The sequence below is a fragment of the Westerdykella ornata genome (assembly GCF_010094085.1).
Source record: "Westerdykella ornata strain CBS 379.55 unplaced genomic scaffold EI97scaffold_17, whole genome shotgun sequence".
Taxonomy (NCBI): domain Eukaryota; kingdom Fungi; phylum Ascomycota; class Dothideomycetes; order Pleosporales; family Sporormiaceae; genus Westerdykella; species Westerdykella ornata.
The window spans coordinates 1-247641 of record NW_022986867.1 but is presented as its reverse complement, the minus strand read 5'-3'; the positions used below and the strand labels follow the sequence as shown (position 1 = coordinate 247641).

Below are 247641 nucleotides of genomic sequence, written 5' to 3'. Positions count from 1 at the left end.
GAGTACCACCAGCATCACCAAACCCAAGAACAAGACACTTCATCCACTTCATCCATAAAGCTTAGAAGGAAGGAAGGGGTATATAAACACCCCCATCTTCCCCTCCCTTCAACTTCCCGGATCTCTCCAATCTCCATTTCCTTTTTTTCGAAATCGACACCTCACATACTACACCCTATGTGGGCTTCCGGTTCCCCCTTGTCAAGACACCGTCGTTCCCGTTGAAGTACATGTGTGGCTGGTGGGAAGTTTGGAGCCTGGCTGATGACGATGGTGATGAAGCTTGGCTGATGATGGTGATGGCGATGGTGGTGTTCATATGCAGCTATCACTTCCATAATAATCATTCTAACTCCACGAGAGGAGAACATATGTGTGTCTACAGCTTGGTTCAACTCGCGATAGAACCATACCGCACCAAAGGCAACATTAATGCCATGTCAGACCACTTCACGAGAGAAGAATCTACCAGTTCATTACTCATCATTACCCTACCCAAATCCTCCCCCTATCAACCAAATCCATTTCGCAGTCATACGAATCGTAGACTTCGCATTCCCACCACACACATTAAGCATTACATAAACATCGTCATCCCCCATCCCCCTTTCCCGTTCCCTTCGATTCCCAATTACCACGGTCCACTCCTCCCTTCCCTCCTCACCATCATTATCCCCCGTTTCCCATCTCACATTCCTATTGCTCCTCATCCACACCGCCGTCTATTCCCAAAGCGAATGCGCGAATCAGATCCCGATTCAAAAATATTACACTTTTCCAGCAGTAGCCATGAGCGAAAGACAAGAAATTGGGGGTATCAATCAAGAAACAAACAAGCCTCCTCTTCTCGAGCTTCGAATCGAAAACCACTCGAAGAAGAAGGCAAGGAGAAGATAAAAGAGTACAAACCCTTTTTTTAAAAAAGGGGAGCAGAAGCGCCGGGCACCGCACCCGCTTCAACGACAACAGTCCAGAGTGGACAGAAGAAGAGAAGAATGCAACACCGTCTATGCAACCAACCCAACCAAAGTGCCACCCGCCAAAATGCATACTCCGCAAATGCAGATGCAATGCAATGCAACTCCGCCAACCCTGTTGCCAAAAGGCGAAGAAGAGAATCAAAGCAACACAGATACTGACAAGGCGCGGGAAGATGACGAGGAGTAAGAAGAAAAATAGCAACTCAACTCCTTCGTATGCATAAAGTCGTGACGGTCTTTCCTTCCTTCCTTGTTTTTTTCTTTCCTCTTTTCTGTTCTTTCATCTTCAGTTCGGCGATGCCACCAATGGACCCAAAAGCGTCCAAGTTATTTGGATCGCGAAAACCCTGATCTCTTATCTCAACTCAGTATCACTCCCCACCGTCTCCCCATCCCAACTACTCCTCTCATCAGCCGTATCCACCGGACTCCTCCCCTCGGGGAACGTCGGGCTGCGATTTCCCGTCGAGTAACTACTGCTGGAGCCGCTGGCCCAATCATCCGAGTCTGAGAGCGGGTGGAACTCCTCGTAGATATCCAGCATGCCCAAGTTGGATGCGTCGTGCGGGTCGCCGATTTCGACATAGTCGTAGTCCCAGCGGAATTCCTTGTCGGGTTGGACGCGGGGGAGGAAGGAGGCACGAGCCCACATAAAATCGACGCCGGCGACTGTGAAAGGTTAGTATCGTTTGGCATGCCGAGAGCGGAGGCACTTACGGAGGCTTCCGGCGACGAGGTCGACCGCGTAATGGTGCGAGAAGTACATTGTCGACCACCACAGCAGCAGTGTGTAGCCGCAATAGAGCGGGAAGAGGCGAGGGAAGACATGGCCGATGAAGAGCGTCTCAAGCGTCGCCCAGCCAGCATGAAGGGAAGGGAAAGCTCCAAAGACCATCGGAGACGCCTTGAAAGCGGATGTGAACATGTCCACACCAAAGAGCTTGTCGATAGCCTTCAGGCCGGCAGCATCTCCTTGGATCGAGTAGTTGGCGGGCGCAAGGCCGTAGGTATTCTCGTACCAGGGCGGCGAGCACGGAAAAACAAGTTGGATGAGGACGGCAGTAATGTTCATGTATCCGAACGCGCGTGCGAAAACGGGTAGAGTTCCGGGGGGACCCCAGATAAACATAGCAGCCGAAACCATAATGGGAGATACATAATGGATAACTCCGTAGGGTAACCAGGCAAGCAGATCCAGCACGACGTGCTTTTTCGCAGAGAGTATGTTACTCAAATTGGCACCATAGAGGATGTTCTCTAGCGTGGGGAGGACACGGACCCATATCGCAGGGCGGTAGTCTGCTGGGACATATCTGCATCACTGTCAGCATCTCTGCGCGCAAATTGAACATGCCGCCATGTCTGAAGCCTAGACAGAGGCACGTGAAAGCGCGCGATGCTGAAGCAGAACGCAGCAACAACCAGAAGCCATAACGATCGGCGGCACTGCAACAGCAGAGCGCCAGGCCAGACGGCGCTTACAAGGCTGTGCCGCAAGGCGGTGCTAAATCGGCTTGCGCGCTTGGGCCGGGGTGATGATCAGCAAACACGAAGAAAACACATACTTGCAACTAGAGAAGAGGAGTAACCACGTCAACGCCGGCAGGAACGGGAGCAGAAACTGCCTCGTTATGGGCAACACCAGACCAGCCATGAGCATGGCCGCCGCAAACGTCTTCGCAAACGGGCCGGGGGACTCGGACACGGAGAGGGCAAAGATGGCCACGATGGCGAGGAACAGATACTGAGCGTCGTATATGGACCAGCGATGGGCTTGCAGCGAGCGCAGCGTGTCCTTTGGCGAAAACGACGTCTCGAGTGAGGAGACGGAGGAGGCGGGCGACCGTCTGCTGCGGATCCGCGAGCGTGTGGCTCTCCATTTGCGGCGTACTCGGTGAGGGATGAAGCTGGGGAGGGCGGCGAGGCCTGGGATCTTCTTCGCACGGCCGAGCATGTCTGTTGCGGAGTTGTCGAGGAAGGCCAAGTAGGCGCTCGTTTTGTTCGCCATGGCGGGAGGGAGGAGGTGGAGTAGAGTGGAATTACGGAGAGGCACACTGCTAAGGTCCGGGTGAACCGAGCAGCGAGGCGAGGATGGGAGAGTTTTGGCGAACGAGAGGTTTTACGAGACCATGCGCGGGAGGGCGAAGAGTGAGGCGTCGCAGAGGAAGAGGGGTGGGAGTACGTCGAGACGCGGACGGTGAGCGAGAGAGGGCGGAGGGTGAAAGGTGAAGGAGAGGGTGCGTGCGGCAGAGTCGGATTAAGTAATACCAAGCCACGGACTAATCGTGGACGCACCACCACCCAGCCTCAAGTCCTGCGCGTCTACAACGGCCTCTACACGGCCTAGTGCCTCGCGGCATCACCTCAGCCCGAGCCCCCGAAAGTACAGAAAACCAGTGATGACAGTCAGAATACGCTGACGACCCCAGCGCCGCAATTTCCCATTGTCAAACGGGCGCAGCAAAACACCGCATCTGTTCACTCTCATCACGACTTTTCCGCCCTGGCCCCGGCCGAGCCCTCGCATCCCTTTTTTCCTGATCCATGCACTTTTTCTCTGAATATGTTGAGCAGATCGTCGAATCAGCAGCACGTTTTTTTCTTCTACCTATCGTATTCCGTATACAGCGAATTGTGGTTTGTCCGGATAATACTAACCGTAAAGCTTCAGTGATAACCCTTACGATTCACGACTCCTGTCACACTGCATTTCCCATCCTTTCCAATATCTCTCCCCTCTCCCAGTTCCACGACATCTTCCTCAACATCCTCAACATCCTCCCAGCCTCCCTCAAAAACCCACTCTAGATCCAGATCCCATTACTCACCATCACGAAAATCTCACCGTCCAATTTCCCTCTCCTGGGTCGAGATGCGCACCCAGCACTACCCGGTGCGCCCGTTAAACCCGAGCTACCCGACAGCCGCCGCGCTCCCGCTCTCGTTTCGCCAAGAGGACAAAACAAAAAGCTAGACTCGGCCGGGTCGGATTCGGACGGCTTGTGTTTGGCTCCGAGGAACCGACCTACTCCTCCTGCTAATGATATCATGGAAAAGTAGAATAGTGACTTTGAAGGGGCGTGTTTGTGTAGACAAAAGTTCGCAGATTGAGCAGTAGAGCTATGTAAATATTTGGTATGCTGCCAAACATCCATGCACGCTCTTAACGAGGAAGCTGGCTGCAAAGCGCATCTCTTCCAAGATGGAACAATCATGGCGAAGGAGAGCGAGATAGATCCCTATCACAACTCTACAAGCACCAATTCCATCCACTATGCAAAACAGATTCCAGACGTAAATGCCCCAATAATCCTCCTACCAAGCACCCACCCATCAAACCCCCAAAACAGCTCCACACCCAATGCATTTCTCAACCCTCCACATCCATCATAAACTCCAACCACTCATCCAACTCCACAATCCGGAACCTCTCCCCCCACTTCCCCATCGTCTTATAATACCCCCCATGGATACTCTTCCGCCACGCCACCAACTCGACCTTCCACCCCTTCTTCAGCGCCCTCTCCACATGCGCCAGAAACCCATCCGAAAACTCGGCCTCATTCCCATCCCCCGTCGCCAGCACCATTGTCGACGGCGACTCCGCATCCAGGATGCTGTTGCACATCTTCAGGTGGAGATTCTCGTCGACGCCCTGCTCGACCCATTTCGGGGCCATGTACGCAGTCGTCGTCGTCGTCTTCGTGGTCGTCGTCCACGAGCTGCGAGTCACCGCAGCAGCAGCAGTTGGAGCGCCCGTTTCCGAGTCGCTACCGCCGCCGAAAGCTCCACCCGAATATTGCAATTCTCCCGTGCGGCTCCAGTGCATCGATCTCGGCGACGGTTCCTTGACCTTGTGCACGCGCGCAAAGATGTTCTGCTCGTAGCCCAGCTCGCCCGCTTGGCTGTTGAACTTGACATCGTTGCGTTGCGGCCGCAGCCCGTGCTCGGAGCCTGCTAGGACCCTCTTCGCGACGGGGCGGCGGCGCTCGAGTAGCAGACAGAGGCACTCGAACGACATGTTGCAAGGCCGTCTACCGGTTAGTTTCAGCATCTCGCTGAACCCAATCGTGATGTTCGACTTGTCTATGAAGACGTGGATGCCCTCGGGGGACATGTCGTTGTCCCTCAGCTGTCGAAAGGGGCTTACGAGCCATCTTTTATCTTCCGGAAAGCGGTCTATAAGTTTGAAAAGAAATTCACAATGCAATTCCTCCCGACTGCGGGGATGGATTTTCTCCGCAGTCCTGTTCGCAGAGACAAGAGAACCAGTGGCAGAATAATCAGCGCCAAGGTGAGGTTTCGTAGTGTTGAAGACAGGAATCGAGCCTATAGGTCGTGGGACGGGTAATAACGAGAGGTCGGAGGTAGGCCTGACCAGTGTACCGAACGCGGCGTACTGGACTTTAGGTTTTGTGCCAGAGTGATTCTGTGCTAGGTCGAGCTCGGAGCGGGCGATATTAGGATAACCTGTATGGTAAGAAGTTGAAAGGTAGGCTGCTTGCGCAACCTGGTGGGGCACCAGATACCCCAAAAGCGATGGTGTGGATCGAGGGACATCGTGTCCAGAAGAGGAAACCTGGGGATGGGCATGAAGCCCATTGGATGTCGAGGAGGGAGTGGACGTGCCGTTCGGTTTCAACCCTGTCAAAGCCTTGACCTGCGACGAAAACAAACGAGGATCTGAAGACGGAAGCTCCAAGGACTGTGACAGCTCGCTGATAGATTTATGGGACGATTCGGGAAGGACGTGTTGGGTAGACGAAGGAGGGATATCGAATGTAGGTGTGGGATCCACAGCCAGCGCCAAAGGCGTCAAGTGCATCGAATTGGGTAGCCTGCTCGTGTCCAAGGGCGTGATCGCAACCGCAACTGGCTCGGACGGATGCACAACTCCGGCAGCTGACATTCCAGAAGCTTGTAGAGTCCTACCATCGCCAACCTCCAACAACTCTCCTGCACTGTAAGCAGCCCTCTCTGTGCGATTTCTCTTTCCTTTCTTACCCCTCTTCCGTCCCCGCTTTCTGCTCACCCCAGTACCAGCGGCATCACTCTCATCGGCGGCTGCATGTGCAGCATCCGCAACCTCTTCACCAACCCCACTCACCCCCTGCGTCAAATACGCTCCCTCGTCCCCACTCCTCTCATTATCACTCCCCACTGAGAAACACCCCGCATCATCCGAACTTATTGGTTCTTCATCAACGCTCGGCAGCGGCGCTGACTCCCCCGACGTACCCAAGACCTTCCAAACTTTGTCGAAATTCCCCAAGGAGACGCCTCCGCCTTCTGCTAGGGGAGACTCTGGGCTAGCAGAGCTCTTAAACGCATCGTAGGTTAATACATCCCGAGAGTCTGTGTTCGGCTGCTGAAGCGGTGTTGGCGGGGTGTCCACAGCATCAAACTCGTCGGATGAGTCGATGAGGTGCAGCGCAGCGCCAAAGTCCCAGGAGGTGTCGAATGGCGGCGACGGCATCGGTTGACCACTCTTACTTGCGTATTGGTACGTCCGTCCGTTCGTTCGTTATGAGATAAATTCGTTTGTAGAAGAAGTAGTAGTAGGTAATGGCGAATCAGAGAGCTAACGCTATCGCTTCGTCAGACCTGGCAAACCGAGGAATCGCTCGGAAGCGACACCCACACATACCGTGGAATGCAATCTCAAGGGAGAGCTTCAGCCGCGATGTCATGATCAATATCGTTTGGATGGGGAGCTGCAATCGTGTCGTAGTGCTTCGTAGGTGAGAGATGGAGCAGAGAACGTGGTAGAAGCGGCGGTGATAGTCAGGGTGATGGTTCCAGTGGCGGCGGGGCGGTGGATTAGTGGGCACATCCCTGCCCACTATCTGATTGGCTCCCGGACGAGCTTGCGCGCCACTCCGTTTCCCCATCGCACCCCGGCTCGGCCGGAGCTCAAGCAAAGCCAGGCGCACCGCCACACCCCTCCTCTCACCCCTCCAGCTCCTCTATCAAAACCCAACTCCCAAAGCAACAAACCCAGCCATGTCCGCCGACTTCTGGGCCGGCTACCTCAGCGGCGCCGCAGGTATCCTCATCGGCAACCCACTCGACCTCGTTAAGACGCGCATGCAAGCCGGCCCAGCACCCGTTTCCGTTTCTTCCCAAACTACGACCATCCCCAACCGCGCTGCTGCGGGAGCGATCGCGCAGCCACAGACGTTTAGGAGCCATTTCGAACATGCGGGGACGTTAGTTAGGGGTACGCTTGCCCTTCCCTCTGCCATTCGCCCTCTCCAATTGGCGTAAATCAGTCAAGGGAATCCAGCAAACTAACACCCCACGCACCAGCACAGGTACTACAGCCCCCATCCTCGGCTACGGCGCCCTGAATGCCATACTCTTCGTGAGCTACAACCGCACGCTCGAGCTCCTCGGCGACGTACCCTCCGCGCCCACAAGCCTGGCGAAAGTATGGTGGGCCGGTGCTGTAGGAGGCCTGGCTACCTTCGTGGTGTCGGCGCCCACGGAGCTGGTGAAATGTAGGGCGCAGGTGTCGAGGGGGAAGACGACTTCTTGGTCGATTGCGAGGGATGTGTGGAAGAGGGATGGGGTTCGGGGGTTGTATTATGGCGGGGCGATAACGAGCGTGAGGGATGCGGTGGGTTATGGGTTCTAGTACGTTGTTCGTCTGCCAGCACGGTGCGTCTGTTGCTAACGTTGTCAGCTTTTGGTCCTATGAGTGGAGTAAACAAGCTATAAGCTCGCCCGAAGATACGGACAAGGCGACGGCATTGAAGGTTCTGTTATGTGGAGGATTGGCTGGCATAGTGACATGGGCCTCCATATTCCCGCTGGATGTCATCAAAACCAGAGTGCAGACCCAGGTTCTGTATCACAAGACCGAGCACAATGTAGAACACCAGGCGCTGCTTCACCCACGCGGCCTTGGTCTAGATAGGGAGAAGAGGCTCAGCACTCTTCAAATTGCCAGGCAGGCATACCAATCTGAAGGCGCTAGCGTCTTCTTCAGAGGGCTGGGGATATGTTCTGTCCGAGCATTCATTGTCAACGCTGTCCAATGGGCCGTGTACGAGTGGATGATGAGGCTGTTGCAACCAATATGAACGAATGATAAATGATGCGCCCGATCCTCTGTGAATCTATCGCCAAGTGGAAACCCTTAACACTTGCTTCAATATCGTACCGGGTAGGCAGTGCCCATGCCCCTGACTCCTATTCCTAACTCGAAAGTTTTATTACTTGCCCGTTGAATACCCATACATCCCTCACAGTCTGGAATCTCTTTTGACCTCAGTTGTCTGAGATGAACCGTGTCAGCCAAACCGCCTTAGACAAATTGAAGAGGACGGTGAGTCCCAATCAAATGCATCCGACATGTGGGAAATGCAAACCTAAACATGTATCGAACACGCCCGAACTGCCCACCCCTCACATAATCTGATCTTGCGTGAGACCGCCAGTCGCCTCGGTACCTTCCATCGCATCTCCACCGCCTTGGTTGGTGTACTTGACGAAACTCAGGCCCAAGGGACGGCCGCCATACTGGTAGCCCGTGAACTTGGCTGCAATGTGTTAGAGCGTGAATGGTGTAATTGCAGAACAAACTATGCTTACCAATAGCGGTTTCAGCATCCGATTGCTTCTCGAACTCAACGACGCCGGTCCCGCGGGAGCGTCCATTGGGTTCATACTGGATCTCGGCACGTTCGACTTTGCCAATAGTCGTGAACAGCTCGACCAGGTCCTCATTGCTAGTCGACCAGGGAAGCTAGTGAAGTCAGTAACTGCAACACAATGGTGACATTCGACTTACGTTGCGAACGTAGATTGTCTGGCTAGGCTCTCCACCAGAAGTGGCAAAGTCCGTGAAGGGGTTTGGCGGGTTGGAGACCCCGGCACCGGCGTCGAAGCCGCCCCCATAGCCACCCATTCCACCTCCATAACCGCCGCGACCGCCGAAGCCTCCATAGCCACCACGTCCCCCGAAGCCACCACGACCGGCAAACCCTCCTCCGAAGCCCCCGCGGCCACCAAAACCTCCGCGGCCACCGAAGCCACCGGGTGCGCCGGCGAAACGGTCCTCACGAACTTCGAGGGTGCGGCCTTGCCAATCATAACCGTTGAATTGTTGGATGGCATTGCGGGCGTCTTCAGGGGACTCGAAAGCGACGATGCCGGAACCCTTGGGACGACCATCGGGAGCGACATGGACATCGGCACGAAGGACAGAGCCATGTTGCGCTGTGAAGCTACATATTAGCAGCAAGAGACGTAAACACGACGGAGCGACTTACCTGCTTGGCGGAAGAGGTCCTTGAGATCTTGCCAACCCACGTTGAACGGAAGCTGCACAGAGCGTTAGCGTCGACGAAGTGAGCGGGCGCGGAAAGATACGAACGTTAGCGACATAGACCTGCCGGCTGCCGCCTCCTTGGGGACCACCATAACCCATACCAGGCCCTCCGTATCCGCCACGCATCATACCGCCGTCAAAACCTCCGCGCGAGGCACCCGGCGTGCTGAATCGAGGCTCCGCCTCTCGATCTTCGCGGACATAGACCAGTCGGCCCATCAAATTCTGGTTGCTGAGCGTCGCCACGGCGTTCTGCGCCTGCTCCCGAGTTGCATATTCCACGATGCCACAGCCCTATCCCAAAGGAACACCCGTCAATCACCATCCAACACTCAGTAGGCCAGCCATCATATGATTACCTTTGACATTCCGTTCGGAAGTAGCAGCACGTCCGCGAAGAGGACCTCACCGGCTGCGCCAAGTCAGTTCTTGCCAACCACATAACGCATGCCGAGCCATACCCTGTCTCATGAAATCCTTCAGGTGATGCCACTTCACATCGTAGGACAAGTTGCCAACATAGACACGTCGGTCCTGTTGGGAGTTTTCCCTGACGCTCTGCATGCCGCTCTCCTTTGCACCGTCGGCGCGCGATGAACTTCCACGACCAGCTCCGTACGACTGATAACCTCCCGTGCCCTGGGCACCGCTCACAGGCGAACGCGAACGTCGGTCACTGCGGCGATAGTCGTCCCGGCTTCGCGACCGGCTGCGAGGTGAGTAGGAGCGACGGGAACGACGCGGTGAGCGGGATCGACGACGGGGGGAACGATCACGACCCGAGTCGCGCTGGTCATAGCTATCAGCTTCGTAGCTCATGCTGACGATTTGGCGCTCCTGCGGAGGTGCAGAGCAAGATAGGGTGAGCGGAGGAGGTGTAAGGGAAGGGGGACGCTGCTCGAGGTGAGAGCGTTGATGGGAGGTGGATGGAGCGGAGGGAAAGGTGAACGGGCGTGGTGAGGCAAGCCGCTGAACGCGCCAGTGGAGGCGAGGCCAGTTGTCTTGGCAAGCGTCACGTGCAAAGAGCCTCGCACGTGCAACGGTGACTGCCCAGCGCTGGCAAGCAACGACCCAACAACAGTGCCATGCAGCGTCGAGGAAAGGGACGTACAGGAAGATTGAAGCAGGCGCGAGGAGGGGGGAGTGTGCAATGACGGTGAAGCGGATGGATTAGAAGGGGAGGAAAGTGGACGTGACGCAAGGAAGGCGGACTCACCACGGACCGACGATAGCTATCTACAGCGTCGTCTGTTTGCGAGAAGGGAGTTAGCGGAGCAGCGAACAGGCGCAACTGGCAGAAGAGAGAAGAGTGGAAGCGGAAAGGACGGGACGGAGGGAAACGAGGGGGAAGACGAGGGATGATGATGGGTGGATGGAGGGGGGAAAGCTACAAGGTGCTGAGGGGTCGTACCCGCCATATTTCACCAATACGCACGCGTCAGGAGGTTGCGACCACGGCGCCTGCCTCTTGGTGGGACCAAGCAAGCACACTGATGGAGGGGGGTGGAGGGGGAGGGGTGAAGACAACGGTGGACGGCGCAGGCCCAGCTGAGAGGGCGGAGAGGACGACTGGGGACTGGGCGGCGGTACCCAATGCGTGTGGGAAAATGCACACGGCCAGGATGCGCAGGGCAGGTTGCCTTCTTTCTTTTTTGCCTAGTTGGACTTGTGCTGGTCGAAGGCAGCGGGCGATGACGCGCCTGAGGGCTCGACAAGAGCACGGCGTAGGGATAAGCCAGCCAATGGAGGAAGCCCTGGAGGTGAAGGACCAGGAGGACGATTCCGGCGCAGTGGGTTGCGAGAAGGAGGACGCGGTCGCTGAATCGAGGTGGGGGGGTCTCGGGAGGAGTGGTGATGAGGTGCGGCGGCGCCAGCGCTGAACGAATTGGAAATACTGTGTAGACGGGACTTGAGAGCGAAGGGAGGAGGGTTCGGAGTAGTTCCTCTTTTCTTCTTGGTGTCTCGAGAAGGCAGGCGCCAAAGGAGGAGGAAATGGCGAGATGTGTACTCCGTAGGCGCCTGTTAGAGTAAGGACTAGGTGAGCACCTTCGTGGTTGCGCGATCCTGTGTAGGCTGGTATCCTGTGTTAGGTATGTGTGGTCCGGGGGGGTGTGGAGCCGGATGGGCACGATTATGGTAGATAGATACTGTTGGAGCCCTGAAAGATGGTCTGCTCGAGCACCCGTTCACACCGAGGCGCGGGCCCGGGGAGGACGGGAGGGGTTCCCCGCCATGTTGCTCAATACGGTAATCTACAGAGCCCTACGGCGATGGCTTATTAAAAACTCATCGACTTGTGGTGAACCTGGAATCCCATACGACTACTCGGTACACCGACAACCCTTCGACTACACGGCTGCACCCTTCCCCTTCATCCGTATCTATTGTTCACCTCTCTCTGTTCGTAGATTGCCTGCTCCCTGCTCCCTGCTCCCATTGCTGGCCAAGCCCACACGGCTTGCCGAACCCTTTTGCAGCATGCCTGCATCCCGACAACATGGTCTTCAATGTTCTGATGAATAGCTCCGACGCAAGAGGCCAATAATGGCCGACCCTGGCCCTGCATGGCAGTTTCCGACTCGGATACAGGAACAGAGCTGATTCTTCTGCTTTAATACATGTTACAGGTCCGCTCAAAAGACTATCGTCAGACCATGCAGGTACCTACCTCTCCTGCCATTATTCCCACCTGTTCCCCGGCCTTGAGGAGGATGGACTCCCTCGAGCAAGCCCGGAACCATTTTCTCGGCCATGCATGAGATTATTACTTCTGCTCCTCGACTCGGGCGCCACGAACACCTCCAGGGCCGCACTGCATCTTCTAAATATTCTCTGCTAAACTTTCTCCTGCACGCACGGGAAACTGCAGACTGGCCATGCCCATACCGAACATTATCGAATGCCCCTCCCGACATCAACCTCAGGTTTCCCTTTGTGGATTGCCCGCCGGTGAACACCGAAAACCCTGTTCAATGCTGTCAAGCCGCCCGCCTCGCTGCATGCTCCTGCATTTGTGCTGCCAGTTCGGTGACACACATCACACCCTCGATCCAACAACTACCAACGCTACAGCGCTTGCATCTTTCGACCTCCTCTCGCCAAGTGGGGCTCAGGCGTCGTGCAACCCCCAACACCTCACAGCGAACTTCTCGGTGTTGGAAGGTGCTCGGCGAAGCAACATCAACCACTGCCCTAGGCGGAAGGTGCCACCGCCGCAGTACCTGCAGCCCAATATCTATGGTACTCTTGGCGTCCCTGGGATTGTCCCCACAGCGACTCCTTTTTTGAACCGTACAAGCCTCTTACTTGCTGATCGGTGAGAGTTTCATCGTCCATATTCTGTGTCTTCGACTGCCCTCAGCCCAGTCTGTTGGCTGCTGTTACCCTGATGTCCGCCTGCTCGCTGCTCAGGCGACCTTTGCACATCCACGAACCCAACCTACGCTACCATACCGAACAGAGACATCCCACTCCTCGATACAAGCCTCAGAGAACGCACGGGAGGGTTTCCCATCGTTCAGCTTTGCGTTTTCGACCATGCAGCCGTCATGCAACGGGACTTTCCAAGTCTGCATGATATCGTCACCCGCGCCCACCGTGACAGTCTACTGTATCCCCAACTGTCCTGCGGCACCCGCTGAACTAAACATCTTCTGGTCTACAAAACGTCCGGCTTGCGGTTCCGGGTAGTAGCCACGAATTAGCCTCGCTTCCGGAAGCATGCGGAGATTCCCATCCATCTCTTACGGCTCCATTCGCTCGTTCGGTTGGCTCGTTCGATGAATGCCAGGAATGCGACGAGTAGCGCTAGGCCTAGGAGTTGCCCATGAAAGCTGCCCAGCTGGGCCGGCACTAAAGCGGCACCCCATACGTCATTTTGGAGAATCTGCTTCAAATCATCTTCAAGCATCAGTGGGTAGCATTCCTCGTACGAACGCTATGTCGACTTTCTCAACATTGAGCGCTTGGTGTGTAGGCATGCTAAGTGGTTTCCGAGTTATCTCCTGAGAGTCTAACCGCAAAGGGGTACCTGCCTTTCCTAGAGCGGTTTAGCTTGCAAGCTCCAAAATGGTCTGCAGTCAAGGTCGACGACTTCTTTACAAGGCGAATGCAAAAAGGGAACTCCGAAAGTATCCCGTTCGAGCTCTGCGTTAAATCTCTACGGCCGAAGTATCTGACGGATGATATATAGCCATGGGTGACTCCGTTGGAATGGTTAGCGATACCCGAACTTCGCCTGTCCAGCTGCAGCCCATTCATACACTCGGTTCCCGAATCGTCCACTCTCATATCCAAGAATTGGGAACGAACAGGCAACCTCGCCTTCAACGGATAACGGTTCCGCAGTTATGTTGGATTCACATCGTCCTCCAACGTCGTCGGAGGGGTCGGATTCCCACTCAACAACCTCTGCGCAAAAGCCCCATAGCCATCCCCATCCCGATCCTGAACAGCTCCATCTGGCGCGGACAGTTACCGAAGCTGATGTGCAAGCACTCCCTTTCCGCACACTCAGTGCCCGTGCCGACCTGGCTGAGTATACGACGGAGACGGCCGAGGGGCATATGGTTCGAGAGGTTCTGTCGCATGCCACCAACCAGGTCGAACGATACCAGCTCGTCACTTTCACCATCAACGACCCAGAGAACCCCAAGAACTGGTCCAAGGCATACAAATGGTGGTGCACCATGGTTGTCGCTGTGACATGCTTCGTCGTAGCCTTCGACAGTTCCGTCATCACACCTGGTCTGGAAGGCGTCTCGGAAGAGTTCGACGTCAGCCGCGAGGTTGCACTGCTGACCATTACCGTCTTCGTGGTCGGCTTTGGCGTTGGCCCCATGGTTTTTGCACCTTTATCTGAAGTCGTCGGAAGGCGAATCATCTACGGGACCACCCTGCTCCTTGCCGTCATCTTCACTATCCCCGGCGCTGTCGCCCAGAACATCGGTACCCTTCTCGTCACCCGCTGTCTTGCGGGTATTTCCTTCAGTGCCCCCATGACACTCGTTGGTGGCACTCTTGCCGATCTGTGGAAGAACGAAGAAAGAGGCGTTCCCATGGCCGCTTTCTCCGCTGCGCCCTTCATCGGCCCTGCGCTTGGTCCCCTCATCGGCGGATACCTGTACCAGGCCGCCGGATGGAGATGGTTGTACTGGATTCAGCTCATCGCTTCCGGGGTCATCTGGGCTGTCATCACCTTTACCGTTCCCGAAACCTACGCTCCTACGTTGTTGGCAAGGCGCGCAAAGAAGCTGAGGAAGCAGACTGGCAACGACAAGTACGTAACGGAAGAAGATCTCGATCTGCGACCTTTCAAAGAGCGTTTGATGATCTTCTTGGTCCGGCCTTTCCAGCTGCTCTTCCTGGAACCCATCGTCCTCTTCATCGCCATCTACATGAGCGTTATCTACGGACTGCTGTACATGTTCTTCGTCGCCTTCCCAATTGTCTACGTCGAAGGAAAGGGGTACTCGCATGGCAGCACAGGCTTGATGTTCATTCCACTGGCCGTTGGCGTGCTCAGCGGCGCCTTTTGCGGGCCCTTCGTCAACAACCACTATGTCAAGATGGTCAAGAAGTACAACGGCAACCCCCCTCCGGAAGTCCGCCTCATCCCAATGATGATTTCCTGCTGGCTTATCCCCATTGGTCTTTTCATTTTCGCATGGACCTCGTACCCACGTCTCCACTGGGCGGGTCCTGCCTTTGGTGGCTTCCCCGTCGGGCTCGGCATCATCTTCCTCTACAACTCGGCCAACAATTACCTTGTCGACTCTTATCAACACCAGGCCGCGTCTGCACTCGCCGCCAAAACGTTCCTTCGATCATTCTACGGTGCTGGTACCGTTCTGTTCACCGCGCAAATGTACGACCGCCTAGGGTATCAGTGGGCCAGCACGCTGCTGGCCTTCATCGGTCTGGCATGCTGTGCCATCCCGTACGTATTCTACTACAAGGGTGCGGCTATCCGCGCCCATTCGCACTTCGCATATCACCCGGAGGATGAGAAGCAGTGATTGCGGGTGCTCTTATCCTGGCCAGAATGTGGAGGGGATTATGCATGCCCGAATCCAACCTGACGATTCCTACGAATAGACCGGAATTCTATGGCTAGTGCAGCCACCCCGCATGCCCTTGGGCCGCAATCGTCCGAGTGGCTATCACCTACCAGCCTGGAGCGCAGCATGGACTGGCCACGTAGGCTGTGGTACAGTAACTCGAGTACTCCAATGGTCGACCCACTCGCTGGGTCGAATCTCGCTGCTAGCTGGAGGTCGCAGATCTTAGACTCTGATTATCCTTCAGCGTAGCATGCATTGCAGTTGATTTTTGGCATTTTTGGATACGGTTGAGGCGTCTGAAAAGCATACTTGATACCTAGCTACTGTTACAGCATTTTCAAAAGCATAGAGGGCTGGTACCGCTAGAATGCAAGACTAGACTTAGATATATAATGGATTGAGATAATTAATATACCATGCATCAGTAACAATAAGTTCAGCGTCACGAACGCGTGTTGTGATTGGACGGATGGCACCTGCGCATGTAACCGTGATGATTATAACAGATCGTGTTTGTAAGCACACCCTGACGCCTTACAGCTTTTCCTTTGTCGCGCCGCTCTCTGCGCAACCTTTGCCATTTTTCTCGTTAATCAGTTTCGTCATACAAGTGATTGAGAACGGTACCTTCATTTTTACAACATGACTTGTCGATTTCAACAATCACCCAAGATTTGGCCTCTCCCACTCCACGCGACTTGGAACTGCTGGCATAAAGAGTGCGTTTGCATTTCGCGAAAACCGCCAACTTGCCACACTGGTCATTGAAGTCGACGAATGCCAACACAGCACACCCGTATGCTCGTCCACATAGTACTCGATAAGAACGCGCGACCATGTAGCTGTCTATTCACAGAGATGCGTATTGCTCCTCGTGTCACTGCCGCAACAGGTTCGTGGAAGGCGGACAACAGTGAAGCACTGTCTTGAGCCGGACAGTGACCAAGAGCTCTTAGGTTTCTTGTGATACTTGAATTGACTGTTTGACAGCTACACGTATGCTGGCTCTATTTCTTCCTAGCCTTTTAAACAGGTGGGTATCGTGTCAGTCACTGCTGCAAAACACACTCGCCTTCACAGCCCAGTGTTAGCATTGAATACCACTGCGACATGGCATATATCTATCGAGTATAACCACGTCTTTTGTACCTTCTCAAGGAGCTGTCTTTGGATGTAGCGGAGGTGCTTTGACAGCGAATATATCTAGGGGTTCTTCTCTTCCATTCTTCTTCGTGTATTCCTTTTCCCCCATTCCATCCAGGGGCTTCAGTCTCAATTCCTCAACACCTGAAGATTCTCCTCATTTACATACAAGACCCCCTTCCTATCTCCAGGACAATGGCTCAGGCCCCCCTCTACGCCAACATCGCCAACAACCCAAACATCAACCTCGACCCACCACCACCACCCCTAGGCGTCCCCGATCCTCAATCCGAACCCATCCACATCATCGGCCTCGCCGCTGCCGGCCCAGCAGACCCAGCCGCAGCACCACCTACCTTCGCCCCAGCCCTCGGCATCCTCGTCAACGGTGCCGTCGCAGGTACCACTGCTCCTGCTCCTGCGGCAGCCGTCGTACCTCCACCACCCCCTTACCCAGGTATGCCATTCCCTCCCTTTGGCCTCGGCGGCCCTTGGCCCATGGGTATGGGGATGGGGATGGGCATGCCCTTCGGCCTACCCCTAGGCATGACACCCCAAGGCTTCCCACCCGCGCCCAACCCAGGCTGCGGTGTCTCCCCGCTCCCAGGCTTCGGCTACACAGGAGGCATGATCCCTCCTCCCTTCGCTGCGGGCGGTATGCCGTGGGCCGCCGGCGCAGCAGCAACAGCAGCAGGCTTCCTACCCGGCTTCGGCGGCTTCTTCCCCGGCGGACGACCCCCACTGCCCTTCATCGACGGCGAAGGCGGCGGCGTCGGACCCATCCCGGGCTCGCAAACCGATCCCACGGTGCGCCCCGGCGGCGACATACCCGGCCACACGGTCGTGCAACCCCAGGAAACGAGCTCCATCTTCCGCATCCTGACGAACTGTCTGCCGTGGGAGCATGCAGGCATGCAGTTGCAGATTGAGCCCATGCAGTTCGATTCCGGGTGGACGATCAATCGCGTCATCAAGGCGATGCGGCTTCCGCATGAGGAGTGTCAGGGGTGGGGGCTCACGAAGTGTATTGAGTTGGGTGGCGGGAGGTGGGCGAAGGGCATGACGTATGTGTTTGGGAGTCAGATGGCGACGGAGTGTAGTTTGGGGATGTTGGGGATGGGACAGGGAGCGAATAGGGATGGGACGAGGGAGAAGGTGTATGTGGTTTTGCATCGGGTCTAGGGGTGTGGTGGGAGAGGTATGCTGTGGTGATTTTTGGGGGGAAGGTTGATTTTTTCTTGGATATAGAAGTGTTGGTAGGTTGGGACGAGTGATGGCTCTCGGTGGGTAGGGTGTTTTCGGTTATTCTGGATATGCGTGCCGAGTATGATTCTGATAGACGATGGGTTCCGTGTTAGCTTTGCAGATTAGAGATGATCCCGTCAGGGACATTTCTGATTTGCTCCGTTCCATGCCAATGCCTTCAGAGGATTTTGTTGAATGTTTGTGCTATTCAGAGGATTTTGCTGAATCCTTGTGCTAAATTATACCTGATCGTTCGTCTTGATTCGTGGTTTGTAAGTGCAGAGGCCAGATCGCGACTTTTCAGACAGAGAGGAACCGTGATTGCTGTTCTTCATGCTGGACGCTTGTAGTAGGTCAACGTAGCTATGCTCTCCTCAAGTTTCGTTATTATTTGATGTCCAACCTTACAGTCAGGTGACAGAAGTTTGTGGATACAAATAGCAATTCGTGCCATACAAACTTCGACACAAACCATGCAGATGTCGTGGTTTATCAGCAGGATGAATTCACTCAAGGCTTCATTACTTGGCACTTCTACTTGTTCACTTCCGTCCCCACCATGGAAATTGACGCGGGTTTTGATATGGTCCCTCGCCTATCCAACGGAGTCGACACACCACTTTTCGAAATTAAACAAATACCCCGAAAGGGTAGAGGTCTCGTCGCGCGCATCAATGTAGCGACAGGCACTCGCATCCTTTGCGAGAAGCCGCTTCTCACCGTTCAATCCGAATACACGACACCCGTTGATGCGGAAAACATGTTTGCTGCACAGCTGAAGGCACTGCCCAAAGCATCCCAACGAGAATTCCTGTCCCTCCACAATACCAACCCCGGCAAGTACCCATTCACCGGGATCGTCAGAACGAACGCCCTCCCTTGCGGACCCAGCTCTTCCGTAGGCGCAGTCTATCCGACAATCTGCCTCATCAACCACAGTTGTGTGCCAAACTGCAATCACAGTTGGAACAGCGATACAGGACGCGAAACCATCCACGCGATCCGACCCATCGAGGCGGGAGAGGAAATCACAATTGCCTATGATTGTGGCCGTGTATCGGCTGTACGCCGTGCCTTCCTGAAGGTAAACTTCGGTTTCGATTGCATTTGTCGTGCATGCTCCCTTCCTGCTGCGGAACTCGCAGCCAGCGATGCTCGCCGTGAACGGATTCAAGCGCTCGACGACGCCATTGGCGACGCTTCTCGCATGGCCAGCAGGCCCAGCGACTGTCTCAGGGATTGCCACGCGCTGCTTCAAGCGCTTAGGAAGGAGTACGACGGCTGCACCGTGGTTCTCAGTGCCAGAGCGTATTATGACGCTTTTCAAATTTGCATTGCGCATGGGGATGAGGCTCGAGCGAGCGTCTTCGCCGAAAGAGCTTACAAGATCAGAGTTATCTGTGAGGGTGAAGACAGCCTTGAAACGCAGAGGATGCTGTCCTTTGCGAGGAACCCGGCCAGTCATCCTACGTTTGGAATCTGCTCGTTTGGGTGGAAGAGGTCGAGAGCTATGGTGCCAAAGGGGTTGGATGCGGAACAGTTTGAAGAGTGGTTGTTCAAGATGAAGTAACCTTGGTTGGATGGGGGATATTTTTTTGGTTATTTCTGCAATGTTTGGCGTTCATGAGGTTGCGAGATGGAGATGGATTGGTTCACAGATGCCACTGCTTTGGACTCAGCGCAAATGAACCAATTGGCTGATATGCTTGGTATCTAGCAGAAATGATTTTACCTAGATTGTTTTCTATTCCTAGTTAAACCTAACTATACATGTACGAAAAGATCAAGTCTATGGTATACAGATAAAACATACGCTCAGTGCGATCTATAACTCCTCTACGTTGTAAACAAAGTCTGGAAATTGTATGCTTAGATTACCTGTATAATTAGTACTTTTAGAAAGTAAGTATTGCTATTAATTATATCAATTTTATAGTATGAGTAGATAAGAGAGAAGTGCAGTGACCTCTAAGAACTTCTAGTTTCTTGCTAAGTATTCCACCAAGGACAATGTACTTGTTTATCCAAAGATAATGCGCGGCGGCGCAGAAAGGCTTTCAATTTGTGAATTCCTAGCTTCAAGTCGGCATGCATCCTTCGCTCGTTAGTTGTAGCACTATGCACGCCACATCGCCGTGTGAACAGACCTAAGGCAGAATCAAGCTCCCTTGCGCGGTATACACCGCTTCAATCAACAGTTACGGGGGCCCAGATTCAGCCGATCTGGTGCGTTTAGGCAGCCAGCAATGAAGTGGTAGGATAAATGTCAGCTGGTTCTCGTACTCAAAGAAGCGGTCTCGAGATTACCCCGCGTACCGGTACGACCGTAGCTACGGTTTTCTCCGCGTTGTATATTAACCCTGAGAATGCTTCTTCGTACGGAGGAGCTTCTCTTCCCCGCTAATTCACTCTGTGATTTTGGGCAGCTCTCCACATTTACTGTCGAAGGTTGAAGACGAGGAGTTTGAAATGGCTGTATACTTCTTGGAAAATCTGAATGCGATTGATGTGCTTAAGACCGTGGGGATAGGTCTCATCTTGGTCAGTGAAGAACGTGCCCAGCTGGGCGTACTGATCAAACCTGACAATCCAAGCAGTACCCCATCCTCACCGTCATATACAACATAACCCTCCACCCTCTATCCCGTTTCCCCGGACCTCTCCTATGGGGATGTAGCCGCCTCCGCTACATGTACTCGAGCTGGTCGGGCTGGCTCCACTCCGACGTCGCGGCCTTGCACGAAAAATACGGTAACGTAGTGCGTGTCGCGCCGAACGAACTGTCGTTCGCAGATCCCCGTGTTTGGGAGGATATATATTCGAACCGGGGATCTAGTCCGGCGTTCCCCAAGAGCCCAGTATGGCATGGTTCAACACCCGGTAAACCAGATTCGCTGGCCAATTTGATCAGCAGTAAGAGGCACGCGGCTATGAGGAGGAAGATGGAGCCGGGGTTCACGGAGAGGGCAGTTGGGCAGCAGGAAGAGATCGTGCAGGGATTCGTCGGGTTGTTGATGCAGAAATTGAAGGGAAAATGCGAGGAGAGTGACGACGGGTCGGCCGCGGTGGATGTCGTCAAATGGTTCACGTTCGTGACTATGGACATCATCACCGATCTCTCCTTCGGCGAATCCTTTCACCTCCTCGAGAAAGAGGAATTGGATGATTGGGTCGGCGTGGTTGTCAACTCGATGAGGGTTTTTACAATCATGGCGACACTGCGCAACTATCCATGGCTGAACTGGTTGTTACAGAAACTGATTCCCGCAAGCGCGAGAAGGAAAGCGGATTGGCATTGGCACACTGTCATGCAGAAGGTGGATCAAAGACTGGCCGAGGACACCAGGCGGCCGGACTTTTTGTCTCTGTGGCAGCGGGACGACAAAGGTGGGGATGGCCTGGAAAAGGGCCACGTGTATGCGAATGCGTTCATCATGACTGTTGCAGGGAGCGAGACCAGCGCTGGGACCCTTACCGGAACGCTCAACAAGCTTCTGAAGCATCCCGAGATTCTGGAACGTCTGACAAAGGAAGTACGTTCTCGATTCGCCCACGAGACGGAGATCACTTTTGCTGCCTTGAAGGAGCTACCGTATTTGAATGCAGTAATGAGCGAAGGTCTCCGGGTGTGCTCCGTCGTGTAAAGACCCTTTTCTTGCTTGCCCATGGAACACTTATGACTAACGTATGATCATTCAAGGCCCGGGCTCACCTTGCCACGAATAACGCCGCCATCAGGAGGCATTGTCTGTGGATATCGAGTTCCTGGGAATGTAAGCATGAAAACCGCTATCTATGACCACATATGATTGACCGGAAGCGTAGATCTTCGTCGGCGTCCATGTCCATTCCACAATGACTGGTAGTCGATACTTTTTTGAATCGACAGAATTCCGCCCGGAAAGATGGCTAGCAGAAGTCAATCAAGATCCATCCTCGCCGTACTTCCACGATCAGCGAAATGGAGTACAGCCCTTCGGTATCGGACCTCGATCATGCATTGGAAAGCCGCTCGCCCTGGCTGAGATGAGACTGATCCTTGCCAGGTTGGTATGGACATTCGATATCGGACAGGCGGAGAGCGAGGCTGGCAAAGTGGTTTGGGAGGACCAGCGGGCGTTCACGGTAATCGATAAGAAGCCGTTCGAAGTTAGGTTGAGACCAAGAGTGCAGTAGAGAATCTGCTTCGAGATATTGTCATCTAGGACGTGAGACCTCGAAGTGAGTGAACATAGTACTCAGGGAGGAGTTTGGATACTTGTATGCATATCACACAGATACAGGATCCTTCCTGTTCGCGTGTGACCGAAGCTTGCTCACATGCGTTCACGTCTGCTACAGGTTGGTGTATTGATGATGTTTAGGTCTCTTCCAAGGTCTCAGTGCGAGGAGGTTGGAAGGAGGTGAGGGGTTATTCGAAGTATTGGTCTTCGTATGCATCTTCTGCGTCCTAGTATCGACGCATGCAAACACTAAAGGGTCCTTACATTCATCTATTCATGCTGGTCTCAACCAGACATTACAGCTAGCCGTTGTCATGCGGCATAACAAACTCGGCCACTATACCGCCGTTACTCGTCAGAGGATGTAGAGAAGCCATCGTCCAGGATTTCGGATTCTGAGTCCGAATCTTCCTCAATAATCTCACCGTCATCTTCCCACGCCATGTTGTCAGCCAGTCTCATGCATTTACCCGTCAGGACGTCGAAGGATCGCATCTCGAGTTGCGGGAGCGTATGTGTTAGGATTCTTATGAATCTGGGAGACGCCATATGAGCCACAAAAGCTTTTGCCTGGTCCTCGATATCCGCCTTCAATTTAAGGAATCCACCTTCTGTGGGCCAACATGCTGATGAGTGCGTTGCTGACGTTGTCAATGGAGACTCATTCGACAGACTAAGTTGACGAGCACCTCCCTCAAGCGTAAACTGGTGTCACGGTCTTGGGGTTTCAGAACAACAGGGCAGATGTTGCGCATACGGAGTCGAAGACGTCTTAGAGTAGTAAGAAGGGTGCCGATGCTTGGGCAAATGTGTGATCCATCAGGGTGCTCCTGTCGCGGCACCAAGCTGGTGCCACAAAGGTCTAAATCTAGGACCGTCAAATGTTTCACCGACAGCAAGGTCCGCATCGTGGATAGTGAGAGATAATCGCGTCGTGGAAGATAAGGGAGCAGAGGATGGCGTTCGCTTGATGCTTGGATACGTACTACCCGCAATCTTGGGGATTCTTTGGCTATAATGGCAAGCCGGGCTAGGTCAATATCCAAGACTCTGGTCCAAGCTAAGCGCAATGCGAGTCCATGATCCCAATCCCAACTTGGGGCATCCAAAACATTCGCATCCTGTGAGTAGCTTCCAGACTCCGGTATAGATCTCCAATCTTCGAATCCCTTGAGTTCAAGATCCAGGATTTCCAAGCTGTTTCTGACCAGTGGCAGACCCCTCTCCACATCATGAGAAGACATCAGACGTTGTAGACTGTTTTGGGAGAGTTGGAGGTCCTTGAAGTATGCAGTACGAGCAAATGTAAACCACTGTTTGCAGACTGTGAGGCATCCTAGATTCTGGCGGAAATAAGACGATCCCACATAGTCCATAATTTGCATCAGAATCTCTGGAGGTAATTCTAGGAGTGCCATGGAATCTTGTGAAATTCAGCAACGTAAGCAGTATCGATATATCTGAATCAAGAGGCTTGCGCGCCCTACGGGATGGGGAGAGAGGCGAGACTTCGAACCGATAATGAATGCATTCGGGGTTCAGTTCGTTGACGCGGAGGTCTTTATTTGTGCTCCGTGCAGCTGAGGGGAGCCGTCCAACCCACGCATCGATTCGCGCTTCGAGTTTGTCACACCCGGCACCGGTCGTCTGAAGAGGTCTCCTTGAAATTGACCCCGATTTCTTCGACCTGAGCTGTACTAGTATCGCGTTGTGACGTTTGCTGAGGCCTTGATGGCGTCGGAGTACCTTTGAGGTGGGTGCTGCTTTTTCCAATGTGTCATGGATCAAACTTCGGGAGTCTGGTTGGGCGATGTTCTTTCATGCATACATTGGTGAATTTCTTGGCGCGTTTCCTTGCGTTTGAAGGGTCGCAGCATGGCACTACTTAGTAGTAACGGTCTTATATAAGCAACCTTGAGGCAGTACGGATCTGATCCTTTGGCCGTTTAGTCGACGCAAAGGATAAAGTTAGGATCCCGTTGGGAATGAACGGTCTCTTAAGAGAGGGAGGGATATGTACAGTAGCGATCTCTGGAGCATCAAAGTGTGAATTGCGAGCCCAGAGGTGAGTGGGCGCTGTTGGGATACAGGGATCGCCTCACAGGAAACGACATACACGGCCCAGTCCTCTGTGGGAGCTGAAGAGTTGAGGCCGTTGCAGACGAGCTTTCTACTCTACTCGATGAAGTTCATGCCACCCTTCAAAGACGATCAATGTTCGAAAGCCCTCTCTTACGCCATCGGTCTATCCTCGTGAGCCCGTCAATGCCCGATGCCGAGGAATGTCGAGTGCAGCAATAAGCTTGACATCCCTATCCACCCGCTTTGGACTCATCGCACAGGTTGACACCTCGCGCAACAAGCAATGATGGGCTTCTTCGATTCGTGGATACCGAGCTGTAGTCTGGAATCTATCGCCGAGTGTGGATCTCTGTTCATGAGAAGCCTTCTCTGTGAGACACGTGGTCGCCTCCCTCCCCGCCTGTGAGCGGCACTCCATGTCCCATATGGCCCATACCAACACCATCCTCTTCGGGTCTCTTGAGCGCGGTACCAGGCTTCAGGTACAGCACCAATCGAAATGCCGCATTGCCGTTAAGATAGTAGCGGTGCAACCTCTTGCTCCTTAGAAATCCTAACCGCTGGTATAACTTCAATGACGCTGCATTTGTGACCTCCGTCTCCAGAACGACTTCGTCGGCATCGCGTGCCTTCATCGCATCGATAGCCATTGAGACCAGCTTTGTAGCTATCCCCTTCCCTCGATGTGTTTCTTGGGTCGCGAGCATAGCTATATATCCACGGAAGGTGCCGCTACGGTGGGGTTCGAGCTTGCAGACTACGACGCCGATAAGGGAGGAAGACGCATCCAGTGCCTGATAATCGTTGGTCAAATTCCAAGAAGATCTTTTGAGGGTTTGCATACCATGAAGCAGAGGTCTCCCCATTCATAGAGGAAGTACCTGTACACATAGATGCTGTATGGCTCTGAAAGGTCCTTCGATATCAACTGCCGTATGGCCGGAAGATACTCTTCCTCCTTATCGCCCTCATACTGGACATATCGCAAATCATCGCTCATGGCGACATAAAGCGTGTCTTCGATGTGGTCAGACGGAGGTGTGGGGTTCCCATCGTGGTCGGACTTCCGGCTTGGCGCTCCCCAACCTATGACGGCGATGCTCCACCCTTTCACATGATAGTGTTTTCAACTCATGTTTTGGACGATGATTCCGCCGTGATCCCGGAACAGACCCAGACAGCATGTCATCTATACGGCGTCGAGCCGCCCGAAAAGACGCGCATGAAGGACTTCATCGAGATGTTTCGCCGAGCCCAGATCGGCAGGAAGACCTGTGCTTGATATCAGCAAAGAAGCTAGAGGCTTTGAAGCGCAAGAGTCCGAAGTCGAGCAAGAGATGGAGTTTCGGGATCCTGGGATGCGGCATCTTGATAGGGTTGTGTGTTGCGGCTTTCTTCGCCCAGCAAAACGACATGATCTCAATCGACTTGTCCGCACTGGACAATATGAACTTAGAGAATCTGAAGGACATGCTGCCGCAAAACTTCCTGGATGTGTTGCCAGCCGCCTTCCTCCGAGATGCACAGCAGATGCAGGTGAGAAACTCGAGGATTCTAATCATACACTACCAACCGGACTAATCGTTCCGACTCAGTAGAAACACGAACGAGATACCGTGAGCTATGATTCTTTCGCAGTCGGCCTCCATGCGCGCTCGCAAGGCGTAAAAGCCACACATCCCGTCATTATGATTCCTGGCGTCATATCAACCGGTCTTGAGTCCTGGGGAACCGAACAAGAGTCCCGACCATACTTTCGCAAGAGACTGTGGGGTTCATGGACAATGATGCGCGCCCTAGTTATGGATAAAGCAGGATGGAAAAAACACATCATGCTGGACAAGGAGACAGGGATGGATCCTCCTGGAATCAAACTTCGTGCCGCCCAGGGCTTCGATGCGACGGACTTCTTCATAACAGGGTACTGGATCTGGAACAAGATTTTGGAGAACCTAGCCACAATCGGATATGACCCTACCAACGCCTTCACAGCGGCTTACGACTGGCGAATGTCGTACATGAACTACGAGAAGCGCGATCAGTACTTTACCCGTCTCAAGTCGCACATTGAAATAGCCGTTCGTATATCCAATAAGAAAGCCGTGCTCCTATCCCACTCGATGGGGTCGCAAGTTCTATACTACTTCTTCCACTGGGTCGAGGCAGAGGGTTATGGCAATGGCGGCCCAGGATGGGTGGAGGCATATATCGACTCCTGGATCAACATCTCCGGCTGCATGCTAGGCGCAGCGAAAGGCATGCCGGCCGTCTTGTCTGGAGAAATGAAAGATACGGCTCAGCTGAATGCCTTTGCAGTCTACGGTCTGGAGAGATTCCTCTCCCGCCATGAGCGTGCTGAGCTCTTCCGTGCCATGCCAGGCATCTCCTCCATGCTGCCCATAGGTGGTAGCGCGGTCTGGGGAGATAAGGACTGGGCTCCTGATGACCTGCCTGGTCAGGAAGTCAGTTACGGAAATTTCATCAGGTTCCGGGATAACAACTCGTCCTGGACGAAGTCGAACCTCACAGTCGAAGAAAGCAAACCGTACCTCTTCCGGCATGCGGAGCAATGGTACCAGGATATGGTGCAGACCTCATTTTCGGATGGCGTCGCACATACCGCGAAAGAGGTCGAAGCTAACCAGCTTATACCCGCCAAATGGATCAATCCTCTCGAAACACGTCTGCCGCTCGCTCCTAGTCTTAAGATATACTGCTTCTATGGCATCGGCAAGGAGACCGAGCGCGCTTACTATTACAAAGAGGATAATGATCCTCTCAGCAAGATGAATATCACTATCGACACTGGCTATACGAATGGCAAGGTAGACCACGGTGTTGTTCTAGGCGAGGGCGATGGCACGGTCAATCTTCTCAGCTCGGGTTATATGTGTGCCAAGGGCTGGAAGATTAAGAGGTATAATCCTGCTGGTGCTAAGATAAAGATCTTTGAAATGCCTCATGAACCGGATCGATTCTCGCCCAGAGGTGGGCCTAATACAGGTATGTATCTGACGGCGTCTACCTTGCACCACAGCCAGTACTGACTCGACACAGGCGATCATGTTGACATCCTCGGCCGATCCTCTCTCAATGACCTCATACTTAGAGTAGCAGGAGGTAGGGGAGAGCTTATTCAGGAAACCATACACTCGAATATTCGGGAGTACTCGGATAAAGTCAGGATTTATGAAGAGGACGAGTACGGGCAGAGGAAGACGATACCCTCATGACATTTGCTTCTGAACGCTTCTGTAGACCCTATATAATTTTGACATATTTCCCGCGGCGCTTGTGGTGTTGTATAGATCTGGGGATTTCGAACCTTGGGGGGGGAGGCTCTATACTTACTGTATGTCTAGACTAATGTGGGAGCGGTTTGTCTGTTCTTCTCTACTTTCGGTTCATCAGGATATGGACTTCAAGACGAATACAACCCCAATTCGTGACATCAAAGCCGCTATGCCATTCCTGGCCTTGAGGTACTTTCTACAAATACAAAATACTCCGCACGATACAGCATGTCAAAATGTTAAAACAAATGGATATGCACAACAAAGGTGTATATACATATATATCTACATATCTTGAATCACCATTTAGGTCACTGCCAGTGGATTTTCCAATGGTGGATATCAGCTGAGGTTTATGAGACGAAATGGTGATGACAAACGTCACCACCGCCATCTAGACGTTAGGGGACAGCATTCCCGAGTTTGAGGCTCAATTACTCAAAGACGATCACATAGCAGTTATCTACGATTTACTTTCTCCATAGGCTCTGAATATAGTACCGAAGGCCAGGGTGAGTTACTCAATCTTCGTTTCCCTTCCTTTCGAAAGATGTCTTCTCTTGCACTATTCAGTACTTTTCAGTACTGAACATCTGGCATTGTTAGTCTTCTTTTGAGTAACTCCGCGAGGGCGTGGGGCCTGGAACATAGGTGGTGTCTGCTTTTGACTTTTCGGCCCCGGTGATGAAGAGCTTTCCGGTCACGACAGTCCTGCCATGATGTCTAGTCGGCTATCATTTCCGGCGCTGGAACAATCGCTTTGAATTCAGCAGAGTTAAAGCCTTGTTCTAGATTCTCATGCCTGTGTTTCAAGGTCATGTAAAGACCCCGTAGACGAAGGTAAAGGTACCGTGTTCCCTCGTACCATGCTCCAACCAATCACCACCCTCTAAAATCCCGCTGACACCACCCCACCCCCCATCCCAGTCCTCTCCATTCTACCTCGGCCCAAAGCCCAGGTTCGACATCAACGACCTTGATAAAGAGCGCCATGGCGCCGTCCCACGTTTCCAGCTTTCGTTCCCTTATACGTATTCCGCGGTGTCTCACAAAAGTACTCACGCTTACTATCTAAATAACTGACTACCACCTATCCAAATACCTTCTTTTCCTTGCTCCGTCGCAAGTCAACGAACGGCAAACCGCACCCGCAACAACAATGTCCAAGACCTTTACAACCGCCGACGTGGCCGCGCACAACACGGTCGAGAAGGGGCTCTACATCACCATCGACGGAAGCGTCTACGACGTCACCAAGTTCGTCGACGAGCACCCGGGGGGTGCGAAGATCCTGAAGCGCGTCGGGGGCAAGGATGCGAGTAAGCAGTTTTGGAAGGTACGTTGTGGTTATGGGAACTCGGGATGGGCGAAGGAGATGGTGTTCAGTGAGCTTATGTGGAATTGGGCTGACGAGGTGATTGTCTAGTACCACAACGAATCCGTCCTGAAGAAGTATGGGGAGAAACTCAAGATTGGCACTGTGCAGGCGGAGGCGAAGCTGTGAATGCAGCACGACGACCGTACCTTTAACTATCGACCGGCGGGATACGAGTGGACCAGATACCAGAGGCAAGGGCGCCATGTGAATAAAGGGGGGCTGCGTCACTTCGGCGGCACAGCGAAGGAGTGGAGGGGACGATGCATAGACATGTTATACATGCATGACACAAGCGAGGTGTCTTAGATACGAAGGTTAGACTTCTTGAGTATATATTGCAATGCGTAGAGCGATTGGAGTTTCCAGATTTCTTCGGCTTCGTGAGTACGTAGGTACCTTTGGGTCTGTGATGGACATGGGAGAAAAGGAAAAGTACGACAACAGGGCTATTGATGCGGTTGAAGTAATAGCACTCCATCATTGCCCTGCTATGCGTATGCCATATGCTAGTGCAAGACGCAGAATGCCGTAGAAACGCAAATCATAAGCTCATATCCTGGAACATCGTCATACTCATCACTGCAGCCAACCTCCCCTCTGCTCCCTGCTTCATTCTTCCTCCGTCATCTAGACAATCGACCCCATCGGCTCCCCTTCCTCCTCACTCTCTCCTCCTCTCTGGTTCCCATGTCCTTCTCCTTCCTTTCCAAACTCCCCCTCTCTTGCACCCCTCCCTTCGACCCCTTTTCAAAATCGAACCCCTCTTCTTCCTCTTCACCTTCCTCTTCCTCGTCCACATCCATCCTAAACCTCCTCACACTCCCTGCCTCGCTCTCCCTTCCCCCTTCATAAAAGGCCACCGGCGCAGGGCCCATCGCACACGGCACAACCCTGCGCAACAAGCCGCGCAACCCGCTATGCGCGCGCCGGATACGCTCGTACTGTTTGCGACGCGTTGAGGGAAGTAGGAAATGCGTCGTCGTCGGTGGTGGGATCTTTTCCATTCGTGATGAGGTGTGGTGATTCTCGTCCAGCGATTTTGGTCCCTCCTGCCGTCCACATGTACCACCAACACATAACTCTTCGTAAAACAGTGGTGATGCCCTCTGCGCCTCTGTCTGCGTCATCGTCTGCGGTGGAGGAGGGTGGAACAGCGCATAGCTCCTAAAATGCAACGCCAACACATCATCCACGTCCTGGCTCGCGCTCTGCGCGCTCAAGCTGTTGATTCGATGCTGCCGCGTCGGGCGTGAGGGATCGACGAGCGTGCACGAGGTCCGGTGGGAGGAGGGCCTGGAACGGACGTCACCGGAGGAGGACGAGGGGAGGGATTTGGATTTGGATTTGGAGTGGGCGTGGGAGTGGGAGTGCGATCGTGAGGAGATGGAGTGCGAGGGTTTGTGGGCCCTTCTTGGGGTAGTTGGGGTGGATTTCGGGGAGCGGGAGGTGGGTTCGATATGTTTGGAGGTGATGAGGGGAAAGTTGGAGGAGAGGAGCTGGTCGGGTGTTGATGGTGGAATTGGGGGTTCTTGTTGAGGTTCCTGGGGGTTCTTTCCATTGCTCCGGGTAGGGGGAGAGGATATTGCGTCGGGTGTAGGACGGTTGTGATTATCTTCTTCCTCTTCTTCTTCTCCCCTCTTAATAGTAGTCTTCAAGTGCTGCTGGTCGGTAACGGTCATGGAGAACCCGCTGTCCATGCGATTCATATTGCTTAGTAGATGTAAAGAAAGTCGATAGAATTATGTCGGCATGCAAGGTTGGAAATGCTGAGGAAATAAAAGAAGAAAAGGCGTGATGATCGGGGATTTCGATTGCGCAGTTGCGGTGTCTAGGCCGTTGTTAGTGATTCATTCGGGAAAGATTGACTGATGCGTCTCTCAACAAACGAACTTTAGACTTCACACCTTGGACTTTCATGCAACCTCAAAGCAAAGCACACTCCTCGTCGGCCTTCAAGGCCTACAGGACAAAGAAGAAGAAAAGAGAAAACGGAGGAGAGAAGATAAAGAGGCGACAACAGCAACTTGGGGAGAAACCCGCGCAACGTTAACGAGGTGCAGAAAGCACGTCTATGGAGCAACAAAATTATCAATCACTCCCACCTTCTTGGAACCTCGGACCCCATCGACTTGCCTGCATCACCTCCTATTCCGTGCCAATCACGCTCCAGAAGCGACAGATGCGGGCTCGCTACAAGTGGGTCAAGCGGTTCATGCGTGTACACCGCCTCGATTTTCCCATCTCCCTCAGACTAGTCTAAGCCCGAGGCGGCGTTTGGAGACCCTGCAGCAGCGAGACTGGCCCGACTAGTTCGCGGGATATGGGAGATGCTTTGCAGGTCCAGGTTCCAGGTGTAACGAGCGAGATGTGGGATTTCTTCGCAAAGACGACATAGAGCTGCGAGAGGAGGAGGGCAGTTGTCCGTATATCTTTTACCCTGTATACCCAACTCACCTCTCCGTCGCACAAGGGCTGAACGTTCTAAAGTCATCATCTTCACATGCCAGCCCGACTACTCCGTACTGCTTGCTTCGTGACAGCATTCCCAGCGCAAGACATGTCGAATGGCGACTGTCGATGTCCACGGGTTGCCAGCGCCGCCCAGCGGCCAGCCTCGTCGTGCCTTGTTGTCCCCGAATCACAAGACGGCGGCACGCCCACCGCAAGCGCACGTCCTCGCCAAGTGGCGGCCAGCGGGCTGCTCATGGCACGTCCTCCCGCCGTCCCTTGCTTGTTGAGCCCGCAATGGGGCGTTGTGGAGGCCAATGACGGCGTCACGAGGCGAGTGTGGGAGACATGATGGCGCTGCCATGTTCACGGCAAGGGAGGGGGTTGGGCTGCGCCGAGTGGTCACGCTGGAAGAAAGTACAAAGTCCCGTTTACAACCGTTTCAAGGTTGTTATCTCGCATAGTACGGAGTACAGTGCGTACCGAGCAACTACAAAACTTTCTCCTCAACGTGAATTCGAAAGACCAAAATGACTAGGGCCGTAGCGTTCCCCTAACGAGCGCCCCTGATACCAGCCAAGCCCGGCATTTGCATACCACTGTCCAACCCAATAGACCCTTGTAGCTACACTTGCTGGTCTGTACGCTCGTCCCCAACGCCATTCATTGTTGACGAAATCTCCAACATACAAAAGCCATATTGGGCGGCGATTAGGCTGCGGGAGAGGCCACTGTTAGTAGACCCTTATGTCTAGTAGGTGGAGGTTCTTCATCCAGCTTGTAGAGGTATCTCTGATATCCCCGGAAGATACGGGTTCCTGAGCCGTTCAATTCTTCTCCACCGCTCATCGACTAAATCATAAACGATATATATATGTATAAAAGCAAATCACATATCTAATAACAGCAGAGGGTATCCGTAGGTAGAATCCCGTTCCCAACCAGCACATCCCCAGTGCCCGCATACCACGAAGGGAAAAAGAGAACACGCAGCCATGCCAACCCTGAGCGGAAAACTGAAAGGCCCAAACCCCATGAGTATGCGGTGCGAGCAAAACAACTAGCCCTCAAAACGCCATGCAATGCCTAGGGTGAAGTCGGTCCAAAGAGTCTTTGGGGGCCATGGTAGAAGAAGAATGGTAAATGTCCCCCGCGTTGCAATCAAATCGTGCCAACGCTGCCGGAAGCGGTATGGGCGCCTCCTATCCGTCAGGAAGTATTCATGCGCCTTGACCGTGGTCGCGAGGCGTCGCGCTGCCTCTGACCATTTGCATGGTCTCCGCCTTCCAAGTTGCCGTCCGCCGTATCGATCCTCACCGTCGTCGTCGGGTCCCTATTTAGGTCTGGACGCTCTTCGGGAGGTTTGGTCAAGTACGATTCGAGAAGTGCTTTGAGTGTGTTTGGCTTTACTGGCTTTGCGAGATAATTGTTCATCCTATTCCAATTGGGTTAGCGGGCTCCTACGACAAAATGGAAGAGGTATCGGCCATACCCTGAAGCTAAGCACTTCTCGCGGTCGCCTTCAATGGCACTGGCCGTCATGGCAATTACGCACACGTTCCTGATAGCTGGTTCCGAGTGCTGCCGGATCAGCTGCGTAGCCTTGTAACCGTCGCAATGCGGCATTTGAACGTCCATGAGGACAATATGGAAGGGCCGCCCGCTATGCACCGCACGCTCGAGCGCCTCAATCGTCTTGTAGCCGTCTGAATAAGCGTCGCACTTGAAACCAAGCTTCTGGACAAAGCTGATGGCGATTCTCTGATTGATCAGATTGTCTTCGGCAATGCACACCCGCAACTCATTACGAGGTATCTTGGTGAGATCGATACAGCTACCGCCCGAGGTGTCGTGACCACCGTTCTCGGAGCTATACTTCGCCATGGGATCCGCTTCTTTGGAAGCCACCTGTCGGTTGGCCGCTTCCGACTTGGGCACCTTTTGGAAGCGAAGCGAGAAGGAGACGGTCGTCCCAACGCCAACGACACTCTCCAACCAGATTTTGCCGCCCATGACATTTTCGATTAGTGCTTTGCAGATGCTGAGTCCGAGCCCTGTTCCGCCATAGCTGCGTGAACTGGACGACTCAATTTGACTGAATGGCAAGAAGAGTTTCTTGATCTGCTCTTCGGGGATGCCAATCCCCGTGTCAATGACGCTGCAGGTGACATCGATCCAGTCGTCCCCTTCCTTGTCAACCACTGCGCGAACCGTCACGGATCCCTTTGGCGTGAATTTGTAACTGTTGGACAGGAGGTTCATCAAGATCTGATGAAGGCGCACAGGGTCGCCCATGACCAGCAATTCAGGATCCAACTCAAGCTGTTCAATGGTCTTCAAGCCACGTTCTGCGTTCGTGTAGGCCAGCGCACGGACAACCTCCGTGATCGTTTCGCTCAGGGACAAAGGCATGGAAATAACACTCATCTTGCCAGCCTCCAATTTTGAGTAATCCAAGAGGTCATTGATGATGGAGAGGAGGGTGTCGGCACAAACTCGAATGCTGTCCGCGTAGCCTGCCTGTTCTTGAGTAAGCGGGCTTGCCTTGAGCAGTTCAGACATGCCAATCACGCCGTTGAGCGGAGTGCGCAGCTCATGGGACACATTCGCAAGGAACAGAGACTTTGCCTTGGCAGCCTCCTCCTTTAGTTTCATGTTGCGCACTGCTTGGGCCTCCGCCTCCTTTGCCTTGATCTCGGCATCCCGGGCTTGAGCGAGAGCTCGCTTCTGCATCTCCAGCATGGCCTCATTGCTAGCGGACACCTTCTCCAGCTCCTTGAAAAGCAATGCGTTGGCCAGTGAGATTGAGATCTGATTGACGAGAAGCCGCAAAACGTTGGTATTCCGCTCCGTGAAGGAGTTGGGCTCTCCTTCCACGTAGATGCCTCCGATGAGATTGTCCGAATGAATAATGGGGATGCCAATCACTGCTTTGCCGTGGGGATTTCTCTTCAAGTACGACTCAGACACATTAGAGAATCTGTCATCCTCAAGAAGATTCTGCACGAACACGGTTTCGCGGAAACGTAGAACGTAGAGGATGACCTGTCGCGCTACCACGTCATCGACCGTGTCGAGCGCCTGGCCTCCTGGGAAAGAAGTAACTCCGGGCGAGTACCCGCTCTTGTCATCGGTTGTGGCTATACACGCAATGCTCCAGTCGATCTGACTATCCTCCACGACAATGCCACAGACGGAGGCCCCTAGACTATTCAAAATAATCTCAGCCATCTTCGCCATGAGCTTGTCGACCTTCAGTTCGCTCGAAAGCACTTGCGTTGATTCCAGGATTGAGCTCAAATCTAACATGTCGAGTCCCACGGCAACCGAAAACGTGTTTCCAATGTCCTGATGCGTAGCTGCCTCTGGGCTGGACGTGGGGACTGAACCTGGAGCTATCCAAGCGTTTGTGCGGTCTGCCGCAGACTCGGCACCCCCATGAAGCTGCTCTTCACGCTCCTCATTTTGCTCAAGTCGGTACTCCGTGTTGCCCGTGTCAATAAGGTTCGTTTGCACTGCAGCATCCATAACCGTAGAAGACCCCGTGCCGCGAAGAACCCATTCGTACTTAGTTGCTAGATGGGCTGCTTTCCCAGACGCAGATATGCGCCTGTAGCTCGATAAACAGTCTTTGAGGATGTGCCTTGCAGGGCGAAGCGCTTTTCTTGCAAGAAGAAACTCTGCGTACATCTCGTAGCAATACGCCTCGTCCATGACAAATGCGTGAATCTCGTTATGATCTATAGCTTGCTCGTACAATCGTAAGGCTGCAGGGTAGTCACTTGTAGCCTCTGCTAGCATTGCTTGGAGCAAAAGTATCCAGCCTCGGTAGTTGATATCGGTAACCAAGCAGTACGCCTCCAATCGAGTTATGGTTTCGCGCACGAAGGCCATGTAGCGCTGACTTTCCGGGTGATCAGGCTGCTCCCGCAGCTGATTCAGATAGGCCAGCGCCAGATAATAATAATCGGCTTGCACGAGCCTTTGGCACCATAAACTTCCAATCATGGGTATTAACTGCTCCCCCAGCGTGATCGCCTCCTTTATGTGGCCATATAGGAGTAGCACGGGTAGCTGGAAGCTCAGGTAGAATGTTTTGGGACGTTTCGGGCTACTTGCGGTTCTCAAAAAGTCAAGGTAACTGGCCGAATTGAAAGCCTCATCGTCAAATATATGGTCGGCATTCGTTGTGTTGGTCTTTCCTTGCAGGGCGCGAGCGTACTGCCTTGCAGCAGTCAGTAAAACCCCACCGCGTAGATCATGCCGCCAGTCCTTGAATTCTATGGGTGTATCATCAATCCAAGCCTCCAGCTCAGCGACGTCATGTGAAGCCATCTGCTTGAAATGTGCAGTCACGCCCAGGTTTAATAGAGAAAGGATACGATCGCCAACCATAACGCTGGACTCCATGGCATCGCTGAGATCCGGAATAAGGGACGAGACATGAGCACCCAAGTGACCCAGGAACAACGTCTGTAGGGTCAGCCCACGGCCGAATGTGTAATGGTCGTCGGGGAACATGTCGAGCAGCCGTTTAGCTATCGATCCCGCTTCCACTGCAAGCTCAACATTGTTGAAACGTCCGGCTGCGATGGCACCGAAATAGACATAACCCAAGGATACTTGCGGTACAGTGCCTCGATCCAAGTGTAGGCCAACAATCTCAAGCGCAACGTGGTAGAACAAGAGACTGTTGCTCCAAAAAGCGGCGGAGGAAAGTTCGATAAAGATTGGGCCAATAGTCCGGATGACAGTGTCATCAGAGGGTAGCGCCCGGGATAGCAGCTGATCCTTATCCATCGTTTTAATGCGCGTGCAGAGCTCCTGAAACCGCTTATCGCATTCTTCCCACGTGGTTGGGGGCAAGGGCAACCCTAGAAGGGACAGACAATCCTTCAAGCTCTGGAAAGCCCCGAAGCTATCTCCACGAACGGCATGGACGCGCGACTGGAGTATAAAGGCACCAGCCATGTCTTCCACGCTTTTGGCTTTCTGAAAGACTGTCCGGATCAGAGATTGTGCCTCATCCATCATCCCCTGGTGAAAATAAGACTCTGCGCCACGCATAAAGAGCTGCAGTGTCTCCTGGTAGGATACATCCTCCTTTCCTTCGTCCCAAGGATCCTCCTGCAAAAGGGAGAGACAGTGGGCATAATAGAAGATGCCTGTCGACCTCGCTCCAGACTCTATTGCCGTTTCAGCAGCCTGGTAGAGCACGCGCCGAAAAGGCGCCCGGATGGATTCTTTAATCTTGATAAGGTCGATAGCTAGGCACATGTGACGGCTGCGCGTATAGAGCGCTTTCGACCCGGCAGCAAAGTCATCTTGGAAGGCTTCCCCTTCAATCATTGTCTTCGCAATGATGTAGTGCATCAATTTCGTGTCCCATTCCACGGCGGTCAACTCGGAGGATGCTCCAAGATACCTGTCATGAGCAAATCGAAAGGTGTCATCATCGTCGGCGGCCATGAGTATGTACGCTCCAAGGGCACCATTAAGTGCCGTCAGAGCGTCCTCAGAACCACTTAAACGAGGCACCCGAGGAGTATCTTCCGGCACGTACTTGGTGGTGAGCACAGTCTTCAGGAAGCTAAATCGAATCGTTCCAGTGAGCAATGAGCACCAAGCTAGGAGCTTTTGAGTAGCGCTCGGCAGCTCATGGAGACGCTTCGTAATGAAATCGTTGTTGACGGACGATCCATACTCTGGGCTTGCTAAAGTTTCAAACACTTTGTCCAAATCGAAGCGCCAAGCGTTTGTTCGCCAACAGTAGAACACACACTGTTTTCGATAACAGGCGTCCAAGATCTCACGAATGTAGAAGATGTTTCCGTGGCTTTTCTCCTGAATGACAGCGACGAGAGGTGAGATGTACTCCGGTTCTCGGTGCAAGGTCTCAGCTACATACTCGGCCGTCTGGTCCTCGGTGAAAGGCGTCAATTGTACTCTTGTGGCTCCAGGAAGAAGAGACCGCAATTCCTCCGGGAGCGTCCCCTCGTCTCTATAAGTCAACACGAGAACCAAAGGGATTTTGGCGGTGACAATTCTCTCAATGAGTTCGGAGGATTCGGCGTCGGCATTTTGAACATCTTCAAGAGCCCATACACAGAGTTTCTGGGTCGCTAATAGGCGTGCAACCTCGAGGAACATGTTCATGAAACTAGCCGACTTGGTAGCGCCGCCACTTCTCACCCATGCATCGGGTGTGTCGCCCCCTTCACGACCTATCACTGTGAATGAGGGATTGCGCTCGGTGGACTGGTCGACCGCCTCAGTCTCTCGAAGGTGAGGCGTTTGAGGCATGCTATGGTCTGCGAGGAGCCACTCAGGGAGTGCTAGGTACGAGTGGAGGACTTCCCAAACACCGGTAGACCTCAGGAAGTTTCGCAAAATGATGTGGAACTCGGTTCCGACGTCGGCCTCTGAGAAGATCTGTCGGAAAGTCGATGACATGAGTCGGAGAAGTGGATCAAAAGGCGCCTTCTTAGCGGGCTCAAATCGTGCACAAGCGAAATAGCCATGGCTCCTTGCTTCGCCTTGGATACTTTGCACAAGTCGAGATTTGCCCAATCCTATTGCGCCCTCTATAGCAACCACATCGCATCGCGATCGGCGCCGCCTTAGTCGGCTCAGACCCTGGTTTTTCGTGACGGCGCGATATAGCGAGGCGCCGTCCGACTGATTTGAGCGAGAGAAGGCGGAGTCAGTGATGCTGTGTGTGGAAGGGCGCGAAAGAGAATCCGTAATGCTTGAAGCTGACGGTCGAGTCTCTCCCGACAGGCGGTGCCCCTTTGGCAGGGAGGGTCGAGCGTCGCTGATGCGATCTGCGACGGAGCTTTCGGAGAGACCACCATTTTCAGACAATTTGGCGTCGCTAAGAGCATTCGGAGTACTGTTCTCTCGGCTAGTGGAGCCCCTAGAACTTGTGCTGTCCGAGATGATCTCATCTATAGCGATCGACTCCTGACGGGCGTCGGAATGTGAAGACGCAGAGCTCAGACCGTTTAGCAGTTTCTCAAAATGGGCCGGGTGGCGTCGACGTTTGACAGCAGACTCAATCACATCCAGAATTGCTTTACGCTCCTTCTCTCGGCCAATCATCTTTAAGGGGAGATTGAAGAAGCAGCTGATATCCTTAGCGCCCACCTGGAAAGTGGCCAAACCAGCGGCGTCGCCCTCGGATAACAGGTCGCGGATACGAAACAGATCATACTTGAGACCAGACGTGGCGTGGTACCTGTCCTCTATATTCTTCATCGTCATCTTGGAGATGACCGCGGATAGGGCGTCTGGTATGTCGATGCGTTTGGACGAGACGGGAGGGATTCGCTTGGCGAGCACGTTCTGCATCACGTCCAGAGGGGTGGGTCCGTCGAAAGGAGTGCTGCCACACAGAATGGCATAAAACAGAATGCCCAGGCTATAAATGTCGGTACGGCTATCGGGTTCGGCAGGCAGACGACCGGTTTGCTCAGGGGCGATGTACGCAAGTTTGAGCTCTATACCGACCTCTTGCGAGATGGCACTCCATCCCGCCGACGTTAGGCCATTCTCAAAGGAGCGCGCACCAGCTCCAAAGTTGATCATGGATACCTTTCCATTCTCTTCGAAATGGAATGCGTCTCCGCGAAGCTCTCCGTTGATGACCTCGTGGCCGTGGTGTAGGATCTCCAAGCACTGGGTCGCACCTATGGCGAAGTCGAGGAAGGTCAGCAGGTGGGCGCCGCCTTGAGGTTCCAAGGGCACGATCTCCCAAGCGCCATGCTTTTTCGTGACCTTGAAGGCGCTGGGCCCGAAAGAGACTACATCCCGGAGGCGGTTATACCAGGAGGCTTCGAATATGCTTGCAACAAGGGGTTGGGTGTTGCCCGGCTTCGGCGGCAGTTTGATGAACTCGACAGGGCGGGCGAAGTGCTTGCATTCGGGATCAGAGCGAGCAACGATATGCTGTCATGGCTTTAGCATGCAAGGTGTGCTGCAGATATCACGTGAGATGGGCTCACCTTTGACAGCTGGTACTCTCGCTCCAAGCGCAGAGCGTGGGTGGAGACGCGACAGACGACCTTTTTTTCTTGCTGTGGAGGGTGAGGGGGTCCGGGAAGGCTGCCACTGCTTATCTCGCTGCCCGAGGATTTGTGACTTCGGGTGAGCGAAGGGCGACCGGAAGACGGGGTGGACTGTGCCGATGGGATGGACGGAGCGGAGGCGCGTCCGCGGGAGGCAGGACGTTCACGGGAAGTGGAATGAGAGGCGGGAGAGCGCTTGTAGCCGAAAAAATGCCAGTTGTCGTAGGAAGAATGAATGGGGTCGACGTCGAGATCCCACGTGTAGTTGGGCAGCTCCTGCAACCGCGCCAGCACCTGGTGGAAGGCTGCCAGGCGTCTCGAGTCTGGGCCCGCGGGCGCCATGGTGTCGTCGTCAACGTGCGGTGTGCGGCAGCTCGTGCGGGCGGCGGAGGGGCCGTTCAGAGACGCATCGTATAGTGATGGACGTGGTCCAGGTGGTGGAGGTGGTGGTGCGGAAGGGAGGGGAACGAGAGGAGGCGTTGGTGGAACGGAGTGAGGTGGTGGGTGGTGGTGTTGGTGTTGTTGATGTTCGATTGCGTAATAGGTGGACGACGACGACAAGAAATCTGATGAGAGAGAGTGTGACGGGGGAAGGTTCCCGGCCGACGACCCTTCGAGCCTAACGACCCTGGATAGAGTTGGCGGGCCCAGAATCAGAGGGATGGCAAACTGGGAATGGGACTTGGAAGAATGGCACTGGCACGGATCTCCCTCCTAAATGGCTTTGTCCCCGCTTGGCCCTTTCCGCCGCCGCCCGATTGGTTCTTCGGCCCGCCAGATTTTCCAGGCACCCTGTTTTACCAGCCACAATAGGTGCACCGCCACACCAAGAGAAACCCCCACCTGCATCACCCTAGGTAGACTACCACAGCAATGCCTGAACAGAGCAGATAAGTTGGAGCCAGCAGAATCCCCCGTACCAAACCACCTCGTCGACCACCACGAGTACTGCTCTTGACGGGAGCACACACACCCACACACCTACCCCAAGGCACACCCTCGCCGTTCCCACCGTCTATGTAACTGCCTTCCCCCCCTTTCCAAATGCGGCCCAATGGAGCCCGCCACAGAGCCCGCCTTACCAGGCGAGCCTCCCCAGAAGCCCCGACAGCTGCCCCCGGACCTGCCCACTTCTCTCGATGACCGGCGCGCTCCCGTCATGGGCGAGGAGATGGAGATGTACGACGCCTGGCAGGGTGAGTCGTCTCTCACTGCATTGGGTTGCCTGTCCGCTCTGCTGATACCTGTGACCTAGGACAGTCGCAGTTCCTCACCACCCCAGTGCCCGCCCAGCCCCTCCACTTCAACCTGTCTCTCGACGACCCCAGCTTTGGTGATGATGACATGCACCAGCTCGAGGATAGCGACACCCGCCTGGTCCAGATGCTCGCGTACCAGGCCCGCCTACGAAACGATAACTCGGGGGACGAGGCCACGGTAGTTGCCGACGACAAGCTCTCTCACGACGAGAAGCGAGCGGCGCTGCAAGGCCTCTTGACACTGGCTGCCTCGAATGGCGAGGTCGAGCGCGTTCAGCGCCTGCTAGGCGGAAAGACTGCCGAGTACATCGATGTCGATGCAGTCGACGCTGACGGCACTCCGCCCCTCGTCTATGCCAGCTGCTTTGGACACGAAGATGTCGTCAAGGCTCTCCTGGATGCGGGAGCACAGGTGGACAAGCAGGACAAGAACTGCTGGAGTCCTCTGATGTGGGCCATGACCAACCGACACAAGGGCATCGTCAAGCTTCTGCTCGACCATGGCGCCTCCCCCGATGTCAAGTCGTCCTCCGGCAGGACAGCGTTTGACTTTGTCGAACCCAACAGCGAAATCTCCGAGTACCTACACGAGAGCGGCTACGCCATCGGAAACGCAGGTGTCTCCGACGACTTCTATACGTCTGGCTTCTCCCAGGACCGCTTCGAGGAGGAAATGGCAGAGAACGAGATGAAACGTCGTATGATGATGGAGAGTGCAATCAACCTAGAGGTCGATCTGGGCAATCTGGGCCTAGACGAACAGCCAGAGGTACATAAACACCATCACCTCCTGCATGATTATGTAATATCTCTGCTGACTCATCGCAGACTCCTGAAGAGCTGGACGACGAAGGTCAGGAATTCGTCTGGGACCGCTGCCTCAACGATCAAATGTTTGTCTTCCAGGAGAGTGACTTGGGTCGCATATTGGATATCATCATCACCAACATGACCCCGCAGCGCTCTCCATCGCAGAAGCCCGTCCCGGCCAACATCCTCTTCCTCAGTGCGCGATATGCATACTATCACTCGAGCCCTGAACTGTTGGAGACTTTGCTTATGACTGCCATGGACAAGATCAATGACGTTGTGGAACGGCATCAATGGGACATGACTGTTCTGGCCTTCTGGATGTCCAACGCCACCCTGCTCCTGCACTACCTGAAGAAGGACACCGGTCTTGTCCACTCCACTGCCGAGTTCCAGCTCCATCTGGCAGAGCTGATCAACGAAATATTCATACTAATAATACGTGACGCGGAACGGAGGATGGACAAGTCTCTGGATCAATCGATGCTGGACCACGAGACCATCCCGGGGTTCGAGGATGTTCACTTCCAACACGAATGGAAAATATTCCGCACCAAGCAGAAACCGAAACCACTTGAGCCTATCGAGAAGCGGTTCAGGCCCCCGTCACCAAAGCGGCGAGCACAACCTTCACCCCGCAACATAACCTCCCTGCTCTCGTCCACATTATTTGTCCTCGACCTCTACGACGTCCACTCTGTCATCACTACTCAGGTTCTATCACAGCTGATCTACTGGCTATCCGCAGAACTGTTCAACCGCATCATGTCGAATCGCAAATATCTCGCGCGCACAAAGGCAATGCAGATACGCATGAACGTGTCCACGTTGGAAGATTGGGCGCGCGCCAACAACCGACAGCCGGAACACTACGAGAACGGGTCGATGACGTCTACGGGCGAAAGCTCCGCCGACGCGGCAAAGCGTCATCTGGAGCCACTCGTACAGCTCCTGCAGTGGCTCCAATGCTTCTCCTCACTAGGCGAGGACTTGGAATCGCTGGTCGGCACACTGCAACAGCTACCACGGTTGACACCGCAGCAGCTACTGCACGCGGCAAAATACTATAGGCCCGAGGTTGGCGAGAAAGGCTTGCCTAAGAGCGCCTCCAAGTATATTATGCACTTACAAAAAGCGGCCGCAGACCGCAAAGCAGCCCGTACCAAATCTCCGAACCCGCAATCCGACTCTGCCCCGGCCACTCCCGTCAAGGCCTCGCCTCAACCTGGCCATGCCGTCTCTCCCGCACCTTCTCGTCCAGAGGAAGAAGAAAAGGAAGACGCGCCAGACGACCTCCTCCTGGATCCTTCATACATGCTACCATTCTCGCTGCCTACCTCGACAGACATGCTCATCACGTATGGCGCGGGTTTTGGCGGGGTGAATAGAGAACGCGCAAGGAAGTATGTTCCTACTGTGCCGCCGGAGTTTCTGGCCAAGCTGGATCTGAACGGAAACAAGAACGGCGGGAGTGTGTATGATGATACCAGATGGGCGGAGCAGAACTATGGGTGAGGGTCGGTTGGAGGAGGAGTGTTGACGCGGCAGTAAATCCCCCAGGGGGCGATTCTTCTGATGCAGTTGATGGAATTGAGGGTTGTTCTTGGCGGCTGGTTTGAAGACCTACCGCATGAATAGATTTACGTTCTCGGGCATGCCGCATATATAGACGGTTTGATGTTCGTTCAGGAGCATGAACGCAAAAGTGACTGCAAGGTTCAAGAGTACTTTATATAAGGATCTAGATCGGTGTGTTTGAGAGAAGTTTACATAGTAGGTAGGGTCTGCTGGTACGTCATTGGACGTTTTCCATCGTGTGACCGATTACCCAATTGCGCAGTTCTCATGCTCATCTTCCAGGGTTCCCACCATCCGCCCATCACCAGATGTCTGGTTTCCCTCACGTAATCGGCCCTCTGCTATCGGCGGTCCCCGATAGTCGCGTTCTGCGGTTGGGCTTGAAAGGGGATAGGCTGGCACATGGACCCCGCCGCTACCTAGGTACCTACAAGTAGGTACAAAGATGCGGGCGGGGCCGCCAGAGATACAAAGCTCCAGGTATCTTCACTGAAATATGACTGCATTTGTCCATTCCCCAACTTTTTGAAGTTTGGCAATCAGGTAACTTGTTGATTTCTCTTCCATTCCACGTCCATTTTGACTTCCTATTGAAATCACACAAATTCGACGGATCGATGCCAATTGGGATTGCAAGAGCAATTGAGGACTGAAGCAATCATCATGGAAATGCCAGCAGGGTCGTTGGACGAGGTTAAGCAGAGTTTGAAAGGGGAAGAGGATTCGAGGAGAATCCCAGCAGAGGAGATTGATGCGACGTTCAAGTCGAAATACACTGGTATGTTGGGCAATTGACTATCCTCCCCTCTCAATCGCTCCTCACGACATTGTTCCACAATACTAACGCCCCCTAGACCTCATATCCGCTCCCCTCGGCTCCACCGTCCTCTCCTTCTCGGACGAATGGTTCGCCTCGGCCTCCAACCTGCTCACGCCGACGCCTCCCATCCGCAAACCCGGCTACTTCGTGCATACAGGCGCCTGGTACGACGGCTGGGAGACGCGGCGCCACAACCCGGAGCCCTTCGACTGGGTCGTGATACGCCTGGGTGTAGCCTCTGGACGCGTGGCAGGCGTAGAGATTGATACGGCATGGTTCAATGGGAACCACGCACCCGAGATCGCTGTGCAGGGAGCCTTTATCGACAACGACGAGGACGAAGAGAGAGTGAAGAGCAAAGAATTCGACAAGTGGGAAATGATCCTGTCCAGGAAAAAATGCGGGCCCAGCCAAAGGCATGGATGGCTGCTCAACACCCCTACTTCCAAGGCCTACACGCACGTCCGCCTGCAAATGTTTCCCGACGGCGGCATCGCGCGCTTCCGCCTTTACGGCACCGCCGTCCCCGTCTTCCCCGCCGATGCCGACGCCGTCATCGAGCTCTCGGCTACCGTCAACGGGGGCGTGGCGACGGCCTGCTCAGACCAGCACTTTGGCACAAAGGACAACCTGCTGCTCCCTGGGCGAGGCAAGGACATGGGCGAGGGGTGGGAGACGAAGCGGTCGCGCGGCGCGCACGTCGATTGGGTCATTGTGAAGCTGGGCGCGAGGTGCGAGATCGATCACATTGTCATTGATACTGCGCATTTTCGAGGTAACTACCCGCAGAAGGTGCAGGTTTTTGCGGGGGACTTTGAGGGGGAGCCTGGCAGCGAGGAGCAGGGGTGGACGGAGGTGTTGGCGCCGACGCAGAGTGCGGCGGATGTGGTGAGAGTGTATAGGAAGGAGGGGACGGGCCAGGAGGCCGATGGGGTGTTGAAGGAGGTTAGAGGAAATGTGTATGGGTGGTGTAAGTTGGTGATTATTCCGGATGGCGGGGTGAGTCGGTTCAAGGTGTTTGGGAGGAGGGTTGTATGAGGGGGGTCTACATGCAGATGTAGGTGTGGTGGGGAAATGTTTGGATATTGGACAGGGGTTGGTGTACCATGATACTTAAATAGAGATATAGTTTGATTTGCAATACGGAGTAGTATACAAGAATTCACGACAGCATTCCAGAATCCCAACCCGAAAGCAGAAGACTTGATGAAAAAGAGGGTTCCCAAGCTCCTTCATGTGCAGGTGGTTCCTGGAGAATCCAAGCGCTAACCATATAGAGCCTAGCCTTGACACTAAATCTATTATCGATAACGGCTCTCACCCGTCCAAACAGAAAATTTCCCAGACATTTCACTCGGTCCACCACACAACTCGCAGAAATGGGGAAACGCGCCAGATCCGACGTCGCCGCCGAGGACGGCCACATTGACAAGTCTGAGGAGGTGTCGCGCAAGAAGAGCAAGAAGGAGAAGAAAGAGAAGAAGGATAAGTCGAGGAAAGCGGCTGTCGCTGAGGATGAGGAGACGCCCATTGCGGAGCCGGTCGCCGATGTTGTCACGAACGATGGGGAAAGGGATGATAAGGAAGTAGACGAGAAGGCGAGGAAAGCCGAGCGTAAGGCTGCCAAAAAGGCGAAGAAGGAAGCAAAAGAAGCCAAGAAGGCAAAGACGTTGGGAGAGGCGCTCGAGGGGGCGTCTGAGCAGCAGGAGACTCCTGAGAAGGATGAGAAGGTGGATAAAGAGGCAGAGAAAGCCGCACGGAAAGCGGCACGCAAAGCAGAGAAGAATAGGCTTAAGCAACTGGCCGCTGAGGGAGCTGCCGATAGCGATACGTCTACGACACCGTCTGCTGGAGCCTCCACTGCTCCTACTACTGCAGTACCTTCGGCCGGACAGTCCTCTGTAACGACCCCTGAGCCGTCGAACGATGTAGGGACTACTTATCTGGAGCATCCGGAGTTGAGCGCTCTGCCGCAGAGCGAGATTGATGCTTTCCTCACCTCGAAGTTCGTTACGATTGACGATCCTCTTCCGTCCGCACGCCCGCTTCGCCCGATCATGAAGTTCTCCTATCTCCCAGTAACAAACAAGACGCTTCTTGCTCCCTTCTCTAGCTTCACGGAACCTACGCCGATACAGGCTGCGACGTGGCCCGCCTTGTTCTCCGGAAGAGACATGATTGGTGTTGCGGAGACGGGATCCGGAAAGACTCTTGCGTTCGGCGTACCTTGCGTGCGACACATTACTTCTTTGCCGAAGAAGGATCAGAGGGGTGTGAAGGCCGTGATCGTCTCCCCTACCCGCGAACTGGCATCGCAAATCCACGAACAACTGGTCAAACTGGCCACGCCATTGGGCATCAACGTCGTTTGTGTCTACGGAGGTGTTCCCAAGGAGCCCCAGGCGCGGGACGTGAAGAAGGCACACATTGTCGTCGCGACGCCTGGCCGACTGAACGACCTCATCGGCGATGGCTCCGCTGATCTCAGCAAGGCCGAGTTCGTGGTTCTGGATGAAGCCGACAGGATGCTGGACAAGGGCTTCGAGGAGCCCATTCGCGCAATCATCCAGTGCACCAAGAAGGAAAGACAGACGCTCATGTTTACGGCGACGTGGCCGCCATCCGTCCGGAAGCTGGCCTCGACGTTCATGCGGAACCCCGTCAAGATCACCATCGGCGACAATCCCTCGGGCGAGCTGCGAGCCAACACGCGCATCACTCAGCTCGTCGAGGTGGTCGAGCCGCGCGACAAGGAATTCCGTCTTCTGCAGTTGCTGAAAAAGTATCAGTCCGGCAAGAACAAGGATGACCGCATCCTCGTCTTCTGCTTGTACAAGAAGGAAGCTACCCGGATTGAGAACTTCATTCGACAGAAGGGGTTCAGGGTGGCTGGCATTCACGGCGACTTGAGTCAGGAGAAGAGAACCGCCAGCTTGGCTGCTTTCAAGGCCGGCGACGTGCCGCTGCTCGTGGCTACGGACGTGGCGGCTAGAGGCCTGGATATCCCAGCTGTTAAGGTTGTCATCAATGTTACCTTCCCTCTCACGGCGGAGGATTATGTTCACCGCATTGGGCGGACGGGGCGTGCAGGTCAGGATGGATTGGCTATCACGCTGTTCACGGAGCACGACAAGGCCCTGTCAGGAGCGTAAGTGTGATACCACATGGTTATGTACTCTTATTAATTCCGCAATCACTGACTTGCATACAGTCTGATTAATGTGCTCAAAGCGGCCAACCAAAACGTGCCGGACGAACTCATGAAGTTCGGCACCACGGTCAAGAAGAAGGGCCACGACGCCTACGGCGCGTTCTACAAGAATGTCGACACGACGCAGAAAGCGACGAAAATCACGTTCGATTAGACTAGATCTCGTAGTCGGCTTGTGCGGCGTTACCCAGCCATGTTTGTCGGTGTCCGAGGTGTGGTGGACAGAAACCGTCTTGGTGAAACAGAAGCCCGCCTTCTCCACGCCGTGACGCCGTGTAGTTGTGGTCGGCGACGTCGTGAGGATTTGCCGATCGGTGTAGCGACATGGTGTGGCTGTTAAGCGGGAGGCGTTTTAGCGTGCAGGAACTTGGGCTTACCTTTCCTGCAGGGCGCTGCCACGCTTGGGGTTTGAATATGTGTGATTGGGTTGGCGGTTGATGGAAAGCTATACTTGGTGGTGGGAGGGCAGCGATGAGCCAAGGGGAAGTCCGGCGATCTGGTTGCAGGAAGTCCCGAGGCCGTGGGCTGCAGGTGTGGTCTTATGGTGGCCGAGGAGATTTTTCCAGCAGTGTACGGATGAGGAAATATGTGTATGTGGGTGCAAGCCACGGCTTGTCGTATACTATAGAAAAGGGATTTGAGACTATCGCCGAGGTCCAAGATGCTTGCGCGGTGTTGGTCTGGAATACTACTCGGGTCTCTAGGAGCACCTGCAATTATTTCTCGCCCGATAACGTGAGCGGGTGTCACATACAGATGGATGGATTCACGATGGATTGTGAGCTGTCGAAGATCCAACAACCAGCTACAAAACGAGAATTATTGCGCACTTCTTCAGAACGCTGTCAAATCATCAAGCAAGTGGTTACGATGGACTGTGTACCTGGCTTCTGGTAGATCAATAAGTACCTAGGTAGCTCATCCCCGCCCGCCGCTTCCCAAGACGCCGTCGCCCAGAAGTCCCGCCTCTAGTACTTATACAGTATATAGCTTCGCTCGCTAGACTATGAACGAGTTTGCCCTCTCAAGACGCTTCCTCCAGCACGCCCATAAAAGGTTTTCTTTTCAATCAGTATTATTATCATCAAACTTAATTATCATTATTATTACCTCCCTGCATATACACTCCTGCGTGGAACCGTGCCCTCCCATCTCCCTGCAGCGACTGCGTCGGTATCGGAGTCTGAATTGTTGGTTTTTGTCGGCGACTTCGCGGAGTCGACGTCGGCGAGGTGAGGTGAGATCAGATCAGATATAGCACGGGCGGGGCATATAACGCACTTCCTTTTCTAGAAGGGGTAAGGTATGCATAAATACCTTCTATGACCTCTTCTAGATACCCGGCCGAGAAGATATCTACTCACATACATATATATCTCGTGCGAAAGACAAGGACATAAACTCTTTTTCCTTCGAATCAAACCGCATTTCCCCTAGACGACCTTTCTCTCTGTACTTCGTCCATTTCGAGAGATTCTTTTTCGAATCGGAGATAAATAGAACCCCGATTGGAATTTACGTCGTCGGTAGTGTCGGCCTCGGCATCAACTCGTACCTGATATACGAAGAACGAAACATCCTTTTCACAGAAAGAAGATTATAGACACAATGTGCCACTCGGCTACCTGCAGCAACTGCCGTACGTTCCCTTTCCTCCTCCCTCCCTAACAATGACCATCCCCATGCATACCCATTCAACCCCTACCCCCCCTTTCCAACCACCCACCTCATTACCACTCCATCCATCCCCCGTACCCAACACAAACACCACTAACTCCATCCGCCCCTTACTAGACAAAGCCACATGGTGGGGCTGCGGCAACCACATCTCCAGCGTCATGACCAACATCCCCAGGGAGGAGTGGTGCACGTGCGAGCCCCGGGTCGAGAAGGGCGGCGAGGCGTATCCGCCCATGGGGAGTTTGCGGAGCTGACTAGCCGGTTTGTTTGGTAAGGGGAGGTGAGTGTGAGTGGAGATTGTATTGTAGGAGTGGGAGTTCGGGACACAAGATACACTCTGACAGGTAGAGGGGAGAGGATGAGAAGAGGAGGGGAAAGGGGATCGAGGTCGATGATGGGATGGATGTGTTGGGGATTGGGGGTAAGGAATGGGTTTGGGTATGGAGTTTGGGTACGATTCGATGTGGGTTGGTGGGAATACCGATCAATGGTGGTGCTTCTTCCTTTGCTTTTGATAGATGCAACTTGAATGCGTTCTCACTTTATTCTTTATCCTCTTCAATCTATCCCATCGGTATCCACGCCCACCTTCTTTGAACCCACTACAGCCTCGCCTTCGCCTCATCCCCAACCACCAAACCCCTCCCCGCCCTCTCCTTCAACACCCGCCTCAAAATCTTGCCACTCGGACTCTTCGGAATCTCCTCGACAAACTCAATCTCCTTGACCCACTTATACCTCACCTTCCTCTCCTTGACAAACGCAATCAGCTCCCTCCCCACCGCCGAATCGGCCCGCACCCCGGGCTTTAGCACAACGTGAGCCTTGGGGCGCTCACCCGAGTACTCATCCGGCACGCCCATAACCGCCACATCCTCCACCTTCTCGTGGCCGAGCAGCAGATCCTCCAGCTCGGCCGGCGCAACACCGATCCCTTTGACCTTGATAAGCTCCTTGATCCGATCCGTGATGTAAATCATGCCCTCCTCATCGATCCTGCCCTGATCCCCCGTATGCAACCACCCGTCTTCGTCAAACGTCCTCGCCGTCGCCTCGGGATTGTTCAGGTACCCCATGACGACTTGCGGCCCGCGCGCCAGCACCTCGCCAGGCTCGTTATACCCAGCCTCGGACCCGTCCTCCCTGATGATTTTGACCTCGGTGGAAGCGACGATGGCGCCGCCCGAATGCGCGTACTTGAAGTCGTATTTTTCAGGTGGGTGCGCCGTAATGCAGCTGCAGCTCTCCGTCATGCCGTAGCCCTGCTTGAAGCCCCTTCCGGGGAACTTCTTCTGCAGGAGGTGGATGATTTCCTCGCTGAGCGGGGCGGCGCCCGAGGAGAAGCGGGTGACGTGCGAGAGGTCGTACGAGTCGACCATGGGGTCGCGGACGAGGCGGATGAGGATGGGCGGGACGAGGAGGAGTTCGCTGAGTTTGTATTCGACGACGGCGGAGAGCATGGATTCGAGGGTGAAGTGCGGGAGCATGATGACTTCGGCGTTGAGGAGGATGGGAAGGTGCATCTGGTGGACGAGGCCGGTGATGTGGAAGAGGGGAAGGCACTGTATATATATATTAATATCGAGGATAGGTAGGGCCCGGAGTGGAACTTACTGCAAGAACCTTCTTCTGCGTCTCGGGCGTGATCTGCTGGATCTGGAGACACTGAGCAATCACATTCTGATGGCTGATCATGACCGCCTTGGGCAGCCCCGTCGTCCCAGACGAGAAGGACAAGAAGCCGCAGACATCCTTATTCTTTTTACCGGGCGGCAGCTTGAAGGCAGGAACCTGACCCTTCTCGCCATACGACTTGCCAATCTCGATCAAATCTTGGACCGTGCTGTAGCCGGGCAGTTCGTCCTCGAGCAGGAAAATGCGGTCCTGGGGGAGTCCGACAGCTTGAGCGGACGCGGCTGCAACTTCGATGCTGCCCGGGGTAGTCATGAGGAACTTGGCGTCTGCGGTCTTGAGCGCAAAGGACATCTCCTCGATGTTGTAGGCAGGGCTTGCGCCGGAGATCTTTGCACCGACACGCAGACCAGAGAACATGGCTACGGGGTACCAGACGGTGTTCTGGCTGAGAAGAGAGATAGTCTGACCCTCTTTGAGGCCATATTTCTTCACAAGCGCGGTAGAGATGTAGGTCGAGTATTCCTTGACCTGAGCCCAGCTCACGCGCTCCTTGGTGATGGCGTTTTGGAAGCCGGCGAGCTCGTTGGCAGGGAAGCGGTTGATAGGAGAATATGACGAGTCGAAGAGCCAGTCCCAATCCGTGAGCTCCGTGGAGACTGATGGAGATTAGCTGTAATTCTCTGTTACTGGTAAGCTGGGATGTTTTTCTCACGGTCAATTGGAGGCTGCTTGGATTTGAATATCACCATCTCCAATCTCTCAAGCTTAACGTTCACGACAAGCTCTCAACGTATACTGGATGTATGAGGCTGTGAATCCCGTGCCCACTGGGATAAGAAGGGCATTGGCAGAGTTGATAAGAGTCGGCATTCCTTTCGCGGCACCGGCGAAGTTCCGACGAACGCGGGGGCGTTGAACATCTTCCTCGGAGTCTACTTGTTGTCGCCGGGATTCAGCATGGTCGAGTCGGTTGTTAGAGCGGGGAAGTGCAAGTTGGATCTTCGGGGGATGGGCAGACCACTTGAAGCTGGCGAGATGACTGAAGGGCTAAAGCGTTATTGACGAAGCATGGCTCAGGGGTTGAATGTTCCCATCAAGTCCTGTTGTTGAATGGTGGATTGAAACCATCTCAAGTGTACACAGACGGTACCTTCTGTTGTCCCGTTTAAGGACGACGCTCGGCAATAAGCAGTGCCAAGTCAGTTATAGCCGACCGTACTCAAACACATACCAACTCCCGAATCTCTATAGCAAACCGAATGCCACATCGCCAAGATGCACAAAACAGCCAGTTGCGCTTCATGTCCCAAAGTCAGATCCATCAACCACACAGCTTCACTCTCCACTCCCCGCCCTGGGCCTTGCCCCCTCCAACCCCGGATACTCCCATACCCCACCCCCAGGCCTCCCCTCTGTAGGCGTCATCGCCCGCCTCTTCTCCACGGGACTCCAGTCCATTCCCGGAGCCGGCAGTCCTGCAATAGCAGCATCGTCTCTCGCTCTCTGTCTACCAGCCGCAACTACCTCTTCATTCGTGACTAGCCTGACCCCGCCGTTTCGCTGACGCTCACGTTCGCGTTTCTCCCGCGCGTCTTCAGCTTTCTTCTTCTCGAACTCGATGATAAGCGTCTTGAAGTACGCTTCTGCGGCGTGGGAGGCGGAGTAGTGGACCGGTGTCCAGGAACATGCGTTCTGTGCGAGCGGATTGGCGCCGTATTGCAGTAGCATTCTCAGAGCCTTCAATTCCCCGGCCGCAGATGCATGGTGCAGCGCCGTGTTGCCCCATATATCGTGCGCTGTAAGGATACTCGAGTCTAGGTTCAGAAGCGTGGGTATAAGATGGAGCGTCCCTGTGCCCGATTTGCAAGCAAGCATGAGCTACCCTCGCAGTCAGAGCGAGGCCATGCAATGCAGATAGTGGAAGCTTACAGCATCGAGTCCAGCTTTGTCCTGCATAGCGATGCAGTTCGGGAATCTCTTCGCGAGCAGCACCCCCATGTCCTCTTTCCCCGCAATTGCGGCCATCATCAATGGTGTTTCCCAGTCCTTGTTTCTGCTGATGAATTCGGAATCGTGGCCCTGCTCAATCAGAAACTCCTATACCAGTATTAGTCCCTGTCCACATGTGCTCCCCCACGTCCAGGACTACATCAACATACAGCGATCTGGATAAAGCCATGCTTGGCCGCTAAATGCAAACTCGTGTTGCATTTATCTTCGAAGTCCGGGTTGAGCAGGTAAGTGGGGTTATTCTTGACAATGCGTTTAACGAGGACGAGGTCGTTGAGGAGGATAGCGCGGCGGAGACGTCGCGAAACGTCAATCCTGTTGAGCAAGAGATCAGCCTTCCGTCGAACTCGCTACTTCATGCTTAATCATGTAGGATTCATGAATTGCAGGTGTAGTTGATGGGATGAGTGAGGAGCGATGAGGGTGTACGCAGGGAAATGTACATGATGGCAGTAAGATATTCGCATGGTTCAACCGTAGCACATGTTCCAGGGAGGAGGAAATCGGGCGGGGAGGAGCTTGCGCTTGTGAAGCAGAGACGAAGTCATGGTGCTTGTGATAGTGACGGTGAGACTTGACGCACGGCTGTCGACCTCGGGCGCCCCTGTCCAACGCGACTGCGCTAACCGCATGGGGAGAGGGTGGTCCTACAGCATGAGCAGAGGGAACAGCATCAAGAGAATATAATATGTAAATGAGTTTGAATATTGAATGTTCATGGAAGTCCATACTAAAATTCTAGTGCTGTGCGAGAATCTTTGATTGAAATAATAATCACAACCAAAGTGCATATACAGCAATGTCGTCGCAGTTAAGAAATGTATTCCCATCCATGAGACCACAACTTGAGCTCCATAAATGTGACTACATGTGAGGTATCTACCTGGATTTAGATATCTCCCCAGTACCTTGAAACCGCAGCATAGTACCCTCCACGCTCAACGCCTTGACGCCTCTAGGGTATCTTTGAATAGCATGCCGAGTACCCAACGCACACAACATCCTTCTTCCTTCCGGAAAACAAGCCGTCCGCCATGCCTTCATTCTTTCAATTTTTACGACACTGGCTACCGCGCTGCCCTTGTCGTCCGCTCCCAAAACTCCATAGTCAGCGCCGCCAAAAAGCACGGAATCTCCTTCCTCTCCTCCACCCAAAAAGTAATCGTATCTCGAATCTCATTCGCAAATGCCGACTGCTCTCCCCCGCTGACCTTCATCGTCCCGTTCTCCCCATCAAATACAATGCTATTCTCGCCAGTCTCTGCGTCACCAGGGTAGAACATGCTTGTTACGCGCACCCTTCCGTTTGGCATGAAGTCGAGCTTCCAGCCCAGGATGGAGGCAACAGCTTCGCGGAATTCGAGCGATTTGGCGGTCCAGATCTGTTTGAGACGCTTGATGCGCTTTTCACGCTCGGCGACTGTGTGTCTCAATTCCTCCAGCTCGTCTTGGGCGGCCGTAAGGGTAGCTAGCGGGACAGAGGTGGGTGAAGGGTCCATTCCTTCAAGGCGAGCAAGGAGCTCGGCGTTGGCTTCGCGCAGTGTGCGGACGGTGCTCAGTTTCAGCGCTTCTGCATCTGCGGTAGGATTTGATTTGAGCTCAAGGATGCGGGTCCGAGATGATTCCTTCAGCTTCTTGAGCTGGGAGCTTTGCGCCTTATATTCTGATTCCAACACCTTGACGCGTCTCTGGAATTCTTCGAGTTCGTCTTGAAGCTGCCTATTCTTCCGACGTAGCTCGCCTACCCGCTCATCTGGTTCCTCGCTTTCAAAACTTCGCTTCTGCCCGGCCGCAACTGTGGCGGGCTTTTCCAGTTCGCTGAATTCCTTTTGCAATTTGTCGACCTCTGTCCGGTACTCGTCCACAAGCGCTTCGAGCTGCTTGATGTGGGATGCTTTCGTAGCGTCATAACTCTCGGACCTCATCTCACGTTCTTCATCATCATATGCCTTTACCTGAGCGCGGAGGAACTCAACTTCCTTGGTAGCCAAGACCTTCTGCCTCTCCAATCTTGCTCTCGCCTTCGCTTCATTGGGATTTGACAAGGCGCTGGGTGACGTCTTCAGCTGGTGGATCTCGGCTTGAAGTTTTGCTTTCTCATCTTCAAGCGTCTGGATGTTTACTTCTTTAACAGAGAGCTCAGGCTGTATCTGCCCTAACTTATCCATAAGTTCGGTCTTAGCCAGACGCTCGCGTAGGAAGGCTCGGGCCAGGTCCTCGGGCGTTTCAAATTGAACATCGTCGCCAGCCTCTGTCTCCAAGTAGGATGTCCACGAATTCCTCTCATCCTCCAGAGCCTGCTTTCTAAGCTGTGCCTCGCTGAGCTCCCGGCGCAGGTCATCCATCATCCGCAGTTTTGCTTGCAAGTCGCGCTTCTCCTCTTCTACAACCTCAATAGCCTTGCGTTGCCTCCGATACTGCTTCAGCTCCGCATCTTGCTCTCGGGCCGACTTCTCTAGCTTCTTGATATAGGCAACCTGCTCAGAGAGCTCTGATTTGAGAACAGCGATATTCTCGGCGTCGCCAGTAATCGCTTTCAATCGCATGACTTCGCTCTCCAGCTCGCCAACTTCTGTCTCCTTTTGCGCCAGCTTTCGCTGCGCCGTTTGTAAGGCACTGGTCTTCAATTCCAATTGTTCGCGAACCTCGTCCACGTTTTCTTTCAGAGCATTGTGCTCTGCCAGGAGCGTATTGTACCTATGTTCGCTCTGCCTCTGAGAGCTGGCTAAATCTTCTTTCAACTCATCCACTTCCTCTTGCAATTGTTGCGCCTTCTCTTGGGACGTCCGTACTTTCCTCTCCAGCTCCTGTCGCTCATTCGCGCTTCTAGTTTGCGCCTCCGACAACTCGCGCTGCAGCGAAGAGTGCTTCTTCGCGATCGACTCTCTCGAGGCCTCCGCTTGTTGCGCCTTCCTGTACTCGGTTTCGACCCTATTTTCGAGTTCCCTCTTTTCCTGCTGATGCTCCAACCTCAACATCTCATTATCTCGCTTTGCCGTCTCCAGCTCATAGCGGAGAACATTGATTGTTGCTCGAAGGTCTTCATTGATTGGATCGGCCGGATTGATCGTATGCGGAGGAGCTCGTTGCGATGCGCTTAAGGTGGTTCGGAACGTCTCGCGTAGTGGTTCTCGTTGCGGTGGTGTCTCGTCTTCACCGGTAAATATGTTAAAGGTTGGTTGATTCAGTTTTCGTGAGAACGCCATTGTTGCGACTCTGCGACTGTGAAGTCGGCTTTGTCGATGGAACGAAGGGTTGCAATGGTGGTTGATCACTCCTGTATGCTAATCGCTGATGCCATCAGAGGTACCAAGGGTTGTATTTCCCAAAATGCGAGGGGAGACTTGGAAGGGAGCAGGCCGTGCCTTGTGGTGTTGTTTGGGGAGAGCTCTATTGCACGTCTTGGGTCGCGGTTTCGGGACTCGCATTAGCGCGATAGAGCGCGGCTGCACGTGCGTGAATGCTTATGTCATCATCGTTCACGTTCACCTTTCTCTTCGCGCTCGTGTGATTCACTTCAATGTCACGGTCCTTTTTGCCTTCTATGCCTAGACAGTTATGCGGAAGTAGTTGTCATATCAGCGTGCATATGTTACTGTCAAATCGATAAGCCGACTTTGCCCATCGCACGCACTCTCCTGCGATGGTTAGCTCGAAAGAACCTTGAAGACAGCATAGCATTCCGAGCAGATAGCCGACCTAACACAGGTTTTGAAAAGTGAGGGCGAGTCTGAATGCCCTCGACTGTATCCAATTCCCTCCGCCCCCTAGGCCAATACCAGACCGTTCTCATCAGGTTTGAACCATTCTCGGAGCAAGTCCTCCAATATCTCGTCTGCTCCCGCTTTTGCGGTCTCGCGGTTCTTGTCGACGCACTCAATGTACAGTTTGATTTTAGGTTCGGTGCCTGACCCGCGCACGGTGAACCGAGCACCGCCTTCCAACTCGCAGGTTATCATCTGACTGTTCTTGTCGACTGGCAGATCAGGTACATTGTCTTTGCCAGCAGAGTCATAGCCAACGGTCAGATCCCTCCATCTAGTGATCTTTCGTGACCCAATGGTCGCAGGATATGGATCGCCGAGGGCACGAATAGCTGCGAATACTGATGTAGTCGTCGAAGGATCTGGTGATATGAGGTAGGTGTTTGCGTCTTCGAAGAAACCGAGCTCCTCATAGAGTTGTTGGAGCTTCGTGTATGGTGTCAGATTCCTATTCAACCAGTGGGATACTGCGCTCAGGAACACGGCCGCAGCGGCAATGGAGTCCTTATCATGAACAACTTCCGGTATCATGTAGCCCAAAGCCTCTTCGAAGGCGTATAGAACCTCGTATCCGTCTTTTGCTAGGTCACGCGCCACGTTGCCCAGCCACTTAAATCCAGTGAGAGTCTCTTTGAAATAGAAACCCTCTTTTGCGGCCAGAGCCTGAAGCATGCGGGAGCTGACTGTGCTGGCAAGCATGGCCAATTTCTCCCGGGGGGTGTTTCCAGCGTAACTCTCGATCAGGTATGAAGCTAGCAGAATCCCGAGCTGATTGCCTGTATATATATGCCACTTTCCAGAGGCCCTCTCTGCAACTGCGAGACGATCAGCATCCGGATCACTAGCGAGAATCAGAGACTTGTCTGCTTCGTCTGCGGTCTGGATCGCAAGATCCAATGCACCCTTCTCTTCCGGGTTGGGGAACTTGACTGTAGGGAAGTCCGGATCCGGCTGTGCTTGGGCCTCCACTATTATCATGTGTGATGCAAGACCAAGCTTGTCCATACACAAATCCATGACCCGCTTGCCGACTCCATGGAGAGGCGTGTATATGAACTTAAAATCGGGGTCGAAGGGTGGCACTCTTATTCCTTCCGGTCTTGCCGCCTTTTTGACGGCGTTGAGATAGTGATCTCCAACCCGGCCTAAAGTACCTTCAATAAGGAGATGACCGTTGTCAACGATCGAAGTATCCCACGTGACGGGTTCCAAGTTCCTTTCGATCGCTGCCGCGATTCCAGTGTCGTGTGGAGGAATGATCTGGCACCCGTTTGACCAGTACACCTTGTAACCATTATCCTGGGGAGGATTATGACTTGCTGTTATCATGACCCCAGCAACAGCGCCCAAATGACGAAGCCCGAAGGACACCAAGGGAGTATGCACGGGCAACTCCAGCCACCATACCCTGATACCTTTTGCGACAAAGGCTGCAGCTGCGAGTTTCGCGAATTTTTCCGAGTTGTGTCGAGCATCGCGACCGATGACCACGCCGCGATGCTTTACGCGCTGCTTGTCATCCGATGAGTCGAGAAGATAAGCAGCTAGTCCTTGGGAAGCCTGAATGACGGTGAGGGAGTTCATGCATGAGAAACCAGCTTTCATAGGCCCTCGCAGCCCCGCGGTCCCAAACGCGATGCGGTTGCGAAGTCGCCTTTCGAGCTCGGCATTCTCTTCTTTTTGAAGAAGCCGGAATATCTCGTCGGTGGTGGAGGGGTCCCGGTCGAGGCGGAGCCATTCCAATGCTAGCTCTTTAATAGGTTTGTGCTCCATACCTGCCCCGACGTGATTGTTACGAATTGCGGAAATGCCGTACATATTGAGGTTATGGACGCTATGATATCAGAGGTGGGAGAGCAACCCTAACGAGCTCGAATTAGGATCCGAAACGCAATCCTTGGCCGGTAGGGCCCCAAGAGCACTGGTATAAACCTAGACCATACGAATATGTAGGAGTTCGGAGCCCTACTAACTCGAACGGTTGAATTGTTGAAAAAGACGCTTTCAGGTCCGCTGAATGTTGATTGCTGTGGCGCATATATTTATTACTGCGTAAAGGCATCAAGCGATGATGATGTCCAGGTGCATTCTGCGGAGCCAGAACGCCACCAACGCCAACCAAGTCAGATGCGTAATGCTTTCTACCCAATCAAAGCAGAAGGTGAATAACACACACGGCAAGAAAACGACCCTAAATTCTTCTGGGCAGGTACCGAGGAAAGGGGTCACTCCGTGGGGTTCTGGTGGGGTTCCCCCAGGATTATCTCCTGCTTCACAGTGTCCAAGCTTTGGAACCCTTTTCCACAACTCACACCACGCTGTGACAGCGGTGTCGAATCTCTCGCCACTGTATACGTGATCGCTCACACTCGTTTACCGACTCGCAACAATGTTTTGAATTGATTCCCCTCGTTGGACCTAAAGAAGCCTTCAAAGCTCCGAGACATCGCAACAGTACCCCCTTCAGCAACCATGGACGCTCAAGTTGCGCGGAAGTTGAAAATCTTCTCTCGCCGGGAGGTTGAAGATCTTATCGCCCAAGGGCGCTCAATCGTCATCGTGGACAACAATGTTCTGAAGGTGGATGCCTGGCTTCCGTATCACCCTGGAGGTGATAAAGCTATCAGGCATATGATCGGGAGAGATGCAACAGACGAGGTGCACAGGTACGGTTCTTCTTTGTGAACAAGGACCATGTGGCTAATATGTGCATAGGTTCCATTCGGCGCAGACCCTCGAAATGACCAAGCGCTACCGAATCGGCCGCATTGAAGGACGGTGGATCAACTTCCTTCCCCCTATACAAGGCGGGATATTCAGGAGGCTCGATGCATCTGAGGACACAGTTGTCGCCGGGTACCATGGATCGTTTTCCGGCGAGGACACATCCACCACGGCGTCATCGGGAGAACCCAGTCCAGTCTTCGAGCCCGCGGACAGTCGAGCGACCAAGTTACGCAACCGTGCTACAACCTCTCTACCCCGATCTGCCTCCATATCGTCTGTTTCCTCAGTGGAAATTGATCTTAAACGCCATATCAAGCCGAAAATGTCGGTCATGGATGCCCGAACCCAGCGCGAGATAGACCTGGACAAGGCTACATACCCTCCTTTGGACCCAGCTACCCAGGAACACATAACTCTAAAATATCGCGAGTTACACGATCGCATCCAAAGAGAAGGGCTTTATGATTGTCACTACTTGGCATATGGCATTGAGTGCCTTCGATACGCTTTCTTCATTGGCATGTTTCTCTATCTTCTGCGTACGGGATGGTACCTAACTAGTGCCTTCTTCCTCGGTTGCTTGTGGCATCAGCTTGCGTTTACGGTGCACGATGCGTCTCATATGGGCATTACACATGACTTCCAGACCGATTCGACCATCGCCATGTTTGTAGCCAGCTACATGGGAGGTTTAAGCGCCTGCTGGTGGAAAAGCAACCATAACGTCCACCACATTGTTACGAATTCGCCCGAGCACGACCCCGACATTGAACATATGCCTTTCTTCGCTATCTCCCATCGGTTTTTCGAGAATCTATTCTCGACCTATTATGAACGAGTCATGGAATACGACGCTTTCGCAAAAGTTCTACTGCGATACCAGAGCAAGCTTTACTACTTCATTATGTGTTTTGGACGATTCAATCTATACCGACTGAGTTGGTCCTTTCTTCTCTTCGGCCAGGGGCCTCGGAAAGGTCCAGCTTGGTGGCATCGCTACTTCGAGCTTCTGGGATTAGTGGTCTTCTGGGCGTGGTATGGATACGGCGTTGTTTACCGGAACATCCCTGGCGGCTGGAACAAGTTCCTCTTCGTCATGATCTCCCATGTCATTACAATGCCCCTCCATGTTCAAATTACGCTGAGTCACTTTGCCATGAGTACGGCGGATCTGGGAGTCACGGAATCATTCGCACAGAAGATGTTGCGGACCACCATGGACGTGGACTGTCCGCAGTGGCTGGACTTCTTTCACGGTGGATTGCAATTTCAAGCTATCCATCATCTCTTCCCCAGAATCCCACGCCACAATCTGAGGAGGACTCAGAAGCTGGTACAGGAGTTTTGCAACGAGGTGGATATTCCCTATGCATTGTATGGATTTGTTGAGGGAAATCAGGTGGTCATTGGGAAGTTAGCGGATGTCAGCAGACAAGCTGCAATTTTGGCAGCATGTCAGCGAACGATTGCAGAGGGAGATTTTGGCTTCCATTAGATCTGGTATCAAGTAATAGGGCTTTCAATATGAACAATCCTTCCATCATGAGAGACACCAGTTCGATGTATACTTGTAAGCGTCCCGGATTAGCCATTTAGGTGGATGTAAACACGGGGTGACCGTGACTCGGTTCACGTGCTGCGGTGTTGGATAACCTTACAGGTAGCGGGTGTACCTTGGTACAAAGGCATAGCCGGCACCTAGGCAACCGTTAAGATGGTGAAAAGCCATATAGCGACCACTAACCAATCATTGAGCAGTGTTTTTAAAGCGGGTTTTCCTCTACTGTGTATGTGAAACACGCGTACCTAGTGAAACGCCATGCCGCGCTTCCACTTTTCTGGCCGGACGAGGCCTGAGCACCGCCCGGCGGATGCTCATTGCCCGCCCAACCACCGGTTCTATCTATATTTGGTTGGACCCCTACTCAGCAGCCAACTGCGCCAAAACATCAACGTACTGTACACCTGGCACTCGATCATTATTTCCCACAACATGTCTTCGACAACATCCGGCCGCAAAACCGCCGGTGGAACTCCGACGCGCGACTCGACCGCCAAACCCTCTGCTTCCCCTGGCGCTGCCAATCGCACTCCCTCCCGTGCCTCGACCCCGACGGCAAATAGTCCAAACGGTGTACAGCGCACGCGGTCTATGCGGACAAGCATTAGTGGGCCTCCTGTTTCCGCACGAGCGGCTGTGAGGAAGCCTGGTGCATCTTCCAACTTGAGCATGAGTTCGACACAAGCAAATACCCAAAATGATGATGATGCGCGGGATGAGGCCGCTGCTTATATCCAGGAGTTAAAGGACAGATTGCAGAAGGCGGAGAACGAGGCCGAGGAAAGGCAGAAGCAGATTGATGTGCTGAACGCCAGGCTGGACGATGCACTGAAGGAGCAGGCGAAACTGGAAGAGCGGGCACATGAGGAAGAGGAGAAGGTCGAGGTGCTGGAGAATGAGAAGCGGGAGCTTACACGACAGCATCGCGAGTTGGAAGCTATATATGAGGCAGAGCGGGCACAGACTATGAAGGAGAAGGAGGATGCGCAGGCGAGGGAAGACGAACTGCAGGATACAATCCAACGGTTGAAGGAGACCATGGCCATGAAGAATGTCCCGACCAGTGATGGGGAAGAGGATCGGGGCCATCTTTCCAGGACATGTGAGTACTCGCATATATGATACATGATGCGCCTCTCAACCTTCCACTAATACATCACAGCGAGCTTCCGCAACAATCCCTCCCGCAGCAATTCGTCGCAGAACCTAGAGGGCTCCGGCTCATTCGCGCCGCCATCTTCCATACAACGCAGCAATTCGCGGAGTAACTCAAAGCTCATTCACCAGAAGGACAAGATTATTGAGGACTTGCGCCTGGAGCTGGCCGAGGTGCAGATCAAATTGGTGGAGATGGAGAACCGGGACGGAGGCCGCATGCATGAGCTTGAGAGGCAGTTACTGGAGACCCGGATGACTAACGCTCGTCTAATGGAGGACAACGAGAGTTTCCAACTTCTCCTACAAGAGAAGACTTTGAACGGTGATCTGGGCCGCGGCGATTTCCTACGCAGTACCAGTGCGCAGCATGAATCCCGCGCGCCCTCGCGCAACGGACCTACGACAAGCCTCGCCGACGAACTGGAGTCCGCCGAAGTGGATGAGAGAGCCGTCCGCCTCTTAGAGGCCGAAGTTAACAACTTGAAGGACCAGAACAAGGCTCTGACGCTCTACATCAACAAGATCATTGGCCGCCTTCTCAGCAAGCAGGGTTTCGAATCGGTTCTGAGTGACGACGCCGATGATGTTGGCACCGGAGCAGGAACGTTGAACACAAACAAGGAACTTCCTCCGCCTCCTCCCTCCAAAGAGAATGAACCTCAAGGTTTCCTGCAACGCGCCAAATCGGTTGCTCTGGGCGGAGCTCGAAAGGCACGCCCTATGAGTTACACCGCCGCCCCTGTCTCCACGGGAACGGTCAATGAGGATCCAACCACAGCTCCCAGCATCCCCTTGCAGCGTTCCACCTCTATGCGGATGCCCAGTGGGACCTACTCCCACCGGCGTTCTACATCCGAAGCACCACAACCCGGCGCTGCCACAGTAGTCAACAACATGGTTCGCAATGCTCCTTCTGTAGCATCCGGTCCCACCAGCCCCAGCCTCGTCTCGCCACGAAACTCCATCTTCGGCCTCCCTATCGGTGGCCAAGCAAGCAATCCCGCCTCGCGGGTGCCGTCTACCGGCCAGCCGATCCCAGAGGAAAATCGCGAGCCTGGCAGCTCTGAAGGTGGGCACGTCGACACACCCAGCCCGCCACGCCGTACGGATACAGGCGCTGGGGGTGTTATGACGGGCAAGCAAATGCGTCCTCTGCGGCTTGTGCAGAATGAGGAGGAGGCCATGCGGGCAAGAAAGGCGGCGAATCGGGGATCGTGGATTGCCGGCTGGTTCGGCGGCGGGGAGCAGAAGAACGATTCTTCTTGAGCCTTATGGGCTTTGGGTTTTGGGTTTTTGCACCCACTTTATTTCGTATACCCTGGGGTTATTGGATGTTATCCTCCATTTTTCTTGGGATACCGAATTGGTAGGGCATAAGCACTGTTTCGAAAGGATGGAGGGGCGGATGAATGACTGACGTGCTTCTTGTGTATCTCTATTGGACGGTGGGTTCTGGGAGGTACATCCATTGGGTTTCTGTTTTCCTGCTTCCATACATAGTTTTCCTGTTGCCTCTCCCCACACTGCATCATGCCCCATCAACATTGCCTAATGACCGACTTGATTGTATACCCCCTTGGTAAGATCCTGCACTCCCCGCTTCATGTTATTCTTTATATTGATTAGAATTGGATATGGTTGATGTAACTTCTTACTGTGCATAGTTGCATTGCTTGTTTCGCTTTTACATGGTGACAACTGCAGACGCTCTTCTCACTGGGTCTAACTTTACATCTAGCGAACCCAAAGGGCTACATTGCGAGGGCCTCCGCAAAGCAGACAGGCCTTGCACTGCGCAGCACCAACTGCTCCGTCTATCCTGCCGGATTGGTGACCAGATCCCGCTCTGTTTCGGTCCATCCATCATGTAACCAGGGAGTAAACTGAGTCTCCGGTTCTTCTCGTCAATCATGCGGTTAACTCGGGGAATCGAACTGTCGTCGGATCTCTTCTTGCGCTTGGAGTTTGTAATGGTGCAGCCGACTCCCCTTCTTCTCTTCATTCCCGGTTTGCGGATCGCATATCGTGCAGCGGGGATTGTTGCTGCTCCTCCTTCGTCCTCTCGCTTTCTCACCACCACATTTCCCAGTCCTGCTATCGACCCAGGGAACATGTCTTCAACTTCATCAGTACCGTCAATCTGCACCCCATCCGCCCTGAGCAACTCCCCAACATCCACCTTCCCAATCTCAGTCTCATCTTCACTCGCCTCATCCCACTCCTCCACCCCAACCCTCTCACAACCTTCCGCAGCCAACACGTTCTTCATCACGAGATCTCCTCCCGTCATACACCACTCACACTCCCCACCCCTCTCATGCCTCCTCCTCATCCTCCTCGGACACGTCTGCGGATTCAAATCATGCAGTTCGGCATGTGCGCAGCGCGGGTACGTGATCCGTTTCGTCCAGGCGCAGAGCGAGCAGTGTGTTAGGAGGGCGTAGCACATTTCACAACGGAACCCCGTGATGTGCCTGTTGGGATGATTGGTGTTTGGTGGGCTGGAAAGAAGGGATGTTGATGATGGGAGGGTTCTGATCTGGGGATGGAGTTTTGGAGGAGGCTGTATGTCTGGTGTGTGGGTGTATAGCAGCAGCTCGGGGTACGAGACGGACTTTGTTACCTTTTCACATACAGATATATATATATATATCAACAAGAGCCGCAGGGTGTATAACCGCTTGTCGCACGCCCTCTCATTGTCCGGGTCAGACTGTTTGATATCTCAGTGCCTACAACAAGCCATGCTGCTTGCTCAGGCGTGGAATCTTCAGGCTAGACAACTACCACGTATGAAAGGACGGACTCATTTTACACATGGAGAATTCCCGGAACGTTGATGCGGTTTGTGAGTGTCTCAGTTGTCGCGGCCGTTTGCTGCAATTTTGTTCAGCTATATGTCTTACAGCGCTCTCTTTGTTGCGTTTGGGGCAAGACCAGACTTTATGCACAGCCACAACCTTTTGTTTCCAGGCCGGTCATGCGTCACTGACCTTCAAGCTCTGCTGAGATAGAGTCTTAGGATGGTGGAATATATATTCGATATTCAAATCCACCGCATTTCTTACATGAGTCACCATGCACATATGATTGTCCATCAATGATAAACACCGATGAGGACAATCTAACTGAAAGGAGAAGGCAGTATACATCTGCCGCGAACAGGAATGACCCGTGAAAACCTCCTCGAAGTAAAGACCACCACCAAAACTATAACGCCAGCTCCCCACTCAGTTGTAATGCACACATGAGCTCCAAACCCTTAACGCCTTGCTGATGAGGTATCCTGCCGCTGGTTTCCGTCTGCCTCTATTCCTGCCTCTGTTCCACTCCTTAGTGTTTCCTGGAACATTGCTGGGAAGCCGCCAACGGCTTGTAAATCTCTTATATCGCCCATCGATAACTCGCGTATCGTCCTGCGGTTTCCGACTTTCTGATGATCTTCACAACCTGCCCTCTCCTCAAACCGAGGTACTTCGCAACGGGATCCGTGACCTGGATACGGGGAAGCTGGGTCTCCTTGAGGCGATACCTCTGCAGCAACTGCGCCTTCTCTTCCCTGCTGAGAAGCACATGCTTCGGGACCAGTTCGTGCTTGGTGATATTGACCAGAAGATCCTGCTCGACAAAGACTTCCACACCGCCTTTGGGCCCCAGTTCAGAGATGCTAGCGGTGTCGCGGAGAAGTTTGAGAGCCATGCCGGTCATGGGCTTGATAGTAACCATGATGCCTGAGTAGTAGCTGCCGGTGGCCAGATGTTGTATGTAGTCCTTGAGTTGCTTCAATCCCACGTTTTCGTCGCCGTTGAATTCCACCCAGAGAGTGCCGATCTGGGGAGCCGGATCCGGGTCTTTGGCTGTCGGCGGCACCGCGTATTTCTTGAGCATCGCTTCGGAGGGTTGGCATGAGTAGTTCATGCGACTGCGGCTGCAGAGAGGGTTAGCGGTGGGGATGCGCCGAGGGAGAAGAGGGGACGAACTCTGGCTCGCCATCGCCTCTGCCGTATCTCTCTGCGAATTCCTGAAGGCTTATCTGCGTTTCTTCTTCAAGCAGCTGGTAACCCTAAGCAAACAGGTCAGCGCAACGTATTTGGGGCCCGAAGCTCGAGCTGTACCCTGTCCAAGCACATTTCCTTGGTGGTGCGGAAGACGCGCCACAGGCGGATCATGTTCGGGCTGTACTTTTCTCCAGTGTCCATCTTTGTGACTGTAGTGGTTGCAACGGGGGACGATGAGTAAATGAGAGGAATGAGCCTCCTGCGGACTAGTCGTGGCCTGGCGCGCAAGCCTGGATGTAGCTGTGATGAGTCCCGGCTTCTCAAAGGAAAAGTTTATGGAGGTTGAAAGAGGTTCCTGCGGCGGGATGCGCCAAGTCGAAGGAACCTTGGAAGGCCCAAGCGCAGACAGGGGTCACCGCGCCCTGGGCGAGCAGACATCCATCGAGAACTCCGATACGACATCATCGTTCACCCCACATGGCTGCGAAGGGCATTCCTGACCTCAGAACACTGCTGGGCTCGAGACGAGGAGGAGCGTCAAGACGCGATGCAAGACCTCATCGAGGCCCTCCCGAGGTCCGTCACACTGGACGTGGGAGTAACGCAGACGATGCGGTGCGCAATACAGATCAGGACGCGGCGGGTTCTAGGGTGAGCTGCGTAGATCTTGGATATCTTCATGATCCGTATGCAAAACTCTTCGCTTTGGAACCGGCTACTCGCCGGTTACCTCTGCTCAACAGGGGTATGTCTCAAGAATCCATTCCTCACACCGTTACTAACAACTGCAGGAACATATGTGCGGACCTCTGCCATAGACCTGCTAATAGACAGATTCATGATGGCCGCCCCTGAAACAGCCAAACAGATTATATCTCTGGGTGCTGGAACGGATACACGATATTTCCGTCTCTGCGACAAATATCCCTCCGCCAAACTCGTCTACCACGAGATCGACTTCCCTACCAACACTGCCGCAAAGCTCGCCGCAATCCAAAGACATGCACAATTGCATTCTAAACTCCGCACAGACTCACCTCAAGACCCGGCCTCCCTTGGCCCAGGAGCGACGACATATCATTCCGCGACCTACAATGTCCATGCGCTAGACCTACGTTCTCTCGCGCACACAATCGCTGATGCCACACCCCAGACTCTGCCCAACCTCGACCCGTCAATACCCACGCTCATACTTTCTGAGATGTGCTTGGTATACCTACAAGCCTCAACAGTTTCCTCGATCATCTCTAGATTTGTCAACGATTTCCTACCCACCCCAACACCAGTATCGTTAGTCCTCTACGAGCCTATTTTACCCAACGATGCTTTCGGAAGAGTCATGACCTCCAACTTGTCATCCCGGAACATCTATCTTCCCACCCTATCAGCATATCCCGAACTTGGCGATCAGCGCGCCAGACTAAAACAGTATGGTCTTGCCGATGGTGCAAAGGCGGCAGATAACGAGTGGATATGGCGGGAGTGGATACCAGAGGAGGAAAAGGAGCGGGTGGCAGGATTAGAGTTCCTAGACGAGATGGAGGAGCTGGATCTTTTGCTGAAGCACTATTGTGTCGCGTGGGGTTGGAGGGATGATGGGCAAGGGGTATTTAGTGAAGCTTGGAGAGATATACGGGACGCCGGAGGTTGAAATGCAGATGAACTGGGAGATGGAGACATGAATGTTGATGGTAATATCCGAAGAGCGGTTCCTGCGTCATCAATCTACCACTTGATACCCTTTCACAAGACGCAATCCTAATACCTCGTTATACACACTGAGCCTTGAACTCCGAAAGACGCCACTCAATACCCAATCCAATACCCACCCGGTTTCCCAGGGCCAGAACGCCAACAATCGTCTCTAATACCCACTCTGCTCCCTCCTATTATCACCCTCCCCACCACCACCCTCCCCATCCCCCTTCCTGCCTGCCTCTGCACCGCCCTTCGCCTCCCTAATCCCCTGCTCATCTCCCCTCAACTTCTCGAAATAGGCCTTAATATCCTCCGCTCCTACAGCCGTCTTACTCTCCGCAAACGGCTGCAGAAACGCCTTCAAACTATCCTTCAAATGCGCATACGCCATCGCGCCCTGCATCGCCCTGACGCGATCCATACTGCTGAAAGCAGCCTCGCCGCGGTCGTAGATGGATCCCGTACCTATGGAAGCGGAGCCGTTTGTGGCATCGCCGTCTTCGCTGACGGGGGGTTCATATGTTTCTTCTTCTTCGAGGAGTTGGGGGTGCGGTTTTAGGAGGGGAAAACAACTGGGACAGTGGCAGATGTGGGTGCGGAAGTCGGCCTTGAGGAAGAGAGATAAGGGGGCTGATGGGGCCGGAGGGAGGACGTCGCATCTGCATGGAATGTCGCTTGACTCGGGGACGGGTGGGAGGGTGGTGGAGGGGTGGACTGATTTCTGGCGCTTAACCGCTGGAGTCGCGGACAGGAGAGATGGAGAGGTTTCTTCGGGGGCATCGTCTTCAGCTTTGCGTTTCTTTGAATCGACGCTGGTGGGCTCGGAGGGAGCAGAGGATGGCCCTAGATCAGCCGGGGATCCGGTAGAAGGGCGGTGGAAAACGGGCGGTAGGAATCCTGGGGCACCCGCGTATCTCTTGATCCATGGATGTCGTTCTACACATTTGTAGCAGAGGAAGTGGTCGAAGTCATCCTCGTCTGGGAATCCAGGAGGGAGCGGGGTGTCGTCGTCCTCTTCTTCCTCTCCTGCCTCGGCAGCGATGTCGTTTCCATCGGTTCCAGTTTCTCCGACTTCAATGGCGGCCCTTGGTTCATCTGTCACAGCCTGATCGCGGCTCTGTTCCCCCGTCGGCTCGGTGTTGCTTTCTCGCTTGACATTCTCCGTCTCTTTCTTCGGCGAAATCTCCGTTTTCCTTGCCTTCTCTTCCTCCACGTATCTCTTATAATCCTCCCTACTCATTCCAATAATACATTCAGGATGCCACCAATCTTCACCGCACCCTCCGTCTTCCGCATAGCCAAGCCCAAGACACTGGAACATCGTTCCCTTCTCCTGGTTCGGATCGTATTCTTCGCCGCATCCGCAAAACCTATTCCGGAAGTTCTGGTTGTATCGATTGCCCTGGGCTGGCTCCTCGCCCGTGACGCCGCCCTTGAGTCCCGTCTTTGAGTTGATTTGGAGCTGACATGGAGCGGTCTCGGGGAGTCGCGAAGTTCCGCAGTCGCAAACGAAGTTGCGCTTTCCGAAAAGCTCGACTAGTGTATGCTCACCGTGGCATGATATAGAGCATGAGTAGCAGACACCAGCGGCTGTGTATGGTGCGGAGCTATCGGGTGGAGGCGGGTTGCAAGTGAGGCACGAGAAGAGGCTCTGTCGAATTGCACCGAGGGGACGTGTGCAAGTATCGAATTGCTAGGAAGACTTAGACAAAAGCCATACGTCAAAACGTGTGCGCGCCAAACCGTACATAGGGAAGAGCTTCGCGAGCCTCTGCTTCAAGGTGGAGCTGTTCTCGAATGAAGCTATCGTGCGCATTAGGCTACGACGCCCGAACCGGTGTGAGCACTTACTCTGCTGCAGTTTGCGAGTCCTCAGACGCCTGCGACGCGCGCCGCAATTCAGCCATAGTGCCAAAATGTTATCCTCACTTGCAGAGTAGACGAATTGTTATGGATTGCGTATCTCTCTGCAAGAGCAACTTCCAACACGCGCTTAGCCCAATCGGGCCTTAATTGAGACGCGCCAAGAAAACGCGCCGCGTCGCGAAAGGGGACTCCAGCCCACTCTGGCTTGTTTTCTCTCCGCTCACATAAGTGAAAACAACTTGTTCACTCCCTTCTCTGGGAAAACTCCCGTTCATTCCACAAGTGATTTTCTTATTCGACAGTACCTCCATATCGAAAACTTTATTCCCTAGTCAGCTTCTCCATCCCACAAAATATGTCTTCCTCAAATCGAGGCGGGCCGAGCAACACAAGGCCCAACAAGCGTGGGAGAGAGGATGACGACCTACCGTCCTCTGCGGCGCTCCCGCCGTCCAGCCGTGAGTTTTGATCCGATCACCATGTACATGCCAGAATCTAACAAAATATCTAGCCCCGCCTTCATCACCGCCAATCCCTGCCATGGACGACGAAGATATCGACCCGATGGACTATGAAGACGACCTACTACGGGATCCGGACGATCTAGATGAGGAAGTGGAGGAGCGTGATGGCATTGACCTCTTCAACGAGGATTTCGAACGAGATTACGGAACGCGGGAAAATGATGCATATGAAGCACAAGACATCGACGACCAAGAATACGACGAGCTGGATCCTGCAGCAAGGCGAGAACTCGAAAGACGTCTTAATGCCAGAGATCGTGAGGCACGTCGACATATGCCGACGGCTTGGTTGGCAGACGACGACGAAGGGCTTGAAGGCCTCACTCGGCAGCCTCGCAGACGTCGAAACCGATACGATGAGGAGCCGGATCGGATGGACGAAGAGGACGATATCATGAACGAGGAACTGACGCTCGAAGCACTTTCAGATGTTAAAGCTGCGTCGTTACCGGATTGGATTGCTCTGCCTGCTGTGGCGCGCACCATTGCTCGCGAGTTCAGGTCCTTTTTGCTCGAGTACACAGACGAGCACAACGACTCTGTGTACGGCAACAGGATAAGGACCCTTGGTGAAGTGAATGCGGAATCTCTGGAAGTGTCCTTTGACCATCTGGTGGAATCCAAGGCTACATTGGGTTTCTTCCTTGCGAACGCACCCGCCGAGATGCTCAAGATTTTTGATCAAGTGGCCATGGAAGTGACTTTACTCCAGTATCCGGACTATGAGCGTATTCATGCCGAAATCCATGTCCGGATAACTGATCTACCTGTCCAGTATACTCTACGACAACTTCGTCAGAGCCACCTCAACTGCTTAGTGCGCGTCAGCGGTGTTGTTACTCGCCGAAGCGGTGTGTTTCCCCAGTTGAAGTACGTCAAGTTTGACTGTACCAAGTGCGGCGTCACTTTAGGCCCTTTCCACCAGGACTCGAATGTTGAGGTGAAGATCAGCTTCTGCTCCATGTGCCAGTCACGAGGTCCCTTCACTGTGAATTCCGAGAAGACTGTCTACCGAAACTATCAGAAGCTCACACTTCAGGAGTCACCTGGAACGGTACCAGCTGGGCGTCTCCCCAGGCACAGAGAAGTCATCCTCCTCTGGGATCTGATTGATGCGGCCAAGCCAGGAGAGGAGATCGAAGTAACCGGCATCTATCGCAACAACTACGATGCTGCACTGAACAACAAGAACGGATTTCCCGTGTTCGCCACCATCATCGAAGCCAACCATGTCGTCAAGTCCCACGACCAGCTTGCTGGTTTCCGCCTGACTGAAGAGGACGAACGGGAAATCCGCAAACTCAGCAAAGACCCCAAAATTGTCGACAAGATCATCAACTCCATCGCGCCCAGCATCTACGGCCACACCGACATCAAAACCGCCGTTGCCCTGTCGCTCTTCGGCGGCGTCAGCAAAGAAGCCCCAGGCCGCATGTCCATCCGCGGCGACATCAACGTCCTTCTCCTCGGTGACCCGGGTACGGCCAAATCTCAGATCTTGAAGTACGTTGAGAAGACCGCGCACCGCGCCGTCTTTGCTACGGGTCAAGGAGCCTCCGCCGTTGGTCTTACAGCATCCGTCCGCCGCGACCCCATGACGAGCGAGTGGACACTCGAGGGCGGAGCGCTCGTCCTCGCCGACAAGGGAACTTGTCTCATCGACGAATTCGACAAGATGAACGACCAAGACAGAACATCCATCCACGAGGCAATGGAACAGCAAACCATCTCCATCTCCAAAGCGGGTATCGTGACGACATTGCAGGCGCGCTGTGCGGTCGTGGCAGCGGCGAATCCAATCGGCGGGCGATATAATTCCACGCGCCCGTTCTCGGAGAATGTGGAGCTCACGGAGCCCATTTTGTCCCGTTTCGATATCCTCTGTGTAGTACGAGACACGGTTGATCCGACGGAAGATGAGCGGTTGGCCAACTTTGTGGTAAATTCTCATGGTCGGGCGCATCCGCTTAAAGCGCCTGCGTATGGATTTGCGGCGGATAAGTCGCAGCAGACGCACGAGGATGAGACGACGCAACAGACGCAGATGGAGGTCGACGACGATATGCCGCCTCAGGAAGGCGAGATTCCGCAAGAGTTGCTGAGGAAGTATATATTGTATGCAAGGGAGAAGTGTAGGCCGAAGCTTTACCAGATTGATCAGGATAAGGTGGCGAGGTTGTTTGCGGATATGCGGAGGGAGAGTTTGGCGACGGGGGCGTATCCTATTACTGTAAGTTCTGCCTTCCCCCTATTTGCTTACTTAAATCTCCTTGCCTTTCCTCCCTCAGAGATCAACGTAATAGCTAGCGGTGGGATGCAGATGATTGACGCCCTTACAGGTCCGCCATCTTGAAGCCATCATCCGCATCAGCGAAGCCTTCTGTAAGATGCGCCTTTCGGACTACTGCGCCGCGCAGGACATTGATCGCGCCATCGCCGTGGCCGTCGACTCGTTTGTTGGAAGCCAAAAGATCAGCGCGAAGAAGGCCCTCGCGAGAGCGTTTGCGAAGTATACGCTCAATAGACCGGGCGCGGTTCGCGCGCCTGCGCGGGCGGCGAGGACGGAGAGGGTTGCTGCTTAAGGTTAGGAATTGGGCTGGTTTGGGTGAGGGTGTGGGTTTGGACGGGAAATGGGAATAGGGGAGACGGATGGGTGGGGGTTACGCTTCGTACCTGCGTTGCCATTGCTCGCGCGGGCGTTGTTGAGCGGCGTTTAAGCATGCGCGGGTATGAATTTATCGAAGGCCGGGTTAGGTGTTGGTAGGGAATGGGAATTACCTTTGCATAGCTAGCGATGCTTTTTGCCATATATAAATTATATCCAGCACTGTTCCTCCATCGAGACAATTCGAATGCTTCCGTCTGATACCTACGATGCTCGCAAAACCTTGCGCTGAACGGGCGTTGCTCTCTCATCTGGATCTTTGAGACTGGCGCGTACGTAGACGGGTTGACGATGTTGGCGTGGCAAGGTAAACTAAGGGTACTGTGACCGCCAGCGACGGAGTGTGGGTGATATCGTATAACCAGCCCATGGCAATGCGCGCATATCGGATGGTTTATGTGAGGCTATAGAGTGCCACATTCAACCAAGGCAAATCGCACATGCACACGGGCGCTCATTTACAAAAATATAATGTATACGACCACTCTAGTCACCACTTCTCTAGTCACTACTTCTCTCACAAATGCTAAGCAAGGTACCAATGAAGTAGATGTGAAGACCCAACCCCATTCCTGATCAACCAACCTACTATCCAAACGAACGCCTATGAAGGATGCCCCAAGTTCACCATGATTCATCTACCCAAGTACTCCGTGCCATGCAAAACCCCTTCTTAAATCCAAAAACGTTTCTTGTAGCAAATCTTTCCCTTCAAGCACCACCCCTCAAATCTCCACCCCACTAACGCCCTTCCCCGTCGCCTGCGCATTCCCAAAATCCATCAACACCTGCAACAACCCCTCCCTTTTCCCTCCCTTCTGCCCTTCCGCTATCTCGTCGTCCTCCTCGTCTTCCGCCGCTGCCATCCGTCCCATCCGCCACGACTCTCCCAAGGTACTCTCCTCCTCCACACGTGACGAACTCTGCTGCCTCGAGAGCCCAAGTCTGGACCGCGGGCTCTCGGCTACATTATGCATCAGATGCGAAGGGCGGTAGCGCGGTGCTTGGAGCGGGGACGCTCGGAGTGCGGCCGGATTGGGGTGGTGACGGGGGTCTAGCAGGGCGGAGGCGTACGATTCGTCTTTGGGAGGGAGGACGGGTTCCTTGGGAACGGGCACGGCATTGAGGCGCTGAGCGAGCTGGTGGAATGGTAGATGCGCACGGGGATTCGGGTCGAGAGGATGTGCAGTACCTGACATATGCATGCCGAAGGCGTTCGGGAATTGCGGCGGAGGATGAAAGTTCTCCCTGGCATGTGGGACTCTTCCGTTCGTAGAGTACGTGTCGAGGAAGCCGTAGTAGGATCGCAACATCTTATCGTCCTTAGTGTTGAAGTAGGCGGCACGCGGGTCGGTGGTGTCGCGGCGGACGGCCTGGTTTGCTACTCCTGCACCGCCGTTCCTCGTGCCTTTGTTGAAAGGGAACATGGAGTATGAGCAGACGACTCCCAGGCCGTCGACGTGGATGGAGAACTCGCGGAAGAAGTCGACAATGCGGTCGCTGCAGCCAGGCAATCTGAACATGAGCAGGAATGGAGTGATTACCATACTCAGAATCTCCTCCGCGAAGATGAGGATTTTCAACTGGAATAGCTCGGAGAACTCGGCGCGAACCTCGTCGCTGTGCAGCTTGCCCTTCCAGGTCGGTGGTTCGTAATGTGTGTATTGGTTGACCATCTCCAGGTAGTACTCCGGAACCGGGACGTGGCCATCTTTCGGACTGCTGCTCCTAGCAGCCAGGTAGACTGTTGTGAGTAACCCGAGCCAGAAAAGCGCAGTCCTTCCCCCAATCTCAAAGTTGAGAAACAGTTCAGAGTCAAATACGGTAATCAAGCCAAGTACGAAAGCGAAGGCTCCTGCTACAAACGAGATGAAGGTAGCGACTTGCTGTGATTTGTCCTTTGGGAACTGGTCCAGGTAGTAGGTTGCGCATTCCAACGCCATGTTTTTACGTCGAATGAAAAGATGCGGTAGTTCATTGAACTCGCGGAACTTCCACTGTGCGAACGGCGTGAAGTCTCGCGTGCTTAGTATTGAGGGATCTTTGCGGTATTCCTGATTGAGTGAGTGTTTGAACATTTGGTTTGAACGAAAAGCAGGGAACATTACAGTAAAATACTTGAACAAGTACGAAGCCAAAACAAAAGTGACGAGGAACGGTGTATAAATGATGCTGATGACGCCAACCCAGAAGAATCGGGCCTGCAACCTTCTGACGAGTTCACGGCGATTTCTGGAGCTCAGAAAATCCTTGTTGAAGGAATTGTTTGGTCCGCTGAATACAAAGTCGAGTATGGCTAGGCGGACATGCCATTGGGTTGTCTCCGAAAAGACATATCGCTTTCCCACGAAGGGAATTGAAATGCCGACATCAAGGATTTCCTTGTTGAAGAGAGCAATCATATAGTTATCTTGACGCAGGAGTCGACTCGCAATGTCAACAGCATCTAGTCGTTGTCTGGCTCTATGATCCACGAGTTTGCGGGCTTCAGGCGATAGGTTGGACGCTGTTGTAAGATTAAGATCCCGCAACGACATGATTTGGCCGACTACATGCTGCCACTGAACGCTCTGAATGTCTCTATCCGGTATGTCGAGGAGGTAGTGGTAGAAGTCGTGCATGGCTTTCAGCTCAGGGATATCCAGAATGACCTTGACGAGTGCATATAGGGTGTATAGAATAAACAGCCACAGCCCGAATATCCAGATGCCATGGATTCTGTCCTCCGGTCAGCATCTTCTGCAGAAATATTGTTGAACGACGAACTTCTTCATGCATTGGGGTACAAGCACTTCGCTCATCTTGTGGCTGTGGGAAATACTCTTGTAGTCAATGCAGTAGCTCAAGAATGTGAGGTAGCCTACGACAAATGTGGTTTGCCTGGAGAGTCAGCCATGGTATCGGGAAAAGGACCCCATACTTACACCAACGCTAGGGTCTTCCTTAGAAGTATGGATTTAATGCCATGTCCAGTGTAATATGCATACACTTCGCTCATGAAGGCGTCCATGTCAGAGACATTAACCCAGCGCCACATGGCCTTCTCCTTTGGATCTACCGCTAGAACGCCATGCCTACCCAGCGCTCTCCAGCTTGGAACAGGAGCTGCCCGACGTTCCTCATGGTGTAGTCGTTGATGTCTTTTTGTGGCTTCCCATTGCGCGATGTTTTGGCGTGTTGAAGGGCCCGGGACTGGGGGTGGGAGAGTGCCTGGAGGTGAACGAGGGGGGCTTGACGGCTTATCGGCTTCACCTTCAAGGAGAAGGGACTCAGGAACATCGTCATCATCGTACGGGTGCTCCGCATGTGGAGCACGGTTGCTCCACCCTGCTGGTCCGCCGTCGTTGGGATGGAGATTTGACGTCGCGGTGGTCGACTGTGCGTCAGCCAGCAGATTCTCCAGGTCCTGTTCTTCAAAGCGAGCTCCGAAGTTCTCCTCGTCTATATCCATTTCGTATGGATCATCGCTGGATGAAGCGCGACGCTCACGGTGGGAATGGGAGATGTCGGTTTCGAACGGCCCGTCGGAGGCAGAGGGGAGGAGTTTGGAAAGTAGGTTGGAAGCCATCGAGGCTGCGACTAACTAAGTATACGCGGGTGGCTAGTAGGGCGAGTGATAGGTGAATGGGCAAGGCGGGGTGGTCGTCAAGCAGCGCGTGCAGCGAATATGGCTAGCCACGGACGCGGTTGCTGTGGGCATGATTAGGGCATGCCGCATGCCGTACGGGGAGTTCGCTTCAGGAAGTAGCACCCTTCCGCAGTGGAGGTGTTATGATGTTAGGTTAAAGGTTGGGAATTAGGTTGAAGTGTGAGGGAGGTCGACGTCTGTTGACCTCAGTCATGGGACTGGCGTCACCAGAACACCCCCGGGCCGCCGGGATTGACGCATTCGGCTTAGCCTCCCGATAAGCTACCTAGCTTATCGACACGTGCAAGGCCCTACTATGGTACAACCAGGTGTGAACCACTCCGCCCAAGGTTCTAGGCAAGGGTTCACAAATCTTTGGAATCATGTCGACCCAAATATTGGAGCGTCCCTATCCATCCTCCTTGGATGCCTCTGCCTCTGGGGTTAGCGGAACAGCATCCCGTGGCTCCAGCGCCCTTTCCAGTCGCATAACAAATGTCCTCTCGGCATCGTACGCCGACCTGGATATTCGCGATGCGTTGGAAACACTCGATGCTCGAGGGGTTGAGAATACGGCAGAGACCCGGCGGCATCTACGCTTAGATGTGCAGAGAGAGGTCATCCAGTGCAACGGTGAGATCGTGAAGGACTTTGGCGCGGTGGCAGATGTAGGTAATCAGATTTTTGGTTTCTTTTCCTACAACTAATACTTCTGGCGTAGCAACTCAAACGCATTGGAAGTGCGATTAAAAGCCTGAACAAGTACTGTGATGATATGCGTAGCCATATTGAAGCTGCTCACAGGGAGACGGCTCCCGTCCTGGACGAGGCCAAGGGCCTCCTGAATCAAAAGGAACAAGTCGAAACAAGACAGCAGATCCTCAACGCCTTCAACGCACATTTTGTTCTCTCCGAGGAGGATGCGGCCACTCTCACCTCTACCGCTCTGCCTGTCGACGAAGACTTCTTCCAGACACTGACGAGGGTGAAGAAGATTCACCACGACTGCCAAGTTCTTCTCGGGAGCGAAAACCAAACCTTGGGCCTCGAAGTGCTTGAGCAAAGCTCCAAGCAGCTGAATTCCGCTTTCCAGAAGCTCTTTCGGTGGGTTCAGTCGGAATTTAAAACGCTGGACCTGGAAAACCCCCAAATCAACGCGTCCGTTCGAAGATCGCTGCGGGTGCTGGCCGAACGGCCGACGCTCTTCCAAGCATGCCTGGACTTCTTTGCTGAAGCGCGAGAACATATACTATCCGACTCCTTCCACGCTGCATTGACTGGCTCTGCATCCGATACAACGAAGCTTGCCACCAAACCCATTGAATTCCAGGCCCATGATCCCTTGCGGTACGTTGGTGACATGCTGGCTTGGACACACGCCGCTACCGTCTCAGAGCGGGAAGCATTGGAAGTTCTTTTCATCTCCGAGGGCGACGAGATCAAGCGTTCGATTCAGGCCGGTCTGGAGAGCGAACCCTGGTTGCGGGGCGACGGCGACCAAGAAATATTTGACGGGAGGACAGCGCTCAACCAAATCGTCGGCCGCGACCTAACAGGCGTTGCTCGCTTGCTGCGACAGCGTACGGAGCAGGTTATCCAGAGTCACGATGATGCTACACTTGCCTACAAAATCGCCAATCTGATCAGATTCTATCGCACGACCTTTGTCAAGCTCCTCGGGGAAGACTCCGAAGTTCTTGGTGTTTTCACACAACTCGAAGAGTCAGCAATGAGGCAATTCAGGGCCAACATGCGCGATCATGTCGCTGCCGTGCAGAGCGAAATCACCCTAGCGCCTCCAGATCTGTCGCCGCCTGACTTCCTTGAGGACGCCTTGCAAATGCTGAAAGCTCTGGCCAAGAGCTTCGACTCATCAATTGCGGCATTTGATGATCGCGAGGAAGGCTTCCAAGCCGTGCTGACAGAGGCTCTAGAGCCTTTCCTGGGTGGCTGCGAGAACCTTCAGAAAAGCTTGGACCTTCTTGATGGCCATATATTTGCCGTCAACTGTCTCTTAGCGGCAAAGGAGGTGTTGCTCGGTTATTCCTTCACGCAGAAGAGGATCAGCGACATTCAAGACACGATTAGTGAGCATGTCGCCAAGCTAGTTGAGTACCAACATCAATACCTTACCCATACGTCCGGGCTTCTACCGCTCACTGAAGCGCTCTCTGAGGTCTCAGACACCACCGATAGCCTAAGGAGTATCCCGACTCTCGACCCCTTCAAACCCGACGCTCTGATATCGACAAGCCAGCAACTCGACGATTTTCTTCCATCGGCGTTGATTGATGCATCAGAAAACATCAAGAGACTGCGGAGCAGAAAGATGGTGCACGACATCACGGAGGAAGCTGCAAGGCGATTCTGCGAGGATTTCGAATTCATTGAAAGTAGGATTCTGGCCGCGGATGACCTGCTTCAAGATACGGAACCGGCGGAAGACGGCCAGGAACCTGCACCTGGGCTGAGAGATCTGTTCCCTCGCACTAGCGGGGAGATACGCGTGTTGTTGAGCTAGGTGGATTGTTTGGTGGCTTCATTTCATGTTGTTGCCCCTTCATCGATGATTCTTCAAGCCAACCCTTGTCCACGTCCTCCCACGTCCATAACTCAGATCCGATGCATATAGAAACTCGTGACATCTTGATCCCGCCATGCATCTCAAGCCTGCGGCTTCTTCTTCTCCCATTCTTCAGGCGTATGACACTTCGGCGTCCACGCATGGATGGCCGCAATCTCCTCCTTGAGAATGCCATTGACAAGCCGATGTCTCGCCAGGGTCGTTTTCTTTGCGAATTGCGGCGAGACGATAATGGCTTGGAACATTTGCCCGCATCCACCTTTGCGTGAATCAGTCTCGTGATTTCCAGTCCCTCATTTGAAGATGGAAAGGTGCCGCGCCAGGAAATACTGGGATCCGAAATCTTAGATAATGAGAGACAGGTACCAACCACTCATATCTTCAATCTCAACATAGGTAGCGTCCAGCTGCTCTTCGAGCTTCTTTCTGAGTCCCTCAATGGTGACTCCTGAGGCAGCTTGGACCTGCGCGGCCTCGGTGTCGGTTCGAGCGCTCATTCTTCTGAAATGCGAAGTCTCCTCTCACAGGCAAAACGTCTCTGTATCGGTTCGTTCGTGTAGACCAAACCCTGGCCTCTCGATGTTTAACTCTCTTGGTGGTGCATCATGCATGTGGATTTCTCATCAAGATCTGATAAGCGTCCCGATGAGCGATGACGATTGGCCCTTCGCGTAGCGGGTCTTGGCATTGTGGCTTGCGGGGGAGGCTACCTAGGTAGTACTTGTAGCTTGCGGGGTAAGGTACCTAGGTATGTGGGAATCCCCAATGTCAACGACTGTTGGTGGTTGCGGATATCTGTATGTTTTTACAGACTGCTAGACGCTCGTTTACAATGGCCAGTATGACGGGTTCAGCCCCATTTTCCCGGGCGGTGGTCAGGGCCATGCAAAGGCTGTAAGTGAGAACTGGAAGAGTGTAGAGTGGTGAGGTGGGAGGTTGCTGTACTAATTGAGGAGGACTATGGCTTTCTCTTCCGCTTCTCTTGCTCTCAATCAATCGCTTCTGATCTCTGTTGAAATCCTAGTTATCATCAGACTAAAACAGCCACCAGCTACCCAAAAGCCCTCGCCGACTCCTCCTGGGACAACACCGGCCTCCTCCTCGAAGCCCCCTTCGACCCTTCCCGCCGGAAATCCAACACCGTCCTCCTCACCATCGACCTCACACGGGCCGTCGCCGACGAAGCCATCGCCCTCAATTCCTCCATCATTGTCGCATACCACCCAATCATATTTCGAGGCCTAAAGTCCTTGACGTTCGAAGATACCCAGCAACAAACACTCCTCCGCCTAGCAAGCCATGGGATCAGCGTATACAGCCCCCATACCGCCGTTGATGCCGCCCCCGGCGGCCTTGGTGACTGGCTCGCAGACATCTTGACCGGTACAAGGCAGACTTCTCGACATGATGACACATCAGACAAAGACACAGCACAACCCCAACCTAGCACCCTTCAGAACAAAGACAACAATGACGACGCCTTCGCTGGTAAACGCCTCACATACACCCTTCACTACCAACAAAGCCAACGCGGCCTCTCCTTCCGCTTCTCCTACCCCCCAATCCCCCACTCCCGCTGGCCCATAGTCCCGCAGTCTCCGGAATTGGAATCACATCCAGGCTCGGGAATAGGGCGAGTGGTCACGTTTGAGAAACCGCAGCCTTTACCTACTTTATTGGATAGAATCGGCGAGGGATTAAATAACCCTAAGGGTTTTCCCATAGCGATTCCGCAGGATAAGACAATTTCGGAAATTGAGGTTCGGACTGTGGGGATTTGTGCTGGATCTGGGGCTTCGCTGTTCAAAGGGTTAGATGTGGATTTGTTGTTTACGGGGGAAATGAGTCATCATGAAGCCTTGGCGGCCATTGAAAAAGGGCAGACGGTCATAAGTTTGTTTCATAGTAATTCTGAGAGGGGCTTCTTGAGGGACGTGCTTGTCGGGCAATTGGAGCAAGCTGTCCAGGAGGAATGGAAGGTAGTGAGGGAGGAGGAGAATGGAAGGGAGGAGTTGAATGAAGCGATGGGAGACGAGGAGTTTGAAGTGCTGGTCAGCGAGGTGGATAGGGATCCGTACGGGATTGTTATCTTAAAGGAGGGGGAGTGAGGGATTACACAAGGGCTAAGCCCTAACGAGAGAAGAACGACAACCGGCCAAGGCAGACTTGGACCCCCTGAACGACGAAGGAGCAGCATGTCACATTCACACGTACGTCATCCGCACTGAAACAGCTGTTTGCAGCGGGTCAGGCCTAGGCGATGGGGGCTATGAAGGTCTTCATAATGTACGACCTCAGTCGCTGCTCGACAGAACCTTTGAACGAGTCGAAACACGGGTCAAGTGGCCTTTATCAACCCATGTATATCTCTCCATCCATCGCACGCACCACGAATTTCTCTTCTATTCTTGCACTTCAGCCACCACGACGCTACGTTTCAGATTAGAGTCACGGACATTCTAACAAGGTGGCGTCCTACACAAAGACCCGCGTCCCCATCTCCTACTCTCCGCTTTGTGATTGGACCTTTTCGGGCTATGTCGACCACGGGAACAAAGAGTCTCAATGATGCCTCTCAGGCTGACTATCAGTCATATGGCTTTAGACAAAGCGGGATATGACGTCTACGAACCTTGGTGATTCAGGAATTTTCTGGGAGAATGGGAGAAGCCTTGGGATGTCCAGGTCGGAGAGTGGCGATAAAGAGCATGGGAAGGGTGAGTTTCTTGATATTTTTCCTGCTTCCCGTCTCTTTCCCTCCCTTCTCACTTTCTATCGATTCTTCCGTGGACGTTTCTCTCTATCCTTTCGTTTTCGTACTCTGCAGATAGTCATACCTCGCTCGTTTGGAGAGGAGCATCACCTGGATCAAGAGCGAAGCGGGCCTTTGCATCCCAGGATATCATTTCGACTTTGGAGCAGTCTCCTTACCAGCTATCTAGCTTCACCCAGCTGATATCAGCAATTATAAAATAATAAAAGTAAGATGCGCCAACAACGCACAAAACCCGACCTCCAGGTCCGCATCCACACGACAACAAAGCCCTTCAAATCCTCGTACCTCGCCATCCCGCCCTCGCCCTTTTCCCCCCGAACGCCTTTATACCAAACCACCCAGGGCACCTCTAGAACAGGGACTACTAGATTCTTCCGCTCCTTTCCCTCAACATCATCCCCAGCCTCCACCACTTACCCAAACACCTCCATCCCCTCAAACTTCAACAATATCCCCGTCGTCATACCCTCGCCTTCCCCCTCCCCCCTCCGCTGGCTCTGGCAATGCCACAACTGCCACCGCACGTACCCGCTATCCGTAACCCGGCGCTGTCTTGAGGACGGACATTTCTTCTGCGCGGGCACCACGACGCTCAAGTGTTGGCGGAAGAGCGTGAATCCTAGGAGTGGCGGGCGGGGAAATAAGGCAAGGGTGCTAAGGCATAAGGCGTGTGGGAGTGAGTTTGATTATTTGGGGTGGAAGGAGTGGGGGAGGTGGAGGAGGGGTGTTCTTAGTGTGAGAAGCGATGCGAGGGAGGCAAGTCATGATTCGGATGCGGGATTGAGTAATGGCTCGTCGACGTCTGCGTCGTTGTATTCACCCTCATCCTCATCTGCCTCGGAGGAAGACAGTGATAGCGACACCGATACCGATGTCGACAGCGACTACACCACCAACTCCTCCACCAGAGGCCGTCCATATACCTCATCCAGCAACACCACGGCCTCTCGCTCCCTTTCTGCACCCGCTCTCTCAATTCCCAAATCCAACCTCCCCCAGAGAAAAAACTGCTGGCTCAACTGTGATTACCCGAGTGAATGTCGCTGGGGGAGGCAATATGGCGTGCATACGCCGCTGGATGTGTCGTTCCCCGTGTTACCGCTTTCTCCGCCGTCGCCTGAGAAATTGGAGAAGAAGGGTAGAGGGGAGGTGAGGGAGGGAGTGATGAAGTTCGGAAACATTTGCGGCTCTGTGAACAAGTTTGGTGTGTCTAAGAAAGGTTTGACCAGGAGCTATGACGACGAGGACGGCAACGGGAACGGCACTCCCACCGTTGCTGGCACAGGCACCTCGAGGATGCGCAGCGCATCACGAGGCAGCGATCTCTGGACCACTCTCGTGGCGAGCGCGACGAGGCGCAAAACTCTCGCTGCGCCGAGTCCGTTGAGTAGAGTTGAGGAAGAAGAAAAAGGGGTGATGGAGAGAGAGGAAGTCGGTGCAGGTAGTTATCGAGAGCAGAATGAGAGAGGTGGCAAGAAGGAGGGGTCGAAACAGGAGGGTGGAGACGGAGACGTAGACGCCGCGCTCTTTTCCGCCTTTATCGAGGAGGCGGCGTATATGGAAGAAACGGGAGGAGAAGAAGGATTGGGTAGTAAGGAGAGTACGACAGTGCGGAAAGACAGAGATGGAGACGTCTTCATGACTTCCCCTTCTGCATCTCCGCCTATCCCGCAGCCAGACATTAGAAGCATGGAGCTTCCCATAAGCCCGACACCCTCCCTCTCATCTACCCTCTCGAGTCTGTCTTCCAGCGTCACGGCACCTGTGAGCACGTTAAGAGACATCTTTAAAAAGACCGCTTCCTCCGCTTCCGCCCGGTCCTCACGGTCACGATCCCGATCTAGGTCCCGAACACTCAGAAGCAACAGTCTCAGTAATACCGCTTGTTCAGACACCAATGGCACCCCTCCAGCACGTCACCAACTCCATACCCAACACAAGCGCGCAAAGGCAAGTGCGACGGACTTCACCACCCAGCCTCTCCTCGCTCGTACCGACATGGAATTGCATAACGGCGTTGACGTCGACGGCGAATCCCAACCAGAGCAACTAGCACATCCTGATATCCTCCGACTCTACAGCGAGGAATTCGCCCCGCTGGAGAGAGTGCAGAGTAGAGATAGCGGGTACATGAGCAGCAGCAGTAGCCTTTGATCTTCCTTTAGCGTTATTCGTTAGCCTTTAGGAAGTTGTGAGCAGGTCCAGTTTTCTTTTGCCTAGGGTTTTACTAAGTTGTTTAGCGGGGTCCTGTGTCCTTGTATACTCAAGAGAACGCTTGATTAACTAGCAAATGTACATTCTACTCAGTCTACTTCCTTTATCTATACACTTCTCTATGATGGTTTGCCGCTGGTCCGAAGAGGAACAGGGCTTTTGTCTGATGAAGGGTGGGAGTGGAGGTTTTCCTAATGTCACATGACTTGTGCCCAGACTTCTCGGAATCTCATGCATGTGGATTCCGGACCCATGCAAGCCATGCATGAATGTTTATTTTTGCATCAGCACAGCCACAGGGGGCCACGTACGCGGACCTGCACAACCCGCCAATCGCTGTGTCGCTGCGGTCATCCAGGAAGGAGCCATCACTGTTACAGCCGCCGCGCATGGCCCTGTTAAAATAGAAAAGTGAAGACTTGCACCGGCGCAGCAAACGAATTGTTACTTGTAGAGGGCAGCCTTTTTGGCAGCGACAGAGAGCAAGACAAACACACACGGTGAATATGCGGCGGAACTCTACATATCGCCAAGGGGACCAAGACCGTTGAACTCAAGCCCACTATACGCGTTTTTCGGGCGCCAGCGATAGGCCGGCAACCCACCTTTTCGAACGCCTTTGTGCGATCCAGCATTTCTCGTGCTTCAGCTGTGGTCGAGCTCTACTGTACTGGGGTGTGGCTAGCACGCGGTCGAAGGCATTCACACCGTCCTCCTCGTGCCCGTCCGACGCTGAGTATTATTGAGTCTAGCTTACAGATAAAGTGTGCCGTGGTGCCCTCCTCTCCGCTGCTCCCCTTCTTTGCAAACCACAAATCTTCAAGGATGCGCCAATAATAATAACTCGGCCATTATTCTTTGTGCACTCACAGAGGAACCAAATTATCGCCACACGGCATTCCCATTATCGCCCGTCGCTTCCTCTTACGGACGGTTGCCGTGCCGGAACCCACCTTCGCTCCCCCTGCCAGGCCGCACCTTCCCCTTCCCTGCCACAGCCAGGACCAGAACGACCAGAACCCGCTGACACCTGAAACCTTGCCGTCACCACAATCTTCTCCCTCCACCTCTCTCCCTTTCCCTTCCGCTCCTCGCAACTGCGACTGTGCTACCCCCTCGTCTCCGTCGTTTGTCTCTCGTTTCGTCTTTCGCTTTCTCTCTCGCCAACCCGTCGCCCGCTTTCCGACCCTTCCTCTCGTTCCCAACTTCTCGCTTTCTCACGACCCCTGGCACGACGAGGTTGATCCTGCGCGCCTATACACCAGTTTAATCAAACCTCAAGCTCCGTTGCTCCATCGTCTCCTATTCCAGTTTCTACCCAACCCCATCGCATCCTCGTTTCGTTTTACACCCTCAGACGTTTCGAAAACCCATCGACTGCACCCTAGGCTTGGGAGACATCGCCCTCAGGCGGGCATCTAGTCCTGCATCATGAGAGTCCATACCACATATTCCGCCATGCTCGCTCCCTTCATATTGCTCGCCTCCGCCCCCTTGGGTGCCTTGGCTGGCGACGTCCTCAAAACCGATGGCTACAGCTCCTGTCAGGAAAACTCGGACATCAAGGTCAACAAGCTGGACCTCGAGTTCGACCGGTCAACCAAAAAGATCACGTTCGATGTAGCGGGATCCAGCTCCAAGTCACAGAAGGTCGTGGCCGTCCTGACGGTCAAAGCCTACGGCCAGGAGGTGTACAAGAATGAGTTCAACCCCTGCGACGACAACACAAAGATGGAAGAACTGTGCCCAGGTACGTCAAGTGCCCTTCCCACATGGACCTCCACAAGCTAACCCGCAACAGTACCCGAAGGCAACTTCGCTGCCAAAGGCGTCCAGACCATTCCCGATTCCTACATATCCCAGATCCCATCCATCGCATTCAATGTCCCCGATCTCGACAGCCAGGCCACCATGCAGCTGAAAGCCCTTGACGGAGAGGAGCAGTTGGCTTGCATTACCTCGCAAGTCGGCAATGGAAAGTCGCTTACAGTCCCTGGAGTCTCCTATGTCGCCGCTGGCATTGCCGGTGCTGCTCTGATCGTCTCGGGTATTTCCGCTCTCGCCAGCGCAGGAAACGCAGGTGTCGCTACTTCCAGCCCCACCTTCTTCGAAGTCATCGGCTGGTTCCAGTCCATGTCACTCAACGGCATGATGAGTGTCCAATATCCTGGCGTCTATCGAAGCTTCTCCAAGAACTTCGCCTTCAGCACCGGTCTGATCCAGTGGGAAAGCATGGAGAAGTCCATTGACAGTTTCCGCAATAAAACCGGGGGCAATCTCACCACTGACAGCGTGGAATTCCTGAAGAAGGCCACTCTGGTCAACAAGGATACCTCAGTGAACATCACCAAGCGTGCACTCGACACTGTACTGCTCTGGACTCGGGATGAGCTGAGCACTAATGTTAATGGCACCCAACCCGCGAGCGAGGAGAAGAGCGAATTCATGCTCGCAGTTGAAGGCATGCAGCGATACGTTGCGGAGCTCATGATACCCAACGGAAACACGTTCATGACCGTCTTGCTCATCTTTGCCATCGTTGTGGCAGCAATCACCGTCGGCATTCTCCTCTTCAAGGTCATATTGGAGTCGTGGGCGCTCTGCGGCAAATTCCCCGAACGCCTCACCAACTTTCGCAAGAGGTACTGGTGGACCTTGGCCAAGACAATCACCAATCTGATCTTGCTCCTGTACGGCATCTGGACCTTGTATTGCGTCTACCAGTTTAGGCGCGGAGACTCGTGGGCGGCCAAGACGTTAGCCGGCGTGACGCTTGTCATCTTCACAGCAATCCTGGCTTTCTTTACCTGGAAGATCTGGAGCATCGCGAACAAATTCAAGAAGATGGAAGGCGACTCCTCGGCCCTGTATGAGAACAAGGAGGTCTGGAGAAAGTACAGCATCTTCTACGAAAACTACAAAAAGAGCTACTGGTGGCTCTTTGTGCCACTGATCGTGTACATGTTCGCTCGAGGCTGCGTCATCGCCGGCGCAGATGGCCATGGTCTTGCTCAGGCTTCTGGTCAACTCATTGTCGAAGCCCTCCTGCTCGTTCTTCTGCTCTGGATCCGGCCCTACTCTCTCAAGTCTGGGAACTGGATCAACATCGTCATCCAGGTCGTTCGCGTGCTGTCAGTTGTCTGCATTTTGGTGTTTGTTGAAGAGCTTGGTGTTGCGCAGACTACCAAGACCGTTACCGGTCTCGTCCTCGTTGTCATGCAGGCTGTGTTGACAGGAATCCTCGCAATCCTGATTGCAGTCAACGCCATCATCATCTGCTGCCGTGACAATCCTCACCGCAAGAAGCGGAAGGAAGCGGGTATGTATCGGATGGGAAACCCAGGTTACCGTTTATACTAATGTTCATGCAGAAAAAATGCGCGACCTCGATAACCTGACGCCCCTGGACGCTCGCAACTCGCTCCTCATGGATCCACAGGAATACAAGAAAGCTTCGACATGGCGCAACTCGCGCGGCTACGAATCGGTGCCCCTCTCCGAGCAGCCCACGGCCTACGAGGGCGCCCGGCTCTTTTCCGATAACCAGCACCTCCTCGCTGACACGGCCAGCATGGGAGGAAGGAGCCACAGCCACACCCGCAGTCTGAGCGGGGAGCGAAGTGACAGTCCGACTCGGGCACCTCGCTTGCCTGAGATCGATCTAGGTACTGCTCAGCACAGCGGGTTTGGGTACAGCGGCGGTCATGAAGCAGGCTATAACCAGCAAGGAGGGTACCGAGGCCATGCCTACTAGGCAGCTTCCCTTGTCGGCGCATCATCTAGAAGCAATTTGACCTGTACATGTTTTCGGCAAGCGTGGGGAGGATCTGTACATGGTGCTTTCGTTGCGTTGCATCGTCATTCTCCAGACATTTTTCTGCATACCACACAGCCGCCATCTCAGGCTTGGAGAGGCGCATGGAGTTATCCTTTTCTTCTCATATACGACATGAATTTGCTTTTCATTTTTCTGCTTGTTGACTGAGATTGCCATGCTGGGCTCGCTCGCGATTATAGAAAGATCTAAGTGCTTGTAATGAAGTCGCGCTGCGTGGGCCTGGTGTCGTGCGCTTGGTGTGAAGATCTGTTCTCTTTATGCGAAATAAGAGGGAGAAGAGCAGGAGGAGCAGGAGGAGGAGGAATGGGGACAGGAGAACGGGAGGGGAAGGAAGAATAGAAGTAGCAAATACATCATCCTAACTTAACTTCGCTCCTACTGTTCTGTACATCTCTAACAACCCTGTAGCAGCATCAGGTTGGACCAGACTCTCAGCACTAGCTACGAGAAGAGAAAGACGGTTCGCCTCATCTCTCTGCGCAACGTAACATGCGGTAACAGGGGCAGAGATGTCACGGCTCCCCTTTCTTTCATCTGCAGGTGACGGCCAGTCTGAAAGCCGTTTCACGTTTTGCAGGCTGGTGTGGGTAGCCAGTCACGTGATGGTACGGGGAGATGGGCGAGAGACAACCTGTGCAAGCTGTCTCTGCGATGGGATTCGCTGACGGGTCCCTGTCACCTCATCTCCGTTCAAACACTCCCAAGAAAACCCCAACACAACACCTTTTCGCCCTGCTTCGAATATCGATGTCGAGACTTACGACGTCTGCTTTTCCTTGGACGTTGCCGCAATTTGTCCTTCTTCTAAGACACTTCGGGCCGGATGTGGGGTGTACTGCAAGCATTCTCTTGTGTAAGGTTGCGGCCTCTCGATGCTGTTGGAGCACGGATATAACATCATGTCAATGGCTCAACGGTTACAGAAAGAAGCCCTCGAAAAGGAGCGTCAAGGTCAATCCTTTCAGTCCAGGTACTGCGACGTTAATATACATGCCCTGGCACCTTCCGCCTTGAGTTCGGGCCATGGCAAACCAGGATCTCCACCTATCCTCCGCTTCAACCAACCCACCGTCTTTTTCATTAACACTTGCTAGGTTCACCACAGTTGCCTTTTATTCTCCGGCGGGTCAGGCCCTAGTTGAAGACAAATAGCGCTATGTGACCTTTTCAAACTGAATCCTTCATTGCCATTGGACTCCCTACTCATAATTTGAAAACATGGCCATCTCTCTATCCGCCCAGCGTTCGACTTGCTCAGAGTTGGAAGCAACAACATTGACCACATGTTCCTGGCAAGGCTGCAGAAAGACACTGCATATGTTACGGTGCTACTGTACTGTGTACTACATTCCACGGACATACCCTGCTGATCGTCACCCCTTTTAGGAAAAGACACCGCCTCGACTTGCTCTCTCACCCCTTCATCCCCTCGATGGGGGTTCACGTTTACTGCTCATTATGATACATCCGTCACTTGAAACACCGTCATGGTGCCTGTCATCTATCCAGATTCGCGATCCATAGCGACTAGTTGCGTATATATCCTAACAACCACCTTCTCCTACAATGCAGCGAGCAGGTTCCCCCTCGACGATCCATTCCTTACCCCTTCTCCACATTCCTTTCTTATTAGCATCAAACACTCTTCATCCATACTCTTTTTATTCACCTGGCTTGCAAAAGCTCCAATTCACCAGACACTCTTTTTTCCACACGCCTTTACACCATGGCGAAGCTGGCTTTATTGTTGACCCTTCTCTGTGCTACACTCCTTAACGGTCTTCCTACACCGCAAAAGAAACGTGGGACCGAAGAACTTGAGAATCGAGCGATTCATATCTCAACCAATGTCGAGATCACAACGAGCTATGTCTCACTCCCTGAGACCCTGCAGAGTGCATCCATCACAGACTCGGCTACACTTACAGGAGTATGTATTCTTCCATCTTATGGCGATAGCTGGGCATCATCGTTTCGATACCGGAAGTTCATCTATTTCGACTAACGCTTCTCCAAGTCTATTGTTACAGGACTTCCCCCGGGCGTCACCCGCGATCCCTTAGGCCCCTCTGCTACAGTCGAGCCTACTGGAACTTTGACGCCTATAGAATCAACCCTTGATCCGGGCCCAACCGCACCAGCCCTGCAGGCGGCTCACAATATTTTCGTGCCCATGGCCACTGATGCCCCACCTTCCCAGATACCCACCCGAAGCGATCACATGGTCAGTAAGCTCGGGATTCATGATCAAGATGTGCCCATCCAGACGAACAAGTTCTATGCAAACTTCATGCTGGGAAACCAAAACAATGCCGTCTGGACACATCCCTACTCCCTGAGATGGACGCAGGGTCGCGGTGGAAGATACGGCATGGCCGTTGCTCACGTTGAGCGAGAGCACTTTGCTTGGGGCGAAGGGGATGTTCCACGTTTCTTTGCGGCCCCAGTTGGGTTGCAGCATATCGTGTTTAACGCAGCCGAACTAGGGAATGATACAACACTCTTCACCCAAGACCTCACGGCCTTCTCGGTGTGGGCTCGTCTAGCCCCGTCCCCAGGCGCTGACGCAATCCTCTCTTTCCCACTGGTGCAGGTATGTAGTGCATAAATTCGCCTCCGACGGGGATTCCTAACATGTATCAGGGCATGGGCTTCGTCACCGGCATCTACACCGGCGCCACTCCAATCCTCAACAGCGGCACCTTTTTCCGGACCCTTGAATACGTCTCACTCATCGACGACATCACCACCAAGTACAAAATCACCCTCAACGACAATACCGAATGGCTCCTCTACGCGACGTCTTTTGCCTCCAGGGGCGTCCCTCCCTTTGACCTCCTCGACGAGGAAACGATCCAAGGTCCACCAGACTTCTACGGCATGATTCAGGTTGCGAAAAATCCCGCCAAGGAAGCCGGTGAAGCCGTCTACGACTCCGCTGCCGGTGCTTACGCCGTCAATGCCACCATCACTGGCACTGTATCCGAGTCTACAGGCTCCTATACCCTTTCGTGGGGTAAAGACGGTGTGGCAGGCAGGGACCTCCTCATGTTCGCCCTCCCGCACCATATCGAATCCTTCGACCCGACCACGCAATCCGCCCTTACAAACATCTCCCTAATGACGACAACCAAAGGCCTCGCCCGCGCCGTCCACGCCAACGCAATCACAATGCTCGAACCCAACCTCCCCACCACCATGGGGTTCGCCCCCTGGACGCCCGGCAGCAGTTCAGCAGAGGGCGACACAGGCACGTCGCACACCGTTCTCGCCGAAAACGTCATCCAAGCCGTCAATCCCGTCGCCGCCCTTGAACTCGGCGTCGACTTCAACTCTCAAACCCGGCTCGACAGCATGTACTACAGCGGCAAAGCCCTGGCCAAATTTGCCAACATCCTCTACGCTTTGCAGGACATGGCGCACAACACCCAACTCGCGGCCGCCGGGTTGATCAAACTCAAAGACGCCTTCAATGTCTTTGTCAACAACACGCAGCCTTTCCCGCTGGTGTACGATGACGTCTGGAAAGGGGTGGTGAGTTCTGGGAGTTACGCTACTGGGGATAGCGGTGTGGATTTCGGGAATACCTTGTATAACGACCACCATTTCCATTACGGGTATTTCGTCTATGCTGCCGCAGTTATAGGTTACTTGGACCCGTCGTGGTTGCGGGAGGGCACGAATCGGGCGTGGGTCGACATGCTGGTGCGCGACTTCGCGAATCCGAGCACCCAGGACCCGTTTTTCCCTTTCCAACGCAGCTTCGACTGGTTCCACGGCCATTCGTGGGCAAAAGGCCTCTTCGACTCGGCCGACGGCAAAGACCAAGAGAGCACCTCCGAAGACACCTACGCCTCATACGCTCTGAAGATGTGGGGACTCATCTCGGGCGACGCCAACCTCGAGGCCAGAGCGAACCTCATGCTCGCCGTGCAAGCCCGCGCTTTGAGGAATTACTTCCTCCTCGAGGACGCGAACACTGTGCAGCCGAAACAATTCCTGCCCAATAAAGTCACGGGAATCCTGTTTGAGAATAAGGTTGATCATACCACGTATTTTGGCGCCAATGACGAGTTTGTCCAGGGGATCCATATGTTGCCGCTGAATCCGTCTTTGGCATATACGCGGCGCAAGGAGTTTGTGAGGGAGGAGTGGGACAGGTACTTCTCCGACGGTAGGGCGGAGAAGGTGGAGGGGGGTTGGAGGGGCGTGTTGATGGGGAATTTGGCGCTGCTGGACCCGAAAAGGGCGTGGGAGTACTTTTCGAAGGAGGTACAGGATGCGAAGGGGTTGGATGGGGGCGCGAGTTTGACATGGTATTTGGCGTTTTCGGGCGCGCTGGCGGGTGGGCCGGGAAGCCCTGTTGAAGGTGCCAGTGCGGAGGAAGTGGTGGAGGGACAGGGGCAGGTCCATGGTCAGACGGAGACTCAGACTCAGACTCAGGATCTGGTGGATGAAGACGGGCAGGACGAATATGGCAATGCCGCTGAGGATTCCCCCGAGGATATTGGGGAGGATGCCCAGCAAATCGATGAGCGGGGCGATCCTTCTGAATGGGCGGACTCCGTATCCTACCCGGGCGAGGAAGAAGAGACGTATCCTCATCCCGCTCTACCTGGAGGCATCCACGATGGATACGAAGGTAATGAATACGAGGACGACTATGAGGGTGGAGAAGACGAGGGGATCGAGGAGCGAGACTATGAGTATCAAGACGACGAGGAGCACGAATGCGACTACGACGATCAAGAGGAGGAAACGGACGTGCAGCTCGACCAACTAGGCGTCGAAAACGAAGACGAAGACGCGCAGGGCTGGTACTGAGCCGAAGTTAACGAGGAAGAAGGGAGGTAAGGAGAAGGAGGAGTCGAAGAAAGACTCCGATATCCCTTCCTCCTCCGCCACGCTGATTTCTAAGCCGGTGCCGATGAAGGGAATGTGGATTGGGAAGACGGACCAAGTACGCGCTGAATACGAAGAGGACGACGCGCAGCGCGGGCACTCCGCCGACGTCAGTGAGAAGAAGGGAAGGAAGAAGCAGGAGAAGACGAAAGGGAGTACCATATCCCTTGCCCCACCGCCACCGCCGATGTCCAAACCGGTACCAATGAAGGGAATTGGGGTTGGCAAGACGGAGAGGACTGGTAGAAGAGGAACAAGGTGGAGAAACCAGATTCAGGAAAGGAAGATTTATTGCCGTGGATTGAAGCGGACTCCAATCATCTGTATATTCTTCGAAAATGCGGCTTTTGTAGGGCATGCATGTTGGTTGTTCTGGAATTGTGGATTGGTATATACCCGCGGTTTTGCTCTGTTTGTCTATCACATATATATATATTGGGCGCAAGGGGGAGAATGAGTGTACAGCCAGGGATCGGGAGATTTTCATCCTGCATGCAATGTTGCTTTCTGCTTAGGCTAGACTAGACTAGATCAGGTACACAGAAAGTTAATAAGATCTTTTCCTAACTGTACGAGCGAAGATCCAAGTCTGAAGGTGATAGCGAGCGAGTTGTGAAGACGCCTCGAGAATGTGTCCGTAGATAGATGGATGACGAGAGTGGACAGCGACATTCGCGCAGAACTATACCATACCAAACTACCGATCCAGCAACTTCGAAAAAGCTCCCCAGCATTTCAGTGATCGAACCTAGATCTGCACTACTGTGCGCAGTTGAATCAAGTTAAATCGAAAGAGAATAAGATGATCTTAGATTGATTGCATTGCATCTAAAGAGGAACAGAATATCCGTCCCTTTTTACGTAACAAAGTTCTCCAACATGATGCCATTGCATCTACTATCATGACTGTGTATGGATCATTAGTTCCGGGAAGGAAGCTAAAACATTAGTTGGTGATTATTGATACAGCTTCGGGAAGCTTTTCAGGCTTTTGTTCGAATTTGAACAGGACATCAGTGTCCACAGATAGATAAGCTCCTCCTCCGGACAAGGCAATGGTGAAGGGCAAGGCAAGGCTAGGTCAAACGACCACGCAAGATCCTAGATGTCGTCACATGCACGGTTAGTCACATATCACACACAACACCATAGCACACACAAACATCACACAACCAAGCGCCGACGTCCGAGAACCCTACACTCCGTGCACTAGCAGCACTTAAGCCGCCAACACACGGTGTGGGTCCTGCAACCGCGACCTCGACCGCAACAACACCCTTGGGCATGAAAAGAAAGGTTTGTTCAGGAATGGATGTTCATTTTCTACAGAAAAACGACACCATTCCTCAGCCACCACGCTGCAAGAGTTCAATCTGCGCTCCGAAGACAAGGAACGGAGACACAGAGACCCTAAAGCCCACATGGTCTAAATGACCCGGTGATTTTTATTTCATGGGGAGAGCGCCCTTTCGCTTCCCCCAATGCGACGACTTTCGACTCCGGATGGTGGGAATGGTATCGTTTACGCGACGAGCTGGACGACGCCGCCGGCCTCCTTGACTGCGGAAATGGTCAGCCCAACACACTCCCTAGCCCCTACAGGTACAGAAAAATTCTTACTCTTCTTCTCAGCCTCAGCAGAGACATAGCGAGCCCGCACAACAATGGGCACATTGGGAAGTCTGCCCTTGCCGAGCACCTTGGCGTACCCAAGAGACAGCAGATCCAGCACGGGCGCCTTATCCGTCTTCTTCTGGAGATACTCGTCGCGCTTCTCGGCGGGCACCAGCGTCCACAGCTTATCCAGGTTGATGACGGGCTTCCAGAACTGCTGGTTCGTCTTGTGGAAATACCGCATTCCGACTGTTCGAAGACGTCGTCGTTAGCGAACCTAGCTCCAATCACTATTGGAGGTTGCGTAAACGTACCCTTTCCGAAGTATCCCGGGTGGTACTTGTCGAGGTTGGTCCTGTGGTGGTGCTGACCACCAGCCATACCGCGACCACCGGGGTGCTTCCTGTGCTTTCCAACACGGCCGTGGCCGGCGGAAACGTGTCCGCGGTGCTGTATTCAGAGTCAGGTTTCCCATCCTAACACCTGCGTAGGTTGATACGGATTTGGAACGACAAACCTTGCGGGTCTTGCTCAGTCTGGTGGGCATGGCGGCGACTGTGGATTGATGTGGTCGTGGTTTGAAGTCCGGGAAGTCGCTTCGCGACGTGGAAAGTTGGTGTGGTGGTGGGCGCAAAAGCTAAGCGAGCGCCAAGGGCTGGCGGGCCTTTGAATCTTCCGAAGGATATCACGTGCGGGAGACATTCACGCTTGGCACCAGCGCAGCAGGATTGAAGCATAATGACAAACTCCCCTTTTAATCCTAGCATATCTCGTGGAACCCCATATAAGTAATGCGCTGTACACCTAAGAGAAAATCGCTATGCAATACAGACCCCAACCCCGCCCTCTCAGTTCCCCCAATATGGCGTCCTAAGTCCTATGAAAGCCGAAGCCGCCGCATCGTCCGAGCTCTCCTTCTTCCGTTGGCCAGAAAGCTGCATTATACGTTATTAAGGCGAGTTCCTCAGTTTGTGTTCAGAATACGTACCTCTAACTGGATGTGCCGATGTACATGCACCAGCCAGTCTACATAGCTCTGTGCCTCGTTGTTGCGGTCTTCGTAGAGGAGCCGGGCAAATTCGTACTCTGCGCCATCCAGCCCTTGTCTGGCGAGTTGGATAGTCAGAGCTTTCGAGCCTCGGTTGCTTTCAATACACTGCAGTATGTTTCGTACTTGGGCATTCAAGTGCGTCTCTAGGACTGGTATCGTCGAGGAGAAAGCGTCCAGGCTCTTCAGCGTCGTGTGTCCGGGCCCAAACAAGTCTTCCAGTAGGTTCGGAGATACCTGGGCGTGAAACCAGAGAAGGCAGATCTGGCCGTTATCCACGAGATATGCACCGCCTTCTTCCACCTTAGAGAAGGAGGCTCGAATCGTGTCAGGCATCCTCAGATGGCCATTCTCATTAGGGAAGCCGACTTTTTCATCCAGATTGTGTATTGCAATAATCCGAGGGTACAGGTACAGGGACAACTCCAGGGGACCCATCGATTTTATCATCCTCATGTCGTGCACTCTCCTATCGGTCGGCTCTTTACCGCCTTTGAATGCTCTGGATTTGATCAAGCCCAAGATGTACATCGTGAACTCCTTCATGTGCTCCGGCAGCACGAGCTGACCAGGTGGGTTGTTGCTGGTGGAGGCTTTCCTATAGCCTGCAAGAATGTCAACCGTCTTCTCAGTCAACGCTCCCCGGATATCCTTGAGACTCTTTTCCGTCATCCTAGCTGCCGCTTCTTTTGCGATGATATTAACAATCGCATCCTGATCGACAAACTTCATCGTTTCGCCCACAGTAGCACTAATGCTAGCAACGAGATTTACACACCTCACCCTTCTCTCGCCACTAGCAGTAGTATACAGCAAGGCGGCCTGGAAGTGAGCGTCGAGTTTTGGATCCAGTTTCCCATCATACGCGAACATGACGCCAATGCTCTTGTCGGCATCGATCACGCCGAACTCAAGATCAGCGCCGAAGGTGTGATGATAGAAATTTCCATGGTATGCAGAGATTTGCAATCCCGTGGAGCAGCGCACCTTCATGAGGGCTTGATAACCGGTCTCCCTAGTCACTGTATGCTTGATCTCCTTGGAGAGCTTCAACGTGTCACGTGGAGAGTGGAAGTTCGGATAATAGAACACCTCGCCGCCGGTCTTTTCGGATACATGACCTGGTACGGTTAGCAATCGAGTTTGCGCATTTACCACAGATCCAGCTTACCAATGGTAGCAATGTCAAGGTATCCACCACTAGGAGCCGCCAGGAAGAAGTCGATTCCAACTCCACTCTCCACCATCTTCTGCGCGACCTTTCTGAATCCCGCATGCTCCGTGGTCAGAAGCTTCTTTTCCGCATCCGGGCTATGCATGCTTCCATCGTCACGTAAAAACAGGCGTCCAGGGCCCCAAGTCGGCAGCGCAGACAGGGAGCAAACAATCTTGCCGCCGGTAGCGTTGAGTGCCATCAGCGCCGCATTGAGGCTCGGGAGCAGAGCAGGCTCAGGGTTCTTGATCTGGGAGAACATTGTCGGAAGTTGCCGAAGTAACGAGGTGATGATAGACTTCGACTCCATGGGATCGACGAAAAGGCCATCACTCAACGGCACAAACGGGTCCTCAATGTCCGGCATAACCAGCATCTGCGCCTTCTCTAAACCGGGGCTCAGGTTGTAGAAGTGTAGGTCCTTGTCAAAGGTAGCAATGCCGACCTTGGCAGCGGGAGGTAGCCTCCTCTGGCCCTCTGTAGACTCCCCCTCTGTACCGTACAGCGCACTTATGATGCCTTCACAGAATCCGTCCAGAAACCCCCGATTTACGGATTCAGCAGTCACATCGATAAGAAACAACCAGTGCAGCCCAACAGGAGTTTTCGACCAGTATTCCTTCGGTACCATGAAGTCCACCGTTCCCATGGTCAACTCTGGACGCTGCAACCTGTCAACCCTCACGCCAGAGGTATCCGTAGGCGCGAAGTATTCCGGAGGCACATCATTCGGGAAGGTACACATGTTGCAGACGAACTTGTTTCCGCCGGACCGGAAGGTCATGAACGGGTTGATATACGCCCGACATCTTCTGCACCTGGGTGGACCAGTCTCGCCAAAATCCAACACCGGTATAGGGACCTCTCCTTCCTGCAGAGGGGCAAGGGGCTGCAACACCAAACCCAACGGCAGAGACGTAGCGGCAAGTGCCTCTGCGGACGCTGGAATGCTGTTGAGGGTGAGTCTTGCGAATTTGGGAGACGAGTTCCCTTGGTCATAGGCGACAAAAGGTACCAGGGCTGGAGGCGGAAGATGGTGCTCCATTGTAGGATATATATGCTCCAAGTAGTATTTCGCCGGTATATCTCGCGACCTGGGTACGCTGGGGATCTGCTCCGGGTCCACACGTCCTTGGGCAGATGAGGCAGGAGAGCCACCGGTAAGAGCACCAGCACCCGTCCGTGCTGCATGCTGCATTGGTGTCGCTGGATTTACTGGACTAAACATCGGCGTCGCAGCAGGGAATTGGCTCATGGCCGGTGTTATCTGCGGAGAGGCCCATTGAGGACCACCTACCGAAGGCGAATTCTGGTTCAAGAATTGCGTCGGTGTTCCAGTTTGCGGTATGCCATTGAACGCCTGAGAGCTTCCTCCTGGTGATCCAATGTTGTGGTAAGCGTGCCTGTCCTTCTTCTTGTGCCTATGTGGCGCCGGTTGTGCTGGTTGATCCAGACCCAATCCAACCGCTCCCATTTGTGATGTCAAATTTTCCATACTCGATGAGCCAGGGTATGGCGACTGCTGTGGCGGAAAGTAACTCGGATCCTGAGGTGTGGAGATATTCGGGTTCGGTGCTCCGGCGTATTGATTAGGGACATGGCCCATTGCCGGACTACCAGCTTGCTGATAGCCTCCCGGACTCGCTGCGACAGGAGGACGAAAGGCGTTCGATTCCCTCTGGCTCTGCGCGCCGTTTGTATTGGGTGAATCTTGCCCAAGGGCATGGTACATGGCGAACTCAGCCATGGTGATATCGCGGGGGTGTCGGCGGTCTCGGTGGTGGGCGTTTAGGGTCAAGCTGCGCGGTCAATCGTCGCGAAGAGTCGGTCAAAAGGAAACGGTGAGTATGGACACCATGTCACGCGTGCATGGTCTCTGCAATGTTAAGTGTGTGCCCAAAGCCGAACGTTGAAGTTTAGATGTGGGTAAGGTAAGGTGGCATGTTCCGTGCTCTTTGCACTTTCCGATGAGGGATGTCTGAGCTTCGTGATTGGTTGGATATCAGAGGCACGATATATCACAGTAGTCGACTGCCCGCGGACGTTGAAAGGCTTTGCAACTAACTCTTTATATCGAGCTGATGGCTTTACTCGAGTTACACATCGTTCCATATCATACTTCGGTCATGTAGGACCGCATCTAGAACCCACAGTGACCATTCGGCCTGGGTTGCTCCGTCGCCTGACTTTGGCTTGCTTTGGCCTCGAGCAAACGAGAACCCATTCCCTCTCTTTCCAATACAGCACGAGCGGCTTCCAGCGTCCTTGCGTCTCTCACGGCGTGCGGTCCGACCTATTATAGATCGGCATGGCTGTCCGTAAACCTCCTCTGGCACTTGAGCATCAGTTATCCTCATTCTTCCCCCCAGACCCTCTACTCCAACTTATCCAAATGCGCCAACCTGGTCAACACCACCTGCTTACTCGTCTCCTCAATCTCCCCCGCCAGAAATACCTCATCCAGAATCGCATAAACCTGCCCCATCAATCAGAACTGACTTGCTCTCCGACCCCCCTTTTCCCCCGCTCCTTCCATCCTGCCATGTACCCACATACCTTATAGAAATTAAAGACCAAGTCCAACTCGCACACATTCCCGAAGAATGCATCCAGCACCTCAACAAAGAAATGGATTGCCTCGAGGTACGCAAGCTCGTTGTCATTTGTGTCGACGCAGGCGCAGAAGAAGAGACCTGCATAGCGGCGATACACGATCTTGGACATGTTGCGGAATTCGACGAAATTGGATTGGTGCTTCTGGTCGCGGGGGGCGATGAGGCGGTGGACCTGGAGAGTATCGGTTGGTTAAATGGGAGTATTGGCTTGTTCGGAAGGTATAGGCTTAGGGCGGTGGAACGGTAGGGCGTGCACAGGGTCGGCGATGATGGTGGGTTGACAGGTACAAGGGCGGAGTGGGAGATGGAGGAGAAGGATGCCAATGATGGATGGGGATTCCGCCCGACGTACCTCGCCCTTCAGCTTGACCTTCTCTTCATCCTATCAGATTGTCAGTCAATCGATCCCTCTGATTCGTATCTGCGGTCGCAAAACTTACACTATACGGCGCATACCACTTCGCCAGCCTTGTCTTCCCTCTGGTGAAGCCGATTTAGCTTGTGACTTACGCGCAGCTGACAGCAGCTCGCAAAACTTACTGACGATTCTGGATTAGGATGAAGGAGAGGACCATGGCCGAAAAAGCCAGTTGGTCAACCGAACCGAAGAGCAATCGAGGAATGGATTATGTGCGTGACTGACGTGCCTGTACACAGCACTGATAGTACGAGACCCCTCGCGGATAACTCGAGTCTGGGCGTTTGGCGCTAGTCTATATGTGGCAGGCATTATAGTTCCCAAGCTGCGGGACATCTGGCCAGGTGCGGGAGCCAACTTTAGCCGGCGCGGTCCAGAAGCCCCCAGCATCAACCACCGATGCTCACCCCTCTCAAGGTATGTACACCAAGCACATCTCCGCCGTCTGTCTTGCATCTGTGTCACCGCTCGCACATGGTGTCAGGGGTCGAAGTCGCGGTTTGCTGCACGCAATCACAAGGCCGCTTATATTTGAAACTGTTATGCATTGTCGTCACAAGCAGATGACTGCCCAGCGTTGAAACCATAGATCCCGCACCATGCTTTTCGCTGCCACACCACTTGAGAGACCTCATACAATTTCGCCATGCTCTCGCCGGTACTGGTCGAGGAGCTGCCGTATATCCTTGGGCGGCGCCGGGGGTCCGTACATACCTGCGAGGTACCTGTCGTATGACTGCTCGTCAATGGGAGACTGTGGGCGCTGCGTGATGTGAAAGGCCTCGAATTCCCACTCCGGTATTTCCAGCGCCCGTGGTGGTGGGCTTGAGATCTCGGTGATGCGTGGGCTCGGGTTGCGCGCAAAAGGGAGGCGTTTGATTTGTCCTGAGAGGGAACTGCTTACTCGAGATACAACGGACCCAGTTGTTCCCTTGCTTTGTTGATATGGGTCCACGATGGGGAATCTTGGGTACTGGGAAGCGAAACGTTGTAAAAACGGTGCTGAGGCACATGCCAAGGAGACACTGAGCTCAAACTGAGCACACGCAAAGACATTGAGGGATCTCCCTAGATTCCCGTCAGTGACAGCTTCGGCGAATGGAACAGGAGTGACTGCTCACAAGTGGCGTCTCCGTCGACACTATGCGTTAACTGGTAGAGGAATACAGCTCTGGCAATGGCTGCCCCCAGCGCACTTCCCGCTATGAGCACATGAAGGTTCGGAAAGTGATCTGGCAGTAGACATACCTCAAACTAACAAGAACGAGGGCATGGAAGCCGTTGCGTTGGAAGCTTGACATAGGCAGGTTCCGCAAGACCAATGCAGGAATGATGATGCAATACAAAGTCGAGAACAGGTCGAGTGGCCCTTCCACTAGGTAGAGTGTCTGTTGATTCCCGCACGCCCGCCCTTGTATAGCATCGCTGCGAGACGGAACGTCCCAATAGGCTGCCACGGGATGACAAAGCAGAACATGTCCCAGAAGGCAGCCGATGGTGTAAGCCGTGGTGAATATCATAAGCACCCATATTATCTTCTTAATGGCGGCCGTGCAAGGAGGTTCCAGCCTGCGATAAAAACAGAGGACAGAGATCTTCACGAAACCGGCGCTCAGAATGAACATGGTTTCGCTCAGCCAGTAAACCTTTTGGATTATTAGCATGAAGTGTAAGAGCAGCTGATGGAGCTGTTATTTACCAGAGCGGCCGGACGGTAGAGCTCATCAGGCACATCCCACATGTGCCTGTTGAAACCATAGGCAAGAGCCCCTAAGCACTATGTCAAACTTCTCTTCTTGCACTGCACCAGTGCATGCTGACGCCATAGAACGAAACGGTAACTTGGTCTAACAGGTCCGAAGGTGACACTGTACACATGTATGATGGAGCTAGAAGAAGAAGGCATACCGCTAATGGTTGATGCCGCGTAGAGTAAACAGAATATCTAGCTCATACTTAGATCGAGGCGGAATGACAGAGAGAACGGACGAACCAACGCAAGACAAGCGAACAAGTCTTCGATGCCGAGACCTTTTGTACTCTTCCTTGCCTGTGATATAAGCCTAGCGATCACGACGGCGATTGCTAAGCTCGCCAGCGTTACAGCGTATGGCGAGTACCATCCCCGCGTAGCTGGGCTGGGAAATGGTTGAGGCCATCCTGCATATGTGAAAGCGGTGAGGTTAGGGAAACCAAAAGGCATGCTGTTGAGCACTGAGCGGCCGATCAGCAGCGTTTTCGTTGATGAAGCATAGACCACCAGGTCTTATACAAAGCGAACAGACGACAAGCTGTGGCGGCGGTGTTCAATCAGAAGACTGACGGAACCGAAAAGGACGATAAGTGGGTCAGATATATGTTTTGAACCCCTCCAACGCTCGACTTCCCCGGTAGATGGGTAGCGCCCCTGCATTTCCACAGGCAAAGGCATGGCCAGCGTGGAGAAAGGCGTGAACGAATTGCTGAGAAAGGCATGCAAGTTCCCAGAAGTCAGGCTTCGGGTTCCTTCTCAGTAGACTTTGCCGGCAGAAAGCATAACCCTGTACGTGCAGCTGCGCGGCCCTGATGTCCGAATAAGGTTGAGTTTGTGTTGGCCTAGCCTGTAATGTGGTAGCGAAACCTTCAAGGTATGGGACTGCGCTGGTCCTGCACGCTGGAGGTGACGACGAGGGATGATTGTAAATCAGATGCTTGAAAAAGACTTGTAACCCGGTACATTTATTGCAAAATGGACTGTAAAAAGCACGGACTGGGTTTACTAGAGTGTGCGCCTATGCGATGGATCGCACGGCTCACGATGGATGGTGTAACAGGCTTCGAAGCTCTGGTCGTGTGAAGCGCAGACACGCTAGAAGTTATCTCTTGTTGTCGGTCTCCCGTAGACTCTTGAAGTAGAACTCATGTTCGGTGTCTTGGTTGACTGCATCAGGCAGTGGTGGTTTCAGCCTGGCGCTCGTCGCATGTCGCAACACTCCTGTGCGCCTCTCCAATGAGCAAGGAATGAGAAGGCTCCCAAGAGGTGATTTGCATGACGGAAACCTACCTTTAGAAGAGTACCGGGAGGTACTGTATCCGCATTTCGCCTATTTCCCTTCGGGGTTACTTTTATCAACTGGTATGAAATGCGGATGACGGAGGCTCCGCTGATTGAAAGTGGTTAACAGCCTAGTAATGGTTCTCCCAGAAAGGCCATGGCAGGTCTGGATGAATTGCAGAGAAAAGGAAAAATCCGCCAGTGAAAAAGCAGAGGGAAGACAGGAGACAGTTCACCATCTGGCGGTGAGATTCCAGATTTTTGGTTGGGACTGCACCTGCATGCAACCTTGAAGCGTGTTCTCGTTCGAGTATGTATGTGCATTGCCAAGCCGACACCAGGAGTTGTCCGGAGTGTTTGAATTTACCCACCCTCTGGCAGTGAAGGACGGGTGCGGAGAGGCCAAACAGTTGGCGAGTCGACTCCAGTCGCAAGACAGACGCATGGGCTTCGCAGAGGGTGTCCCCGTACACAGTAAGCTCGTCTTCCACTTCCGAGGAAGGTGTTAGTGACCGGTGTTTGAATTCTCCGTTGTGCACTTTGTACCATGAAGGTGAAAGGACGTCAAAAGAAGGTGTGGTCAAAGTTGCCCCGGCCAGGTAGCACAAAAGGCTTCGAGGAACAGAAGCGGGGAATCGCATGGCGGCCAGGGGAGTTTGTCTGAGGTGAGGAAGGCGAGGGCCGGGTTGGTCCACAGATCCCGTCAAAAGTGTGGGGTAACGGCACTATTCCCAAATGAGCCATTATCGTCCATCCATCCAATGGGAACTGGAACGTTGGAGCCAAATCCAGATATCCACATCCTCACCATCATTTTGATGAACGTTTCTACTCGACCAAGTTCGCATTCACTCGAGCCCTCTCCAGCCTTGAACGATTGACCCCGGGCAACGCTGCATTGCCGCCACGAAAGCAGACCAGGACATGGCTTCATTGCTATATGGAGAGCACGCAATCAATGGAGAAGCCAGCCCTGACGCGGACTCGGCCATCAGATGAATACTTAACCGAGAAGGTCGGCACTTGAAGCGGCTTTGCGATACTGGCAGCACTCGTTGGGGGTTTCAGGATAGCCAAGCATGGCTAGAACGAAGAGCGAAACGAACTCTCAACACAACAACTGCTTAACAGTCAAGATTATGATCACCACGACAGGGAAACCCCAAGTTTGATCGGTTATCCTCCGAATATCGTGGCGTGAGAGGTGCAGCTGCCCAGCTACAACAAGTCTCATGCGGGGAAGCTAGATGCTGTAGCGTCCACTGCTGAAACGGAGACACTCGCGGGAGAACCGTGACCAATCGTCAGGCCGCTTCAGACGAGGTTTGCAAAGGCTCGTGATGGTGAACTTGCAGACACATCCTTGGTCCAAAGCTCATGGTCATCCGGGAGCAAGAGAGAACCGGAACGGGTAGCATACGGCACGGCATGGACCGCCAGCCTTTGTGACACCAGAATCTCCCAGGCTATCGAGCCTTGCTCGTCGATCCAACGGCTGTGACGGTTGAACAATTCGGTAGACTAGTCGAGATGGTGGCGCGCGGGGAGATCTTGTGCTACGTTGCTCTACACGGTACCTGGACACGTTCAACGGTCTCATGGACCCCAATACCTGGTCGGGGGTCCTCCAAACCCACAGTGTGACTGATAGTATTCTTTAGGGAAAAGGCAAATTGGAGGGTTGGGCGACGCACATTACTCACGAGGAAGGCGGTTACCCGTTGCAGGAGATGTTGTTTCTCGTCTATGGACGTGTGGGGCGGTTGCACCTTGGAACCATCTCATGGGCGGTAGGAGAATTTACCCGTCACACAAAGTAGAATTCCAAGGCTGTCAGTTCATCCTCGGCCTGGCAGGGCCACCCTTTGGTAGCTGCATCCGCTTGAAGACTCTTATTTGGCCGTTGGTAAGGAGGGGCTCAGCTGGGGAAGCAGTTGCATCCCAAGCGAGAAAAGGCAACCACCTGGGCACGGAAGATGCAGGAGTAAACAATGCACTACCCGGTTGCTTCCAAAAGGAGACATGAGATCAACGAGACGACGGGACAGGATGAAGCAGGGTCTCGGATGGCTCCATGATTCCCTGATATGGCCTCGGTGAGGATGACAACAAGGTCGGATGGCAGGCGCAGAAGCGGTGAGACTGTGGTACGAGTGTGTTCAGGGATCAGGAGTGTCGGGAGACAGCACAGCACACTGAAGGATTTGCTGCACCTCAACCGCAGAAGTCTTCTTGATTTGATGGCTGGGAGAATCAAGACGCGCGGTGGTGGACATGAAGAAACGAAGGCCAGTAGCAAAAAACGTGACCGAGATGGAAAAGAGAGGAAAAAGAAGAAGACGGGAGACGACAGCCAACGATTTGGAAGACCATCCGATGTCTCTCTCCGACAGTACAATGGGAGTGCAGTCGGCCAAGATTCTGCTCTGGCGAGGAGTGGGAGGGAGTGTTGTACGAAGATGCAGGAACGTATGAGGATTTGACAGAAGATGCAAAACGCTGATAGTCGCAGAAAATATCCCACAGGGCCTCTGAAGGCTGAAAAATGGAGGCGGTCGTGCCCAGGTGGAAATACGAAAGTCGAGGATGCGCTGATGGCGGAACCCCACGCAGTTCCCAGAATGGAAAGTTGGGAGAAAAGGCAGTGGGCAACAGCGCACCTGAACAAGCAATCTCAGTCCCATGGACTTGTGGTAGCACACACCAGAACGCGGTCCTTGTCACCTGACTTCGTGTTCGCCGTGCACTCGCCGGAGCAACGGCACTGATAAGAACGTGGATCTCTGCGGGACGAGACAACCCAGGCGCCCGGTCCTGTCGCCGTTGCACTGGAGCCGCGTGTATAAAAAAAGAGCATGGCACTACTGACCACAAAGACTACAGGTCACCATGAAGAAAGGGTGAATGCACAGTACTCGGTATCCTTCAAAGGTGAATTCGAACAAGATACGGAATAGAGAGTACCCATATCTTATCAGGGCTGGGCTAGAGCCTTTGTGGTGGAATCGCATAATCTCTGGAATCCTGGATCGCCCGCCGCGCCTCGCCGAGACCAGCCGCGCCGATACGCCCCCTCGAAACGGGCTCTAGCTCCCGCTGCCACAGCCCCGCCCAATCAGAGCGCGGCTCCTTATCAATGTACAAACTGCTTGACAAACGCTCTTCCTCGAGGCAGATCAGAACGCATATCAGAGCCATATCGGAGGGATTCATCTTCGTAGACAACAGCAGCAGACGATGACTTCAAGACTTTGGAAACGTCCGCGCCAAGCCTTCCGCCACCACAAATACGACCTGTGAACCTCCACCACTGATAAGGGAACAACCCAGGTGGAAGACGCGCGCTTGTGCGAACTGCCAGGAAGGGACATTCACCCACTCACGCTGACCTGGGCACTGGGCACTTTTTGATACCAGGACAGTGCTAGTACCCGACCCACTGCAGACTGATGAGACCCCACGACGCCTGCCCGTGGGTTCTCGTCTATTTTGCCTCAACTGTTGACTATCTTCCCGGGTAGACAAGGGGAGATAAGCTCGAGAACTTGGGCCTCTCCATTATTCTAATCCGTCTGCGCCCATTGAGACAGCCCCGGTCAACCATTCCGATAATCTCCCTCGTCGTCGTTTCCTTTATATATCCTAGCGAGGGCCACCTCTCTCTCTGTTACATTCGCCTCTTTCCCTCTACACCTTTTTTTTTTTGCCCCTACCGACCATCCCAACCAACTCTCCCCTACGAAACCAATCCACCCGCACAACATACCGCACCACTTCCGCCCACAGTCATGTCGTACTCGTGGGTCGGTGCGCCGACCGAGTTCAACGGCACCAACCCTGAGCTCGGAGGCGATTCAAGTGAGTTCTCTATAAGTCCCAATTCGGTCCCGTTCATGGCACCGTCCACGTGACCACAATCAACACTTCCCCATCCCCGAACAACCACATCTCTGTCGTAGTTTGCGCTTTTGAAGCCCATCTTCTAACCCCTGACTCCTGTAGACACCGAGAACCTGAACCAATGGTACAACCCGGGCGACCAGTCGTACATCATCATCGCCTCGGCCATGGTCTTGATCATGGTCCCCGGTCTCGGATTCCTCTACTCTGGCCTCGCTCGAAGAAAATCCGCCCTCTCGCTCATCTGGGCATGTATGGCATCTACCACCGTCATTACATTTCAATGGTACTTCTGGGGCTACTCATTGGCCTTCAGCCAATATGCGGAGAATGGTTTCATCGGCGACCTGAAGAAGTTCGGCCTCATGAAGACGTTGGGCGCCCCGAGTCCCGGTAGCCCCTTGATTCCCGACCTGCTGTATGCTTTCTATCAGGTGCGCAAATACTCGATTTCGAAACTGCCATGACACCCTCTGACCAGCCTAGATGCAATTCTGCGCCGTCACCGCCGCCATCATCGTCGGGTGTATCGCCGAACGCGGACGTCTCATTCCCATGATGGTCTTCATGTTCGCCTGGGCCACCATTGTATACTGCCCCATCGCGTGCTGGGTCTGGAACGTCAACGGATGGGCCTTCAAGTGGGGAGTCCTCGACTACGCTGGCGGAGGCCCTGTCGAAATCTGCTCGGGTCTGTCCGCCCTCGCCTACTCCATGATCCTCGGCCGCCGCCAGGAGAAGATGATGCTCAACTTCCGCCCTCACAACGTTTCGCTCATCACCCTCGGGACCGTCATGCTGTGGTTCGGCTGGCTGGGATTCAACGGTGGCTCCGCCTTTGGTGCCAACCTCCGCGCCGTCGTCGCCTGCTGGAACAGCAACCTCACGGCCATGTTCGCCGCAGCCAGCTGGGTCCTCCTCGACTGGCGCCTCGCTCGCAAGTGGTCCATGGTCGGCTGGTGCTCTGGCACCATCTCGGGCCTGGTGGCTGCCACGCCCGCCTCCGGATTCCTGCCGCCCTGGGCTAGCGTTGCCCTGGGCATTACGACGGGCGTCATTTGCAACTTTTCCACAAAGAGTATGTTTTTCCTCATCTCTCTCAGTATCACAAACATGTACTGACAGCCGCCTTCACAGTCAAGTTCTGGATCAGGATCGACGACGCCATGGATATCTTTGCCGAACACGGCGTCGCGGGCATCGTGGGCCTCATCTTCAACGGCCTCTTCGCAACAAACTACATCATTGGCCTCGACGGCGTCAACAACGGCCTCTTTGTCGGCGGTTGGATCGAGCACGAGTGGAAGCAAATGTACAAGCAAATCGCCTATATCGTCGCCGCCACCGCCTACTCGTTTGTCGTCTCGGCCCTGCTCGCCTACGCCATCGACAAGATCCCCGGCCTGCACCTCCGCGCGAGCGAGGAGGCCGAGCTGCTGGGCATGGACGACGACCAGCTGGGCGAGTTTGCTTACGACTACGTCGAGGTGCGGAGGGATTACCTGGCCTGGACCCCAGCAAAGGGCGACCCGGATTCGCACGAGCATACCATCCCCCAGGTCGAGCGCCACGGCATCCACGAGCATAGCCAGATGCTCGAGGGCAAGGCGCCGAGCGAGAGCAGCGAGAATGGCCATGCGCATACGGGCATTGGGGGCGATAGGCATGCCATTGCCATGGGGGTCGAGAAAGGCGGAATTCACGAGTAATGGTCATTAGCCGCCATACTGCGCTTGCTTGTTGAGTGTTTCGGTTAGATTTGTGTTTCGATATCCCGGCGATGCTGATTGCCGATGTTTATCTTTCTGTGCTTTCATGGGGTTTGGAGTCGCTATATACCATGGAGTTCCTGCTGCTGCCAGTCGTACTTTTTGGATTGGCTAATCTACCTTTTTGAACTTGTCTGCCTCTTCTTCCACTTGCTCGATTCCTCCTTCGTGAATATGACGGTAGGGCCAACCTGTGCCACACCAATGTCGATTCCTCACTTCTTCATCTGCTGCCGCTGCTCCTCCATGGGCGGCAGCTGGAGCAACAGCCTCAACACCTCCTCCGCCGTCCCAGGCTCCACCGTCCCCTCGGCCCCCCTCGCCATCATCTGCCCCACAAACCACTTGACCTTCTGATGCTTGCCCTTCTCAACAATATCCCTCACGACATCGCTCTTCTCCTCCAGCAGCTGCTGCGCCATAGCGAGATACTCGTCGCGACTCAGAGGCCGAAGCAGGAGGTCTTCATCCACGATGATCTGGTCCACGGGGCGGGCATCCCCGTCGAATTTCTGGGCGAGGAGGAGCTTCGCGGTCCGGCCTGTGATCTGCTTGCGGAGGACATGTGCGATGAGGGAAGCGAGTTCCGAAGGACTCACACGGTCAGCCGACCACTGTGTGGTCTTGAAGAGGGCTCCTAGTTCCATGAGTACCCTATCCGTCATGTTAGCTTGTGCTACTTTGCCGGAGGTAGACGAAGACCATGATGACTAAGCGATTGAGGGGCGTTGAGGTAGAGTGGGAAAAAGTAAGAAGACGACGCACCAGTTACCCGCCATCTTGCCAACGCGGGACAAAGCAGCAAAATCTTCGGAGAAGATACGGCGCAGGATCTCAACAACTTCTAGATAGTAGTCTAAGCGGTCGCCGTCGTCCAGGACGACGAGCGTGCCGGCGTCTTTCGCCGTTAACCCATATCTCTTGGGATCGACGAGCATCTCGATGACGTCGTCGGATAGCAGAGGCATGCTTGATTTGAGGTGTTGTACAAGGTCCTATAAATGAAGGTGTGAGCATGACGTTACTTCTATACACCCAGGTGTGGTTCTGATTACCTTCCCAACGACAACAGGAGCGATATCCGGATCCGGCATATACCGATAGTCAATCTCGCCCTCCTTCCCCCTCAACCGCCTGGTCGTCTTACTCCCCTGCGTAAATCCTCGCGTCTCCCCGTCAACGATACCACCTCGCTCCAGCAAATCGATCTGGCGATCCCGCTCGGCGATGATAGCGTCCTCGACTGCTTTGATACTCGGTAAATTCTTGATCTCGGTTCGCTGGCCCAGGCCCGTCACGCCGTGATACGAATGCGATTGCTGCGACGAGTCTGCGCTGTCGCGTCGCCGTACAGAGACATTGACGTCGGCACGCAGACCGCCCATCTCCATGCCTGCGGTTACTGCATCCACAGCCTTGAGGATGGCTTGGATCTTTCGCACGCATGCGGCAGCGACCACGGGATTGTGTATCTGAGGAAGCGTTATGATTTCGATGAGAGGGTGCGAAACACGATTGAAATCGAGCAGATGGGTCGATGGTGGCTGTTGGATGGTTTTGGCCGTGTCTTGTTCCATCTGGACTTGCTTTATTCCAATGGTGACGGGCCCGCCTTCAGGGGACACGCCACCGGGGAAGTCGTGAGGGTAGAGAGTGATGTGGCCGTCGCGGGCAAATGGCTCTGGGATAATTCGTCAAACTGAGTAGACGACAAAGATGTATATATACTCACCATAATATTGTGTAATCTGGTACCCAGCCGGCTGGTCCTGGTAGAAGTAATGCTTCCTATCAAAGCTACTCCTGTGCTGGATCTCACAATTCAGCGCCAACGCAGCTCGCAGCGCAGGAATCAGCGTTTCCCGCTGAAAATGCGGTTGGCTTCCAGGAAACGCAGCATCGAACAAGGCGACATGCGTATTGGGTGTATCGTTGACAGACGTGGCCGCGCTGGAGAATAGCTTGCGAGCTGTGTTGAGCTCCGCATGTATCTCGATGCCGACTGTGAGCTCCCACTTCTCCGACTTGAACTCTGAGCTTCCGCTTGGGTTGTCGGATGATTGAGCTTTTCCACGGTTCTCTAGACGTTTCTTCTTTGCGGCATCTTTCAGCGCTTTGCGGAAGGGTGCGTCTTCTTTCGGAGGTGTACGGTCATCGGAAGCGGTTGAGAGCGGGCGGATCCAGGCTGGTGCCGGAGAGGCAATTGACCGGATATGACGACTTTGCAAGCGTCGCAGACATTCCTGACATATGTAGGGCCTGCGCGCAAAGGTGGCGTGGCCGGTGCGGGACAATTGGTTGAGCATTGCAGCTCTCCTCTCCTCAGTAACATTCCCAATGTTTACGTCGCGAGCTTCGCGCTCAAACAACTGGAGGTTCGTGCGGAAACCGAGGGTGCCTCAGTAAGAGTGGCTGTGTAACTACATGCGCCACACCCCATTCCACATGCCTCCGTCCACCAGAGTTCCAGTTACGCAGAAGTCCTCTCAGCCAAGATAGACGTCCGGCTTTCACGCCTTAGACCAGTTGTTTTCTTCTTTCATATAAACAGTTTTCGCTATCAAATGGATATCTTGGGGAGAATTCTCACCAGTCCTCACTTCACGCCGCACGTACGAAACACATGGAAATCTTTGAAACGCCTACCCAGAGTCACGACGAAGCCCACCGCCTTTGTCGAAATATAAATATCACTTCTACAGAGCACTATCTTACACCACGTTTCTGAACATTCATAGAAAATCATTTTCGAGGCGGAGTCATGTCCTCCACGCTGTGTCCGCGTGTATTGTATCATCTCTCCATGTTTCGCGGTGGTGGTGAGTGTCACTGTCACCTCGCATACCAACACACCCACACTCGCATGTTGGAGTTCAATTCTCCGTGACCATACGCATCCCTGTTTCCACATCAAACACCCACACCCCAAGCATATATAAATCTCGCGTCCTGCTATCACATCTTCCTGCAGGTCTATTTGTATTCCCTTTCGCACCAAAAAGATGAGTTTCATCGATGTAATGTCTGCGGTATCGATTCTTAGTTTCAAATGATTCTCTCTGTGAACAAAAGCCCTTTCGCGCTCATATAGAGATGTCTCGAGTAACAAATGCCGATGATGCTCACCATGCACTAAAAATCACCCTTCACATGTTTTCGAAATATGCATTTGTCCGCTTCATGCTGCTGCTAATCACATCCCGTTACCGCCGGCCGGTTTGGCACTGCTACAAACCTCGATATCTTATATAAATCCTTCTTGTGACCTCTACCTCCCTCACGCAAGTGCCTCCGTGCCACATTGCGAAGACTAAACGAACTGAAAGATTACACGATGTGTTTGCTGAGTGCTCGCGAAAAAGGACCATTAGATCCTATTATGGAACCTACCAGAAGAGACATCGAAATGATTCGGCGAAGGGCTCGATGTAGTTCTTACCCTAGGGTAGAGGCAAGACAAATAAATATACGAGGAGCGTAACCGTTCTTAGGACTCCTATACCTGCCGTATAGATCAGAAGTGTAAAATGCTAATTAAATGTGCGCGCCGGCTCCTGCTTTGTTATTCCTGATCCCCATTACTGGCCAGTACCCTATATATTACCTATGTACCTCCTTCCACCGCATGTCCTCGTCTCCTTACACTTCGCCGCATTGGGGACACAAGATTCTGAAATTTATGCAGAAACCATCTGATGTGAGAGTCGTTCTTCCTGAAACATGGCCTCGATAGTGAAATGTGGCACACCAGATGTACATGTTTGTCCTAACTCTCGAGACACCCCGACTCTTACACTTCGTATTGAGAGGGGTCAAATGTTAAAATACTCTTGCTGCAACACTGATGATAAGGAGCGTCACTCTAGTGATCGAATGCGCACAGTATGTGACATACGGACTTGCAGGAGATGATGAATCAGACTCGCCGATGATAAATAGCATCACAATCGTTCACGTCAATGTATCCCTTAACTAGAGCGCAATGCGAACGACGTAAAAGAATGAGCAAAACATCTGCCTTTTCTTGCTTCGCAGTTGCAAAAATCTACTACCTCACGGTCCATGTAGTCCTAGAAATTCATGTAAACCCTCTCTCCCCCCACTCTTGCGTCGTCCTTATACTTGTTAACACACACACTCGCTTTACTCTTAAAAAGAAACTACGCCCAGCAATACATGTCTGTCCGGCCGGGGGGCCTGTTCTATCGAACGTCACTACTTCCATAGCTCGCCAAGTTTGCATTTTTAACCATGTGGGTGGCAGAGACGAGATCCCTCACCATCACCATTAGAATAAAAATACTATTTGTGATGATAAGCAGCAGCCCATCAACCACCAGACACGTTCATCCTGCTCCTAGAAAACCAAGAAACGTACACATACCATTCTATTCCAAAACATGCCTCCACCATATCGGAATTTTTTTTTTTTTTTTTTTTTTTCTTCTCAAGCCGAAAGCAACCTTGAACTCTCTGGGCCAAACTTATATAAGACCCTTCTTCGCACTCTTTGCAGCCCTTTCCTTACTTGCACAACGATTTTCCTTCATTGTCCTGCTGCTCGAGTTAAAGTCTGTTTATCCTGAACTATGCGCTTTCTATCTAACAACCCGACCCATTCTCCCATTTACGATCCCAGCAGTGAAGAGCTTCATCGTCATCCTCACAAATTACAAACTCGTTGGCAAATATTCAACAATCCACCATCGGCGCATCGAGAATTAGAAAACTTTATCGGAAAACTAGATATTCTTCGTTGCAAAAGATCCCCCACTCTTCTAAGGGGAGAGTAAGCTCTTGCTATCGCTATCTACCAACTAGCAGCCAGCCAGCACTCGCGCTAGCTACATGATACCAGCGATATCATAAAACTACAGGCCTGAGATGACGCCAATCGCATGTGGTATATGAGACAATAATCATACAAAATCCGCATCCATATCGGCACCTACCACCAAACTTTGCCCAGTCAACATATGTCTACGCCGGAATGCACATTCTCGCCCGAGTAGTCTATATCAAAGTCGTCTGCATCCATCCCCCTAGGAATGCAACTCACTCTGACCAGCCGCACCCTGACACCGCGCCATAAATCAGACCTGTTAGCGGGCGTCAATTCTCCAGAATACTAAGCAGGGTATCGAACACCTCATCGTCGTCATCTTCATCATCCTCAGCCTCGCCGTCATCATCATCGTCATCGTCATCATCGTTTCTCGCTGCGAAATAGGTATCATCGTCCTCGTCTTCTACCTCCCCGCCCACACTAGAGTCGTCGTCATTCTCATTCTCACTGCCAAACCCGCTGTCGTCGCCGGAAAAGCTCGCCAGAGCCTCCATTGCTTGCGCACCTCCTACGGCGTCATCGTCCTCGCTGCCGCTGCCGCTGCTGTCGTCACTGGAATCCCGCTCGTCACCATCTTCCACGCCCCGCCAACTCTGCTCCCCGTCGTCGCCATCATCATCATCCGGTTCTGTATCACCAGGCATATCGCTGGAGCGATCAGACGGTCGGCCGCCAGCAATGGGCCCAGAATATGGCGTCGCATAGGCAAAAGGCGTGCCCTTGCCAGCGACAGCTGCGGACTGCTCACTCCGACTTGCCTGATCGGAGCTCGTCCTCGCGAGCTCGTGGTGGGAGGAGTAGAACGGTGACGGTAGAGCTCGTGGGGGGCGAGAATTCTCGTTGTCCCAGAGCTCTACCTGTCCCTCCCGGGCATAGGCATGGTCGAGACGCGGGAGCGAGTCAGTAGCCACTCTACGGCGTTTCGGCCGAGAGGGTGCGATACTGGCGATACTGCCTGTACGCCCATGGCCAAGCGGTACGGATGATTGCTTGACTGGCGAAGAATTCAGGCGGCGTTTCGATGAGCTCGGCCGGGCCTGCTCCACGACAGAGCTCGAGAAGGTTCGAGCGCGACGATGAGCTGGTCGTGTCATATGTAGTTCGCTCGTGGGCGAAATGGGCTGCTGCTGCCTGTTCTTCAATATCGAGCTCGGTGTGATGGACCTTCGCCATTGGCGACCTGCAGGACGCATTGACAATTGGACAGGGGCGGAGTGATTGCTGTCGAAGGAGGACGTCGCACTGGCAGGAGGAAGGTCGAGCCTTTCGACGAACATCCAGCACGCTTCTTTGGCGTCGGTCTCCGAGACTTTGGGTTGGCAATGTTCGTCATTGCCTTCCATCTGGGAGTTCATGTCCGGCTGGAAGCGGGGGAGTTCTCGAATGTCTTGCCACGTCCACGACTTCCCTGCATCCGTCATATCGCTCATCCCTTCGGGTTTGCCGTTCCGCTGTAGATAGGCTTCCCTTTGTGTCACGTACAGTCGCTTTTTGCCTCCTGAGGCTTTCATCATAACCCCAGCGGACAGAAACTGGGCGGACCAAAGCGCGGAGCTTGCCATCTCCGCACGTGTGAGAAAGCGAAGCCTGGCTTCCTTATGCACCTTCCTTAGCGGGATGAAGGGAGCACGTAGAGCCGGGAAAGCGTCCACAATATCGTCGTCGTCTGTTTCAGTGTAACTTAAGTGATGGCCTAGCTCAGCAAAGGCTGTTGACAGAGCATTCTGAATGTCCCGAGAACTGGCGCTCCTGAATGTGACTTTCTTTACAAAGCCACGGCTGTGCAGCCTCTTGTAAACGAGGTTTGATGGGCCGCATGCTCTTGGGAAGAGCCACTCGTCCACTTCGCCGGCAGCCCAGTTACTGATGGCTTCGCTGCTCCACCCACTCTCTGCTTCGCTCAGAGCCAAAGAGCTTGTCAAGGACAGCTTGCCGTTGGTGCTGGGGCCTGAGGATTGCTGGGCAGACATGGAAGAGCGCCGCTTGCGCAGCGTAAGGTCCAGGTTCTGGGTCCAGTCTTCTGACTCCTGAGTGAGAGCGTTGACCGATTCGGATACTGGCTCATCCAAAGAGTGCCATATACCTCGAAGTTCCGGCCCCCAGGGCAGAAACACTACATCCACTTCCCAGGGGTTGGCGAAAGACGGCATGGCTGCTGCCTCAAGAAGCTCTAGCCTGTCTTTGATCTCGTCGAACTCGGCCTGCATCTCCTTGCCAGCGATTGGCACGAGTGCAGGGGCCGACGAAATAGAATGGGCCGACTGGACTGAACCAAATGAATCTGTAACTGCCGTGACTTGTCGGCCAAGTGGATTGGCGCCATGATCGGCATCGATAGCTTTGTGAAGAGACTCATGGTCATCCATGCGGTGTTCCAGTTCCAACAGCCGGCCGTCATAGCTTTCGAGGTGCTGCTGCACCTCCTCAGGTTGCACATGATTGAACGAATAGTTCTCCAAATGGTCTAAGCGCGCATTTACATCTCTGATCGTATTCGCCAAGTTTGGTATTGAGGTAAGGAGATTGTGTAATGGGGCAAGGTAGGCAACGAGCTTTTGGAGTGTTGCCGGAGACGCGGTCCTGATGGCTTGTGACAGCTCCTCTTGGGGTGTGGCAGGTGCGCTGGTTGGAGGAGGTTGCGGTGCCGGCCCAGTAGTTGCGCACTGAGCGTTGGGACTCTGGCCAACATCACGCCCTGTCTGAGAAGTCAGTCGCATGAGTGTATCAACAAGCGTTCTTGTCTCTGATACAGCCTGATCCACGGGTCCTAAACGCGGCGTGTCCGCATTGCTAGGGGTAGCGACCTCAGTGGCACTCTGAATGAAGTCTTCAGGATCATACGTGTCAGGTATGGTATCTCCTTCCACGTTGAGATGCAGAGTGCGATTGAACTCCAACACGTGTTCGAGGTCACCACCGCACGGGGGAGTGGATATGCGGTCAGACTGGGCACGAATCGAGTTCGCTCTAGCTGTAGGGAGCACGGCGTTGCAGAACGAAGGGGCCCTATTGGACTCTTCCGCAATGGTAGGCGAAACGGAGGGTGGGCGCTCAATTACGTTCGACAGCGGGAATCCAAGGCCAGAAAGCTGGTAATTTGTCTGCTCTTCCTTTTTGAGCTGCTTAACCCCAGCCTCGGCATCAGCAGCGGCCCTTTGGCGTCTCTCATGAGACAGAAGACACACTGCAGGGATCCTAGGAAAGCCCGAAGTGCTCACGGAACGAGGCGAACCTATCTGCGCATTCAGAAGCGCATGTGCCCCTCGCGCTGGGGAGTGATCGTGGCCGCTACGGGCTACGCGCCGATAGTCACTGGCTTGCGATCCTGCCTGCGACTGAGCTCGGCCTCCATCACGAGGGCGCTGTCGCACAGATGGGGGAGGCTTCAAGGTGGTCTCTGCGGGTCGCTGCCCGGCGAAGAGATGAAAGCAGGCATGATGGCTACAGACACACCATGTCGACTGCTTCCTCAGCGGCGCACCCTCGACAGACTCATCGTGCAGCTCAGCACTCTCCTTATCCCAGAACTGGGTGCATCCACACGAGCCGAGGCTCTGATCGCGATAATTGCATGGGCCGTTGGGCAGGCGGCGCTTCGATGAGGGTCGTTCGCGTTCAGGCGTCGCCGTTAGGAAGTAATCGCGTCGCACGTTCGCAGACTGTTCCAGCCCCGCCATGGGCGCCTACTGGGGCATCCCACGGACGACGTAGAGAATTCAAAGTGTTGTCATTGCTAGGAAAAGAGTTAAGGCGGCGACGAAGTTAGCTGGCGAGATCAACAAGCTGGGCCAACCGGTGGACAACATACCGACGCAATGCCTAGAGAGAGAGGACGCGCGGTGCGACGGGGGAAACTGTCGAGGATTGAGAAGGGCGAGCGATGGAGTTTATATAGGATTGCCAGGCGGGTCGCGACGGAAGAAGGCGAAGGAAAAGGCGACCAGAGAGACAGCCGAGGCGAGGTGGACAGCAAAGCACGAGGATGTGGGGAAGAGGGGAGGATGAGGATGAGGGAGGTGGGACGAGGAGGCCGTCCATCTCTGGTATCATCGAGTTCTTGGAGAGATGGGTGACTGGTCTGGGATCCCTGCAGCCATGCGCTGCACTGCCAGCTGCTAGCTTGAAGCGGCTAGCATTTCGTTTACATCCGCTGCCGCGCGTGCTTCGATTGGACGGCGCGGTGCTGGGGAAACGGCGGGTCCACGGGTGCAGAGAGCAACATTGGAAAAAGCAACCTTAGCACTGTCCAGTTTGCCGGCCTGAAACATGCAGCAATTATTGGGAACAACAGCTGCATCCTTCATCACGTTTACCTGCACATCTGAGCGACACAGTCAGTTATTGCAATTATCATCGAGGCCGCCCAGGCAGCCGTGGCAACTCACCTGCGGGGGTTAACACAAGACAACACTACAGCCCAATGCGGCAATAGCGCACGGGCCCTTCCGCGTCTCTCTAGCCGCGAACATGAACTTTTTCGTCGCAACCGACTTCAACGTACCATCACCTGCGTCTTCGACCGTCAACACCATCTCCATCCTCAATGTCTATATGTAAAACCACGGCAGGCTCACTGGCCCGCGCACGTATCGCTGTGAACTTCTCGACATCCAAGACACTGGCACCCTTTCTCTACCAGACCCCTACGATTCAGCAATGGCAGCCCGTCACCCATGGCACGGCGCGGCGCAACGCGTCATCGTACAGGCGAGGGGACGACCACATTCCCTTCGAGCACGATGCAGAGCTCCCGCCGCCCATCGACGAAGTGCAACCGCCTCGGAAAACGACAATGACGAGCCCTGAGCGCGAAGCCTTCGAGAAGCTGTACAAGAACCTCAAGAAGAAATCCGAAGATCCTCTCTCCGACGACTTCCTCGACGAAGATGACGCCCTCGCCTCGGCGACATCTATCGACTCCGTCTTCGACGCCGTGCTCTCCGGTCGTACATCCGTTAGCAAACGTCGGTCCCTCAAGAAGCCGGTCGAGAACCTGCAGACTCTCGCCCAAAGCATCCTGCAACAAGGAGCCCAGAAGGAAGGAGCCCAGAAGGAACGGGAGAAGCCCAAGGATGAAGCTGCCTCCCACGTGGATGAGCTGCACCGCCTGCGTGAAACCGAAAGAGGGCGTATCGAAGCCTTGATGCTGGCCGCAGAAACCGACCACCAAGTCTGGCAGATTCTCGAAAAGGAAATTCTAGCTCCGATCCGGGCACTCGACCTGGACGGCCTAAGAGGAAAGTCCGCCTCGGCCTCCTCTGCTACCGACAGCACCAGCAAGAAACCCAAGAGACCCAAGCTCAAGAATATAGACGATGTCTCCTCCCCAATCCTCTCACCCTCCGACCCGCGCATCCTCTTCCACAACTTCCCCTTCCACCTCGTCCTCACCACGCGCGTCCTCCGCAAACACTTCCCCCGCTCCGCTCTCCCCCTCTCCCTCCTTCCCACCCTCAAATCCCTCGGCCGCTCCACCTACGCCCTCGGCGCCTCCACAACCCTCTACAACCTCCTCATCCGCACCGTCTGGATCCAGCACGCCTCATATTCCCAGATCGACGACCTTCTCACCGACATGGAAAACTCAGGCATCGAGTTCGATGCCCATACCCTGGCGCTCCTGGAACAGATTGTAGGGGAGTATTGGTTGGCGAGGGATGGGAAGTGGGGCAAGGGGTTGAGCTTTTTGTATCGGTTTGAGCTGGTGCGGGACGGGCAGAGGAAGGTGCAGGAGTGGAAGAAGTTGGTAGAAATGAGGTTGAGGGCGGCTGGCGTGCTGGCGGGGGTGAGAAAAAGAGGTGCTGGGGTAGGAGCGGATGGTAAGTTTGAGGCGGGCCGAGGTGGGAGGAGAAAGGCGATGGGGGGAAGGTTGGGCAGGCATGGACTTGAGTCGCCAAAGAAAGAAGGCTTGGGGGAGTGGAGGAATGGTGAGAAGGGAGAAGACAAATCGGAACCTGTGCAATTGGGTGACATGGACCTGCTCCTGGCGGAAGAGAAGCGCGACTGAAGAGTCTTGTAAGATTATGTACAATAGCGACGGGATTGTATAACATCAGCATATAAGGTTATGAGGTAAAGGGTGATTTGGAGTTGAAAAGGGGGTTTAGCATCATAGCCGCATAGAGTATTTCCCACCTCTCAGGAGAGGTATCAAACGCGAAATCATTTCCCGACACAGATAGCATTCGCCATCTCTTGGAATATTTGTCATTGGTCTCATCGAACATGTCGCATTCACATCTCGATATCCAAAATCTCAGCCTCCGCAGCGCTAGCGCTCCACCAATCCGCTCGCCATCCCCATAGGGTAAACTCCACCATAGGAGGAAACACTAGGCATACAACGCCCGGTCCAAACCATGTACCGACAGATCTATCAACTCTTCCCAATTCGAATGGAAGAATACTAACAGGGTATTGATATCAAGGATACGCCGCAGGAAAAGCAATATTTCTACAAATGCCGTAATGATGATGCAGGAAGCCCCAGAGATCGCCCATGTGGTACAACGCGTCGTGACCCGATACAAAGTGCATTTCTTCTTTGCTTCATGCTCTCTTCGTTTTACACCCTTCGCTTTCAATGTGGTTGGAATTGCTCAGCTCATTCGCCTCGCCTTACTCGGCTCCTGCAGCACCTGCTGAATACTATCGCTGGTCCTTGCACGCTTCAGATTCGCCTTCGCCGCCGCCGACGTGGGGCTCGCGCTACTTCGCTGCTGCTGGGCCTTCTTGCCGCTGCTCTTGCTCTCTCCGCCCTCCGAGATGGGCATGTTGATGGGACTGTTGAATCCACTGCCACCGCCCGCCGTGGCTGCGGAACTCCCAGCTGGAATCTCCGCTGCGAGCCGGTCCGCGAACTCAGCGTCCAATTCCCGATCCGCTCGCTCCATGGTGGAGAGGTCGACGGGAGGGTGGATGGCGAGAAACCCGGCGCTGCTGTATGAGTCTTCTGAGTCGCGCCCGGCGCCCTCTTCTCGGCGCGGTTGGGCATACTGATAAGATTGCATCGCTGGTTCGGGCGTTCCAGATTTCACCGGCCTGCCTGACTCTGCCGACTCCGATGGCGTGGAGGAAACATCCGACTCAAGGTCGGAGTCCACATCACCGGATGATGTAGAGTCAAATGGAAGGAAAGAGGGAGGGGGGAGAGTCGAGCTCGGCAGCATCTTGCTGGATGTTGAAATGATCTGCTCATTTATCACAGGTTGAGGCGACGCAGAATCTTCAGACTCCGCCGCCTGCTCTTCATCCAGCGCGTCCAGGATCTTCTTAGGGTACAACCGTGGCTTATGACTCCTCTGCGGCAGGCTACGATCGGGTGTCCCACGAGATTGCGATCGTCGGACACGGATGGCGAAGTTGTCCTCTGGCAGAACACCACCGATTCCAGAGGCTTCAAACTCCATAGTGGAAGTGCTGCTGTCGCTTACATCGCGTCGCAGCTCTGTCAGCCCAAATTCATGGTCGTCTTCACTTGATGTTCCAAGTCCATCACCGTCCTTAGAATCAACCTCCATGGCATGATCCATAGGGCCCCTTGGCTCCACGATTCCTGTTCGAGGCACTGCTTCATGAGGATCTCTGGATGATGCCCCAAGCGGCTGGGAGGTAATGCTTTTGTACTCAGATCGCGGCTTGCCAGGCATACCACTCCGGTCCCCGCTCAAGTCTGTGCAGAAATTGGCCTTGGTGTAGAAGATCATGGGTCCGTCGTCTCTTTTCCTGCGTGATGAACTACTGCGCAGGCCTGAGCTGCCGAGACCAGACGAGTCTGCGTGTGCTTGTGGGTGGAGAGGTGAGTCGCCCGACGACGTCATGCCGTTGTACAGATCATCCGACTCATCCGACTCTTGCTTATGAGGGAAGATAGGTGTGTAGGCTAATTTGTTCCGGTCCTGCTCCTTGGCCGCCCGCGCCGCAAGGTGAGCTTGCCTTTCTTCTTCAGCAAGATCGGCCGCGCTCCCAGCGGGTTCCGTCTTCAGCTTTGAGGGCGATCGGGATGTCGACGCAGCGACATCGTCTGGAGAATGCGAGTTTCCACTCAGCTGCTCCGACGAGCTGTCACTGTTGAGTGTCAATTCATTTCCACCTCTCCACCGTACTTTGCGCCCATCATGAGACAGCTCAAACTTGGAGCTGTATTCGGTCAAAGCATCTTTCACAAAGTTTGGGGTGACGTTGATCGTGTGAAGCTGGGCCATGTTGATGAGGAGATTGAGATAGATCCAACCTTGTCCATCCTGCGGTGTCTCACCGGACGTGGAGTCTCCCGGAAGCGAAAACCCGAGATGCCGGATATAATTCAAATTTTCGGCAGGAACTTGAGCACGATAAGGGTCGAGATCCAAAGGCCTAGTTGGGCGTTGATCGGGAGACCCCGATCCATTTCCACTCTGCTCCTGCCCAGCCGAAGCAGGGAACAGTACTTGTGCTGCCGCGTGCGCAGACTCGGATCCCGTCATACCGTCTTCATGTCGCACCGGCATGATGAGCGCTTCTCGGTGACCTTCTTTCGTCCGTTGACCGGCCGCTTCTCTGATTTTCCGATCGGCCGTTGCTGCAGATTGCGCCACTTCTTCTTGCTGCATGGGCTGTGGATGAACCCCGGGCGTCGACCGTTTACCGGCGAAGACCTGTTCCAGTCGACGGACGACCAACTTCTTCTTGGATTTATCGCTCATTGGAGCAGTATGCTTGGGGAGCAGGCCAACCGGTATGTCATGAAGATACGACTGGATGCTTTGCTGACGGTCATTATATTGCGTTTTCGAAAGGTTGCGAGCATCACTGTCGTGGCCAGAAGGAGCGGCGGAATTGGAATTCTGGCCTGAAGCAGACATGGATACGTAGCCGGATTCTGTAGGATAGGTCAGGTTGGAAGTAGCATGCTGCGTCGCAAGTGGGACAGGCGAATGGCGGCCTTCTGGCTTATCGTTCTCAAGCTCTTGAGCGAACTTGCGAAGAGTTTCCTCCAACTCCTTCTTCTTGTGGTCCGGTAGGCGACCATGAAATCGAACCTCGAAGAGTTTTTCATCCTGATGCTTCGCATCGTGTAGCTTTTCGTACTTCTTCAGCTTCTGCTTCAGCTTTTTGTTCGCAATAGTCAAGTCATCAATCACCCCTCTATAGTCTTCGGTACTGCTGCCATCGGTAGGTACACGCCGCGCGCTAGGGCGGTAGGGAATGGAGGGACCAGCTTGAGGCACGCGTGAGTCGGGGGCGTCGGGCGGGGAAGACGAGCCGGAGGAGTTATTGTGCAGGAAGAATGGCGGGTCATCTGCAAAGGGTGGGTCAGCTGCCGTACGTATATGGGCAATTGAGAGGACCAAGGGGCTACACACTGTCGACGGGTTGTGAAGTGATGGGCTGGGTGTTGTGGTTGCTGTTTTCAAACCACCTGCCAGCATCGCTACTCTCGCCAGAACTCTGGTTCTTGTCTATATGAGGGGGGGAGACGCTCGAGGGTCTGAGTGTGCTCGGTTGAGGCTCCAAGGAAGTTGATGGGGGTAGCTGAGCGGGCGGGCTATGGCGCAGGGACACCGATTTTTGTGCTGGGGGGCGACGGGGCATATGGCCATGGCGACGGTCCATGTCTCTCCTAGAGTTTGCTGAGGGTGCTGCGGCAAGGCAAGCTATGGGCGGCGGGGGCACATGAGAGTGCAGTGGAGCGGAAACGGGACCCGAAGTGATCGACAAGGGGTCAATTGAACCTGCTGCACCCGGATGTGGGGTATGCGATGCGGTTGTGCTGTTGAGGGGTTTTGGAGGGATTTTGCGGCAGGCACCAGGGAATGAGGCTCCGAGGAGGCTGTATTTCGAGAATCGGAGTCAAAATGGGTCGTTGAGGACGCTCAGGGCGTCAATCTGGAGATGGGTTTGGGGGGAGACGACGGGCGCGGGGCGTGGTGTGATGGTGGTTATGAGGAGGTGAGGCTGGTGCAGGAGAGCCGGTCCAGCCCAGCGGGGGGTGGCACGGCGGGAGGTGAGGTCCATGGACGAGGCCATGTTGAGGGCGCAATCGTCGATTATTCTGACCGATCCGATCCGGGCGAGGGCCAAGGAAACCAACGAAAGGCACGGGCCAGGGCCCAGACCACTTGCGGCACTAGGGCCCCGGTCGCGTGCAAAAGGCTTGCGGTTGCGGTTGTTGCCGAGCGAACTTCCTCATCCTCGTCACCTGTTCCGACTTCCAAACCTCCTCCTCCTGCTCTTCACGCCACGCCGATTCTGCGATGCGCCTAACAAAGTCTCCCTCCATCGAGGCAGATGCCGTCTCCCGCAACCTCTGACGGACGAGTGAGCTTGCACGGCTACAACCGACATTTCCACGCCTCGTCCCGCGGAGCCCATGGACGGGGCTCACCTGCACCCTTCGCTGCATTGCTGCGTCGCCATGGCTCTCCGCGGCCTGAGGCGTGAGATCTCGATGACCCCCTTTTGAAGCTGGCGACACACCTGGCGAACATCGTGAGGGCGTGGACTGAAAACTGGATTCCGCCACTTAGATTATGTGAAGGGGTCCAAGATCGGGAAAAGTGGTGTGAATCGCTCTCTGGATGCTGCGCACGACCCAGATTCAACTCGGGGAGGGCAACACCGACCAATAACGCGCGCCGCTAACAAACACAATGAAACCCATCTTCGCAGTGACCCTTTGGGGGACCTGATTGGATTGCATCCTTTGAGGGAAGCAAAGGACTGGCTTGTTGGGACACCCAAAGTGGACCTGACCATCGCACAATTCTTTACGGAGCGTCGCCTTCTTGTCCTGTGACGTCACGTCACCTGCCCTGCGTTGCGACTTCCGCCGTCATGTCCACGCTGTCTCTGCTCCTTACTATAGGTACACTAAAGTATGGATACAGTACTGTGGTACTGTGCATGCCGGCTTCTGGACCCAGAACTAGAGGAAGGGGGATGGTACTGTGTGGGTATCCGCTCGAAAATGTATGTACAGTACTGACATGCATGTAGCAACCGTGCCATGGCCCAATTATGCTATCACTGGATACAGAAGGACTATTGCACATTTAGCCAGATTGCAATTCGTCTGATACTCACCGTCCAGAGTACGCCGATATACACTATTGACTGGGGAGCTCCCCACACCTGCCTCAGATACGCACTCCCTTACTCCTAAGCACATTCACCACCGAATGTCCAGTGTAACCAACCCATTCCCCTAGCGCCCCAATCAAACCTCCAACCTTTGTTAAATCGGCTAAACGTGCGTCGAGGAATCTTTCCGTATCCACAAAGTCCGCCGACGTGTCCTGTGTCATGAACACTTCGCTAGCCGAGTAGACAGCTGACAACGTCGCTCGTTTGGTGTACCAGCTCATGTCAACGCTTGTGTCGCCTGCAAGGAACCAGATCTCGTCTGCTAGGCGTGCGAGTTCGGCGAGTGATGCGGGCACGTAGCCGGGTTGTGCCATGATAGCGAGAGCCTGGAGCTGGTGAGTTGCGGGATCCCACAAGTTATATGCCTATATTGCGCCAAGCATACCTCTTGCCAGCGGTGCACAATAGGTGCATTCGCTCGGAGGCGCGCCAGAGTCAGCGCCCTAACCTTTGACCCGACGCCTATGGGCTTTCCATTCTCGGCGTCCGAAGGAAACTGTAGTGCGTCTCGCAAAGCTAGCCGCTGCGTGACGAGATGGTAATTGACCAAATCATATACCCCTCGAGGTAGTAGATTGGTAGATACATCGGGGTAGCCTGCGTCCCGCGCACCTAGCTTGAGCGCAGTTGATGTGAAGCCATGATCCGGGACATGTGATAGCGAAGCGGAGAGGATTGCCGATTCTGCGGGCGGGAAGGGTGGCGATTCCGGGTGCTCGTAGGAATGGTAGGCAGACCTCTGTTTCCACAGAGGTTGTCGTCTGGAGGCCAGGCGCCACGATCTCGAAGAGAAATTCGATAATCTCGACATGATATGGGCGGGTGATGTTGAGATGGGAGCTGGCTACGACGACTTTCGCATTCGCCAAGCCACTCCAACCACCATGTCGATCAGGGTCCACGGCTCCGCAGAAACACACAAGAATACGCCTTTTTGATACATATATCATCTTTCCGATTATTGAGAGGTGTCGACCGGAGAACTACTGCTGCAGGGCTGATGAATATTTCATTTTTGGGGTTTGGCAGTAACCTGAGATGCACGTGACTACGGGACGCGACCTTGACGGACAAGTCGAAACCGACGCGTCGCGGTCCGGGAAAGGTGAACGCCGTCGCCTCCATCTTGTTCACTCACCGCACATTCCTATTTCTGTTGACCAGGCTTTGACCATACCATCCATTTGTACCGCTCTGTTGTGAAAGCACTTGCATACGCTTTTCGCTTTTACCAACATACAATCCTGTGTTTTCTCAAAGTGCCGCCACGCCGATCCAGATTATCGCGATTTTCCACCTGCATTCCACCCCGAAGACGAACCCAAGATGGCCCGACAAAAGGCAGAAATCAGCGAATATGAGCGGAAGAGACAAGAGAACATCGCGAAGACGCAGGCGCTCCTACGCAACTTGGAAATGGAAGCCGCCGAAGCTGGTCTTGCACCTACGTCCCGGCCAACCGCTACCGCAACCTCCAAGCCCAAATCGAAGAAGCAGGCACCGAAGCCAAAGATAAAGGAGGATCTAGTTCCGCGGCGCACATCTTCGCGTCTACGAGGCATTGAGGCGGACAGCGAGAAGGCGAAGCGAAAAGCCGAAGAGGAGTTGGAGGACCGGAGACGAGCTGAACAGGCGAAGAGACAGCGCGTCAGTGATGCTTTCAATTTTGGAGACATTGTTGTTGCCGGAAAGGGGTGGGATGTGAATGGCAATTTCTTCTCCAGCGTGGGGCCGGCGAAGCCGTATGAGAGGACGTTCACGGCCAAGGATGTCAAGGAGACGACGAACAAGGAATTGAGGGCATTGAGAGAGAAGATGACTGGATTGCAGCTGTGGGAGGATTTTGAACCTAATGAAATCAAGCTTACTCCCGAGCGCATTGTACGTGGTCTCTTGATTCCTATGCTGGAGGCCGCCATTCTAATCCGAACAGTATGCAATTGGACTGCATCCCACTATGGATAAACCGCTTGTATTCGCCGGCGATAAACTAGGAAATCTCGGTATATGCGACTGCGGACAGAAAGCAGCAGAAGTCAAGGTCGAAGACGATGAGGATTCCGACCCTGAAGGCCCTAGTATAACCACGCTGAAGCCTCATACGCGAACGATACATACATTTCTCTTCAGTCCGCACGATGCGAACGCCATGTTCTCTGCGTCTTACGACTCATCGGTAAGAAAACTAGATTTAGCAAAAGGCGTTGCGGTGGAAGTGTACGCACCCGCCGACAAGAACGAAGATGCACCACTCTCTGGCATCGAGATTGCCGCCGACAACGCCAACACGCTCTATTTCTCCACTCTAGACGGCCGCTTTGGAATCTACGACATGCGCACGCCCTCCGAGCAAGCCGCGGGCCTCCAAATCTTCAACCTCTCCGAAAAGAAAATCGGCGGCTTTAGTCTTCATCCTCTACACCCTCATCTCGTAGCCACCGCCTCCCTCGACCGCACCCTCAAGTTATGGGATTTGCGCAAGATCAGCGGAAAGGGTCATTCGCGTCTCCCGGCCCTGATTGGAGAGCACGAGAGCAGGTTGTCTGTGTCGCACGCTGCTTGGAATTCGTCTGGACAGGTGGCTACCTCGTCGTATGACGATACAATCAAGATTCATGATTTTAGCAGGAGCGCCGAGTGGAAGGTGGGGACGACGTTGACGGAAAAGGAGATGAAGCCAGCGACGGTAATACCGCATAATAATCAGACGGGGCGATGGGTAACTATGTGAGTCTCCTTCCAAGTGAATGCTCGCGTGATCTCGCAACGTCATGGATGTTAGCGGTATTAGAGAAGCTGTGCATTAACAGAAAATCTCCAGATTACGCCCCCAATGGCAGCAATTCCCCCAAGATGGCGTGCAACGCTTCTGCATCGGCAACATGAACCGCTTCGTCGACATCTACACTGGCAAAGGCCAGCAATTGGCGCAGCTAGGAGGCGAAGGCATCACTGCCGTGCCTGCCGTCGCCAAATTCCATCCTACGCAGGATTGGGTGGCGGCGGGTACGGCGAGTGGGAAGCTTTGCTTGTAAGTTGTTTTCTCTCTGTCGTCGTTGTCGTTCTCGTTGCACTCTGGGTCCAGTGGCTCAAAGGCGTATATGCTAATTTGATTGCTTGCAGGTGGATGTAGTATTTCTTATGACTTGCGCCAGTGGAATAGACGTCACGACAGTCAATTTTGGCTCAGCAGGGGCGACCTGGTTGTATACGTCGTGGACAGCGGGTTGCGGTCGGCGGAAGCGATTGCTCAGCATGAGTCGCACTCAAATTTGGATGTGGCGTCTACGTCAATATATCCGTCTTGCTTACTGACCCTGAACACGACAGTCTGCATTAGAATTGCTCCGAATTGATCTAGTTCGCTCTACGCCTCTGGGTACCAAATCGAGCTTGTACACATCTTCTCGTTTGCCAATTCGGGGCGGTGGCGGCAGAACGGGATATACATACCTCATTTGCGGATATTACACATTTTGAAATTGTTCAGCATCCAGTTCGCACAACCGTCCGCTCGACTTGTAGGCCGACTTCTCACAGTCACACACGCAAGGCAAACAAGTAGAGTCTCTTTGCATTGGCGCCTCTAACGTCCCTTCTGCAGCACCTAGCCGCTGCGTCCATCGTCCCGGAACCTGAACGCCCTCATCTCGTGAGACGGCTAAGCCCACGATAGCTCACCTGACATTCTTCCAAGCGCTTTGGAATGATTGTGTAATTCAGGGACCGTTGACCGCCTCTCTCGTTAAACACGATGCTGTGTTATTTGCAAGGTCACTGTGATAAAGCTACCCGCAAATTGGTGGAGAGCTCCAGCCCTGCAGTAGCGGATCAGTAGCGGGATGTCTATAAATAGCAGGCAGATTTAAGGTTAAGGTGTGGCCGTTGGTTAGCGTGACGATGCTGGTAGCGCTCCATCGATGACTACGGCGATGCCGTGAGGGTGAGGAAGGAGTTTCTGGGAAGAGAAAGCCTTGGTTTGGGTATGTCTTTCGCTTTTCGGTTTGTTCGCCTTTTGCGGATGTACTGTGTGGTCGGTGAGGAAATGGCGAAGCACACGGGATCCCTCTGCAAATGATACAGGTACTCCCGTACCACAACTTGATTTCATCCGCTTGTAACAGTACGATTGATTCCTTCTCTGTGGATTCGCGAGTTCGACCGGACTTGATTCTTCTTCCCCTCTCCTGTCCTCCGAGAATCATCTTCATCAGAAAGATTGTAGAGTCAGATCCACAGTCTTCTATTGATAACAGTACGGAGTACCCCTCCTGCACGCCGCTTACCAAACCGACGCCTTGCTAGACCTACCCATCTCGTGACACCTGCATGCACGTTGACCATCCATCCCATCTGCAACCTTGTCCCATCGCGGGCGCCGATCTCCCTGCTCGGCTGCGGTAAATGACAGTATTGGCAACGTCCGGGCTAGCGTTCAGCTGTGCGCTTCGCACCGTCGTATACCTAGGTACTGTGTACATGGAATACAGAGTAATCAACAGTACAACGTACCATGTAGTAAAGTGAACGATGTGATGTGTAATCCGCATCACACAAAATCCCCAGCTACGCGATGCAACATCACCAGTGTGGTCTGCCATTGCCAAATACCCTTGCCGTAGCCTCAGCCACTTTCGATACTCACCGCTTCTACTCCGCTCTACTCACCCAGTACTCTCTTTACCAGTACGCGGCTTGACAGCTCCTCGGCTCGCACAGTCAGCTCCATTTCCCCAATAGTGTGTACATACTGTACTGATCCCTGCATGCGCGGTGCGACGGTTATGACGCCACTCCATAACGGGACCACCACTCCCGGACCTCGATGCTTGATCAGGTGCGATGCGCGCGGGGTAGAAGCTGAAGCGGATGCGGGACCGTTGCAGTGACGCAGGTCAGTGGGTCCAGGATGGAGGCGAGAGCCTGTTTCCAGAGTGATGCGCCGACGGAAATATTTTTGGATAGAGACCGATGGCTCTGCGTACTACGTAGACCAAGTTACCGGCAGTTGGGCAATAGGAAGGGATGTATAAAAGACGGCGTCGACGCTTGCTCGAGAGATTGCATCACAACGTCCACACCTCCAATCGTTTCACACCCCACAAGCAATAAGAACACTTCGGTTCACACGCTCGCTTATCCCTCTGTCTACATCCACATCCAACATACACACATACAGATCAATCACTCAGCTAACAATGTACACCCTCGCCGTCCTCAGCGCGCTCCTTGCCAGCGCCACAGCGCAATCCTACTTCCGCGTCATGTCCACGCGCAGCGCCTCCCCGATCCATTTCCTCCCTCTCACCGCACGGGGCCAGAAGTTCTACCTCAATGGAGGGCCCCCCTCGACCTACTGCCCGGACGTCGTCGGGGACGCGTGTCCGAAGGGGGATACTACGGTGCTGGCGGGTGGATATGATTATCTGAGTTTGGCGGTTATGGTGCCTGGCGGCCAGCAGGGTATGTGATGTGCCATATTGTTCTTCAACAAAATGTAGTAGTTGGCAGATGGAGGCTAATCGTTACTACAGTTTACGTCGCACCCGATGGCTCCCTGAGCTACACGCAAGCGCACTCGGCGTACATCCCCGATGGCTCGATTCTCGACGGCTGGTCTCGCACCGAGAGTGAGTCGTTCGGCCACCTGATCTTCAGAGATGGATTGATTGCTTGTCCGACGGGGGAGGATGAAAAGGGGTGGCAGGTTTTCGGAAACATTGCTGGGGTTCAGTTTGATCCTGCTTGTCTTGGGTTTAATGCCGTCACTGGTGAGTTATTGAGTGCTTCTGCAGTGAACCGAGTGTAGAATGGGGAACTGACAATGGACTAGTAAATACGACCGATGTTGGTGCTTGGCAGTATACTTAAATGCGGTATGATTAGATATCTGGAGTTGAGAGCTCGTGCTCTGTGAGAAGGAGAGATGGTCGTCGTGATTAACAGTCCAGCCTACGAGGTCATATAATGCATAATATCGAACGCAACACGGTACGAATAATTCACTCCTTCGTCAGTAATAATAAAAGGTTCTTTATCCGCTGAATCTCTTCTTCCTGGCTCTTGGTCTCTTTGTTATCATGATCGGTGATGACAACTTCCACGGTTTTCTCCCGGCTCTTCATCCCTTTCGCGATGTGCACATCCGACTTTGGCACCTTGAGGGCCTCGGCGACGACTTCTCGTACCGCCTTGTTGGCCTCGCCGTCTCGAGCCTATGCTGCGACACAGACTTCGATGTGGGAATCTGTCACAGCGGAGATGCCTTCGCGGTGCGCACTCACGCCGGGCTTGACGTGGCAGAATAGGTGGACGAGGGTTGTGGTTCGAGATTTGCTGGATTTGGGGGTTACGATGCGGATGGCTTGAATGATGGACATTGTGAGGCAGGCGTTATAATTGTAAGAACGGGGGAAACAAGGTGTAGATGCGGGTGTTGAGAATTGCCCAGGTGATGTCGGGAGCTTGGCGCGGCTAGGAGCGGAGATCTGATAAGAGACGGGATGAAAGCTGAAAGTCCGAAAGCCGGCCTGCGCCTTGCCAATCTTGGAAGGGAGTGGGGTCTCTGTAGGAACGCGCTCGCGAAATCCTGTACTTAGGGGAAATCGCAACACCATGGGACCGCTTCCCTTCCCCTAAGTACAGTTGCACCCGCGAAAGAAGTCTTCGCGCACCCTCGGATGCCGAAATTACCTAAGACTATGGCGGCTGTGCGGCGCCTACAAAAGGCGACAAGCTGGCCTCCTTTTTCCCTCTGCCCAGTTTCATCCACTTTGACCTCCGGCCTTTGACTGATCTTGCACGTTTTTGGCTGCACACGAAGTCCGTATACGAGATATAGCCGCGAATTGGGTGGCTGCAGGCCGTTGAAGTAAAGGCGTAACTTCGCAGGGTTGAATCAGAGCCAGCCAGCTGTTGCTTCTCAGTCATTTCTTTCCTATTCGTGAGTACTACGGTTCTGCGACTACAATCTGCGCGCATCGGCTAATCGCGGCCATCTAGCAAGAAAATATCCAGTTCTGTCTCATCTGCAACCCTTGGGCACGGCACATTTCCCTTACTTCGCTCAAAATGACGCACGCTCCTTCGAAACAGCCGAAGTTCCTTCCCACCCACAATGAACTCGGCGTTGTAGCCGTCGGCTTCAGCGGTGGGCAGCCCAAACCGGGCGTCGACGCTGCGCCCATGGCTCTCATCCAGGCCGGCCTGATCCAGCAACTGCGAGAGGACCTCGAGTACAACGTCAGCTACGACGGCGAGGTGCACAACTTCTCCGAGATGCTGCCCGAAGACGACCCGGACTACCGGGGCATGAAGAGGCCCAAGTTCTGCAGCGCCGTGACGCGCGAGGTCAGCGAGCAGGTGTACAAGTATAGCATGCAGGGGAAGTTGGTGTTGACGCTGGGTGGGGACCATTCCATTGCTATCGGGACGATTTCCGGGTCGGCGAGGGCGGTGAGGGAGAGACTGGGGAGGGAGCTGGCGGTTATCTGGGTGGATGCCCATGCGGATATCAACACGCCTGAGTCCTCGGAGAGTGGGAATATTCATGGTATGCCGGTGTCATTCCTAACAGGGCTGGCCAAGGATGAGCACGAGGAAACGTTTGGGTGGTTGAAGGAGCATCATTTGCTCAGCCCGAAGAAACTGGTGTACATTGGCCTGCGGGACATTGACAAGGGCGAGAAGAAGATTCTGAGAGAGCTTGGTATCAAGGTGTTCACGATGCACGATATCGACAGGTAAGCATACGGTTGTACGGTCCTCTCTTCATGGCAGCTAATTCTGTCAACAGACATGGCATCGGCAAAGTCATGGACATGGCCGTCGGCTGGATTGGTAGTGACACACCTATCCATCTGTCGTTTGACGTCGACGCCCTGGACCCTCTGTGGGCGCCCAGCACGGGAACTCCTGTGCGCGGCGGCCTGACACTGCGTGAGGGTGACTTCATCTGCGAGTGTCTCGCCGAGACCGGGTCGCTGGTTGCCGTGGATCTGGTCGAAGTCAATCCCAGCCTGGAGGAGCACGGCGCGAGCGAGACAGTCAGGACTGGCGTTAGCCTGGTGAGGTGTGCGCTTGGAGATACCCTTCTATAGGTTACGGTGTCTGTTGGCTTCGTACAGGTATACTTGAAACACGATTGATCCTTGTGAGATTTCCCTATAATCCCCCCGTCCTGGGCTATGCGCTACATCTGTTGCTGTCCGCCAACTCAATGGCATCCCGCACCAACGCCCTGGAGGCGCCCGCACGTTGGGAATGCGCTCATCCGCATGCCCGTGTGCCATCCATCAGATGGATGCAGGAGTTTTCGAAAACAGCTAGCGGCAGCACACGTGGCCAGCCTTCTCGAAGGTTTTAAGGTTGTGTTACACCTAAGAATCTCCAAGGTTGATGTTGGGCTCGAGTTCCGTCACCCCGATCCTTTACTTCCATTGACCTCCAGTATGCTAAACATCCCTCGAGATACAATGACTCAATATCCTGAACTAAACCTCAATGATGCTTGCACTCACACTGAGAGTTCAGAGTAGGCGGACCTCAGGTTTGGATCGCTCCCCAGCAGGGAGCCTCGTCCTGCTTCATCTACAAGCATCCATAGATTTATTCATTGGCTCGCTCGCTTGCCCGATTCCGCGCCCAACTCACACCTTGGCACCTCTTTTCACGTCGCAGCATCCTTCATGGACTCCCATCACTCACACTACTGGCCGCCCCAGCTGCATCGCGGGGCAACACCTCGCCAGCATCCTGCTCGTTCCGGTAGATTCTTCTCTTCCCCCCACGAATCTGAATCGTCGCTCTCTTCCCGCACCATCCCAGCTCACACCCGTTTCCGGGGTTCCGTGGGCCCAGCCCTCCCCATGTGACACCTGTAAACCGCTTGAGCCGCTCGCACCTTGCTTCAGATGCTTTCGTTGCCCTTCCGTAGGCCTCTCCCGTTGCACAACGTATGCTCTTCAGCGCCTCCAGCATGCAAGCTTTCGCACTCTGCGTCACCCTCGAAAATCAGCCATCCCCTGCGGCTCTCACCAAATCCCCCCGCCGTAGCCCACGGCGTCAGTTCCAAATCCATTGACGCAAACCGCGGCTGCTGCATTGCTAATTTGTCTAGCGAGACCACACTAGCATGGTGCGTGGGAAAAGCAATATAGACCCCATTGACCTCCTCCCTCTGCGCTCGCGAGGCTAATCCATTGTACCATCCTTCAGACAGACCCACAAGTGTCTCCAGAAGGGCTTCAAAGCCGTACACTATTGTCGCTGTCTGAGGAGTTGGTCGAGGACTCCCAGGACTCTCCTGAGGCTGTGGCCTCCGGATCTGCTGTCTCGTCTCGCCTGTCTGGTCCTCGACGTCGTCCATTGCGGGGCAAGTCAGATCCCGATGCGTCCCCTCGTTCCACTTCCCCTCAGTGGGTAGACACGAATGGGAAGGTAGCCCAGAAGGCCAAGCGTAGTCGCAACAACACGTTACGGAAGCCATCAGGGGCCGAAACCCCAAACTATTCCTCGTCCTCGAAGCCTCCATCCGAAGGCGGAGGAACAGATAAAGAAGGGGATACTATTGGCTTCTTGCCTAAGCTCAGCCGTATACTGGAAGGAAGAGAAAGCAAGAGTGTCAGAAGCTCAAGAAGCTCGGTTGTCAGTACATCAGATCGATCTACGTCTTCCAGACAACGTCGTCCGGTCAAAGATGGGACGATAGGGCATCGATCGAGGAGACGGACTCAACCTTCGCTACAGCAGCGAGCTGAGAGCCTAGCTAATCTCCCGAACTCGTCACTCGTCTCGGTACTCTCTTCATTGACTCAGCATTCTCACGCATCAAGTGGAAGCAATTCAACAGTAACCCAGAAGTCTTACGACAAGGGCCATATCTCTAAACGCAGGCCGGTGCAGGATAGAAAACGATTACAGAACCAGAAGTCGATACGAAAACAGACCGCTATGGAGTCGCAGGCACCCGACGTGTTTCAATATATGGACGGAGAGCTGGAACCAATTGAACCTGAGACCGGTCCTACGCCTATGTCTCCCGTCCAAAGCTCCGGTAGCGAAGACGAAGATGATGGAGAGGTTTCGGACGAGGAAGAGGAGAATGATAATCCCACTACGAACTTCACAGCTGCACAAAAGCCCACGCCAGGTGGCCCAGTTTCAGATGCACACAAGAGGCCAGATGGTCCTGCGTCGCACGGTCCGGATGGGTTCCGCAGTGACTCCGGTGTGTCCTTTCGCCGACATCGTCGTGACATCCCTCAGCCCGCTCCTCATGCTCATGAGTACGCTCCACCGCACCATGCTGACCACGAAGAAGAGGGCGACGAGGAGGAAGAAAGTGACAGTGATGATGAGGATCACAGTGAGCACGGAGTGCCCCCCTACGTTAACTACGCAGTGCCTCCTCAACATCCAGGACAAGACCTGATGCTACATCGAGATGCGCCTCCTCGTATGCCTTCCGCATCGTCGGCTTCCACACATAGCGACCCACACCTGAGACGTCTTCGAGATCAGGAGCGAGAACTTAGAGATCATGTTCTGCAACCGCAGCCACAGAGAGACATCCGTTTCGAAGGAGGCTTCTCGCCCAATACGCTTGCACTGCCATTGTATGGCATGCATTCCCCGCCTTCAGCAGGTTCGCCCATGGGCTATCACGCGCAAGCCCCTCATGCACCTGCCTGGGCGGGGCATGCACCACCGCCGCCTACAAGTTATTACTCCTCCAGCTACATAGCGCCTGCATCCTATGCCGCTGAGAACAGCTATTCGACGACGGCGCAACCCCCCAGAGCGGCGCCCAATGATATGCTCCAACCCGCCCCATTCAACGCCCAGCCCTTGGCACATCACCCACAGTACTACGCACCGCAGCCAGCAGGACCGGATTTGGCGAGGACGACGGTCGTGGGCTACGAGCTGCTCGCTGACAAGCTGACGGGAGTTGCAAAGAGCGATGCCAGTGCGGCGCAAGAGCATGACAGGATTGTTCCCATGTACCGCAAGTTCGAGCAACTGAACCACAGGGTCCTGCTTCATCTGCAGGATGAGATAGCCGAGCTGGAGGAGGAGCTGAGGTGTACGGATGAGTGCATTGCTCAGTGCCTGCCGCGGAACGAGGCGGGTCAGGTGTATCCAGCGTCGCGGAGGGGGGATGCTCGATATGGGGGAGAGCTGCAGTACAAGAGGACTGAGCTGCTGGGTCGAATCTACTTGAAGCTGGGACAGTACAGTAGGGAGCGATCCATTCCCAGAATCTCAGATGGTCAGAGACTGATGCGCAGATGGCAGATCAAGCCTTGTCGTCATTCAGCAGCATGCTGAAGAACCTGGACACAGCCAGCCCCGCCGATATCCAGACGTACCGCACATGGCTCCAGAGACACTGTCCCATTGACTCCAACGAGGCGCGCTTCCTCGAGTGCAAAGACGACTTGGTCGCAATAAGTCGGCCACATGGGTCGGCGAGCGGTACTGGAGGGGGAGGAGGTGTCAGCCCCCACCAACGGGCAGCGGTGGGGCTCCCTCTGATTGCGGTGTTCCCGCTCATGGCGTTCGCGATTGTGCCTGGATTACTGGCACGGCTGTTCATCCTCACGGTCATCGGGGCGGCAGAGGTGTTTGTGGTGACGTCGAGCGAGTTGATGGGGCTGATGACGGTTCGGGAATGGTTCGTCTGTGCGTCCATGTAAGTGCTCCCCTCCCTCCCGTGTTGTACCTAGGTAGTCCAGGTACCTTATCTGCACGTGTTTGTGAGTGTGCTGGTGACGTGCGTGGGCTAATGCGAGGGTGCAGCTATTTTGGGTTCATGGCGTTGCTTGCGGGGGTGACGGCCTGACTCGCGGGGGAGGGCGTCGAGGTCTTTGAACAGGGCTGTTTTCTCTGGTGATGCGATGATGGATGGGCGTGGGACGGACGGAAAAGGACGAAATCACTCGGTATGCGTGACAATTCCACCGTTGGGATTCTTTGAGGATGGTATGATATTGTACCACAGTTTGGCGTTCAGGACAGGTCTAAATTCTCTCTGTACACAGTATGCTTTTTGAAGGGCAAAGGGAAACGGGCACGATATGATGATAGGCAGCGTGCGCGGCTCAGGATAGAGGCAACTCCGTGTCATTATACTCCAATAGTTAGAGGCAACGTCATGCCATACACTCTTGTGGTGATAGCCAGACTGAGCGGCTTATTCCGTGTCCAAACGGCAATGATTGAAGTCATGTATAAAATGATGCCAATCTGTACCTACTGGGTACTTTTGCAGCGGACACGGGAAAGTACTGTGTGAAGGGGAAAGGAGCTCTTCTCGCACAGCGATAATAATATGTACCGGTACTGTGTAAAAGTCCTCGCAGCAAGCTCGACGGACAATGAACAAACACTGCTCGTGGACGGGGTGGCGAGCCACGAGCGGGCGGCCCTTGGCCCCTTTTGGACATGGTTTCAGTGTTTCAGCTTCTGCACTAGACTGGTTTGGGAATATCGATGCATCCATCCATGGGGGAATGTCTACGGTCTCTGATCATCGGCGAGACGGTTTATTAGCAACGGACGTCGACCACTTCTGCGCCCTGGATGCAGACAGTCGGTAGATATGTTGGAGTATTACTGTACTTGTACACAGTAGAGTGTATATGGTTACGTCGTTGGTGCTCGTGCGGGCGTCTGTGCTGTGTAACATTACCTACAGCACGGTAGATGATCAATATCAGCGAGAGACGACGGAGTTCGGCAACTACTGTGTACTCCCTCCTACTACTAGCGGAAAATGGACCGAGTATTGGGAGCGATTTCTCAATACATAATTGTAAAGGGGTGGGTGTGGTGCCCCTGGTTCCATCTGCTGGTGTACCTGCTCCTTGGTCTTTCTCCTCCCCCCCGCTTTCCCCTGGCGCTGCACCTTCCTGTGCATCTGGGCAACAAGTCGCTAGCCTAGCGCCCCCTGCTCTCTCCTCTCTGCTCTCCTCCACCCGCCCTGAAACACCACTCCCCCCCTCCCAGCCCTCCTCCACTTCCGCCCAACCATCCTCCTTCTCTCTCGCTCTCTCTTCTCTCTCTCTCACTTCCACCACTCTCATACGCTCATTTCTTCATTCGCCATCACCCACGCCCGCCCCAGCTCCCGCTCCCGCTCCCGCCCTCGATTCGAGCGCCCCTGGCACGAGCCGCATTGTGCTGCTGTTGGAATGTTACGGCCCGTCGCAGCCTGAGCACCCGCGACCGCCCTCTCTCCGCTCCCACCACATTGCGCCATCCAGCCTCGCCGTCAGTCTACCAATTCTCTGCGCCGCCCGACAGACGTCCACGACATCTCCCAACCCCGCGGGCCCTCCGCCCCCTGGTGCAATTTAGCTGAGGGATCCATCCACCCAAGGCACTGTTCTCGACGCGCACAAACACCACCCCTCTCACACCTTGAATTTCCTCGAAACAAGACACAGAGCACCGCTGCCACGGGCTGCGGGCCTGTTCCGCTCCTCGCGTTACACAGCGTACCTGAATCCTAATCTTCTTTGTCGCTCGCCCACCAATCACCCCGGCCAGCCTCGTGCGACGACACATTCCTCCGCCCTCACACTGTACAACTTCCTTCTTGCTGCCCCAGCAGGTTCGACTTCCGCCAACGCACGCTTCCTTGTGGCTTCGCCGGCATGGCCGTCTCCATGCTGCATGCTCCCTCGCGGGCTTCCACGTCGTCGTCCTCGTCCTTCGTTCCCGTTTCTCGCCAGAACACCATGTCCTCTCACGATGGCTCCCGCTCGGTGCGCCAGTCGAAGCGTTACTCGGTCACCGCCCTGTACCTGTCCATGTCCGCAAAGGACAAGGAGCTGGAAATCGAGGATGACCTGGCAAGAGGTAGAGTTGGAAGCGCCCGACCAGCAAATCTTTGTATGCTGACCGTTTCCTAGCACAAAAGGCTTTGCGCGAATTGAAAGCCAAAATATCGTCACAGTCGAAAAAGAACTTCGTCTTGGAAAAGGACGTGCGCTATCTGGACTCGCGCATAGCGTTGCTCATTCAGAATCGCATGGCTTTGGAAGAGGTATGCATCACACTCATGTGCGCCATGGAAGCCACGATTGACGGAAAACCATAGCAAAATGAGGTTGCGAACCACCTAGACGAATCCACCGAGCTGCAGGAGGGCTTCTTCCCCAACGACGAGAAGACACAAAAATACGGAAATCTGCTCTTCCTCCTGCAGTCGGAGCCAAAACACATTGCACACCTGTGTCGCCTCGTCTCCATGGCCGAGATCGATGCCTTGTTGCAGACCGTCATGTTCACAATCTACGGAAACCAGTATGAGAGCCGTGAGGAACATCTGCTACTGACCATGTTTCAGGTATGTTTGTTTCGCATGTTTTTGATTCATTGCTGAAGCAATCTAGTCTGTCCTGACATATCAATTCGATCACACCCCTGACTATAGCTCGCTACTGCGCGCCAATACCCCCGTGTCGCGCATGATGACCACATACACCCGCAGAGGTCCGGGTCAGAGCTACCTGCGGGTCGTCTTGGCCGACAGCATCAACTCGTTGATCGAACTGAAAGACTTGGATCTGGAGATCAACCCTCTGAAGGTATACGAGAAGATGGTCAGCGAGATCGAGGAAAAGGAGGGCTGCCTTCCGCCCGATCTTCCCAAGGGAGTTACCGCAGAACAGGCGGCCGAGAACGAGACGGTGCAGCAGATAATCGCACCGCGGCTGACCATGCTCTCGGAAATCGCAAACAACTTTCTGACAACCATCATCAACGGTCTGGAAGAAACGCCCTACGGTATCCGATGGATATGCAAGCAGATTCGAAGTTTGTCAAGAAGGAAGTACCCAGACGCACAGGACCAGACTATATGCACTCTGATCGGAGGCTTCTTCTTCCTTCGATTCATCAATCCTGCCATCGTCACCCCGAGGTCGTACATGCTCATCGACGCAACGCCAGCAGAGAATCCGAAGCGCACGCTCACCTACATTGCTAAGATGCTCCAGAATCTGGCCAACAAACCTTCGTACGCGAAGGAGCCGTACATGGCGAAGCTGCAGCCCTTCATCCATCAGAACAAGGATCGCATGAATAAGTTCCTTCTCGATCTGTGCGAGGTTGGTGATTTCTACGAGAGCCTGGAATTGGACAACTATGTTGCGCTGTCTAAGAAGGACCTCGAGCTTTCCATCACCCTGAACGAGGTCTATGCCACGCATGCGCTCTTGGACAAGCATGCCGCTGAGCTTGTGAGTGCTTCCTGTCGCTGCGCCATGCCCACAAAGATGCTAATCCCATGCAGGCAAAGGATGAAGGCTCTCATCTGGCCGTACTTCTTCAAGAGCTCGGACCTGCACCAGCTCAGCTGCCACGCAAGGAGAATCGCGCGATCAACCTTCCCCTGTTCAGCAAGTGGGAGACACCATTGGATGATCTCAATGCGGCTCTCGATATCACACAAGATGACATCTACTTCATGGAGGCCAAGTCGACATTCGTCATGATCTTGCGGTCTCTGCCTCCGAACTCATCAATAACACGCAGGCCGCTGAGGCTGGATCGAATAGCCGAAGCCGCAGCCACAACCAAGAATGATTCAGTCATGGTCAAGAAGGGCATCAGGAGTATGGAGCTGTTGAGCCAACTGCAAGAATCCGGCGTCATCGACAAGGAAGATGGCTTTGCTCTTCTTCGAGACGAGGTTGAGCAAGAGCTGGTGCATTTGGGCTCCATGAAAGAAAAGGTCCTCGAAGAGACCAAGAAGCTCGAAGAAGTTTTCCGAACAATCCGCGATCACAACGCCTACCTCGTCGGCCAGCTCGAAACTTACAAGTCATACCTCCATAATGTGCGCAGCCAGTCCGAAGGCAAGACGCGAAAGCAACAGAAACACCAGGTACTCGGTCCCTACAAATTCACGCATCAGCAGCTCGAGAAGGAAGGTGTCATCCAGAAGAGCAATGTTCCCGAGAACCGCAGAGCGAATATCTACTTCAACTTCACGAGTCCTCTGCCCGGTACATTCGTCATCTCGCTCCATTACAAGGGCCGCAACCGCGGTTTGCTGGAGCTGGATCTGAAGTTGGATGATTTGCTCGAGATGCAGAAGGATAATCAGGAAGATCTGGATCTGGAGTATGTGCAGTTCAATGTGTCGAAGGTGCTGATTCTGCTCAACAAGCGGTTCGCGAGGAAGAAGGGGTGGTAAGCGAGGAGCGTCGATGTCGGGGGAGGACATTTGATACCCCCTTTCTTTGGAGATACTTGTCGACATCATTGGAGCTTCCACTTGACCTTCCGGACACAAGCACTTGAGGAAGGGTCTTGGAGTCTGGAGCCGTGGGATATACCATCAACTATTCCCTTCCAAGGAAGCCCACCGGTCGCCTAAGCATCTCCAGGAGACACATATTAGCGTGCTTGAACGAGGACCATTAAGAAGATACGATATCCGGCACAACTCGACACCGTTCGTGATGACCCGTGGGTCCGCGGGCGGTCGAAACGTCAATGTTACAATGAACAGGACGCTCTACCCATGAGAGTCGCTTCAATACTTTTCCTCCTTCATCTATTTTCCCTAGCCTGCTTTTGGTATGTATTTTCTTTGCCGCAACAATACCCCCCATTGTTGTGTTTTGCTTTGTTTCCTTCCCTTTCTTTCCTTCCGGTTTGTCGCCTTTCTCCTTCGATGCGCTCGCTTGTAATACACATATTTACATGACTACGGAAAGTCGTTAATGGGCTAAGAGAGATGGATGACGAGAGGGGTTAGGACCATGGTCAGGGATGAGGATGAGGATATGTTGGCTATGCTTGTTTGTTGGATATGCATTACCTTTCCCTTGCCTCACCTCATGCAGCAGGCGCCCTACGGCAGGTCCTTCGGCGGGTACCGAGGGATGCTGTGTCGGGGTGCGGGGTGGGGTGTGGTTCGTTGCTGGGGTTGTCTGTGTGGCTTCGAGGCTGTTGCTGCTGCTTGCTTATTGCTCGCTGTTTGTTTTGTTTGTGTTTTTCTTTTATTTTTATTTTTTCCCCTCCCTTTCAGTGGCTGCTACGATATCCCATGTATGATAATAGGATTGGAATTTCGATGGGTACTATGGACTTTTTTCTGTTTGCGGGAGTGGGAACGAGCGAGATCGTGGACGATGTTGAGGTAGGGGTTCTGGTGTGGAGAGTGATGGTTTGGTTGGCGTAGATTGAGGGTAGTTGTGCTCGAGTAGAGTATGTAGAGTCGGAATGGGTAATGGGCCTGGCTTGATGGCCGGGCGGTTCTTCTTCTTTGTCTTCTTCTTGCTCGCTCTACAAGTACGTTTGCCTCTGTCTGTCGTTTGTGCCGTGTGAAGATGGTGTGCTTGACATGGTATTGACCACGTCCTTGTTACGCAAGTAGCGAGGGGGTGGCTCGTGAAATATGAGTGTCACATGCCTCCAGGTCAACACATACCACATGTATCCATACAAGTATGGTATTTGCGATTCCCTTTTTCTTTCCCAAGCCAGCGATGCCCATTTCTCCCAAAGGAAGTAGTAGACAGGAACGTAAGTACAGCCTATCTACCGCTAACTCTACCGCTAAGTACCTAAGCGGTACGTCGAGACATGCTGTGCGCAACTAAGTAAGCATCCCGAATGGCCATCGGCGGGGTAGGGATGAAAATGACGTCCCATCAGGCAGTCAGTCGGTCCGGATGTGATGTGATATGGAGGACCCGGGGGGATTTCGAGTTGGTTGATGAGGGGATATTGTGCACTGTGTGTGCGTTTACTTGTGTACTGCCGTGACGGTGTAGAATATAAGGGGGATACTGGTCTTTTCTCACTGGTGAGGTTATTGGTTAAGAAGAGAAAAGAGCGAGTGTGCGTGTGTGTGTGGGAAAGGTAGGTAGGTTCCGTACTTGCATGGTTACTGCATATAGCATATAGCATATGGCAAATACACGGTGTGGATAGGTACAGTGGGGAGTATGATCTACTCTAATAAGAAACTGTATCGCTGTATCGTCCCGGCCCGAGAGACTATCTTTGATCGACCCACCGCCCGTTGTCGACGTCGTCATCGTCGTCGGCCATGGCGGTATTTGGAGAGACGAGCGGGGAAGGTGTTGAGGAGACCGGGAGGCTGGGGGATAGATGAGGCGGAGTGTAGTTCTGCGTTTCCAGACATCATATCTCAGTGCGCATACATCGTGTATCAACCTGCCTGCATCGCGTCCTGGGAAGAACAACGACGAGGACAACAATAGCACCAGCTATAATCAACATGTCCTGGGCAGGCTTCTCGTCCGTTCGTATCTCGGGACAGTCTGGCTCATCCACGACCCCGTCATTCAGCACTACGACATCCTCGTTCTCATCCTCATCCACAAGCCTTGCGTCGTCCGCAAAGCCATCCTTCTCTCCCAATCCCTCTTCCTCTTCCTCGCCGTCAGTTTCAATTTCAGCAACTTCATCAACCTCATCACATACAACGCACCCTCTCCCTCGCCCTGTGTGCAGACACATCCGCTGCCATTCTAATGACAACAGGAACGACGGCAACAACGATGACTCGGACGGCTCGACCATCACCGTCTTCTACCGTCCCCTACCCACCACCTCCCCGTCCGCGCCTGGACACGAATGCGCGCAACCCTCGGCATCGGGAGCAGGCTCGGCATCGACATCCCGGGTCGAGAGCAGCGTGAATGGGACCGGCCACCGCCACTCCAGCTATGCAACTCCTCCTCCGCGTCCACCGCCACTGTCGGAGAAAGCGCTAGGGAAAAGACCGGTGGTGGACTGGAGGAGGAGGGATGTTATGGATATTAAGGCTCACGGCCACGATTCACTTGTTGCTGATCGTCTTCGGGGTTTGCGGATCGATGATGGTGGGGGGAGGAAGCGTGGTAAGGGGGATGTGAGGAGAAGGAGGAAGCGTGCACGTGGTGGTGGTGATGGGGAAAAGTGGGAGATGGAGGAAAGGAGGGAAAGGAGGAAGGGGGAAGTGGAGAGGTTGGATGTGGGTTGGAGGAGCGTGTTGGGTATGTACTTTCTCTCTTCCTTTTTCCCCCTTTTCCGTCTGGGTCCTCGCTTTCGAGAGATTTGGTATTTGACGGGGGAAATGGGGAAATGGACGGGAGGAAGGCGCTTCGCTGTCTTTGGTTGCCTGATTTCCCCGTACGTCGTCAGTCATTTTGAGATTCTGCTTCATTGCTTCGTTGCTGCTCAGCGTACACTCATAAACGCCACCATCCTCTAACTAACCAACCCACTAACACCGCTTCCACAGCCCCCGAAATAGCACACGCCGAGTACCTGACGGTCGATGTCGGAGAGCCCGGCCACCCTCATCTGGTACGTCCACTCTTCTTCCCGCTTTTCGCTCCTGATCTTGTCGAAGAGGAGATCGCAAGCGAAGAAGTGCTGACCGAGGCGACGATAAACAGATTTCGTGTATCAAGGAGGAGCAGGGCTGGGAGTGGAATTCGTGTAAGTGGTAGCTTTTTCTCATGATTTTCCTGTTGGGATTGCTCCTTGTTTCCTGCATGTGATGGTTGGCGCTGTGTGTGTTTGGCTTGTGCGTTTGCTGTTTTTCTGTGTCATGGCTGCTGGTTGTTTTCTGTTCGATGTGGCGGGTATGGACGAGCTGTGGACGTTGTGGGTTTGCGGACGTGGCAGGAGTCGGACGGCGGAAATGGGGCGGCCAGGTCGTTGATTGAGAACGATTTGATCACTGCTTCAGTGCTTCGTGCATTGCTACTCCAGCTCACTGCTCACTTCTCCCCATCCCGCTTATTCCCGCGACACTTTCAGCTTGTCCACTTTCGAGAGACACTCGGTCACCTCAATCGATCAAAACCAAGACACTGACCCCATTGCCGCAGCACTCTTCCTCCCCAGCTACCTCCGCCATCGCCTCCCAGCCCGCTCCCCCTCCTCCAGCCAGCAATTACCCTCTTCTTCCGCCACCGGGACATCGGTAGCCTCCTCATCTACTCCCCACCATTCCAACGCCAACGCAAACAGTGACTGGCGCGAGGACGACATCGACCCTGCGTCGCCAATGCACTCTTTCAATACGGATTACCTCTATCACAAGTCTGACTCACCTGTCGTCGACATCTTCGTTACCGACGAGGACAGTCGGTGGGTTTGGGGCGAGGCGTGGGAGGGGGATGGTGGGAATAGGGTTGGGAAAGAGGGGGATGGTGGGATGACGGATGGACGGGAGAAGGGGGAGGGGGGAATGGGAGAGGAGAGGGTAGATGGGGAACAAAAGGGAGATTATACAGAGGACGGAGAGAAGGAGGAGGAGGAGGAAGGAGGATGGCCGAGAGGGTGCTGGGGGTGCCTTGGGAGTTGAGAGGGCGGGGATGGGGAGATGGGAGGGTTGTGCTAGGATATCAGTCAAGGGAAGAGGAAAGTGCGTCTGACTGCGTGTCTAGGTATGCACTCTAAAGATGGAAGTATAGTAAGGAGAAGAGTGTTTGAGAATAGGCATATTAGACATGGAACATAGAAATTCGTTTAGCGGGCTTAGAGTGTACACCGCTAGGACCGCGTTCGTCAAAAGAGGCGCCTTCTGGAGTATCCCTCCAATCATAAATGTCTTGTAACACTGTTAGCATTCTGGAGGGGGAAGTAGATAAGTAATTGGCCTTGATTTACTCCGTACTCACACTTCAATTGACGCCCTCATCTCATCCTGCTCTCAACCAAGTGAATGTCAGCGATAACAAACTTATCTCCACGTGACCTCGTGCGCTTTACCCGTTTCTAGGCGACAACACATGCGGATCTAAACAAACCGTCACCGGAAGCATCAAAGTCATGTCAGTGCCGCGTTGTACTACCACATGATCACCATCTGTACAATATAAGTCCTCCAGAGGAGTATTATCTGAAGTATTCGGGCCTGCGCATATACCTTAAAACACTGAACGCCACAAAGAGTGCCGCATCGATCATTCCCGACGCACTACTGCAGTCCACCACCTCACAAACCCTCATCCCACAGACTCCATAGCCATAATGGACTCGACTCCAATCCACCGCAAAATCGAACTCCAATCCCGCGCCGACCTCTCCTACCTCGAATCCCTCCTGCGCACCCACACGCAGCGGAAACTAGACCTCCACCTCCCTCCCGTCGCACCCACCACTACCACCACCACTTCCACAAGCGGCGCACCTACCCATCCTGCCCCCGAGGCGGAAGACCCGCTCAGAGCAAAAACAGCAGAATACATGCATATCTTCATAGACAGGGTGATCCGGGGCATGAGGATGAATGTGCAGATCAACGGCATGGACGTGTCCGACTCGGGGCTCGGCGGAGCACATCACATGGATACGGGGAGTCCTGGGGAGACAGAGGAAGAGTATGAAGATCTCGATCAAAAATTGCGCGACAGGCTACGTGCAACGATTGCGAGGCGGGATCTGCTGATTGCGAAGATTGCGCAGCATCGGCGGACTACGGGGCGTGCGGCGGCCGCGTCGTTCCAGGAGAGGTTTTTGGCAGAGGGGGAGAAATGGGATGCTGCGATTAAGGAGGCGGAAGAGAAGGCGATGGTGCAGCAGCAGGAGGGGGGAAATGCGGTGTTGGATGCGGTGGAGTTGAAGAGGAGGGAGGAGGTGGAGAGGACGTATGAGAGGGCGGTTAGGGGGTTGGGGAGCCTGGATACGGGGTTGGCGGAGACGAGGGCGAGGTTGGAGAGGGCGGGGAGTGTGGTGGGATATTTGGAGGGGGAAAGGGGGAGGGGAAGGAAGGTCGAGGCTTAAGAGATGAGTCTGGGACTGGTTGTCTTCTGTTTGGCTTATGGCGTCTGGGAGATTTTCCTTTTGCATATCTTGTTGGGATTTTTATGCTCTGGGAATTGGGAGGACGGTGGAAGGGAAAGCGGCATATTTCAGATACCCAAACAACCACCTCGGACGGAAAGTATTTATTTCTATACCCCATATCGATTTTCGACCCCCAATGAGACGATGCAAGAGATGTAATGAACCATCATAACAAGCGAAGAATACAAGTGAAGCCTTAAAATAACGCCGTGTACGCCTCCCAGGGTATCATTATTCATCAACTCTCCACATCCAAGCCCGTACATGAATGCCATGCCTCTACATCTCGCGACCCATTTTTTCTCATAAGCATGATTAGCCTTTCAATGTTCCCCGCTCTCACTCATCCGTTCCGTCTCGTCTGCATTAACAAATGCATCCGGGTCCACCGGACTGCTCAGATCGACCTTATGTCTCTCCGCCCACTCCCTCACCTTGGCCTTGTTGATCACCGCTTTCGCCCTCCCGCCCTCCCCTCCCGCCTTTCCCAGCTCCAACACCCCCATCCCGACCAAAGTCGCCACTAAATCCTCCACAACGATGAACGTCTCATCTCTCAACTCCTTGACCGTGATCTCTCTCCCCTCTTCCAGGCCCAGCACCACTCTCGCCAGCGTCTGCGCCCAAAACTTGCTATATGCCTTCCCTCCAAGTTCCGATAAGGGTTTCTCGGGCCCGCCCAGGCGGCCTTCGCGTTTCGACATCTCGTAGCTAGCACCCATGAGGATTTGGCCTAGGCCGTGTTTTTGCCAGGGCGGGAAGACGAGGATGCAGGCGAGGTTGTTGTTGTCCCAGGACATTTTCTCCTTGGAGAAGAAGCCAATGACTTGGGAGGTGTGCGTAGGCCTGTGAGAGGGGGTGGTTGAAGACGGGGTTTGAGATGCGGGGATGGAAGAGTCAATTGAAGGGACCGGGTTGTGCGCGACGAGGAGGTAGTAGAGGAAGGTTGTTACGTCGTAGAAGACGGATTTGGTGTCGAGGAAGAGTTTGGCGAAGAGGGAGAGGTTCTGCGCGTATAGCTGCGGGAAGTCAGACTTCGACAGCGCATTGCATTCAGAGGCATCTGAGACGCTCGTATGTATACCTTACAATCCTCCCCATCAATCTCATACAACGAGTACTCCCCCTTCCGATATATCTCCTCTCCCGGCGGCCCCGTCGTCCGAAGCGGACAAAGCCGCACATGTCCCAGGAACCCCATCAATTCTCGACTGTATTTAAAACACCATTGGCACACGTACAACCTCTCCACCGTCCGGCCTACAAGCTCTTCGGGATAGAACGACGGGTACCATGGTTTTATGAGTAGGTTCCCGAACACGACTTCTTTGACGTTGGGTTCGGTGGTGGGTTTCTTGCGCGCGGCGGTCGAGGTGGGGTGTGAGGAGGCGGAGGTGGTGGCAGGGCGGGAAGGGGCCATTTGCGTGGTTCAGAGAGGCATGATGGTGGACGTGTGATGGATGGAGTCTGGATAAGAGACGCGTTAGCTTTAGCTGGGGTTAGAGGGGGCGCGGGTGCACGTGCGAAGGGTGGCCTGGGCGTTCAACGGTGCAAGAAGTTTACTTTGACGTCGACACATGGCTAAAGCAGAGGAGTGTGGGACCACATGCTTCAATTCACGATAACACATGGAGAAGTGAGGAGATGACGGAAGGTATGACTGGCATGCTCTTCTCTCCGACCATTACCGCATATCTCCGGATAGATGGCTATTCCATTATCAGCCTTAAAGGGAGGATGGTGATCACACATAACCCTTTGTAGAGCATTCCGAACAGGCTATTACTGTGTACTTCAAGGGATAGAACGCGACACCTATGCTCTGGATCCTAAGGATCGTTGGAAGAAGACGACATATGCCTGCATGGCATTATCAGGGTTACAAGGAAAGTAGAGGACTCTCATTGCGAATGGACCAGGAAAGCAATTACATTCCAGAATATCCCGCTGAATACCACGAACCGAGCTTCCCTCACCTTCCCCCAGTCCCTACCCCTCACAATCCACCGTATCTTCCTTGGATTTAAATACATGAAGCAGAGATGCAGAGCAACGAGCACAAGAGCACGCAAAATCAGTAAAATTTACGCACCTGAGCTGTCTGCCTTTTGTGGAGGTTTGCTCCACCACCTGCCGGACCATCACTGTCCGTTGTTTAGCAAGCTTCGGGTACTTTCTGAGAACAGGTCACTTACGCAAGACCGCGTTGATAGATCCCTAGGTCAGCATCGGTTTGCGGCACAGCAGCGCGTGCGACCAGCCGTTCAGCGCGAAGTACCGGCCCAGCTTGGACAGGAGAGAATACGCCTAGAGGCGCCAGTAGCGCGAGACGCACTAGAGTCCGCATATTCGAGCGAGATTGATTGTTGAACGATTGTTGGATAAACGAAGGTTGGTTGGAAAGCGAAGCGGGAGCAAAGCAGGAAAAACAATTCGAGGCAAAGAACAACAGTGACTGCGCGGCAGCTCCTGGTTTTGTAGTAGGCAGAGTGGGCCTTGAGGATAGCGCAAAGGGATGGGGCGACCCTGGAACGTACCACACTGGAATGTGTGTACCGTCTCCTGCAAGGGCGCCCAATCAAGAACTGTCAACAAGGAGATTGAAACGCTTGCATCGGGGAACTGTACATATCAGGGCCAGAGCTACTCATCTAAAAGGTTTGGTTGGAACGGATTCACTGCCCGTGGAGTCAGCTATCAGTGCGTCACGAACATAATGTGGCATTCTTCAGCCCCACTTGAAACATCTGATGTGACGTAGCCGCATAATCTAGAGATGGTGACGGTTCTCGTCCTGCTACATTGATTAGGGTCAACAGTGCATGAGCAGTTCTTCTGGGCATACTGAAAGGCAGCCAGGCTGCCGTGGAATTCGTTTCAGACATCAGACATCAGGAGCGAGAAGAGAGAACATACGACTCACAAGCTTGTGTCCAAGTCAATCAGAGAATTCCAAACGCCAATCCTCCACCGTAGATGAACGCACTCGCACAAAATCAATAGAATGCATACTGACTAACTTGAACTAGTTAGCACTGCGGATCGAGACATGCTGATAACGGCCGTCACTCTCACGCACAAGGATCACATATGCCTTATGTAAATATATCTCGAAGAAAATCGCTTCGAGACTTCCGATTCTCACGTTGGACTACTCGTTCCGTCTTCCTCATCGTATCTTTCATCATCTCGTTGAATGTCCTCTACCTCGAACGTCACGACATACTTCGTAGAAGTTCTCCCCTTAGGGCCTCCTTTATCTTGGCCGGAATAGGCCAAGGGTGGCCGAAATTGGCAAGATCAGTGAATACACGTGACCTCAGAGAATCAGGTCAGGCCGAACTCGCGCGAAGCCGGCCAAGCTCGGGTGAGGCGAGTCTAATGATTGAAAGTGGCTATTGGCACGGCTATCTTGACAATGAATTTGGGATTGAAAGTACCGCAGAGCATTAACATATTCGTACATACATAGGAGTAAGACCAGATGCACTTTCACCTCAGGTACGCTTCGACCCGTCCAATCTCTACTACTGGGACCAAGCCACAGCTCTGAACGCCTACCTCCCGACACAACATATCTACGCCACCTCCAGCATTTCTGAAACCTTCCGGACCTGCAGGTGGGGATGCTTCCCAAGGGTTAGAACCCCTTTCGGTCCTGTTCCAGTTCCACCCCATTTGTGAGCCGCCCTTCCAACACCAACGCTCTCATTGCCGCTCCCTATTACGCTGTTAGCATCATCTCAGCTGTGCCGCCAACGGGTTCCATCGGCGCTACGCTAGACCTCTCTGCATCCTCGTAGGCTGAAGCACGCGAAACCAAGAAACGGGACAACGGAGTCCCTCAGGGGTATATTGCGGCGTAGGTCGTTTCGTGGAGGACAGGTCGGTGAATATAGCCGCTTAGCAAGGCTGGGGCAATTCGCGCGATAAAGTTTGAGAAAGCTCGATCTCGTACGTTAAGCGCCCGATCGGGACAGATTCGTGGCTGCTATGGGAGGGGATTTCTTGCGTATGATGAAGCGGTGCAGCCATGGGAGGAGACGTGGCAGGACAGATCAACGGGGCCTACCCTAGGGTAAGCTTCCATAATCGCGCAAACAAATCGAGTTTGTCAAGCACACGAACGGAATCCGTCTCTTGAGAGTTCACGTTATTAGGTGGAACGGTGCCTTATCTGGACCTCGTTCGAGAAGAGCTATCCGAGCAACTCAGCACTATCTCACGATCGAGTATATCTCAATCTTCCGGCTATCAAGTTTATCCTATGACGCGAAACCTTCAGAGGCTTATTCATAACGCCAACTTACCTAGCCTCAGCCACGCCTCGCGGTTCGCTGTTTCGCTGTTTCTTTGTTTCACTGTTTCACCGTTTCATCTTCTACGCGCCAACCTTACGCTGCGCCCCACGGCCCCGGGCCACCACACCGTGCGGTTCGTAAAACGCGGCGAAGTAAATTCCCCGAGGGAATAGAGTGCTTATGCTTGAGACAAGCTACCCTTCGGGATTGCCAACGCAAGGAGTCAAGGATTGATTATCTACTCATATCCAAGTTCGTTGCTCGCACGCACTCCTTGACTCTATTTCCTAATAGCCAGTTACCGTCGATCGCCAACAAGGTATTGCGGCACAGTTTCCCCTCATCCGTTCTACAGTTGAAATCAGCGCTTAGCGTCGGTGCCTTGAAGCTCTCCGGAGGGTTTTATCAAATTCGCTTATGAGGAACCAGATGTAAAGAGGTCATTATTGGTTTCGCCATAAGTTGGTGTGATGTGAGCATGGATTGTTGGGGGCCAAATGAATCTTCGGTCCAAGAGAGAGGACAACCAGATAGGTGGTTGGAAGGATCAAACAGGGATTATGAGTTCTTCTGCTAGTGTGAGATGTTGTTCGACCGATTACAGTGTGTGCACATGTGGATGCTATTGGGGTTAGGCGATGAAGCAGTAGCCTTTCCTGAATAGAAATGACCGTATTTCGTATACTCTCGCTCTGGACATCAGGTTGGGAGACAATACGGACGCTTGGCTAAGTCCGTGTTCCGAATGCGCAGAGTCGAGCTGACCACCCTACATCTGCAGGGCGCACTAATTGCGTGGGCAACCAACGCAAGCGATGGCGACGCATTAAGCTTGTTTTCAACGTTATTGAGCGGATAGGTCATCTTCTTCCAGCCGAAGGTCCTGGTAGCGATGGTAATGCAAGAGTACAACCGCGTACTCTCCACTCCGTAGAGGTTCCCCAAAGGCTTCCCGTTCAAGGAATTTGTTAGAAGCCCCAGCTATTTTTAGGCCAACAATCAGATATTGGCGGAGAGTATGTGCTTAACACGGTAAGCTCTCCTGCAACCCGCTGCATAGACTAACAAGCATTGCGAAATCCGGCTGCAATCCTGTAGCATTACGAGGATGCTTGTTATCCGCTGCGGAGGCAAGTTGATCCTTATTTCCTTCTAATAAGCGTATAGAAGGGGCAGCCCTTTGCGCAGAGTACTTGGTAGGATGGAAGGGTGCTGAATGAGAAGTACTCGCAAAGCCTTTACCCTGTAGAAACAAGTCGAGTTACAAGGACGACTATAACAGTATTTCGTCCAAGTCCCGTTAGAGGAATGGAGCCACCAAAGGGGCTTTCACTACCGACATACGCCAACCTAGCCGCATACAGGATCATCTCCCATAAGGTTTGGTTGATCCGCAACAACGACCGCGAATGCCACACGACAATCAAGACAATAGACACCGAGTGAAGAAGGTCGCTTCGCTAGGACAAGGCTCTCGTAATAAGCTTACAAGAAGAGCGCAGATCTTGGTGACTATCTAGCAGGGTGGGGATATGACTAAAGCAGGCTGATGTGAGAACTTTCCCGACAAACGGTTAGCGGAGGAGTAAGAATCTGTTGGACAAGGAACATGCACCTGAGCTAGTAAAAGTGTCCAATTTGCGATTTGTGCCGATGCCTTGCCTGACCCTTTCGATACTGTCTCGAAGTAACTCGCGGGCAGGTGGGATTCTGAGCCGAATCATATTGCGGCGCAGACATTACTATTACCTTGGGAGAAACCAGGCAAACGGGGCGCACCGTCAAACCCGGATTCCAGAATCCGAGGCGCAATGCCCTCCTAGGGCGAAGCGTTAGTGAAGCCAGATTATTGGCCGACTCGTCTAACAGGCTGTATATCGTGCAGCTCACTGTGCGATGAACCTGGGCACGTCAATTATTCTCAAGTGGTGCGAGTCGTTGAGTGAAGGTTGCCAACGCTACCGGAACCAGGTAGAGCTTGGCACATACCTTAATCTTTCCTGGGAAGGTGAGATTCCCGCTCGAGGCGCATTCTAGACCCCTCATGTGGGTGAGGCGCCCAACAGGACAATCGTGTGCGACGGCTGTGAGGTCCTGAGGGCCGCAGAAGCCGGAACAAGGCGACAACGAGATACTGTACGGCCGTTCACCATAGCATCGGTGTCGTTGGTGTCGTTGCTGACCAGCTGGGGGGAGACGGAGTTCAGGAAGAGATATTGCGGTTGCAGGCCCAAGGGCCGAGGCCACCCTGGGGCAGCGAATCGCGTCCATCTGCGAGGGCGGGTCGACATTTATGCTTAACTACCACGAACCTTATCTGGAGCGACAACTTGGTTGACTACCACTGTGTACCGAGCTCGGCAGTGCCTTCAAAAGAGATGTCGCATCCACGCACAGTCGATGATGATCGGGTACGGTTAGATGGTGTATAACAAACAGTATTCTTAACTTTCCCTCTTCCCCTGATGAAGCTCAACCTTGTACTCTTCACGCGGGGGACGCGGTTCCATGAGTATTAACCAAGGAGAAGGATGCGAGCTCTCCGGTGCTACCGAGCAAGCCTTCCCACTTCCGCTGACGGGGCCGTTCCCCGCGGACAGGGACGGCCGACCAAGGCCAAGGCCAGGATGGACCAGAGTGCTCGCCTGCTCGCAAAGCCGAATATGTCAGGTCATCAGGAGTCCTTAGTCGGAGACTTGGCGGGTCTTGCATCAATCTCTGAGTAATACTAATGATAATCCGACAACATGGGGACGGGGCCTGCGACATTTCAAAGACAGTTGTTGGGCCGTGGCACCCGACTGACTGTGGAACTTGGACCAACTTGCAGCGGGCAGCTGCAGGGGACCATGGCAGTAAGCTCCGCGAACACGAAGTGGCCTTGGGGAGCCGAGCTTTATTCGACGAGTATGGCGTACGGAAACGATTGTCAGTCCGGATCTCGGAAGTACATGGTGCCCGTTGCTTCGTATCGTGCGAAAGGCGCTGACAGGGAACAGCAGCGGAATCCTCTGTGGAGATTCCAACGGCGCAGGGACAACCACCAGCCAACCTTTGTTGAAATCTCACTCTTTCACTCTTGGGAGTGTCATCGCAACATGGCAGTGTATATGTAGGCGGATGGTGGAAGCGTGTTTCTTGGAGCCAAGATGCCAAGGCTCGCCAAGGCCGCGCGATGCCCTTATTGGGAAACAGCCGGCGACCATGGTTCGTGGCCAAGAAGCCAAAGGCTTGTCTGTGGATTAAGTTGGGCTAGTGTTAGAGTTATCTTCGGACGGAAAGCTTGGCTGATCGGGGGTGCTGTGAGGACGACCTGGGCACGCTTCGCACGGCAACCCTGGGAACATGAAGCAGGCTCGCATTTCCTTCCCTCCTTCACCCCTCTGACTGACGAGTCTCTGCCCCTCCACAGTGCAGGTGCCCTCTCACCTTTCCCTCACCTTTCCTCTGCGGCGCAGCTGACGTGCGAAGCGACCAGGTTGCCAGCGACGCCGCATCGTTGCACAAAGGCCCTTGTACCAAGCGGCGAATTGCTTGGACGACCTTAATTTCATAGCGCTGTGCCAAGCTTGGCGGCGATCAACAGACAACAGACTTCGCGCCAGGGCGTTTGAAGTTCCAAGGTTCCCGCTGACAACAGCCCAGCAGCCCAAGCAGTAACAGCACCGAACCGAGAAAGTACATACATACATGAGGAGTTACGGCCTCCTCGTCCTCCCGTCCTCAGCAGACTTTACGCGCCCTCACGCCCCATCCCCACACCTTCAGCAACCTCGCCGCCTTTGTTCCATCGTCTGCCCGTTTCATCGACCCGCTTGTTTCAAGTCGTAGGGCGCATTCTTACCCATCTTACCCGTCCGGCCGGATACTCATACCTAGCTGTTGGCATCTGATTCTGGGGAAGTTGTTTGGGGAAGAAAGCTGGTTGCGCTTAGGTGGCGCGCTCCCTATTGATTTTGTTCAACTGTCATTCTGTAAGCATATCTTTCCCCTTCCATCCTCATGTGACTGGTATCTTCGCCGCATTTCGCGCCCACACACTCCTTACTATATTTTTCCGGTGCTGCGCGTGTTTACCGTTCTGGGTAACACAAGTAAGCGACCACGGGCGAGGTGGCATCGACAAGCTCCCCCTGTCAGATCCTTCCTTCACCTCGAGCAGCACAGCCGCCCATCTACTTTTGTCCTTGGGGGCCGTCGTGCTCCATGTACCGTGGAGAGTCTCGTACGTACACGCAGTTCCCAAGCGCTGGTTGCTAACGTGTGCATTAGCATCCATGACTGGTTAATAACTGTTCCCATCTCGCTTTCAACCTCAAGTTTTACGGCCCTCTACCCAACACGTCAGGCGTTACAATAGGCCTGGTCTTCACTACACTTCCTCGATATCCGCATTGACATCCTAAAATGGAGACCTACAACGGCCACGTTCGCACACCCGCCGACGCCATATTACTCTTCGAAGCCTGTCGGTTAGGTCTACTCCCCCGAGTACAGCGGCGCCTGTCAGAAAAAGAACGGCAGCAGATCAAGTCTGGATCCGTCTTCGTATGGGATGAAAGGGAAGCAGGCATGCGCCGCTGGACAGATGGCAAGTCGTGGAGTGCCAGTCGCGTTTCTGGCAGCTTCCTGACCTACAGAGAAATGGAGGGCAAACGGGGCAGTTTTCCCCCAAATGGGCAAGGACAGAGAAGGACAGATGGCAGATCGCCGGATCCCTCAGCGAATGGGGAATCAGAAGGAGAAGGCCCTGACGGTTATCGGTACAAGCCGGGTATGTCTCTCGTCCTGCACACTCACCCGCGCCACACTGACGAGCATTCAGATGGTCTGATGAAGCAGTCGTTCAGCATCACCACTCAGAGCGGACAGCACCTCCACTTGATCAGCTACTTCTCGCGCTCACATTGCGGCAGCCTGATGCAACCCACACAGGACCCCACACTACGGCACATCCGGCCTCCTAGGAACATGTATCCTGAATCAACAGTGAACGAGAGCCAGACTGTGCCCGCCGTCACTCGTGGCCCAATGCCCGAATCTCCATATGGAGCCGGTCCTCAGCCGGTAGGGTCGCAATCGCCATACAATCGTCCTGGCCCCTCACCGCAGATTCCTGTGTTGTTCTCCCCTTATCCAGGTCCGCCTACACCGCCTTACCAGCCCACAACCTACTTCATCGGTCATCCTGGCGCGCATATCGCATATCCAGGTGGTGCTGCAGTCTTTTATCCCCCTCCCGGCTATGCTCACCCGCATCCGCAAGCAATTGCCCACATGGAGCGCCTCCCGCCTCACCTGACGCACGCATATCCACCGGTCAGCCACCCAGCGTTCGCAGGACACCCGCATGCGCATCCTCTCCAACCACAATACTTGCTGCAACCACGCCCTCTGCAAGTTTCGGAGCACCCACATACCCCGCATTACCCAAAACCACAGCCAGCAAATTACCATACGCCTCCTCACCATCAACAACCGCCGCCCCCACCACCCAACGTTCCCGAAATCCCGGAGCAAGGGCCCATCCTCCCCGCCCTTAACGTCCCGAACAACATTGACAAACCATCTACTCCGCAATCTGCAGACCACCGACCCGAACTCGCGCAATCCCAGTCTCGATCCAGCGTCACAGAGACGAATGGCGCGTCGACACAGCCCGGTGCGACTACTGCAGCTCCGTCGCCCAACAGGACCATTCCGAATATCCATACCCTGCTTAACAGCCATACTCCCGAGCACAACGGTGCCACAAATACCAACGGCGACGCAGCCAGCAAGTCTATCCCGAATCCCTCAGCGACCTCCCGTTCTGGTAGCCGTAGCCCAGGTGCGGCTCAGCAACCCCCACGTGAGATGGTTACGGCAGCGAATAGTCGGGCGGCGGACACAGTCGCGATTTCACGGCTCAATTCGACGTTCCTGTAGGAGACTACATTCATTGGTCGCTCAGCTGCTAGCTGATAGCGGCTGAAGTTGACCATCATGGCACGTTTCTGTTTCAGGGAGGGAGGGCGGATCTGCACGATTGATGACGGTGGCTTCTTCTTTCTCCGCCATAGCATGGGTCAGGGGGAGGTTCCGCTGCATGCATGCACATATGGATGGCGTTTTACCTAGTCCAGCATTTGACGGTGGGCTTCTTATTTCTTCCTCTTATGGGGTTCGCTGAAAAGGGCAGTTATGGCGTTGTATTGTATGAATATATATGGTATGGTGTAGTTTTTTTTTCAGGCATGGGAGCGGTCATAGCGCTGTAGCTACATGTCATGGTAGTCAGTCAGTAGCAAGGAATGCATGCACTGCGTCCCAATGGCGCGGTACGTCTTGCTTAAGCCGACCTTGTCTCCTGTGCGTCTTTAGATATGCAGAACTTGGAATCGACGAATCCAGGTCATGCCCGCTGCACGGCTGAATGAGAGATCAAAGTCCGTGAGACTCGTCGCATTCGAGCTGGCTTGCCGAATCAAGAGAAATATGGTCTGACTCAAGATATCTCGGGGTCCTCGTTTTGACGCTTTCGAGGACGAGGGTTTCTCTACGTCCCTCGATTTCGTCGTGGTGTGCGCCTTCCAGGTATATATACGACTTTGACAACGGCATCCTTCCCTGATTAATATGATGACGGAGATCAGACTATCGAAGCCGTACTTTGAAGGAAGTTGTCAGCCAGACGGTATTCCAGTGGTGTTGTATCCAATCCTCAGTTGGTTTTATGGTGCGTAAGTATCGGAGGCGCAGGTCGTCCATCGTGGAAGGTTATAATTCAAGAGCAGAGATGATGTATAGAAACTGTGTGAGAAGGCTGACATGCTCTGTGTCACGTTTGATGAATTCATACAGGAGATGGTTCACTGAGAAGACATATTTCGTAGGCGAACAGTTTGACTTTATGCAGCATCAAATACCGGACAAAAGGCGCAAATATAAAAGCTGATGGTCCCTCTTTGTACTGTAAGACCTGCGCTTTGTGACAACAGCTTCATCGACTGTGGGGTAGCCAGTGAGCATTCTCACGCTGTCTTTCGCATCATGGACGCCCGAAATACTACTGTGATCGCGATGCGACGAAAAATGAAGACCAGAAACCAGCTGGATAGGCGAAAAGTTAACTTGGGGGGTGCTAAAGACGACTATGAGCCATTGATCTTCGTATCCCTTCTTCTCTTCAGAAGGCAGTATTCTCCCCACCTCCGCCGATAACGCTCTGGAACAAACGGCAGATCTGGGACCCAGATCAGGCGGCCGAGAAGAGGTGTTTGGCTGTGATCCAGAAACGCGCCGCAAGTCACCCTCTCCCAACTTGCTGAGTCGGCTATGTAATCTGGCTCCAGAGCGGAAGGCTCAAGACCGCTAAAACGCGAATCGATCAAGTAGTCGCACTTGATAATGTTGGTCTGCGGAGCATGAGCAAATCCAACTAAGGCAGCTGGGGGGTTAGACGTACGTATTTTCCAGGATCCTCGCGATTCTCATCGTTCATGCCAGAAGGCATCCGCCACGTCCCTGGGAAATGACCGGGCCCCTCGGCTTCGCTGAACTCGCCTGGTAACAAACCAGAGAATTCGCTCTTGATGAATTTTGCGCGCATATGATTCGGAAGGAAATATGAAGAGGGAAATCGGTACCATTCTTTCCCGATGCAGACGGTGCTTCCTTGCGCTGCTATCTGAGGCTGTTGCAGAAAGGGATATACGTGAAGAGGCGCAGAATATCCGGTCATGAGCCCCAGAATGCGAAGAGCACCCAGATTTAAAGTGGCCATGACGAAGGACATGACAACTACCAGCTTCAACTGTACGGGAATCTTGCTGAGTAGGCTGCGGTGATCCGTTGTACCTATGAAGGAGAGGAGCACATGAAATGAGACGGACGCATTTAGCGCTAGAGCCGGATAAGCAGGATACATAAACCTTTCTTCCTTATGCGGTTGCAAAGTGAAGATGCCGAGCCATAGGTAGAAGGGAGTGAGAAGTATTGTACTCCGGAAAAGGGTTTGTTGGAGGATGGGCTTTTGACGGCTAAGTCTATGTAGCAAGAGTAATGGCAGAGCGGCCAGCCCTAGAGGAAACCAAGCGGTAAAGTTCAGGGCAAGATTACGCAAGTAGAAGTGCCACGGTTCCACTCCGTAGATGTTGGGTCCTCGGCTGCCCCCGCTGAACACGTTGTAAAGCACGATGTTCAGGGGCACGCAAACAAGTTTCTTGTAGAAATAGCTATCGACCGCTGTTTGAAGTATCTATTTGAGCTGTCAGAGATGATCCAATTGGAGAACGAAAAATCTCACCAGGAGGATCAAACAGCGAATTGCCGCGCTCAGTAATTTCCGGATGCCAGGATAGAATCCCGCTGCGGAGATCATGGCGAGGAGCTGCTCAATTACAAAAGGTGCAATTAGGGCACCTGCAAATGGCCACCCAAGCAGTGCTCCACAAGCGAACCAGAAAGTACCGGACATGGATCCAACGCCCGAATTGCGGTCCATGAAAGAGGAGAATGCCAACATGGCCGTGTACATGGCGAAGCTGGATGGTAGATAAGCAGTGGCTGCATGATACATGCCGGGACTGGAAACCATGGTGATCAAGAAGAAGAAGGCCACACGGGGATGAAGTGCCTTCGCAATGGCCGAGTAAAAGCGTGTCTCGCAAAGAGCGCAAACAAGGCTCAACACTATCCTTAGGAAGTAGAATTCTGTACGCTTGCTTCCAAAAGGCAAGAGTCGTCCAACGTGGATGATGCCTGCGTGCAGGCCAGTGTAGGCCCAGCTCCGGATGGCGAATTCTGGAGAGTACTCCCAGGTCTGCAGGCCATAGCCATGGTTCAAATAATGCGTAGGTTCCCAGTAGTTGAAAACCTCATCGCAATCTTGAATTGGCGAGAAAACAGCAGCCAAGCTGTTGGCGGCAGCGAATATAGAGAAAATGAAGGCCAGATGAAGACCTCCATTGCTGAGAATATGATGCAATCAGCGCTTCAGAAACCATCTCCAGGAATTGCTGTAAATCTTATACTTACCTTGCACCCGCCGAACCCCGAGGTACGGAAGCCCTATGAGCAGGCGGAGGAGCCATGGATCTGCCCGCCGATTCTACGGTGGTCGTCGCGCCGCAGGTATCAGTCGCGCAGTGGGCGTACCGTAGGAGAAGTGTGCTCATTGGCACGATTGAGGTGTGGTAGAAAGCGACCGGGGTGCGGCGCCAAGGCTGGTGGATGCGCTAACGGCGAACGAACGAACGAGGGTCAACAATGGGCATCCCAAACCTCTCCCTGCATTTTCTCTCTCTTCAAGAACGGAGAGGTAGGACTCATACATATCACCGCCGTACGGCGCGGAACAACGCAGTTGGTCCCTGTACGAACAACCTGTCTAGAAACCCCTGTCGTATCTTTAACCCTCACCTGCAGTCGCTGGCGTCATAAGAACTGAGAAGCACATCTCATTCTTCCCCAATGTCCGACACGCTTGAACCACCCGCGAAACGGGCGCGCTATGATGAACCCGATGGCGACGTGCCGGGCTCGCCTGTCGATGATATGGATGACGATTTTTACGACGATACGGCTACGGCGGTTGAAGCTGCACCGCATTGCGTAGATGCTGCAGACGCTGCTCAATCATCTGCTGCTCCACCCGATGTGCCTGCAAACACCACTGCTCTGCACCTTCCTGGCCTCACTCTCTGGAACGATAGTGCCGAACAAAAGCCATCTTCGGAACACACGCGATTAGGCGATGTTGATGCGTTTGAGGATGGCGAAGTTTCCGATTCAGAATCGCTGTACAATGGGACGAAGTCGATGGAGGTGGTGCCCGCTCCTACTTCCGGCGAGACGGCTGAAGCGGGCCAGACGGGCGCCCCATACACTTCCTATGGAGAAGTGCCTACCAATGAAGCAAAGGCGGAGACAATAACTGCACAGGATTCCAATGCGATCGATGAGGGCAAGGCAGAGTTCCTCCGTGCCGCGGAGGCCAACAAAGGGAATGCTGAAGCCGAGTGGCAGCTAGATTCGGAACAGTCGGACTCATCTTCGGATTCATCAAGCGAAGACTCTGATGACAGCGACGAGGAAGAGTCAGACGAGGGCGAGCTTCTAGATCCTGAAGAGCAAGTACGACGGCTAATGATGGAGGCTGGGGATGAGCCAGGTGCTAGTGGTCCCATCAAAGTCCGCACGGCCAACGAGGTGGTAGAAGTCTTCGAGAAGCCGGATATCACGGTCACCGAAGAGACAAAGAAGACAGAGCTGGGAACGGTGGAGTCAATCGTTGACAACATGGTAGTCATCAAGGCAAACACATCAGGAGACGAACGGGTCCTCGAGTCGGGCTCAGCTCTGTGTCTAGCGGACGGCACCGTCATTGGAAAGGTTGCCGAGACACTGGGCCGCGTTCAGGAGCCGAGATATTCGGTAGGGTTCAATGACGCAGCCGAAATCGGAAAGTTGGGCATCACGAAGGACACGACGATCTACTACGTAGACGAGCACTCGACCTTTGTGTTCACGGAACCTCTAAAATCGCAGAAATTCACAGACGCCTCCAATCTCCACGACGAAGAAGCGAACGACGTGGAATTCTCCGACGATGAAAAAGAGCAAGAGTTCAAGAGGCGGCAGAAGGAGTTGAAGAGGGCAAGGCAGGAGGCAAAGGTGGAAGCGGGTCAGGAGTCGACAGATAAGCTTGCAAACCCGGCCAACAACGGTGTATCTTCCATACCCCAACCCGCGCCGTATACTGGAGGTGGCCTCAACTATGGCAGCGATGACGACGACGACCTTGGCATGTATCGACCTCTCGCGCGTCCCGAGCATTTCGAGGATATTGTTGGCGCCGGCGCTCCGCTCGAGGATCGAAGTCACGTGCGCAGAGGAAACATGCGAGGGCGGGGTGGATGGCCGGATAGAGGTCGTGGGTTCCGGGGACGAGGAGGAGGAGGAGGGCCAGGACGGGGCGGGCCAGATGCTGGTGGGCGAGGAAACTTCCGTGGCGGTTTGCGTGGTCGAGTTCCTACGGGTCCAGCTTCACATCAGATTCCGGCAGGGCCATCGGACCGTGGCGGGAGACATCATGACAACGGCCATCGCGGTCGCGGCGCTCCTCACAAGGGGAACAGGGCGGCGTCGTCAGCATCGCCCAACCGCCAGGGCCGTGGCAAGTCGCCGAACCCACCGGGCCGTGGTGGAAGAGTGCAGCAACAGGCATCTCCCTCTCGTGGCCATCGACCTGGGCGCAAGAAGGACCGGCATGCCGCGTCGCCCGCAAACGCTCCAGTGTCTCCGGTTCCCGTGAGCACGACCAGCAGCGCCTACGCACAGAATGCAACGCTCAACAGCGGTAGCTGGGCTATGCCTCCAGCGCCCGTTACGCCGCAACCGCCGTACCCGTACGGCGCACTGCATCCTACGATTCCGGCAGGCGCATATCTCAATCCCACGTTCTATGGGCAGCCTGCAGCCGCCAGCAATCCGCAGCAACCACCACAACCGAACATGGCAGAGCAGTGGGCACGTTGGTTCCAGGTAGCGGCAGCCATGAGCCAGAATCCAGCGCAGGCGGCGCCCCAGCCCGCTCCGTCTGCCAGCGTGCCACAACAGGCGAATGCGCCTCCAAATGGGACTTCATCATTAGAGGATATCTTACGGGTCCTTGGCCGGGAAGGACCTCAGTACCGGTGAGGATCAGGTTTTGTGTACGATTTCGGCGTCGCATCCTTTTATTCGATATGGCGGCATTCGACGGGACTAGATATTGGGAGGGTAAGCTTTGGTTTAATAGGGATGGCATCTTGTTGGGAGCCAATTCCGAGTGTACCAAAAGCGAGATGTACCTATCATTATTCCATGTACCGATGGATGCTTCCGCAGTCGACAAGATGGGCCAGATGACTAGCGGCTCTCTTTTCAGGCGCAACTGAACACGCCCCGTTGCCACTCCAGCCTTGCGGGACAGTAGGACGCGAATGGGACAGTAGGACGCAAATGGGATGATACTCAGAGGGCCTCTGTGTGTTATAACTACGGAAGAGGCCTGACTAAGCACTCCAAGTCACGTGCCCCGGATGGTGCAAACCTTCCAACATGTTGGAACATAATGTACAGGAATCACCGCAGCCCTCTGTGGGTTCGATGACCCGTTCAGCGCTACCTAGATGATTGGGCTACCATGCCATTAGGCCACGGCACATCTAGGCTTCGAGGCTTATGTATGATAGCGCCCTCGAGAGATGGCGACAAGCTGAGGGAAATGTTCAGGGTGCATACAGGGGCATATCCCAGGAGCCCAGGTGCAGCCTTAACCACGATACGGGACCCCCAATTGACCAGGCAAGTTTCAAGGGGTGGAACAATCGCAGACAGGGCCCAAGTGCAAGACATGAGAGACAAAGCATGCTGGGTGGGAGTGTCACCATCAAAGTACATACTGTAGATGAGTCGCAATGGTTCTGGCATGGCTTGGGGCCTTCCTTGGCCATGAACGGGTCTGGGCGTCCCGGAGCGGCCACCAGTTGACCCGCACCACACAAGTCCCAGTGCGCGCCCCCCCATCCATCCCCCGTGGCTCCGATTGTGGAGTCGACCATCCATCGCCCATCACCCATCATCTATCGCCCATCTACATCGCTCAGCCACTGCTACCTAACCCAAGCTTCTACCCCCCCTCTCCGTCCGCCATCGCGACACCGCCCACACGCGCACTCGGAGCATTTCACCGCACGCCTTCCGACGAGTCTACGAGACTACCCTCCTCACCGTCGCCTTGCCGCAGAACGCTGCCCGCTCGCATCGCGTCCGCGCCCATGAAGCCTTCGTAGCGACTCCTGGCTCAGCAGCCTTCCCCGCCACACTGCGAACCTCTCCGAACGCCGCTGTCTGAGCGACAATGACGAGGAATCCCGAACGGCACACATCGCATACCTCCACCGAGAGTTCGGGCAGCTGGCGATCCAGCGATACCGTGCGCGAGTCCTTTCGCTCCCGGCCCACCGTCAAGACCTCCAAGGACTCTGCCCAGCTGTACGTCCATTGCCCCCGCCTAGCCCGCTCGCCTTGTTTCTCCCTTGCCCGTCGCACCATAGTCGCCCTCTCCCTCGCCTGAGCAATGTCTTTGCATCTGTCTCACTCTCACATGGCCGTGCTCGCTTTGCCAGAAGACTACTAACACCTTCATATAGGCAGGAAAGGGAGTCTGAAATATCCCCGGGCACAGTTCCTCCAATCCCTCCCCCCAAGGATAATGCCCCCCCGCCACGACGACCTTCGAATTGGGATGTTCCGCAAGTGAGCGATTTCCGGGATTATCGGAAGCAATTAGCTGTCTTGGACACTTCGGGCGGCCGCATACCTTCTATTTCGCGAAATCCCCCTACCGCGACGTCGCCTGTTCCTCCCTCGTATCCCTCCACGAATGGCTCTTCGACGCCTGCAGGTGTCATGAGCTTCTTCAATGATTCCAATGAGGATGTTTCGCAGCTGTCGCCAGGCTTCCGTCCCGGCAGTGGAAGAGACGAAGCAATGGGTTACGCCGGCGACACGAGGCGGCCATCTGTTGTGAGCACGGTGAGCAGTACGGGCTCGAAATCGAGCAGGGGTTATCACAAACCTTTGAAAAACATCTTCGGCGAAGATTTTCCAGGTGATTCTCGTCAGAATTCCGACACCAGCTTGGGCGCAGGTTATGGCCTCGATTCGCAGTCGACTCGTAGCCTGCGCAACCGGACAAATTCCTTCAATAATCCCCTCGCAGGTAGTCTCCATAGTCGACCGGGATCGCCGTCTAGCTCTCGCCCTCGATCCCCTCTGCCCTCGTCGGAGGTTACGCCCTGGGAATTCCAGGACTACTTCAAGGACGCTCCTGGTGCTTCTGAAAATGGTCGTGCCTCCTCTGAACAGCAGTCTGGAAAATTCGGAAAGAAGTCCCGGCTGCATCGTCACAAGGGAAGCAAGGACGACAATACCAAAACCTCCGAGGGACGTATCGATATCAGCCATCCCTTTCCCCTCCGCCCCTTGACCAGTCGTGAAGAGTCAGCATATAGCGTTAGGCGGGACCAGCAGCAATCGCTCCCCCCAACCGTTGGCTCCAAGACGGGTCTCTTCGTGCGCGCGTCAAGCCCCACGCCTAGCTCACTCAGCGATGTATCCAAAGAGCAGCTTGCGCAACGATCACCAAGCGCCAGCAAGCCTCGTACGTTTTTTCAGCGCTTCACAGGGAAAGTGAAGCAGGATCGCTCCACCCCGGAAGCATTGCGAGACCTCCCTTCATCCACAGTATCCCTGCAGCCTTCCGTACGATCCGCGAAACAGCCACGGCAGGAGCCATCTCCAGCCGGTTTGCACAAGAGAAGCCGACTGGACATGGGACTGAAGGGCGGTGCGTCTTCGAAGGAGGGCAAAGAGAAGCACAAGTTCCTCAAGTCCTCGAAGAAGTATCAGGGATACGATCAACCGCGCTTGATGGATCCAAACGAGGCGAGAGACAATGCCGTGACGAACGATGCAACGTGGAAGTTGGATACGGACCTCGATCACATGGAAGGAATCCTACAGCAGCCGCCCATGACGCCGCCTACAGGGGATGTGACGGCTCAATTCGCTCCGGAAGACGATGTGTGGGACGCTCCCGATTCCTGGGCGGTGAAACGGCTTGATGGCGAAAATATTCCGCGGCACGATGATATGGATGAGACCACTGTGAGCAAGGAGGATGAAGAAGATACGAGAACATACTGTGTGCGCATTTTCCGTGCCGACTCTACCTTTGCTACATTGTCGGCCTCGTTGACCACTACCGTCTCGCAGATCATCCAGATTCTGGGGAAAAAGACGCTACTTCAGGACGAGCTAGACAATTATCATATTGTTATGCGTAAACACGATACATCCCGCCAACTTGATCCGACCGAGAGGCCTTTGCTGCTTCAGAAACAACTACTGAAGCAGGCTGGTTATACTGAAGCGGACAGGATTGAAGAGATTGGCAGAGAAGACAACAGCTATCTTTGTCGATTTACGTTTCTCCCTGCAAAAATGACTGGTTACGCCAGTCTGGAAAGGGATCCGGGGTTCAGCAAGATGCAGAAATTCAGCCACATTGACCTCCAAGGACGCAATCTGGTAACGATCCCCATCATCCTTTACCAGAAGGCCACCGAAATCATATCTCTCAACCTTTCCCGAAACCTGTCCCTCAATGTTCCAAAGGACTTCATCACCGCTTGCACCAATCTCCGCGAGATCAAGTACACTAGCAACGAGGCGCGCAGACTTCCACCCAGTCTGGGTTTGGCAACCCGTTTAACCATGTTGGACATTTCCAACAATCGTCTACAGTCACTCGACAAAGCTGAGCTACAGAATCTACAGAGCCTCCAGGGCCTGCGACTTTCCAACAATCGCTTAAACAGGTTACCACCGTACTTTGACAGGTATCGCGCGTTGAGAAGCTTGAATCTCAGTTCCAACTGCCTGACCGAATTTCCCGACTTCTTGTGCGAAGTGCGAACCTTGGTGGATCTTGACATCAGTTTCAACTCCATCTCCAGTCTCCCTAAGATCGGGCAGCTCACATGCTTGGAACGCCTATGGGCAACCAACAACAAACTCTCTGGCAGTTTTCCCTCATCGCTTGGTAATCTTGTCAACCTGAGGGAGATTGATGTCCGCTTCAACTCGCTGAACAACATGGATGTTATGTCTCAACTGCCAAGCCTTGAATATCTGATGATCGGCCACAACTGCATATCGGTTTTCGAAGGGTATTTCGCTCGAATTCGGGTCCTGCATATGAATCACAATCCAGTGACCCGCTTTGGCGTAAGCGCACCAGTGCCCACGTTGTCGGTCTTGAATCTTGCGTCAGCAAAGCTATCTCAGCTCCCGGAGGATCTCTTCCCAAAGGTGTCCGGGCTCACCAAGCTTATTCTGGATAAGAACCATTTCACGTCCCTCTCGTCAAATATTGGAAGACTGTCCCGCCTGGAGTATCTGAGCGTCGCACGTAACTCGCTCAACGAACTACCTGCCGAAATTGGGCGTCTCGTTGAGCTTCGCTATCTGGATGTACGCGAAAACAATTTGGGCCGCTTACCCCCCGAAATCTGGTACGCTCGGCGACTGGAGACGCTCAATGTGTCGTCCAACATTCTGAGTGGGTTTCCTAAGCCTGCCTCATCCCCACCATCCATATCGAACGGCGATGATTCAGCGACCCCGTTGTCCACCCCCGGCCTCGGCAGCAGTCAAAGTTTTGAGGAGTTGGGAAAGCTTGAGGGCTTCCAGAATCGCCGTCCCAGCCAGGCGTCTGGAGGTTATCTCGCGAGCTCGGGCACATCACCGGCTACATCAACACGCAAAGGTTCCATGGCATCATATGCCACAGCAAGGAAGCCGTCCATCGCATCGCGGACGACAGAAGGAGGCAGCACCTCACGTAAAGACTCTAGTCTTACGGTTAGGCTGACCACCACTTTCGCCGGCTCTTTACGTCACATCTTCCTCGCGGATAATCGGCTCGAATACGATGTCTTCGACGAGCTTGCCTTGCTTCCTGAACTGAGAATAGTCAACCTCTCGTACAATCTCCTCAATGAGATCCCGCCGAGAATCATCCGACGATGGCATTCCCTAACAGAGCTCTACCTCTCTGGCAATGACCTGACATCGTTGCCCGCCGAAGATTTGGAGGATGTAAGTTCCCTTAAAGTACTGCATATCAACAGCAACAAGTTTCAAGTTTTACCTGCCGAATTAGGCAAGGTCACAAAGCTTGCCATACTTGATGTTGCGAGCAATGCGCTAAAGTACAATGTCTCCAACTGGCCGTACGATTGGAACTGGAACTGGAATCACAATCTGAAGTACCTGAACCTGTCTGGAAATAAGCGCCTGGAGATCAAGCCGACTGGCGCGTTCAGCGGTGGAGGAGCCGCGATGAGAGAGGGGCGAGATCTTACCGACTTCACTTCGCTGACCAATCTGCGCGTGTTGGGCCTAATGGACGTTACCATGATGATACCTTCCGTCCCTGAACAGAGTGAGGATAGGAGGGTGCGCACATCCGGTTCAGCTGTTGGGGTAATGGCCTATGGAATGGCCGACAGTCTTGGACGCAGTGAGCATTTGTCTACGATGGATATGGTTATCCCTCGATTTCGGAGTCACGATGACGAGCAGATATTGGGTCTCTTCGACGGACAGGCACTCACCGGTGGCGGCTCACGAATCGCGAAGTATCTATACGACACTTTCAAGGTTCGGTTCGCTGAGGAATTAGATCGCCTTCGGGACCAAGAAACCCCTGTGGATGCGTTGAGACGCACATACCTTGGTCTCAACAAGGAACTGGCCACTGCAGCAACACAGTCGTTGCATCAGAACCTCGTTTCCCCGCTTGCTCCGCATCGAGGCTCCCTACCAGATCTCAGTGACGACGACCTCCATTCCGGGAGCGTGGCTACAGTACTCTATCTCAAAGGCATGGAGCTCTATATCTCAAATGTTGGTGACGCTCAGGCGCTCCTCATTCGCTCCGAGGGAGGGCACAAAGTACTCACAATGAAGCATGATCCCGCCGAGGCTAGTGAACGAAACAGGATCCGGGAGGCAGGAGGGTTCGTCTCGCGACAAGGAAAGCTGAATGATATGCTTGACGTCTCGAGGGCATTTGGCTACGTGCAAATGTCACCCTCCGTCATCGCTTCTCCTCACATCACGAATGTTACGCTTGGCGATGCCGATGAAATGATACTAATCGCCTCTCGGGAGTTATGGGAGTATCTGACACCGGATTTCGCCGTCGATGTGGCACGTTCCGAGCGCAGCGACCTGATGCGAGCCGCTCAGAAGCTCCGAGACCTTGCGATCGCATTTGGTGCAACTAACAAAATGACGGTCCTTCTGCTCGGAGTTAGCGACCTCAAGAGGCAGCAAAACCGGCTTCGCTTCCCCACGCATCCTATGTCCATGGTTCCTTCTGGCTCTCCGGACGACCTGTTCGCCTCGCGCAGAGCACCCAGGCGCAAGCGGGATCAGCCCAACGATTCAAAGCTCGGTTTGTTGGATCCGGAGGTAGTCCCTCCCACCGGAGAAGTCAGTCTGGTCTTCACCGATATCAAGAACTCGACTTTGCTCTGGGAAACTTATCCGATTGCAATGAGATCGGCCATCAAGATGCACAACGCGTTGATGCGTCGGCAATTGCGCATCATTGGTGGGTATGAAGTCAAAACTGAAGGAGATGCTTTTATGGTCGCCTTTCCAACCGTCACATCCGCCTTGTTATGGTGTTTCACTATCCAAAGTCAGCTGCTGGAGGTGCCATGGCCAGAAGAGATCCTCAGCAGTGTCAACGGGCAAGAAGTTGTTGACCCGGACGGTAACGTGATCTTCCGCGGTCTCTCAGTCAGGATGGGCATCCATTATGGTAGGCCCGTGTGTGAAGTCGATCCTGTCACCAAGCGTATGGATTATTTTGGGCCGATGGTCAATCGCGCCTCTCGCATCTCTTCGGTTGCAGATGGTGGCCAAATCACAGTGTCGGCGGACTTCATCACCGAAATCCAGCGCCTATTCGAGATCAACGAAGAGGGAGATCGGAGTAATTCCCAAGGGTCTGAAGACAGTATCCTCGACGACATCAGGGTACGCCAAGAACTTCGATCCCTACAGAGCCAGGGCTACGAAGTCAAGGACTTGGGAGAACGACGCTTGAAGGGCCTCGAGAACCCGGAATACATCTACCTCATCTATCCGCATTCACTGGCTAGTCGTCTCACTGTACAGCGTCAATTGGATGCCCAAACCCTCCTGCCACCCAGCACCGCTGTCCCTGAAGAGGGTCAGCGGATGGGAGATGCGCAGTTCACGATCGACACGCAGAATGTCTGGGACTTGTGTGAGGTCAGCCTGCGCCTGGAAATGCTGTGCAGTACGCTGGAGAACCCTGGAAGTATGGAGCTAAAGCCCCCCGAGACGGCGCTCTTGGAGAGAATGAGGAGTCGTCCTGGCGAGCTGACGGATCGATTCTTGATTAACTTTGTGGAGCACCAGATCTCCAGAATCGAGGTATGTTTGCGACGGCGTGTTCAGTACGTATACGTTGCTGACTCAAATGATAGACGTGTACCACCACTCTCGCGCTCCGCCACATGGTCAGACCTTTTGGCTCGAGGCGGTTGCTCGAGCAGGCTTGCCCAATGTCTGATATTCTCGATGAACTCCAGAGCCAGTTGAAGGAGTTGCAGCAGCTGAAGGCTAACGCTGCGGCAACCACCAACGCTTGAACGATTGACGACTGCATATGAATGACTCGTACCTACCTCGTTTTGAACCCCTCCGCACGTATCTGCAATGGCGCACACGGTTGTCTCTATCAGCGCTGTGCATACGCCTACCTCCACGGCAGGATGAAACTCGCTATCATGATCGCGCGTCTCGTTCCCGGAACAATAAATACACGAGCCTGGTTATCTTTTAACGCTGCACGCCTCGTTTTATCGCCCTGGTGGCTCCTCGCTCATACATACACGCATGCATATATTTATATATATTGCTACACGACCATACACAGAAAAGGCCTGTTCGATAGGCGCACTTCAGAATACGAAAGGCTGGACAGGAAAGCGTCTTGGGCGTTGTTTCTCCTATATCATCATCAATCATTTCTCTCTCGGTTAAGGGGTTTGCGGCGAACTGGAGGGCCTCGTGCCGCTTTTTGAGAGTTCTTTGCTGTTTGACCTTTGCGAGTGGCGGTTTTTTGGGGGGCTTCGATTTCTTTTTCGGTTGAATTGCGTGAAAGTTGTCATGGTTTACGCAGCGAGTACTCTGCCATTGTCTCATGCTTATCGTTTGTGGGCGCCTGGATGTTGGTGTCTTTGATCAACGTTGCTTTTTTCGGTCTGTTTGGATGATAGGTCTTATCGTTTTGTCTTTATCAGTCATGGGCGCTCTCGTCTTGGAGGTTTGTTTGGGGGTTCGACGGGATTTGAGCGTTTTGGGATTGCGGGAGTCCGTTATGTTTATGCATGAGGAAGGAAAGAAGTGTTCTTGCTGGGGTTAACCATGTAGTTGACGTTTGGGGCTTGTGAAATAAGGGGTGATCATGTTGACGTGTTTGATGGGCGTATTGGCGGTATGGATAGCAGGAGGGAGTGTGGATAGCGTTGTTAGAGTGAATTTAGTGTGAGGACTTGGTTGATCGAGTTGATGCAGTGATTGGCGTGATTGTTGTCAGTGCTTTGGGAGTGGGTAATTGATGATGCCGGCATGCGTAGGCAATTTGAGGTGTGCTCCAAAGGGCTTTGTTTGGGATGAATTTCGCTTGTTTGTGCAATCTGGGGAATGTTGTTGTTGCGATATATTTGAGTTTGCTTGCTTGTTGTTATTGTCAAGATGCTCGGATCGATTGCGGGGATTTAGGTGAGGGAGATGCACATGTGTATCCTCTAAAATTAGAGCAGGGCGCATTCAAGTAACGCTAGCTGTAACTACGTCACAAGTTTGAAACTCTCTATGCTCATTAAACCGTTTGCCTTTTTCCGAATACGAGAGTGGAGGAGGCTGAGGGTAGATGGACAAAGTAACATGATGTACATGTGAACAAAGGCAGGAGACCCAACTGCTTGACCATGCTTCTCGAGAGCCGAGTTCGTGAATGTCCGCTCTTTGTCTCGCAATCGGCAAGGGCAACAATTGTGTTGTCGGCACCGTCAAAGAGAGACACAGTCAGTGCATTCGAGTCCATTACCAAAGATGTGCGTGAATATATAAGTATGAGTGAAGCGCAGCAGTCGAGGAAATACCAGCGCAAGATTCGAAACACAAATAAGTTCCAACTCGTGTGAGTTCTCCATCACATTCCGAATAATCAGCCACTTTGCGCTTGCTTTGACCGAGAGCTGATCAAGACAATGCGAGACAGATATTCACCTCCGAAACCAAACAATATAGCCTGCATAAACCCAACCAAACCTTCCACTCCGCAATGTCCTCCATCATGAGCCCCCTTCCTCTTGCCACCACTCCCGAAGAGGCCAAAAAGGCTATCATCGAGGAGAGTACAGGTTTACGGCTCGCTTACTCCGAGATCCGCCACTACCTACTCAAAGAACCCCGATGCCCCGTTTGCGAGCAAACGTTCCTCGACCTCCGCGAGAAATTCGTCCATAGTGTAGTCACGAAGGAGATCTTCTGGGCTCGTGCCTACCTCCGCGCCATCGACAAGATCCATCCTGACATGTTGGATATCAAGCCTTTGCCGCAGGAAGATTTGTTGCTTCGCGGGAAAAAGTGCCCCTTGTGTACCCTGACGGTTGTGTGGAGGGAGAGGGAAGGAGATGCGGGGTGGGTGCTGAAGAGGTATAGGGCGAAGAATACGTGGGAGAAGGTGCAGGCTATGAAGGAGCTGCACATCCAGATTGATCCGAAGAAGCAGAAGGCGGAAGAAAAAAGGGTGAAGGAGCTGCTTAAGGATAACAGTGTCTGATGAGAAGTGAGGGACCGTCCTGGTTCGAGTGCTGCTAGAACGTTGAGAGCTAGCATTTCAGGCAAGCTTCCTTGTCCGCGCTCAAACACACTGTTCGCTAGTCAGCGCAGATTTGATAAAATAAGGGTGGTTGACGCTAGAAACGAAAACCCCCCTTCTGCACATGTACACTCGCCAACACGGTCTTCGGGCCATCCAAGCAGCCTACGAAGGCGGATGTCCCATATTCTCCGAGGCTACGCTGTTCCTCGGCCAAAGTGATAGCACTGACCACTGGCGCGTCATGCTTTACCTATGTACGTTCCGTGAAGGCACCATATGTTCGTGAATCAAGTCGAGATTTATCACTAGAAACACTACATGGACGTAAGACACGTGGGACGATCCAGTTGTATACGCGCTATGATATCTCTAGCGACCAGGTAGCAATCGCCCATCAACCTGCGGTGCCTAGCCTTGGAGAGAGCAAACCCACATTGAGGGTTGAAAATGCGTTCCATCAAGAAGTGCCGAACAGTCCTGTCCAAGACATAAACTCCGAGAGCCTCAAATGCGATTATGGCGGCATCTGACACAAATATCTATGTGACAACGCCTGCATCGAAGAATGAAGAGCCAGTGCTGAGCATCGCACATATCGCATCGGAAGGGTTGCTCTCGGTCTCCTTCGATTTGCTCGAAGTTCCGGTAGCCACCGCTATGGTCGCATTCCTCTGCGGTGCGTAGGTTGTGCTGCATCCGCGCAATTTGACGCTGACGCTCCTGTGCATGAAGAGCGGCTGGCGCTACCCTATCGACCACTTGTGCCGCTCTGCGAAGAAGATTGGCCTCCGTGAAGAGCTGGCAGCGGCAGGTTCGCCAAGAAGCTCCGCAGAGGTAGCAGAACTCTGCACCACAGCGGCAGCTAGAATTACAGTTAGACTCCATGCAAAGGCCACACAGTGTTGGAGCGACTCACGTTATATGATTGCAACCATGCTTGATCTCAACCAAAGCTTTACAGGAGTAACATCGCTGCCAGTGCTGAGCGACTGCGAGCTCCAACGTCGCTTGCAGCGCTTGATCCTTGGGACAGTCGGATTGGTGGGAGGAATTCTTGCAGAGACTGCAGGTGGTCGCGCCGCAAGCATAGCACTTGGCCTCCCCAGCGTAGATGTCGCTTGGCGGGATAAACTTGCCGCACTGTGACCCACTGCAGTAAGTCTTGTCGACCGTATCCTTCTCCAGCTCGGCGAGTCGAAACTCGGACTTCTCCTCTGCAGACAGTAGCGTCTCGATAATCTCTCTGGGGATTGAGGTGCGGCAGCATCGCGGTGGCAGATAGGTCAGGTCCCTTTCGGTGACAGCGCGGAGGATCACACGGCGGAGACATGGCGTACAATAGTAATCCCCGCAGGCAAGCTGGGTTATCTTGTCCCATCGATATCGTTCCGTGCAGGTACAGCATTCAAATCGATTCTGGGAAAGATGTTTGAGTGCCTGCGCCTGGCTTTCCACATGCGGGATTGACGATTCGCCTTCAATTGACGGATCGCTGTAGAGTGAGTCATCAGCGATGATGAGGGCAGAGACCTTTCGCGAAAGATCATCTTCGATCAATACGGCGCGTGGTCTCTCCACTACTCCCGGCGGGGGATTCTCAAGTTCTGGGTCGTCGGTAGCCATCCGTATAGCCAGGTTCCGATCTTCCATGGCACAGTCCTCGTCTCGGGCGCTTGAAGACAGTGCCTCCGCATCGCTGTCGACAGCCATCGCGATACTGTGCGCTACCTTAGTATCTTTGAGGAGTTGTAGCTGCGCCTCAAGTTCTTGCTGAAAGACCCTTTTGGCAAATTCATCATCGGAGGCGCCTCCCTCACGACCGTTCACTTCTCCAGAGTAGCCATATGAGCGCGCTTCATCAAGTTGGCGCGTCAAGTCGACAATCGCATCCTCGAGCTGTGCCAGCTGCGTCTGACTAGGATCAGGCGGCGACATGAGGTCGACACGCGGGGAGTTGTTCGGTGTAGTAGTCGTGAACTCGCAGACTGGTGTTGGGTTGAGCGAGGGAGGAGATGGTAGCTTGCTCGAAAGCAGACGGAGAGCGAGAGAGAAAAGAAGAAGGAAGATTTCGCCAAGGTGAAGGCGAGCGAGTAAAATTTCTGTCTTCGGGTTGCGTACGCCTTCACTCACCGCAGCGGGGCAAGGAGAGCGCCAAACGAGTGCGACGCACAGAAGCTGCGTGGTGTGAGTGAAAGAGTACGCGCTCAAACTGCGCCCGGCGTTCACCACAGTGATTGATATCGCGGAAAAAGAGCGCAACCGGTCAAGTGCAAGTATTCCCAACTTTGGCCTAATCTTCTGTGGGCGATCTTCTTAACATGGAGATTGAAGTTTGGAGTCGGCTGCAACTGTCTAGCAGACGACATATCCCAACCTGAACGCCCTAACAATGCTCTTAAAACGCAACGACGCCTCTCCTAGATTGCCTCCAGCTCAAAATCATCCAGTTTGTCCCTGTATTTCATAATGTTCCTCTTGATCTTTGATGAATCGACCCAGGTAACGAAATCCTCCATGTTTCTCGTCACCAAGTACGCCGTATCCGTGACGACTTCTGTGCCGACCCTCACATGTCCTGAGATCAATCAGCTATAGTCTGTGATAACAAATCTACAAGGGCAGCTCACCCTGCTCTATGAATTTCGTCGCCGCTTGCACTGTGTCCGCCATCCGTAACCTCGTCATCACAACAGGTAACCTCCGCCTCGCAAAAGCGCTGACAGTAACTTTGTGTTCGACATCACTGAGCTTTCCTTTGCCTCCTCCACCCGTACCTAGTATGCCCATGTCGTGGAGCTTCTCGAGCAGCAAGTCCTCATGTTTGCGGCGGAAGGGATCGGAGGGTTCGAGGTTGGCGAGCCGATGCGCAAGTTGCCGTAGAGAGCCGCACAGTTGGCTGTATTTTCGATAGTCATCGGGCTGCGCAGAGTCAGTCAAATGAATAGCGCAGGCGCTAGGAGAGAGAGATGACGAAGGCGTACCTTTTGGATATGGTATCTCCGTACGACGGCAGCCTGGCGGTGATTGTTGTCGCTCTTGTAGGTGGTGAAGTCAACCTTCTTCAGCAACTTCTGCTCGTGGTACTTGAGTTTGCGGACCATCCTGGCGACAATGCGAAATGGCGAGGTGTCGAATAGGAGGAGGGATGGTTGAAGGCGTCGAAGTTGCCGTCCATCGTCGTCCGAAAATTACTCTTGGCATTATAGATCTGATCTACAAGAGGCACGTGCGGGGCGCGCAGACCCGGCGCTGTGGATCAGCGCGAACCACCCGAGCGGCGGGGCAGCCGCAGGACAAAAAATAGTGACAAAGGGAGTCATGAATCCGATGCCTTCTGGAGTCAATTTGGACTTACTCACCACACGACGAAGATTCCACGATGCCGACGGTTCACCTGCTCGACTATGTTGCGGGAAATGTGCGCTCGCTCGTGAATGCAATTGAAAAAGTCGGATACACTGTAGAATGGGTCAGGTCGCCTGCCGACATCCCCGCCGCTGAGGTACGCTTTCTGGTTGTCAACCGGCACGTCTCATTGATTTGGCACGCTGATATGGTTTCCGCCATAGAAACTCATCATTCCCGGCGTTGGTCACTTCGGACATTGTCTGTCGCAGCTCGAGAAAGCTGGCTATGTCGAACCCATTCGGAAACACATCGCCGCGGGCAAGCCCTTCATGGGCATATGTGTAGGGCTTCAAGCTCTGTTCCAAGGAAGCGAAGAAGATCCCGAAGTGAGGGGTATCGGCGTTATTCCCGCACGCTTAAAGAGATTCGACGACAAGGACAAGAGCGTACCGCACATAGGATGGAACTCTGCGAATACCTCGAGCACAGCTGAGGTGACGGGGGAGAGTCTATATGGTCTGCGACCGGACTCAAAGTACTATTACGTTCACTCGTACGCCGCGCCTTACCGCCAGGGTGAACTTGAGAAGGATGGCTGGGCGGTGGCGACGGCACGATATGGAGATGAGGAGTTTATTGGAGCTGTTGCAAGAGACAACGTGTTCGCGACCCAATTCCACCCCGAGAAGAGTGGTGCCGCCGGTCTAAGGGCGATCAAAGCGTTTTTGGATGGGAAGCGGACAGAGAAGTTGGCAGAAACGCCTCCTGCAGCAGCGACCAAAGAAGGATTGACAAGGAGGGTGATTGCGTGCTTGGATGTTCGAACAAACGACCAGGGAGACCTGGTGGTGACGAAGGGCGACCAGTACGACGTTCGAGAGAGGGACGGCGTCTCTACTGGGGGTGCGGTCCGAAACCTGGGGAAGCCAGTGGACATGGCGAGGAAGTACTATGAGCAAGGCGCAGATGAAGTCACCTTCCTCAATATCACTTCGTTCCGAAACTGTCCTGTGGCCGATACCCCCATGCTCGAGATTTTGAGGCGGACAAGCGAGACTGTATTCGTGCCCCTGACGATAGGGGGTGGCATCCGAGACACAGTCGACACCGACGGAACGAAGATATCTGCACTGGACATTGCCACCATGTACTTCAAGTCCGGTGCTGACAAGGTTAGCATTGGGTCGGATGCTGTTATAGCGGCAGAGGAGTACTACGCTCGAGGCAAAAAGCTGAACGCTACGACGGCCATTGAAACCATATCAGCTGCATACGGGAACCAAGCTGTCGTTGTCAGCGTTGATCCTAGACGCGTCTATGTAGCTTCTCCTGACGCAACACCTCACCACACCATCAAAACCAAGACGCCAGGGCCCAACGGAGAAAATTACTGTTGGTACCAGTGCACAATCAAGGGCGGACGAGAGGGACGAGATGTTGACGTGCGACAGCTCGTCCAGGCGGTGGAAGCGATGGGTGCAGGGGAGATTCTGTTGAATTGCATCGACAAGGACGGAACCAACAGCGGATTTGACATTGAACTGATCAACGATGTTAAGGATGCCATCAAGATACCCGTTATTGCGAGTAGCGGCGCGGGCAACCCAGGCCATTTCGCTGAAGTTTTCGAACAGACGGCGACAGACGCCGCTCTCGGAGCGGGCATGGTACGTTGCTCTGCCGTTCGAGGTTGCGCAGGATGCTAACGCCAGATGCAGTTTCACAGAGGAGAATACACCGTCAAGCAAGTAAAAGAGTATCTTCAGGGGAGAGGTCTTCTTGTGAGACAGTTCGAGGAGGACATATAACGGACAGTTGCATTCACTTGACGTTTGAAATCTAGACTATAGACATGATATCCCAGAGCCATCAACTACTGTATCGCAGATTTTGGTATACCCAACGCCATAACCCAAACATAATCCGGAACTCCTACAATGTGAGGGCTCAATCGCGGCGTGCCCATAACTGAACACTTTGTTGGACCTAGGCGATGGGTCCAGATGAGATGGAAAGGAGCAAGTACTTATAGTGAATAAGTGCTTGCTACACATGCTTGCTCCATTGATTGTACATGCGATGGAAGCTGCCAGATAACTCCAACACACTTAGCTGAAGTGTATGCCCTCCTGGTTGAAAGCATACAAAAGCTTCAGGAAATCGCCTTCTTCGCACTTCTGCGCTCTCTTGTCCGCAAGGTCGGTCACGTCTTCCAAGACCTTCCGAACTTTCTCCCTGACCAGTTCATACACTCGGCCTCTCTTTTTCCGACCCGATCCTTTCTGTCTGCGCGCTGCTTGTTCCGCCTGTGCCTGCTTGAAAAAGTCGGGCAGTTCATCATCCTCGTCGGGTTCGGAGAAGCCGTTGAATTCGTCGTCATCCTCCATGGTGTCAACGTCCATGTCCTCGGCTTCTCCTTCGCCATCTCCCATGGGAGAGTCATCAACGGGGATATCATTCTGCGAGCACCAAAGGCGGTAATTCCTCTCTAGCATGTCCAGCACGACCGTGGTACCAACGAAGTTCGCCCTCAGAGTCTTATTCTTCCTGTTGAAACATATGCGTAATAATCCGTCCCACTCTTCGTAACTGATCTGGGGTCTGGGAAACTTCGGTTCGATGCGAACGACGTTGGACTCGACCATGGGTGGGGGATTGAAGTTGTTCTTCCCTACTTTCATGACATGTGTTACTTTTGCCCACATCTGCACGTTGACCGATAGCCTCGAGTATAACTTGGAACCCGGTTGGGCAAACAATCTCAGCGCAAACTCGCGCTGAAACATGAGCACGCAGGAGCGGGGGGGTTGCGGCAGCGAGAGCAACTTGAAGACAAGCGGCGAAGAAATCTGATACGGTGTATTGGATATGCAAACATCAAAGTGCGGCAGCTGCGTCTTGATAACGTCGCCCAGCAGAATCTTCAGCCTCTTCTCTTCCGGCTTCCCTTGCACACGCTTGGTCAATTCGGCAGCCATGCGAGGGTCCATTTCCACAGCGGTGACCGATTTCGCCTCCTTCAGTATCAGCACCGTCAGGTTTCCTGTCCCAGGACCGACTTCCAAGACGTGATCCGACTGCTTTAGGTTCGCCTTCGCGACGATCGCGCTCGCCACCCCTGGGTTTTTGAGTATGTGTTGACCGAGGTCCTTGTTCATCTTGAAGATTGAGTGCGCCGCGTCGGCTTTGGAGGAGGGCTTGGAGTACGGCGTCGAATCTCCAGCACCCGCCCCATGGGACTTTCGCTTCGCCTTGGGCATCTTGGTGATATGGGGAAGGTGGAAGGTGGGATATGCCCTGATTGTTTGTCCGCCGGGGGCAATTCGCGACCGAAATTATTTTTGGCTGTTGAGATATCTGGCCTCTTATCGATAAGCGCACCAGTCAGCTCACAATCACGTGATGAGGCGTCACCTTCCACGGTTCTCAATGTTCAACGCGTCCAGAATCCGTCAGGGCATCAGCTTGTGTACTTTTCTGCGCGTCTCTTTGCTTCACCGCTATTTTGATCAATGCTAAAGAGTTCAGTTCGCGCTAGTTTCTCCCCAGACTGTGTTCCATCTTCCTTACGATTTTCTTCCACCACACCAGTTCCGCTACAACTTCTCTCACTTCCGTTTCTAGACGATGCATCACCAGGCTCGGCACGACAATTGAAAGCTTTCCAACGTGAAGACGCTTACCTGAACTCCAGAACCTTATTTTCTTTCCCTCCAACACCTCCGAGTAGCAACTACAGATCAAGGACACAGCGGGTCTGGAAGTATCTATTGCTCAGGGTACCCAACGCTCGCTCAGTGCTCACCGCATCTCGCCGGGGCCTGATTGTCTCAAGCACTGCTCTGAGCTTTGTAGTTAAGGAATACACCACTCTCACTTCAGCCTCACCCTTACGCAGCAATCCCCCGCTCAAGATCCGCGGGATTGCTGCAATGGCGCGCAAGACTTTCGATTCAGACTCAGATCTGTCGTCCCCTCCGGATGAGAATGCATTGGCACAACAAGCTGAAGTAGCAGTCACGTCTGAGGTGGTCAATGGTTCAAGCAGGAAGCGCAAGGCCAGAACTACTGTCAAGACAGCGAAGCGGGCGCGGAAGACCGTGATATCAGAAGACCTTGCGAATAGCGATGAAGAGGCGGAGGCAGAGGGCGAGACCCAAACGCCTTCCAAGGGCCGGGCACGAGTTTCTAAAGTCAAGGACGATGAAGAGACAATCGAACACAAGATTACAGATGGTGAGAATGGGGTGACCATTACCAAACGCAAGCGGCAGAAGCGGATCAAGATAGAAGACTTACCTCCACTACAACCGCGTACAGTTGGCAGCAAGCTTTTGGTCGGGGCGCATATCAGCTCAGCAGGAGGTACGCGTTTTCATGCGTCTTACTTCCGCACCGTGCTGCATACACTGACTTAAACACTTGTTAAACAGGTGTGCATAACGCCATCACAAACCTGGTACACATTGGGTATGTCGTCACATTGATACCCACCCTTGATAATGGACCCAGTGGCTAACAATGAAAGCTCAAACGCTTTTGCTCTGTTTCTGAAGAGCCAACGCAAGTGGGAGAATCCGCCACTCAACCCGGAACATGTGACCCTCTTTATTGACAACTGCCATAAGCATAACGTTGAGCCGGGCAGATGCGCTGTACCGCACGGCTCTTACCTCGTCAACCTGGCCCATCCCGACAAGGAGCGCAAGAAGCAAGCCTACAACTCCTTCCACGACGACCTCACACGGTGCCACAAACTCGGTATCAAGTACTACAACTTCCACCCGGGCAACTGCAACGCCTGCACTCGGGAAGAGGGCATTCGGCTCATCGCAGAGAACATTAACGAGGCCCACAAGGATCCCAAGACGGGAGAAGTCATGCCTCTGCTTGAAACGATGGCTACGCTGGGGAACACAATTGGGGGGACATTCAAGGACCTTGCGGATATAATCGAGCTTGTTGAAGACAAGGGCCGCATCGGCGTTTGCTTGGATACATGCCATGTCTTCGCTGCAGGTTACGATCTGCGAACCCCAGAATCCTTTGCCAAAGTCATGCAGGAGTTTGATGATGTGATTGGGCTCAAGTATCTTAAGGCTATGCACGTCAACGACAGCAAGGCCCCTTTGAAATCCTACCGCGATCTCCATGCTCGTATTGGTACTGGCTATCTCGGACTTCGGGCTTTTCACAACCTCGTCAACGATGAGCGGCTCCATGGCCTCCCGATGATATTGGAAACGCCCATTGAAGTCAGGGATGAAAATGGCAAGAAGATGGAGGATAAATCCATATGGGCCCGCGAAATCAAGATGCTCGAACGGCTCGTAGGCATGGATGTGGAGAGCGAGGAGTTCAAAAAAATGGAGAAGGACCTTTTTGATGAGGGTGCTAGCGAACGCGAGCGCATCGGCGAGCAGGTCGAGCGCAAGAGGAAGAAGGAGGCCGGGGGAAAGGCGCCTAGGAAGCGAAAGGCGAAGACGAAGATTGAGAGCGAGGAAGAGGAGAATGCCATTGATGAGGATATGGAGAACTCTGAATAGGAGTTCCTCTTGGTCTACCCTTGACCTGGGGGTATAATGTGCGGATCTAGGGCAGGTTTTTTGGCATGGTACTAAGCCTGTGAGAGCCATGTCACACGGAAAGGAGCATTTTCACAACCCCTCTGCCACCTCCACAGTAGGTCGCAAGGAGACCATAGGCATTGCTTCATCTATGGCTACTTTTTCAAGGTAGTAAATCATTGCATGTACAATCGTCTATATCTATAGTCCATTGCATGCCGGATTTATACATTACATGCAACGCGTGCTACCTACCGGAGAGCAGTTGCTGTCATAGCTGCATCCGAGATGAATGAACTAACCCTGCTGGGAGTTACCACACCCATAGCATGAAACCCATAAGTAACATGGGAATACTCAGATTCAACCCGTTCTCCACAGGCTAACCTTTTCTTATTGATTCGTACTACCCAAGCTTAGCCACGTGCATTCGGTGCAGCGATGTGGTCGGTGCGGTCCGCAAGCTCGTGTTTCGCTTCTTGGCCTGCCCTGTTCCTAGAGCAGTTACGTCATGATAGAGACCCCTATCCATGCAGGACCTCTTCCTGCAACTGTCGAGAGAACCCGCAAGACGGGCCCAAGCATCTCAACATTCTGCTGCAACCCCGGCTGGACCTTCCAGAGCCAACCTTTCGATAAATCTGGTCGCCCTTTCCCCGCTTCCGTTTTCTGTGCTTGCACCGCCGGTCCCGAGCAATTGTACTCCTCTCCGACTCCCCACCCGCTTGTCGTCAACCGCAATGTCTGCGACTTCCAGGAAGCAGCAATCTCTGCTTGTTGGCACTGCACTTCTCACGCTGGGAAATGCCATCGCAATCCCCGGACCCACTCCAGTCCCAGCAAAAGTCGAAGCGCGAGCGCCTCTCATCACCCCCCCAGTTCGCTATATGCAGGACCGAAGAGATGTTGTCGACGGCATACTGAGTGGCGCAAACAATGTACTCCATTCTTTGGGTAGCGTGCTTGGGACAGATCTGCCAAGCTACGTAATGAGCGGTATTCCAAATTATTTCCAGGACTTGCCCACGGGCACCCAGGTTCTGTCGAGGCTAGGGATTGACGATAGCGACTTGGCCGCGAAGCCCACTGAAGTGCTCAACATCCCCCCATACGCGAATTGGACAGACCAAGGATGGAACGTCAGATTTCACGGGAACGTGTACAAACAGCCGGATATTGATCAGAACAAAGTGGATGATCTAGCGAACATATTCCTGATTGATACCGACATCAAAAGTTTGCCGCCCGACCAGCAGGCGCAAGCCAGAAATTTGACGAGGTCCATTTTCATCGTGCAGCAGGGTAATCAGAATGTGTCAATGCACCTTGAGCCTGCGCCGATGCAAGGCTCTTCCGGAGAACCAGGCGGCGGCAATTCCATAGAACCGCCTGGAGGGTCCCAGGATCTGACCCTTCCATATCTCACGACCGACCAAGGGGATTTTGACGTCTTCGTTCCAATAAAAAATGTCTCTGGGGGCGGGCTGTTGGCGGGGAATGAAACCAACAATGTTCAACGTCTCAACGTCTACGCCAATGGCACACTCACAGGCAATGCGACCGCATTTCTTGTGCCACCAAATGGACTCACGTTCATCTCCGATATCGATGACATCCTTCGTGTCACCAAGATCTACGATCCGAAAGAGGGACTACTGAATTCTTTCGCTCGTCCCTTCACCCCTTGGATGAACATGCCTGACATCTACGCGAACTGGAGTCGCACCTTGCCCAACGATACCCACTTCCACTACCTAACTACGACCCCAGAGCAGGCTACAAGGCTCTACATGGATTTCATATACAAGACTTATCCTGGCGGGTCCTTTGATACTGTAAGTCCGCACTCACTATCCCCAGCAGACCTAACACATTTTAGCGACCACTCAATTTCTCAGACGTCTCCGCGACCCTCTCCATCCGTGGATACCTACTCACCAAGATATTCCAAACTTTCCCGCGTCGCAAATTCATCCTAGTCGCCGACACGTCCAACTCGGACATCATGACCCATTACCCGCAGCTTGCCCACGACTATCCCAACCAGGTCCAGTGCATCTTTATCCGCAACACCTCTGCCACGGACGAGTCCAACAAGTTCCCGTACAACACGAAGGGGTTTAAGGGTTTGCCGCAGCAAAAGTACATGTTCTTCAAGGTACCAGATGACCTCCGGGGGTTGGACATTGTCAACGGGAATTGTTGGAACCAGACAATCAAGCAAAACGTCACTTTTGGTCTTCAGGACGAGGTCCTGGGGATCCGTGGTGAGGGGACGAACGTGAAAGGGAGCGCGCTGCTGAGCCTTTTCGTTGCGTTTGCTGTGGCTGTGATGACTGTGTGGTGATGACTGCTAGTTGTTTACGAGCAATTGGCGCAAGTGCGGTTCTGTTCCTTTTTGGTGTGGACTTGTTTGGTTTGAGATGCTTCTGCGTCCAAGCAACTTAACCGGGTATACCTACAGGTAGCCATTTCCTCCTCCCTTGCACTACAACTTCTATCTCTAGAACAACTAGATACTCTGTCTGGTTCATGCTAAGGGCTCCCTCAAAATAGCCAAGGAACTTTGTGGTTATTAAGCTTTCGTCCGTACTGATTGACACTGATGCTGCTGGTTGTGAATCCCTTCAAGGTTAATGTAGAATCCTGCTCCCTGAGGTGGAGGCATGGAGCTCGAAGCCCGGCATGAGTTCATAGGCGCAGTCCGGACATAACAAGTCGGCAAATGGAGGGCACTACAGTTGTTAACAGATCTGTTACACGCAGATCTGGTTAGTCCTGCCTGCGCCCATCTCTCTCAGCGAAGCACTCATAGTCCCAGCTGTCGGATAAGTCCAAAATCACACGATACCCTTAACAAGCCCGTCAGCGGAGTGAAGTTGTCGCCAGTCTCCAGAAGACTTTGGTGAACATCTGGCCGGAGGGGCGGATCTGCGGGCCTTCAAACCTCAGAAGGTTCAAGGTGTCCGGGTGGCTTATGCACGACAGTGAGACCTGCGTTTACGCACCGATGGCGAGTAGCTACAAGCTGCCGAGCGAGCTTACACCGCAATGGGGCCATTGGTGCATCCGCGTGATGTTGATCGCAGAGGACGAACATTAGCTTCGACCCCCTATTAACTTGTGCGATTAAAATGCTTCCTGTTTCTCATTCGTCTCTAACCAGTGGCCGGTCATTGTAACAGCACACGAGATTCGGCTGTTCCAAGCCAGGACAAGTATAAGGTGAAGCGTACGACCCGTGGCGCAGGTTAGCAACGATACAAGGCCTTGAACACTCCTCTTTGGCCACGAAGCCTGCTGATGGCGTTTGAGACAGCGTAAGACTTTGATGCTCCGATGCTCCGGCCCGGACTGGTGGTATACCGAGGTCCTGCTGCGCGTCACCCTTCTTTATACAAGCTCTTCGCGATGTGGAACAATCCAATCGGTGAAATGGCCAAACTGTGCCGGTCTGGTAGACCCAGCCCAGTTCCACGTGGATCATATGCATGCTAAGGATGGCGAGATGTCCCCGCCTGGTTAGCATCTATACGGGGAAGACCACGGGGCGGGATCGTCCGGGCCGTATTTGCTTAGACTTGCACTAGGACGTTTTGGGACGTTGTGGCACCAATAGATGGCTCTCGAGTCAGCTGCGATATCACTGATCGCTCCAGCTTGCACTTGAGTGCGCGCAGCAGAGGACCGCCCCTTGGGAGCAACCTTTTTGCTTTCGTTTGGATCAAGCATTCAAGCGTGGGGCTGGATACGTCTTCCAATAGTCCGCTTTGCTTGCGCCGCCATCCAGGTAGCCGGGGAATGCCATGCGTGCAGTACGTCGGCAGAACATTTTCTACCATCCAGGTGTATCGATACCTTTTTGCTGCCACAAGATATTAATATCCATCCATGACCGAATTCAGAGCTCGAGGCACCTGCCTATGCGAGCCGCAGGGACTCTTGGCCATGGCCAACGCGTTCCAGGATTGTGGTTCGGGAAGGCCTGCTCCCGTCTAGCACGCGTACGTGCATGATTGTGCATTTGCCCATCGGACATTGCAATCGCTAGCGGCACTGCAGATACAAGGGACGGAATATCACCAGTTTGTACTGGTCCAAGGTACTAGTAGGGAGAGAGGTTACTCAAAAGATACACGTCATGGCATACGCAAGGGTGGGAGTGTCTTGCAGACGTGCTTCGACATAAAGGTACTTCACTCCTAGTGTGAACCGAGAGATCATAGCTCACAGGCATGGGCGGTACTCGATTCCCTCTATCGGCGCCTACTATTCCCGGAACCGGCGTCGAAAGCATCCGTAACGATACGACACTCCATGACACCACCCGCATCATGATTCCCTGTCCAGTTGGCCTACCCTGTAGCGGTTGGATAGCTCTATGTTTAGTACTCGATTGCTGCCGCTCCGTCAACCAGGTCCGTAAGCGAAGCCACTGCGTTCGCTTCCAGATAATGCACTGGAAAAACCTCCGATCCGGTACCTACATGCTACCATTCCCTGGTCAGCATGGCTCGTATGAAGGGCTAAGACGATACCGAACTCCGCTGTCTCCCATTAGAAAATATTGGGCTTGGTTATGTGACCCGTACAAACATTTCTTAGCGGCTGAAATAGCACTTGCAAGGCGTACTGTGGCTTGAAGTCACGCTCACTCATCCCAAGGGTGAGAAAAAGTGCCAGTGGATCAGATTTTGCGTGACAGTAGCCACGGTTACCTTTCCAATGCTATACTTCCACTGAGAGCCCGAGAACTGTATGGTGGCGTCGACGAATGGCTGCCGGGAAATCTGAGAGGGGATGCCGCCGTCTTGAAGTGACCTTGCTTTTCACTTATTCTTTAGGTCAGTTCATGTAAAGATTGTTTGGAAGAGTTCGGAGAGAACCCTATCAGGTGCAGGGTCGTATGAGTTTGCAAACTTGCTAATAGTTCGGGCTCTCCCATGTCAAGTCTCAGGCGGTCCCTTCTCTGCACATTTTGATGACCTTCACGCGCACTTCTGAGGAAAATTGACGGTGCAGATTCTTTTGGTCAGCCGCATTCGATACTCTTATCCGACCACTACTGCAAGCCTCCCCACTGGCGCGGCCCTCGACGACTGCGCCTTGAACTCCTTTCCCAACTCCTTGACTGTCCACAGCTTGACTAGGTCTTCACCGACCTCGTGTCCGTAGCCGACGACGAAACCGAAGGACACTAGGTAGGCTGACTCCCTGTATGGCGTTCCCTCGTGAGAGTCTAGAGGGAGATGCGTAGCCGCGATAGCGATGGAGAGAAAACAGCCTCTGCTGGGCTTATGACTATCCGGATGGATATAAAAGGGGCCATGCTCTTCGACGTCGATCTTCAGACCGCGACCGCCGGGATCTCCTTTCCATCGTCTTTCTTCCCTTCTTTTCTTGTTCATATTTACCTTTCTGGCTGTGGGCGACGACCCCAACATGAAGTCCCTTCTTGCCGTTGGGCTTGTCCTCGTGGGAATTTCCACGTCTCTCGTTGATGGAGCAGCTCTTCGTGCAGAGCGCCTAGCCCTTCCTGTTACTGAGGTTGAGCGAAGCGCCGAGCCGGATGTCGTTGATCTTGAGCAACGCCAAACTTGCGTCCATGGGCCTACCAACCGTGGCTGCTGGACTGGGGGTTTCAGCATCAACACTGATCAGTACACATCCTGGCCTAACACCGGCAGGACTGTCGTTGTGAGTACAATAAATGCTATGGTAGATCTTTTCTGAGACCGAGCAGTATGACTTGAGCATTCGTAACACTACTTGCAACCCTGATGGCCACGGTGCACGGGTATGCATGCTCATCAACGGGAAATATCCCGGTCCTCTCATTACTGCCAACTGGGGTATGTCTTTGGAGAACAGCACGCTGAATTGCTCTAACTCGCTGGTAGGTGATACCATTCGTGTGACTGTTCGAAACTTTCTGCAGCACAACGGAACGTCGATTCATTGGCACGGCTTCCGCCAGCTCAACTCTGTCTCTCAAGATGGCGCTAACGGCGTCACGGAATGTATGTATTCACCGGCGTCAGATGCGCGACCTAGCTAACCGTTACCAGGTGCCCTTGCTCCTGGTGATTCTAAGACATACCAATTCCGGGCCACGGAATATGGAACTAGCTGGTATCACTCTCATTTCAGCAACCAGTACGGCGACGGTGTAGTCGGGCTCATCCAAATCAACGGACCTGCCACTGCCAATTATGTAAGTGATGCCAAACGCGCATAATGATCCTGAACTAGTGGTTCGGAATTAGTGTTCAATGACTTCAGCTAACTTAACGTCTCGAAAAGGACATCGATCTCGGCCCTTACGCGATTACAGACTGGTACTATATCACATCATTCCAGGCTGCTGCTCGCGCATTCAATGGTGGTTTGGGTGGTGCTCCACCAACCGGCGACAATATCTTGATCAACGGAACGAACAAGAATGCCAATGGTGGTGGAAACTACAACCGCGTCACGCTTACTCCTGGCAAAAAGCATCGCCTCCGAATTGTGAACACTGCTGTCGACGCCACTTTCCGCGTCTCCCTTGATGGTCATCCTTTCCAGGTCATTGCGCACGACTTCGTCCCCCTTGTGCCGTACACGACCAATTACCTTCAGGTCGGCATCGGTTCGTAAACCCCGAGCTTTTACTTCCATCTACATATACTCATTCCCTTTAGGTCAGCGGTACGATGTCATCATCACAGCCGATAAGGGCTCCGGTAATTTCTGGTTCCGCGCGGATGCGGATGGTAACTGCCAGAGCGTAAACAACGGTACGGGTCGATCCATCTTCACCTATCAGGGCACAGTTGTCGCAGACCCGACCACTGCTGCGGCTCCCAATCCCCCTACTGGCTGTCTGAACAACCCTGTCGCGACACCCAAGACCGTGAAGAACGTTCCTAGCACGCAGTTCGCTACCCAAGCCCAAAATCTACCCGTCAGTTTTGGGCCTGTCAATTCCAACGGCCAGAACTTGGTGCTTTGGACAATCAACGGCACTTCCATGATCATTGATCCCGGAAAGCCCACCCTCAAGTACGTTGCGGAGAACAACAACAGCTTCCCCGCGTCATACAACGTTGTCTCCGTCTCTCCCACCGCTACCGTAAGTGTTCTCTTTTGCCGTAGATTCAACCACCACTAAGTACTTTTTCTCAGTGGACCTTCTGGGTCATCCAGCAAGCCGCGGGGGCTCCACCCATTGCGCACCCCATCCATCTTCACGGCCATGATATGTACATTCTCGGCACCGGCACCGGGACTTTCTCTGCCAACGCCAACCTCGCACAGCTGCAGTTCAACAACCCGCCCCGCCGTGACGTCGCCTTCCTTCCTGGAGGTGGTTGGCTCGTTATTGCCTACCCAACCGACAACCCGGGTGCCTGGCTCATGCACTGCCACATTGCGTTCCACGTTTCCATGGGTTTGAGCGTGCAGTTCCTTGAGCGCAAGTCCCAAATCCCCCTCCCGCCTATCAATTCTGAGTGGTACAACACGTGCCGCAATTGGAACAACTATCAAGCGAACCGTCCCGTCTACCCCCAGGATGATTCTGGTCTGAAGAAGAGGTGGCCCCCTGCCGTTGAAGATTACGCCAGTAGACTCCTATAAAGGGCGACATGGACCTCACGGTGGATATTGAGGCATTACGCCCTTACCAAGATTGTTGTTCGTACTGTTGCTGCTGTCGCTGTTGTTGCAGCTTGGCGAGGAGGGAAAGGGGGACTTCATCGTTGCCGATGTGGACCCGCAGGAGACCTTTTCTCGTATATGCTTTGTCTTTTGTTTGTTCGTTTCGTCACTCGTTTGTTTGGCTTCTTTTCCTATTTCTTTCCTTCGTCCTCTTCCCATGATCTCTCCTGCGTCTCGTCGCTCGCTAAGTCTCGCTGGTTCTGATTTTTTCACTTCAGTTGTATATACTTCTCGTCCGTTCCAGGATCGATGCAAAGTTCCTTTAGGCCAAACTTCAATCTCGTCCTGGACCGTTAAGATATACTACATGTATATACAAAACGCCAATACCTTAGCCCCAGTCTTGATTAAGCGGTTTCTTCACCACGTTCCACGGCTGTAACAACTGGAATGTTTGGAAACGACGGATGTGTGAACGTACTCTCATCCTGGATAAAACAAGACCCGGGAAGCGCATGGAAATTCTCGGTGAATTCTACAATTACAATGCCCTCCTCTGCTTGTAACCGCAAATAGATTGTGGGGCCAACCAGTCGGCCAAGGCCTGAGCACCGCTGTCTTGCACTTGGTATAACTCAATCCACCACACATTAACGCCTACTGTAAGCTGGAATCCCTACACATGCGCGTGTCGTCAGCGGGTGGCTTACATCCTACGTATCTGCCCACCAATCACCTCCCTCCCCACTATTTTGCCGGAAGTCGATACTGAAGCGACAGTCTGTGGTCAAGAGGTCTTGTCTGCGGGGCATTCACTTCTTTGGGTCGCGAATGCGGGAGCAAGCCCTGAAAATTGCGAGTGTGTCCATGTAGGCTCGTCAATCAGTACTCGAATAGGGGAAATCTACCTGTGGAGTGGGTTCGTACACGCAGGAATGTTATGTGAGTCCCACGACCAGATTGTGATGAATCGCCTGTGCCGTATGCAGTGTGCTGACGACTGGCCCCGCAGACTGCGTTCCCAGGGTTTATACGGGCCTTCCGTCACTAAGGGTTGAACTGTACGCCGTACATTTGACCGAGAAGGAAGTCAGCGACGAGGCCTGGGTTTGCGGGGCCGACCGCGTGAGGTATAAGACGTCCGGCTTCCTGGACCCTGTAGAGGGTAGCGCAGGTAATTCGGGATTTTTGAAATCAAAGACTCATCGCAATGGCGACAACGGCCACGGAATCATCGCCTGTGAAGGAGTACAATGGAGGAGGAACGGCGGCGGCGCCAACCAAAACAACAGACGGTATTGAACAAGACAATTCGCTGAAGCATACCACAACCAATATTTCGCTCTCGCCGGAATTGTTCGAGAAGGTCTGGTTCAAACTCAGCGTACCTAACTACGGGGCTTGGGGTTGCTGATGGCATACTGCAGCTTTACCTTGCCCCAAAGGTTCCACATGCCGTTGAACATGCTACACAATATGCCAATGCCACGCCTCTTGGATTCCTAGGGTGAGTACCGGAACACTTGGAAAAGTGCTGTTGTCGGCATGCAAGAGTACTGATACCCGGTTAGATTCGTCATCTCAACATTCACCTTTAGCATGGTTTTGATGGGCTGGTAAGTGGCCGCACGGTGCCTTTGCGGCATATCATGACCACTGACCGTTGAATTGGTAGGGGTGGGGCCAGCGGTTTACCAGCTGTTGCGTAAGTCGCGCCCAACTCGATGTTTCACTGGACTGATGATGCGTGTCCACAGTGGAATATTTTTCTTCACCGGCCCCGTACTCCTCTTCCTAAGCACCGTGTTCCTATGGATTCAGTCCCAATTCTTCCCGATGATGGTTTGCGGCATGTTCTGCGTCTTCTGGCTGTCCTTCGGCCTCCTCCAGCTCCCTACCCTCGGTCTCGCGGACGCTTATCCTAACGGCGGTGCCGCGTCCAAGGAGATGAACGCCGTTATTGCACTGTATTTACTCGTCTGGGGTTTCGCGTTGTTTACGTTCTGGCTGTTTACCATCAGGATCAACGCTGTCTTTGCGGGGATTTTCCTCTTCGTGACGGTGGGTGCATGGGTTCTTAGCGGAGCTTACTGGAAGGTTAGTCGGGGTGACATTAAAGCTGCTGAGAAGTTGCAAAAGGTAGGCTCTCTGTGCACGTGGTATCATGATGCAGGTGCTTGAGACTGTTTCGAACTGACGCTATCTAGGGTGGAGGTGCGCTGCTGTTCGTTGTGGGTGTGCTCGGCTGGTAAGTGGCTGTGGTTGCTGGCATTGGCGGTTTCCAGAATTGACGAGGTTGCAGGTATATGATATTCGTCATGATGGCAGCCGAAATGCGATGGACGGTGAATCTGCCCGTGGTCGATTTGAGCCACTACTGGCGCAGGACGGATGTTGAGCTTGCAGCAATGGAGAATGAAAAGATGGATTGATTCTTTGGGTGAACCATTGTTGATGATGTATCACAGGGAAAGAGTACGCACGGTGGCATTGCAACGTAGTCAGCTGTGATCTCTATTCTGTTTGTAAACTCTTAACTCTTATACAAGTAATAGCAGAAAGCAGAGGTTTAGCTAATTAAGTAGGAGTAACATCATATAACCCGCTCCACATGTACGTATACGCCACAGACCCCGACAGAAAACCTGATGCTTGTTTCATCATACACCTCTCGTGAACTCTGCTGCAACTGGTCACTGAATTGTGCTACCGCAGAATCTTGGCCGGGTGACTCGATGCTTGGTCTCACACTATTCAAAGTAATACACAGAAAGATTACGAACAGCGACCCGAAGGAATAAAAATAAGCTCGATAAAAATACCTAATATGTACCAAGAGCAATGAGCAAACCCCGAACGAAATCACCCTAGGTCCGTGTATATGTCAGCGAATCATAACTTCAACAAGCACTGAGCTGAGCAATCAAACCCAACGAATCCTTATAGATAGACTCTATGCCTCCACACCCACCACCTCCGTCGTCGTAGCGGTTATCCCGGCGCTCTTCACATTCGTCACCTCAGCCGGCGCCGGAGAGATTTCGAAACCCTTCCAGCCTGCCATCTTCGCACGGCATTCAGCCTCGTAGTTGTCGATTCCCGCGATATACGTCATATTCTCAGCGACTTTGCCGGGGATATTGGAGCCGTTCCACCAGCTGGGGGTGTAGGGGAGAAGGGTGTGTCTGCAACTTGTTAGGTCCCGTCTGATTGTAAAGAGCAGAACATACTGCACCACAGCGTTCATAGCGGACTTCCACTCCTCCTCTGCTTCAGGCCTGGCCTCGATTGTTTTGGCGCCTTGAGCACGCAGTGTAGCGATGGTGTCGCAGATGAAATCCGCTTGCGCTTCGATGATGGTGGGGCCATTGGAGAAAGCCGTTGGAGCTATCCACAGGGTCAGTATCGAATGCTAGGATACTTTCGAAGATGAGATACTCGTACCCTGCGACGTATATACCATGAACGCATTCGGAAACCCAGCCACGGTCATACCGAGATACGTTCTCACACCGTTAGCCCAAACATCCTTGATGTCCACACCGTCCTTATTCTTCAACCCCATCTGTGTCAAGCTACCAGTAAACGAGTCGAAACCTGTGGCCAACACCACAACGTCGAATTCCCGTTCACTGTCTTCGCCACCGAGCGTAATACCCTTCTCAGTGAAAGTTTCCAGAGGATTGGCGTTCAGATCAACGATAGATACGTTGTCCCTGTCCAAGACGTCGTAGTAATCGTGCTCTAGAGGGCTTCGTCTGGTGCCAAAGTAGTACGGCGCGTCGTCCGGGGCCATCATGCGGGCTTTCTCTTTGTTAGTGAAGCGGGCGCGGACTTTCCTGAAGGCGTTGTTAAAAAAGATGATCAATGATGGCTTTCCAAATAGCGGAAACGCCCAGTGATACGGAGGGTTTGAGGACATACTGTTTCCAGAAATCATAAACGACCTTGTTCGCCTCGGGCTCCAATGCAATATTCTTGTAGTTCCTCACCGCAAAGTGGTACCCTCCAACATTCCACATCTCCTCTAGAAACGCCTCCCTCTCTTCGGCCGACACATCCTCCACACGGACATCTGTGCGAGGAGTAGGATAGCCAACGGCAGACTTCCTGCCTGCAGCGAAAAGAGTGGGGTAATAAGCACGGAGTTGATTCTGCTCTTCCTTGGACCAGGCCCGCTGGCCCATGGGGAGGCAGTAAGATGGCCGCCTCATGAACATTGTCAGGTGCTCTGCCTCTTTGCCTAGTTCCTGTACGAGCTGGACGGACGTCGCACCGGCGCCTATAATTGCGACACGCTTCCCCTTGACGGAGGTATCTTCAGGCCAGGCACCGGAATGGTGCAAAATCCCCCTGTAGGAGGCCAGGCCGGGGAAGTCAGGCTTGTATGTGCGGTGAAGGAGACCCGAAGCAAGGATGAGAAACTGAGCGCGGGCCTGTTTGCCATTCTCCGTCCTGACGTGCCATTGTGCAGTGGCTGCGTCAAATTCCGCGGAGCACACTCTGCTGTTGAAGGAGACGTCTTTGCGGAGGCCGAGCACCTTGTCACAATGGGCCATGTATTGCCGGAGCTCGCGGTGGTCGGGGTAGCGCGAAGAAAAGTTCCAGGTCTTGTAGACTTCGGGGATGTTGAGTTGGTAGAATGGAGTCTCGCTGTCCACGCGAGCTCCAGGGTAGCGATTCCAGTACCACACGCCACCAAAATCGGACGCTGGAAGTTGTTAATAACCAGGAACAATCTTGAAGCGAGGTTGTCCACACTAGTGGTCTTATGGCTGGTTGTTGAGACGGATGTAAAGTACCGTAGCAAACCAACGAAGAAATGGAGAGAGACAGCGTTTAGATTTAATGAGAAGTAGGATACATACCACCCTCAAACACATGCACTTTCAACCCAGCTTTCCTCAACCGGTACAGGTTGGCAATGCCAGAGAAGCCGGCACCAACTACAATTACATCGTACTGCTGCGCATTCTGCCCACGGTCAACAGTGCCACTGACTTCAGTCTGCGAGACGGGCACAGCCGCCATGACGGTGATGATCTATTGAGGTTTGGGGGAGGCGAAATCCGTCAAACTCCGAATAACGACGATACAAACCAATTGTCGAACAAAGGATATCAGGGCCGACGTGTGTGCAAGACTCCAACAGAAACAACAGGCGCAACGCCCTTATGTACCCCCTCCTCTCCGGTTCCCATAGCTCCGGTAGTAAGCAGCACACGACAAGTGTCAAGGCCTTCACATCTGTGGCCCCAAACACGCCCATGGCGATCTTGTCATCGCATCACATAGTCCGGTGTGTACAAAGGCGAGTACATGTAAGCCTATTTCTCCTCCGCCGGAACCATGGTCCATTTATCCTGGGCCGTACGGCCTTCCTCTAAACCACAACAAGGCCAATCATTTCCCGCTTACGGACAGAACAGGTTAAAAAGACTGAACAAGTAACCAATGGCGGGATAGGAGAAAGGGGCCCTCTGGTGCCCTTGCCTGGATAAATTTGTAGGAGGGGTGGAGTAATCCAGAACTGGCAAAGCGGGGTTGTCGAATTGAACACCGAGGCCTGGTGGGCAACCAGGACCTGTTACGTGGTCCATAGACGCATATCCGTGAGCGATGAATCGTTGTGCACGATGTGGCAAACAATGGGGAGTTTAGGAAGTATTATAGGTGCGCACAGCTGTGGTGGAAGTGTGCAGTGGGTGGGTGGGACAGGGTCACAACGGGAGCTATCATCACATCAATAATGAGTATGGATTATGTATAAGATAAATTCCACCTAAGCGGGGCGCTGTAGATGCTGTAGAACGTAAACTTACAGTTTCACTCGCCGCAACTCGCACTGCAATCTGGAACAAGTCTATCCCATGCACATAGGCCAATGACTAAATAATGTTGAGCTAAAATCTGACAATAGATAGATCATGGGGGCCATCTCCGGCCACACCGACTAGTATTTCCCTTTGAGAGGGAAGTACTCCGTACGGAGTATATCATCTCGAAAGCCCGTCCAGGAAAGCCAAACGTTTGGCCTTGACAAGCTCAGGATCTTCGAGCTCGTGCTTGTCCTCGTCGCCATCTGCGTCGCATACTTCTTCCTTCACCCCCGCCGCGTCGCCCTCAACATCGCCTCCAGTGTCGAGATCCTCCTTCTCCTTGTTCACCAGCTGCTCCAGTTCTTCAAAATTCTCCTTCTTGGACCTTACCTGGCTCTCCATGGCAGCGGCTGGTTCATCCCCCACAGACTTCTGTTCCACCCTGTCTCTTGTGGTCTCAGTCGGGTCCTCGGGACCCTCCCTTACCTTATCATCTTCTGCAGCAACAGCCAGAGCAGGGACCTGACGAGGACTTTCGATAGGGGTAACCGGATGTGAGGCTTGGCTAGTGGGCCCTGGAGACTGCGGAGTGGAGCGAGCAGGTCGAGAAATTTGCTTCCCCAATGAGCGCACCGTAACTGCCGGAGAGTGAAGCGCTTCTGCGACCGACGGTGCCGCAGCACCGGTCGGTCGGTGCGCAGTAGGGGTTGATGAAGGCCCAGTGGGCGTAGATAAAGGTGCCGTAGTTTGGGCATGGGATGGCTGGGGTGCCTGCATCCACGGAATTGGTACGGAAGCCGCTCCACGAGCTGGAAGACTTGGAAGCGCACCGGGCACTGGACAATGCGGTCCACGGGATGTGAAAGAGGGCCATCCGCCAGCCCCTCCGCCATCAGAATGCCAGCGTGAATACTGGCCCGGGCCCCCTACTGCATAGGGAGGGAGAGGATGCACACCGCACCCCATTCCCACCCCTGATCCAAACCCCATTGCTGCTACATCACTCCCTTTCGCAGTGCTGCAGTGCGTATAAGAAGTTGTAGTTTGAAACCTCTCCTCGTGCGTAAGGCCCATTCGCTCTGACCAATTCCCTTCCACGGGTGGTTGTTGATCCCAGGTGCACTTGTGCCAATCCTCAGCGCTTCGCTTCTTGACCGCATCCATCGTGGCTTCATCATCATCCGCCACTGCACCCTTGGCTTTCAGCGCGCTGAAGAATTCCGCACGGCTCTGCTCGAGCAGCTGCTGCACCTGTGCCTCTTCCTCATTGACAGCATCGAGCTGGGAGCGCGCTAGTGCCGCCGCGAGCTCGGCTGCTTCGTCAACTGCAGCAACACGCTCGGCCTCTGCACGTGATTGCTCTAGAAGGCGTCGCAGCGCCGCTTTTTCGTCCTCCTCCGCTTGTGCGGCGGACTCGCGCAGGACGAGCTCTAGTTCCTCATCATTGTCGACGGGACTTCCCGGCCGGCGGTGGTTCATGTCGGTAGGGTGAGGGGTCGTGATGGTTTGTCTTGATTGGTAGGTATGAGTGGTTGAAGCGTGTATTCCGAGTTTGCATTCTTTGTCCTGATTGCTGGGCGGCATGGCCATCAGTGAGTGCTGAGGAAGATACTTCGCTTCAGGGGATGGGTGTAATGGGCTCTCTGTGGGTTCTTATGCCACGCCTGGCTGCCAAATTCAATAGTCGGCCTTCACAGGGACCCTCCATCTTAGCAGGCATGCCCGAGAATAACAGTAGCGACTGTGAATTCAAACGAACGGCTTCACAGCGCTATAATCTTGGCAATATTCACTCCCACTGACTGCGCTGGCGCCGGGACAGGAGAGTTGGCGGCATCTCCATCGTAATGCCTATCTGCAATGGTCAGCATACACGCCTAGCGGACGTTGATGTGGATCGTGAAGTTGAGCAACGTGTTGGAACGTCTAATGAAATGGTATTTCTGTGTTCTACAAGGTTACTGCCGCAGACAAGTCAGTCAACGTCGCGTTTGTGAGAGGTGATGGGACGTACCTAAGTACAGACCTATAGCTCCCCATCCTTCCGCAACATTTCGTTACCCCAAGGTTCGCTCGTTAGAGATGTCAACCCGCCGGCTGGCTCGCAGCTCTTTCGTCCGCTCAAAGGCCCAGGTCTCGGCACTTCGATGCCACCTTGCTCTGCTGGCTTCATGCCTGTGGCCTCCGCGGAGTGCTTGAGGGCCTTAAGAAGGTTGATGGTGCGGTCGTATGTGAGATCCTCGTAATAGTCGTCATTTATCTGCACCATGGGAGCATTTGCACAGGCGCCCAGGCACTCGACCTCGGTGAGGGTGAACAGTCCATCTTTGGTCATCTCTCCGTTTTGGATGCCCAGGAAATCCACGCAGGCTTTCCATACCGAGTCGCTATCGCACAGCATGCATGGAGTCTGTCTCACTCAGCAATTGGGGCAGCTGTTGCGCGATCGCGGGCCACCCACCGTTGTGCATACCTGGACGTGGAAGCGTCCGACCGGATCCCGGTTGTACATGGTATAGAAGGTAGCCACCTCGTACACACGCATTGGTGGCATTTCGAGTATCCGAGCCACCTCATTCATGACGCTGATGCTCGTAAAACCGTGTTGGCGTTGTCCAAGGTCCAGGAGCGGCATCACGGCGGCCTTCTTGTACTGGGGCGGGTAGCGGGTGAGGATCTCTTCGATGAGCTTCTCGTTCTGCGCGTTGAACTTGAAGGGTATCGAGGGGTTATTGACATCGGTATTACGATGCTGCACAGGTGGTGAGCTGGGCAACAATGGCTGCAAAAGGGCGAGAAGGGACGATGCTTACGACGAAGAGGGTGTCGCTCCGCCGCTGCGCTGTGGCGCTCAGGGACCGCCATTGGGTCCGCTGGAGCTGGCGCAGAGCCCTCGGTGCGCCTCTGGAGAGAAATGGGGTCAGCTTGGAGGCCATTGTGCGGGGAGAGAGTGTGGTGCCAATCAACGTGTCGGGCGGCGACGAGATGTCGATGATGAAGCTGTCGCCAGAAGTCTCGGTCGCCGCCCAATCAACGAGGCTCAAACTAAACCTTGAGTGTCACGTGATAGGACCGTCCAACCCAGCCCAACCTTGGAACACTTGCAACCCTCCTACCCAAGCAATTCACCCCTGAAGGGTCGTTGTCAATGAGACTAGAAGCCACGGCCGAGAAAAGACTGGTTTTGTGGTCAAGACATCTAATTGCATCACCATCCAGTGCGGAGTATCAGCTCAAGCATCCGTCAGGCGGAGAATATTATGGAATTTGGACGACGATTAATATATGGGTATCTAACGCTGATTGATTGAAAGAAATGCTTTGAAAACAGTCGGGGGAATTGCCATTTGTGCTGGTCAAAGACGGGAGCAAACATCTGAACCTGGTGAGATATAACGCAAGCGCGCTCAGTCTTTCGTCAGGACAAGTTGCTTTGCCGCCCCCCTCAAGACTAGAGGCGATAAGCCCGCCAGCCTGTTGAAGCGCCCAGGACGACCTCATATCGGACGCAGATGCAGATCCGTTATACAGAGGTTGTTGGTTGTTGTACAGTGTAATAATTCTGCAAAGCCGGGGTTTGGGCCGTATGGTTGTAGGGGTAATGCTGCTGAGGTGTGGGGCCCTGGTTTACTCCGTACTGCTGCTGAGGTGGTGGGCCCTGGTTTACTCCGTACTGCTGCTGAGGTGATGGACCCTGGTTCACTCCGTACTGCGGCTGCGGCCGAACAAATTGGGGTTGAGCGTGTGCGGGCTGGGCAGTATTCGTGTATGTTGGCTGATTGTAGGCTTCTTGGGCAACCCCGGGCTTGGAATCCACCGACTTGGATAGGTGGAGGATGACGATGAGGGAGAAGATCTGGAAGAAGCCTATCAGAAACGCAAAGGCCTCGTATGTTTCGACGCTCCACACGTTGAACGTGTCTCCCAAGGTCGAGCCAAGCTGGATGAGAACGAGGAGGAGCCAAAAGAACATGGAGACTCCAAGGACGATGACCCAGGCGATCAGTTTCTGCGACGAGTTAGCGGCACGAATGGCGATGCCTCTGCGATTGCGCAGAAAAGGGGAGGAATGACTAACCCCAGCGGGGCGGCCGTGAGAACGCAGTGCCAGAATGGTCACGACCGAGATGGCGGAGCCAGTCACAGACGCAAGCAGATAGAGGATATAGTAAGCCAAACTGAGCTGTTGCATCTCCGAGTTGAGCGGGTCAGAGCCCCGTCCGTCGTCCGTCGCAGTCCAGGTGTTGTAGGACGAAAGACCAATGACGGCGCAGGTGATGCAGCCAACCACGGCGAGCATGGCAGCGGAGCTGATTTTGAAGAGGAACTGTCGCCCACCCAAGGGGTCGCGAAGCGCCTTGTTCAAGCTCCAGACGACCAGGACAAGCAACAAAAACTCGGCTAGTGGGAGGAGCACTCCGGCGGTGATGGCTATGGCAAGGTAGTCGTTGATATAGTCACCGACCTGGCACTCTCGGAGACAGGTGCCGAGAATAAAAAGCCCGTAGCCGCTGTTGTCGCGGTTAATGGAAGCTTGGGAGCGAACAGCAAGGACGACTCACATGGCATAAAGGAAGAGGGCGGTGCCGTAGGTCCAACCGACCAGTTTCTTCGCATGAGGGTGGCGCTTCCTTGTTCTTGCCGCAGCCATCATTATGAAGAGGATCATGAGGAAAAAGACGATGTAGAAGACGAAGTATGCGATGGTGACGGAGTCACTGAAGCCTTCGGGGCAGCTCGAAGAGCTTCCGTATCCTCTGCTCCTCCCACCACCACCGCCTCCACGACCACCCTTTGGAGCCATTGTCGCAGCCTTTGCCGACGTCGCTGGGGAGAAGAGTTGTGTGCCGTGTTGTTTGAAGTAGAGAGCTCGCGCAGTGTGTGGCCTCGATGGTGGTCCGGGGAGGCGCAACGGCAGCAACAACGACGCAAAGCAGCCGCTGGGAGCAACTGGGCGGCGTCGCAAGGCCGTCGCACCTTTTAAAAATAAGTTTGATGGTCACTCCCTGATGGCTGTTGTCATGGCGGCCACCGGTGTGTGATCTTTTTCTGGATTGTGTTGGCCCGCCCTCGTATCGCCATGTTTGTTGTCGAATCACAGTGTGGCTTGAGATTCGACCAAGTTCAAGCGGCGTCGGACGCGGGTGCTGAATGGCTGCACAGGGGACCACAATGGGGGCGAGGCTGAGGGAAGGGAGAGCGAGCGGAGCTGAAGCCGCATTCATGCCCGAGCATGCCCGCAGAGTCCCCCATCAGCCTCAAAAGGACAGGGGGTGGAGAGGCGGGCAGGCGAATACGAGGGACTCCGTAAGGACCGGTGAACAGGAATGAAGCCTTGACAGGGGGATGGTGATGATCATATCCATTTCAAATGTCCCACGTGAAGAGTAGTACGGAGTAGTGCCAGTCGAAAAGTCGGCAAACCAACTAATGCACGGCTTCGGAGGGGACGAGAGAAAGAATGAGAGTCAGTCACCGTTATGCCGTTCTGCTGGGCGTTCTGGATAGAAAAGAATCCAAAGCAAGTCCATGACATTCATCGAATGACGAGTACTCCGTACTGTGTACAGAGAAGTCGGTATGTGCTTGTTCTCGGCGAGTTTCGGTTCTCTTTGCTAGCTAGGTACAACGAACATGGAACGCTGCTACTGTTCTGGAAATATTATTATTATTCTCTACTAACTACTGATTGAATACTAGCAACTGCCAGGTTCAGGTTCCATTGGATGAAGCCCGAGAGGAACCTTGGACCTCGGGAACCTAAGGTCGGGGTGCATGTCATGTGACCGACTGCATTGAGTGTTGTGGCTGGTAAGAAGTGGCGCCGGTGTCATCGTCAACCACCCATCGCCATCGCCATCCCTCCCATCACCACTCCGCCAGTCCCAGTCCCCCTCACTTGGCCCGACTTGTCCTCTCTCTCTCTCTCTCCATCTCGTCGTCCCACCGACGTCCCGCCTGGACGAGGCCACACATCTTGGAACGCCGCCTCTTCAGTGCTTCCTATGTCGTATTCGGCTTACCACCCGGCCATGCTTGCGGAAACTGCCTCGCGCCAACCCCCGTGAGACGTCGTCGGAGAACAACACCTAGTCCTCTCGAATGCTTCCTCTCCACGGCATTCCTTTGAGGCCACGGTACTGCTGAAACCAAGCATGGCCCCTACAGCACCCAACCCGTCTGCTCTGACAGACGGCAAATCCGCAATGGCCTACGCTCTCCATGGCCTGGCAGGTTTCCCTCGCCGAGGAAGCGAATCGTCGTGGACCACAGAGAGCCGCTCTTCCCCGTCCGAGAAAGATGTCGATGAGCCGGCGTGGCGAGGTCAGCCTGGTGGAAGCCCCCCCGCAGAACCGGTTGGGACGGATCAAAGGAGCAGTGACGTTGGCTATGGCGATCAGCCCTCCGATATGGAAGCACACGAGGCTCAGTCGAAAAGCTTCCAGGTCGTCATTCAAGACTTGGGGGAACAAGAAGGGCATACCTTCTCAGTCGATGACCCAGAGCTCCGCGAAATCATCAAAGCCGGTATTGACCGCGCCGCGGGTAAAGGATATGGGAAAGGTCGCAGCCGGTTCCGAGATCTCGTCTTTACTCGCCAGTTCACAACGTTTGATCGCCAGAACCCGCGCGGGGCTCAGTCTCCCTTCCACGGCTTCTTCACCTTGTTCTGGCTTGCCATGGCGCTGTTGCTCGTGAAGATCGCCGCCTTGAACTGGAAGAATCAAGGCTCCGTGTTCGGGAGGGCCGAGATACTCCACTTGATGATTGATCGCGATTTGTTTGTGCTTCTGGCTACGGATGGAGCAATGTGTCTCTCCACCAGTCTTGGCTTCCTTCTCCAGAAGTCTATCGCCAACGGTTACCTGACCTGGGATGGCTGGGGTTGGATCATCCAGTCAGTCTGGCAGGTACTCTTCACAGCAACCGTTATCTGGTTCAGCTTCTATCGAGAGTGGCCCTGGACCCATACTGTGTTTATTGTCCTGCATGTGTTTGTGCTTCTCATGAAGCAGCATTCATATGGCTTCACCAATGGCTACTGTATGCTTCTCCCTGTCTGTATCCAGTCTGCCCGGGCTAAATGCTTTGATAGTATCGCGAGTCTTCCGTCGCAAGAAGCTTTTACAGGAGAAGCTAGGGCAACTGGAATCGCTCGAGCCGACTAAAAGTTCCTCCCCCTTGCTCTCTCGAACCTCAGCCTCTGGGGCTGACTTGAGAAGAGTTGACACCCCAAGGCACCGTCGCCGCAGCATGGGTCCCAAATTTTCGACCGACTTCTCCAGCGAAGGCTCCGAAATCGCTCTTATGGCCAACGCCATCGAAGCCGGCTCCCCGCTGGATGCATCCCAAATCCAAGCCTTCACCCGCGTCATTGAAACCGAGATGACCATCTTGAACGAAGAACTCCGTGGCACGAGTACGTCCCCGCAGAAGGCCTACCCGCACAACCTCACGCTTTCCGATTTTGTCGACTGGGCATGTCTCCCAACTCTTGTCTACGAAGTCGAATATCCCCGCCAACCAGACATCAATTGGTATTATGTGGCCGAAAAGTCGGCCGCCACGCTTGGCGTTATCTGGATCATGATCATCGTGTCCCAAGCCTACATCTACCCCGCCGTCATGGAAGCAGTCCGCCAACGCGACGTACTCGGTGTTCCGCTCGAGACTCGCTGGAGAGAATTTCCCTGGCTCGTGTCGGATATGCTGTTCCCGCTTCTGCTGGAGCAACTCCTCGCGTGGTATGTCATTTGGGAGTGCTTGCTCAACGTGCTAGCCGAGGTGACGCGCTTTGCGGATCGTAGCTTCTACGGCGAATGGTGGAACAGCACCAGCTGGGATCAGTATGCGCGGGATTGGAATCGGCCCGTGCATCATTTCCTGCTCCGACACGTCTACCATAGCTCCATCTCGGCGCTTAGGCTGAGCAGGCTGCAGGCCACCTTCGTCACCTTCCTGCTCAGCGCCGTGGTGCACGAGCTGCTGATGTTTTGCCTCTTCAAGAAGGTGAGGGGGTACTTGTTTGCGATGCAGCTGGCGCAGTTGCCGCTGGCGGCGTTGAGTCGAACGAGGTTGCTCAAGGGGAGGGATACGCTGGGGAACGTCATCTTCTGGCTTGGCCTGTTTATTGGGCCAAGTGTGCTAACGGCGTTGTACCTGGTTGTCTAACAAGAAGCCAGGAAAGAGGCCACGCCGTGGATGGGGGAATAGCATCGGTTCTTGATCAAAATGGAATAATCAAAATCGACGTTGCCACCACCACCACCTCCTTATGTGGTTGACGGCCTAAATCTGATTGGAGCTGAGGACAGGCAATACCATCTGTGCAGCGTAGTTTTGGGCCGACAAATATAGATGGGCATCTTATTACGTCCCTTTCATAAGAGTAGCTAGTCGAAGTCAAAGGACAAGGCAACCCACCTATCGTACAACTCCTGCTCTTCTTCTCTTCATCGCCTTCCTTTGTGTTGAAGCTTACTGCATTTGCAAGTGCTTCCTTCTCGTTCTCTTTGTCTCTCCAAATAATTCTTTATCCCCGAGCAATCATGCTCTCGATTGCTTCCGCTTCCGCTTCCGCTTCTTGTCACCAGAAAACATGGCCTCTCTCTCGCGCTGCTCTTGCAAACTCTTCCACTTCATCAAGCACTGCAACCGGCTGCGCGAACCCACCCTCTGGGCTACGGCCTTCCAGTTGATGTGGCGCGACGTGTACTCTGGTAGGGGTTCCTGGCCGGCGTCCGCCCGCTCTTGCTTGGCAATTGATATCACCGTTTCAACCGCGCTCTCCAACATGTCCATTTCCTCCTCGGACCAGGTATGGGTAGCTCGTCTCTCGCCATACTGAAGGTAATTTCGCCACCGATCACGGCAGGCGGTCGGATCCCTATCGCCCATCGTCTGAGAGATGAGCTTCCAGCTGTTGGGATGCGCTTCCTGCAGTTGGGCGAGGAGCTCATCTTCCTCTTCCGTCCACCCGCCGGATCCTTTGAAGCTGTGATATTTGCGGCGGACAAAGCGCTGGATACCAGTCGTCCCACTCATTGCTTTGTTGTTCTTGCGTTCTGGCAGGGCATCGTAGACATGGGCCCAGAACCGGGTGCTCATGGCAATCTGGCGAGCTTCGACCTGGGGGTTACCTTGTTGCTGGGTGGAGCTGCGGTACGGTTTCGTGAATTGGATCAGCGCGACCAGGTCGGCAACGCTTAACCCGTGGGCTTGCTGGTACTGCCTGATTTTGCGGCGGATCAGCTCCCTTTCGTCGTCGCTGAATTCGCCTGACGGGCGAACATCATAGGGCCGATGCAGCTTGTGCCGATGTTGGAGCTCCGCTTCAGCGCCGGTCATGGCTCTGCCTTTCCTGCATGAGGCGTCGTCATTATCGTCGTCATGAGCACTAGACGTCTGCGTGGGCTCTGGAACTCGTTCATCGACTCTTTCCTCTTCTTCTTCTGGTTGAGCGGGGTTGTTACTCCTTCTCCTTCTCTTTTGCTTCCCTCCTGACTTGTCCTTTGGCGGACTGTCATCGGAAACATGGGCATCTTTGTTCCTCTTGCGCTTTCTCCGCTTAGGCGCCTGTTGGGCAACCTCGGGCTCATCGTCACGTTGCACGTGCTCTTCGGGCGACCTCGGACGTCTTTCTTCTTCCTCTCCTCCTTCTGCAGCCACAGCAGGCATTGCGGTCGACTTTTCACGTCCGGCTAAACACGACGGTGCGCGTAGGGGTTATTGACCCTCTAGTTGGGCCGTTCTGCGCCTCCCTCCCGGTGAAACCCCGTGCCCTAGTGGCGTAACTAGAACATGTCCAATTGGATTTCTTGAGATAGGTATTCTGACTTGGATTGGAAGTACAGGAGGTTGTTCAGTCGGACGTGGGAGGAAGAGACAGTATAAAGTACTTGTAGTTGCTGGGTAGGTGCTGTGCAGAGGAGTCAAGGAGGATCCGTGGATGGCGCCAAGGAAATATTGCGCTAGCCAGCTTTGGCTAGTCTCTCCCCAATTGCAAATACCGCTGCCCAGGTGCCTACCTAGCTATAGGTACCTAGGTAGTTGAGTTCCAAATCGCAGCTGATACACTTGAGCACTGGAGGGCGGAACAATACCCATTTCTGCTACAAAGGGTCTCCTGAACTCCTCGTTGACCATCCAGAAGAGATCGAAGACGAAAGATTAACCTCATTTAAAACACATCATCATGCTACACTAGAATATACAGAACTTAGACATAAAACTTCTAACCCGCCCATTCTCAGGCCCTAACTTTTCCTACACAACAAACTGCTAACACTCCCTTGGACGTTTACACGCCCGAACTGCGCTCCGAGCACCCTCAAGGAACAACCCACCAACTCACGCCAACCCATACCCAAAACCCAATCATCTGTACCATCAACGCCGCAACCGCAATCAACATGCCCGGCCCTACTCTCTCCCCCTTCCCCCAGCCTGAAGACCACGCCAACCGCTCGTCCCAAGGAAGATCCAGAGCACGGCCGCTGCGACGGTCAAGGCGATCATGACAGAAAGCGCGACCAAGAGACGGAGGATGGAAAAGGCGTGGGTAAGTTGGACGGTAAGGGTGGAGGTTCCGGTTGGCGGGGATGAGGAGGACAAGTCTTTTTCGCTCTCCACGCCCAGTAACCCTGGGTTCATGGCCGCTATCCGCCTCGCCCAGTGCACCCACGTATATCTCCCTTTCCCATCCTGCGGATGGCGCCACAGATCCCACAGCTTCTCCTCGGTGAACGGATTCGAGGCATCAATGTCAAAGCTGTTGGCCTCGTCATCATTGCCAACACCGCTTGTTCCTCCGCTGCGGACTTGGACGGCCATGAGCAAACCAGTGGAGGAAGCTGTGCTGGTTCTAGAGTTGCGCTCAGGGGTACAGGCCGCCGAGGGCGAGGCTCCGCAATTCCAGATATCCACTCGGGCAAGTTGGATATAGCTAAGCTTCCTTGCGCTGAGTGCGCGTCTGAACCAAGATCCTGCAAGGTGGCGATATGCGAGATGTAGGTGCTCAGCGAAGAATGCGTCGTCGAAATCGCACGTTGTGGTCTTTGACACCAGTTTACTCGCTCCCCGGGGATTCTTCTCTGCGCCCTTGGTTCCCTCGCCTCGCCAGGGATAGTGTGTAGCCGTGGTGGCAGTTAGGTTTCTTGGTATCTCAAGTCGCTCCAGCCGTTTTGAAATGCCGTCCTCGCACCCTCGGTGTCGTAGGCTGATGTATACCACGTGCTTGCTCGTGTCGTCGTTGCGTACGACGCCCAGCTCTTTGATGCCAATGACTCCATGCGTTGCACCCATCACTCCATCGCTCCCTCCCGCCGTCCCGGAATGTGGGATTGGGAAGAGAGGTTTGCCACCACTATTGACTCCTCCTTCACGGCCAACACCTCCTCCAATTCTCCCATTCCCACCTCGTCTGACCTTCTCACTCTGGGTCCTCCTTACTGGCCACCTTCCCCCTGCCCCTCCACTTCGTACATACCTCCCCTCATCATCTCCAAGCTCCAGTCCAAGTACCTGTTTCCCTTTAACGCTCCATTTGTCGCTCGTCGACGGCACAAGCCCAACCACCAGGCTGCCTTTGAGCTGCTGATCCGAGTAGTTCTCCTCATCTGTTCCTGTGCGCACATGGTGGTCTCCGGCGGGGCGTGCATGTCTGACCAGGCGTCCTTCTTCGCCCTCGCTCGCATCATGCAACGAATGGCGCCGCGGGCGGGTGTTGGGGCGAGGGAACTCTTTCTTCGGCGTAAGGGGGTACGGCGTGCGTACGAAGTGCGGGGGGAGATGCGGCGGGCGGTTTGCATCGTCACGGTCACTATATCCCTCTTCAACATCGGAGTATTCTTCGTTGTCACGAACATCATAGTTGTACCGAGTCGGCTCGTCACTCGCTGCTCTTCTGGAATGAGGATGATGTCGGGGTCTTGTAGGGAGAATAGGCGGGATGTGGATGTGTCGGGAAGCAGAGAGACTGCCTCCCCTTGTCAAGGGAGACAATACCTGATCGCCAGAGAACCCCAGGGTAGCCCTAGCACATTTCGTTCGTTCTGGAGAATCGGGCACGGGAGCATAGGAAGCGGTTGGGGACCATGACTCCAACGCCCGCATCGTCATTGCATGAGTCTGCAGAACTGCGTTCAAACTGTCGTTTGTGTCGCTTCGATGCCGTGTTTGGGCCGCAGGAAGTTTCTCCAGCGTTGATGATTCCGCTGAGCCTCTGAGCGAGACCGCCGAGAGGGATGGTATTGAAGTGGGGAATGAATAATTACGGTGATGGCCTTGTCCACACTGCTGGTCGGCCGCATCTCCTGCACTGACGAGCGAGTCTCTCGGTGTTCTTGACACCGAAGCAGAACCTGAACGGGAGTGCGAGCCATGGTTATGCACCAGGCGGACTCCTTCTCGACTGCCGGGTGCGAGTCGCCGAAGGCTCATCTGCCGCGCTTGTCTGGGCTTGCCATTTCCCTTGTCATTACTGTTGTTGTCCTTGCTATTTGCGGGGGCCTCAGTAGGCGGGCGACGCGTCGAAGGCCTGCCTTTGCGCTCTTCCTCTTCACTCAGGCCATCCTCTTCTTCGTCCTCCTCTGCGTCCATGTCCACATCTGCGGTAGACGACTCACCAACTCGGTGGAGTACCTGGCCTTCTCCGGATTCGCCAGATCTCCACTTCATTAGGAGCAAGCCATTTCCCGTCACCGTCTTGCGTTCTTTTGCGTCGAGATTGATGCCTAGCCCGGAATTCGCTTTGCCGGTTCCATGAACGGATATTGATGAGGCCGATGAAGAGAATTCCCAAGCATCTTCATCAGCATCCTCCATCCCACTATGAGTGTCCTTTTTCTGCTCCTTCTCGCCTTTGGTTCGGCGTCGATCTTCGCCCTCTTCCTCCTCGCCCTCACTAGAACTGCTGCTCCCCTCGAAGAAGTCGGCTCCGGGTTCGATGCCCCCATCCATACAGTCAAAAGCGCTCGCGCTCGCTCTTCCGTTGTGCATGGCCGCTGTTGAAGGTGCTGCTGCAGCGCTGGACATTTCAGGATTTTGAGATCGCGTACGCGAGACGTGTGCGTCCGGCTCGACGACGCGGGGGGAAGATGCAGGAGATGGAGAGACGGATATACGAGTGGAGGGCTCAGGTAGATTAATTTCTGTCTTCGACCAACCGTGCGGTGTTACGAGTGATGCTGGCGACGCCATTGTAGACGCTCCCGTTGATAGGGGAGGCGGCGCTGTGAGGGGAGAGGATGAATTGGACGCTTGCTGAGTTACGGCTGGAGGAGGTAGCCCCTTGGATGCTGTTGCTGAGTTCCTGGAGAAAAAGCCTTTCAGCTTTGCCGACATCATAATCGAGGGTGCAATCGCCGGTTGGGGGATTCAGTCTAGCTAGTACGGAATGACCGGATATCGAATGCCTATCACCGGCCTTCTTCCAAACAGCTGAAACACTCTTAAGGACTTGGAGTAGTGACTGAAGACAAAGAGATACGCGCCTGCTAAAACGAGGTGCAACTGAGAACAAACGAGCCGCAGACAGTACAGCTACCTGAAGCTGGGAACAAGAACTGGTGGTGGCAATGACCATTGGCGGTGGCTACGAGTCTTCCAAGGTGTTCCACTCATAAACAAAGGAATCAATAACTCGTTTGTTGCGGAAATTATCCTTTGTAGTTGTGGAATGCTCATGTTGCCTGGATTAGGCATGGCGTTTCGTCCATTGTTGCATTCCAGACCTCGGGACGAGCAGTAGTAGTCCCCGACCACATCGAAATTGTAAGCACGACAAGGGTTCGTTTGGAAGACAACAAGAGAGGAAGAAATGGATAATCCATGGATTCCCATCTAAAAGAGCTGGATCTATGTGGGAACGCCTGAAGGGCGAAACTGGAAATATGAAAGCTGGAAACATGAAAGAGTAGTGGAAACGAAAAAGCCGTGTCGATCATGACGTAGAAAGATCCGTGAATACGTAGAAAAGAAAATGTCAGAAGAGGATACAGCTCCACACACTGGGAATGCCGACCGACAAACGCATACCAAACTTTTTCTATTCCACATCGCTGTCAAACATCTTGTTCATGGCTTTGTGAGCCAACTCTACACCCAAGAAGGTGGCGGCATTGGCAGGCACTGCGCGTGCCAGGGCGGGGCCGATACCAGGGAAGAATGCCTTGAAGCCACCGGAAGCGTGGATGCTCTTGATGGTACCACTGATGGTAGGGCGGCCCTCTGCAGACTGTAGCCTCGATTTGACGGTATCAATGGGGAAGACGGGAATCCACATGGCAATGCCTGCGGCGCCACCTGCGACCATAACGGCAGGGAGGGAAAGCTGGCCCGGGAGGCCGGTCTCGGGATCTTTGGGGGTCAGCTTGCGCTTCACAATCTCATAAGTTGCGAAATAGGCTGCAGAACCGGGACCGTCTCGAGCCAAAGTCATGGCGGAACCGCGGAAGACTGAGCGAATGCCGCCCTCTTTGTACAGCTGCCTGACCACGTCTAGACCGCCAGAGTACTTTGGCTTCTCGCCGGGGGCGAGGTGCTTCTGGCCCTGAATTTGGAGGAGAACCTTGACTCGCTCAAAGGGAGCAGTGATCAAGGTCATGGGAATGGCAGAGAAGAAACCGGCGGTAGAAATCTGGGCAACGGAGAACTGGTCGTTGTGCACAGTGGAGAGGGACTTGACGAGCTGCTTTCCCAGATCGTAACCCCAGAAGGACACAGCAACTGGATGTGGATCAGTGGTCATTTCCTCGATAAGAAGTCGTTACAGCGAAGACGTACACATGGGAGTAACGCCCACCAGCGGCGCACTCACGCCTGCATACAGACCCCTCGCCAGGCCTTCTCTGGCGATAGTCTTCCGTACCACGTCCATGGCGCCGCTGTACACGCCCTTCTCTGCCGTCTGCAACCGCACCTTGACCAGGTCGAACGGATGCCCGACTACGACTGCACATACACCGCCCACGCCACCTGCGACGAGCGCACGGAGCGACTGCAATGATGATTTGGAGGCAGCAACGACATCTTCCTTGATCTCTTGCGGGGACGGAAGGTGGGCGTCCTTGACAGTGTCTTTGAGGGTCATTACGGAGGAACGGAAAAAGCCGAGTTTGCGGAGTGCGGCGTTCGTAGGGAGGATTCGAAAGTGATTGAGTTCGCGGGCAATTGGGACTGGGGTGAGGCAGAACGGCGTCAATTGAGCAGCGAAGAAGGGTAGTGGGGACAGTTGTATGCAGGAAGAGGGAGAAGGGAAAATATTGTGCGCGTTAAGGGAAAGACAGAAGGGGATCGGTTGAGATGAGCATGTGAGAGCTATGGATCTTCCGGGTGCGCGGATAGCTCCAGATCGACCTATGTATCCCGGGCTTGGCGTACGTCGTGCCTCGGCAACTTGTCTCGTGCAACAAGGTCGATGAATGCCCCGCCATCACCACCACCACCCCGGGGCGTCCACCTCCGGCCAAACTCGATATTGCACACAACTGCTACCCGAGCGGTCATATAGCTGAGCTCCGACGAAGGTTTGTGGATTGCATCGTCCAAATCACTCATTTGCGCGATTCGAGGGCTATCATACATAAACGGGACAGCTAGGTGGGATGCAGTAGAATGCACCCCATCAACCCTCAAGACTTTACTTCCCCGCAAGGCGACCGCCTCCCGCTATTTACCCACATTGGCGAATCGCAAATAGGGCTTGACCTCGCGCACGTCTCCAAATTTCTTCCGCGCATCCTCCGTCGACACCGACGGCGGTACAATGACATCGTCGCCAACCTGCCAGTCAATGGGTGTGACGACGCCCTTCTTATCGCCCGTCTGGAGGCTGTCGATGACGCGCAGCACCTCTGCTGTATTCCGCCCCGTGCTCGCAGGATAGAGCATCGTCAGGCGTATCTTCTTCTCCGGGTCGATGATATAGACGGCGCGGATGGTGAAGGCGATGCCCCGCCCAATGTTGTCCAGGTCGTCCTGCGAGATCATGTCATACAGGAAGGCGACTTTGCGGTCCGCGTCGGCGATGATGGGAAACTGGACCTTGGTGTTGCAGACTTCGTTGATGTCCGAGACCCACTGGTCGTGTGAGGAGAGATCGTTGGCACTCTACACCTGGCTTGTTAGGGCTGTGACATGGGAGCATTGCTGAAGACCACATACCAGACCAATCATCTTGACGCCGCGCCGGTCGAACTCATCCTTCAACCTCGCGAAAGCGCCCAGCTCTGTCGTGCACACGGGGGTGAAGTCGGCGGGATGCGAGAACAGGATGGCCCAGCTGTTGTCGATAAATTTGTGGAAGTCAATGTCGCCATGCGTTGTCTTTGCCTGGAAGTTGGGAGCTAGAATACGTCAGGTACAGAGACCAGCAAAAGCATTTGCACGGCACCTACCAATTGACCCCAGACGGAGGCGTGGCTGCTCCGTGGGCGTCGCGATGCCTCGTCGCAGGAGTGATCGCGCTGCGGGGCGTTGATAGCTGACCTGTAGTCGCAACGCCGTACGCGCAGTGAAGCGGAAGGCCCGGGGAGCTGAACGAGGGAGGATATACGCCATTGCGTTGATGGACCTGGGAGCTTTCGTCTGGGAACTCTCGAGAAGGAAAGGAACTATTACTTCCTGCATCACTAACGATAGCTCTTGGTCTCATCTATCAGTTCGGAAGAACTTCGGCCCGCAAGAGTTCGTGGCGAGACCGTCCCACTCGAGGATGGGAACAGGGGTGTAGTGCTGTGGTGCGATCCCTCTCTTCTGTAAACGACATGGGAGTGTTGTGACGAGCGCATTTCCTGGCTGGGGCATCCGGAGCGCAGACGAGTGTGCTCGCATGCCCAGACTAAGCTGACCGTCCCATGACTGCGTCGACGCGGCATCGACCGGCCGCAGTCAGTAGCAACGAGAGGGGTCGATGGGTGACGCTGAATTTGATGCTTCGGTACAGCACCGTCTATATTTGTAGCCGCGGGAACGACGAAGTGGCGAGATGGAACGTCCTCGTGAGTAATTGGGTTCCTGCCACTCATGTCCCTCTCGCTCCTCCTGTCCGTCGTATCCGGCTTCGAATGACGGACGGCACGACTCCGTATCGTGTCAACTGAGATCTGTCGTCCCGCTATCGAGCTGCGCGAGACCGGACAGGTCTTGGGCTTTTACCAGGCCGCTTTTATATCCATAGAGCTCGCTGAGACCATGTGCGAAGTGCCGTATTACAACTTCCCCCTCGCATTTCCCTCACCATCACTATCCTCGCTCTTTCTAGCAATCATCTCAATCTCCTCTTCCGCATTCTCCACTCTCTTCAACCCCCGGTCCCTATCCGCGCCAGCAAAGGTCCAGTGAAAGGCTGCACCAGCAATCGCGGCTGTGCAAGCCAAACCAGCATACAACCACACGAGGTGCGGGTCTTTCGCCACAGGCGCGAGCAGCATACCTAGTGCGCTTCCAAATGCGCTCGTAAGGAGAAACAAGCTCATGATGAAGCTCTTCAGGTGCTTCGGTGCTTTTGCGTAGGCTAATTCGAGGCCGGTTATGCTGGCCAGAATCTCGCTGATGGCAATCAGAATGTAGGCAGGGGCTTGCCATGCTATATGGATCTTGTTAGCTGCAAAGTGGTCCTCTCCGAGCCTCGCTGCTGGGCAGTTGGAAGGGGAGGTGTAGCACGGGGGAGACGAGTAAATGCTGGCCTGGAGGACCCCAGCGTAAGCCATAGCGAGGCTAGCGACAAAGAATCCCCAAGTAATACGCGTAACAGGGGTGAAAGCGAGATGGAGTCTGGTGCGGATAAAAGGATAGATGAGCCGGTCCATGAGGGGAATGAGTAGGATGATGGTGATCGGATCGATGTTCGGGAGTATGTCGTTGGGAAGACCATGCAGTTCCATTTGGCCAGCTAAGTCACTTGTCAGATGGTATTAGTTTTTGGAAGTCGTTGGAGACAAACCTTGAGATACGAAATTGTTCATCATCTGCGAATATGTGACCCAATACAAGGGGAAGAATAGAAACACCCTACAGGCCTGCAATGCCGTCCTCAGTTCGTCGATAAAAACATCATCCCATGTTATTGTGTACCCTCTCTGGCTCTTCCCTTGAAACGACGGTTTTGCGGTCTGGAGGTCGAACCCATTCGTAATGGCAATCCATAACGCCTTAAAGCAACTGCCAATGACACCACCTTGCGGAGGATGGATAACGTAACGTTTCTTCCCAGAAACAAGGATGAAGAAGCCGATACCGAACATGATGAGCGGAAGAAGGTAGGCGCTCCAGAAACCAACATGCAGCTCCAAAGTCGTAGTCGCAATCGCCGAAACAGAGCCGATATTGATGCACATGTAGAAGATCATATAAATTCGTTGGACCGTCAGCTCGGGATCCACAAGGACCCGTTTTCCGTTGGAGAGGACCCTAATGTAAGCATTCGTGCTGCGAACTTGCTCCGCAATTAGGGGTGACACATTCGACTTGATACCGCCCGTCCCAAGGCCGATGATAATCATGGCCGTAACAAGGCCCGGAAATGCGCCTCCATTTGCAATGGATATGGGTAGTGATGTAGCAAAAAGAACAAATATGCCGACGATGTAGACGACGGAGAAATACTTTATCGTTGTGTACTTGCCTAGGTACTGGTCGGCGACTATCGCCCCGAGAATGGGCGTCACGTAGCACCAGAACTGAAAGAAGTTGGACAAGGCAGTTGCTCCAGATTGTTTCAGGCCAATAGCTCCGGGAAGTCCATTCGGATCGTTGTATTTGTTGGCCATGTAGTTTTGGAAGGGCCCTGAAAGTCCGTAGTACGCGAATCTTTCGCACAATTCTACGATGGCTACCAGAAATGCGCCTCTAGGTAGACGGTCCGCTACCTTGGATAGGGTGTCATATTCCTCCGGAGTGGGTTCGTCGCCGTTCAAGGTACTTCTGGGGTTTCCGATAACTTTCTCCTCAGACGACTTTGGGATCTTCGATCTGTGGGATTCTCAGGATCTGAATGTGTCTCACGGATATCGGAGAAAAGCTCTGTGGGCAGCCATGGATACGTATACAAATGGGGAGGAGAGGAAGAAGGAAAGGCAACGCACACATACAGTTTAGCATTCTCGGTGGCTTCTGCATCCTCAACCGCGTCGTCTGCTTGTGCTATCGACGCATATGCTCCTCTTTCTCCCGTGCCTGACGTCAGCCACGCGGAAGGCATATCGTCAAGTCTTGAAGGATAAGGTCGCGCGACTCTACAGGTTTCGTTTGATCACATGGCCATCGCGCTCCCCTTTTGCAGTAGCCCTCAAGGTTGTCTGTGTTGGCCGAACGTCGGGAGATCTAGACGTGTAAGACAGATGACATATGTCGTAGGCTCATGTTTCGGCAGTGCGTTCGATGGGAGCTAGATAATATGATGCGTCGGTATTGGTGCTCCAGACGTTGAAGACACGATGCTGGAAAGCGAGTTCTAGGGTGGGATCCATGGATGCGACAGGACTGACGCTAAGCCGCTTTGAGGCATCAATAGTGAACTGACCAATGGGATGCATTCACCGCGCACAGAACCTCCTGACACTTGAGATCAATTGGATTGATGATTGACCGGTGTGAAAGCCAGCAGATGTCAATAAGTACGTACGTGAACGGGAAGTTCGACATCTTTCCTGCAATTGAACATGTCGTGTGTGAATCCACCCTCTGTACTCGCTACCGCAGCAACTCCCTGTGGCACCCTCGTACTCGTACTCGTACTCGTACTCGTATAGGTTGCTCACCCACCCGTTGCTGAAGCCAAGTATTTCAACCCCAAAGAAAAAGGTAGTGGACTCCATAACTGGAGAGGCACTGCTCTTTTCATCTCCTATCATCTCCCGTTACCATCCCTCGCATCCAAAAAGGACCTCGCAACGACAGCAACAGACAGCGACGGCACACCCGAACTACCCGCTGACGAAGACACTACACTTGCCCTCTGATCGCGCGCAGGAGGGATGTAGGGCCCCTCTAAATCCGTCAAGGGCCTGGCTCGCCCTTTCAGCATCTCGGTATCTCGACCTGCTGTCCCATCTCCAATATACCTGGGTCTCTCGCGCATGTCAAGACTCCTTGGTGGGTCGGAGAACGTCTCTGGCGCGGGGCGGATGTCATTCGACGTCTCCAATCTCATCCTACCTTCCCTTTCCATCCGCTCAATCCTGAATCTGTCCCAAAGTCCAGGTGTCCTCTCCTCATCTCGTTTTCTTCTATTTTCTCTTCTACCCATCACCCCCTGCCATAACCGTCTTCTTCCCAGTCTAGCCTCCTGTTGGGATACCTGTAATTGGCCACCTTTGCCGTTATTGCGCCACCTTAGATACCTTCGTCGGATATCGAAGACCCAAAAGGAGATGGCTATGACGGCGAGGATTACGACGACGACGACGCCGAGTATGATGCCGATGTTTGTGGCCTCTCGAGTCTTGGTGGCAGCAGGAATGCTGGTCGTGGAGGCGAGGACAGGGGGTGTGGTGTATGTTGAGTGCGCTGATGGCTCCGGTAGCGTTGCGGTGCTTGACATGGCGAAGTTGCTTGGCCGAGCGGAGGGTAGTCTCCACAGTGGGGTTGTTGGTACAGAGTGTCGATGGGGTAACAGAGGCAAAGGGTTCAGCACTTGTAACTCAATCAAAATCGACGCTTGCGAGCGACTAAGTTCTCGGAGTCGACTGTACGCTTGAATAACGGTTCAGGGCGATGGCCTTTTGCCGCTCGGTCATGTAGTCATGGCTCTATCGAGTCTTTTCTATCCTCGGAGTATGTCTTGGTGCCCGGAGCAGTATGCAGGAGCCTGGGTTCCCCAACACGAATTATTCGCGGATATTGAGCGCCTAATCGAAAAGAGGAGGAAGGACACCCGAGGCCGACGAGCAGCGGGCGGAGGGTGAGGGGTATTGTGAGGACTGGACTGTGTACACTGATGAGAGTGCTCGCTGGGCCGGGATACCGTCACCAGATCCGCGGGAAGGGATGCAGAAAGATTGCGGCGTAGACAACACTACTCTACGGTTTGACGATGGCGAAGTTGAGGACAGGGGCCCTAAGAGGAAGCGCACATGTGGGCCTGAGGGCAAGTGGGTTGGCACAATGGCTCCAGTTGTCAAGAATGCTTGGGATGGCCAACTCAGGAATTATTGCTTTCCCTGCTGTGCCTGCGCCTGGCCAACCAGCTTGCATATGCTCCGGTACGACAAGCACCCCAGCCTATGATAGCTCTGCATAGGCTGCAACAAGCAAGGTGGATCTTTCGGAGGTTTTCAACAAGGGCGATGAAAACGCGCGTTTTGGTGTCGATCCGACCATCTGACGTTAGCCTTATACCAGAAGAGGGCCGCATGTTGGACACGAAAAGGTCTGGAAGTCGTACAAGGTTGGCAAGCCACACCCGCAGTTCATCAAAGCGCCGAAGCCAAGATCTCGATGGACAGGAAATTTCGAGATTGACGAGAAGCATGATCCAGGGGTGTGAAGAGATGACATACCTATCAAGGCTTCCCCGCAAAGAATTCATCCAACTGATTCTCAACGGCTTGCACCCCTGCTGCATTCGCCAGACTTCCCCGAATCCACTTGGGTAACTTAGCCTGAATCCGGGGCGACGCATAGCGACTGTCCAACATGAGGATGGCAGCATAGTCGCCACGGTGCCGAATCGCCCTTCCAACACATTGATTCACAGCGCGCATGCAAGCGTTCTCGTAGAACTCGCGTGCTGCAGCTTTGCCGTCCTGTCCGCTGCCGATCGCCTTGGCGGAGATATATTGCGTCTTCGCCTTCCATTCTGCAGAATGAGGATTCGGAAACGGAAGCCCAACAACGACAACACCGCGTCCGAGGGCGTCGCTGAAATTGATGCCCTCGGAAAGAGACCCGCCAATGACGGCAAATAGAAGAGCCCCGCGCCCTTTGCCCGACGCAACGGCATCGCTGTATGCACTGAGGACCGAATCAACGGCTGCACCCCAGACAGTGCTGTTCGTGCTCACAGGTGGCTGTTGACTACGTTGCTCCAGGAAGACGGGTTTGACAGTGACTAACGAATCCCAGAATGACGATGCATTCTCGTGCGAACCCGTGCGCAGGCGTTTCCAAGCCTCGATGCAGGTGTCGAGATAAGAGTAACTCGGAAAGAAGACGACAACGCCATCGGGTACACGTTGCGTGAACCTCAAAATGGCATGTCCAAGGTCGATCATCTAGCCAGGTTATCTACGAGCCACCAATGAAAGCGTGTATTGGACCTACCATCGTCTCTGACTTTCTTTTTTCGAAAGTGAAGTCAAATTCGGTGCCACTGAAGGCCTTGACGACTGGGACGGCTAAGAGACTTGATGCAGGTATGACATGGCCGCATGAGAGGGTCATGATCTTCGAAGGGTCGAGGTAGGGCAAGAGATGCCGCTCGTAATCACTCATCTGCTGAACATTAGCGACTTGGAAGCGTTGAATGGCTCCACACCAGTGGCTTCTCTGGAACACATACCGGAGACATAGTACCTCCTGCTAGAACAACGGCTCTCGCGTCTTCGACAATATCCTTGAAATGAAAGGTCGGGTCCAAGAGCAGGTATTTCAACGTTATGTCTGACCCGTCTTTGGAGTAAAAGAACCGCCCTTCAGCTGTGGGGTTCATCAGGGATAGGAGGAAACCCTGTACATGCGTCAGGACCGGCACACTTTGTGCTGAACGTCGTGTCGGGAGAAGGTTCCGCTGCTGCGCTTGATGCTCAGCTCTCGACTGCTCAGCATACGTCGTGTAGCCATCGACTTTTCGAGCCAGCCGACTGTCCTGAATATACCGGGTCAGCTTGAGCAGGTTAATCTGATCGACACCTTTCCCGGACATTAATGCGCCCATATCCACAACTCCGTCCGTCCTTTTGGCATCCATCTGTGTCGCTTGAAGGTATGCGATGATGGAATCTAGTATGCGAACGGTCTGTGCCACATAGACACGGTTCTTGCCCTTGAGCTTGTTACGGAACTTGTGAAGATATACAGTGAGTTGTGAGCGAGCTTCCTGAACTTGGGCAAGGGTGACAGAAACGGAGTATATTCCTGCTATGGCATCCATCAAATTGTGAGCCTCGTCGATGATGACTACGTGGTCCTTCAGAGAGAGGTCAAGCGCCTCCCGAGCCGACTTCTGCAGGAGTAACGGATAGGGAAGAGTCACAACCTGCTACATCAGCCGCCGCACTCAAGAGACCAATGCTCGTTCCACTTACTTCACAATGTTTCGTGGCTGGGCGAGACGCATAGTACGGACATATGCCCAACCTCTTGCCCAACGCTCCGAGATCTTCGATATCCCGAATCTTGGCCAGCGCGTGATCTCTGAATTCATTCACCAGAGCTGCGGTCTGTTTTGTTGGCATATAGGGACACTTGCAGTCGGATGAAGTGCTTGGTTGTTGCAGCTCCAGACACTTCTCGTTTATCCATGTAGCGCTTGCGAGCTTGTTCACTTTGGGATTGATGCAGAGATTCTTCCTGGAGCCGAGAGTAATCTGCTTGACTTCTTCGACCAGAGATGAAGGATCATCAGCACCCGGCCCTGGTTCAGGCGTGATGGATGGTGGCATCCTCACACGTCTCATTTCGGATGCAAACTGCGCCAACTGCGAATGCGTACGCGAACAGAAGAAAATCTTTATCTCGTCAATCAGCTCTTCTTCCGGCTCTTTCTTCGGCTTCGCTGTGTAGCCTAACTCCTCCATCAAGGCCTGCGTCTCGGCAGAAAGACCAAGCTCATCGAACTTGCCTTGCCTGGAGCTAGTGGCGGCTTCTTCGTCGCTTTCGTAGTCACCCAGAACGAAACGTGCCTCGTCCGCTTCCTCCTCCTTCTTTTGATCCGCTGCCACTTTTCGCCGCTTAAGCTCAGGTTCTCCATTCTGATAGCGCTCCTTCATCCGTCTTTCCTTCTCCTTTATTTTCGCAATGCGACTTTCGAGCTCCTGACGTCTCGTCAACGCGGCCTGTCTCTTCTGCTTCCTCGCATTCTCCAGCACCCAGGATGGCTCATCACCGTCGGCGGTCTCCGTCACCAGTCCTTCCTCAAACTTCTGTCTCTTGTGGTCACGCAACCAGGTCAATGAACCACAGATCAAGCTCAGCGATTTCCCCGTGCCGGTGGGTGATTCGAAGATTCCGACTTTACCATTCTCTAGGCAGTCGTACACGGCGTTCATGAACTCCTTCTGAATATCATAAGGTTCATAGGGGTGGTGGAAGTCCCGCTCCTTGTTGTCGTCATCCATCCTATGATTGTGAATGATTCTGGGGGGACGCGAGCGCGGGGGATCGTGTTTAGAAACGCGAGTGCACGTGTTGCGCTATCCATGTATTACCTAACGTGCTTAATCAGCCAACGCACGGTCTCACTCAACGCACGATTTGGCGAAAAATCGTCAAATATTCAACTCACTATAACTCAGTCAATATGGCAGCTATTGACTTAGCTCTTGCAGCAATAGCTTCGCTGGAACCAGGAAAAAAGGTTAATTATACTCAAATTGCTGCAGAGTACGGTGTTGAGCACTCAACTCTGTCAAAGCGCCATCACGGAGTCTACCAATCCAATGCTGAGAACATCACCAATCATCGAAATCTCAACACCTCACAGGAAAGAGCCTTTATAGAGTATATTAAGAAGCTTAATAAGATTGGCCTACCTCCTACAAGTCAAATGATATGAAACTTTGCATCAGAAATCGCTGGAAAGCCTATGGGCAAGAGCTGGGTTTCCCATTTTGTAAAGCACCATCAAGATGAGCTTATATCGTGCTGGAGCTCTGGGATTGACGCTGTATGCCAAAACGCCGATTTAGTATGGAAATACAGCCTGTACTTTGAGCTCTTGAAATGCAAAATCGAGGAATATAAGGTTGATAGCCAGCATATATATAATATGGATGAAAAGGGCTTCCTTATTGGGATAGTCAGCAAATCAAAAAGGCTGTTCATCCGAAGCCTGTATGATGATGGGAAGCTCAGAAAAACATTCTAGGATAGCAACAGAGAGTGGATTACAACAATAGCCTGTATTTGTGCCGATAGCTCAGCATTAAAGCCAAGCCTGATCTACCAGGCAGCTTCAGGCAATATACAGGATACCTGGCTACAGGATTTTAACCCAGAAGAGGATGAGGCCTACTTCACCTCATCTCCATCAGGCTGGACTAATCACGATATTGGGCTTAGCTGGCTCAAAATGGTCTTTGATTGGGAGACTAAGGCTAAGGCAAGGATATCCTGGAGGCTCTTGATCCTCGATGGCCATGGATCTCATATGACAATGAGTTTTATCGACTATTGTGAGGCCAACAAGATCCTACTAGCTGTATTTCCACCTCACAGTACTCATATGCTTCAGCCACTAGATATGTGTATCTTTGGGCCATTCGTGAGCACGTACAGCTTCCACCTCACTGAATTTTTACATAGTTGCCAAGGGCTCTTGAGTATTACAAAGAGGGACTTTTGGCAGCTATTTCGAGCTGCCTGGGATAGCACTTTAACTAAAACGACTATTCTGAAGGCCTTTGAGGCCACTGGGCTAGCTCCCTTTAATCTGGAGAGAATCCTTACCTGGTTTCAGGCCCGCCAGGATGAGCATCCATCCTCAAGCAGCAGCAGCTCATCAGTACTCAGTGCGAGTGACTGGCGAAAAATTGAGACTCTATTATGGGAAGTTGTCGAAGATATTTACGATTCAAAGGCTGTAAAGCTCTCTCATACAATTCATACAATTGCAGCTCAGAAAATAATCCTTAAGCATGAAGTTAAGCAGCTCTGCGAGGCCTTACACAACGAGAAAAAGTGCTATAAGAGAGGCAAGGCTCTCCTACTTGAGCTGCCGGAGGATTATAATAGTGGAGCTATTTTCTGGTCCCCATCCAAGGTGCAGAAAGCTCATGATCGCCAGATAGAAAAAGATGCTGAGGAGAAAGCTGTACAGCTTCAAAAAGATGAGGATAGTAAGTGGAGAGAGGAGCTAAAGCTTCAAAAAGCAGCTCTACTTGAGGAGAGGAGGTGCGAGAGAGCTGCTGCTAAAATAGAGCAGGCTCAGGCATGTGAGCAGAAGGCTCTTCAAGCTCAGGAACTTTGGAAGGCTTAGGCAATTGAAAAACAACTCCGCAATGAGCTCAAAGCTTCCAAAAAGGGTAAGCAGTGTAGCCGTAAGGCTTCAGCAAAAAGATCTAAGGATATTGAGCCTGCTGAGTCTGAGTTATTGCCTGTTGAAGTTGAGGTACCTAATGCTGGCCCCTCAACGTGCAGCCACCAAATCCGCCTCCCTGAGTGCTTTAGGTAGCCAATGAGACCGTGGGATTTCTCTTTGGGGCGCTCTAATTGTTACTACAAAAAATCTAACGATTTTACAATATATATACAGCTCTACAGCTTCAAGTTTGTAGATGGCGACCATCTAAAAATCGTGCGTTGAGTGAGACCGTGCGTTGGCTGATTAAGCACGTTATAGATCAGTGGCTTGGCACACCACCGTGAGCTTGGATCCCAACGTTGACCCTCAAGCTCAACTCGACTTACTACCGACCGCACCTTCACCGTTTCACTTCCACATTTGAGAATCATAATATTGCAGATCATCTCCCGCTGCTTTTTGACTCCCTCACGCCATATGCTTGGACAATGATAATATGTCCTAGACCACCGTTGCGGCGCTCGAGCATGAAGTCTAACAACCATGTCTTCAAATCCCTGCCCTATGCAGTGCTCTGAAAGATGTCTTGCCAGCTGACGTAGACATGCTCTCCTGAATCATCCGCCTTGCTGAGCTACTCTCCGCCGATAGAAGGCTAGGCTGTAATACATGATCCGGCTGTCTCGGTGCACCCCATACACGGTGAGGAACCCTAGTTTCAGTATACGCACCTTGCGACATATGTATAAAAGCGGGCAGTGAGCCCTTTGCACATTTTTCTTGTGTCAAAGTCAACAACTCCTAACAGCACTTTGTCAATTGAAGCATTCATGGCAGAGGACAACCCGACATCTCCTAAGAAGCGCAAGCGCGACAACAAGGACAGGGACAAACCGGGTACGCTCAAAATCCAGTCTAAGAGACGTTCATTGCGTCAAAATACGGAATTGCCCTGCATCAAAGAGACAGCCCAGCTCGACGTAGTGAACTCCCCACAACTTGAGCAGGAAACGATGGACCTGAAGCAGCCACCTCGCTCCCCATCACCTGAACCGAAGTCTGGAATGGGTATGCCCAACGACGGTGATGGTGGTCCAAGTTCCGCTCAAGACCAACCGTCATCTTCCGAGCCTCAGTCTCCATCTGCGTCCGAATGTACAAGCTCGGACGATCTGCCGCTAGGGATCGCTCCAACAGTAACATCCAGCCACTTGACCGTGGAAAGCGCATCCCGAAGCAGGAGGCCGTCTGTGATCGGCAGTAATGTCGGCTCAATGTCACCCCCGCGCTCAAGTCGGTACTCGAAGCGCCAGGAAAGCAAGAGGCGCGATCGGGAGAAGGAGAGACGGCGAGCGGGGAGAGCGCGAGCCCGGCGTTGAAGGGTGCTTTGTGACTGGTGCCTTTTCATCTCCTCTTAGCCGTGACGGTGTAGATAGTGCACAATGATAAGCTCAAGTGCTCGTTTTGAATACAGAACGCAATACAATCACTTTGATACCGCGACCCGAAATCTGCATATGTGCCATTCAAAATCCCGTCACCTCAGCGTTCCCTTCTCTCAGTAGGACGATACAATATATGCGATGCGCCCAATGTCCCAATCTTGACTTCGTCTAAACCTCTGCAGCCTCCCGGATCATCCAACTTTTGCAAGTAACAATGCACAGGCGATGGAAACGCTTTTGTTAGATCGGGGCGCATATGCGAAAGTAGGAAGCGCTCCCTTTTCCGGATACTGTTGCTCTTAGGGATTTTACAAGCAATTTTGAGAGGCCCTTGCCCTGAGAGTGAATCGCTGAGAATCCGTAGCACTTACAAAAGGACATGAGAAAACCCATGCCAACTAAACATCTGCGTACATTTGACCTGGGCTTTTCGTTGACTATCATTCCATCAACAACAACATAAAACTGCACGATGTGTTTTCGTCCACTAAACTCTAACAGAGAAAGTCGTTATCATAACTACAACCCAACCTTAAAAACATGAAATACCCCCTTAAGGCCAGTATGGGCTATTTCCAGCGCAGTTTTGAGGGGAGCTGACCCATCAAGAACCTTTTCACAATCTCTCCCGCAGCCGCCACCAACTACTCACTATATCCCTCCCTTCTCCTCCCGCCATCAGCCAGCAACCCCTTATGCACATTTCTCACATGCTCATCACACTTATCCTTCCTCGTTCCAAAGCTCCTGCCTCCACCGCCACCAAACCACCGACTCCTCGCGCATCCGCTCACGGGGCAGTAATACTCGGGCTTATTTGCAGCACTCACATGTGCAGCCTCGTAATGTCGGCGCAGGTCCGCCAGTCGCCCAAATGTGCTGTTATGACATTCTTTCTTCGCGCACCGAAACTTGCGCTTGTCTGCGAGAACGTAGCCAATGGTATTGGCCGGTGGAGGCCCGTTGCCGCTGGAATTGTGGTCCGTAACCCCGGATTGGGAGGCACGCGACCGAGGATGAGAACGTGCAGGCGCTAATTGCGGTGGGGGAAGGAGGGAGGACGACGACGGAGCCAGAGGAGAAAGGAGGTGGAATTCTTGCCTAGATTGAAGTCAGCTGGGTGTTCATTATTCATCCGCTGAAGCTGTACTTGCATCGAGATTGGCGGTCCAGAGGCGGTGGCACCAGGTGGAGTCTTAGGGGACCGAGGACTGGCTAGTGGGGGGAAAAGTCTGCGGTTCTCCTAAGTCAGAGGATGTCCACTTCCAAAGCGACTCCAATCTACGGCCGAATCCATTATCCAACTTGTTCCGGGGACTTAGTTTGGACCGACGTCCGCCGGGCAGCGTTGAAGTGGAGTCCATTGACGAGCCTACAACTATGCGCAACGTTCGTGGGTTGAATAATGAGATTTGCAGTCGGCGTCGGTCTCCAGCATAAGAGAGTGAGTGTTGCGTATGCGTAAGCGTCCAAGCCAACATCCGAATTGACGGCACCGTCCCAATCAGGCCGCTCTGCCAAAGACGGGCAAGCGGGGCACCATGTTCGTAGAGAAGAACCCGAAGAACCGGCTGGAAAAGAGAAGTATTGACTTGGGGACTCTCTTCTTCGTAAACGGGCCGTCTCCTGTGGACCGGACAAGTTCTTCATCAGGAGTAGTCCTTCCTGCAGCAGTATTGCATGGCAAACGAGGTCGAATGGATTGAGAGATTGAGGGAGTCCTATCATTAACGGGAGAATCTCCAGTCACAGGCTTCCAGTCGAAAGTCCGTTGGTGCGACAGAATCACGATTGTGTTGACGTTCGCATAGTGGGCTGCCATCTATATGCTCCTCACGTCTGCAAAGTGACAAGAAATCATAACAACAAGGGGATTATTTCGCACTCACCGTGCAAGCCGGATTGCGTTTCCGGAGATTTTCTGGGCCGCTAAGTCCATAACAGAAACTTGGCTCAATATCCTGATGTGAAAGCACCTAACTAGAGCTCTGGCAGGTACCGTAACTCTATCCACGGAGGTCTGTGCCAGAAGCAATTAGCGGTCCAAGGAGCTGGTCTTCCACATAAGATCACCTGTGGTTCAGGAAGAACTGCGCTTGGAGTTGAGGTAGATTGCGAGGCCGGCCCGAGTTATAGTTCGCCCAAGAGAAAAGTGCCAGGTACCGGGAGGGACGGATGCGGGTTGCTGGAACTATGTATAGTTACAACATATCCCAGAGTGAGCACAAGGCAATGGAGGTTCGTGAGATCGGATAGAGCGAAGGGGCATCGTTGGAAGATATCCCCATGTGCTTATCCTTCCAACATCAACATCGGGAACATCCACTCATCGGGAGACCTTTTCAGAAGGCATTTGGGCGTCGCATGAATCAAGATTAAATCAGCAAATTGGTGAGTCCTCCGGTTAATAGTCTCCTGGCGTTCAAGCCCGCGTTCTCTGGTCCAGTACGGTCCTAAGGGTATGCAATCCGGCTGGAAAACTCTCAAAGGGATTACCTGACATTATTCGTCACCCACTGAACGTACAGAGAGACGACTTACAGGGATGGGCTAGTGCCAGAACCAAGCGATGGTGCACCATTGCCGTACGGTGTTGTAACTCCATAGTTGATGTTGTTCCCACATGAATTCGAAGCGACCGAGACCGAAGGAGCATAGTACGTGGAAGGTGACGAAGAGCTGCTATGCGCGAGATTGCTCGTATGCAAAGCCGTGTTACTCGTGGAAAAGCTGCTGCGACTGTGCTGGCGAAGATTTGAATGGATGGGTTGGAGCTGCGCCGGCGCCGAAAACGACAACCCAAAGCTGCTTGGATCGAGAGGCGGGAATAAATGCTGAAACGCCTCGTCGACGTCGTGCTGAGGAGGAAGATCCGGAAGATCCGGTACGGTGCTTGCGAGAGTCCTCTGGTACCCGGATGAATAGCGTCGATGGCGACCAGTGAGATCATGGGCAGCCATGATGAGGTCGAACAACGCGGAAAAGCCGATCAACAAAGAGTTTGTACAAAAAGAGGAAGATCAGGGCGTAGTCAGAAGTGGAGAAAGTCTTGTGCTCAACGAGAAGAGTGAACAACATAAGTTATATGCAAGTACGGGGCGCTCGTTTAGCCAAATCCCTCGGAAGGCCTCATGGAACATGTTGAAAATAAGGCAGACAGGGCTGTTGATCGGTGACGTCGGCCAGACGAGTGAACGGAATGGTTGGGGAGTCAATTGTGACAAGTGTGAACAGACTGTTCCACAGCCTGGGCGGCTGTGCTGAAGCGTCAGCGTCCGTCTGGCCGCCTCACTTTCGTCCTGCCAGCATCGCCACGCCTTCACATGGGCCCTGGTAAATATAAACGCACGACGTGTCCGCTGACGAGAACCACTACTGGGCGGAACTAACCTACACGTCCACCTTTATTCAGCCTGCCAGTTTCCAAACTTTCACGCTGGCGTCTCCACCCGTCGACAGCACAGTGTCAGCCTTCTCCCAAGCAACGCCTGTGACGCCGTCCTTGTGAGAATTGAGGGCCTTGATTCGTTTGCCAGGCTCTTCCACACTCCATACCATCACATTGGTGTCGAGACTACCACTTGCTGCAAAGTTGCCTGTCCGGTCCCACGCAAGGCAAGTTATGCGTGCGGTGTGAGCGCTCCAGCGATCGGTGATGAGCCTCCAGTCTCCAGAGGTCTCATAGGCATACACCTTGCCATTTCCTGCGCCCACGGCGAGCTTTTCACCGGTGGCGGAGAAGGCCAACGCAGAGATTGCAGCCGTCGCACGTCTAAGCTCAGTGCCCGTGTCCTTGAGATCACTGCCTGCGAGCGTGTAGACATGAACCAGCTTATCATCGCCTCCCACGGCGACTGTGGATCCATGCACCGCTATGCAGGTGGGAGTGTACTTGACCGTGAGTGAGCCAGCCTTGTTACCTTTGGAGAACACATGTATCGAATCTGCAGACGGGACAAGCACAACACCAGCTGCAGCCGCCACTCCCTTGGGCTGAAAACCCAGCGACTGCGCGGTACCCGTAAATATCCTGTTGGCGACCGATATGGATCGTAGAGTGTCATCCCACCCCACACTATAGACTTCGGGCTGGCCTTTGGCGTCCGAGGCTGAGAAACCCGCAACGTAGTTTGAGTGCGAGTCTCCCTCAACCCTCTCTGCGACACCAGCGGAGGTATCCCACGCAAGCACGCGGCCGTCATAGCTTCCTGTGAACAATGTGGAGCCAGAGATACCGGCGGCTGTGACGCCCTTTTGGTGTCCACGGACTACTCGAGTCGGGTTTGGCGTACCCTCACAGAAGTAGTTGAGGTTCCCAGCGAGATCGACGCTAATGACGAGCCCATCGCTTCTTCCAGCCGGCCAAACGACACCCATCTGCTGGTCTGGGATACTGGGCGTGCCCTCCTCGCCCATTCTCCATGTCTGGATCACTTTACCTGCCTCTGGATCCCAGATCCGGACGGTTTGATCTGCGCTCGCTGTGACGAATCTCTTCGAGTCCTTGGCCCACGAGATGCCGAATATGCTGCCAGTATGGACCCCTTCCCCAATCTGGCCCTTTGGGTCTCCCGTCCTGCCGTCGTATAGCCAGATTTTCTTGTCGGCTCCAACACTTGCAAACACGGATCCGTCCGGTGCAAAAGCAGTGCCGAATACAAAACCCTTGTGCTGGGCCCTGAGGCTGGTGTTGAACTTGAACGGCGCGCCATGGTAGAAGACGAGACTGGTGTCATCCGAGCCGGTTACGGCGCGAAGGGGGCGTTGCTGGCGTATAGAGACGGAGTTTATTTGAGACGAGTGGCCGGATACTTCGCCAACGCTGTTTCCGCTGTCGGCTGTAATGCAGTGCCCGAACCGCTCTTTGCCATTGCCTACGGCGATGATGCGCTGGGAGTCACCGTCCCAAGCAAGATCATTGATACGGCCAGCAATGATATGGTACTCGCCTGGAGAGCATCTCCGTTAGCGTCGGCGCCTCTGTAACAGCAGTGGAATAGCTCGCTGGCTGCAGGGCAGCACACGCCGGCTCAACGCACCTTTTGTGGAACCTTCGCCTTGTGCATCCCATACGCGGACGGTGCCCGACTCATCTCCACTCGCCACGTAGAAGCCGGAAGGGGAGAAACGGGCAACGGTGGTTGAAGCGGTGTGTTGGGTGTATTGTTTACTGATGGAAGGGTTGTTGATGGACCGGAGGAAGATGGACTTGTTAGACTACATCGGGCTCCATCAGTAAGATGAGACTGTTATAAGGCTTTGGAACCATACAGCATATGCTATACGTTCGCCTTTAGGATCAGACGAGAGAGGTGTTGGCTGGCCTCTGCTGGTGGTGGGAGAAGGGGCCCAGATGGCCTCTGATCTAGTAAGTCAAGGGCTGCTTGTGCCACGAGAGATAATAAACCTACCGGACAGGAGAGACATTTCTATTGCGCGATATATGGGGCAATGGGAGGTATGCTTGTCTGAGGGAGCTGTGAGAAGGTTGATTGTTTTGTTTACCGAGTGTACGATGAGCTCATGCAACCGTCCGACGTTAACTGTGTAGAGTTTGAGCCTGCTTCAGCCTCAATGGCGGGGGTGGCAGTGGTGGCTATGTAGGTTTTCTGCATCTGATTCCCATTGGGCATGAGTGTTGGATGCAATCAACCCGCCATGGTAGAATAAAGTAGAACAATAAAGGGCGTCTCTATTCACACACCAGCTCTGGAGCAGAAAGTCTCAATGCTGGAGAAACGGACTTTGGTGATTGATTTGGTTGCAGCCCTGGGACTCGGGAATGAATCGCACCTCACGTGCCCACGCGCACCTGCCCATGCCCACCTGCCAAGCCCGTTTAGCGTGCGCCGGCTCCACTTTTCTACCCGCATCCCGCAGTGTATCTACGTACTCCCGACTCCACCTTTAACGACTTCTCCAAAGGTGAACGGCCACCACAATGGCAGCCGCAGAAGAAGAAAGCGCTGCACCTGAAATCCGCTTCAAGCGCCGCAAGATTGCCCACCCGAGACGCAGATATAGCACTCAAGACATCGGCGACGATGACCCGCCCGCTACCACGACCTTGAGCTCGCTTGCCGACGGTGCAAACGATGCGCCCGCCTCTGTTGTCGCCGGGGAAGCAACACAGGCAGTACCTACTCGGGAAGAAGAAGATGAATCCGTGCCCAATCTCAAGGCGATTCTGCGTCAGCGCAGGAGGCGCCAGGACCACCTGAAGGAAGCCGCGCGCCGGGCTGAAGAGAAGGCCGCCGTGCTTCGTAACGGTACTGCGCTCGTTGTTGCCGACACGAACAACGCGAGCGCGCAGACGGATCTATACGGCGGGAGGTTTGTGGCGCAGACGGGGCAATTTGTGGGCCGTGATGATAAGGATATGTGAGTGTTCTTGCCCTGCGGCCCAGTTTCACCCTGCCATGGCAGTGGTGTAGGAAACGGAAGGGGAACACTGGCTAATCACCTCAGGGCATTGTATGTAGAAGCGAAACTAGCTGAGCAAAGCTACCGTCAATACGGCTGGCCTATTCCAAAACACCTCGAAGCTGCGGTTGCGAGGTTTGCGCCGGGTCTCACGGCTAGCGCTGGCGACACGGTTGATGCAGGACCAGATAAGCACCGAGAGAAACAGGAGAACCCGACTACCGCGCTCAATGCGCCCGCTCAAGGCAAACCGGTTCCGGAAGTGGGAGCGACACCAGACCGAGATTTCCGCATCTCAGCGGGGTCAGGCAAGCTCCAGGAAATCGACCTGGGACCCGAAGCCGCAGCCAGGAACCTCCAACGCATCGAGGAAGCACGAAGGAAGATGGAGAGAAAGGCTGACGCCACGGCAGATGACACGGACAGGGACGGAAAGAAACCGGGTAAACGGGGAAGGAGGCCGCAGAAGAGGAGGAACAGCGAGGACCTGCGCAGAGATGCTCTTGTGGAAGCGGTCTTGCGGGAAGCAAAGTGTATGTTGCGGCGCAAGCCACATTTCTTCTACTGTTATATCTGAGATCGTGATGCTGACTCGTGCGAATGACAGTGGACTATTTCGATTCTCCCGCTCCTCCGTCACCACCACGCATCACAGGCACGGCAGGCACCGAGCCCCCTCTGAGCGCCGACGACGCCCTCTACGAATCCTTCCGCCGAGAGTTTGAGTCCCAGGAGCAAGCACGCAACACCTACCAGCGGAAACCCCCGGCCTCAGCCTCCCAGGCGAACGCCAAAGGCACTGGAGTCAAGGATCTCTCCAAAGGACCGAAGTTGGGCGGGTCCAGGAGCGCCCGCGCGGCTATGCACGCAGCAGAGAAAGAGGCGAAGTTGAATAAGAGGTAGGAGTATCGGTGTGCTGCGTTTGTGGACTTGCCTTCCTCGAGGTTGCTTTGTATGGCCACGTGCCTTGCGTCGTGTTTTTGTTTCCCCTTATGCTGCACAGAGTTGATACACCATGTTGCGTTTTACACACATTGCGTTTTCCGGAACCCCAGCTAAACAGTCACGTCTCAGCGAAACCTTTAGGAAGGGTGAGCGGTTTCTACAGAAAGGGGAGTACACGGATATGAAACCGAACAGTATGAAAGAGGCTTGGTATATGTAGCTGTGGGATATCCGTGGGAGCGATACTAGGGTAGGAACTGTGGGTAGGAGGATGCTTCTGGTGGCGGCGCCGTTCGGACAGGAAGCGCGTGGATGGGTTAGGGCGAAGCGCTCTTTGAAGAAGGGGTGGAAGGGTGTATGATACCATGCACATGGTAATGGCGTTCGAATGGCTGGGTATAAGGATCTTTGAAAAGGGATGGTTACGATCAACCAGGTGAAAGACGCCTGATTGCACGTATGGAGTTCTCTGACCTGCATAATGATGCTTCTTTTCGAAGGGTCTGATTTGGTTCTTCTGTGTTATATCGATAGGAGTCCAAGTGCTGGACTTCCTTCCTATGGACGTAGGAACAGGGCATGTCTGAAACACGCCTACATGTACATCCACACGCGAGACTGCGTCGAAGACCACTCTCCTTCGAAAGCCGTATGCGCACGTTCAGTGGCCCTTGATAGCTGTTTAACAGGTGTTAACCCCCCCGACCTGCCCTCGAAATCACTCCGATGGAGAAGGCTCAACCCTGCCTCGGACTTTGTCACACGTAGAGACAATGCGCCGCGGTTCCAAAACTCAGCTCTACGTTCACGCCCTAATGCCTCTAGACAATACCATAAACCCTCTTCGCTATGAAGTAGCACGACAGCCCAAACAACAGCAGACTCCCCGTAATAGCCCAGAACCAATTCAGATTCTCCACCGTCTGCCCAGGGACGAGACCTATGCAGTTAGCCCATTGCACAAAAAGTTAGTAAACCCCGGTCAAGAAACTTACAATTCATACCCCACACACCCGTCACCACGTTCATTGGGAGTACGATGGTACCCAGAACAGTGAGCTTGCCAAGAATATCCGACGTCTTTTCCTGCCGCTCGTTCATCCGAATGTTGATCTGGGCAAGGTAATTGCTATGTGCGCGGGAGAGGAGACTGCCATCTCGTCAGCACAATGGAACCCTATGTTTCATTTCTTCTGCTTAGGCATGATTACTTCTCATAGTGACTTAGATTCGCCGTCATGGTCACAATATGGTCTTGAATATCGCCCAGGTATAGTCCAATCTCGCTCCGCGGGGCGACATCCCAATGCTCATTGCACCGCTTCGCGAACCCCTTAATGACATCCGCCTTATTGCCCAACAAGCGGTACAGGCTCATGACTTTCTTTCTGCACTCCCCTACTCGGCGCAACATGTCTCGGCCATTGCGGCCATTATCTTGATCCTCCTTCGTGCCATCTTTCTGCTTCGCGTAGTGGGGGTTGTTGAAGGAGTACCCTTTGGACTTCTCGCGCTCTTGCTCCTCTTCGTCGGAATGCAGGTCCAGGATGGCTTCGTCAATCTCGTCGACTTCATCCTCGATGCGCTCAATCAACGGCGCATACGCGTCCGTCACATCGTCGATAATCCCGTACGAGATCCAGTCCGGAGATACCATGAGGTAGTCCTGTAGTTGTCTGATCCTCCGCCGCACATTGGCCGGGTGCGGTGTCATGGAGAAATGGAAGCTAATCACACCCTCACGGAACACTATTACGTAGAGGTTGACCGGCTCAAGGTAGTCCTCGCTGTTCTCGTCCTGTTCAAAAGTGCGGTAGTTGATGAAGTAGTAGTGCTTAAATAGCTCCACTTTCTCCCGAGCTTCCTGCATCATGATGTCCTCGGCAGTCAGCGGATGTATGCTAAACGCCTTCGAGATGACCTTCATCTCTGCGTCGGTGGGACGCAAGACATCCAGCCAGAACGCGGGCCGCGGCCCATATCGCTTCGGCTTCTCGTTGGTCTCCGTATGGGCAGGGGCAGGGGCGGGCGTAGGACTGCGCGTGTGCTCTCCTGAGGGAGCTTGCTTCATCTCTCCTAGCCGAGAGGCAAGAGGGGGGATCTGTCCGGGATGCAGTGTATGCCGTGAACCACCATTTCCATTGACGGGCGTGGGATCGCGGGATTGATTCGGTTCTTCATCATCCGTATCTTCGTCCGTGCTGTCTTCAAGCACAGGGGGTTCCGGAATGAAGAGGTCCTTGAAAGTCTGGCCCGGCTGCAGGAGGTCGCTGATGGTTTGCGCATGAATAGTGTTGTCGAATTCCTCGTTGAAGTAGGTGAAGCGGTAGGGCGCATCCTCATCCTCTCTGTGCCAGGGACGCTTTTGCGGGCGCAGACGACCGGCGACCATGAGAGGCTCGCTCACTTTGCGTGTACGCAAACCCTCCAGTATTGTGCGCTGCTCCTTTTCCTCGGCCGCCCAGGCCTCGAGGACGTCCAGGTCAGGCCACCGCCGACGCCGCCTCCGTCGCCGCTCACCGCTCTCAGCGCGCTCCTTGAAGTCTTGCTCTCCGAGCTCCGACATGCCTTCGACTGGCATGCACACGTCCTCGGCCGCCTGCATGGCAGTCATGCGTCGGCGCATCTGACCCCGGTCTTTCGGAGAAGCTGAAAGGGGGCTCTCGTGGTCTTCGGCGCCTGCAGGGTGATCGATGTCAATGTACGCGTCCCGTAGCCTTCTATTCGACCTGCTTTCCTCGGGGGTCAAGCCGCGTTCCAAGTCGGCGGACAGCATGACATCGTTGAAACTGACATCGGGACCCATGGCTGGGCTGCCAGGTCTCGATGGAGGGTTGTTGACGTCGTACTCGCAGAACTGGGCTGAAGACTGGTGCTGAGGGAGAGTCGGTCTAAGCTGGGTCCTGCTCCTTCTACTCTGCGAAGAGCCTCTGCTGCCTCTCCGGAGCCTCCCGCCGGAGGTCGGCGGGGAAGCCATTCCACCATAACTCGTACCCGTCCTGATGTCTCGATGTGACTGGCTCATCAACGGGGTCCTGTCGTCGACAGCTTGCTGCTCCTCATCCGACATGGGCTGCTGGGAGAGCTTGGAGCGGGTGAATATGTTTTGGGTGGAACGTGAGGGCGACTCTGCGTACGAGGTGCTGGGCCGTTGCTGATAGAGATTGGGAAGCGTGCTTCCCCGGCGTGGCTGCATGAAGCTCTGTCCACGATGGTCAAGGAGGGCTTCGCTCTCGAGGCTCGTATTACTGCTGTTTCGCTTCAACCGGTACATGCCCGAGCTATGCGGCGGCGCGTTCTCGGGTGCCTCAGGAGCATCCGGGTTGTCCGTCAGATCGCCAGAGGTGACTGGCTGCAAGGTCGCGGCGAACGACTGCCGCCTGTTCCGTCTCTTCTTGCCTCCACGGTGCTTGCGCTTTTTAGCTGAGCCGGCCATGGGATTTGAGGCGCCTTCAATCGGTGTATTGGTCCCTGTGTGTGGATGGTTTGGATGCTTGGAGCTTGAGCCCTGCGAGGCGGGCGCAGCTGGCCAGTTGGAGGCCATTGAATTGGGTGGCCGGTGGCTGCCGCCGTGGGTCGTAAAGGGCGGCGATAAAGGGATGAATTGCACAGTATATTGACAGGTTGGACGTTGAGAGCACGGCAGTCGTCAAGGAAAGGTGTGCGGCGCTGGGGCGAGAGAAACTCACCTCTGTGCTTCCACTGACACGGTTGAAGCCTCGGTGACGTGAACGGTCATAGCGTCCGCCTAAAGAGGATTAGTACACTTCACCACTCAACTACTTGTACAAGTACACGTGCAACCTTGTAGACTACAACTGATCAATGGATGGAAGAACGAGTGCCGGAACTCCCACCACCAGAAGATTAAACCCCATCTCGAGCTTTGGCGCAATGCAAGTTGCCTTCATTCGTAGACTCATGGAAAGCGCCCGTGTGCTTTCCTAATTCTGGTATTGTTTCCCTCCCATGGACATGTACTTGTATATATGGATCCCTACTTTGTCTCGAATCCGATCCCTTCTCCAAAACCCCTTTCAGCCACCCTTCCTCTCCTATACAACAGGAATATGCTGCACCTCACCTCCCCCACCTCCAACCTGTCCGCCCCTTCTTCCACCCTCCCTCTCCCCCATCTTTGACCCCACTGCACTGAGGGGAATATGCTCCATCTTTCCCTTTTCCGCTGTGGGCCCATATGTCAGCGGCCGAAGGGACGTCTTACCAGCCTGTCGTGTATACCTGTTCGTCCCATCCTTGTTCTTCTCCCCACCGGCGGCTCCTCCTAGCGTCCTGTTCTCGACAATGAACGGTTTTGGTCGACTGGGTGTAACGGGAGTCTTCTTCTCCGTGGGATAGAAAGGAGTGTTGCTCCGTGGGTAAGGCTTCGGGAGATTCTTTGATTTGGAGGCATCAGCGCTGGACTTCTTCGTAGACGAAGGTGTGATGCTGGCGCCGTGGGGTACGTTGTTTGGATACGGCTTTGGGAGGGTTGACGTCTTCGTCACAGTTCCTCTTGTGGCCGTTTTCCGCGCCGTCACCGCCGTCTTCTGCGCTTCTCCTCTCGCAGTGGTCTTAGCGTCGGAAACTGAGAGCCCTCTTCTGATCTGGTTCGTCGCAGTCTTTGCCGAAGGGAGAGCCTTTTTCGATGCGACAGGAGCTTTCCGCGTCGCTGTCGATACAGCAGGCATCGAACTGGATCGCTTGACGGCTATCTTCTTCGATGGAGCTGGGAGGGCCTTGGGACCGGGCTGGTATCCCTGACCGGCGATCTTCTGCCCGTAGGCGGACGCTGTGCGTTCGATGCCTGTTGGGGTGTTCAGTTAGCAGTCTCTGCGGTGACGACAGCTTGATCCCAAGGGTCTGAATGGAAACGAGAGACGCACTTTCGCCAACACCCCTTCCCGAGTTCTCGATGAGATCGCCAGCTTTGATGAGGGCATCCCCCGCATACTCGCCAACGCTGCGGGTTCCGGCTTCGACGAAGCCTTCGATGCTGTTCCAGAGTATGTTTTGGACAAAGTTCATGATTCAACTGTATCTGTGGACGGAGGAGCTGCGTTGCATCCCAGATCGGAGACTCAAAACGCGAATTCTCCGATTTTCGGTGTTCGGTGCAGTCTCAAGCAACGGAACAATTGTCTTCTACAAGTTTTACTATGTACGAATGGGAGGGTTCGATACTATCTCAGTCGCTTTGTTTGTGGAGGATGACGATGGGGGCTGCACGCAGTGTGGCGTCCAGCGGGGCGGAGATCCTTCCTCCATGACGTAGCTCTGCAACACCCTGGGACGGAGAATGGGGAGGTGGTAAGATGCAGGGTCGCACAGCTTGCGTGGGTATCTGCTATTTATCTTTCCCAAACTGTTTGTGTGATGAAAATGGCACATCCCAACAAGCATCTTTTGCGTGATGAATATGTCCTTGTTTATAACGCAGGAAATAAGAAAAGTGATATCGCTCCCATATATACCTCCCTTGGCTCACAGTAAACCGAGACACGACCCTTCGCAATGACCAAAGCAAAGTAACGGATAGGAACCGTTGATAAAACCGATCAGTCTCAACACTTAGGCTCCCTGCCGCGCCTTCTCGGCGCAAATCAACGCAATGATCCGCGACAACTCGGCCGCCTGGTTGAACTGCTCCTGCTTGACGGCCTCGTCGACATCTTCGCTCGCCGCAATGTCCCGGCTGACCTGCAACATGCGGTTTTGCAGTGCCAGCAGCTTCCCGAGCGTGTTGTCGAGGAAGGGTGCGGAGAAGGTGACGTTGGTGGGCGAGGTGCCCGAGGGCGGGATTCGCACTTCGAGTTTTCGTGGAGGTTTGCGGCGGGTTTGCTGGGCTGGTTGAGGAGGCGACTGTGGCCGCGGCCTGGCAAATGGTCAGTGTCTGGGATGCGTAGAATCGATCCTATCTCTTGGAATGACGCACTTTTCTCGCTCGACAAAGGTGATGTTCTCTGCCAGCTCCGCGACACGGTTTGCGATCCTTGAGGCCATGATCTCGTAGGGGGAGGCGTGTGGTTGGACGGCCCCATTGGTAACGTCGTTGACGGCCTTTGCTGGCGCTTTCGTTCCCGCAGCCTTCTTATTCCGCGACGCCGGCGTCTTCGAAGTGGTGCGGTGCACCGGTGCTGAAGCGACCGAGGCTGGCATATTGACTGGTGGCTTGGAGTAGAGACTGATGTATGTATGTAAGCGCCTGGAAGATGAAGGGTGTTGCGACGGGAGCCAAAATAGAGTCGCCTATGGGGAGGATATGATTGGGAAACGAAACAGTGCCCACCTTAGTGTCGGCCTTTAGGGGGGAAAAGACAGGGCTTTTGCCAACTGTGTGTAGAGTGAAATATGTACAAGTAGAACCACCTTTCTGGAACTTGTAACAAACTCTGGATCTGGTGGGTATCTTGAACCCAGATTGAGAATTGGAGAGGCAATATACGATGGGCAACCCTCTGGCTTCTCCAAAGGATGAATGACGGAGCTTGTGCCACCACCCACTGTTCCTGTTACTGTTACTGTGGTGTGTCGCGCTGCCGAGTTGGCCAGCGGGAGCGGGAAGTGCGCCACACACTACGTCATAGATCAACAACATCCATGGATCAACAACGCCCCGCCACACCACCGCACATCAACGGCGGCAGGGGTCAGCTGTGAGCATCTTTGGTCCCAGTAAGGGTGTCGATAGACGATAGAAAATCTCTTACACTACTCAGGTACAATGACTGTGTTGGACTGATCACCTTGGGAACCCGATCAAATGTCGCCAATTGCAACAGCCGCAGAACGAAAGCGGAAGACGGAGGACCTGGGCGCGGGCCTGTCCATCGCAAAGCCCGACATCGATAATCATCCTGCGGGACCTCCTCGCCATGGAGAGCTATCGCAAGCTGAGAGGGCCTTCACGCTGGCATCGACTTTCATGTCGGGGGTTTTGGCGTAAGACTGCAACCGCATGCCACATGGGCCAGGACGGGGAGCCGAACTGACACTGCGGTATAGGATCAGCGCGACTCAGCTACTAGGTGCTCCATTGAAACTGATTGACCCAGTCTTCTACGAGGGCTACATGGCTTATACAAAGGAATGCTTTGCCATCCTCATCACATGCTTGACTCAATGGTGGGCCCCAACTGTGGTCAGGGTGAGCTGGGATTCAAGCATGGTGGGACAGCTCATCAGGAAGAAGGATGGGAGCCTACAGTGCAACTTTGCAAACCGCATGGTTTTGATGGCTAACCATCAGGTATGTTCTGGCATCAAGTAATCGAGATTTAACGTACCGTCGCCCGCGTGCTCACATTCCCAGCTATACACCGACTGGCTGTATCTCTGGTGGATAGCCTACTGCAACAACATGCACGGCTTCATTTACATCATTCTGAAAGAGTCATTGAAGAACATCCCCATCATCGGCTGGGGCTGCCAGTTCTACAATTTCATCTTTCTCTCCCGAAAGTGGGAGCAAGACCGAACCACCTTCGAGAGTCACCTCTCGCAGCTCAACAAGCCGAATGACCCAATGTGGCTCATCATCTTCCCCGAGGGGACCAACCTGTCAGCGTCCACGAGGGAGAAGAGCCGGCAGTGGGCCGAAAAGAATGGAGTGCAGGACATGAAGCATCAGCTGCTGCCCCGCAGCACTGGCCTACGATTCTGTCTGCAGCAGCTGCGCCAGACCACCGAGTGGCTATATGACTGCACCATCGCGTACGAAGGAGTCCCAGAAGGGCAGTTTGGCCAGGACATCTTCACGCTACGGTCTTCGTTTTTCGAAGGCCGCCCTCCCAAATCGGTCAACATGCACTGGCGCCGCTTCCACCTCGACTCCATTCCCATCGACAACGGCAAGGCTTTTGAAGTCTGGCTCCGCAATCGGTGGCGGGAGAAGGACTACATGCTGGAATACTTTGTCAAGAACAAGCGCTTTCCCGCCGAGGACTTCTGGAAGCAACACCTCGACCTGGGTTCGCAGCAGAGTACGAAGTCAGGAAGGAAGTCGCTGCGGGGCATGCCCAAGCCGGCTGTGAGCATTGAGACGGAGGTCAAGTCTGGAAACTGGAATGAGTTTGTCAAGATCTTTGCGCCCATTACAAGCGTCGTGACGGCGTTGGCCATCGCCTATGGGGCCTCGCCAGATGACTTGCCGCTTCCGGGCGCGAAAGAATTTCTCCAAGACCATTTGAAGACACTATTGAAGGGTGGAGAAATGAAAGGCTTGCCCAGTCCCGATGAACTGGAGAAGACGATTGTAAATGCTGCTAAGATGGGCGGCAAGCGAGATGGAAGGCAGAAGGAACATGGCACAAAGGTGCAGGAGTTGACGCAAGAGAACTTGGCCAAATTGGTAAAGGAGACCGCCATCAAGAGTGGCATGGTTCTCCCAGGAGGCATCAGAAAACCCGGGCCCGCGCCACCTGTTAGGAGTGTTCGTGCTCTGCAGAAAGGTGCCTCTGGTGCCGCAGAATCCCAGACTCCGGCCAGGACGAGGAGTGGCGCCAATCTTCTTTCGCCAGCGAAGAACATAACGTATGGTTCGGCAAAGCCTGCGCCAGATGCACCTTCGCAGATGAAACCAGCTTCTCCGGGGCAAATGCAAAACGTAATGACAAAATCAGGAGTCATGATCAAGATCCCCAAGACACAGGCGCAGGAGGCGAAGAAGACGGGAACCATAGTCACGAAGGATGGGGTCGTCATCAAGGTGGGGAAAATGGATGCAGAAGAGGCTCGCAAAGAGAAATCTGGCGTGGTTATGACATCTAGTGGTGTGCCAATCAAGATCACGCCTAGTGGTACAATGGGAGCGCAACAGAAGCCGACCCCTGGAGCTCAAGATTTGAAGAGAACCGCAAAGCCTACAGTCGCTAGTAAGCAGACGCCCTCGTTGACGGAGGGTATCTCGCCAGCCAAGAAGACGGCGCAGCCTGACCAGACACGCGTTGCTACGAAGAAAACCTTCAGTGTAGGCACCGGCTCAAAGTATCGACCTGAGGGGTAAGCCATCCCTCGAATAGAGAATATCCGGCAGCGCTTTGGACAACCTAATCGTAAGAAGAACGCATGAGTCTCCGAAACTCCTGGCACGTACCCGGCAAAATTCACCTGCTCTCAGTCCGCTTGGAATAACCTAGTTCAGAGTAGGCAGTTCCGTGTGGAAAGAGTCAGTGATGCATTACGCAAGATGGGATACATTGGGTGCCCCGCTGTTACGAGAGAATGTTTGAGACACCAAGGAAGACGCCTGGATGCTCCATTGGTTCCATAATGCCTCTCTGAGGGGAATGGATCGGACCCGCAGCATGGTTGCCATGAGTGAGAAGTGGCCGTGGGTCTCAAAGTCATTGAGGCATGAAACAGCAGGATTACTCTACAAAACCTCGCTCAGAGTAGAGATGCCTACCCAAGAGATTGATAGTGACGGCAGTAAACAGCTGTTGCTGTATCAAAGGCGGCCTGTACACACGATTCCGGATCATCGGAGACGGGATACCTAGGAAGTTGTGGTGATTCCCATAGATTACTTGGCACCGTACATAGCACGTGACTAGCTGCTTAGTCAGGGACCTTCCGTAATGTGTTTGATCACTCATCCGGCCAGATCACTCATCTGGCCACCCCACCAAAATGCTCGTGTTTTCTTGTACAATAACTCTACGCCACTACGATAAAATATATAGTAAATAGATCTATTAGATGCGCGCTATCTAGCAGTACATTGAGTTCTTCTATGACCTTATTCATGGCATTTGCTGCAGGTTGGTGGTGCTTGAGGCCTACTTGGCTGCCCCACCTGCTCTACCTGCTGGAGCACCCTTTCTGTCTCTGCAGCAAGCAATTGACCTTCCTCTGCCTGTAGAGCTCCTCCACAGGCTATATACTATCGGCGCTGCTGCTCCTTATGCTGCCAGCACTGACTAGCCTGTCGAAGCTTCTTATTCTCCTCTGTAAGAATCGTTACTGAATTCATTGCAAGTTGACAACCTTTGACAAGCTGGCAGATAACCTGAGTAGTAGGACTCTGAGAAGGCTGACGAAGGTGGTCCTGGATAAGTCGAGCCTGCTGCTTTAGCTGAGCAATAGTATGTGGTGTCTCTGCCGTCCATACGACCTCAGCGTTGGCCGCTGTCCCTGGTGGAGATGGCGTCCTGACCACTGTTTACGATGACAAGATACGTTCTGGACAGGCTAGGACTAGCCCTGTTGCCCGGAAGCCAGCCTGGATATTCTGCTCTAAGAAGACTGTCATTCTGATACCTGGATATATCTGTAGAAAGTCCTGCTTGTCGATATGGAAGATGCCTTGTCATGCAAGCTCAGAGACCTGATGGCTATATATGCGCTTGAGAGGTGAGAAGCAGCCAACATCAAGTGGCTGTAGGAGGTACGACATATGTGGTGGTATACAGAGTGTGATAATTTTGTTCTCTTTGCAGAACTGGTCAAACTCAGGTGTTACGTGGCTGCTGTGGCCATCGAGGATAAGCAGACGGTAGATGCCCACTATGCGAGGCCCTGTATATCGATAGAAGTGCTTTACCCACTCAAGGCCAAGCTCATCAGTCGTCCAGCCATTGTCACTAATAGCGATAACCCACTCAGGTGGGAGGCCTTCATACCAGCTAGCCTGGTAGAGCTTTCCAAGCAGAATGACGAAGGGTAGGATAGACCAGCCAGACGCATTGATACACTCGATTATCGTTACCTACTCTCGATCACCTAGCTGTATAGTCACTGCCCAGCCGACTGCCTCAGAGCTTGTAATGACTTTTGATATCGCAGCGATCCCCATCATAAAGCCAGTCTTGTCAAAGTTGTAGATATCCATGTCTAAGATGTTGTATGACTGATGTATCTTCTCTACAAGCTCGAACCATGCACGGATCATGACTGGGTCCTCAGATCTCGTATGCTGTGAGTAGAACTTGCGATTCTACCTTGTCTGGAGCTCTGCCTGGTAGTTAATGAAGTGGGACATCCACTTCTGGCTGACTGATGGGAGAGGAGGTTCCTGGCCATATGTAGTGAGTAGATTATCTGCCATTCATCGTACATCGATAATCTAGGGTGGAAATCCTTGTCGATCAAGGTCTAGGATCCAATCTACTAGAGACTGCTCCTCTGTAGGGTGTAGCTTTCATTTCTATGCATTGACAAGAGCTTGCGAGAGGGAGCCATTGATGCGATCTTGGAGAGTAGACCGAGAGATACTATACAACCTAGCTAGCCTACGCTGGCTTAATTTTTGGCTTATTTGAAAGGCCTGTTTCACAAGAGCAAGCCTACCCTCTTTTTGAGCTTGCTGGGTGTGCTGGGTGGGTAGCATCGTGAGTGTTGTGAGAAGATGCATCGTGTTTTTGGTGGGTTGGCCGGATGAGTGATCTGGCCGGATGAGTGATCTGGCCGGATGAGTGATCAAACACATTAACGTGTTCCACCAGTGAGCTGGCCACACCACCGAGCTGGCCACCCCACCAAGTCACGTGCACCTTTTTGATAGATAACTAAACAACGACTGAATTAATTCTATACAAATATATATACAAAATCTTCCTAATTGCTTCTACATTGAGTCCTGTTATGGCCTTGTACGTGGCATTTCGAGCAGGTTGGTGGTACTTGTCGATAGACCTGTGATGCCTGAGCCTGCGCATCTACTTCAACCAGCCTATCAGCCTCTATAGCCAGCCTTTGACCTTCCTGGCCTGTGAGAGTCCCTCCTGTAGCAATATACTGCTGTCGCTATCACCTCTTCTGCTCTCGGCGGTCGTTGGCCTGACATAGCTTAGTATTTTCTTCTGCAAGAATTGTCGCTGAATGCATCACCATCTAATATCCTTTGATAAGCTGGGCGATTGTCTAGCTTGTAGGGCTCTGCGATTGACGACCAAGATGGTTACGGATTAGTTGAGCCTGCTGCTGGAGCTAGGCAACTGTATGAGGTGTCTCTGCAGTCCAGCGCCTCTCACTGTCAGCTTCTTGTGCTGGTGGAGATGGCGTTCGGATAACAGTAAGCGATGACAAGACACGATTAGAACAGTATAGGATCAAGCCTGTGGCTTGAAAGCCACTCTTAATGCTCTGTTCTGTGAATATAGTAGGCCTGATATGCTTGTAGATGCTAAGAAAATCTTGCTTGTCGATGTAGAAGATGTGATTGTGTACGAGCTCTGACACCTCATGTCCATATACTTGCTTGAGAGGTGCAAAGCAGCTGATATCTAGAGGCTGTAGGAGGTGGAAGCTGTGAGCTGGCATACAGAGACTGATAATCTTGTTCTCTATACAGTATTGATCGAACTCGGGTGTTGCATGGCTACTGTGGCTGTCTAGGATAAGTAGGTGATAGGCTCCTGCTGTACGTGACTTTGTTTGATTGTCGAAGTGCTTTAGCTAGGCTAGACCAAGCTGGTCAGTTGTCCAACCATTGTCACTCACTGCAAACGTCCAGTCATCTAGGATATCGTGATACCAGCTAGCCTGGTGTAGCTTTCCTGATAGAATGATGGAGGGTAGGAGCATCCAGCTAGATGCATTGATACACTCGATTGTTGTAACCCAGTCATGATTGCCAGACTGTACAGTAACTACTCGACTAACAGTGTTAGAGCTAGTCATGACCTTCGATGTGCTAGCAACTCCCATCATAAACTCTGTCTTATCGAAGTTGTAGGTATCTTGATCTAGTATCCTGTACACCTGGTGTGTGTTATCTATAAGCTTGAACTACACATTAAACTTGACTGGTTCCTGACAGAGAGCACGCTAGGAGTGCAGTTTCCTGTCCTATTTAGTCTAGAGCTCTGGCTGAGTATTGACAAAGCGTGACACCCAATTCTTGCCTACAGGCTTGGGGGGAGGCTGCTCACCATGAGCAGCAAGCAAAGCATCTGCCATTCATCGTACGTCGATGATATATGGTGGAAAACCTCGTTGGTCAAGGTCTAGGATCCAGCGAACAAAAGACTGCTCTTCAACAGGTGATAGCTTGCGATTGACAGGTATAGTCTCATGTCATGAGGGGGTACTGTTAAGATGTGTCTGGAGAGTCGCTCTGGGCATGTCGTATACTGCTGCGAGCTTCCGTAAGGACTGACAAGGATTAGACTTGAAAGAGTGAAGAGCAAGGCTAATTCTGCCCTCTTTTGATACTAATTGAGCTTGTGGTTGTCGAACCATGATCAAAAAGGTGGACGCATTTTGGCGCGGTTTGGTGGGGTGGCCAGCTCGGTGGTGTGGCCAGCTCACTGGTGGAACACGTTATAACTCACGGAGGTCCGACACCTCTGATTATTCATCCTGTTTTCGTCCTATCGTACCACATAGTGATGGAGTTTTTAATATCTGATGATGCTGAAATGTACCGAGCGTTCCCAGATTTACCCATCATCTGCATCGCTAATCGCTGTTATCTGATTCCCTGTCTGCTCGCTCCAAGTGACAGCAACACACCATTAGCAGCAAAAGTGGGGACATCGCCAGGGTCAATTGTACCCGGAGTAGAGTACTGGTTATACAGGTGCGTAGGCGGTGCTTAGGCCCTTTCCGTCGAGTTCCCGCGCAACACCCACTTTCACCACAAAAGAGCCAAATAGCTGGCCATCTGATGGAGGGACTATCGGAAACAAGTGTTCTCTCCACATTTGATGAGTTGGTACAGGAAGGAATCATCACCTATGGACCCCATGAGAGAGTCGAGAAGGAGTACGAGGGGTTCCCTGTAATAGCAATCCCACCTGCACCGCGTCAATTCGATTCCATGCTAACACCAACTCCAGATGGAATTCCGCATCTGCCCCTCCCTCACCAAAAAGCCACAGATGACCACATCAGCCCTCACCACGCCGGTTTCGTACCCCAGATGGGGTCCAGGCAGCGACCTGTATCTCCCCACTTCGCGTCTCATTCTGGGCAAACTCAACGGGGGGACGCACGACCTCGCGCTCAACATGTTCTGCGTCGATCGTCCGCAATTCATGCTGTTGACGACGGATTCGTACCGTCGGCAGACGGAGCCGCTCGACGCAGACGACTTTGCTGCTGCATTGGAGGCGATGAGGCAGCCTGAGTGGGGGCCGCAAATGTACGTGATTTATAATTGCACTGAAAGGGGAGGTTGTAGTCGGCTGCATAAGCACCTGCAAGCGTTGAAAGGCCCGCCGAGGGCATTTGGGTTGTTTGTGGAGTCGGTCGACGAAGGGGATAGCCGCCGGAAAGTGCCGTTCCAGTATCTCATGCATCGATTTGAACGCGGCCTGAGAGAAGTCGAGGTGCCAGAGCTCCTGGGGGTCTATGAAGGATATGTCGAGGAGTCCAGGCACGTGTTGGGGTTGTCGGGCAGCCAGCAGCCATGTCCTCACAATGTCGTGTTGTGGAGGGATTCTCTGGTCGTGATACCAAGGAGAAGCGATGCTCTTGGAGGCGTTAGCACGAATACGGTGGGGATGATGGGGTCGGTCTGGGTGCACCAGAGGGAGATGGCCGATGAGTGGATCAGGTTGGGACCTCGGAAGGTGTTGGAGGCGTTTGGTGTTCCGTGGTAGGATGACATGCCTAGTACCAGGCCATTCCCCAGGCCCATGGAGGAGGGATGGCAAGAGTAAGTTGTCAACCACGGAGCACCTCCTGAACCATCATGTATTCACCCACGATCGAGCGTGGAGTGACCCGGAACGACACGACTATCATCTCTGTCCCATCAAATCAAATATACAGGACAATCATCTTGTAAGTACTGTATTATACACTGTACCGTGGATACTACCTACGTACTTACTGACAGTACTGTACACTGTAGGAGACGAAGTACTACATAGTACTGTGTAACACAAATTCCGCACTGGCGCGCTCAGGCCGTGTCTTGGTGGTGTTGGTTTTGTGTCCATTGGCGGTGACGTCATAGTCCGTGGCTGACCTTCCATCCCCTACCACAAGGAACGTAGAGCTTCCCCACCGCCCCGAAACTTGGAACAAAGATTGTGCCTCGCACCTCGCACGCCTCTTAAGAGGACCCAGAGAACGTCGTTCCACGCCGTGCGGACATGAAAAACCGGATGCCAATCGAGGCTCTCTAGGGTCGCCCGGAGCCAGCTAGCGCTCGACAGACAGTGTTAGCACGATTCGCTCTGCCTTCCATCCAGCCTCAACCTAACGAATCCTATATACCGTCCTCGTCGTTTGCCATACCCCTTCTTTGGTCGCAACAGCACGATACAACCATGTCTCAGAGAGGCGGCAGCTTCCTCACGTTCGATCGAAAGCCCCCGCAAGTATGGGTGACCTCCTCGTCCCCTCACCCACCTGAACGTACCCTTCTCTACTGGAGAGAGGACGGCTTCGATGTCCACTACCTACCCTACGACCGCACAGACAAAGATGCCTACCTCCGCACCATCCATTCCCTAGACAATGGCATGGGCCTCACAGAGACGTACGCCATCGTCTGCTACGGCGAAGCGGCAACCCAGATCCTCAAAGTCGCCACGAAGCCCATGCACAAGTGCTCGGCGATTATCGCCTACTATCCTACCCACCTCCCCGATCCGAATCACAAATACCCAAGCATGCTGAATGTCACGGTGCACGTAGCCATGCTGAGCCAGAAGTGCCCACCGCCGGAGCAATGCGCGTGGAAGTGTTACCAGTATGAGCATTGCGCCGTTGGCTTCGCGGATCCTACGTCGCCCAACTACTCGGAGGGCGATGCGAATTTGGCGGGCAGCAGGTCGTTGATCGCGATACACCGGGGCGCAAAGATGGACGTGGACATTGAACCCGTCGCGGATGAGGCATGGAAGGGGAAATACGAGATCGAGGATCCAGAACGGGGCAGTATGGCCGTCGTCAGCCGCATGACGCAGAATGCGCCGCATGTGACCCTGCTGCCGACGTTAGAGGGCGGGGTAGGCAGGAAAAAACTACAGGAATTCTACCAAGACATCTTCATTCCCAGTCTGGTCGAAGATTTTGAAATACGTCTTGTGTCGAGGACCATTGGCCATGACAGGGTGGTGGACGAGATGATCATCTCCTTCACGCACACGGATGATATGGACTGGATTTTGCCCGGAGTTCCGCCAACGGACAAGTACGTCGAGATTGGAGTGGTGAGCATTGTAGCTGTCAGGGGCGGAAAACTGGTATCGGAGCACATGTACTGGGATCAGGCGTCCGTCTTGATGCAGGTCGGCCTCCTCGACCCCAAGGCGGTCCCCAAGAAGATGAAGGATGAAGGCCTGAAACGGTTGCCCGTGGTGGGTGCAGAGGCCACCAAGCAGCTGGTGGAGCCCCGCCATGGCGCCTACAACGGCTTGCTGAGAATGCACGGGTTGTTGGACGGTTTGCAGGAGTTGAATGCCGTGAATGGTTCATAAGGCGTGCTTCTAGTCTGGAGTCTTTGGACGTTCAAATACTGGCGGTCGGGTTTATGCTTTGGGGGGGTTCTAAGCAATGAAGCTGCAGGTAGGGAGCTTGTAATTCTTGAGAACCCAGTATTTTCTCCTCACTCCTTCCCATTCGCCCTCAGAATCCAGATCCGGAACCGGTATGGTCTCCCATTCTGTGTCGAAGCCCGCTTCAAACAAGTCCATCTCCACGACCTTGCAGTAGACATCGTAGCAAACCTGTCGATCTGCGCCCATGCCGCAGAAGAAGCCAAATCTGCCTCCTTCGCCGTTAGGTCCGCCTGCAGGGTCGAGTAGTCCAATGACATACTCTGTGAAGAATTCCCGCAGCGCTCTGTAGTCTTCCGCAAAAGTGTCGAAGTATATCGCATCAAATAGATCGCCCTTTTCAACCAGGCCAGGAACAATGTCCTGCCATCGGCCTTGATGGACGACGACGCCAGGCTTGTCGTACCATCCGCCCTCTTTCATTTGCTCCAGGACGTCCGGATGTGCTTCGATGATATGGTGGTAAGTAGGCCTGCGCTCTTGGAAGATGGCGTCGATGATGCCAATGCCGTGGCCGACGTTCAACACCCTCAGGCCTTCCCGTGGCGTCAGTAGCTCCGCAGACCGCCGCATCAAAGTCGTTTCCCACCCCATCATGACGCCGTTGGCGGCTCCATCGAGTATCCTGTTTCGCTGAAATGTCAAGTTTGACGCCAAGTAGTTTGCGCTTGCGGTCGACTCGTCCCCAGGTTGTGTCGCCGCGGCCTCTCCATGCAGGGCAATCTCTTCTACCTTTTCGGTGATATTGCTGACCTCGTCCTCCCCCTCCTGCTCCTCCCTGTTTTGGCCCCCCTCATCCTCCTCCTCGTAATCTGAATCGTCCCCATCAAGTGGTTGATACTCGTCCAACCGACTGAGCAGCAATTCTGCCCTCACACCCGCATCCACACACAAGTCGTACAGCTCCTTCAAGCCCAGCCTATGCGCAATACACCCAGGCGTCTCCCCATTCGCATCGAGGTCATTCCAGATGGCCCCGTTCTCGAACAAAAATCTGACCGTCTTCACGGCCGCTTCTACCTCCATCTTCCTTTCCTCGCTCTCGGCGTGCGCAACGTCGCCATTGGTATGGCCATTCACCTCGGCCCCATTTCTTCCTGCGCCATCATCACCATCATCATGGGAATCGAGTCCAGGCTCCAATGCGGCAATGGCAGCATGCAGCGGCGTGAATCCTGTTTCTTCGTCCTGCACGTTGGCGGACGTGTTCCGCAAGAGGTCGCGAAGGGCGCCGATGTCGTGGTGCGCGGCTGCGAGGAGGATGCTTTGGGTATGGAGGTCGGTCGAGGTATCGAAGGCCGGGTCGTCCATTTTCGTGGAGAATGTCGAGTGTTTGTGCGAGACGTGCCGTGCAGGTGTATGAGGAGAAGAATACATGTAGGAGTGTGTGGGGTGAGTGCAATCCAGTGGGGAAGTTTTCAAAGCGCGAGTCATGCAGGACGCCTGGGAGCGAAGTGGCTTGTCATGCTGGCCATGTCTCCCACCTCTACTCCGTACTGTGGTTGCTGGGGGAAGTAGTCAATGTGGATCCTCGGAGTTGGCCCAAGCGTGGATTCTTACACAGACAATTTGACCAATAAGACTCCGTCTATCGACCAGACATGTCCTGCATCATCCGCATACGAGATGCATGGCCTCTGACATAATCAGTGGTACTGTTTCGTTACTTCGGAGTACTTTCCATGTTGTTCCATCACGACTCTCAATCCATCGCTTGTCAACGAACCGATATGCCACTATGGAGTTCAATAACTCACTCCAAACATCTCAATCTGCTGAATCTCAATCTACTGAATCAGAATCTGCTAAATCTAATCAATCTCATCCTCACCACCGATACCTATCACACGATGAATGGATCTAAGTCCATACACTTCGAGATGTTGGATGGCAATTGGATGACATCACGAAGATGCTCAACATCTCATGGGCTCAAGCTCAGTATGCTGCCTCCTATAAAGTGACTCCTAGGAAGCACCCAGGGTGTCCTCCAGTACTTAATGAGGAGCAGATAGATGAGATCGAGCTATTCGTCGTCTCTAGCAAGACTAGAAGACTGATGAGCTACCTAGAGCTCTCAGTACAATTTTCCGAATTATAGGTCGGTCCCGAAGCTATCAGATCTGCCTTGAGACATAGAGGTTATAAATGATATGTTGCACACCAGAAACCATCTCTATCAGAGGCTAATAAGCGGGAGAGGCTCCATTGAGCACAAGAGCATATAAAATGGATATGAGAACAATGGAGTTTGTGAGGATAGTCCCTGGGTCTCCACGAGTGGCTAGATCTCTGAGGCCTACACTGCAACTGTGTGAGACAAGAGAGAATGGCTGGATAGGTTGGGATCTATTTCAAGCTATCCAAAGGTGGAGAGCAAAAGGTTGCTTCTACCACATGATCTATATACA

At 53.7% G+C, this 247641-nt stretch overlaps 102 protein-coding genes across 102 annotated transcripts; 51 read left to right on the top strand and 51 right to left on the bottom strand.

Annotated features, from left to right (window-relative positions):
* Nucleotides 1-1335: 1335 nt before the first annotated feature.
* EI97DRAFT_380491 (PAP2-domain-containing protein) lies at nt 1336-2988 on the bottom strand (the record flags this gene model as incomplete). Its single annotated transcript, XM_033795761.1, has 4 exons — nt 1336-1649; nt 1698-2293; nt 2416-2484; nt 2531-2988. 4 exons carry the CDS (start codon nt 2986-2988, stop codon nt 1336-1338), a joined length of 1437 nt encoding a protein of 478 aa, XP_033652412.1.
* A 1082-nt stretch (nt 2989-4070) lies between these two features.
* On the bottom strand, nt 4071-6760 carry EI97DRAFT_502412 (uncharacterized protein). Its single transcript, XM_033802749.1, has 2 exons — nt 6628-6760; nt 4071-6567 (listed from the first exon to the last, which is right to left on the bottom strand). Exon 2 carries the CDS (start codon nt 6454-6456, stop codon nt 4351-4353), a length of 2106 nt encoding a protein of 701 aa, XP_033652411.1. The 5' UTR covers nt 6457-6567; nt 6628-6760; the 3' UTR covers nt 4071-4350.
* Nucleotides 6761-6983: 223 nt separating this feature from the next.
* On the top strand, nt 6984-8065 carry EI97DRAFT_380437 (mitochondrial carrier protein-like protein; the record flags this gene model as incomplete). Its single annotated transcript, XM_033795760.1, has 3 exons — nt 6984-7200; nt 7295-7616; nt 7666-8065. The coding sequence occupies 3 exons, from the start codon at nt 6984-6986 to the stop codon at nt 8063-8065; spliced, it is 939 nt and encodes a 312-aa protein (XP_033652410.1).
* A 162-nt stretch (nt 8066-8227) lies between these two features.
* Nucleotides 8228-10134, bottom strand: EI97DRAFT_476458 (RNA-binding domain-containing protein; the record flags this gene model as incomplete). Its single annotated transcript, XM_033801939.1, has 7 exons — nt 8228-8524; nt 8577-8730; nt 8776-9203; nt 9257-9308; nt 9361-9609; nt 9675-9727; nt 9777-10134. The coding sequence occupies 7 exons, from the start codon at nt 10132-10134 to the stop codon at nt 8391-8393; spliced, it is 1428 nt and encodes a 475-aa protein (XP_033652409.1). The 3' UTR covers nt 8228-8390.
* An 837-nt stretch (nt 10135-10971) lies between these two features.
* Nucleotides 10972-11881, bottom strand: EI97DRAFT_443740 (uncharacterized protein; the record flags this gene model as incomplete). Its single annotated transcript, XM_033799853.1, has 2 exons — nt 10972-11334; nt 11708-11881. 2 exons carry the CDS (start codon nt 11879-11881, stop codon nt 10972-10974), a joined length of 537 nt encoding a protein of 178 aa, XP_033652408.1.
* Nucleotides 11882-11952: 71 nt separating this feature from the next.
* On the top strand, nt 11953-12809 carry EI97DRAFT_91297 (uncharacterized protein). Its single transcript, XM_033803207.1, has one exon. The coding sequence runs from the start codon at nt 12067-12069 to the stop codon at nt 12601-12603; it is 537 nt and encodes a 178-aa protein (XP_033652407.1). The 5' UTR covers nt 11953-12066; the 3' UTR covers nt 12604-12809.
* A 664-nt stretch (nt 12810-13473) lies between these two features.
* On the top strand, nt 13474-15780 carry EI97DRAFT_91309 (putative MFS multidrug transporter). Its single transcript, XM_033803208.1, has one exon. It carries the CDS (start codon nt 13665-13667, stop codon nt 15330-15332), a length of 1668 nt encoding a protein of 555 aa, XP_033652406.1. The 5' UTR covers nt 13474-13664; the 3' UTR covers nt 15333-15780.
* Nucleotides 15781-16465: 685 nt separating this feature from the next.
* Nucleotides 16466-17782, top strand: EI97DRAFT_91272 (uncharacterized protein). Its single transcript, XM_033803206.1, has one exon. The coding sequence runs from the start codon at nt 16716-16718 to the stop codon at nt 17700-17702; it is 987 nt and encodes a 328-aa protein (XP_033652405.1). The 5' UTR covers nt 16466-16715; the 3' UTR covers nt 17703-17782.
* Nucleotides 17783-18348: 566 nt separating this feature from the next.
* On the top strand, nt 18349-19335 carry EI97DRAFT_421520 (SET domain-containing protein; the record flags this gene model as incomplete). The annotated part of the gene is made up of 1 exon (XM_033797057.1): nt 18349-19335. One exon carries the CDS (start codon nt 18349-18351, stop codon nt 19333-19335), a length of 987 nt encoding a protein of 328 aa, XP_033652404.1.
* A 744-nt stretch (nt 19336-20079) lies between these two features.
* On the top strand, nt 20080-22217 carry EI97DRAFT_502405 (cytochrome P450). The gene is made up of 4 exons (XM_033802748.1): nt 20080-20306; nt 20363-21405; nt 21466-21538; nt 21591-22217. The coding sequence occupies exons 1-4, from the start codon at nt 20235-20237 to the stop codon at nt 21939-21941; spliced, it is 1539 nt and encodes a 512-aa protein (XP_033652403.1). The 5' UTR covers nt 20080-20234; the 3' UTR covers nt 21942-22217.
* Nucleotides 22218-22336: 119 nt separating this feature from the next.
* Nucleotides 22337-23406, bottom strand: EI97DRAFT_443735 (uncharacterized protein; the record flags this gene model as incomplete). Its single annotated transcript, XM_033799852.1, has 2 exons — nt 22337-22693; nt 22975-23406. 2 exons carry the CDS (start codon nt 23404-23406, stop codon nt 22337-22339), a joined length of 789 nt encoding a protein of 262 aa, XP_033652402.1.
* A 1017-nt stretch (nt 23407-24423) lies between these two features.
* Nucleotides 24424-25070, bottom strand: EI97DRAFT_380604 (acyl-CoA N-acyltransferase; the record flags this gene model as incomplete). Its single annotated transcript, XM_033795769.1, has 2 exons — nt 24424-24864; nt 24915-25070. The coding sequence occupies 2 exons, from the start codon at nt 25068-25070 to the stop codon at nt 24424-24426; spliced, it is 597 nt and encodes a 198-aa protein (XP_033652401.1).
* Nucleotides 25071-25198: 128 nt separating this feature from the next.
* Nucleotides 25199-27576, top strand: EI97DRAFT_434770 (Phospholipid:diacylglycerol acyltransferase). Its single transcript, XM_033798713.1, has 3 exons — nt 25199-25606; nt 25669-27073; nt 27128-27576. The coding sequence occupies exons 1-3, from the start codon at nt 25253-25255 to the stop codon at nt 27301-27303; spliced, it is 1935 nt and encodes a 644-aa protein (XP_033652400.1). The 5' UTR covers nt 25199-25252; the 3' UTR covers nt 27304-27576.
* An 809-nt stretch (nt 27577-28385) lies between these two features.
* On the top strand, nt 28386-29254 carry EI97DRAFT_421506 (cytochrome b5). The gene is made up of 2 exons (XM_033797056.1): nt 28386-28699; nt 28790-29254. Exons 1-2 carry the CDS (start codon nt 28523-28525, stop codon nt 28865-28867), a joined length of 255 nt encoding a protein of 84 aa, XP_033652399.1. The 5' UTR covers nt 28386-28522; the 3' UTR covers nt 28868-29254.
* A 2-nt stretch (nt 29255-29256) lies between these two features.
* On the bottom strand, nt 29257-30822 carry EI97DRAFT_434768 (uncharacterized protein). Its single transcript, XM_033798712.1, has 2 exons — nt 30646-30822; nt 29257-30569 (listed from the first exon to the last, which is right to left on the bottom strand). The coding sequence occupies exon 2, from the start codon at nt 30445-30447 to the stop codon at nt 29365-29367; it is 1083 nt and encodes a 360-aa protein (XP_033652398.1). The 5' UTR covers nt 30448-30569; nt 30646-30822; the 3' UTR covers nt 29257-29364.
* A 1199-nt stretch (nt 30823-32021) lies between these two features.
* EI97DRAFT_434765 (two-component sensor protein histidine protein kinase-like protein) lies at nt 32022-39929 on the bottom strand. The gene is made up of 3 exons (XM_033798711.1): nt 39193-39929; nt 32682-39136; nt 32022-32624 (listed from the first exon to the last, which is right to left on the bottom strand). The coding sequence occupies exons 1-3, from the start codon at nt 39595-39597 to the stop codon at nt 32399-32401; spliced, it is 7086 nt and encodes a 2361-aa protein (XP_033652397.1). The 5' UTR covers nt 39598-39929; the 3' UTR covers nt 32022-32398.
* Nucleotides 39930-40136: 207 nt separating this feature from the next.
* EI97DRAFT_401399 (uncharacterized protein) lies at nt 40137-43167 on the top strand. The gene is made up of 3 exons (XM_033796462.1): nt 40137-40451; nt 40511-41283; nt 41343-43167. Exons 1-3 carry the CDS (start codon nt 40310-40312, stop codon nt 42837-42839), a joined length of 2412 nt encoding a protein of 803 aa, XP_033652396.1. The 5' UTR covers nt 40137-40309; the 3' UTR covers nt 42840-43167.
* A 23-nt stretch (nt 43168-43190) lies between these two features.
* Nucleotides 43191-44903, top strand: EI97DRAFT_434763 (Allantoicase). The gene is made up of 2 exons (XM_033798710.1): nt 43191-43680; nt 43757-44903. Exons 1-2 carry the CDS (start codon nt 43566-43568, stop codon nt 44758-44760), a joined length of 1119 nt encoding a protein of 372 aa, XP_033652395.1. The 5' UTR covers nt 43191-43565; the 3' UTR covers nt 44761-44903.
* A 3332-nt stretch (nt 44904-48235) lies between these two features.
* Nucleotides 48236-49196, top strand: EI97DRAFT_434760 (uncharacterized protein). Its single transcript, XM_033798709.1, has 2 exons — nt 48236-48572; nt 48728-49196. Exons 1-2 carry the CDS (start codon nt 48542-48544, stop codon nt 48865-48867), a joined length of 171 nt encoding a protein of 56 aa, XP_033652394.1. The 5' UTR covers nt 48236-48541; the 3' UTR covers nt 48868-49196.
* EI97DRAFT_434759 (4-coumarate-CoA ligase 2) lies at nt 48987-51374 on the bottom strand. The gene is made up of 3 exons (XM_033798708.1): nt 50961-51374; nt 50228-50904; nt 48987-50175 (listed from the first exon to the last, which is right to left on the bottom strand). The coding sequence occupies exons 1-3, from the start codon at nt 50995-50997 to the stop codon at nt 49216-49218; spliced, it is 1674 nt and encodes a 557-aa protein (XP_033652393.1). The 5' UTR covers nt 50998-51374; the 3' UTR covers nt 48987-49215.
* On the bottom strand, nt 51321-52758 carry EI97DRAFT_434757 (ankyrin). Its single transcript, XM_033798707.1, has 4 exons — nt 52702-52758; nt 52408-52573; nt 52178-52345; nt 51321-52126 (listed from the first exon to the last, which is right to left on the bottom strand). Coding segments are annotated over exons 1-4 (879 nt in total). The 5' UTR covers nt 52704-52758; the 3' UTR covers nt 51321-51583.
* A 3037-nt stretch (nt 52759-55795) lies between these two features.
* EI97DRAFT_434755 (uncharacterized protein) lies at nt 55796-58096 on the bottom strand. The gene has a single exon (XM_033798706.1). The coding sequence runs from the start codon at nt 57838-57840 to the stop codon at nt 56026-56028; it is 1815 nt and encodes a 604-aa protein (XP_033652391.1). The 5' UTR covers nt 57841-58096; the 3' UTR covers nt 55796-56025.
* A 212-nt stretch (nt 58097-58308) lies between these two features.
* On the top strand, nt 58309-60289 carry EI97DRAFT_468439 (fatty acid desaturas-like protein). The gene is made up of 2 exons (XM_033801656.1): nt 58309-58688; nt 58738-60289. The coding sequence occupies exons 1-2, from the start codon at nt 58495-58497 to the stop codon at nt 60242-60244; spliced, it is 1701 nt and encodes a 566-aa protein (XP_033652390.1). The 5' UTR covers nt 58309-58494; the 3' UTR covers nt 60245-60289.
* A 202-nt stretch (nt 60290-60491) lies between these two features.
* Nucleotides 60492-63111, top strand: EI97DRAFT_434754 (uncharacterized protein). Its single transcript, XM_033798705.1, has 2 exons — nt 60492-61412; nt 61473-63111. The coding sequence occupies exons 1-2, from the start codon at nt 60743-60745 to the stop codon at nt 62732-62734; spliced, it is 1932 nt and encodes a 643-aa protein (XP_033652389.1). The 5' UTR covers nt 60492-60742; the 3' UTR covers nt 62735-63111.
* Nucleotides 63112-63152: 41 nt separating this feature from the next.
* EI97DRAFT_459815 (uncharacterized protein) lies at nt 63153-63917 on the bottom strand (the record flags this gene model as incomplete). Its single annotated transcript, XM_033801042.1, has 1 exon — nt 63153-63917. One exon carries the CDS (start codon nt 63915-63917, stop codon nt 63153-63155), a length of 765 nt encoding a protein of 254 aa, XP_033652388.1.
* Nucleotides 63918-64852: 935 nt separating this feature from the next.
* Nucleotides 64853-65802, bottom strand: EI97DRAFT_468437 (RPB5 subunit of DNA-directed RNA polymerase; the record flags this gene model as incomplete). Its single annotated transcript, XM_033801655.1, has 3 exons — nt 65584-65802; nt 65449-65531; nt 64853-65396 (listed from the first exon to the last, which is right to left on the bottom strand). Exons 1-3 carry the CDS (start codon nt 65665-65667, stop codon nt 64853-64855), a joined length of 711 nt encoding a protein of 236 aa, XP_033652387.1. The 5' UTR covers nt 65668-65802.
* A 129-nt stretch (nt 65803-65931) lies between these two features.
* On the top strand, nt 65932-67237 carry EI97DRAFT_401366 (leucine carboxyl methyltransferase). The gene is made up of 2 exons (XM_033796461.1): nt 65932-66211; nt 66258-67237. Exons 1-2 carry the CDS (start codon nt 65944-65946, stop codon nt 67115-67117), a joined length of 1128 nt encoding a protein of 375 aa, XP_033652386.1. The 5' UTR covers nt 65932-65943; the 3' UTR covers nt 67118-67237.
* Nucleotides 67238-67330: 93 nt separating this feature from the next.
* EI97DRAFT_421465 (putative metaphase-anaphase transition protein) lies at nt 67331-69099 on the bottom strand (the record flags this gene model as incomplete). Its single annotated transcript, XM_033797055.1, has 4 exons — nt 69016-69099; nt 68913-68967; nt 68237-68857; nt 67331-68185 (listed from the first exon to the last, which is right to left on the bottom strand). The coding sequence occupies exons 1-4, from the start codon at nt 69069-69071 to the stop codon at nt 67331-67333; spliced, it is 1587 nt and encodes a 528-aa protein (XP_033652385.1). The 5' UTR covers nt 69072-69099.
* A 159-nt stretch (nt 69100-69258) lies between these two features.
* EI97DRAFT_434750 (MCM-domain-containing protein) lies at nt 69259-72380 on the top strand. The gene is made up of 3 exons (XM_033798704.1): nt 69259-69488; nt 69542-71784; nt 71894-72380. Exons 1-3 carry the CDS (start codon nt 69386-69388, stop codon nt 72134-72136), a joined length of 2589 nt encoding a protein of 862 aa, XP_033652384.1. The 5' UTR covers nt 69259-69385; the 3' UTR covers nt 72137-72380.
* A 296-nt stretch (nt 72381-72676) lies between these two features.
* EI97DRAFT_434749 (autophagy-related protein 9) lies at nt 72677-76040 on the bottom strand. The gene is made up of 4 exons (XM_033798703.1): nt 75144-76040; nt 74986-75099; nt 74328-74937; nt 72677-74273 (listed from the first exon to the last, which is right to left on the bottom strand). The coding sequence occupies exons 1-4, from the start codon at nt 75785-75787 to the stop codon at nt 72945-72947; spliced, it is 2697 nt and encodes an 898-aa protein (XP_033652383.1). The 5' UTR covers nt 75788-76040; the 3' UTR covers nt 72677-72944.
* Nucleotides 76041-76210: 170 nt separating this feature from the next.
* On the top strand, nt 76211-78613 carry EI97DRAFT_468432 (oligomeric complex COG6). Its single transcript, XM_033801654.1, has 2 exons — nt 76211-76515; nt 76569-78613. Exons 1-2 carry the CDS (start codon nt 76231-76233, stop codon nt 78366-78368), a joined length of 2085 nt encoding a protein of 694 aa, XP_033652382.1. The 5' UTR covers nt 76211-76230; the 3' UTR covers nt 78369-78613.
* EI97DRAFT_434747 (bola-like protein) lies at nt 78217-79034 on the bottom strand. Its single transcript, XM_033798702.1, has 2 exons — nt 78802-79034; nt 78217-78690 (listed from the first exon to the last, which is right to left on the bottom strand). The coding sequence occupies exons 1-2, from the start codon at nt 78926-78928 to the stop codon at nt 78512-78514; spliced, it is 306 nt and encodes a 101-aa protein (XP_033652381.1). The 5' UTR covers nt 78929-79034; the 3' UTR covers nt 78217-78511.
* Nucleotides 79035-79263: 229 nt separating this feature from the next.
* On the top strand, nt 79264-80539 carry EI97DRAFT_380566 (NGG1p interacting factor 3; the record flags this gene model as incomplete). Its single annotated transcript, XM_033795766.1, has 2 exons — nt 79264-79325; nt 79483-80539. 2 exons carry the CDS (start codon nt 79264-79266, stop codon nt 80537-80539), a joined length of 1119 nt encoding a protein of 372 aa, XP_033652380.1.
* Nucleotides 80540-81095: 556 nt separating this feature from the next.
* On the top strand, nt 81096-83514 carry EI97DRAFT_434745 (uncharacterized protein). Its single transcript, XM_033798701.1, has 2 exons — nt 81096-81148; nt 81374-83514. Exon 2 carries the CDS (start codon nt 81418-81420, stop codon nt 83359-83361), a length of 1944 nt encoding a protein of 647 aa, XP_033652379.1. The 5' UTR covers nt 81096-81148; nt 81374-81417; the 3' UTR covers nt 83362-83514.
* A 940-nt stretch (nt 83515-84454) lies between these two features.
* On the top strand, nt 84455-87186 carry EI97DRAFT_90785 (TRP-domain-containing protein). Its single transcript, XM_033803205.1, has 3 exons — nt 84455-85171; nt 85223-86740; nt 86793-87186. Exons 1-3 carry the CDS (start codon nt 84853-84855, stop codon nt 87173-87175), a joined length of 2220 nt encoding a protein of 739 aa, XP_033652378.1. The 5' UTR covers nt 84455-84852; the 3' UTR covers nt 87176-87186.
* A 740-nt stretch (nt 87187-87926) lies between these two features.
* On the top strand, nt 87927-88375 carry EI97DRAFT_90751 (uncharacterized protein). Its single transcript, XM_033803204.1, has one exon. It carries the CDS (start codon nt 88007-88009, stop codon nt 88271-88273), a length of 267 nt encoding a protein of 88 aa, XP_033652377.1. The 5' UTR covers nt 87927-88006; the 3' UTR covers nt 88274-88375.
* Nucleotides 88376-88718: 343 nt separating this feature from the next.
* On the top strand, nt 88719-92281 carry EI97DRAFT_90748 (endo-1,3(4)-beta-glucanase 1 precursor). The gene is made up of 3 exons (XM_033803203.1): nt 88719-89189; nt 89277-89852; nt 89903-92281. The coding sequence occupies exons 1-3, from the start codon at nt 88986-88988 to the stop codon at nt 92081-92083; spliced, it is 2961 nt and encodes a 986-aa protein (XP_033652376.1). The 5' UTR covers nt 88719-88985; the 3' UTR covers nt 92084-92281.
* A 1402-nt stretch (nt 92282-93683) lies between these two features.
* On the bottom strand, nt 93684-94322 carry EI97DRAFT_380541 (uncharacterized protein; the record flags this gene model as incomplete). Its single annotated transcript, XM_033795762.1, has 4 exons — nt 93684-93721; nt 93782-94024; nt 94090-94225; nt 94293-94322. The coding sequence occupies 4 exons, from the start codon at nt 94320-94322 to the stop codon at nt 93684-93686; spliced, it is 447 nt and encodes a 148-aa protein (XP_033652375.1).
* Nucleotides 94323-94512: 190 nt separating this feature from the next.
* Nucleotides 94513-97963, bottom strand: EI97DRAFT_401334 (Sec23/Sec24 family protein). Its single transcript, XM_033796460.1, has 3 exons — nt 95995-97963; nt 94764-95944; nt 94513-94710 (listed from the first exon to the last, which is right to left on the bottom strand). Exons 1-3 carry the CDS (start codon nt 97781-97783, stop codon nt 94624-94626), a joined length of 3057 nt encoding a protein of 1018 aa, XP_033652374.1. The 5' UTR covers nt 97784-97963; the 3' UTR covers nt 94513-94623.
* A 447-nt stretch (nt 97964-98410) lies between these two features.
* EI97DRAFT_421436 (AP-2 complex subunit sigma) lies at nt 98411-99259 on the bottom strand (the record flags this gene model as incomplete). The annotated part of the gene is made up of 5 exons (XM_033797054.1): nt 99192-99259; nt 99092-99131; nt 99004-99033; nt 98593-98823; nt 98411-98512 (listed from the first exon to the last, which is right to left on the bottom strand). Exons 1-5 carry the CDS (start codon nt 99224-99226, stop codon nt 98411-98413), a joined length of 438 nt encoding a protein of 145 aa, XP_033652373.1. The 5' UTR covers nt 99227-99259.
* Nucleotides 99260-99700: 441 nt separating this feature from the next.
* Nucleotides 99701-101272, bottom strand: EI97DRAFT_459800 (uncharacterized protein; the record flags this gene model as incomplete). Its single annotated transcript, XM_033801041.1, has 6 exons — nt 99701-100137; nt 100191-100264; nt 100318-100715; nt 100769-100839; nt 100978-101014; nt 101063-101272. The coding sequence occupies 6 exons, from the start codon at nt 101270-101272 to the stop codon at nt 99701-99703; spliced, it is 1227 nt and encodes a 408-aa protein (XP_033652372.1).
* A 2675-nt stretch (nt 101273-103947) lies between these two features.
* On the top strand, nt 103948-104980 carry EI97DRAFT_90714 (uncharacterized protein). Its single transcript, XM_033803202.1, has 2 exons — nt 103948-104564; nt 104616-104980. The coding sequence occupies exons 1-2, from the start codon at nt 104191-104193 to the stop codon at nt 104869-104871; spliced, it is 630 nt and encodes a 209-aa protein (XP_033652371.1). The 5' UTR covers nt 103948-104190; the 3' UTR covers nt 104872-104980.
* A 624-nt stretch (nt 104981-105604) lies between these two features.
* Nucleotides 105605-107850, top strand: EI97DRAFT_90639 (ammonium transporter-like protein). The gene is made up of 4 exons (XM_033803201.1): nt 105605-105961; nt 106106-106437; nt 106490-107081; nt 107141-107850. The coding sequence occupies exons 1-4, from the start codon at nt 105892-105894 to the stop codon at nt 107710-107712; spliced, it is 1566 nt and encodes a 521-aa protein (XP_033652370.1). The 5' UTR covers nt 105605-105891; the 3' UTR covers nt 107713-107850.
* A 10-nt stretch (nt 107851-107860) lies between these two features.
* On the bottom strand, nt 107861-110132 carry EI97DRAFT_434732 (uncharacterized protein). The gene is made up of 4 exons (XM_033798700.1): nt 109505-110132; nt 108828-109453; nt 108538-108767; nt 107861-108426 (listed from the first exon to the last, which is right to left on the bottom strand). Exons 1-4 carry the CDS (start codon nt 110076-110078, stop codon nt 107988-107990), a joined length of 1869 nt encoding a protein of 622 aa, XP_033652369.1. The 5' UTR covers nt 110079-110132; the 3' UTR covers nt 107861-107987.
* A 2373-nt stretch (nt 110133-112505) lies between these two features.
* On the bottom strand, nt 112506-116634 carry EI97DRAFT_401323 (uncharacterized protein). The gene is made up of 2 exons (XM_033796459.1): nt 116427-116634; nt 112506-116369 (listed from the first exon to the last, which is right to left on the bottom strand). The coding sequence occupies exon 2, from the start codon at nt 116293-116295 to the stop codon at nt 112885-112887; it is 3411 nt and encodes a 1136-aa protein (XP_033652368.1). The 5' UTR covers nt 116296-116369; nt 116427-116634; the 3' UTR covers nt 112506-112884.
* A 317-nt stretch (nt 116635-116951) lies between these two features.
* Nucleotides 116952-118790, top strand: EI97DRAFT_434730 (uncharacterized protein). The gene has a single exon (XM_033798699.1). The coding sequence runs from the start codon at nt 117162-117164 to the stop codon at nt 118623-118625; it is 1464 nt and encodes a 487-aa protein (XP_033652367.1). The 5' UTR covers nt 116952-117161; the 3' UTR covers nt 118626-118790.
* Nucleotides 118791-119031: 241 nt separating this feature from the next.
* On the bottom strand, nt 119032-122351 carry EI97DRAFT_90223 (uncharacterized protein). The gene is made up of 2 exons (XM_033803199.1): nt 121963-122351; nt 119032-121898 (listed from the first exon to the last, which is right to left on the bottom strand). Exons 1-2 carry the CDS (start codon nt 122210-122212, stop codon nt 119218-119220), a joined length of 2931 nt encoding a protein of 976 aa, XP_033652366.1. The 5' UTR covers nt 122213-122351; the 3' UTR covers nt 119032-119217.
* EI97DRAFT_90230 (uncharacterized protein) lies at nt 122261-122995 on the top strand. Its single transcript, XM_033803200.1, has one exon. It carries the CDS (start codon nt 122492-122494, stop codon nt 122861-122863), a length of 372 nt encoding a protein of 123 aa, XP_033652365.1. The 5' UTR covers nt 122261-122491; the 3' UTR covers nt 122864-122995.
* A 249-nt stretch (nt 122996-123244) lies between these two features.
* Nucleotides 123245-124685, bottom strand: EI97DRAFT_476350 (ubiquinone biosynthesis protein COQ9; the record flags this gene model as incomplete). The annotated part of the gene is made up of 3 exons (XM_033801938.1): nt 123245-124068; nt 124128-124503; nt 124663-124685. The coding sequence occupies 3 exons, from the start codon at nt 124683-124685 to the stop codon at nt 123736-123738; spliced, it is 732 nt and encodes a 243-aa protein (XP_033652364.1). The 3' UTR covers nt 123245-123735.
* Nucleotides 124686-125068: 383 nt separating this feature from the next.
* Nucleotides 125069-126875, top strand: EI97DRAFT_443707 (WD repeat-containing protein; the record flags this gene model as incomplete). The annotated part of the gene is made up of 4 exons (XM_033799851.1): nt 125069-125623; nt 125676-126469; nt 126564-126773; nt 126866-126875. 4 exons carry the CDS (start codon nt 125069-125071, stop codon nt 126873-126875), a joined length of 1569 nt encoding a protein of 522 aa, XP_033652363.1.
* Nucleotides 126876-128302: 1427 nt separating this feature from the next.
* EI97DRAFT_90037 (uncharacterized protein) lies at nt 128303-129234 on the top strand. Its single transcript, XM_033803198.1, has one exon. The coding sequence runs from the start codon at nt 128652-128654 to the stop codon at nt 129162-129164; it is 513 nt and encodes a 170-aa protein (XP_033652362.1). The 5' UTR covers nt 128303-128651; the 3' UTR covers nt 129165-129234.
* EI97DRAFT_434727 (uncharacterized protein) lies at nt 129090-129681 on the top strand. Its single transcript, XM_033798698.1, has one exon. It carries the CDS (start codon nt 129213-129215, stop codon nt 129549-129551), a length of 339 nt encoding a protein of 112 aa, XP_033652361.1. The 5' UTR covers nt 129090-129212; the 3' UTR covers nt 129552-129681.
* Nucleotides 129682-129744: 63 nt separating this feature from the next.
* Nucleotides 129745-130122, bottom strand: EI97DRAFT_459791 (uncharacterized protein; the record flags this gene model as incomplete). Its single annotated transcript, XM_033801040.1, has 2 exons — nt 129745-129957; nt 130027-130122. The coding sequence occupies 2 exons, from the start codon at nt 130120-130122 to the stop codon at nt 129745-129747; spliced, it is 309 nt and encodes a 102-aa protein (XP_033652360.1).
* A 691-nt stretch (nt 130123-130813) lies between these two features.
* EI97DRAFT_451348 (Ureohydrolase) lies at nt 130814-131841 on the top strand (the record flags this gene model as incomplete). Its single annotated transcript, XM_033800342.1, has 2 exons — nt 130814-131484; nt 131538-131841. 2 exons carry the CDS (start codon nt 130814-130816, stop codon nt 131839-131841), a joined length of 975 nt encoding a protein of 324 aa, XP_033652359.1.
* An 809-nt stretch (nt 131842-132650) lies between these two features.
* Nucleotides 132651-133109, bottom strand: EI97DRAFT_459789 (uncharacterized protein; the record flags this gene model as incomplete). Its single annotated transcript, XM_033801039.1, has 1 exon — nt 132651-133109. One exon carries the CDS (start codon nt 133107-133109, stop codon nt 132651-132653), a length of 459 nt encoding a protein of 152 aa, XP_033652358.1.
* A 941-nt stretch (nt 133110-134050) lies between these two features.
* Nucleotides 134051-135441, top strand: EI97DRAFT_357479 (uncharacterized protein; the record flags this gene model as incomplete). Its single annotated transcript, XM_033794917.1, has 3 exons — nt 134051-134108; nt 134631-134981; nt 135041-135441. Coding segments are annotated over 3 exons (810 nt in total), but the record flags the coding sequence as incomplete, so codon positions are not given.
* Nucleotides 135442-137256: 1815 nt separating this feature from the next.
* EI97DRAFT_89984 (Rho GTPase activation protein) lies at nt 137257-140227 on the top strand. Its single transcript, XM_033803196.1, has 5 exons — nt 137257-137608; nt 137662-137795; nt 137850-138098; nt 138145-138993; nt 139047-140227. Exons 1-5 carry the CDS (start codon nt 137404-137406, stop codon nt 139950-139952), a joined length of 2343 nt encoding a protein of 780 aa, XP_033652356.1. The 5' UTR covers nt 137257-137403; the 3' UTR covers nt 139953-140227.
* On the top strand, nt 140228-141032 carry EI97DRAFT_89985 (uncharacterized protein). The gene has a single exon (XM_033803197.1). The coding sequence runs from the start codon at nt 140503-140505 to the stop codon at nt 140905-140907; it is 405 nt and encodes a 134-aa protein (XP_033652355.1). The 5' UTR covers nt 140228-140502; the 3' UTR covers nt 140908-141032.
* Nucleotides 141033-142010: 978 nt separating this feature from the next.
* Nucleotides 142011-144092, top strand: EI97DRAFT_443704 (uncharacterized protein; the record flags this gene model as incomplete). Its single annotated transcript, XM_033799850.1, has 3 exons — nt 142011-142770; nt 143019-143218; nt 143472-144092. The coding sequence occupies 3 exons, from the start codon at nt 142011-142013 to the stop codon at nt 144090-144092; spliced, it is 1581 nt and encodes a 526-aa protein (XP_033652354.1).
* A 450-nt stretch (nt 144093-144542) lies between these two features.
* On the top strand, nt 144543-145513 carry EI97DRAFT_421407 (uncharacterized protein; the record flags this gene model as incomplete). Its single annotated transcript, XM_033797053.1, has 1 exon — nt 144543-145513. Exon 1 carries the CDS (start codon nt 144761-144763, stop codon nt 145511-145513), a length of 753 nt encoding a protein of 250 aa, XP_033652353.1. The 5' UTR covers nt 144543-144760.
* Nucleotides 145514-145660: 147 nt separating this feature from the next.
* On the bottom strand, nt 145661-147262 carry EI97DRAFT_401301 (uncharacterized protein). The gene is made up of 3 exons (XM_033796458.1): nt 147101-147262; nt 146661-147043; nt 145661-146595 (listed from the first exon to the last, which is right to left on the bottom strand). Exons 2-3 carry the CDS (start codon nt 146994-146996, stop codon nt 145900-145902), a joined length of 1032 nt encoding a protein of 343 aa, XP_033652352.1. The 5' UTR covers nt 146997-147043; nt 147101-147262; the 3' UTR covers nt 145661-145899.
* Nucleotides 147263-154052: 6790 nt separating this feature from the next.
* Nucleotides 154053-156246, top strand: EI97DRAFT_401299 (uncharacterized protein). Its single transcript, XM_033796457.1, has 2 exons — nt 154053-154651; nt 154703-156246. Exons 1-2 carry the CDS (start codon nt 154285-154287, stop codon nt 155803-155805), a joined length of 1470 nt encoding a protein of 489 aa, XP_033652351.1. The 5' UTR covers nt 154053-154284; the 3' UTR covers nt 155806-156246.
* Nucleotides 156247-156752: 506 nt separating this feature from the next.
* On the bottom strand, nt 156753-158951 carry EI97DRAFT_502370 (asparagine-linked glycosylation 9 protein; the record flags this gene model as incomplete). The annotated part of the gene is made up of 4 exons (XM_033802747.1): nt 156753-157274; nt 157325-158116; nt 158165-158828; nt 158896-158951. The coding sequence occupies 4 exons, from the start codon at nt 158949-158951 to the stop codon at nt 157011-157013; spliced, it is 1776 nt and encodes a 591-aa protein (XP_033652350.1). The 3' UTR covers nt 156753-157010.
* Nucleotides 158952-159153: 202 nt separating this feature from the next.
* Nucleotides 159154-161623, top strand: EI97DRAFT_434711 (NAF1-domain-containing protein). Its single transcript, XM_033798697.1, has one exon. It carries the CDS (start codon nt 159331-159333, stop codon nt 161557-161559), a length of 2229 nt encoding a protein of 742 aa, XP_033652349.1. The 5' UTR covers nt 159154-159330; the 3' UTR covers nt 161560-161623.
* A 169-nt stretch (nt 161624-161792) lies between these two features.
* Nucleotides 161793-162616, bottom strand: EI97DRAFT_89708 (uncharacterized protein). The gene has a single exon (XM_033803194.1). The coding sequence runs from the start codon at nt 162466-162468 to the stop codon at nt 162025-162027; it is 444 nt and encodes a 147-aa protein (XP_033652348.1). The 5' UTR covers nt 162469-162616; the 3' UTR covers nt 161793-162024.
* On the top strand, nt 162617-169258 carry EI97DRAFT_89709 (PP2C-domain-containing protein). The gene is made up of 3 exons (XM_033803195.1): nt 162617-162897; nt 163056-168945; nt 168999-169258. The coding sequence occupies exons 1-3, from the start codon at nt 162764-162766 to the stop codon at nt 169161-169163; spliced, it is 6189 nt and encodes a 2062-aa protein (XP_033652347.1). The 5' UTR covers nt 162617-162763; the 3' UTR covers nt 169164-169258.
* A 1372-nt stretch (nt 169259-170630) lies between these two features.
* EI97DRAFT_89690 (uncharacterized protein) lies at nt 170631-171405 on the top strand. The gene is made up of 2 exons (XM_033803193.1): nt 170631-170719; nt 170801-171405. Exon 2 carries the CDS (start codon nt 170864-170866, stop codon nt 171362-171364), a length of 501 nt encoding a protein of 166 aa, XP_033652346.1. The 5' UTR covers nt 170631-170719; nt 170801-170863; the 3' UTR covers nt 171365-171405.
* A 505-nt stretch (nt 171406-171910) lies between these two features.
* EI97DRAFT_451340 (ariadne RING finger) lies at nt 171911-173029 on the bottom strand (the record flags this gene model as incomplete). Its single annotated transcript, XM_033800341.1, has 2 exons — nt 171911-172268; nt 172323-173029. The coding sequence occupies 2 exons, from the start codon at nt 173027-173029 to the stop codon at nt 171911-171913; spliced, it is 1065 nt and encodes a 354-aa protein (XP_033652345.1).
* A 794-nt stretch (nt 173030-173823) lies between these two features.
* On the bottom strand, nt 173824-174507 carry EI97DRAFT_451339 (alpha-L RNA-binding motif-containing protein; the record flags this gene model as incomplete). The annotated part of the gene is made up of 3 exons (XM_033800340.1): nt 173824-173981; nt 174034-174325; nt 174388-174507. The coding sequence occupies 3 exons, from the start codon at nt 174505-174507 to the stop codon at nt 173824-173826; spliced, it is 570 nt and encodes a 189-aa protein (XP_033652344.1).
* Nucleotides 174508-174700: 193 nt separating this feature from the next.
* On the top strand, nt 174701-176709 carry EI97DRAFT_434706 (imidazole glycerol phosphate synthase HisHF). The gene is made up of 3 exons (XM_033798696.1): nt 174701-174908; nt 174976-176421; nt 176473-176709. Exons 1-3 carry the CDS (start codon nt 174786-174788, stop codon nt 176560-176562), a joined length of 1659 nt encoding a protein of 552 aa, XP_033652343.1. The 5' UTR covers nt 174701-174785; the 3' UTR covers nt 176563-176709.
* Nucleotides 176570-178069, bottom strand: EI97DRAFT_434705 (dimethyladenosine transferas-like protein). The gene has a single exon (XM_033798695.1). It carries the CDS (start codon nt 178012-178014, stop codon nt 176863-176865), a length of 1152 nt encoding a protein of 383 aa, XP_033652342.1. The 5' UTR covers nt 178015-178069; the 3' UTR covers nt 176570-176862.
* Nucleotides 178070-178686: 617 nt separating this feature from the next.
* EI97DRAFT_451336 (AP endonuclease) lies at nt 178687-180300 on the top strand (the record flags this gene model as incomplete). Its single annotated transcript, XM_033800339.1, has 3 exons — nt 178687-179119; nt 179188-179224; nt 179283-180300. 3 exons carry the CDS (start codon nt 178687-178689, stop codon nt 180298-180300), a joined length of 1488 nt encoding a protein of 495 aa, XP_033652341.1.
* A 555-nt stretch (nt 180301-180855) lies between these two features.
* Nucleotides 180856-182900, top strand: EI97DRAFT_434703 (uncharacterized protein). The gene is made up of 2 exons (XM_033798694.1): nt 180856-182156; nt 182201-182900. Exons 1-2 carry the CDS (start codon nt 181062-181064, stop codon nt 182666-182668), a joined length of 1563 nt encoding a protein of 520 aa, XP_033652340.1. The 5' UTR covers nt 180856-181061; the 3' UTR covers nt 182669-182900.
* A 2863-nt stretch (nt 182901-185763) lies between these two features.
* Nucleotides 185764-188314, top strand: EI97DRAFT_476320 (laccase precursor; the record flags this gene model as incomplete). Its single annotated transcript, XM_033801937.1, has 7 exons — nt 185764-186015; nt 186062-186173; nt 186222-186341; nt 186390-186535; nt 186625-186952; nt 187005-187441; nt 187489-188314. 7 exons carry the CDS (start codon nt 185764-185766, stop codon nt 187939-187941), a joined length of 1848 nt encoding a protein of 615 aa, XP_033652339.1. The 3' UTR covers nt 187942-188314.
* A 512-nt stretch (nt 188315-188826) lies between these two features.
* EI97DRAFT_434700 (uncharacterized protein) lies at nt 188827-190573 on the top strand. Its single transcript, XM_033798693.1, has 7 exons — nt 188827-189328; nt 189390-189469; nt 189534-189578; nt 189638-189667; nt 189720-190101; nt 190170-190210; nt 190265-190573. Exons 1-7 carry the CDS (start codon nt 189173-189175, stop codon nt 190392-190394), a joined length of 864 nt encoding a protein of 287 aa, XP_033652338.1. The 5' UTR covers nt 188827-189172; the 3' UTR covers nt 190395-190573.
* A 342-nt stretch (nt 190574-190915) lies between these two features.
* EI97DRAFT_451332 (FAD/NAD(P)-binding domain-containing protein) lies at nt 190916-192993 on the bottom strand (the record flags this gene model as incomplete). The annotated part of the gene is made up of 5 exons (XM_033800338.1): nt 190916-191147; nt 191193-191349; nt 191407-191801; nt 191887-192673; nt 192831-192993. 5 exons carry the CDS (start codon nt 192991-192993, stop codon nt 190916-190918), a joined length of 1734 nt encoding a protein of 577 aa, XP_033652337.1.
* A 737-nt stretch (nt 192994-193730) lies between these two features.
* Nucleotides 193731-195812, bottom strand: EI97DRAFT_89399 (uncharacterized protein). Its single transcript, XM_033803191.1, has 2 exons — nt 195796-195812; nt 193731-195742 (listed from the first exon to the last, which is right to left on the bottom strand). Exon 2 carries the CDS (start codon nt 195369-195371, stop codon nt 193959-193961), a length of 1413 nt encoding a protein of 470 aa, XP_033652336.1. The 5' UTR covers nt 195372-195742; nt 195796-195812; the 3' UTR covers nt 193731-193958.
* EI97DRAFT_380644 (uncharacterized protein) lies at nt 195808-196717 on the bottom strand (the record flags this gene model as incomplete). Its single annotated transcript, XM_033795770.1, has 3 exons — nt 195808-196191; nt 196243-196533; nt 196595-196717. The coding sequence occupies 3 exons, from the start codon at nt 196715-196717 to the stop codon at nt 195808-195810; spliced, it is 798 nt and encodes a 265-aa protein (XP_033652335.1).
* Nucleotides 196718-197013: 296 nt separating this feature from the next.
* EI97DRAFT_89215 (uncharacterized protein) lies at nt 197014-198861 on the bottom strand. The gene is made up of 3 exons (XM_033803189.1): nt 198344-198861; nt 197860-198292; nt 197014-197790 (listed from the first exon to the last, which is right to left on the bottom strand). The coding sequence occupies exons 1-3, from the start codon at nt 198583-198585 to the stop codon at nt 197305-197307; spliced, it is 1161 nt and encodes a 386-aa protein (XP_033652334.1). The 5' UTR covers nt 198586-198861; the 3' UTR covers nt 197014-197304.
* Nucleotides 198862-200191: 1330 nt separating this feature from the next.
* On the top strand, nt 200192-201953 carry EI97DRAFT_451330 (MBOAT-domain-containing protein; the record flags this gene model as incomplete). The annotated part of the gene is made up of 2 exons (XM_033800337.1): nt 200192-200825; nt 200878-201953. 2 exons carry the CDS (start codon nt 200192-200194, stop codon nt 201951-201953), a joined length of 1710 nt encoding a protein of 569 aa, XP_033652333.1.
* A 187-nt stretch (nt 201954-202140) lies between these two features.
* On the bottom strand, nt 202141-203909 carry EI97DRAFT_89301 (uncharacterized protein). Its single transcript, XM_033803190.1, has one exon. It carries the CDS (start codon nt 203457-203459, stop codon nt 202329-202331), a length of 1131 nt encoding a protein of 376 aa, XP_033652332.1. The 5' UTR covers nt 203460-203909; the 3' UTR covers nt 202141-202328.
* Nucleotides 203910-204203: 294 nt separating this feature from the next.
* On the bottom strand, nt 204204-206816 carry EI97DRAFT_459763 (uncharacterized protein; the record flags this gene model as incomplete). The annotated part of the gene is made up of 1 exon (XM_033801038.1): nt 204204-206816. The coding sequence occupies one exon, from the start codon at nt 206814-206816 to the stop codon at nt 204204-204206; it is 2613 nt and encodes an 870-aa protein (XP_033652331.1).
* Nucleotides 206817-207225: 409 nt separating this feature from the next.
* Nucleotides 207226-207725, bottom strand: EI97DRAFT_89209 (uncharacterized protein). The gene has a single exon (XM_033803188.1). It carries the CDS (start codon nt 207621-207623, stop codon nt 207324-207326), a length of 300 nt encoding a protein of 99 aa, XP_033652330.1. The 5' UTR covers nt 207624-207725; the 3' UTR covers nt 207226-207323.
* Nucleotides 207726-207828: 103 nt separating this feature from the next.
* Nucleotides 207829-208872, bottom strand: EI97DRAFT_380361 (mitochondrial carrier; the record flags this gene model as incomplete). Its single annotated transcript, XM_033795755.1, has 2 exons — nt 207829-208508; nt 208566-208872. 2 exons carry the CDS (start codon nt 208870-208872, stop codon nt 207829-207831), a joined length of 987 nt encoding a protein of 328 aa, XP_033652329.1.
* A 578-nt stretch (nt 208873-209450) lies between these two features.
* EI97DRAFT_380546 (mitochondrial peroxiredoxin-like protein Prx1) lies at nt 209451-210341 on the bottom strand (the record flags this gene model as incomplete). Its single annotated transcript, XM_033795764.1, has 3 exons — nt 209451-209891; nt 209946-210127; nt 210179-210341. 3 exons carry the CDS (start codon nt 210339-210341, stop codon nt 209451-209453), a joined length of 786 nt encoding a protein of 261 aa, XP_033652328.1.
* Nucleotides 210342-210985: 644 nt separating this feature from the next.
* On the bottom strand, nt 210986-212824 carry EI97DRAFT_434695 (peptide transporter-like protein PTR2). Its single transcript, XM_033798692.1, has 2 exons — nt 211726-212824; nt 210986-211674 (listed from the first exon to the last, which is right to left on the bottom strand). The coding sequence occupies exons 1-2, from the start codon at nt 212549-212551 to the stop codon at nt 210992-210994; spliced, it is 1509 nt and encodes a 502-aa protein (XP_033652327.1). The 5' UTR covers nt 212552-212824; the 3' UTR covers nt 210986-210991.
* An 806-nt stretch (nt 212825-213630) lies between these two features.
* On the bottom strand, nt 213631-214323 carry EI97DRAFT_459759 (uncharacterized protein; the record flags this gene model as incomplete). Its single annotated transcript, XM_033801037.1, has 1 exon — nt 213631-214323. The coding sequence occupies one exon, from the start codon at nt 214321-214323 to the stop codon at nt 213631-213633; it is 693 nt and encodes a 230-aa protein (XP_033652326.1).
* A 961-nt stretch (nt 214324-215284) lies between these two features.
* EI97DRAFT_459758 (DNA repair helicase) lies at nt 215285-218059 on the bottom strand (the record flags this gene model as incomplete). Its single annotated transcript, XM_033801036.1, has 4 exons — nt 215285-215995; nt 216045-216215; nt 216283-216978; nt 217028-218059. The coding sequence occupies 4 exons, from the start codon at nt 218057-218059 to the stop codon at nt 215285-215287; spliced, it is 2610 nt and encodes an 869-aa protein (XP_033652325.1).
* A 1124-nt stretch (nt 218060-219183) lies between these two features.
* Nucleotides 219184-219918, top strand: EI97DRAFT_476301 (uncharacterized protein; the record flags this gene model as incomplete). The annotated part of the gene is made up of 1 exon (XM_033801936.1): nt 219184-219918. One exon carries the CDS (start codon nt 219184-219186, stop codon nt 219916-219918), a length of 735 nt encoding a protein of 244 aa, XP_033652324.1.
* A 443-nt stretch (nt 219919-220361) lies between these two features.
* On the top strand, nt 220362-221402 carry EI97DRAFT_434692 (uncharacterized protein). The gene has a single exon (XM_033798691.1). The coding sequence runs from the start codon at nt 220794-220796 to the stop codon at nt 221340-221342; it is 549 nt and encodes a 182-aa protein (XP_033652323.1). The 5' UTR covers nt 220362-220793; the 3' UTR covers nt 221343-221402.
* A 559-nt stretch (nt 221403-221961) lies between these two features.
* On the bottom strand, nt 221962-222738 carry EI97DRAFT_88897 (uncharacterized protein). Its single transcript, XM_033803184.1, has 2 exons — nt 222563-222738; nt 221962-222509 (listed from the first exon to the last, which is right to left on the bottom strand). Coding segments are annotated over exons 1-2 (459 nt in total). The 5' UTR covers nt 222565-222738; the 3' UTR covers nt 221962-222052.
* A 727-nt stretch (nt 222739-223465) lies between these two features.
* EI97DRAFT_89018 (uncharacterized protein) lies at nt 223466-224514 on the bottom strand. The gene is made up of 2 exons (XM_033803186.1): nt 223950-224514; nt 223466-223890 (listed from the first exon to the last, which is right to left on the bottom strand). The coding sequence occupies exons 1-2, from the start codon at nt 224366-224368 to the stop codon at nt 223701-223703; spliced, it is 609 nt and encodes a 202-aa protein (XP_033652321.1). The 5' UTR covers nt 224369-224514; the 3' UTR covers nt 223466-223700.
* A 302-nt stretch (nt 224515-224816) lies between these two features.
* EI97DRAFT_451326 (WD repeat-containing protein 2) lies at nt 224817-226835 on the bottom strand (the record flags this gene model as incomplete). Its single annotated transcript, XM_033800336.1, has 4 exons — nt 224817-226357; nt 226448-226625; nt 226680-226768; nt 226820-226835. The coding sequence occupies 4 exons, from the start codon at nt 226833-226835 to the stop codon at nt 224817-224819; spliced, it is 1824 nt and encodes a 607-aa protein (XP_033652320.1).
* A 514-nt stretch (nt 226836-227349) lies between these two features.
* On the top strand, nt 227350-228734 carry EI97DRAFT_443676 (uncharacterized protein; the record flags this gene model as incomplete). The annotated part of the gene is made up of 3 exons (XM_033799849.1): nt 227350-227789; nt 227877-228364; nt 228439-228734. 3 exons carry the CDS (start codon nt 227350-227352, stop codon nt 228732-228734), a joined length of 1224 nt encoding a protein of 407 aa, XP_033652319.1.
* A 527-nt stretch (nt 228735-229261) lies between these two features.
* EI97DRAFT_434688 (cora-domain-containing protein) lies at nt 229262-232472 on the bottom strand. The gene is made up of 3 exons (XM_033798690.1): nt 229988-232472; nt 229772-229926; nt 229262-229716 (listed from the first exon to the last, which is right to left on the bottom strand). Exons 1-3 carry the CDS (start codon nt 232318-232320, stop codon nt 229598-229600), a joined length of 2607 nt encoding a protein of 868 aa, XP_033652318.1. The 5' UTR covers nt 232321-232472; the 3' UTR covers nt 229262-229597.
* A 359-nt stretch (nt 232473-232831) lies between these two features.
* On the bottom strand, nt 232832-233804 carry EI97DRAFT_459752 (uncharacterized protein; the record flags this gene model as incomplete). Its single annotated transcript, XM_033801035.1, has 2 exons — nt 232832-233583; nt 233663-233804. 2 exons carry the CDS (start codon nt 233802-233804, stop codon nt 232832-232834), a joined length of 894 nt encoding a protein of 297 aa, XP_033652317.1.
* Nucleotides 233805-234075: 271 nt separating this feature from the next.
* EI97DRAFT_88715 (uncharacterized protein) lies at nt 234076-235145 on the bottom strand. Its single transcript, XM_033803183.1, has 3 exons — nt 235066-235145; nt 234712-234960; nt 234076-234651 (listed from the first exon to the last, which is right to left on the bottom strand). The coding sequence occupies exons 2-3, from the start codon at nt 234933-234935 to the stop codon at nt 234348-234350; spliced, it is 528 nt and encodes a 175-aa protein (XP_033652316.1). The 5' UTR covers nt 234936-234960; nt 235066-235145; the 3' UTR covers nt 234076-234347.
* A 394-nt stretch (nt 235146-235539) lies between these two features.
* EI97DRAFT_380544 (acyltransferase-domain-containing protein) lies at nt 235540-237780 on the top strand (the record flags this gene model as incomplete). The annotated part of the gene is made up of 3 exons (XM_033795763.1): nt 235540-235718; nt 235788-236025; nt 236089-237780. The coding sequence occupies 3 exons, from the start codon at nt 235540-235542 to the stop codon at nt 237778-237780; spliced, it is 2109 nt and encodes a 702-aa protein (XP_033652315.1).
* Nucleotides 237781-242385: 4605 nt separating this feature from the next.
* Nucleotides 242386-243322, top strand: EI97DRAFT_380411 (uncharacterized protein; the record flags this gene model as incomplete). Its single annotated transcript, XM_033795758.1, has 2 exons — nt 242386-242499; nt 242558-243322. The coding sequence occupies 2 exons, from the start codon at nt 242386-242388 to the stop codon at nt 243320-243322; spliced, it is 879 nt and encodes a 292-aa protein (XP_033652314.1).
* Nucleotides 243323-243756: 434 nt separating this feature from the next.
* On the top strand, nt 243757-245481 carry EI97DRAFT_434683 (NTF2-like protein). The gene has a single exon (XM_033798689.1). The coding sequence runs from the start codon at nt 243998-244000 to the stop codon at nt 245150-245152; it is 1155 nt and encodes a 384-aa protein (XP_033652313.1). The 5' UTR covers nt 243757-243997; the 3' UTR covers nt 245153-245481.
* EI97DRAFT_451320 (arginine N-methyltransferas-like protein) lies at nt 245222-246541 on the bottom strand (the record flags this gene model as incomplete). The annotated part of the gene is made up of 1 exon (XM_033800335.1): nt 245222-246541. The coding sequence occupies one exon, from the start codon at nt 246539-246541 to the stop codon at nt 245222-245224; it is 1320 nt and encodes a 439-aa protein (XP_033652312.1).
* Nucleotides 246542-247094: 553 nt separating this feature from the next.
* Nucleotides 247095-247331, top strand: EI97DRAFT_380591 (uncharacterized protein; the record flags this gene model as incomplete). The annotated part of the gene is made up of 1 exon (XM_033795768.1): nt 247095-247331. A coding segment is annotated over one exon (237 nt), but the record flags the coding sequence as incomplete, so codon positions are not given.
* Between the last annotated feature and the right edge of the window lie 310 nt (nt 247332-247641).

Excerpts from the sequence above, each read along its gene's own strand:
- EI97DRAFT_502412 (XM_033802749.1), bottom strand. The coding sequence starts at position 6,456 with ATGCCGTCGCCGCCATTCGACACCTCCTGGGACTTTGGCGCTGCGCTG.
- EI97DRAFT_91297 (XM_033803207.1), top strand. The coding sequence starts at position 12,067 with ATGCATGAGATTATTACTTCTGCTCCTCGACTCGGGCGCCACGAACAC.
- EI97DRAFT_91309 (XM_033803208.1), top strand. The coding sequence starts at position 13,665 with ATGTTGGATTCACATCGTCCTCCAACGTCGTCGGAGGGGTCGGATTCC.
- EI97DRAFT_91272 (XM_033803206.1), top strand. The coding sequence starts at position 16,716 with ATGGCTCAGGCCCCCCTCTACGCCAACATCGCCAACAACCCAAACATC.
- EI97DRAFT_502405 (XM_033802748.1), top strand. The coding sequence starts at position 20,235 with ATGGCTGTATACTTCTTGGAAAATCTGAATGCGATTGATGTGCTTAAG. Across the intron at positions 20,307-20,362 it reads TGGGGATAGGTCTCATCTTG|TACCCCATCCTCACCGTCAT; the intron begins GTCAGTGAAGAA and ends CAATCCAAGCAG. Across the intron at positions 21,406-21,465 it reads CTCCGGGTGTGCTCCGTCGT|GCCCGGGCTCACCTTGCCAC; the intron begins GTAAAGACCCTT and ends TGATCATTCAAG.
- EI97DRAFT_434770 (XM_033798713.1), top strand. The coding sequence starts at position 25,253 with ATGTCATCTATACGGCGTCGAGCCGCCCGAAAAGACGCGCATGAAGGA. Across the intron at positions 25,607-25,668 it reads GAGATGCACAGCAGATGCAG|AAACACGAACGAGATACCGT; the intron begins GTGAGAAACTCG and ends CCGACTCAGTAG. Across the intron at positions 27,074-27,127 it reads CAGAGGTGGGCCTAATACAG|GCGATCATGTTGACATCCTC; the intron begins GTATGTATCTGA and ends GACTCGACACAG.
- EI97DRAFT_421506 (XM_033797056.1), top strand. The coding sequence starts at position 28,523 with ATGTCCAAGACCTTTACAACCGCCGACGTGGCCGCGCACAACACGGTC. Across the intron at positions 28,700-28,789 it reads CGAGTAAGCAGTTTTGGAAG|TACCACAACGAATCCGTCCT; the intron begins GTACGTTGTGGT and ends GTGATTGTCTAG.
- EI97DRAFT_434768 (XM_033798712.1), bottom strand. The coding sequence starts at position 30,447 with ATGAATCGCATGGACAGCGGGTTCTCCATGACCGTTACCGACCAGCAG.
- EI97DRAFT_434765 (XM_033798711.1), bottom strand. The coding sequence starts at position 39,597 with ATGGCGCCCGCGGGCCCAGACTCGAGACGCCTGGCAGCCTTCCACCAG. Across the intron at positions 39,137-39,192 it reads GAGAGTACCAGCTGTCAAAG|CATATCGTTGCTCGCTCTGA; the intron begins GTGAGCCCATCT and ends AAGCCATGACAG. Across the intron at positions 32,625-32,681 it reads GAGAAGTGCTTAGCTTCAGG|GATGAACAATTATCTCGCAA; the intron begins GTATGGCCGATA and ends CAATTGGAATAG.
- EI97DRAFT_401399 (XM_033796462.1), top strand. The coding sequence starts at position 40,310 with ATGGAGCCCGCCACAGAGCCCGCCTTACCAGGCGAGCCTCCCCAGAAG. Across the intron at positions 40,452-40,510 it reads GATGTACGACGCCTGGCAGG|GACAGTCGCAGTTCCTCACC; the intron begins GTGAGTCGTCTC and ends CCTGTGACCTAG. Across the intron at positions 41,284-41,342 it reads GCCTAGACGAACAGCCAGAG|ACTCCTGAAGAGCTGGACGA; the intron begins GTACATAAACAC and ends GACTCATCGCAG.
- EI97DRAFT_434763 (XM_033798710.1), top strand. The coding sequence starts at position 43,566 with ATGGAAATGCCAGCAGGGTCGTTGGACGAGGTTAAGCAGAGTTTGAAA. Across the intron at positions 43,681-43,756 it reads GTTCAAGTCGAAATACACTG|ACCTCATATCCGCTCCCCTC; the intron begins GTATGTTGGGCA and ends AACGCCCCCTAG.
- EI97DRAFT_434760 (XM_033798709.1), top strand. The coding sequence starts at position 48,542 with ATGTGCCACTCGGCTACCTGCAGCAACTGCC. Across the intron at positions 48,573-48,727 it reads GGCTACCTGCAGCAACTGCC|ACAAAGCCACATGGTGGGGC; the intron begins GTACGTTCCCTT and ends GCCCCTTACTAG.
- EI97DRAFT_434759 (XM_033798708.1), bottom strand. The coding sequence starts at position 50,997 with ATGGTGATATTCAAATCCAAGCAGCCTCCAATTGACC. Across the intron at positions 50,905-50,960 it reads CAAGCAGCCTCCAATTGACC|TCTCCACGGAGCTCACGGAT; the intron begins GTGAGAAAAACA and ends AATCTCCATCAG. Across the intron at positions 50,176-50,227 it reads CGCAGAAGAAGGTTCTTGCA|TGCCTTCCCCTCTTCCACAT; the intron begins GTAAGTTCCACT and ends ATATATATACAG.
- EI97DRAFT_434757 (XM_033798707.1), bottom strand. Across the intron at positions 52,346-52,407 it reads ATGGCTTTATCCAGATCGCT|GAGTTTCTGATTGAGCAGGG; the intron begins GTATGTTGATGT and ends ATACTGGTATAG. Across the intron at positions 52,127-52,177 it reads ACAAAGCTGGACTCGATGCT|CTCATGCTTGCTTGCAAATC; the intron begins GTAAGCTTCCAC and ends CTGCGAGGGTAG.
- EI97DRAFT_434755 (XM_033798706.1), bottom strand. The coding sequence starts at position 57,840 with ATGTACGGCATTTCCGCAATTCGTAACAATCACGTCGGGGCAGGTATG.
- EI97DRAFT_468439 (XM_033801656.1), top strand. The coding sequence starts at position 58,495 with ATGGACGCTCAAGTTGCGCGGAAGTTGAAAATCTTCTCTCGCCGGGAG. Across the intron at positions 58,689-58,737 it reads GCAACAGACGAGGTGCACAG|GTTCCATTCGGCGCAGACCC; the intron begins GTACGGTTCTTC and ends ATATGTGCATAG.
- EI97DRAFT_434754 (XM_033798705.1), top strand. The coding sequence starts at position 60,743 with ATGTCTTCGACAACATCCGGCCGCAAAACCGCCGGTGGAACTCCGACG. Across the intron at positions 61,413-61,472 it reads GGGCCATCTTTCCAGGACAT|CGAGCTTCCGCAACAATCCC; the intron begins GTGAGTACTCGC and ends AATACATCACAG.
- EI97DRAFT_401366 (XM_033796461.1), top strand. The coding sequence starts at position 65,944 with ATGGCTGCGAAGGGCATTCCTGACCTCAGAACACTGCTGGGCTCGAGA. Across the intron at positions 66,212-66,257 it reads GTTACCTCTGCTCAACAGGG|GAACATATGTGCGGACCTCT; the intron begins GTATGTCTCAAG and ends TAACAACTGCAG.
- EI97DRAFT_434750 (XM_033798704.1), top strand. The coding sequence starts at position 69,386 with ATGTCTTCCTCAAATCGAGGCGGGCCGAGCAACACAAGGCCCAACAAG. Across the intron at positions 69,489-69,541 it reads GGCGCTCCCGCCGTCCAGCC|CCCCGCCTTCATCACCGCCA; the intron begins GTGAGTTTTGAT and ends CAAAATATCTAG. Across the intron at positions 71,785-71,893 it reads CGGGGGCGTATCCTATTACT|GTCCGCCATCTTGAAGCCAT; the intron begins GTAAGTTCTGCC and ends ACGCCCTTACAG.
- EI97DRAFT_434749 (XM_033798703.1), bottom strand. The coding sequence starts at position 75,787 with ATGGCTTCCAACCTACTTTCCAAACTCCTCCCCTCTGCCTCCGACGGG. Across the intron at positions 75,100-75,143 it reads AGGAAGACCCTAGCGTTGGT|GCAAACCACATTTGTCGTAG; the intron begins GTAAGTATGGGG and ends CTGACTCTCCAG. Across the intron at positions 74,274-74,327 it reads ACTTGTTCAAGTATTTTACT|GAATACCGCAAAGATCCCTC; the intron begins GTAATGTTCCCT and ends TCACTCAATCAG.
- EI97DRAFT_468432 (XM_033801654.1), top strand. The coding sequence starts at position 76,231 with ATGTCGACCCAAATATTGGAGCGTCCCTATCCATCCTCCTTGGATGCC. Across the intron at positions 76,516-76,568 it reads ACTTTGGCGCGGTGGCAGAT|CAACTCAAACGCATTGGAAG; the intron begins GTAGGTAATCAG and ends CTTCTGGCGTAG.
- EI97DRAFT_434747 (XM_033798702.1), bottom strand. The coding sequence starts at position 78,928 with ATGAGCGCTCGAACCGACACCGAGGCCGCGCAGGTCCAAGCTGCCTCA. Across the intron at positions 78,691-78,801 it reads TGAGATTGAAGATATGAGTG|GTGGATGCGGGCAAATGTTC; the intron begins GTTGGTACCTGT and ends ATTCACGCAAAG.
- EI97DRAFT_434745 (XM_033798701.1), top strand. The coding sequence starts at position 81,418 with ATGCGCCAACAACGCACAAAACCCGACCTCCAGGTCCGCATCCACACG.
- EI97DRAFT_90785 (XM_033803205.1), top strand. The coding sequence starts at position 84,853 with ATGAGAGTCCATACCACATATTCCGCCATGCTCGCTCCCTTCATATTG. Across the intron at positions 85,172-85,222 it reads GATGGAAGAACTGTGCCCAG|TACCCGAAGGCAACTTCGCT; the intron begins GTACGTCAAGTG and ends AACCCGCAACAG. Across the intron at positions 86,741-86,792 it reads CAAGAAGCGGAAGGAAGCGG|AAAAAATGCGCGACCTCGAT; the intron begins GTATGTATCGGA and ends ATGTTCATGCAG.
- EI97DRAFT_90751 (XM_033803204.1), top strand. The coding sequence starts at position 88,007 with ATGTCGAGACTTACGACGTCTGCTTTTCCTTGGACGTTGCCGCAATTT.
- EI97DRAFT_90748 (XM_033803203.1), top strand. The coding sequence starts at position 88,986 with ATGGCGAAGCTGGCTTTATTGTTGACCCTTCTCTGTGCTACACTCCTT. Across the intron at positions 89,190-89,276 it reads ACTCGGCTACACTTACAGGA|TCTATTGTTACAGGACTTCC; the intron begins GTATGTATTCTT and ends CGCTTCTCCAAG. Across the intron at positions 89,853-89,902 it reads TCTCTTTCCCACTGGTGCAG|GGCATGGGCTTCGTCACCGG; the intron begins GTATGTAGTGCA and ends AACATGTATCAG.
- EI97DRAFT_401334 (XM_033796460.1), bottom strand. The coding sequence starts at position 97,783 with ATGGCTGAGTTCGCCATGTACCATGCCCTTGGGCAAGATTCACCCAAT. Across the intron at positions 95,945-95,994 it reads CCTTGACATTGCTACCATTG|GTCATGTATCCGAAAAGACC; the intron begins GTAAGCTGGATC and ends TAACCGTACCAG. Across the intron at positions 94,711-94,763 it reads ATCGGCACATCCAGTTAGAG|CTTTCTGGCCAACGGAAGAA; the intron begins GTACGTATTCTG and ends CGTATAATGCAG.
- EI97DRAFT_90714 (XM_033803202.1), top strand. The coding sequence starts at position 104,191 with ATGGCCTCGGTGAGGATGACAACAAGGTCGGATGGCAGGCGCAGAAGC. Across the intron at positions 104,565-104,615 it reads AGGGAGTGTTGTACGAAGAT|AAAATATCCCACAGGGCCTC; the intron begins GCAGGAACGTAT and ends TGATAGTCGCAG.
- EI97DRAFT_90639 (XM_033803201.1), top strand. The coding sequence starts at position 105,892 with ATGTCGTACTCGTGGGTCGGTGCGCCGACCGAGTTCAACGGCACCAAC. Across the intron at positions 105,962-106,105 it reads TGAGCTCGGAGGCGATTCAA|ACACCGAGAACCTGAACCAA; the intron begins GTGAGTTCTCTA and ends TGACTCCTGTAG. Across the intron at positions 106,438-106,489 it reads TGCTGTATGCTTTCTATCAG|ATGCAATTCTGCGCCGTCAC; the intron begins GTGCGCAAATAC and ends TGACCAGCCTAG.
- EI97DRAFT_434732 (XM_033798700.1), bottom strand. The coding sequence starts at position 110,078 with ATGCTCAACCAATTGTCCCGCACCGGCCACGCCACCTTTGCGCGCAGG. Across the intron at positions 109,454-109,504 it reads CCAGATTACACAATATTATG|AGCCATTTGCCCGCGACGGC; the intron begins GTGAGTATATAT and ends GAATTATCCCAG. Across the intron at positions 108,768-108,827 it reads CTCCTGTTGTCGTTGGGAAG|GACCTTGTACAACACCTCAA; the intron begins GTAATCAGAACC and ends CTTCATTTATAG.
- EI97DRAFT_401323 (XM_033796459.1), bottom strand. The coding sequence starts at position 116,295 with ATGGCGGGGCTGGAACAGTCTGCGAACGTGCGACGCGATTACTTCCTA.
- EI97DRAFT_434730 (XM_033798699.1), top strand. The coding sequence starts at position 117,162 with ATGTCTATATGTAAAACCACGGCAGGCTCACTGGCCCGCGCACGTATC.
- EI97DRAFT_90223 (XM_033803199.1), bottom strand. The coding sequence starts at position 122,212 with ATGGACCGTCGCCATGGCCATATGCCCCGTCGCCCCCCAGCACAAAAA. Across the intron at positions 121,899-121,962 it reads CACTTCACAACCCGTCGACA|ATGACCCGCCATTCTTCCTG; the intron begins GTGTGTAGCCCC and ends CACCCTTTGCAG.
- EI97DRAFT_90230 (XM_033803200.1), top strand. The coding sequence starts at position 122,492 with ATGGGTTTGGGGGGAGACGACGGGCGCGGGGCGTGGTGTGATGGTGGT.
- EI97DRAFT_90037 (XM_033803198.1), top strand. The coding sequence starts at position 128,652 with ATGGAGGCGAGAGCCTGTTTCCAGAGTGATGCGCCGACGGAAATATTT.
- EI97DRAFT_434727 (XM_033798698.1), top strand. The coding sequence starts at position 129,213 with ATGTGCCATATTGTTCTTCAACAAAATGTAGTAGTTGGCAGATGGAGG.
- EI97DRAFT_89984 (XM_033803196.1), top strand. The coding sequence starts at position 137,404 with ATGGCCGTCTCCATGCTGCATGCTCCCTCGCGGGCTTCCACGTCGTCG. Across the intron at positions 137,609-137,661 it reads CGAGGATGACCTGGCAAGAG|CACAAAAGGCTTTGCGCGAA; the intron begins GTAGAGTTGGAA and ends ACCGTTTCCTAG. Across the intron at positions 137,796-137,849 it reads ATCGCATGGCTTTGGAAGAG|CAAAATGAGGTTGCGAACCA; the intron begins GTATGCATCACA and ends GGAAAACCATAG.
- EI97DRAFT_89985 (XM_033803197.1), top strand. The coding sequence starts at position 140,503 with ATGACGAGAGGGGTTAGGACCATGGTCAGGGATGAGGATGAGGATATG.
- EI97DRAFT_401301 (XM_033796458.1), bottom strand. The coding sequence starts at position 146,996 with ATGGCCCCTTCCCGCCCTGCCACCACCTCCGCCTCCTCACACCCCACC. Across the intron at positions 146,596-146,660 it reads TTGATGGGGAGGATTGTAAG|CTATACGCGCAGAACCTCTC; the intron begins GTATACATACGA and ends GACTTCCCGCAG.
- EI97DRAFT_401299 (XM_033796457.1), top strand. The coding sequence starts at position 154,285 with ATGGAGACCTACAACGGCCACGTTCGCACACCCGCCGACGCCATATTA. Across the intron at positions 154,652-154,702 it reads CGGTTATCGGTACAAGCCGG|ATGGTCTGATGAAGCAGTCG; the intron begins GTATGTCTCTCG and ends ACGAGCATTCAG.
- EI97DRAFT_434711 (XM_033798697.1), top strand. The coding sequence starts at position 159,331 with ATGTCCGACACGCTTGAACCACCCGCGAAACGGGCGCGCTATGATGAA.
- EI97DRAFT_89708 (XM_033803194.1), bottom strand. The coding sequence starts at position 162,468 with ATGGATGGTCGACTCCACAATCGGAGCCACGGGGGATGGATGGGGGGG.
- EI97DRAFT_89709 (XM_033803195.1), top strand. The coding sequence starts at position 162,764 with ATGACGAGGAATCCCGAACGGCACACATCGCATACCTCCACCGAGAGT. Across the intron at positions 162,898-163,055 it reads TCCAAGGACTCTGCCCAGCT|GCAGGAAAGGGAGTCTGAAA; the intron begins GTACGTCCATTG and ends ACCTTCATATAG. Across the intron at positions 168,946-168,998 it reads ACCAGATCTCCAGAATCGAG|ACGTGTACCACCACTCTCGC; the intron begins GTATGTTTGCGA and ends CTCAAATGATAG.
- EI97DRAFT_89690 (XM_033803193.1), top strand. The coding sequence starts at position 170,864 with ATGTCCTCCATCATGAGCCCCCTTCCTCTTGCCACCACTCCCGAAGAG.
- EI97DRAFT_434706 (XM_033798696.1), top strand. The coding sequence starts at position 174,786 with ATGCCGACGGTTCACCTGCTCGACTATGTTGCGGGAAATGTGCGCTCG. Across the intron at positions 174,909-174,975 it reads CCGACATCCCCGCCGCTGAG|AAACTCATCATTCCCGGCGT; the intron begins GTACGCTTTCTG and ends TTTCCGCCATAG. Across the intron at positions 176,422-176,472 it reads CCGCTCTCGGAGCGGGCATG|TTTCACAGAGGAGAATACAC; the intron begins GTACGTTGCTCT and ends CGCCAGATGCAG.
- EI97DRAFT_434705 (XM_033798695.1), bottom strand. The coding sequence starts at position 178,014 with ATGCCCAAGGCGAAGCGAAAGTCCCATGGGGCGGGTGCTGGAGATTCG.
- EI97DRAFT_434703 (XM_033798694.1), top strand. The coding sequence starts at position 181,062 with ATGTCTGCGACTTCCAGGAAGCAGCAATCTCTGCTTGTTGGCACTGCA. Across the intron at positions 182,157-182,200 it reads CTGGCGGGTCCTTTGATACT|CGACCACTCAATTTCTCAGA; the intron begins GTAAGTCCGCAC and ends AACACATTTTAG.
- EI97DRAFT_434700 (XM_033798693.1), top strand. The coding sequence starts at position 189,173 with ATGGCGACAACGGCCACGGAATCATCGCCTGTGAAGGAGTACAATGGA. Across the intron at positions 189,668-189,719 it reads AGCGGTTTACCAGCTGTTGC|TGGAATATTTTTCTTCACCG; the intron begins GTAAGTCGCGCC and ends GCGTGTCCACAG. Across the intron at positions 190,211-190,264 it reads GTTGTGGGTGTGCTCGGCTG|GTATATGATATTCGTCATGA; the intron begins GTAAGTGGCTGT and ends ACGAGGTTGCAG.
- EI97DRAFT_89399 (XM_033803191.1), bottom strand. The coding sequence starts at position 195,371 with ATGGCCATGCCGCCCAGCAATCAGGACAAAGAATGCAAACTCGGAATA.
- EI97DRAFT_89215 (XM_033803189.1), bottom strand. The coding sequence starts at position 198,585 with ATGGCTCCAAAGGGTGGTCGTGGAGGCGGTGGTGGTGGGAGGAGCAGA. Across the intron at positions 198,293-198,343 it reads GCCCTCTTCCTTTATGCCAT|CGGCTACGGGCTTTTTATTC; the intron begins GTGAGTCGTCCT and ends CCGCGACAACAG. Across the intron at positions 197,791-197,859 it reads CTCACGGCCGCCCCGCTGGG|AAACTGATCGCCTGGGTCAT; the intron begins GTTAGTCATTCC and ends AACTCGTCGCAG.
- EI97DRAFT_89301 (XM_033803190.1), bottom strand. The coding sequence starts at position 203,459 with ATGCCTGCTGTGGCTGCAGAAGGAGGAGAGGAAGAAGAAAGACGTCCG.
- EI97DRAFT_89209 (XM_033803188.1), bottom strand. The coding sequence starts at position 207,623 with ATGGGAATCCATGGATTATCCATTTCTTCCTCTCTTGTTGTCTTCCAA.
- EI97DRAFT_434695 (XM_033798692.1), bottom strand. The coding sequence starts at position 212,551 with ATGGCCAACAAATACAACGATCCGAATGGACTTCCCGGAGCTATTGGC. Across the intron at positions 211,675-211,725 it reads GAACAATTTCGTATCTCAAG|CTGGCCAAATGGAACTGCAT; the intron begins GTTTGTCTCCAA and ends CAAGTGACTTAG.
- EI97DRAFT_434692 (XM_033798691.1), top strand. The coding sequence starts at position 220,794 with ATGGCAGAGGACAACCCGACATCTCCTAAGAAGCGCAAGCGCGACAAC.
- EI97DRAFT_89018 (XM_033803186.1), bottom strand. The coding sequence starts at position 224,368 with ATGGCTGCCCATGATCTCACTGGTCGCCATCGACGCTATTCATCCGGG. Across the intron at positions 223,891-223,949 it reads TCTGGCACTAGCCCATCCCT|AGTTTTCCAGCCGGATTGCA; the intron begins GTAAGTCGTCTC and ends AATCCCTTTGAG.
- EI97DRAFT_434688 (XM_033798690.1), bottom strand. The coding sequence starts at position 232,320 with ATGGCCTCCAACTGGCCAGCTGCGCCCGCCTCGCAGGGCTCAAGCTCC. Across the intron at positions 229,927-229,987 it reads AATCTAAGTCACTATGAGAA|TCTCCTCTCCCGCGCACATA; the intron begins GTAATCATGCCT and ends ACGAGATGGCAG. Across the intron at positions 229,717-229,771 it reads GGGTGTGTGGGGTATGAATT|GTCTCGTCCCTGGGCAGACG; the intron begins GTAAGTTTCTTG and ends CTAACTGCATAG.
- EI97DRAFT_88715 (XM_033803183.1), bottom strand. The coding sequence starts at position 234,935 with ATGCCAGCCTCGGTCGCTTCAGCACCGGTGCACCGCACCACTTCGAAG. Across the intron at positions 234,652-234,711 it reads ACCTTTGTCGAGCGAGAAAA|GCCGCGGCCACAGTCGCCTC; the intron begins GTGCGTCATTCC and ends ACCATTTGCCAG.
- EI97DRAFT_434683 (XM_033798689.1), top strand. The coding sequence starts at position 243,998 with ATGTCTCAGAGAGGCGGCAGCTTCCTCACGTTCGATCGAAAGCCCCCG.